This window comes from Physella acuta, unplaced genomic scaffold (assembly GCF_028476545.2).
Source record: "Physella acuta isolate Inbredline_101_S28 unplaced genomic scaffold, ASM2847654v3 ptg000622l, whole genome shotgun sequence".
NCBI classification, from domain to species: Eukaryota; Metazoa; Mollusca; class Gastropoda; family Physidae; genus Physella; species Physella acuta.
Genome location: NW_026732141.1, coordinates 630837 through 919194, shown reverse-complemented (window position 1 = coordinate 919194; position 288358 = coordinate 630837). Strand labels below are relative to the sequence as shown.

General features: G+C 39.5%; 14 protein-coding genes and 2 long non-coding RNA genes across 28 annotated transcripts in view; 7 read left to right on the top strand and 9 right to left on the bottom strand.

Annotated features, from left to right (window-relative positions):
• The first annotated feature begins 29897 nt into the window (after positions 1-29897).
• Positions 29898-33009, top strand: LOC131948077 (G-protein coupled receptor moody). The gene is made up of 4 exons (XM_059309577.1): positions 29898-30242; positions 30960-31163; positions 31391-31551; positions 31662-33009. The coding sequence occupies exons 1-4, from the start codon at positions 30125-30127 to the stop codon at positions 32439-32441; spliced, it is 1263 nt and encodes a 420-aa protein (XP_059165560.1). The 5' UTR covers positions 29898-30124; the 3' UTR covers positions 32442-33009.
• A 6290-nt stretch (positions 33010-39299) lies between these two features.
• On the top strand, positions 39300-50903 carry LOC131948056 (striatin-interacting protein 1 homolog). Of its 2 annotated transcripts, none has more exons than XM_059309529.1 (19): positions 39300-39490; positions 40578-40670; positions 40836-40910; positions 41000-41131; positions 41290-41410; positions 41539-41607; positions 41832-41956; positions 42104-42231; positions 42725-42913; positions 45058-45221; positions 45393-45522; positions 45700-45771; positions 45880-45954; positions 46128-46225; positions 47848-48075; positions 48425-48491; positions 48988-49092; positions 49200-49404; positions 49624-50903. In XM_059309529.1, the coding sequence occupies exons 1-19, from the start codon at positions 39439-39441 to the stop codon at positions 49875-49877; spliced, it is 2382 nt and encodes a 793-aa protein (XP_059165512.1). In that variant the 5' UTR covers positions 39300-39438; the 3' UTR covers positions 49878-50903. The 2 variants fall into 2 exon arrangements, with proteins under 2 accessions (XP_059165512.1, XP_059165511.1); XM_059309528.1 differs by having other exon boundaries at positions 45043-45221.
• Positions 50904-50967: 64 nt separating this feature from the next.
• LOC131948054 (uncharacterized) lies at positions 50968-59467 on the bottom strand. 2 transcript variants are annotated; one of them, XM_059309527.1, is made up of 10 exons: positions 59458-59467; positions 56968-57126; positions 56022-56273; positions 54335-55535; positions 53966-54100; positions 53533-53714; positions 53164-53263; positions 52859-53029; positions 52376-52543; positions 50968-51930 (listed from the first exon to the last, which is right to left on the bottom strand). In XM_059309527.1, the coding sequence occupies exons 2-10, from the start codon at positions 57103-57105 to the stop codon at positions 51068-51070; spliced, it is 3210 nt and encodes a 1069-aa protein (XP_059165510.1). In that variant the 5' UTR covers positions 57106-57126; positions 59458-59467; the 3' UTR covers positions 50968-51067. The 2 variants fall into 2 exon arrangements, with proteins under 2 accessions (XP_059165510.1, XP_059165509.1); XM_059309526.1 differs by lacking the exon at positions 59458-59467 and adding an exon at positions 57219-57502.
• Positions 59468-62768: 3301 nt separating this feature from the next.
• On the bottom strand, positions 62769-75024 carry LOC131948090 (cytochrome P450 2U1-like). 2 transcript variants are annotated; one of them, XM_059309597.1, is made up of 4 exons: positions 74911-75024; positions 72549-72749; positions 66420-66534; positions 62769-65476 (listed from the first exon to the last, which is right to left on the bottom strand). In XM_059309597.1, the coding sequence occupies exons 2-4, from the start codon at positions 72737-72739 to the stop codon at positions 64310-64312; spliced, it is 1473 nt and encodes a 490-aa protein (XP_059165580.1). In that variant the 5' UTR covers positions 72740-72749; positions 74911-75024; the 3' UTR covers positions 62769-64309. The 2 variants fall into 2 exon arrangements, with proteins under 2 accessions (XP_059165580.1, XP_059165581.1); XM_059309598.1 differs by having other exon boundaries at positions 74819-74927.
• Positions 75025-89723: 14699 nt separating this feature from the next.
• On the bottom strand, positions 89724-93349 carry LOC131948033 (uncharacterized). The gene is made up of 3 exons (XR_009387953.1): positions 93193-93349; positions 92426-92514; positions 89724-89821 (listed from the first exon to the last, which is right to left on the bottom strand). It is a non-coding gene; the product is annotated as an uncharacterized LOC131948033 (long non-coding RNA).
• A 4993-nt stretch (positions 93350-98342) lies between these two features.
• LOC131948051 (uncharacterized) lies at positions 98343-116358 on the bottom strand. Of its 4 annotated transcripts, none has more exons than XM_059309519.1 (2): positions 115953-116358; positions 98343-107823 (listed from the first exon to the last, which is right to left on the bottom strand). In XM_059309519.1, the coding sequence occupies exon 2, from the start codon at positions 107747-107749 to the stop codon at positions 99419-99421; it is 8331 nt and encodes a 2776-aa protein (XP_059165502.1). In that variant the 5' UTR covers positions 107750-107823; positions 115953-116358; the 3' UTR covers positions 98343-99418. The 4 variants fall into 4 exon arrangements, with proteins under 4 accessions (XP_059165502.1, XP_059165499.1, XP_059165501.1 ...); XM_059309516.1 differs by lacking the exon at positions 115953-116358 and adding an exon at positions 110872-111023; XM_059309518.1 differs by lacking the exon at positions 115953-116358 and adding an exon at positions 110764-110817.
• A 13056-nt stretch (positions 116359-129414) lies between these two features.
• Positions 129415-132328, top strand: LOC131948032 (uncharacterized). Its single transcript, XR_009387952.1, has 4 exons — positions 129415-129873; positions 130305-130439; positions 130555-130671; positions 131083-132328. It is a non-coding gene; the product is annotated as an uncharacterized LOC131948032 (long non-coding RNA).
• Positions 132329-134855: 2527 nt separating this feature from the next.
• Positions 134856-146952, top strand: LOC131948072 (otolin-1). Of its 4 annotated transcripts, none has more exons than XM_059309563.1 (3): positions 134856-134959; positions 137318-137415; positions 141294-143153. In XM_059309563.1, the coding sequence occupies exon 3, from the start codon at positions 141348-141350 to the stop codon at positions 142212-142214; it is 867 nt and encodes a 288-aa protein (XP_059165546.1). In that variant the 5' UTR covers positions 134856-134959; positions 137318-137415; positions 141294-141347; the 3' UTR covers positions 142215-143153. The 4 variants fall into 4 exon arrangements, 2 of the variants coding, with proteins under 2 accessions (XP_059165546.1, XP_059165547.1); XR_009387963.1 differs by lacking the exon at positions 141294-143153 and adding an exon at positions 144824-146952 and having other exon boundaries at positions 134873-134959; XR_009387962.1 differs by lacking the exon at positions 141294-143153 and adding an exon at positions 144824-146952 and having other exon boundaries at positions 134873-134979.
• A 7002-nt stretch (positions 146953-153954) lies between these two features.
• On the top strand, positions 153955-170087 carry LOC131948071 (proteoglycan 4). Of its 2 annotated transcripts, XM_059309562.1 has the most exons (7): positions 153955-154226; positions 158108-160858; positions 161318-161515; positions 161909-162141; positions 162589-162844; positions 163492-163825; positions 170035-170087. In XM_059309562.1, exons 2-6 carry the CDS (start codon positions 158251-158253, stop codon positions 163752-163754), a joined length of 3558 nt encoding a protein of 1185 aa, XP_059165545.1. In that variant the 5' UTR covers positions 153955-154226; positions 158108-158250; the 3' UTR covers positions 163755-163825; positions 170035-170087. The 2 variants fall into 2 exon arrangements, with proteins under 2 accessions (XP_059165545.1, XP_059165544.1); XM_059309561.1 differs by lacking the exon at positions 153955-154226 and having other exon boundaries at positions 157787-160858.
• On the top strand, positions 170035-174113 carry LOC131948045 (centromere protein P). Its single transcript, XM_059309511.1, has 7 exons — positions 170035-170211; positions 171006-171072; positions 171255-171343; positions 171685-171782; positions 171979-172158; positions 173137-173225; positions 173923-174113. Exons 1-7 carry the CDS (start codon positions 170035-170037, stop codon positions 174111-174113), a joined length of 891 nt encoding a protein of 296 aa, XP_059165494.1.
• Positions 174114-182895: 8782 nt separating this feature from the next.
• LOC131948068 (uncharacterized) lies at positions 182896-238275 on the bottom strand. 3 transcript variants are annotated; one of them, XM_059309555.1, is made up of 5 exons: positions 238170-238275; positions 234579-234944; positions 198883-199077; positions 197632-197766; positions 182896-185257 (listed from the first exon to the last, which is right to left on the bottom strand). In XM_059309555.1, the coding sequence occupies exons 2-5, from the start codon at positions 234832-234834 to the stop codon at positions 185136-185138; spliced, it is 708 nt and encodes a 235-aa protein (XP_059165538.1). In that variant the 5' UTR covers positions 234835-234944; positions 238170-238275; the 3' UTR covers positions 182896-185135. The 3 variants fall into 3 exon arrangements, with proteins under 3 accessions (XP_059165538.1, XP_059165537.1, XP_059165539.1); XM_059309554.1 differs by having other exon boundaries at positions 238152-238261; XM_059309556.1 differs by lacking the exon at positions 238170-238275 and adding an exon at positions 238031-238160.
• Positions 238276-243868: 5593 nt separating this feature from the next.
• On the top strand, positions 243869-249075 carry LOC131948102 (uncharacterized). Its single transcript, XM_059309619.1, has 4 exons — positions 243869-244075; positions 246386-246518; positions 247808-247932; positions 248166-249075. The coding sequence occupies exons 1-4, from the start codon at positions 244021-244023 to the stop codon at positions 248654-248656; spliced, it is 804 nt and encodes a 267-aa protein (XP_059165602.1). The 5' UTR covers positions 243869-244020; the 3' UTR covers positions 248657-249075.
• Positions 249076-252246: 3171 nt separating this feature from the next.
• Positions 252247-256936, bottom strand: LOC131948035 (uncharacterized). Its single transcript, XM_059309503.1, has 4 exons — positions 256889-256936; positions 255205-255387; positions 254200-254411; positions 252247-253134 (listed from the first exon to the last, which is right to left on the bottom strand). Exons 2-4 carry the CDS (start codon positions 255362-255364, stop codon positions 252793-252795), a joined length of 714 nt encoding a protein of 237 aa, XP_059165486.1. The 5' UTR covers positions 255365-255387; positions 256889-256936; the 3' UTR covers positions 252247-252792.
• Positions 256937-263992: 7056 nt separating this feature from the next.
• LOC131948099 (uncharacterized) lies at positions 263993-267566 on the bottom strand. Its single transcript, XM_059309615.1, has 4 exons — positions 267519-267566; positions 266299-266475; positions 265795-266006; positions 263993-264782 (listed from the first exon to the last, which is right to left on the bottom strand). Exons 2-4 carry the CDS (start codon positions 266456-266458, stop codon positions 264441-264443), a joined length of 714 nt encoding a protein of 237 aa, XP_059165598.1. The 5' UTR covers positions 266459-266475; positions 267519-267566; the 3' UTR covers positions 263993-264440.
• Positions 267567-269400: 1834 nt separating this feature from the next.
• Positions 269401-273799, bottom strand: LOC131948098 (cysteine-rich secretory protein LCCL domain-containing 2-like). Its single transcript, XM_059309614.1, has 4 exons — positions 273791-273799; positions 271372-271554; positions 270440-270651; positions 269401-270146 (listed from the first exon to the last, which is right to left on the bottom strand). The coding sequence occupies exons 2-4, from the start codon at positions 271529-271531 to the stop codon at positions 269595-269597; spliced, it is 924 nt and encodes a 307-aa protein (XP_059165597.1). The 5' UTR covers positions 271532-271554; positions 273791-273799; the 3' UTR covers positions 269401-269594.
• A 12174-nt stretch (positions 273800-285973) lies between these two features.
• Positions 285974-288358, bottom strand: part of LOC131948044 (thyrotropin-releasing hormone receptor) — an 11397-nt gene continuing 9012 nt past the window's right edge. Inside the window, exons 5-6 of the mRNA XM_059309510.1 lie at positions 287418-287634; positions 285974-286277 (exon numbers count right to left, since the gene is read on the bottom strand). Coding sequence (XP_059165493.1) covers positions 285974-286277; positions 287418-287634 — 521 coding nt within the window. The remainder of the gene's footprint in view (positions 286278-287417; positions 287635-288358) is intronic.

The following is a 288358-nucleotide window of genomic DNA, read 5'->3' as shown; positions in this document are numbered from 1 at the left end:
TCTGAACCACAACACATTCTTGGGTTACTCTCTTGACAAACAAGACAGTAGAGACCACATTAGACTAAGCCACTGACACACCACACTCATGCAACCATAAACATGGACACACCACATTTAAAAGGCCTCAGACACCACCCAAGCCCCCTCCTGTGTACAAAGAAGTTGTAATAAAGTTTTATTTGAAATTGTCTACGTTTTCTTGTTTTCAATATTTTATCAAGTGTGGGAAAGGTATTTGATAAACATCACATCCGTTAAGGTCAGACTAGTCATACGAAGCCCGTGAGGGGTGGGTAGGGTTGATCTCTTGTAATGCAACCCAAACTACTTTGGTCAAATTGGTTTAGGAGGAAACCAGACAGGTGTGGGTCAGGGTGACCTGTGACGTCAGCACTAGTCTCGGCGTGACAGGTTTTAAAGTATTAGGCATTTTTATCAACAAAAGGGGAGATAACAGATATAAGTGATCGGAGGCGAGTAGTGTTTCCAGATTTCTTCACACCTTAAATGCGGTGGCAAAACAACACCCAAGAAAAACTAGCACAAGAAGTATTGTACAACACACAAGAGAAACTAGAAGATAACTCCTCTTAGACACAAGTGGCCAAACACATCCTGTGAGTTTTAATGGCATCCCCCTCCTCGAATCGACCATACTGTGGTAAACCCTGGCTCACCCGACTTCAACAAGCCAGAGCAGGAAGCTGAGCCTGCTCTTACAGTGGTATTCAGACTGTATTTGTTTTAAAAAGTAAGCTACTCTAAGCCCCGGAACGCGTACTTGCCGGTGTTGTGACCCAAACGATTCCACGCTGATGTAGAATGTGGTGTGTTGGGCCACGCCATCCAGCCAGGGTACGATGTCCGAATACCTCAACCTTACTCGCGGAGTTACAGGCTCGTTGTGACTCGTTAACAGGATGCAAGGGGTCCGGAAAATGTTCGAGAAAATTCTTTAGGTCGTCGTGACGCCTAAACTCATCACGTGAAGTGTGTGGGATGAACAGTGTTTCCGACATTTTTCTCCCGAGGGTACTTGAAACTGGGGTGTGAGGAGGGGGGTGGGGGGGCGAAGACACTAATTAAAGTATATATTATCTCTCCCACTCACCCCGAAAAAAATGCATGAAAGAAACAATAGTGTTGAGAAAAATGGCTGATTGTATTGTATTGTATCTGCGAGGGCTGAGCATTGTGCTGCCCACTAAGTGCCCACAAGTGAGTGGCTGGGCATTGTACTTCTTACACGTATGATGCCTGGGCAGAGTGCTGCTTATACGTCAGGCGGCTGGGCATTGTGCAACCTACACGACACCCACGCTAAGGCATTAACAAGTATCAGGTGTCCATTTGATCTCATGTACGTATAAAACTTCATGCCACAAAATGTGATATTTCCTAACATCACTATGAGAGTCGTCAGTATCTACATACATACTAAGTTATGGCTATGGACCTCCCCCCGCCCCCCCACCCACGTTTATTCGCCCCCCCCCCCCCCCAGCCATTCTGAAACGAAAGAAAAATATCCAAAATATACGTAACAAATAAATAAATAAACCTTAAATAAAAAACCAAATTTGCTAACGATTGTTTGGCATCCTTTATATCCTTTTTAGCATTTTGATTGTTTGGGACCCCTTTGGGACACGTTGTAGCCGAAATACAACATGCGACCACGTGATGGCCCCTATTATCTCAAGCATCTTGGGGCCTCATCAAATCTAAATTCGGTCTTGCTCCAGGGTATTCCATCAATTTTTGTTTTTAAGAAACAACAAAGTAACAATTTCTTTCTTTTTTAACCACTTGTCTACCAAAAAGAAGAAATACAAATTTGGTTTGTTTCGAAAAACTAGTTTGAAGAAAGTGGTTCGTTTTTGGAGAATTCACGAAAGTGGGTTGGGACTTTGTGTATACTAGAAAGTGGTTTAAGGTTGATTAAGGTTGAGGCTTTATAGAAGACGGTTGGGCTTTATAGGACATAGGGTTGGGCTTTATAGAAGACAGTGGGTTGGGCTTTATGGAAGACAGTGGGTTGGGCTTTATAGAAGACAGTGGGTTGGGCTTTATAGAAGACAGTGGGTTGGGCTTTATAGAAGACAGTGGGTTGGGCTTTATAGAAGACAGTGAGTTGGGTTTTAGACAGTGGGTTGGGCTTTATGGAAGACAGTGGTTTGGGTTTTGTTGTATAGAAGACAGTGGGTTGGGTTTTATTGTATAGAAGACAGTGGGTTGGGTTTTATTGTATAGAAGACAGTGTGTGGGGGTTTTATTGTATAGAAGACAGTGGGTTGGGGTTTACAGAAGAAAGTGGGTTTGGGTTTTATTGTATAGAAGACATTGGGTTTGGGTTTTATTGTATAGAAGACAGTGTGTTGGTTTCATTGGGCCCCAGACTACCAGTAGCCAATAAATCGATATTTGTCACAGGGCCTAGTGATCTCCAGAAAGACAAGAGTTTATTACATTATTGCTTTCCGGGGGTCGGGTGTTGAACTGATGGGGGAGGGGCGGCGCGGGTATTACCACAGTTTGGGGGGGGGGGGCGTAGTTATTTGATGTGTGACCCACATCAATGATGTTTCACAAGCCCGCCCCGGTACTTTCCCCAACCACAATGTATCAGTCAGACCGACACCATCCAATAATATCGTGTCACTCAACCTTTTTTAAAGCTGCTAAAAATGAAGGAGTCGCTTGTATACACAAGTCTACAAAGGTTTCCTGACTGCCCTCAAGGTTTTCCTTGGACGGGCTCAGGTTATGTTTTGCAAACGGCGACCCCAGCCGATTGAAACTACCACACGACGTGTCTAGTTGTGATGGTAATAAACCGGGAGTGATCTCCCCTAAACTTTCTCGAATATTCTTATATAACTGGAAATATAGACATGATTTTTAATTACTTAAACTTTTATTAAAAATAGAATAGAATCTCATAGAAAAAAGAATTGCGCACCAAGCGAACGCCAAAACAAAATAGTGCGCAATATTATTAGTACTTTATAAATTTACATGCGTTTTTTGAGAAATCGAAAATAGCGTAAATTAGTACTTCCGGTCAACGGAAATTACTCAAAATTTGATAGAAGGCAGAGAATTAGATCATTTACTTACATGTGAAATTTCATTTATCTATCTGATATAGTACTCAAAGTATAGGCTTTTGAAAAATTCAAAGTATAAAAATTACCACTTCCGGTTATCGGAAATCGCTCAAAAGTTGATCAGGATCTACGATTTTGATAAAATACTATGAAATTTCATCAACCTAGCTGTAACGGTACTCAAGTTATCGTGTTTACACACACAGACAGACACACAGACACGCAGACATACGGACAAGATTGCAAAATTATGTTTTTCCGTATCAGTGAGGTGTAAAACGTCGAGATTTGTAAAAATCTCGATTTTTTTTTTTTGCACGATTACAAGAGTTACTCTATACGAGAAAGTAAAAATGATATAGCTCCAGCACTAACAGGGAAGTAATCACTAGTTATTTTATTGAAGCACATACGATTTGATGTTTTCTGTCCTACTAAAGAACTATTTTATTGTTACCTTAGCTAGAGACTAGTAGCTAGTATTTTGACAGGAAGTCCATTGCAATGTTAAATGGTGTTTTCATTTTTAAAATCAGTGCATTATTTATGCCAACAACAGCTCTTTCACGAGCATAAGAATACGCTCATCCAACATCTTGAATCAGTAAACCCGACACTTCTACAGGGAAACAATATTACAATAGCTTCAACGGTAAATAGAAAAAAAACAGTGGAAAGATATTGGGACATGGGAAGTGGAAAGAAAATAGTAAGTGGGGTAAGGGGGTAGGTGGGGGTGTGGTTTTGTTTGAGGTGGTGGGTGGGGAGAGGCGTGATTCTTAGGGGTAGGGGTGTAAGCAATAAAGGGAATTCATTATTCGTCTGCTCTACATTTGTCTGTCGTCTGGTCCTCTCTTTACATGCAAGTTATTTTAGTTGTCTGGTCACGTGAGCGTGGCGTGTTATTTGCTCCACCGTAAGTCCATTCATTGCTTGAAAGACATCGACCAACGAACTATTTTAGACCGACGAATCAACCAACGAGCTATTTTAGACCGACGAATCAACCATCGAACTATCTTAGTCTGACCATCAACCAACAAACTATTTTAGCCCCAGTCTTGTCAAGGTCAAGTGAGTTCTGGAACTCGAGTGCGCCATGCCACGACCTCCTCTCGTACCCTCAACTATCATTAGTCCAGGGGATAATTTCAGACCCACTGGACACTAGGTCTCAGCCATTTAATGACCGATGGCACTGTGATACACTTTAATGACAGATGGCACTGTGATACACTTTAATGACAGATGGCAATATGTCACACTTTAATGACACGCTTCAAACCTCATTTTATGGCAGCGTGGTTAAAATAAACTAGGGTTTTATTCCATTTTTTAAAAATTTCCACTCACCATACCAAAAGTCTAAAAATAGCTCAAGAACCTTCACTCGTAGTACATTTTCCGAACAACGGAAGTTTTACTCGAACTATAGATACTCACAACCTGAGAAATCGTCAGTCTTCTAACTACCTCTCCAGGCGAACATACTTGGGTAGGTAATTTACCTCAGCGTGAAGAGATCGTGACTGCCAGCAAGTAGATTTGGATCCTAAAGATACAAGTCAAAGAGATTTCGCTGCATTTCAAGGGTGTTAACCCCGACCTAAGTCCCACAAATCATGTTCCGGGGAAATAATCTACTAGATGAGTTACCCCAACCTTTTTACACCTTTCGATGAGCAGTCGTTTAGGTGGTAGATAAATCCGTTTGAAGTGGAGGCTTTTGCTGGTCGTTGATACATCGCGATAGCATCGGTCACGTGACACGGGCTGCCGGCTGGAACATGAAGGCTAGAGTCTCAAGCAATTTATCTTCTGCTTGAGGAGAGTTCTCGCACTTGGTCGTGTAGGCAGGAGAAGTTGTTAAACCGGAAGCGCCACTAACGGTCGTCATGGCAACGTGCTGGGGTTGACGGGATTCTCGCGGCCCGCTCCACCGTGGCTGGGAATTCAGGTAATTTCAGGTAGCTCGAGTTACCTTCCCTTGACTTATGTTCTCTGTCTTTACGGCACAAGGGGGAGCAACTCGGTTAAAACGGGAACATTAGTTGAGTCCCTTGAACTTGGATTTGAACAGGAGGTTTTTTTGTGTGGGAAAAAAATGTTAATCAAAATAATTACCCAACCACCTCCCCTTCTCTTCTTTGAGCCTCGACTTCCCTCACTCAACGTCACCCATTTAGTTTTCGATATTTCACAACAAGGGTTCTCAAAATGTACAAACTGTACCCAGTTTTACCTGACGAACTTGTGACTTTAATGGCAAACAGTGTTTCTTCCAGACTTTTTTCTCCCGGGGGGAGGGGGGGGGGGGGACTTGATATTTTCGAGGGGGGGGGGCGGACTGGTAAAAGTATATGTTTTCTATATAAATTCCATTTCGTTCGGGGGGGGGGGAGGGGGCGGCTCCGCCTGTAGAGATGCCTGGAAGGAACTCTGATGGAAATTGTGACTTTTTCTAACAGTCTCCGCCCACCCCCACCCCCTTCCACCTGACCGATAAAACTATAAACTGTCTTTGTTTGAAAACACAACTAAACATTATAATTTGATACAGAACTTTATTTATTTATTTTGTAAATCCGGTAATAGAATTAATCACCGGATTTACCAAATATGGAAATGGTGGAGGCCCTATGTTCCACAAGGAGAAAACAGAGGACTAAGTCAATAAGTCAAGTGATAAAATTAAAAACACAAAGTCTTAAACAAACTTCTAATATAAAACAAGTAATTAAAAAAAGTCTAGTGACAATTTTAGCGCAATTTCCTTATGTTATCTAAAAATAGCTCTGTCGTAGCGTAAATCAAGAGCAGGGTTAGTAAAACCATTGGTTAGTTATTAAAACGTTTTTTATTAATTTTTTTTTCAGTATTTTACATGTTTTATTTACAATAGAGTAACATGACTAAAAACCATTGCGCGCCTAGCTACCGAACGTGATGTCGCAGCCATTGAACGTGATGGCGCAGCTATTGAACGTGATGACGCGTGTGGTGTGGTTGGAAAAACATGCCTACTAATTCGGTCCAAATTTTAATTAATTCAAAAAAATTTTTGTGACCGAACGAAAGGATATTTTTGAAAACTTTCTTCGGCAATATTGTTCTAAATTATGGCAGGAATCGATTGGTACATGTTTCAATTCGCTAAGTGGTCTGGTTGCCGAGATAGGGGCCAAAAACTGAATTTTTTCGAGGTTTTTTGGCTTTTTCGGGAAATCCATGAAAGAAACCCGGAATTTTTATGGCCTATGTTCATCCTCGTAACTTGCTTAACATAATTGCTTTTGTAACTAGTCATCGATATTGCTTTGTTGAGGAGGAGATACGACTTAAAGCCCGGACACACATTCATACATCCATACATTCATCCATCCATACATTCCCAGAAATGACGAGTTAATAAACGCAATTCTCCAGAATGGAAATTGCGCTAAAAAACAACAAAAAAAAACACACCATCATACATTCACGTAGCTCTACGGTCCAGGGCTAAGGTTAGGGCGTCTTCGCCTGCTTCACCCTTTGTTGCCAAACAGGGTAGTAAAAAATATAAAAAATTCATTTAAACTCCTTTACTGAGTATACGCCATCGAATGTAAGACTGCTACTTGACTTCAGCAACACATTCAACTTTTTTATACATGCATTGTTTGACACTAAAATAAAAACTTTCGGGAAAGTAAAAAAACATCGCAGTCATTTCCAAATTTGGCTGGGGGGGGGGGGGGGGTAATTTGCCAAAGTAATTAACTATGTATGAATGGGGTCACAATAGTTCGTCCCGGGCTCCAGAATTGGGACGCAATAGTTTGCCCCGGGCGCAGGAATGGTCATCAATGCTTCCTCCCCCTTTGCCCGCTGTTGTTTCCTTGTCTGACTTCCAAGTTGCCGTGTTCCACATGTTCCTGGTTCTACCTTTTATTTCATCGTTCCCTTGTAGATATGTTGTTGTATACCACTTTCATTTTCATCCTATGTTGTTCGTATTCATTCTAGTTGTCCTAACCACCACTTTATTATTTTATTTCTGCCACTATTGTAAAGCCTTAGTTTATTTCTTTAAATTCTTGGAAGGATCATATTCCTCACTCATGTTCATCCGATGCCAATCACATTTTTTTCCATTAAAGAAAATTTTATAATGTGAGAAATTGTCGTCAAACTTGCTAAATCACCACGTGACACATCGTCACAAAAGTGACCTCCACCATCTAGAGTATGACGTCACTTATGTATGGTTTAACCCACGACAACATCACGTGATGCAGTGCTCACCACAACACGACCAGCATCCTGCATGTTGTGATATTTTAAGCCGCGGCTTATGACGACACCACACAAGTTAAAACACAAATTGCTTTCAGACACGGAACGAAATGTTTGAATCTCGTCATCGTTCGCGCATGCTACGTCATAGCAGCGTCATTACGCGTGCTGTGGGGCATGTTGGTTGGTGTGAGGGGTCGTCCACACATACTTGGGGATGAGGGGGTGGGATTTGAGTGAAGTTGTGTAATACGGGGAGGGGGCAGGGGGTCTCAAGATAGGAGGTGTAGCAGAAACATCACACTTGCATGTTCAATGAAAACAAAACTCAGTTAAAATGGCGAGACTTTGGTGAGACCTTGTACGATACGAAATAAAATCAGACAGGTTTGTGTATTTAGCGCTGTGTAAATTGTAATTAAAGAAACAAGTCGGCAGTAATTGCACGTGCCGTTAATGAGAGTCCGCGTCTAATTGTGTCTGTCCTGCGTTGCATGCGGGAATGGAAGCAGACGACTGGCAGCAGACGACAGGCAGCAGACGACTGGCAGCAGACGACTGGCAGCAGACGACAGGCAGCAGACGACTGGCAGCAGACGACTGGCAGCAGACGACTGGCAGCAGACGACTGGCAGCAGACGACTGGCAGCAGACGACTGGCAGCAGACGACTGGCAGCAGACGACAGGCAGCAGACGACTGGCAGCAGACGTCTGGCATCAGACGACAGGCAGCAGACGACTGGCAGCAGACGACTGACTCTGATCATCATTCACAACTGTCGCGGCAACAGGATGTTCTGGCCAACCAATGGGAGTGAATCAGCCATCTTTAATGACGTCATGTGTCTTCTTCTCTTGGGAGAAATAACTGTCAGCCGTTTGATTCTTCCCGCCTTTTTATTGTACAATAAACTCCTACATAATTTATATAATCTCTCGAGCACTGATAAGCTTAAGGTGGGATTAAACTTTCCTTCAACATTTTTTCACGTTGAACTTCCTTTTTCTGTTGGAATATGGCTAAACCTTCGATTGTTCTAAACTTTAAATATTTCATTGTCTTCAGAGAAAACTTTTTCCCCAAACATTTTTCTGTATGGCAATGTTTGGGAATTTTTGTCTTGGAACTTTTGTTTTGGAACTTTGGTTCTGGAACTTTGTTGAGGAACTTGGTGTCGAGCTTGAGTCATGACACTGTTATATAACCACGTGAGGAGCTGTGTGTGGGGGTGGGGGCATGCTGGAGAGATCTATCAGCTCACCCCACATGCAGTCAAGGTGGGTGAAAGATTAAAGGCCTATAAAGCATGTTTGGGAATAGGAAGACAGGTTGATAAGGTGGGTGTGGTGTGTGGTGTGGTGGTGTTGTTGATGTGGGGGAAAGTGGGTACATGTTTATGGTGTATGACGTGTTTTATATCACATTTTTACGGCGCTGCGGTGTCTTGAGTTACGTCTTTATGGTGTTAATGTGTTTTATGTTTGTTTATATGGTGTTGAGTCCACCCTGACTTAACCTAAGGAAAGAAAAAAAAACGGCTATCCTTTCATATGTCGAGGTCACCGAAACAGGTGAACTCTACTTCATCTGCCGCATGGAGCGCCAAGTTTGAAAGCGAACCTTAAGACGCATTGCTTAGTACTCTTAGGGAATATACCGACAAGATCTAGAGGGAGATCACCCTAAATGATCTCTTCATTCAGTGCCCTAGTGCGCGCCTTGAATTCTACTCTGAGTGCGTCTATTGTATGTGCGGCAAAATGGAGACATATTGAGGTGTTTTATGTAACATTTTTATGGTGTTGGGGTGTTTTATGTTACATGGAAGACCGTAAATCTCAGAAAAGTAAAAAGACGGACCGCAGCAAATTCTGGCTAAACAAGACCTAACCGCCCACCCTTTCCTGTCTAACTTGCCGTTTCTTGATGTTTTGACTTCATGAATATTTCATACGGATTCTACAAAATGGACGTCTAGGCAGGACCGTAAAAAAATTCCTAGTTTTATTTTATTTATTTTTTTACTGTTTGTTTCGTGTCAGAGCAGAATTGAAGAAAAACATTTTAATCTCTTAACTTATTTTTTCAAGCATAAAAAATTAATTATTGTACATCCGCAGTTCGGTGTTTAAAAAATAAACAAAAATATAAGCTGGCAACTAAATCGCAAGAGTTGTTGTGATGAAACTCAGTTTTTAAACTGGCAAAACTGGACTACAATGCTAACGGAAACATAATACAAGGCTATAGCTTGTGAGATGCTAATGGAGGGGAAGTAACTCTACAGAAAATAGCTGAGAAATACGTCAATAAAACCTGACAGGGGAGGTAAGGCTATCAACGTGGCATTTAGTTAAAAGGGGAAAAAGTACCAAGAATAGAACGATCAATGTGTTGCATAAATACTACATCGGTGCAAAGATTCTGATTAATTTTTCACCGGTCAAGTTGCCTCCCTTGATAATGAACCAACAAGATGGATGGTGAGGGTACGTGTTGGAGGAGTTTAACCCCGTGTTGACTGACAAAATGAATGATTAACTCTCGGAGACCTGCCCGTGGATGAGAAGAAGCTGTCTGTAATTACGTTTCTTCACGGCTAATCTGCATTCGCCGCGTGGCTACCCTACCCCTCCCCCACCCTCCCCCGCCCCCCTGCTGATAGGCTACTGGCCTGAAATAGGCTTTTGTCTGGGATCTTACAAAGCCTCTTTGCTAAAAATAGCTGGTCCAGTTTTTTACAGACCTCTAGAAGTTTCTAGCCGTCTGGTGGGCGCATCTGTAGAGAGAGTTTGGATAAGGGGCTGTCCATAAATGGCTTCACCCTCCTGGGAGAGGTGGACTGGGGAAGTGGGGAGGGGGACGACGACGGACGATGTAATTGTCAAAAATGATAACGGTTGTTTCGCATTTAAACACGATTTATATGTAAATTATAATTCTAACCTTTTCAATATGTGGATCTAATTAATCTCTACACGCTCTGTTTATTTTACCGGAAATATTTTTTTTTTCAAAATAACAGAAATAATATAATCCTATAATAAATTCGTGACGACATTGTGGACGACACCCTATTATAAATCAAACAATAAAATGCCAGTTAAACCTAGATAACTGTTTAAAAACAATAAATAAATAAGCACGTTTATAACAACAAACGTATACGGTCATTTTATTTTTTTAATTTTATTGTGCAATGGAAAGCTTGTTAAAAACATGTATGTACATTTATTAACATTTATTATCTTACCATAACCCTAACCTAAAGAATCTATCGCCTCAGCCTAAAACTAAACCGAGCACCAACCCTAGCCATTAGTTGAAGCCTAACCCGAGCCCTAACTGTATCTTAAGCTATGGCCGGGGGGGGGGGGGGGTAATGTGCTACTGGGCGGGGGGGGGGAAGGGGGTAATTGACAGGGAGTAATTACTCCGGGGGGGGGGGGGTAATTGACGGTGGCGGTAATGCCCTGTTCCCGCACCGAATGTATAACACGCAACACTATTAACACTTAAAATAGAAATGTTTAATTGATTTTCAATCTAATTATGTCAAAGCTAACATCACATTACATTTTCATCAGGTTAACCTACGTTTCAAGTTTGAAAGAAATTGGTTCGGCAGAAGTTGGTGAAATTTCGTTCACAGGTTTTTGCTGGTTTTCAAAAGGAATCAAGTTAAACGAAAGTGTGTAAAAAAGTAAACATGTTATTGACATAGGTAGATGTATCGGAGTTTTAGTGGGAGAGATGCAGAGAACCCTAGACATCACCCCCTCCCCCCGCAATCACCCCCACCCCATCATATCTTCTTTGAACCTGTCACTCATCGTGACATGTGGCAGTGGAATGTCAAGGTCACGATCTGTTGCATTGTTTGAAGTCACATCGAAATACGAGCAGACGACCGTCCGCCTGTCGTTATATTGGACACCGATTTGGTTTTTTATTTGTTTACAGCCCGTGGGCAGCTCGTCTAGAAAACAGCTCGTGACGTCATGGTTTTATTTTTAGCTCTCAAGGCCGATACGTATAATTTACGGCTTGTTTTTTAATGGAAATTTGATTTAAACTCACGCCTAACCCGACTGATGCATGACAAACTGAGGTAGTCACGTGCGAATGCGATAAACTGTAGGGGGGGGGGGGGGGTGCCGGGCCCTACTCCATCACTCGGCTTTTTGATCAGCTAATACGACGCCGACTCCACATAGATGTAAACACAATTGGCCCACCAGCCGTGGACCCAGAAATGATTAACTTGTCCAAATTTGAGGATTCGTCTCTCGCAGTTTCGATGTGATTTATTTATTTTTTCAATCAATCAATGGACGTCTTGGGGCGGTGTTCTGCAACTGCGTGTAGCGGGGGGAAAAGTTCCGGACCCCCACCCCCCCCCCACCCACCCCACCCTCTCCTGTTAGATATTTATATTTGTACATTTAAAAAAAAATTACGTATCAATGCTTGTTTTCAATTTAAGCAATTTACCGACATTGGAAGACCTTCGCTGACCGGTGAAGACCTTCACAGGCAAGCAGAGACCTTAGAAGGTCAGACCTGATGCAGACTACAACGTCGACGACCTTGACCTAATGTCGCTCAACGATTTATCGTCGGATGAAAACGTCGGCTGGTGTTGTCCAGCGTTGGCTGATCGTCTGCCTGCCTTTATCGTCGGATGAAGACGTCGGCTAGTGTTGTCCAGCGTTGGCTGATCGTCTGCCTGCCTTTATCGTCGGATGAAGACGTCGGCTAGTGTTGTCCGGCATTGGCTGATCGTCTGCCTGCCTTTATCGTCGGATGAAGACGTCGGCTAGTGTTGTCCGGCGTTGGCTGATTGTCTGCCTGCCTTTCATAAATCTGTCTCGACCATTATTCAATTTTGTGAGGCTAGTTTGACTAAACTGCTTTTTGTGGACAGGATGGAGGAAGTTAGGTCTAGAGATAGTTTCTAAACACATCCTATGAGAAATAACCACTGTATGGGTTTTTAAATAAATAATATATATATAAATATATATATATATATATATATATATATATATATATATATATATATATATATATATATATATATATATGTGTGTGTATATTTATGTGTGTGTGTGTGTTTGCACGCGTGAGTGTGTGTTAGTGTCTGTGGTTACATTGAATGAAAAGGATGTTGTATGTAAAACCTAAACAATTTTTTTACATTAGCGCCAAGGTCGTTCAGAAATAACCTTGAACGGTTTTTGGATACGGCAATCGAATCTCCATCACCAGACTAACTATTTTTTCCTAACACCCGGGCAGTGGGTCTACCGCGAGATATCGCGAGAGTTTACGAGTCATGTTTTAATTGATGGGGGGGGGGGGGATGTGGAAAGTCCGGGGTGAGGGTGAAAAATTTTGGGGAGGGTGAGAGAGAGTGTATGAGTGTGTTTGTGTGTGTGTGTGTGTGTTTGTGTAGAATCTTATTTTATACCCCATCAGTCCTGTAAAAAAAAACCACTGTAAGCTTTGGCACCGTGACGTCAGCCGACCGGTATAGCCCAATTTTTCCTCCTCCACCGAGTAGATTTAGTGTGAGGAAATGAAAGTAGAGAAAATCCACGGCCGGCAACTCGTGCGGAAGATCGGATCACATGACCCAAACAAAAACAAAGGTGTTACCAGTTCCACCTTTACTTTTTCCTTGGCAAGAAAATTAGCAGCGGGACTATCTGGCAAGGTGTAATTCTCACTTGCTGTCCTAGATTCGTCTCCTGGCCAGTACAACCAACTGATTAAATTAGTCGGACTATTTCTATTTTTCGCAATTTTGTTTTTTAAAAAAATACGTACTTTGAAATAATTTGTAACCAGGCCATTTAAATACGGGCCATGACTAGTACATTTGTTTGTATTTAAAGTTTATCATAAGCTCAGCAGAGGCGTAGCTAGGGGGGGGCGGGGGGGGGCGGCCGCCCCGGGCGCCGACCCTATGGGGGCGCCAAAAGGGGTGGGAAAAAAATTTTTAAAGCTGATTTTATGCTGCAGTTTTGAATTATAAACTGTCTAAGTTAAGAAATGTAATGGCTACACGCCTTTACATACTGATTTAACTGTTTTCTACCTTGCTTTCTTAATGTAAAACATATACTCTTAAGAAACAGTGACCGGCAAAACCGCTTTGAAGCTTTTCCTAGATGGGGGGGGGGGCGCTTTTTCGAGACTTAAAACGGAAGAATTTACACTAGATTGTTGAGTCGATAAACGTTACCACTATTAAAAGAAACCAATTGTATTAAAACGTTTTGTACGATTGTTGAACTGTAAAATACGTTAGTGACTTTTATCAAGATGGTGCAGGGGGGCGCTTTTAGGCTAAATAAAATAGCAAAATTACACAGGATTCTGAGTAAACAACCTTTAGCTCTCAGAAAGAAACGAATTGTACTGTGCATTGTATAATTGTGTAACATTTTTAAAAAAAGTTAGTTACGTTAAAAACCGCTCTACAAACTTTGTCCAAGATGGTTGTGATGAGTGTGTGTGGGGGGCGCTTTTTTCACTAACAAAAATCGCAAGTATTTGTACTGGATTGGTGAGTAGATAACTCTCTTAACACTTAGTAAAGAAACCAAGTGTATTAACGCGTAATGTACAATTTCAATAGCCAGTTTTGTTTAAAAAAAAGACACGACTAGTTCTTTGTCAGATTCTTACGATTCTCTCAACTTCAACGTAGAGAGAAGAGACTTTTGATTGATTGCATTACATCTTACCTGGATCACTGAACTATATTAAAGAGAACTAAATATCACGGATTCTTGAATCCCTAAGCCACTAACCACCACTTTTTTCCATGCTCTTATTTCATTCTCCACTGTCTGTAATCTAGCTCCAAGCCATACAGTAAAAGAGACCACATTTAGTTATAGATCCTGATTGAATTTTTTTAACAATGCATTTGAATTCTACATTTTCTTAGAGTGTTAAAACGCGTTTTATTGCTGCTGATTATAATCAGAACGTCATGGGCTATCATTAAATTAATTGTTACTGCTTCTTCAATCAATACAATTAGTTCTGCATTTGTTGTTGACGTTGTGCGAGCAGTGTTTCTTCCAGACTTTTTTCTCCGGGGGGGGGGGGGGCACTTGAAATTTTCGAGGGGGGGGGGGGGGGGCGGTAGACTTTCTTCGGGGGGGGGGGGGCGGACTCTGTTAAACGTATATATTTTCTATATATAAATAATATAAATTTCATTTTGTTCGAGGCGGGGGGGGGGGGGGGGGGGCGGTAAAAAAATTTCGGGGGGCTTAGCCCCCCCCCCCCCCCCCCCTTCGAAGAGATGCCTGGAAGAAACTCTTTGTGCGAGAAGGCAGGGCAAATCTGCGAAATCCAAGACTACGAGCTGTTAACATCCGTTGGATTCCAGTTTGTTTTCTCTAGCTTGTTTTGTCATACCATCAACCAATCAACGAAATACCCATGTCGTATTCCAATGTGAACAATAAATATTTCTGATAACTTCTTCTTGTATGTCACTTGTGTGTCCTTACTCTAACAAACTTCGAATCCAACTATGTACCATATCACAACAGAGATCGTTCCAAAACTAGAACATAAAAGGCTGGTTAGCTACAAACTACCCTCTAACACAGATCAGGCTTATTTTTTTTTACTGACATTACTAATCTTTCGCAAAAAAAAAAATTAAACGCATCTTAATGGGAATTAAATTGTCGTAAAGTTTTAAGGAATGAAAATCATACAATGTAATTATTAAACCTTGTCCGGACTGTAGCATACACGCTTACACACACGCTTACACACACAAATACACTCTTAACCCACACACAAGCTTATATATAAACACACTATCACACACACATAATTATACACACACACACATGTATATATATATATATATATATATATATATATATATATATATATATATATATATATATATATATATATATATATATAAGCGGGGGGGGGGGGGGGGGGGCGCCAAATTCAAAGTTCGCCCCGGGCGCCGGGAAGGGTCGCTACGCCTCTGAAGCTCAGTTGAAGAAAATGTCGGATTGACTAGGATACAAAAAAGGTTTCAGAACCCAATTTCTCCCCACACACTTTAGGTCTAGTCGAGTGCCTAAAGATGGCCAGGAGCATTAATTATTTACATTTGTTTTCCGACACTTCTCGGAGAAAACTGACACCTGATAAAAGAGATTTTCTTCTATCTCCCCTTAACGTACTCATCATCTTTCATTTATTTTGAACTGTGATTGCCCCACCCCCCACAAAGACATTACTTTCTCCCACCCCTTTCACCCAGCCATTACTTCCCCCCCCCCCCACTCTCACTCAGCTATTACTTTCTCCCCCCCCCCTCACCCAGCCATTACTTTCTCCCCCCCTACCTAGCTATTACTTTCTCCCCCCCCCTCACCCAGCCATTACTCTCTCCCCCCCACTCTCACCCAGCCATTACTTTCTCCCCCCCCCCCCCCACTCTCACCCATCCATTACTTTCTCCCCCCACTCTCACCCATCCATTACTTTCTCCCCCCCCTTCACCCAGCCATTACTTTCTCCCCATCCCCCCCACTCTCACCCATCCATTACTTTCTCCCCCCCCCCCCCCACTCTCACCCATCCATTACTTTCTCCCCCCCCCCCCCCCACTCTCACCCATCCATTACTTTCTCCCCCCCCCCCCCTTCACCCAGCCATTACTCTCCCCCCTCCCTCAGACAGCCATTACTCACCCCCACTCTTACCCAGCCACATCCCTCCCACTCTCACCCAGCCATAGCCCCTTCCCCCCCCCTCCCCTCCTCAGCCGTCACGTCTCTCTCCTCCAAGCCAAAATTAACTTTAAACCTGGTCACTTAACTTTTAAAAACCTGACATAATAGTTGCTTTTAAGATGTTTATTTACAAAACAAACCATTCTCATAAACACACATTTGAATATTGGAAACAAATTATAGTTAAGCTACAAATAGGCGGCTAACCACCCCCATCCCCAATTACAAAAATAATGTTACATAAACGCTGCCCAATCAGGTTTTACCGGAAGTAAATCATCTCTGCCTAGAGGGCGCTCGTGGTCCACCACGCTCAATAACAAAATTTGATCTCAAAATTTGCTCAAAAACTTGTAACATAAGTTACGGTAAGGAATGGAAAAAATAATTATACATCACAACAATTTGTGTTGCTAATTTTAGCGCAACATGACCTAAAAACGAATGCTGCCTGTTTGAAGTTTGAAGCCAAATTGGTTTTTAAGTGGTTCAGGTTTTGGTCTTTTAATGACCCCCACTTCCCTCACACCCTCACCATTTTGTGTGTGGCTATAAATATTGTGTTGTGACGTCACTGAAGCTGGGACACCTGCGGGCCTGCAGGTAATCAGGCGTCATTGACAGGTCGGGACATGGGTCAATGACCCGGAATCATCGTTTACGGGTCGGCTATGTCCTTGATGCACACGGCACCGGCATATGGTGCATCACGTGACAGACATGGCCAGGTAAACTTATGTAGTGAAGTGGGTCATAATACACCACCTACTGCATAGGTCATTTACAATACAGCAGCTTAGGTAATTTACACGACTGTAGCGTACGTCATCTTTTGTCCACGTTCAAAATCCGTGCTTATTTCCCGCAAAAGCTTTTAGAATAAATACAGATTGTAACAATCACAAGACCTGAACACACGCAGACCGTTAAACCAACAGACTTTTAGACCAACAGACAATTAGACCAACAGACATTTAGACCAACAAACATTAAGACCGCCAGCTACCGAGGGGAATTACAAGGTTTGAGGTGCTTCTGTTTATCACAGATTAAGATCTATAATCCGGTTAGAATTTTATTCTGGATTAAACAAATCGATAGAAGTTTCCCTGTAAAAAAAATATCGGCGTTTTAAGCTGGACAACAAACAATAACCAAAAAACTTTGAATTTCTATCTTATAATTTATAATTCATAATTTTCTTTGTTTTACTTGTAAGATAATTTCAAAAGTTCGAGTTATCTCCCTTCCCCACAGCGACTGTACTGGATGAGATCTGTGAAAACGTGACGTCAAGCTGGACAGACCTTTAGAAGACCGGGCAATGCCGGACTGCTGATGTTGGTCTGACATTCGTTGTTTCTCGTTGGACTCAAATTTTGCTGTGCCGCGTCACAATGGCCAGAGACTTGGACTAAACAGCCCCCAGACAAGGCCAGGAAACAAAAGCCCCGATAATATAGGCCAGGATGACAGAGACATTTCGTCTAAATATACCCAATTAAAGGATTTTCAAAGAAAACCAAAACATGGCTTCTAGCAAAAAGGTGATTCGTTACATACATGTACATCATGAGTTTATATGTGTACAAAAATGTGCAGGTGGAGTTTATATGTGTACATAAATGTGCAGCTGTAGCTTATGTAGGCCTACATACATTTGCAGCAGGAGACCACACATGCAGATACGTGTTCAGCTGGAGTTTAGTGTAAAGTGTGAGCTTAATGAATAAAGAGCGCTTGATGTACGATTCAATATTCATTTTGGTAAGACTGTATCAACGTAAACGAATTTATCGGGAGCCATTTTGACGAGAGACCTGTCGTCGGTAGCTTTTTCCGTTGAGTTTAGACGAATTTTTTGCTCGCGCCCATCCATCTTCCCCCCAATCATACCCCCCCCCCCCCCTCCATCACACTGCAACAAAAATGTCAACTAGATGCAACCGTTTTACGCTGGCGCCTCAATTCTTGTTCTAGAAATAAATGAGATTTTGCTCACACACAGAAAGAAAAATATATTTCTAAAAGAAATTTTTAAAATTGGAATAATAAATAACGACAGTAATAGTAATAGCCTAGTAATATGCCTACATGTACCAATATCATCGTGGTCTTGTTTCGCCATAGAAACGCCAACAATCTTTGGCAGGGATTCATTTTTCAAACTTCCCCAAATAATTTTTTTACCTAGTTCCACCAATGTTTTTGCTCATCATATTTCCGACACTTATTTTTCTTACACTTAATCGTGAGTACATTCACCGGGATATGTCACGCGCAGCAGGGGGGCGGGGCATCACAGGTTAAGACCCGCTGATGTCTATCAATGGACTAAGGTTCAAAGAGTGCCGTTTCCATGGTAACCGTAGAGTGGTTCTTTAGTGGTAGTATACCGGGCAGCAGTAGTAAAAAAAGTTATGACCTGCTGACGTGTGAAGCCCGGGGGTGAGACATCAGGGTGGGGCCGGCTGAGACCCTCGCCCCGAGTTCTGGCACGGTGCTTCATCATCTGGTGCCGCATGTTGGTTGTCTCCCTTGTCCTGGTCAATTCATAACTACAACACTCACCCCCGGGGGGGGGGGGGTTGGCGCAAGTGGTGCAGATCTTAACAAAAGTGGTGCAGATTTTAACACAAGTGGTGCTAGTCTCAGCCACATTTTATTTTAAAGCCCTACTTGTGCTAACAAGTGAACTCTACTTCACTTGCCCCATAGACCGTCAGGTTTGAAAGGGAAGCTTTTTTTGTGCTAATTTAAAACCTCAAAACATTTGGTTCACTACTGGAATAGCTTGCGAGAAATTTTTTAGTAATAGCAAACACATGTTGGGATTAGCTGACTCTACACTTACCTGAATGGTTGTGCCTCTACATATATAGGCGTATATATATATATATATATATATATATATATATATATATATATATATATATATATATATATATATATATATATATATTTATATTTATATTTATATTTATATTTATATATATATATATATATATATATATATATATATATATATATATATATATATATATATATATATATATATATATATATATATATATATATATATATAGTTTGAGTTATGGAAGGAGTTTTCAATGAGTTTGTTGCAAAAAGGAAGAAAGTTGTCAGATCTAAACTATGAATAGAAAATAATGACTGTTTTTAAAAGGTCAGCCGCGACTTAATTTATTGTTTTTTCAAATAAAAAAAAAAGATTCCGTCGGATTGGTAACTCGATCGTCCAGCTTCGTGTAAAGTTTCAAAAATCGATAGTTTAAGTTGTTGGCTTAAAGTCACCTGCAACGCTAAGCTAAACTCTTCTGTTTTATCTGGCAACTAGTGATAACAAGGCTGCCAGGAACGGGTCGGATTTTACAGCCAAAACAAGAAAGAATCGATCCTTATTTTTTTTGTAAGGATTTCAATGTAAAGGCCATAAAGGAAAAAAAAAGTTGTTGAGAAAAATGTTGCATTACTTATTCATCCCCTCGAACTAAAAGCTTTCAAATGGATTATGATGAAAGGAGCTTCCGTGTCTGTGAATGGCGCAACGAACATGTATTTTTTTGTTTGGCTTTTTTTAAAGCTTTTTTTTTGTCACATGCAAGTGTAGGCCTATATTTTTTAATTGGATAAATAAACAAGAACAAAATATGCGACACTGTCGTGTGTGTATATCATTTTTTTCCATTGCTTTTTATATCCACCGAATTATTTCAACTCGGATAACCCAAAAAAATAAAGCGCGTAAAAAAGTCGGTCAGGCGAATAGGGCGGATGTCTAGTGCTACTTGCTAATGTTTTTCAAAGATTCACTGAAAATGTGTTGATGAATATTTGCAGCTATTTGCTACACGCATCGGAGCGAAAGTTGATCAGAGATAGTTTAACCTTGTTACAAGCATCGGAGCGAAAGTTGATCAGAGATAGTTTAACCTTGCTGCCATTTCAGTGATTGTAGTTCAAGGTGTGCACGTGCAATGAGTTTGCTCAAGGCCTACTTTATCTAATGGAGTCATTAGGGCGCGAGCAATTAATTGCTTGCAGGTTTAGATTGAGCAGTAACGTGACGAGACACGTGACCAGCGCTTTCAAACACAAACAACAGGAAGGGAGTTAACTCAAAATAGGCGTTACGAAAATACACACTGACATGACACTGACAAATGTGACAGTTTATGTAACATATACATTATAAATAGTCACTATCAAAGTTTACAACACAACCCTCGCACCATGATAGCATCCAACCCACCGCAACCAACCCACCACAACCAACCCACCACAACCAACCCATCACAACCAACCCACCACGACCAACCCACCACAACCAACCCACCACAACCAACCCACCACAACCAACCCATCACAACCAACCCACCACAACCAACCCACCACAACCAACCCACCACAACCAACCCACCACAACCAACCCATCACAACCAACCCATCACAACCAACCCACCACAACCAACCCACCACAACCAACCCACTACAACCAACCCACCACAACCAACCCACCACAACCAACCCACTACAACCAACCCACCACAACCAACCCACCACAACCAACCCACTACAACCAACCCACCACAACCAACCCACCACAACCAACCCACTACAACCAACCCACCACAACCAACCCACCACAACCAACCCATCACGACCAACCCACCACAACCAACCCACCACAACCAACCCACCACAACCAACCCACCACAACCAACCCACCACAACCAACCCACCACAACCAACCCACCACGACCAACCCATCACAACCAACTCATCACGACCAACCCATCACAACCAACCCACCACAACCAACTCATCACATTCGACCAATCACAACCAACCCACCACGACCAACCCACCACAACAAACCCACCACAACCAACCCACCACAACCAACCCACCACAACCAACCCACCACAACCAACCCACCACAACCAACCCACCACAACCAACCCACCACAACCAACCCACCACAACCAACCCACCACAACCAACCCACCACAACCAACCCACCACAACCAACCCACCACAACAAACCCACCACAACCAACCCATCACAACCAACCCACCACAACCAACCCACCACAACCAACCCACCACAACCAACCCACCACAACCAACCCACCACAACCAACCCACCACAACCAACCCACCACAACCAACCCACCACAACCAACCCACCACAACCAACCCACCACAACCAACCCACCACGACCAACCCACCGCAACCAACCCATCACGACCAACCCACCGCAACCAACCCACCACAACCAACCCACCACAACCAACCCATCACGACCAACCCACCACAACCAACCCACCGCAACCAACCCACCACAACCAACCCACCACAACCAACCCACCACAACCAACCCACCGCAACCAACCCATCACGACCAACCCACCACAACCAACCCACCGCAACCAACCCACCACAACCAACCCACCACTACCAACCCACCACAACAAACCCACCACAACCAACCCATCACGACCAACCCACCACAACCAACCCACCACAACCAACCCATCACGACCAACCCACCGCAACCAACCCACCACAACCAACCCACCACAACCAACCCATCACGTCACCAACCCACCGCAACCAATCCACCACAACCAACCCACCACAACCAACCCATCACGACCAACCCACCGCAACCAACCCACCACAACCAACCCACCGCAACCAACCCATCACGTCACTCACCAACAATGGTGCCATTTGCCACTCGACACGTCAGACGTGACTCGTGTGATTTATACCATCACCATCTCTCAGACATGTATAAATTATACCATCTCTAAGACTGCGCCAACTTTCAATAGACAGAGACATTTATTCTAACTGCTACAGTTGCTATGATAACTTTCTTTATATGATAAATTTCTTTATAAACTCCGCCGTGCGTCATCCAACCAATATTTTCAATTGAAATATTCCCCCTCCCCCTAGATTTTCAACACGTGGCCAGTCTTTTAGACATTACTTCCCGTCTTCAGAAGGATTCGAACACAGAGCAGTCCCATAAAGCTCTGACCTTCACCCACCTCAGCCACGGACACGTCAAGAACATGACATCTGTTTGTTTAGTTTTGATAAATTCTCCGATCCTCCAGTTAAAAACTCACTGTTTGCTTACACGAAGACCCAACATACCAAAGCGAGCAAGTTTGCTGGTAAACTCCTATTCTGATTTCCGTGCGTTTTTTTTTTTTCTTCTTTATTAACTTGACAAATCAAAGTGTCGGACTAAAAAAAAAAAAAGAAAAAAAAAAAGATCGATGAGCTAACTCAGAACTGTCCACCATAATGGCGACTTAGCCATCATTTGAAGTTTCCCTTTGGCATGAGGCTGAGGTCAGCGACCTCTCAAGAGCCTGGTGTCACTTGTGGATAATATTTTAATGCAAGACTACTTTAAAGAGAAACAATGAAAATTCGACGGCATTTTAAAATAGACAATTAAAACTAAAAAAAAAAAAATAGAGAAACACAATAAAATTTGGGCGCCATTTTAAAATAGACAATTAAAAAATAAAAATGTTATTTCGTCGTCTGCGTCTCCCGCCCCCTTCCATAAAGTAATGCTTTTGTTATTTTTAGCCCTGACTCCCATCTCCCTCCAACGTTAACACTTTCTCTGGCTCAATATAACATGCAGTGTAAGGAGCCGTATTTATTTATTTATCCAAAGGGCCAAATGTAGCTCTGGGGCCGCAGGCTAGCTTTTAACTTAAAAATGTTTACCGAAAGATTTTATTTCTAGCATCCAATACAAAGTCCATTGTACGATTTTTGGAGGCAAAAATTAGACAATCGTTCAAGCTGAACGGTGATCACAGTGATTAATCCAATCATAATTCGATACTTGAGATCGAATACTATTTAGTGTAAAAAAATATGATGTATCGATACCGTGGAATCGAAAATGAACGTGCTGACGTCATATTTGAGTGACTTCTGGCACGTACTCCGCAAACTTCTCACTTGAACTGGACAGCAAGGGTCACCGCTAGTCTCCTGCTTGTCTTGTAACTATGGTTTCCTTGAGCTCCCCCCCCCCCTCTCCTTTCCTGTCTGGGCTGAGTTTTTCACATTATTCGGGGTAGGGGAGGGGTGGGGGTTACGAGGTAGACAGCCGAATATTTAAAAAACTGACATTGAAATTTTCTCATCACAAAAGATGTAGGCTAATGAGGTTTCACGTATTTTGGCGAACCTGTTTGCGCTGGTCAAGGATAGGTGGAGCCAGGATGGGCATCACGACGGTGTGGCCGTCCATCACGACAGTATGGCCGTCCATCACGACAGTATGGCCGTCCATCACGACAGTATGGCCGTCCATCACGACAGTATGGCCGTCCATCACGACAGTATGGCCGTCCATCACGACAGTATGGCCGTCCATCACGACAGTATGGCCGTCCATCACGACAGTATGGCCGTCCATCACGACAGTATGGCCGTCCATCACGACAGTATGGCCGTCCATCACGACAGTATGGCCGTCCATCACGACAGTATGGCCGTCCATCACGACAGTATGGCCGTCCATCACGACAGTATGGCCGTCCATCACGACAGTATGGCCGTCCATCACGACGGTGTGGTCGTCCATCACGATAGTATGGCCGTCCATCACGACAGTATGGCCGTCCATGACGACAGTATGGCCGTCCATCACGACGATGTGGTCGTCCATCACGATAGTATGGCCGTCCATCACGACGGTGTGGTCGTCCATCACGATAGTATGGCCGTCCATCACGACAGTATGGCCGTCCATCACGACAGTATGGCCGTCCATCACGACAGTATGGCCGTCCATCACGACAGTATGGCCGTCCATCACGACAGTATGACCGTCCATCACGACAGTATGGCCGTCTATCACGACAATATGGTCGTCCATCACGACAGTATGGCCGTCCATGACGACAGTATGGCCGTCCATTAGGACTGTATGGCCGTCCTTCACGACAGTAAGACCGTCCATGACGACAGTAAGACCGTCCATGACGACAGTATGGCCGTCCATCACGACAGTATGGCCGTCCATCAGGACTGTATGGCCGTCCATCACGACAGTAAGACCGTCCATGACGACAGTATGGCCGTCCATGACGACAGTATAGCTGTAGACGAATAATAATCACGAATGGTTGTCTATAAACTAGACTGACAATAAAAATGGATAAAAGCAAAGTCTGGTCGTCCAAAAAGTAGGCTGACAATAATAACAGATGAAAGCAAAGTCTGGCCGTCCATAAAGTAGGCTGACAATAATAACAGATGAAAGCTAAGGATGGAATACTTTAATCCCATCATCAAATAAAAATGTGTCTCTATCACTGTCACAACAGGTCAACACAATAACCTAGATTTATTTGAACCGCTCGCAAAACCTACCCTAACCCCCCCCCCCCCCCCCCGACTACTCTGGAAAATATCAACTTTAATACGACTCATTTTACTGGGCAGGACTGACCTTCACCTCAAGAAATGTGGACTGACTGACATTAATTTTGCTCTACATATTATTTTTATGACTTGTGGAACTTCCATAAACCAAATAAAACTAAATGGAAATGTCGGCGCGACTTCGGATATTTTCCTTTCGGACATGACAGTCATTTAAATGTGCAGGGTGGGTGAGGGAAGGGACGAGCACTGGAGCTCAAATACTCTGGTGATGTGCCCCCCCCCCCCCCCAAACACACACACACAGCAGAAAATTTTAAAATTCTACCTGCACATGAAAAAGTAAATCGAAGCTTCCAGAATTATATTTCTCTAACAGCAGCATCTTCTCTGCCTGGCCTAGAGAACTGTTGTGAAATCAAAGCTGGGATTGTTGCCACATAAACGGGCCGTTGTTGTCTCGTGTTGCTCCAATTATAAAACAAAACAAGGCACGGATCTCATAGATGGGACGCTGATAGCCCACGTTGTATTTTTATCAGCAGGAGATTTTTAAAATCTTTATACCACGTGTGATTTCAATTATAAAAATACAGGTTTATAAAAATATAATACGGGCTTATACTACACTGTTTCCCTAACGCGGACAAGTGTTTTTTTTAGACCAGGAATTTTTTTGTTTTAAAGTATCGTCACAATAAGTTATTACAAAGAGTTCCACGAAAACAAGCCAAAAATGATCAGCATTTCGAGAATGTGTTGACGTTACCATGGATACACGTCTACCGAGTCCTTGACACGCCTTCCGGCGCTAGGATCACAACTTCCGGTAATGTTGAAATAAGAGCATCAGACCTACAGTTCCGGCCCGACATAATCCCGTGCTACGGAAACGATTAGATTGAAACGTGCAGGGCGTCTTGGCAGTGGCGTCACTAGGTTGGGTGTCACCCGGTGCGGCACTTCGTGGTGTCACAACCCCCCCCCCCCAAGAAACAAATTAAATATGTATATACTTATATATATATATATATATATATATATATATATATATATATATATATATATATATATATATATATATATATAAGCCTACATAGGACTATAATTTAAATATATGCATACATGTATGTGTATAAGCTTCAACCACTGCAGACTTAATAGTAACGATGTTTATCTATAGTCTGTTCATAATACATTTGGCCGTAGAAATGTTTTCTCTATAGTTAGCACGTTTACGTCATGGAGTCACCCCAGCCCCTTGTAATAATTGTCCATTTGTACTTAAAATACTATTTTACTTTAATTGATTATAAATGGAACTGGCAAAAAGCATTTTCCGTCTGTACCTCGCTACGCCTCTGCGTCTAGGTGTCCAACACGGTTAAGCTCTGGTTAGATGCCGTCGTTTTAAAACTCCACTTTGGGAATAGGGAAATTATCCGTTCAGCTAACAAATGGCATTGTGGGGCGATGGATTGCCTAGTTATCCAGTACAACGTTGGTGGGGTAACTCCAGTTTCTGGTGCAGTGAGCAGGGTTATGCTGTAGGCTATAACATCCATTTTTAGTCTTCCGATTTGATGGCAGTTACCCTTTTCTATACTGCTCGATAATTGAAGAGATTCGTGTAAAAAGAAATCTTCGACTGGCGAAATGTTTTATTGTGTTGAAAAATAATCGTTTAAAATTAAATTCCTAGGAGACCTGGTTTAGTTAGAGCTGTTGTTCATAGAACATGATGATGAACGAAATTGTTAATTTAAGCTTTTTAAATTCGCTAAACAAAAGCAAATTGCTCTTATATAATTAACGAGAAATAATAGCGATGTTAATAAAAATTTATTAAGGTTATTTTAGAGCGATTTAGACCTTTTTTTTATATTTATATCTAAAGAAATTTTTCATTAGGCTACTTGTTCTTTTTATTGAAAGCCTTTGTACATAGGTCAAAACATCACATTACAGACATTTTACAATGACAATTTTTACTCACTTTAATTAATGCATACGTCACACCCAGCTGGTTAGACGACATTCTACTAGTGTACTAAGTTGGGTTTGAAAAGAAACATTCAACTAGTTTTCATAACACATGTTTTATTTACTACTTTTTCGTATTTAATTGTAAATGTGTAAATTGTAAGTCGATACTTTAAGTCATTATCATCCCTTCAAATTCGTGCCCAAGACATTGTGCAGATGAAGTAGAGTTCATCTATTTCAGTGAGCTCGACATACGAGGGTAGTGGTCAGCACTATGCCCAGCCTATTAGTTTCCTTAACAGGAGTAAAGTGAATCTCCCGAATGAATGTTTGCTTTAACCAAACCTGGACGACCTGATGACTTTGCCAGTCTGTTTACATACAGCGCAAGTAAGATGCGAGAAGCAGTGCCGATATTGTTTACATTAGATAATTCGAGTGCTTATCAGAATGAATCATATATGCCTATCAGCAGCTGATCGCCCAAATGAATATCCCATGCTATTTGAAAGGTATCGCTGCTCTTACTATTCTAAGTAAGTTTCTTGACCAATATTCGGGAATTACTCATCTAGCTTCTCCGGATAGGTCGCACAAAGTCTAAATCATTATAAGTATAAATTATAGTGCGCTGTTTTTTTTCTTTCTGGTGCAATGAGCATCTGTTAATCATGGACAGTTTCTTCCAGGCACCTCTTCATGGACCAATCACTACACTGAGAAAACACTCAGCCGATAACTGTACACCACCCTTCCAACGGCAAGTTGGAGTATGTCTTGTACTATGTCTTTGATAATGCCACAATAATGGAGCAGGGATCTTACTTGTTAGATTACTGGTAGTGAACTAAACAAAAACAACGGAATACAAATATTACGATAGATACATGCTTACACAAACCACATCATCAGATTATTATAATTAGATAAAACAAAACTACATTTTTGCAGGTCTATATCGCACATCGTTATTACCAATGCTCAGACTAATCTCACAGATATTTGTACGTCCAAGTATTGGCGCTTTTTAAAAGCTGATTGACATAGAACTACAAGTTATTTATTGATCTCAAACCTTTACGACAAAATCCAGACCTGAGGTCATTACTACATAACCTAAGACCGTATACTCTTCTATCACAATGTGGTAACAACACAAATACTTTTTAATACTTAATAATTAAATAATACAAATCAATGTTGTAATAAACTACCGTACGTCCAGCCAATGTGTTGGAGGCCAGGTTGTACTTCGCATGATTTATCTTCAAAATCTGACCAACGCCCGACTTGAGAAGCCCTAGTGCTACCTTCGTGTGTTCCATCTAACAAACGTCAACTTCCAAACACGATTAGCAAATCAGGATGTTGACACACAACTGACCGCTTTTTGGTGGAAACTCGTGCTGACGATCAACTCCCGCGCTTATTTACAAGCTGCCCAGAACAGATGAAAACAGTTTACCCGTACGTCTGCTCCTACCTACAGCTGTCACTAGTTGATGACCTGACGACACGCATCACATGTTCAGACCACGACGGCACCTCAAAGAGCGGGTGATTACAATCTAAGTACAGGCATTACTCACGATCCCACGGGGACCGACAGCAAATCTTGTTTACACGGCCATTGCCAAATATAGAATGAACACGAATTGTCCAAGCGACGAACCGCTTAAAGCACGCTAGTGTGGTCAAGGACAATCTGCCTTCAAAGATTATTGTATTTGTACAGAAAAATGTACCAGGTCTATACAAATTCCCCACTAACCATGAATTAGACAACAATTAAGGAACAAGATAAAGCGAGCAACACTTCTCATTCACTTTAATGAACTGACACAACACTACAGGCAGTTATTAACAGACATTTATTTAGCAGCAACAGCCTTTTTGTTGTGTTTTCTAGAAAACTTCAGATTTTTCAAAAACTTGGGATCAACCTGAAACAAACAAAAAAGCAAACACCATTTAACTACTTTAACATTTCAGAAAAAGATAATCTCACATAGTCACACACCACTCCGGCTTCTCTCCCCTGTCAAAACAAATTGCACTGTATTTTTACTGAGCGATCGCCAAGATTCTAAACAATACTCACCCCCTTCATGGAGGGATATCTGTAGGACTTGGGCCTGTGAATGCCATTGCGGTGGTGTTTTTTATCTGCAAACAAATATACAAAGAAACTAGAAGCCCAGCCGGCCACCACAGGAGAAGGGGGCTAAACCAAGAGAACATCTTCCACCTTCCTATCAGTCTCATCAAATCAGTCATATATTTTGACTCTCACTAGGTTCAAGTCAATAAGTGTTTGCATCATGTAGGAAAGGGACAGCATCTCAGTAACCTCACATATACTTTTTTACTTACAGGTAATGGAACAATATATTTTCTTAAAGTTAAAGACAACAATGGACAATAACACACAGAATGACATTTTAATAAATGCGTGGATACGATTATAATAGTATAGAACAGCAGACTATTAAAAAAAAAAAAGATCTTACTCTGGTTGTGATTAGTGTGATTCTTGGACTTTGCCATTGTTACTGCCTGCAAAAAAAGTAGAGAAAAAAAATTGGACTGAGGTGTACAGCGAGGTCGGGGTGGGAGAGACGAGACACAAGCAATGAAGCTAGCCCTAAAGATAAGCTTGTCAGTAAAATCATCCCAGCCCTGCACGGGAGGGAGCACTCAAATAGCTCGAGGGACAGTTTTATTTATACAACCAGGTCAAGACAACCCTTTACACATTAACACGGAGAGCACTGCAGGGTCAAGGTGGTCATTAAAAAATGCCAATGCACTGACCAGCTCATACCTACAGCACCATACGGGTCAAAAGGTCAAAGTGCGCCGATGAAAGCCGCACCCCTCCCCCCAAAGGCGTAGCTGATTAGTGGAAGATTTTTTTTCATAAAAACCATGTACTAAGCGAATAAAAAAAAACTTTATTAAAGATCCCATCAGTCTCATTAAATCAGTCATGAATTATGAGCCCTCATAGAAATCGGGCATAAGGTTAACATCACTTGGGACCGCAGAGACTTATCACAATCAAACATAAAATATATATTAGGTGTGACTTTCATAAATGTTTTAACAAACAGTTCATTTACTAGATTTAATTATAACTAGCGAGGGGTCTCGTACACCGTGAATATGAGAATATGAGCGCAGTAAGTAAAACACGCTGGTGAATGACAGTAGGGTAGGCTGATTGAAGAAAAGGACGGGCCGCCCAACCAACACGCGAGTGGAGCCACCACGGCAGAAGCCACAGCAAGGATTCTCTGCGTGCCCGCTCATTCGTTGACTTAACATGTCTAGCGCTTCCAGCCCGCGATTAATCGTCTACCCAAGATCAAAGTAAATACTTGCTAGACTAAATATTTTCATCAGCACAACTCTGTTGTTAAATAATGGTATGTTCACACAGGAGCTTACAAACACGACTTGTGGTGTAATGTGAAACAGTTCAGTGGACTTGTAAACTAAATGGATACAATGGAGACTAGTACCGACACTTTAGAAGTCTTTGTGCGACCAGGAGAGACGACCGCTATAGTAGCCATTATTACTATGATGGCAGTCATTATTGCATTAGGGAGCGTTGGTGAGTAGAGTTTTCACTTGTTTGATTGGTTATGTCACGGTGGCCACTGTTGCCTTGAGAAGGCGTTAATGTTAACATAGCAGGTAGCATCAGTGCAAGTGATTTCTATATACAGATCCCATCAAATGTCACTCGTGACGTCGTTCAGAGCTTGTTAGCAGATGTTAAGTTTTCTAGCGCTGGCATCTTCATGTAGACACTTAATAGCTGTTATAAAACAAAATGCGCTCAACACACCACGGCTAAAAACTTAGGGCGGCATCACCTCGTCTCATCATCCCAGCTATCTAGTGGGAACAAACAAAGCATTCACCGACACCTCCACATGCAAACGTGCACGTCTCCGGCTATAAATAGCACCATTCACCAGCTTCATTCATGATCAACGATAGGACTTGTTACCTAATTGGATCGTTAGGTTATCTAAACGCCCTGCTACGCTAGATTTAGTGCCGTTAGAATGGCCTCTTACACGGTAATCAAGGGAAACAGTAGCGCGATACCATACACATATCGCACGGCAGTGAGTGAAAAAACTGGTCGGTGGAGTAGAAAAAATAAGCCATCCGTATCGGCTTTCGTTTAATCCAGTAAGACGTGGGGAGAGTGGGGTGGCTGGTAAGGTGAATATAAACAATCAGAATGGGTGGCTAGGTGAATATAAACAATCAGAATCGACCTAATTATAAAGTTAATTAAACACGTATTGTTTTCCAGGCAACATACTGGTGACGTTAGCAGTCATCCAAACCAAGAAACTTCAGACAGTGTCCAATATGTTTGTGGCCAACCTGAGTATCTGTGACCTGATGTTCGTGTCGGTAGTGCTGCCGGTCAACATGTACACATACGTCTTCAACGGCTGGCAGTTCAACATGGACATTTGCAGATTCATTGGATTTCTCGGATACACGCTCACGGGTGAGTGAACATTACTAGAGTCACAGTAGCGACAACACAATCATTGCATGAACTGGACCGGTCAATAGGAAGACTAGGACTGCGGGGTCGGTACAAAATGACCGAGACTCACTAGACAGAGCCATCGTAAAGTGCAATTTCGCCACCCAACTATAAACGGTCACGTTACTTTTAAAGTGAATCAAAGTGCTATGTACCCAGGAAATAATCCAATTGTCTTCCTACAGGTACAACAATTATGACGATAACACTGATCGCATGGAACAGGTACAAGCTGGTAGTGAACGTGAGCCGCTATAAAAAACTATTCAGACCAAGAAATATGGCAATAATGCTGGCGGCAACCTGGATCGTTCCCATTATATTCTTACAGCCTGCTATTTTTGGGGTAAGCTAAAATAAATAAATAAAATCTATCGCAACACAACTAACAATATTAACAACGTGTTTCTGTAGCATAAAGCAGCGATGCTTACATATCAAACTTTTCTCTTGCAGGCCTGGGGTCAATTTGGTTACATCCCTATGCTCTCCAGCTGTAACTTGGGACTCGACAATTCCAGCCAGACCTTCAAAATTTTCCTCCTGATAGTCCGTGCTGCCATCCCGTGTGGCCTCATCATCTACTACTACACGGCTATTTACGTCACAACACGCGCATCCCACCAGCGATTGCGTCATATGGCCTCCACATCCAACACTCTCTTCAGGCACAACAACCACAGACGTGAGATGAGACTAACGAGAATGATGATAGCCATATTTGTGGTGTTTGTGCTGAGTTATTTCCCATGCACCATCTCCAGCGTCATAGACTGGAGTAAAATGTTGAGTAAAACATTTCACATGTTCTGCCAGACCTCTGTGTTTCTGGGCAGCGCCATCAACCCTCTGCTTTACGGTTTTATGAACGACCAGTTCCGGAAAGCCTACTATCAAATACTAACTTGCCGTATGGTTTTCCGGAGAAGTAAAAGAAACAAACTAAATGGACCATTGTCCACTGACCAAGAGAAGACAGAAGTAAAGTGTGCAGCTTTAGCATACCAGGTGCTGGAGGTGGACAAGCTGTGCATGCTGCCAGACAGGAGTGACTCACCAGCCATGCACGGACAGTGGGAAAATAGTGAAGACAATGTTGAGAACTGGCCTGGATCAACTACCACTACCTGTACATCTAACATGTCAACAAAAAGTCTTCAACTGTGCAACGAAAATCAGCTCTATCCTATTGAAAACACAAGCCTCAAGGATGGGGCCCAACAAACTGTTAACTAAATCTATTAATTTATTGTTGATTTGCACACAAGGTAACTGTAATATAATGCTACACCATTGTTGATGTTGAATTTTTTTTAACAATAAAGATTGGCTTAATAATGTGTACATATAAATCTGTGATCCTGAGGCAAATGTTAAATGTTGGCAATACAAAATTCATAAACAAACCCTATAGTTTACATGATAACCCAGACATGTCAAATACAGCATTAAAATTTGTTAATTATTTTTAGTTTAGGCAAAAATTAAATTTTAACCCAAGCTTAGTCTCATTACTGACAACATCCATTTTGTTTTTGTCAGTTTTCGGAGTTTTCCAAATTTTACTAGCAGTAATCACTAACAAAGAAATCTATATGCATCAGAAGTTGTAGCCTAATTGGGGGTTGAATAAAAATGGTCGTTGTAAAATGTCTGTAATGTGATATTTTAACATTATGTAGAAAGGCTTTCAATAAAAAGAACAACAAGAAAAAACAAACAAAAAAAAAGTTGTGTTTGAAGTGTGAAGATAACTATAGGGGTCTATTTGTGAATATACCACTGTATCTTGACAGTATGTGTAAACCATGTCTTTAGTCAAGAGTTTGTGAAGTAAGCCCTTAAACCAGTTGAAATATCACTTTACAATGGATTTGTATGGCTTGCACAAACGTTATGAATTATTGAATATAGAGAAACATGCACAAATGATGAGTTTAGTGTGTAATGCATTAGAACATGGACTCATAACATGTCACCCCTCTTCCTCTATTTATCAAGCAATATGCATTAAGAAACAAGTAAGAAGAACTGTTGGATCAGTTGAACAACCACTGCAACATTGAGTGGCTGCTGATCCATAGCATTAAAACAACTAAATCCAAACAGAATGTCTAATGTTGATACTTATTACCTAAAAGTTGAAATAAAGACTAATGGGAAAGGGTGATGAGGATATATTTTTGCAACAAATTTTAAATAATACCTGAAGTTAAATTCACACAACATGAGTCTAACACAGATTGACAAACTCAGGACTATGTTAAAAATGTCAAACTAATTAAAGCTAGAATGAAAAGACCTTGCAAACCCACTTAACATTTTTAGTATGAACACAATTATTTTGCAACATTTTTTAATCAGGACCAATTTAAAATTAAAATAAATTGACTGCATTTAGATATATTTAAACAAAATTGTAAAATTTATTTGAGATAAGATATATATATGCAGAGGGAAAATAAAGTAAATATAAGCTAGGAATGTAAATGTTAACTTGTAAAGGAAAGGAAGATCCGGAAATATTTAAAATGTTGAAACAATTATGCTTACGTAATTAGTATCCTAGAATTCAGGCACTAATCTGAAAATAAAAGAATAAAGGGTATATTAAATACAAATTAAACAGAAATCAAAACTATGCTAAAAATGCAAAAGCACTTAAAAAAGCAATTTGCACACAAGTCAGCCAAACTACTATACACAAGTTTACAAAATCAATAAAATAACAGATGCTTAATTCCTGCCCTGCAAGGGCAACAACCCAAGAAATTATGAACACAGAAGAGTTACTTCAGACATATCTACCCCTTGAGTTTAAAAGTAGGAAGTCATAGTACCAAAAAAAGGATGAGAAGCATATAAGAGGAAACGTGTAATGCTACTTTGCTAAGAAAAGAATAAATTCTCAAGAAAAATGATATACATTATACACAATAGATATGATTAAAATTAGCAGACCTATAGTTTTATAAATTTAGCCAGCATCTAGGACTAGATCTACATATATAATAGCCTAAATAGTCTTTTTTCTAGTATGTGAACAAACTAATCCAAAATCCATAGTTTACGTCGTATTGTCATCTAATTACTAGATTGAAGTGCACAAAGTGGGATGATTGTATTTTCCTCCATTTCTAACTATTTCAAATTCCAAAAAAGAACAATTTTGATTTTACAAACAGGATACTACTAAAAACAAGCTTATTTTATCATCATGTGTAAGTTAACACTTAAACGAAAAAAGCCCTGCTCTTCTTTTTAAATATGATCGAATTTGATATTTTCACGAATTAAAAAAAAATGAAGCAAGACGGTTTTTTGTAATTCAGAAGAATGATTCCACTATTGGCATGTGATAAAAATTACATTGGATGGCTTGCCAGAGAATAACACGAATTTCCTTGCAAGCAATAAAGTGGGCTACTGAATTATTGCAGACCCTAAATCAGTTTGGACTTAAGATTAAAAATGTGAAGTTAAATGTTAATCTTAAAAAATGGACATTTAACTGATTTGCTTTAGATCATTTTTGTTAACATGGACAAAAAAATTATGTAAATTATGTTCAAGATTGCTTTGTGGCAGCCTTACAATAAATTAAATTCAGGGATGTGACCAGACCAGGAAAAAAAATTAGGAAATTTTTTTCGGATAATAACTCAATATGCTTTATCTACTTTTTATCGCGGTTAAGCAGCTTCATACTGTTACTGTATTAATAAATTGTTTTATGAAGTTAATATTCTAAATACAGAAGTTAATGTTACTCTAAAATAACATTGAAAGTCTTGTCTAATTGCAATTTAATGTTTACCTTATAAACAACTTTTTAAAAATTACAATGTAACAAAAGTAGCTATTAAGTTTTATTTTACCATTAAGCTAATTTAAACTGTAGGCCTACTAATCTGGTGTAGATTCTAGATGTACTCCTGTTTTCAATTTTAAATAGGGGGCCTAATACCCTATATTCATTTAAAGATTGGATTGGTAAAAATATTTGTCTTCAACTGTAAAGACCCTAGATTAAGATTAGTTATAATATGAACGTTTTAGGTTCATGTGATGGAAAAATGAAATGGACCAGGTTAGCTAAGATAAGAAATGGTCTGATGTGTGAACCAAAGTTAATCATTTTGATAGCCAAGACACATCGATATTTATGTTTTTTTTTGGAATAGCTGTAAATTGTTAGGGTCATCCAGGTTTTTTTGACGATATTTACCTCCCCTCTCTCCTACAAAATCCAGACCCCCCCCTATAATGACATCACACCTCAGCCGCCACCCCCCCCCCCTCGAATGGAATTTGAATTTTTTTTTAAACATCGATTTTTTCTAAAATATTGACTGAGGTCGACCAACATAGGGTATCTTATTCAATTTCTATGTTTTACAACAGTTTTCTAAGACTCGCAATAGCGGCTAAAATGCAGTTGTTTCTAACATTATTTTTTTTTAATGCAAAAATATGACGTTACAATATCTTACGAGTGTGACGTTATTTATGGAAGACCCCTTATTAAAAATTTAAAAACAGTCTGTACGTATTTTTTCTTCCACAAACAAGACACGGTCGTAATCACGTTGAGTTTAGTATTTTTTTTATCTGTAGGCCTACGAAGCATACGTATTGCAGGAACAGCTATTTGAAATTGACTGTGACGTCATTCCCCCCCCCCCCCCACAAGCAGTACCGAACACGTACTTGGGGTCAAGGTGAGGTCAAAAGAGCCACCGTTAGTAAGAGGTGGGGCGGGTTAGTCTAGTCCTCATAGTCAATTTTAGCAAGGATTTCCATATTAATTTGAGATTGCGAAATAAAATAGAATCAGAGAGAAACTGTAGATTTAGGCGGGTTAAAATACCGATAGATAAATTAGGCTATATCGATAGCTAGATTACCAAGCTTAAGAGATGTAAGTTTCATTTGAATAACGTATTTTAGATCAGGGGTTCCCAACCTTTTTTTTACTCTAGAGCACATTCTAAAATATCGGTAGGGTGGCGGGCACCACCTATTTTAAATCGACAAACTTCTTCCAGAGGCGTAGCGACCCTCCCCGTCACCCGGGGACAAAACTTTCGATTTGCACCCCCCCCCTCAAATTTTCGATTTGCACCCACACTGGCTTAGTGTTTAGATTAATTTAATTAATCTAAACACTAAGCCAAACTAAGAGGCTAGAGCATAGTTTGGCGCAGGAGAAATTTCTGCTTTGTTACCAATCAATGAGTTAATGGATGTGGAATGTAGATGGATTATATAGTTGACGAGCCAACCCGCGGCGTATCATATGCCGCTATTTAGTTGTTTTATTTGAAACTTTTCTTTTATTCATAATTTGTGAATTTGACGGTACCAATGCTGCCACTGAAAATATTTGCTTTAAAGCTTACAGCTTGGTGTTTTTTATGGTCTCCATTATTATATAGAATTTTATAGATTATATAATACAAACTGATGTATGGCATTTTTAAAGGGCTAGAGTTAGAACCATAGTAATATGCTATTTTGAATTTATCTTAAAAAACAATTAGGCATATTCAAGAAACTAATCAATTTGGCCATAGAAATGCTGGATTCTTTAATTTTTCTGTTCAAACCAGCTGGATGTGATTTCAGCATTAATAAAAGTGACTAGGCCTACACAGGAAATATGAACTGTAGGCCCTAAACCATATTTCATTTGGTGCGATCTTTCAATAATACAGACAGAGCATTTTAAAATTTGAATGGATTGATTTTAGTTGCATGTTAATACGGTTTTCCAGAGGTGAGCAAGAAGCAGCAAATAAAGTATGCTAAAATAAAGTTTAACCCCAATACTAGATGTACAATATTTAGAATGCTTCCATTCTACATGAGAAAATACTTGGGAACGCTCTGGCATAGTCAATGGGTAAAATTTGTATTAAAAAAAAAGGGAAGGCCTAGACTGAGGAGAGAATAGGGTATAGAATTGACAATTAAACATTATTAGCCTAACATGCAAAACTGTGACAACATAGAATCTATAGAGTGAAGTTCCACAGCCGATCACACAGCAGAAAAATCTGATCTCCCGACTTTCATCGGGCGATATTTAGTAACCGTTTTACACAGAAACAAACCAAAAGTACTATATTACTCCTCTGGCATTCTACTCTAATATGTATGAATCATTTTATATTCCTACGCATAGAATTTGAGATATTCATGTTTTAGCGACGTGCTACTTGTGATATTTTTTTCCCTGCGGCCACCTGAACCGGCTAGCGTAACGATTGTATTTTATACGTTTCAATCCAATTTCAATAGAAATAAATTTCACACTTTTTAAATGTGTTGTTGATTGTATTATTAATTAATAGATTGCAAAACCAAATAGGTGCCTAAAAAACATGTTAAATTTTTTAACTACACATTACGGATGACCCAGTGATGACTCAATGGACGCAACTATAATAATCATAACAAAGGGCAGTAACAATCACTTACAAGACGTAACATTTGCTTAGATATGCTTGTATGTAGAGACACAAACTAGATTTAGAAGAAGTAGATGATTGAAATAATATAAAACAGAAAAAATTAGAAATTATATAGATTACAGACTTAGCTTGAAATGATGAGCATCTAGATCTAGGCTAGTCTAGCTCAAGTCGGTTACGCAGCGAGGTGAAACCACCCTAATTGTTACCCAACCTGCGGCCACCCCTATTCACCTCTCAGGTTGCTTTATTAGCCTTATCTATCGTATGTACAGTGTCCGGCACATTTTGTAGAAGCTATTTATAGTTAACCTAGTTATAAAAAACTTTGATTGGTTGGTTTTATTCGTCTTATCTGGGACCTAGTGCTTTTCATAGGGGTAACTATATTCGCCTACGACGTCATACCTCGAGTTTTAAAAACTCGTCTTCTAGAAGGAAAAAACAAAAGAATTTGACCTGGATATATTTAGAAATGGACATGTGTACAGCAGATATCGGTAGTTTCGTATAAAACATCCAAATATCATACAAAGCAATAAACAGGCGATAGCCTCACCAGTATGTTTACCGTGCGTGGAACTTCACTCTATAATTCTATTCATGGGGACCATGCGAGAACACCACATAAACGCACGCTGCTTCTCCCCCTCTTTACCACTCTTCACCCCCACCAGTCAGTCTGGTGAGATGAGGTTCACGTCAAATATTTACAATCTTACAACTGAGTCGAATTGGTTACAGCTATAAATGGGTTATTTTAGTTTTTACGATTTGAAACTAAGGGGAGGTAATAACACATTCTACTTGATCTTTTCATTGTCATCAGTAAATGGTCGTCAATGGCAGCTGCTTTCACAGGGGGAGAGAAAAAGAGGGTGAGGATAATCATAAATCGTCCTTCTCGAGCTACTGATTTTTTTGTTTAAAAGCAAAATATTTCAGTCGCAACATATTGATAATGTTGAATTCACAAATTATGAATTACAGAAAAGTAAAAAACAGAACAACTATATAGTGGCGTATGCTTACGGCGCAAGTTAGTTCGTCAAGAAATAAATAGGAAAAAGGCCTAAGAGAATATATATAGAGAACGAAATTAACGTTCGGAGGTAAGACCATAATATAGTTTAGGAAGAATCATCTATCCATAAACGAAATATTAAAGTAATAAACAAAAAAGGAGCTTGGATTTACATCAAAATTATCATTTATAATTAACAAGCAATTTTAAATAGTAAGATTCAAGTAATTTCAACAGATTTAACTTAAATATGTTTTGTTATGTTTTGATACCTGTAGTGTTAAAAGTAAAAGGAAGTGTAGGATATTTCCGGTGTTGATATAAAAATTTTGGATTTGTTATGTTTGGTCCAGTCCATTTAGCCTAGGCTAGGTTTAGGAAGGCCTAAAAGGAAGCAAAGAAAAGCATTTTTCGAAAAAGAAAATTAAATTAAAAAAAATAATAGCGTACATAAATTCATAATTTGAAATATTCACTAATTAGCATACATAATTTAATTGTTAATGCAATGTTTTATATTTTAAAGTATTGTTTTGTTGCTTCGTCCGGCGACTCTATTTTTTTAGATTTTAATAAGATCTGGTCTAAATTTAGACTAAAAATCTTAAAAATGGAAATACAGTGGAATGATGCCATTGAAGATCATCATCTTTGATTCAGTTCAATTTATTAGGGCCTATAGTGTAATCATACTTTATTTAATCTAATTGCTTATTAAATTCCGGCAGACTGTATGCCGGTTTTTGGAGGAGGATCTGTATTTACAGATACAAGTGCAGATTTAGGTAAGCCTAGTCACTGCCTAGTTCAGTGTCACTGTCAGTCACTGAGTCAGGCTAATCCAACTAATAAATTACTAAAATAAAACTAAAATTAAAAAAAATTAGTCTAGGCTAATTAAATTTTAAATCTGATTTGATTAGAATTTTCTATTTTTCAAGTCTAGTGACTAGTGTTGACTAGATTCTAGAGACCACTAGAAGATTTCGATAGCAATTTAATCAATTTTTACTTTTAGCTTAATCTTTAGAGTAGATTAGTAAAAAATAAGTTTAGTGAGTGAGTGTTATGTATTTTAGTTAGTAGATCTATTCAGTATAGTAGTATTAAGTATAGTCATAATAATAAGTTAAAAAAAAAGTAATATAACAGCAATAAGTTACAAAGAGACTACTTGGAAAAGATTTTTTCCCCCAAGCACTATCTGGCAGGCAAAAGATGCAAAACACAATGACCTAAATACCTTTGCAAAGGGGCTCAAATTAAATACTTTTAATAGCTGTGCCATGTGGTTGAACAGTTGTGCTTTGGGCGGGTCGTCAGGGTTTGAGGGTTTAGTTTAAAAGTAAACAGCGCTCATCTTTAAAAATTTCCCCTGGTTTTGTACTAACCTACCCCAAATAATTCTTGATTAAAACTTCCTGCAATCTCCTAAAATTCTAAAAATACTATCTTACATACTACATACAAGAATATAATTTATATAAATCAATAAGTTGTTGATTCTTAAACAATAATACCTAAAACATGCAAATTATGTGAAAATATCATTAATTACACCTAATTAAAGTGAATTTACATAAAATTTGCTTGGTTCTATCACTAAGATCTAGCTTGGCCGGATAGTTCATCCAATTTTCAATTCATGCTAAACTAAAAAGTAAAGTATTTCTTAGGAAACAAATGTTTCTTTTTGCCTTAGTAAGCACAATTGACTTATTGTTAATTAATCTTATTATCTTGAATCAATTCATATGCTTTATAAAATATGAGCATATTTTATTAATTTATTTCATATTAATTTTGTTAGTTTTTAATGATTTTCAGTTTCTCATTATCTAGTAACAAGCTTTTAAAATTTCTTTCCTTTAGATTTTAATGTCTTTCACCATCCAGTAATGAGTGAGGTAGAAAAGGTCGATTTCAACTATGCAGATGCAGACAAACATGAATTTGAAACAGCAGGTGATTTTTTTTTTCAACATGATATTTAATCAAGTATACATGTTATTTTATTTTTAATAAACACACAGGTATAGATAGTAAAATAGTACATATGATAAATTATAAAGAATAAATCAGTAGGCCTAAATTGAGTATGATCAGCACTAACTGTTATGTTAATTGCAGAGCTGTACAGCTACACTGAAGATTCTGAATTTGCTTCAAACCAAGCCTGCTTCGAGGAGCTAGCCAAAGCTCATGGTAAATCAGTTCATACATTCCTTCAGCTTGTGGCATTCACAGACATAACTGTAAAGCCTAGAAAAATAATTGTTAAATTTGTTTTGAAGGTTTTGAAAAGTGGACGTCTTTGTCCTATGATGATCAGATCAGATTTGTAGTTGGTCTGCAAGATGACCTTGAGGTGACAGAAAGAGACAAACGTGTTAAAGCTATTCAAGGACTGTTGTATCTTGTACAAGGTAGATATGTAGTTTTGTATGTTAGCCAAAAGGTTGGGCAAATTTCTTCTGTCGTATTTAACTATTTGATTTTGAAAAATAAAATAATCAGCAGTTGCCGTTATTGCCAAAGTTAATTTAAGCATTGGAGTTCTGATTTCTGGCAAATTATATTTCAGGAGTTTTTGGTGAATGTAAGTCTCAAAACCACATGTATGATGTAAGCAGACGCTGTGTTTTACTGTATTTGGACCTTGGACTGTACACATCCCTCGTACAGCTGCTAGCCATGGAAGTGGAGTGAGTATTCAATCTCCAACCTCATGTTATAGGCATAAATAGAAAAAAAAACACATTTTTAAATTTGGCTAAAAGTAGTAGAAAGTTTTTTTTAAATTATTAAAAATGTTATTGACTTGTCATGGCAGGAACAGTAACTCAGCCCTTCTAGCTTTGAGAAAACCTGCTGTCTCTATCACAGATAGTCGAGAGTTGAGGTAATCACAAATATTTAGAGTTGTTAAATCAGCTGAAAATAAAATGGCTGATATTTAATTCTGTGTTTTAAACTTCTGTATTAATGAAATCATAAAGTTTGAGTAACCTCACAAATTAGTTATCTACAAGAAGCGGGTACTTACTACATATCTATCTGCAGCTTCATTGCAAAGTTTTGTTTTAAAAACTGACTAGTTGCTGAATACTTTTTGGAATTCCCCAGATTTATTCTTAACATTCTCTACATCATGGTGGAAACTGCTAGAACAGCTGACATTGATAAAGACTTGAATGATCCAGTTTCACAAAAACTAGTCGAGGCTAGAGAAATGTTTAAGGAAGAATTAGGTAAGCTCATCATAGTGTCAGCAGTCCTACATGTCTAGTGTCCCATGTGTGTCTATTGTGCTCTACATTTAGTAGTCATTAGAATTTCTGTCTTACTTTTGTGTTTAATATTTGACTCCATGCTAACTGGTTGTGATTTTTGTTTAGTCCAGCCTGTGTTTGGTGAGGACCCACTCTCTGTGCTGCTGTTCACCATGGTGACCAGGTTCTGTAGTGGCAGTGCCCCACACTACCCCATGAAGAAAGTTTTACTACTGCTTTGGAAAGTTGTTCTGGTAATTTCTTCCCTCATTATAAGTATGTGAAGTAATTTCAAGTAGAAACAAAATCCTTTCAGACCAGAAAATGCATGGTGCAAAATAAAGTGTCATTCTTCTGTTTATCTGATTTATGGTGAATACAGAAACATTGGAATGGTGAGTGCATATCTGCTGACACAAAAGTCATGAGTTCTGGTCTTTGGCTCTATTGACCAACAGGTCTGAAAGGGTGATTTAACTTTACCCACCTGATTTGTATAAGAACTGTGTAGACTAAGGGAAGTTGTATGGATTTAAGGCTTATAAAGAAGACTATATTCTTTTGGGATAGTACTTGTATTCAGTATGCTGAACTTACCATCTCAGTCTATAGTGGGTTTTTTTTTTCAAATATTTTAATTAGGCTTTTAATTTAAACATGAAGCATATAAGTTGATTCAGTATGATTTCTATTGATCTAATGTGATGGTCTTTACTAATGGGTCATGCTCTTGTTCCCACCATTCAGTTAACCCTGGGTGGTCTGCGTGAGCTGGAGAAAAAGAAGAATGAAGTGCGTATAAAACACAACCTTCCCCCACTGAGTGAGGATATGTATACTGTGTGTGAGACCATGAGGCCAGCATCACCCCCTGCGTCAGCTGCTGATCTCATCGAGCACCAGGTTCCCAGGAGGGGTATCAGAGCTGGGAAAAGGGTGAGCTTCAATAAGGGTAGCTCTCTGCAGGTGTTGGCTCCCTGTGGGTCTAGACTGTACAAACATTATGATATACATAGTTGGTCTACAAGCTTGGCTTGTGGTTTATGTTTAGCTTGACTTCACCTGTATAGACACAGAAGTTAGTGCAGCACTTTGTGTTTAGTAGTGCAGCACTTTGTGTTTAGTAGTGCACTTTTGCCATGGTAAAAACCTGCTTTGTAGTGAAGGTAGCTGGTTGTAGGTGTCAAACAAAGGTTGTAGTTTGATAATACTGCAGTCAATTTTTCACTTTTTGTAACTTTGTTTTTAGGGTTTTAGTTGTATATGCAGTTTTTTTTAAAAGAAAAACCTGGCATAGTTCATAGTTAAATTTTTAAAAATGTTTTGCTCTAGTTTTACAGTATTTGTCAACAACTTTGAGATCAAATGAGATATTTTACTGAGCTTTAAGTCACTGGAAGATTTTATGAAGAAAATAGTCTCAAGTTGTAAAGTCTTTTAGCTAACTAAAATCAAGTTTTTGTCAAGATATCATAGGCTATTTGATACTTGGTCTTCATGGGCCAGTGCCTATGGAATAGGTTGTTTTTCCGTGTTCACAGTTTGAATTCCCATTTTTTAAAATGTACTCCTCGAACATCATTTTATTTGTATAAATTAGTGTTTTTTTTAGTAATGTTAATTGTTTCACATCTATTTCAATTTATTTATTTTCTTTTAATATAGTCTTCCTTTTACACCAGAAATTTTGATTCCTTGCTAGTTGATGTTCCTACTCTTGACTTCTAACAATGATTGTTTTTTTTTATTTCATTGAGCCATTTTTTGGTTGTTTTAATCCAACATACCTGGCAGCCATTCCTGGTTTTTATGTCACTGTTGGGAATTTCTTGTCACCATTTTTATGGAATCATCCTGTTATGTGTGTTATCCCCTCTCTTAGTATAATTATCATTTTATCGGTGCTAAAATACTTTCTTTAGTTTTAACTGGAATTTAAATTCTTAAAGTATACATTGTGTTTTTATACCAACCTTCTACTTGATTAAATGACACATTGTGTTTTATGCCAACCTTATGTCCCCTTCTACTTGATTAAATGACACATTGTTATTATGCCAACTTCTAATTAACTAAATGACACATTGTGTTTTATGCCAACCTCTACTTGATTATTTTGTTCCAACCACCAGTCGGCCTCCTGAGTTTTGAATGTTGTATTTCCTTTGATCTCTTTCTATCTTGATCTGTTTGAGTTAAGCCATTTGTTTGGCATGAAGCTAGCATGTTTAATCCTGAATGCTTTTCTTATTGATTTTCTCATTTTAATTTACGCATGTTAAAACATTACATTGTGACTAAAGTTGTCATAATATGGCCAGTTATTACCTCAGGACAATAGTGTAGAGGTCTTTACCTCAAGACAATAGTGTAGAGGTCTTTACCTCAAGACAATAGTGTAGAGGTCTTTACCTCATGATTACAGAGTTCTGAGTGATGAGATTAACACAATGTAATTTTATGGCGTCAACATGTTATCTAGTTGGGGTCATACAGGCAAATGTTCTCTCTCTTCAAATATTTGACATAGAATGCTTGCTTATACTGCTGCATGTAATCTTCCTGTAGACATGAAACGCTTGGGTTCCCCATGTTAATATCCTGTGAACCTTTTTTTTTCTACCTTATTTCATTGTTAGCATACCTCATTGTTGTATTATTTTCTCACCTTTTAATTTTAACTCATATCACACATTTTACCATCACCATTTCTGCATGTTATAATTATAACCCGCTTATAATCCCTAATTTGCAATCATTTAGATAATCAGTTACATTATACATCCATTTATTTTTTCCTGTCATGTGAATAATCTTGTCATTGTAACATTGTTTTCTAATACAGTCTACATATTGTGCCATGCATTGCTTCCATTAGTTGATGCTATCACCAAGTAATATCATTCCATCCATTCATGAGATTAGCATCAATCTGCCTGCATAACAAATGGGCTTCTCTCTCCCCTGTCCCTCTCTCTGTTGCTTGCTTGCGTGGCTTGCTGAACTGGCTGGTTGGTTGGACTCCCTACCCTCTGTTGGTCTGCCGTCTTGCCCACTTATCTCAGAGTTTGGTCAAACAGAGCAGTCTGGACGACTCCTTCGAGGCTGGACTGGCCAGAGACGAGGAGGATGATTTGATGGACGGCCTGAAAACAAACAGCGATGATGACTCGCCTCCGACACCTCCCCGCCCTGCTACGCCCACTATATCACATAGAAGTTTACCCTGGAAACCTAAAGTCAGGTTTGTCTTACATTAACACCACCCTTGATGACAGTAACATAACTATAATCTAACAATTGTAGAAACTATTGTCGACCAGTGCCCAGAATCAATAGTTGACCACAGTTAGCAGGAAAAAATTGTTGTTCATATCTTCAAACTTGACTCATTTCTTCTTGCACTTATTGGCAGATTAAAAGACTTAGAGAACTTTCTAGATCACACCAGGCAAAAGTTTGTAGGCTTTGAAGTTAAAAATGACCACTCCTCACTCGCTGGTCTGCCACACCCCATCCATGAGGGAGTGAAAGTACTGAAGCAGGTAAAGTATTTCCTCACTCTAGGTTGATCTGTAGCAGTAGGTGATTGTCTCGTAGTACACTAGTTGGTTAATAGCACATTTATTGACTATTTATCTAGTGATTAGTCTGAAATATTGACAGTAAGCTGAAAGTATTGACCAGTTCGTTATCTAAATTCATTTTTTGTCAAACTACAGCACTTGTACATCTCACTGTCTGAGGTTCAGATCAAGAGGGAAGAGGAGATAGCAAAGAACCCACTGTCACTGGTAGGTGTACACTTGCACCACTTTTATTGAATTTTTAAATTAATCATGTATTTCATTAGCTGTATGGCAAACCACAATTTTTTACTGCTGGTCTGTATTTTGTTTCAGCCAGAGACAGAGGTGGAGAATACACCAGCTGAGCGCCTCTACCACGCCATGTTGTCTAATCTACCACAGTACATGGTGAGAAAATTTAAGCTACATCCTGTTTAAATGGCCTAAAAAGTTTATTCATGCAAGTTTTGTTCCTTTTTAAATAAATAATAATTTGATTATTTTACATAATGAAAAATAAAATACCAAATAACAAATGTGTTGTCCAAATTTGTCTTCACGATGAAATATTTATTGGCCAGATTGCTCTACTGAAACTGTTGTTGGCTGCTGCACCTACATCCAAGGCAAAGACTGAGTCCATCAATATTTTGTCTGATGTCTTACCTGACGAGATGCCGTAAGTTAAAATACAAATATTTTCTCTGCCTTACCTGTGATTGATATAGGGACTCACAGCACCACAGTTCCATGAAACTCTACTTGCAAGCTACATCTATCATACAAGCATTGATTTCTCTATCCCAGCCGCTGTTGTACAGTCCATGTTACATCCTTTACAAGCATTGATTTCTCTATCCCAGCACCTGTTCTACAGTCCATGTTACATCCTTTACAAGCATTGATTTCTCTATCCCAGCACCTGTTCTACAGCCCATGTTACATCCTTTACAAGCATTGATTTCTCTATCCCAGCATCTGTTCTACAGTCCATGTTACATCCTTTACAAGCATTGATTTCTCTATCCCAGTCCATGTTACATCCTTTACAAGCATTGATTTCTCTATCCCAGCACCTGTTCTACAGTCCATGTTACATCCTTTACAAGCATTGATTTCTCTATCCCAGCCCCTGTTACATCCTTTACAAGCATTGATTTCTCTATCCCAGCACCTGTTCTACAGTCCATGTTACATCCTTTACAAGCATTGATTTCTCTATCCCAGTCCATGTTACATCCTTTACAAGCATTGATTTCTCTATCCCAGCACCTGTTCTACAGTCCATGTTACATCCTTTACAAGCATTGATTTCTCTATCCCAGTCCATGTTACATCCTTTACAAGCATTGATTTCTCTATCCCAGCACCTGTTCTACAGTCCATGTTACATCCTTTACAAGCATTGATTTCTCTATCCCAGCCCCTGTTACATCCTTTACAAGCATTGATTTCTCTATCCCAGCACCACAGTTCTACAGCCCATGTTACATCCTTTACAAGCATTGATTTCTCTATCCCAGCCCCTGTTCTACAGTCCATGTTACATCCTTTACAAGCATTGATTTCTCTATCCCAGCCCATGTTACATCCTTTACAAGCATTGATTTCTCTATCCCAGCCCCTGTTCTACAGTCCATGTTACATCCTTTACAAGCATTGATTTCTCTATTCCAGCCCCTGTTCTACAGTCCATGTTACATCCTTTACAAGCATTGATTTCTCTATCCCAGCACCACAGTTCTACAGCCCATGCTACATCCTTTACAAGCATTGATTTCTCTATTCCCAGCACCACAGTTCTACAGTCCATGTTACATCCTTTACAAGCATTGATTTCTCTCTCCCAGCCCCTGTTCTACAGTCCATGTTACATCCTTTACAAGCATTGATTTCTCTATCCCAGCACCACAGTTCTGCAGTCCATGTTACATCCTTTACAAGCATTGATTTCTCTATCCCAGCCCCTGTTCTACAGTCCATGTTACATTCTTTACAAGCATTGATTTCTCTCTCCCAGCCCCTGTTCTACAGTCCATGTTACATTCTTTACAAGCATTGATTTCTCTCTCCCAGCCCCTGTTCTACAGTCCATGTTACATTCTTTACAAGCATTGATTTCTCTCTCCCAGCCCCTGTTCTACAGTCCATGTTACATTCTTTACAAGCATTGATTTCTCTCTCCCAGCCCCTGTTCTACAGTCCATGTTACATCCTTTACAAGCATTGATTTCTCTATCCCAGCCCCTGTTCTACAGTCCATGTTACATCCTTTACAAGCATTGATTTCTCTATTCCCAGCACCACAGTTCTGCAGTCCATGAAACTTGGAATTGATGTGAACAGACACAAGGAGATCATTGTCAAGGCCATCTCTGGCCTGCTATTGCTCCTCCTCAAGCACCTGAAGCTCAACCACATCTACCAGTTTGAGTTCACTAGCCAGCACCTTGTCTTTGCCAACTGTATTCCTCTAGTGCTCAAGTTCTTCAATCAAGATATTGTAGCTTATGTCAATGCCAAAAATAGGTAGGGCACTCTTCTTTGTATTCTATTCTTGATTTCAATTTTAACTCATAGATTCAGATTGATTACAAGTAGTGCCAGCATTAAAGAAGTTAGAAATGTTTTATTAATTTGCCACAGGACGTTAAAACGATGTGCACAACTTATCATATTTGAACATTTGCCAAAACTAGTTCAGCCCATTAATCACAAACATGTTGTTCACTTGGAAAAATACAGCATTGCTCACCTATCTGTTTTCAACTTATTTGTTTTTATTTAAAACTAATCACAGGACCACTCAGATCTAATTAATTTGCCTCATTAAAATTTGTTTTCTCATTAAATAATTAGCCTGATGTTTTGTCCCCAGTATACCAGCCCTGGATTTCCCAGAAAATGTTTTAGGTGACCAGCCAGAGCTCACAGCAGAAAATATAGTAGGAATATTTTCATGTAGTTGTATAACATTTTCATGTGGTTTAGTTTCTTACTGTGGTTGTAGTTTCTTACTGTGGTTGTATAACATTTTCATGTGGTTTAGTTTCTTACTGTGGTTGTAGTTTCTTACTGTGGTTGTATAACATTTTCATGTGGTTTTGTTTCTTACTGTGGTTGTAGTTTCTTACTGTGGTTGTATAACATTTTCATGTGCTTATGTTTCTTACTGTGGTTGTAGTTTCTTACTGTGGTTGTATAACATTTTCATATGGTTTTGTTTCTTACTGTGGTTGTATAACATTTACATGTGGTTTTGTTTCTTACTGTGGTTGTAGTTTCTTACTGTGGTTGCATAACTTATTCATGTGGTTTGTAGTTTGTCCTATCTTTCTGTTTTTCTGGTAGAATGTCCTAGTATTGTGTCCTGTGTTTTGTGGTAGCATGTCCTAACCTAGTCCTGTAGGACATTTCCCCTAACATAGCTGTGTTCTCCAGGAGAGTGGTGACAGCCAGCCCAACTGTTGGAGAAATATTTTCTCATGTATCAACCTGCTCCGCATCTTGAATAAGTTGACCAAGTGGAAGCACTCACGAACAATGGTCAGACTTTTTTCTCTTCACTTTTTAAAACCTAAAGTAAAAAGAACTTGTTACCCTCTGGGTCAGTCTACACTAGGTGACTAACAAGACATTCTCTTTACCTTCAGATGCTTGTTGTGTTCAAGTCAGCCCCCATTTTGAAACGTGCCCTGAAAGTCCGCCATCCCATGATGCAGCTCTATATTCTTAAATTATTAAAAATGCAGACAAAGTATTTAGGTCGGCAGTGGCGCAAATCTAACATGAAAACTATGTCTGCTATTTATCAAAAAGTTCGGCATCGTCTAGGCGATGATTGGGCTTATGGCAATGGTATGATTTTTTTTTAATTTTACTTGTTAACATTGTAACTTGTATAATCTGACCATTCTGTTAACCCTTTTATCAGTCCATACTATTACAACTTTTAATCAGGCCCTATTAATCTGACCCTACTTTTAATCCAAACCATTCTGTTGATGTTTAAACCAGACCATTAAATTAATCTGACCCTACTTGTAATCCCAACCATTTTGTTGATGTTTGAACCAGATATGGACGCCAGACCTTGGGACTTCCAGGCTGAGGAGTGTGCATTACGAGCTTGTGTTGATAGATTTAACAACCGGCGCTACACCAGCGGGGGGTGCGCGGAGCCAGACTTCAGGCCTGTGGACAACAACATCCTCAGCCTGCTGGGCCAAAATATTGAGCTCAGTCCAGAGTTCAAAGTTCACTACGAGCGCTGGCTCCACATGGAGGTGTACTCCAGACAGATAGACTGGGACCAAGTAATGCTGTCATGAGAGACCTCTTGTAGGATTACATCACCAGCCATCAGGTGGCCGTGTTCACTAGGTTGTACCACAGCACTCTATCAACACTACACATAATAAATGTACTCTAGCCAACTGCAATAATGAAACTTGGTCACTCAGTTTTCTTGTATGATATTGTAATATTTACCTGTGCATTGTCTTTTGTTATGTTCTTTTAACTAAAAAATTGATTTGTATTATTTCATGTTAGTCTGCCTTTGATTTAATAAATTATTTCATGACCAACAGTAAAAATAGCAAACATCAAGTTTTTAATTTTAAACATCCTATACAAAACTGACTTGTGTATATTTTTATTTAATTATTCAATGTTAAACTTTATTTCTTACGCTGTTTGTGATAGGTTGGTCAATGTCACTATTCTTCTCTCTGAATCTCACAGATATTGTCACTTAACTTTAGGGGGAGAGGGAGGGGCGCTCTTCGAATGTTATACATTGGGCAATGTGTGACTGACTAATGAAATGATGCAACTTTTTAATTGTGTGAATAAACCAATTTCAATAACAGCTTGTTATAATTACACCAGCATGAGTAACAATTTCTCCAACAAAACCACAAAATGGATGTAATAGATTGTTCAGCAATGGATCAACTACTAGTCAAAAGAAAAAAAATTTGTACATTGAAATAAACATACCTAGATTCCACTGAAAAATATAAAGCATAAGCTTTCTTTCTATGATACACCCAACTTGCTTAAATATCAAGTTTGAGAGAAAGTGTAAACATAGACTTGTAGTTTTTATAAACAAAATTTTTATTTCAAACCCACCCCCTCGGTTCTGATCTGAGACCAAGTGTTAGTTTGTAATATTTAAAACAATATAACAAAAGATTTACACAGTAAATAATTTTTGTTGCTGTTCATATGGTCTTGTGAAGTGTAATGAGTTCGCTTTACATCTGATTCAAAGTTTTGGGTGACATTTGTTTTTGAATGAGATGTTTGGTCAAGTGACAATAATTTTTTCATGTAACAGATGGCGGGTCATGTGTCAATTATGTAATACATGGTGGGGCAAATATCAATCAGTAACAGACCATTGGTGAAGTGTCAATTATGTAACATTTTAATAAGTTTTCAATAAACATTTATTTATTATATAAATACTAAGTGAAAGCTGAGAACATGTATGTGAATGAATGCTCATGTTTCATGAGTAGAGATAATCTCCTATGGTCCCATACTCTTCTGTCTGCTGTAGATGTGGTTGATTCTCTGTGCTGTTGGACAGACCATAGTTGATTAAACCAACAGGTTGACTGGATGAACTGGCCCCATTAAACAGCTGCCCAGTACTGGACACCGTGGAGTTGACCTGCGACATGTGATAGCCACCCTGGGCACTCTCCACCTGGGGGTACGTGGGGTGTAGATCCTCTACTGGGTATACTTGTTCTACTGGGGCACTTTTTAGATTCAAGTTGCCATGGTAACCAAACATGGCGCTGCCCCCACTACTTAGAATAAGCCCCATCTTGGCAAGAATGTCCACTGTGCTCAACTCTTTTTCATTTTTGCTAGTACTCGCCTGGTTACCCTGCCCTGTATTGGCCACCTCAGGCTGGCCATGACCAACAGAGAAAGTTTCAGGGCTCACATTAGTATCTTTAGAAGACACATCACCTTTTCTTGCCCTCTTGTTATTTTTCACCAGAACAACCTCTATCAGACTCTGTGTCTCAGCATTTCCCTGTTGTGAGCTTTTGTTTTTCTGCCTGCCAGCCCTCTTCACTTCACCAGATGTAGCTTTGGGCTCGCTGTGATGTTTTTTGACGTGTTCCCGTAGTTTGTCTGTACGTGTTGACGTGTAGTGGCACAGAGAACACGTCAAGGGCCGCTCACTGGTGTGTATACGCTCGTGCCGGTTCAGGTGCGACTTCTCAACAAAAGCTTTGCCACAGGTGCTGCACACGTGGGAGCGGATCCCCAGGTGGGAGCGCATGTGGGACTTGAGCTGGGACTGTTTAGGGGTCGAGTACTTGCAGGCAGAGAAATTACAATGGTAAACATCACCTGGAAAAAATGACAATGGTAAACATCACCTGGAAATAAATTTCAATGGTAAACATCACCTGGAAAAAATGACAATGGTAAACATCACCTGGAAATAAATTTCAATGGTAAACATCACCTGGAAAAAATTACAATGGTAAACATCACCTGGAAACAAGACAATGGTAAATATCACCTAGAAAAAATTACAATGGTAAATATCACCTAGAAAAAATTACAATGGTAAACACCTGCAAAAATGACAATTGTAATCATCACCACCTGGAACAAATTGAAGTAGATGTCACCTCAAAAAGTTTTACAACATTCCCCAGTAGGTTTTTTTAACCACACCAACCTTCAAGACTTCAAAAATTATCATATTAAGATAACAGTTCCTCGGGTGCAGAAGCTGAATTTTTTTATTTTAACCTCTAGATTAAAAAAAAAGCTTTCAAAGTAATACCTGTGTGTATTCTTTTATGGGAGCTGAGGTGAGATTGGAATTTGGTTGAGAAGCCACAGAGGTCACACAAATAAGGTCGGAGGTCACTGTGTGTCACCATGTGCTGGTCTAATGTGATTTTAAGAGTGAATGTCCGACTGCATTCTGGACACTGAAACTTTTTGTCAGCTAAAATTGTAAAAAAAAAAATCATGTAAAAACTAGTTAGGATGTAAAACCAAATCAGGAAAAAATATCAGAATAAAAACATTCAATTGTTTCTGCAATACACTTTGAATATGTGTCATGCAAACTAATTTTAAAAAATATTTTAGTGAATTACTTTTAACATGGAGGTTATTTTTCTTTGTTACACAGTTACAAAATTATATCTGATACAAATAGGAGGAAAGAGGATCATTACATAATGTAGTGAAACCATTAATGCCTTAATCAGGTGAATGAATCATTCCTTTATGCATTATAAATCTTGCAACTACCAACCAGAGTGGGTTTTTGAGTGCACATAAAGATTGCTCCTGGATCTAAAAGCTGCCAGACAGATGGAGCAAGCAAATGGACGGTGGTCAGTGTGGACCCTGAGGTGAGAAACCAACTGGGGAAATTTGTCAGTCTTGTAGTCACAGCCATTCTGCCCACAGCTAAATGGTGGTCCTAGCAATTTGATCAAACAGAGATACTTCAGAACAGTGACAAAATAAACAAACCTATAAATTAACAATAATAACACCATTATAATGCATCAGAAAATAAATGAGAAAATTTAAAAAAGTAAATGGTGAGGTTACCTGGAAAATGAACTTGCCGCATGTGGTTTTGGTACTCTTTGTTCCATTGGCACTTAAATGAACACAAGCTGCAAGAGAAGAAACAGTTGCTGCTGTGGGCCTAAAACATGAGGTAAATGATGAGGTGGATTAGACAATGTGCGACTGCTCTTTCATCAACACACATCTAGTACCAAAGTTTCAAATCGACAAATGAGATGAGAGATATTTTTTAAGCAGTAATTAATATTTTGTGAGTATTTCTTTTTTAACCAAATTACATTTAGATTATGGAAATAATTTCAACCTCATTAATTAAGATAGTTTATATCTAGATAATGCAATAAATTTACATCTAGTTTTACATTATAACATATAAGGGTTAATGACCTTCTTAAAGTGAAGTTTGAGCAAGGCATCACTACTGGCTGTGTAATCACAATCAGAACAAGTAAAAGACACTTTTGGATTTCTTTTCTTTCTTTTAGTTGCTTTTCTTGAGGTCTTCTTTCTGTTGCTCATGGTTTTATTTACATCTTTTAATGTTGAAGATTTCTTTGCTCTTGTTTTAACTTTAAAAAAATGTTTTTATTATTTGAACTGCTGAATTTGAAGTCATGCAACAAAATACAAAACATTTTTCTTGAAAGTGTGTCTTACCATAATTAAAATTTATAACAATACAAGATAGTAAAATCAATTTTTTAAAAGCTACTTATATGTAAATGCTTTACAATATTTCTATCAATATTAAATCAATATCTGTTCCTGGGAAAAAAGCAAAGAGAATGAACCCAATTTCCCATCAAATAAAGAGCTGCACCTTTATTTACAATCAGCTCCTCCGTCTTTTCTTGTTCAACTGTTCTCATGTCCTCATCAATGTCAAGGTCATTCTCCTCCTCTATATTCAACACTTCCTGTTTGATGCGAGTCAGAAGATTTTCTGCCTTTAAATCTGTAAAAAACAGAGGCTATAAGTGATAACATTCTCCCTTAAAAGTTGTGGAATTCATCAGGACACCAAGAATATTTTTATAAACTGTCAGTATTAATTTCTTTATTATTAACTGTAATGAAAACTTAATGTCAGAATATCGTTTCCTGAATTGAATACATTTTACAAAATTATTAATGTTAAAGAATGGAATTTTCCACAAAGAATCACACAAAGGTGTATTGGTGTACTCACCTGGAGAATCACACACATGTTCCTCCACATTATTCCCATGCCTCTCTGTGCCCTCACCGTATCCATCAGCAATATTTTCACTTGTTACAGTAGCAGTAGCCTCCCCTAGTTTCTTTCTAAAATTGTCTTTTTTGTTTTCATAAAGTTTAACTGGAGCTTTGTGCTGCTTTACATTTGTGATTTTACCCTGGGTAGACCTTGGTTTATTTGAGTGTGTCAGGATTCTGCATTGGGTGAAATTTGTTTCACTTTTATCAACACATACTTTGGATGAATTTTTGTATGAGGTATTGTCTTCAGTCATTTTTCTTATAAGTGCAAGAGTGGGGGCAGGCGTGGTCACATGACCTACTGTTTGATCTGACAGTGGCTGGATTGTACTGCTCCCAAGACACTGGTCCATTTCCTCAACACATGTTGAGGACATGACTGCTGCTTTACTGCGACCTTCAGTAGCTGCTTCACTGCGACCTTTAGTGGCTGCCTCACTGCGACCTTCAGTAGCTGCCTCACTGTGACCTTTAGTGGCTGAATCACTGTGACCTTCAGTAGGTGAATGACTGTGACCTTCAGTAGGTGAATGACTGTGACCTTCAGTAGCTATGTGGTCAGATGTAGGTTTGACAAAAGTAAAATGAACTGGCTTGAAGGCTTGTGGCTTGCCAGAGCCCAGCACAACACTGCTGCTGACGACACTACTCAGAAGGTAGCTGTACTCATCTCTCAACGCTGAAAACTGCTGCTCATAGGGCCCCAGACCAATGGACGAGGAGTGAAGTGTCTGTAACAGCAGATACAGGGACGATGGGTTGGATGTAAAGAAGTTTTCTGTTTGGCTGATTTCTTCCAGAAAGTCTTTAGCCACGACTGACCAGTTGATGTGTTTCAGCAGCAAGACCAGGTACTGTTGTCTGTCTGACACGTCCTCGGTCAACCAAGATATGATCAGGAAGAGTTTTATTTCAGGGCTTAGTGTGGAGACATGTTCAGACTCCAGAAAGTGATTGATCTGGGCAGGAGTGAGTTCCCGCAGCTCTTGCTTCTGCCCCACCTCCGGCAAGTTGTGCTGTAGGAAGCTGACACAGTGAAGCTGCAGCTCTGACAGTTGGAACTTCTCAGCCAGGCACAAAGTGGAGATGACATTGTCCACATTCACATTTTCTTTCAGCTGCTCCATGCACAATTCTAGCAAGTAAGTTACCTAGTAGACAAGATTTAAAACAAAGGAAAATAAGCAACTATATTTCACCAGCTGGGCTCATTTTAGCTATTCAACAAAATAGTTCTAGCTTTAATACCCTCTACATTCTTTTAAATGGGACGGAGTGGTCTAGCGGTAGAGAGCTGGACTGCTAACCCGTAAGTCTCGAGTTCGAATCCGGGTTCAAGTCAGTAGACCGTCCCTGAGTCCACCCAACTCAAATGGGTACCTAACTCACGTTAGGGAAAGTAAAGGCGGCTGGGCATAGTGCTGACCACACTATCTCTTCATATGCCGAGGTCACAGAAACAAGTGAACTCTACTTCACTTGCCCCATAGACCGTCAGGTTTGAAAGGGAAACTTTACTTTACTTACATTCTTTTAAATACCATTTTCTGCTAATTGATAATGTAATATTACTTAAGTGGTAAAAACTTTAAACAATGAATAATTGGTTGAGTATTTAATAAGCCAAACTTTGTTACTTTGAATGTAGAGGCTAGGAGCAGGAGAGCTGGAATGTCTGTGATCTGTTCAGCCAAGTATCCAGTGTAGAGGAAGTTGATGAACTGTTCAAACACGGCATGCTGGGAAAAGTTGAGACGAATGTGGCCTGAGGTTGGTTGCTGAAGGTGGAGCATTGTTTTCATGGCAGGGCTCCAGATGGCAAACATCAAGCGGTGAATTGTAAAGCAACCGTTGTTCAACTCAAACTTCAAATCACACAATTCTCCATTCTGAAAATACAGTAAATAAAATGTAACCAAGCCATCCTACATTATTTTAAGAGAACATCTGCAATATTTGTTTTATAAAAAACGATTTCACAACATTTAATGATTCAGCTTTTTGAAAGTGTTAAACTTCACTTATTTATGCTACTAAGTTATAAGAAGATGGAAGTAAAATCTCTTAACACTTTCAAAATGTATCACTTCGTTCTTTTCTTTCTATGGGGTTGTGTTAAGATTGTCCTGTATCAAACAATGATACTGGACATGACAAACTAATAGAGTGGGTCACTGCTGCTGGTACAGACTATGATGACAGTGTGTTACAGCGAACATGGTATGAAAATTAAGCAAAGTCCAGAAATGCTTTGTGCACTAGTTGTGGCTGTATAGAAACATATTAAACAAGGCAATGGTTCCCTTAATTTTGTTATTCCATAAATACATTTTTTAAATTTGACTTTGTAAGTAAAGATTCCTCTGCATTTAATTAGACCTAGCGATCCAATGGGCAGATAGAGTTCATATGTTTATTGACCTTGGCATATGAAAAGATAATAAGGTCAGCACTATGCCCAACCACATTTTACTTTCCCTAACATGAGTTAGAAACCCATCAGAGCTGGGTGGACTCAGGAACATTCCACTGGCTTAATTTGAATTTATATAATAGGCCATAAAACTTCAATATCATAGCTACCTCTTGCAACTTTTGAAGTGATTTCATCATGTAAAACAAAGGCTTCATCTGTTTGTCAACTGAGTTTTCCATGGTTACATCTTCAGAAGATTTAGACACCTGAGTAAATGGGTCATCACCTAACACACATCTCTCCATCCTGCAGACCTTCACCTATGACTATTATTAAGAGGATTTTTATCATCATATAATTATAAAGCAGTGTCATGATGGCATGTTTCTTTTATAAGGAATAAAATAACAATAACGACCTTAAGTGAAGACTGACAATTCTTTCTAGTAGGCCTAGTTAATTTTATAATAATTAATTTGATCAGTCGTTTGTTGGCTACAGTCACACCAGGGTGTGACCAAAGGGAGGGGTCATTTTGCCAGGGATTCAAAGGGTCAACTCAAAATATCGTCCAATGTTTATAATTTATTTATACTAACACTAAAAATACAAGAGATAATCAATATTTAAATTAATAATATAAAAGTAAAAAGTTATTGTAGGCCTAAATCATAGCAGAAATCTGTATGCCATGAGTAAGAGTATCAACAATATCAGACTCAGTAACTAGTTAGTTTATTTGTATTATTAGTTTGGATGCTTCTATTCGGACCCGGGTCCCAATAGCCACGGCCGGTATTGTATAGTAATACAATAATTCTTTTAAGATGCAGAATATATATTTTCTGTTGTTGTGATTTTTTTTCTTGTAATTCTAAATCTTCTTTCTTCTTCGTTCTTAATTTTTAGTGTTGGGAGAGATCGAGCCTTATCTGCCAGAGGGTTTGAACTCGAGACTTTTTTCGAATTTATCAACCAAGAGATTTGCCGACTCGACCATGCTTCCATCACAATTAAGGATTAATGCTAATTGATATTGGAGATCTTGCTTTAAACACCTGATATCATTCCTGACAAATGTTATGGCGAGCGGGAGTCGTTAGGTCTATAATATAATATATGGCTTATGGTATGAACTTCTCTAGCCGAGCGAATGTAGAGCGTGTTTTATTTTTTTTCCTTCTGTTAAAAGTAATTTGATTTCATATGCCTATCAGTCCAAATGAAAAAATAAATAATAATCTATATATATAATTCTCTTCATGGAGACCATAGAAAACACCAAGCTGTAAGTACGCCTAGCAGTCCCCTCTCTTCTTCTCTAGGCATATCCCTACCACCCCCACCCCCACATGGTCTGGTAAGGTGTGTTTCATGCTAAATGTTTACAATAGTAGAGCGGGGTTTAGTGACGGCTATTAGGGGCAGATTATTTAGTTTGAAACGATTTTAAACTTAGGGGAGGTAACTAAGAGGAGGCTGCTTTCACTGGGGGGGGGGGGGGGTGTAGGGTAGGGGTTGGGGGAAAAGAGGGTGGGGGGGGGGGATTTATTGTCCTTAACGACCTACTGATAGTGTTTTAAAGCAAATTTGCCCGCAGCTAGTAATGTACAAAAAAGTTACCTCATTGTCAATGTTAAGGCTTCAATAGAAGTAGATCTATTGTGATATAATTGTGTCAAATATTAAAGATAAATGAATAATAAACCTAAATCAATAGCTAAATATATCAATATAGAAAAATCTTGGCTACAAATTGTCTTTAAACGGCAGTGTTTGCGAGCAGGATTTGCTATATAAAAAGCGGCCATCTGAATCTTGCGCTATAAGTTTACCAAAAAAATAAACAAGATGGCTGCTATAGTAAATGAGCATGGTTGCATCGGTTGTAAACATCCCTAGTCTTCATTTATTACTGAAAAGTTTTAATTCAATTGTTTAAAAACAGGTACATAAATGAAACAACAAGGGAACATTTTTGTATTTTTCAAAACATAAATTATGATAAATCCTCCTCAAAATGTGAAATAATTATTAAAATTTAAGGAGTCACCTGTTTTTCACATTACTAGTCGCGGGCGATTTTATGTACCTAATACTAATTAGTAAAAATCAGTAATTAAGCTCCAAATGAATTTATGGTAATCTATCGTTTTGGGTACGCAAAATCGCCCGTGGCTATTAATGTACGAAAACGTTACCTCATTGTCAAGGCTGTAATAGAAGTATATTGTGATATGTTTGTGTCAAATATTATAGATAAATGAATAATAAACCTAAATCAATGGCTAAATATATCAATATAGGCCAGAAATTAACTTTAAACAGCAGTGTCTGCAAGCAAGATTTGCTATATAAACAGCAGCCATTTGTAAAATAGAGTGACTTCCGCCTGAATCTCGCGCTATAAGTCTATAAAAATAATACTAACAAGATGTCTGCTATAGTAAATGAGCATGGTTGCATCTGTTGGAAACATCGCTGGTGTTCATTTATTACTGTTTTAATTCAATTGTTTAAAACCAGGTACATAAATGAAACAAGGAAACATTTTTGTATTTTTCAAAACATAAATCCTCCTCAAAATGTGAAATAATTATTAAAATGTAAGAAGTCACCTGTTTTTCACATTACTAGTCGCGGGCGATTTTACGTACCCAAAACGATAGATTACAGAATTTATTTATCATCAACAAATTAAGTATTTGATAGATTAAAGATTGATCTTTAGTTTTCATTGGTAATGTTTAAGTAGAGAAATAACGAAATTTATAAGTTAATGAGTATCGCTAATATTAGGCCAGGCCTACCTAATAAAGTTAAATAAAGTCAAAAGTGCCCTGCTTTACCCTACTGAGTTTAGTCTACTTTATTAATTTTAAAAAAATATTCTAGAATCTAGACCATTCTTGATCTAGATCTAGATCTAGATCTAAATATCAATAATCGTAATGCTTGGGTTGGTATTATTCAATAAGAATATGACTATTGATTAGTTTAGTTGAGACTCGAACAAATGTAAATTGTAAACAAACAATCTATACCACCGGAAGTAAACTAACACGGGAAACTTAATTCGTTCTTTTAAGTTTTAATATCATATGTAAATGACAACTATTCATATAGGCCTACAAATTTCATAAAAAATGTTTTAATACAAGCTTTTATGTAATAATGCACAAAAAGGAGAAATTAAATGATTTTCTTTGAATATAATAAATAATATTTAAATAACTAAAAATACCCCATCATCCATTTATGACGTCCACAATTTTTTGGGATTTTGGACCCCCCCCCCCCCCCCGTCCACAAATATCCACTTAGTTCCCTTATATAAGTCCATACACGTCCGCAAAAGTCAATTTTTTTTCGAACCCCCCCCCCCCCCCCCGCGTGTGGACGTCTTTAATGGATGACCCCTAATTCACCATTCAATGAACTGGCAGAAAATATTTATTCTATATATCTTAGCATTTTTGTGTCTTGGTGTCACCCCCCTAAATGTCCACACCCCCGCCCCGCCTCGCGACACCTCTGGGTTTCACCCAATCCATTTATGTGGACGTTGTGATTATCTGTTGGCTGTGTGTCCGATGTGATTATCTGTTAGCTGTGTGTCCGATGTGATTATCTGTTAGCTGTGTGTCCGATGTGATTATCTGTTGGCTGTGTGTCCGATGTGATTATCTGTTAGCTGTGTGTCCGATGTGATTATCTGTTGGCTGTGTGTCCGATGTGATTATCTGTTGGCTGTGAGTCCGATGTGATTATCTGTTGGCTGTGTGTCCGATGTGATTATCTGTTAGCTGTGTGTCCGATGTGATTATCTGTTGGCTGTGTGTCCGATGTGATTATCTGTTGGCTGTGTGTCCGATGTGATTATCTGTTGGCTGTGAGTCCGATGTGATTATCTGTTGGCTGTGTGTCCGATGTGATTATCTGTTAGCTGTGTGTCCGATGTGATTATCTGTTGGCTGTGAGTCCGCACGCGATGACCAACTCCAGAGGCGTCACTACTTCGCTGTGACGCGGTGCAGAGTAACACAGGTGTCCATTTACGGTCGCTACCCATCCCTCCCCCCCCCCAACCCCCGTCAGGTGGTGTGACACATCGTGTCGAACATTCTAGTGATTGATACTTCCGAAGAGCCTGGTATGTCGGACTACCAAGTCCCCTACATTATAGCGTGGGGGAGGTGAGGTGCAAGACTGCCGGGAACCAAACGGGGTCTGCTCTCGACCCTAACCAGATATTTTGACTTTAAGCTGCGGCCTTCACGTGGCTTCGGAAGAGTGCCATTAATCGGACCAAGTCCACCCCCCCCTCCCCAGTGGGTGCGGAATGGCTGGTGGTAGCTAACAGCAGCTATAGGCTTTTGTCTGTCCGAATGCCCCCCACGATCAAGACGGTAGGACGACGTCCCGCGTCTGGTGGGTGGGTGGGGGGGGGGGGGGGGAGAAAGGAAAGCTCCGTGAGAACCGACGGAGAAGCGACCGACGTGTAGCGATCAAACCGACACTTGCTACTACCACCACGTGTCGGAGTTTGCTACACTGAGGCCTGCCTGGCTAATGGGAGTCCAACAGTTTGATACCCTGAGGCCTGCCTGGCTAATGGGAGTCCAACAGTTTGCTACACCGAGGTCTGCCTGGCTATTGGGAGTCCAACCGTTTGCTACACCGAGGTCTGCCTGGCTATTGGGAGTCCAACAGTTTGCTACACTGAGGCCTGCCTGGTTATTGGGAGTCCAACAGTTTGCTACACACACACACACACACACACACATATATATATATATATATATATATATATATATATATATATATATATATATATATATATAGAGAGAGAGAGAGAGAGAGAGAGAGAGAGAGAGAGTGATTGATAGCCAGCTCTAATAAACATAGCTTTCTAGATAAAAGTTTGTACTTTAAATAAATTGTCAACTGCCCCCATCCCAACCCCACCCCTCACCGCGTTTACCATCAGTACTATACAATATAAAAAAAATAAGAGATAGAACGTGGCAAATGTGAATGCAGTGTTCCATTTGTCCGCTTGTAGAGGGGAAGGAAACCGGCGTTGTTACTGAAATAGCAATAGCGTTGAAATAACACTTTCTGTTTACATTGCTATTTCAGTCACAACGCCTGCTTCCACCCCTCACTATGAAATAGCAATATGAAAGTAATGTTTCAACGCCAACGGTAGACAAAGGTACAGAATATAGTCCCAGTAGAGACTGCAGTAGGGGATCGCTTCAGTCGTAGCACATCAACCACACCACTGGTGTAGGTCCGCCAGGGGTAACCTGCAATTGTATCCGGGTGGTAGGATGCTGCGTTCTTGAGCGCCGTAAATCTTTTGGGTACAATAGATCTAGCCGTCAATAGGCCTCTGCCCCCCTCCCCCCCCCCAACACCGGTATTCCCTGCCCCCCCTCCCCCCCCCCCCCCAACACCGGTATTCCCCTCACTGGAGCCCTCTGTATGAAGGAGAGATAAATGTTGCTGATTCAGGCTGAGCCGTTTAGATTCACTACTGGTTATATACAATTTAGAAGCGTCAACTTATTTAGGAAAAAACAATAAAGAACAATTCGTTAACAAAATTAAATGAAATTAAACTTTAAAAAACTAACACGGAATGAACTCGGCCATGGTCCCGTCTCTACAATTGTATTTCCACGCAACTAGGGGGAAGGTGTGGGTGGGCGAGACTGATAAATCAGCTTAAATCCCCTTAACTTATTTCTGTCTTAATCTTCTAATCTTCTCTTTCCTTCTATGTCTGGCTATCTTATTTTGAGGATCTGTCCTAAAAATGTAATTGTGAACGAAGATCTAAATCGTGGTTGAGAAATCTAAGCCTACAAATAATTCGCCGAGAGGTATAGCCAAACTATTGATAAAGCTAGCTAGCTTGACGAATTGTGTACACAAAAAGCACAATCCACATTCTGTTTATTTACAATTTTTGTTTATTAGATCTACGAATGGCGCATGGTATGTTACAGCAATCTACAAGACTAGCGAAAAAAAATTATAGGAAAAAGTAGTCCCTTACAAGCAGGGTTTTTTTTTTTTTTTGGAAGCAGGGGTTTCTTTTTTTTGGGGGTGGGTGGGGGGGGGGGGCTGGTGAAACTTCCAGGAGGGGGAGGGATACATTATAAACATAAATTATGAACATTCTTTTTATTTCCTTTCAGGGGGGGGGGCGGTTCACACCCCAGATAGATGCCTAAAAGAAACAGGTTGAAATCGAATAAGGGATAGTTTATGTGTTCGTGTAGCCCACAATAGCCTAGTCTCATTTGTTGCACCTGAAGTCCCACTGTTGAAATATTCTTCATTTCTGTATATTTAAACAGGTAGCATTAGAGAGGAAAAGATGTTTGGAGCTATATGTACACAAAATGTTTACTATAAATAGTATAATGAAATTAACAAAATGACACCATTGTTCAGAGTGTTAAAATGGATAGTGTGTTAGGTTGGTCAGTGTGTTAAACTGGTCAGTGTGTTCGACTGGTCAGTGTGTTTGACTGGTCAGTGTGTTAGACTGGTCAGTGTGTTCGTTTGGTCAGTGCGTTAGACTGGTCAGTGTGTTAGACTGGTCAGTGTGTTAGACTGGTCAGTGTGTTGAAACCCTTAGCATTAAGAGTAGAGGTGGGGGTGGGGGGATCGGGAGTATACTTATATATATTGTTAAAAAATGTCAATGATATTATACTGTTATATAAATATAGAAAGCCGTATCATTGTTATAATATTATTATACATGCAAGCTCTGTATGAACAAATTCAATCTTTTTTTTCTGTCCACAAAACTAACTTGAAACAAAGTTCATGGCATCTGTCCAAAAAACTAACTTGAAACAAAGTTCATGGTATCTTTCCACAAAACTTGAAACAAAGTTCATGGTATCTGTCTAAAAAACTAACTTGAAACAAAGTTTATGGTATCTGTCCACAAAACTTGAAACAAAGTTCATGGTATCTGTCCACAAAACTTGAAACAAAGTTCATGGTTTCTGTCCACAAAACTACTTAAAAAAATTTCACGGTATCTGTCCAGAAAACTTGAAACAAAGTTCATGGTATCTGTCTACAAAACTACTTGAAACAAAGTTCATGGTATCTGTCTAAAAAAACTAACTTGAAACAAAGTTCATGGTATCTGTCCACAAAACTACTTAAAAAAATTCACGGTATCTGTCCACAAAACTTGAAACAAAGTTCATGGTATCTGTCCACAAAACGAACTTGAAACAAAGTTCATAGTATCTGTCCACAAAACGAACTTGAAACAAAGTTCATGGTATCTGTCCACAAAACTTGAAACAAAGTTCATGGTACCTGTCTAAAAAACTAACTTGAAACAAAGTTTATGGTATCTGTCCACAAAACTACTTAAAAAAAAATTCACGGTATCTGTCCACAAAACTTGAAACAAAGTTCATGGTATCTGTCCACAAAACTACTGGAAACAAAGTTCGTGGTAAGGCCTTAATTTTTTCTTCTGTCCACAAAACAAACTTGAAACGGTACAGGGGCGGCGTCGACTGTGAAGTAGTATTTGATAGGCGGAGGGGCAGCCGGGTCGGGAGCCACCACCTTAAACTTCTGGAACAATGAGGCCAGCAGCAGGAACTGGATCATCTTGGTCATTGACTCCCCGATACAGTTGCGGCGGCCGATGCCAAACGGCACCAGCTCTTCTGGATTCTTCAGCTTCCCGCTGCCGTCAATAAATCTCTCGGGCTTAAACTCCATCACGTCGTTCCCCCAAATAGTCTTATCAAAGTGGATCGAATCCAGGTTGGGAATAATAAAACTTCCTTTAGGAATCGTGTAGCCTCGTATCTCAGCGTCTACCGGGTTTGTGTGCGCAAACGAATGCGCAGCAATTGTGGATAATCTAGCTACCTCGTTAATGAAAGCATTAAGATAAACAAGTTTTGTTCTGTCTTGCATAGTTGGATCTCGATCGGTGCCGATTTCTTCTTCTATTTCCTTGTATATTTTTTCTTGTACATCTAGGTGGTTTAACGCGTAGAGATAACACCACAAGATGGAAGTACTCGTGGTGTCAGCTCCACTGAAGAAAAGCTCCAGGACGATTTTAACCAAATTGTCCTCGTCCATTTCTGTCTCCTCGCCGTCCTTCAGCTTCTTGTCTCGCTGGGACAAGTAGGCGGCCACGAAGTTGCTGGACTCGTCGTGGTTGTGTTTGGTGATGAACTCTTTCTTAAAGAATCTCACCAAGTGCCGCATGCTGCTCGCTATCCTCTTGGCCCCAAACAAATCTCCTGGCAATTTTCCGAGGATCGGGAAATAATTAATGAGGCTGTTTGTCGTGAGGTCTTCCACCAAGTCTCGGAACTTCAAGGTCAAGTCTTTGAATGTAGCGTCCTCGTAGTCAAACCTCTCGCCAACGATGAAAGCGCAGATCATGTTCGCCATACTCATGTTGGTGAGTGGTCTCATGTCAGTGGCTTGGCCGTCTAGACGGTTTATGCTGTCGATATAAAACACTACCTCGGACTGGATTTTTTCCGCCAAGACATTTTTCCCCATCCCGAAATCCCGGAGGATGGATAAAGTCACGGATCTTTGTTCCTTCCAGTTCTTGCCGTTGCCAAACGAGATGCCTTTCCCTGGACTGTCGGTGACCTGGTTTTAGAGAAAACTTCATGTATGACAACAGTCAATAAACAGCTGAACATACATTTAGAGAAAACTAATGTATGACAACAGTTAATAAACAGCTGAACACATACTTTTAGAGAAAACTCCACGAATGACAACAGTCAATAAACAGCTGAACACATACTTTTAGAGAAAACTAATTTATGACAATAGTCGATTAATAGCTGAACACATACTTTTAGATAAAACTAATGCATGAGATCATTCAATGAACAGCTGAACTCATACTTTTAGAGAAAACATGTATGACAACAGTCAACAAACAGCTCAACACAGATTTCTATTTGAACTCTTTAACCCGTGCTGCAGTTGATGTATTTTAAGCTACTACACCCAAGAATCCCCCTCCCCTCCTATAATACCAACGGTAACCTGATATTTGCGATGTAGGGTAGAATCTAGATACACATCGATGCTGCGTTTGTTGTCCACCGTGTATATTGCGGGTGAGAGATAAGATCTAGCACTCAAGTTAAGTGACGTCCACACATCACATCACGCAATAACAGCCAATTTTTACCTCCCCTGCCTATTGCCACACGTCATAAAAAGCGAGCCCCCCCCCCCCTCCCCCAAACAAGTTTTAAAATTCACTACCTCCCTCCCGTGAATAACAACTCCTAATTTAGTCAATGTAGTTTAATGAACAATACAGTGAACACTCCGAGTCACCTAATTTTATTTCTACATACGGCATTTAGATTGAGCCCTAAATTTTGTTTCTACATACGGCATTTAGACTGAGCCCTAAATTTTGTTTCTACATACGGCATTTAGATTGAGCCCTAAATTTTGTTTCTACATACGGCATTTAGATTCAGCCCTAAATTATCTGACACGAGAGGTCAGGACCAGGACAGAACTGCTGACTAGACAGTTTGTATCACAAGATAAACAATGACGTCACCAGGTCAAAGTAGAACCAGGGCCTGTCAGAGAACTCGTCTGCTCGCTTCACCAGCACCTCCTTGTTGAGCGGGAACCCATTCAGCACGACAAACAGGGTGCCGCCCATGTGGAGGCTGGGGGAGAAGAAAAGAGTTTTCTAGAACGTCCAACGTAGGGAGGTTTAGTAACATTACATCAAAGGGAATCGAACTGAATATAGTATAATTGTTTTGTTGGCCAGGTGAGGACAGGAGTAATTTATCAGGTCCCTTTTGATTATTATTTGAGGAGACATGTTATATAGGAAAATACCCCTCGCCCAGCCTGGCGGAGGAGACATGCTATATAGTAAAATATGGAGGAGCCGCAGGGGAGAGGAGACATGCTATATAGTAAAATATGGAGGAGCCGCAGGGGAAGAGGCGACATGCTATATAGTAAAATATGGAGGAGCCGCAGGGGGAGACATGCTATATAGTAAAATATGGAGGAGCCGCAGGGGGAGACATGCTATATAGTAAAATATGGAGGAGCCGCAGGGGGAGACATGCTATATAGTAAAATATGGAGGAGCCGCAGGGGGAGACATGCTATATAGTAAAATATGGAGGAGCCGCAGGGGAGAGGAGACATGCTATATAGTAAAATATGGAGGAGCCGCAGGGGGAGACATGCTATATAGTAAAATATGGAGGAGCCGCAGGGGGAGACATGCTATATAGTAAAATATGGAGGAGCCGCAGGGGGAGACATGCTATATAGTAAAATATGGAGGAGCCGCAGGGGAAGAGGCGACATGCTATATAGTAAAATATGGAGGAGCCGCAGGGGGAGACATGCTATATAGTAAAATATGGAGGAGCCGCAGGGGGAGACATGCTATATAGTAAAATATGGAGGAGCCGCAGGGGGAGACATGCTATATAGTAAAATATGGAGGAGCCGCAGGGGGAGACATGCTATATAGTAAAATATGGAGGAGCCGCAGGGGGAGACATGCTATATAGTAAAATATGGAGGAGCCGCAGGGGGAGCCATGCTATATAGTAAAATATGGAGGAGCCGCAGGGGGAGACATGCTATATAGTAAAATATGGAGGAGCCGAGGGGGAGACATGCTATATAGTAAAATATGGAGGAGCCGCAGGGGAGAGGAGACATGCTATATAGTAAAATATGGAGGAGCCGCAGGGGGAGACATGCTATATAGTAAAATATGGAGGAGCCGCAGGGGGAGACATGCTATATAGTAAAATATGGAGGAGCCGCAGGGGAAGAGGCGACATGCTATATAGTAAAATATGGAGGAGCCGCAGGGGGAGACATGCTATATAGTAAAATATGGAGGAGCCGCAGGGGGAGACATGCTATATAGTAAAATATGGAGGAGCCGCAGGGGAAGAGGCGACATGCTATATAGTAAAATATGGAGGAGCCGCAGGGGGAGACATGCTATATAGTAAAATATGGAGGAGCCGCAGGGGGAGACATGCTATATAGTAAAATATGGAGGAGCCGCAGGGGGAGACATGCTATATAGTAAAATATGGAGGAGCCGCAGGGGAGAGGAGACATGCTATATAGTAAAATATGGAGGAGCCGCAGGGGGAGACATGCTATATAGTAAAATATGGAGGAGCCGCAGGGGAAGAGGCGACATGCTATATAGTAAAATATGGAGGAGCCGCAGGGGGAGACATGCTATATAGTAAAATATGGAGGAGCCGCAGGGGGAGACATGCTATATAGTAAAATATGGAGGAGCCGCAGGGGGAGACATGCTATATAGTAAAATATGGAGGAGCCGCAGGGGAGAGGAGACATGCTATATAGTAAAATATGGAGGAGCCGCAGGGGGAGACATGCTATATAGTAAAATATGGAGGAGCCGCAGGGGAAGAGGCGACATGCTATATAGTAAAATATGGAGGAGCCGCAGGGGGAGACATGCTATATAGTAAAATATGGAGGAGCCGCAGGGGAGAGGAGACATGCTATATAGTAAAATATGGAGGAGCCGCAGGGGGAGACATGCTATATAGTAAAATATGGAGGAGCCGCAGGGGGAGACATGCTATATAGTAAAATATGGAGGAGCCGCAGGGGGAGACATGCTATATAGTAAAATATGGAGGAGCCGCAGGGGAGAGGAGACATGCTATATAGTAAAATATGGAGGAGCCGAGGGGGAGACATGCTATATAGTAAAATATGGAGGAGCCGCAGGGGGAGACATGCTATATAGTAAAATATGGAGGAGCCGCAGGGGGAGACATGCTATATAGTAAAATATGGAGGAGCCGCAGGGGGAGACATGCTATATAGTAAAATATGGAGGAGCCGCAGGGGGAGACATGCTATATAGTAAAATATGGAGGAGCCGCAGGGGGAGACATGCTATATAGTAAAATATGGAGGAGCCGCAGGGGGAGACATGCTATATAGTAAAATATGGAGGAGCCGCAGGGGGAGACATGCTATATAGTAAAATATGGAGGAGCCGCAGGGGGAGACATGCTATATAGTAAAATATGGAGGAGCCGCAGGGGGAGACATGCTATATAGTAAAATATGGAGGAGCCGCAGGGGAAGAGGCGACATGCTATATAGTAAAATATGGAGGAGCCGCAGGGGGAGACATGCTATATAGTAAAATATGGAGGAGCCGCAGGGGGAGACATGCTATATAGTAAAATATGGAGGAGCCGCAGGGGAAGAGGCGACATGCTATATAGTAAAATATGGAGGAGCCGCAGGGGGAGACATGCTATATAGTAAAATATGGAGGAGCCGCAGGGGGAGACATGCTATATAGTAAAATATGGAGGAGCCGCAGGGGAAGAGGCGACATGCTATATAGTAAAATATGGAGGAGCCGCAGGGGGAGACATGCTATATAGTAAAATATGGAGGAGCCGCAGGGGGAGACATGCTATATAGTAAAATATGGAGGAGCCGCAGGGGAAGAGGCGACATGCTATATAGTAAAATATGGAGGAGCCGCAGGGGGAGACATGCTATATAGTAAAATATGGAGGAGCCGCAGGGGGAGACATGCTATATAGTAAAATATGGAGGAGCCGCAGGGGGAGACATGCTATATAGTAAAATATGGAGGAGCCGCAGGGGGAGACATGCTATATAGTAAAATATGGAGGAGCCGCAGGGGGAGACATGCTATATAGTAAAATATGGAGGAGCCGCAGGGGGAGACATGCTATATAGTAAAATATGGAGGAGCCGCAGGGGGAGACATGCTATATAGTAAAATATGGAGGAGCCGCAGGGGGAGACATGCTATATAGTAAAATATGGAGGAGCCGCAGGGGGAGACATGCTATATAGTAAAATATGGAGGAGCCGCAGGGGGAGACATGCTATATAGTAAAATATGGAGGAGCCGCAGGGGAAGAGGCGACATGCTATATAGTAAAATATGGAGGAGCCGCAGGGGGAGACATGCTATATAGTAAAATATGGAGGAGCCGCAGGGGGAGACATGCTATATAGTAAAATATGGAGGAGCCGCAGGGGGAGACATGCTATATAGTAAAATATGGAGGAGCCGCAGGGGAAGAGGCGACATGCTATATAGTAAAATATGGAGGAGCCGCAGGGGGAGACATGCTATATAGTAAAATATGGAGGAGCCGCAGGGGGAGACATGCTATATAGTAAAATATGGAGGAGCCGCAGGGGAAGAGGCGACATGCTATATAGTAAAATATGGAGGAGCCGCAGGGGGAGACATGCTATATAGTAAAATATGGAGGAGCCGCAGGGGGAGACATGCTATATAGTAAAATATGGAGGAGCCGCAGGGGAAGAGGCGACATGCTATATAGTAAAATATGGAGGAGCCGCAGGGGGAGACATGCTATATAGTAAAATATGGAGGAGCCGCAGGGGGAGACATGCTATATAGTAAAATATGGAGGAGCCGCAGGGGAAGAGGCGACATGCTATATAGTAAAATATGGAGGAGCCGCAGGGGGAGACATGCTATATAGTAAAATATGGAGGAGCCGCAGGGGGAGACATGCTATATAGTAAAATATGGAGGAGCCGCAGGGGAAGAGGCGACATGCTATATAGTAAAATATGGAGGAGCCGCAGGGGGAGACATGCTATATAGTAAAATATGGAGGAGCCGCAGGGGGAGACATGCTATATAGTAAAATATGGAGGAGCCGCAGGGGGAGACATGCTATATAGTAAAATATGGAGGAGCCGCAGGGGAAGAGGCGACATGCTATATAGTAAAATATGGAGGAGCCGCAGGGGGAGACATGCTATATAGTAAAATATGGAGGAGCCGCAGGGGGAGACATGCTATATAGTAAAATATGGAGGAGCCGCAGGGGGAGACATGCTATATAGTAAAATATGGAGGAGCCGCAGGGGGAGACATGCTATATAGTAAAATATGGAGGAGCCGCAGGGGGAGACATGCTATATAGTAAAATATGGAGGAGCCGCAGGGGGAGAGGAGACATGCTATATAGTAAAATATGGAGGAGCCGCAGGGGAGAGGAGACATGCTATATAGTAAAATATGGAGGAGCCGCAGGGGGAGACATGCTATATAGTAAAATATGGAGGAGCCGCAGGGGGAGACATGCTATATAGTAAAATATGGAGGAGCCGCAGGGGGAGAGGAGACATGCTATATAGTAAAATATGGAGGAGCCGCAGGGGGAGAGGAGACATGCTATATAGTAAAATATGGAGGAGCCGCAGGGGGAGACATGCTATATAGTAAAATATGGAGGAGCCGCAGGGGGAGACATGCTATATAGTAAAATATGGAGGAGCCGCAGGGGGAGACATGCTATATAGTAAAATATGGAGGAGCCGCAGGGGGAGACATGCTATATAGTAAAATATGGAGGAGCCGCAGGGGGAGACATGCTATATAGTAAAATATGGAGGAGCCGCAGGGGAGAGGAGTCTCAGAGGAGACATGCTATATAGTAAAATACTCCTGTTCACCCGGGCCTTCCTGGGACAATGAAATATAGTAAAATGTGTTTATCTTATTTATTTATCTTCTATATTAATATTTTTTAGAAAATTATAAAAATATAAACAAAAATGTATTTAAATATATACATTTTAAAGTGGTAGACAACATGATGGAGCTATACAACCTTAAAGTTAACAGATGGTGAAAAAATGAAAAAACAGCGAAAACGTCGTAATTACAATATAGACTCACCTATGTAAATAAATAAACGTACATATAACTAACAAGCAAGTAATAAAAAAAAACATTCTACTAAACTATATGATGTACAAAGGGTGTAACTAAGACAAAATATTTTCATGTGAATAAAATAAACGTACCTACAAATAATGTATCTAACACCTGTTGTCAGGTGTATCGATCGACTCAACCATGGTCGCAAAGTTAATTATAGATTTAATGAGATAGCTGGCCACTATAGTACAGATGGCGCGCTAATTATAGTGAAACAGCTGATCACAAAGAACAGCTGGCGCGGTTCGCGCGATGTTAATGTTTGCCAGCACATAAAAACCACTAGCGCTGCGCGGTTACGGTCTAGTAATTACAACAAGTATTGATTTTTGGTAACACCTGTCCCTTTGCCCCTACCCCCCCCCCCCAGTTAATGGGTTTGACCACTGCTATAATGGGAACCAAGAACATTGATTCAGTGAATGACTATAAAACCACCATCGATCACAATAGGCTAATCACAACTGGCTAATTGCCTGACAAGATGTTTTGGTAACAGTTGGTGAAACGCCGGGATCTAACTCTAAACATACTTACTGTAAAAAAGCTCCCCTGCCCCTCCCCCTCCACCCGGTGGGGGAGTATTTTACTATATGTCATTGCTCCAGGCTGCGCTTGCTCCCCCAGAAATACTACCCAAATGTGACCTGATATACTACTCACACACACACGCATATATATATATATATATATATATATATATATATATATATATATATATATATATATATATATATATAAAATTTGCTGAATGTTCTACCTCTACCAGAGATACTCGAGCTTAGCCGTGGCCGCCCATAACCTAGCTTAACTTAGAATCTACTAGTGTTGACTGGCTACTGAAAAACCCAGTTATATACATGCTGTGAGGTTAAAGGTTAAACTCACCAGAAAATGTCCCCTAGTTCTTTGTGCCATTTCTTGAACTGCGGCCTCGGGTCAGCCTCAAGGGAAAAGATGTTGCCAACGATGGGTAGGGGGCGGCTAGGGCAGGGTGGTAGGTTCCTGCTCGGACGTCGAAAGAGCCAGAAAATGACCAGTATGACCCCAATGCCAATCAGTAGCGTGGTCAGCTCCATATCCACGGTGCTGTGAACGAAAAAAAAACCTTCTTACAAAAAGTCGCATAAAACCAGCGTTTCTTCCAGGCTTTTTTCTCCGGGGTAGGGGGGGGGGCACTTGATATTTGGGGCGGACACTGGTAAAAGTATATATTTTCGATATAAATGTCCATTTCGTTCGGGGGGGGGGGGGGGGGGGGAAGGTAGACTTTCTTCAGAGGGGCTCCACCCCCTCCACACACCCCCCCCCCCCGAGATATGCCTGGAACAAACACTGTATAAAACTAGCTTACAAAGAAAGGTCTAGGACGCTTCCCCACAGCATTCCTATGATATGAATGCGAACGCACCGTTTAAATAGCTATTTTTAGAGTAGGCAGCAGACGTTAGAATCAATGTATGAGTTACAATGTGTTCACGTGTTAGGGAGACGCCCCACACAGAGGCGATGTGTGTGGTGAGAAGGGGGGTACGGTTTAACTGCTAATAATCATCGAATGAAAAAAATAATTAAATACTTTCTAAAATAAACTTGAAATATTGGCCCATGTCTTTAGGCCTCTTAAAGTCATAGATCACTCAGTTATTGAAACCTCTGCTTTTTAAAAATGTAACTGGTTAACTTGCCTAAGCTGGCCCACCAGTTATGAACAGGGTTACGGCTGCTGCTAAAAATAATTTCAAGATTGATTTGTCATCCCAAAAATGTGTTTCTTTGTGTGTGTGTGTAGGGGGGGGGGGCTTGTGGGCGCGCGCGTGTGTGTATATTATGCGGGTATGTACGCGTGAGTGCGTGCGTGTCAGTATGTGAACGTGCGAGCATGTTTGCACGTGTTTGGGTGACGTATTAAAAAAAATTAATTAAAATTGCGAAGTTTACCAGTATAATCTCAAATCTCACCGGGGAAAATATAAAACCCATATTGCTATTGGTGCGTCGGTTTTATTAGAATATTATTCTCTTGTTGTAATATTTAATTTTAGTCCTTCGCCCTCCCCTGTCCCACTACAAATGTAGCAAAAGAGCCTATTTGAGCACCCACGCCATCATCTATATCTCAGCGCCCCCCCCCCCCCAGTTGAGCCCCTAAGCTCTCATCTATATCTCTATATCTTAGCATTCCCCCCCCCCCCCTCGGGCGTACGGGCTCCATCCAAAACGTTTGCATGTGAAACGGAACAATGCGAGAGATTGTGTAGATATTCCGTGTCACAACAATATATTATTTGTATCCATTCCCATCGCATATCATATTTACATAACCCAGCACCCATCATATACTATGTGTATCACAGCTTCCATACCGAAAACGACACAACAATGGAAAATCATTTTACAAAATATAGCTGGTTACATCTTATATTGGGGCAAAGGAAAACAAGTTATTAAAAAGTCTAGTGACAATTAAAGCGCAATTTCCTTATGTTATCCATTAGCCAGGTCACATGATTTACCCTCCTTTCCTTCGCCTTCCACTGCCTTCTTTGCTATATAGTACTGTAATGCATTATGTATAATGTAATTTTAAATAATGCGGACGTGTAGGGGGTGTTTAGTTGTCGCGCTTTTAAAAAAAAATTTGTGACCGAACGAAAGGATATTTTTGAAAACTTTCTTCGGCAATATTGCTCTAAATTATGGCAGGAATCGATTGGTAAAGACGACTTAAAGCTGCGGACACACATCCATCCATCCATTCATTCATTCATCCATTCCCAGAAATGACGAGTTAATAATCGCAATTCTCCAGAATGGAAATTGCGCTAAAAAAGTTTTGTATAATTAGATTCGAGAAAACAATAGGCCTAGATGTGTCAGTGTCATACGTTATCCCAACACATCCCGTATAGCTAACAAAATGATAAACAAAAGCCTACACCCCTTGTATGTTACATAATATGTACGATATCCTTCAGTCGAACAGAAATGAAAGTATTTGTACAGGAGTTTAATGCTGGTTGTCCAAGCATTGGTCGTATAACTAGTTAGAGCTAGATCTATGTGTGGCTGGCGACCTAACGGTTTGTGCTGACGAAAATAGATTTTAAAATCACAACAATAACATGCTAATACAGAGGGGAGAACGTTATCCTTACCTTCTTACCAAAAAACTACTTCAGGGATGGTGCTGTCCCTATCTTCTTACCAAAAGACAATTCCAACAGAAGGTAAAATATTTAATCTTTACCTTCTCACAGAAATCCCACTTGTGTAAGATTGATTTGCCCACAGTAAAAGTTGCAGGGAATTCTCTGGAACACTGACCTAGAAACAGACGGCAAGCCTGCAGAAGTTTGTTTTGTTTTACACGGCGATTTATGCTAGCTTGCATGGAGGGGTCACAGAGAGTTGGGCGCAAGAGATTCTCAAGTAGCCTGAGAAGGGATCAAGCACTTACTGTATAACATCCATATAGCAAAGTTGATTCACTCCTACCCGCATATATCATTATATAAAAGTGCCTCTGATCATAACGGCTAGGGTTTCTTTCAGAACACTCCGGAAGAGGGGGTGGTAAAAATTCTCTATATAAATTAAATATTTCTTCCATTTTGTTGGTGGGTGGGGGGGGGGGGGGTGGCGGAAAGCTACTTGAAAGAAACACTAACCACGACTCTTAAACTTATTGCATAACAAAAAAAAATTAACGCCAATTTATAATGATTATAATTAGCAACACAAACTAGCGTCTTGATTATATACAACAGCTGAACATTGGCGGAACTACACTGCCACTGTACCCCACAATGCATGGAAGAGAGGAGGGGGGGGGGGAAGGGGGTTGTCTTGCCGGATTCAAGCGTCTAAAATCCGTAGATAAAAATAATTCAAATAGAATAATTTTTAAGAATCGTGACGTACATCTTTGTGTTGATGGTTACGTAAAAGAATGCTTGTAGACAGTCCCAAACAAAGGTTTCCGTTGTCTTTCGAAATTACAGCCTTGTCTGTGGCCTGAGAAGATTGGAGCTCCGTTGTCGTCGAATAGCGGGTCCAAAGTACTTCACACATTGGACATGTTGGGACCCAAAGTACTTTACACATTGGAGAAACTTTAGAGATGTTGGGGCCCAAAGTACTTTACACATTGGACATGTTGGGGCCTAAAGTACTTCACACATTGGAGAAACATTGGAGATGTTGGGGCCCAAAGTACTTTACACATTGGAGAAACATTGGAGATATTGGGGCCCAAAGTACTTTACACATTGGACATGTTGGGGCCTAAAGTACTTCACACATTGGAGAAACATTGGAGATATTGGGGCCCAAAGTACTTTACACATTGGACATGTTGGGGCCTAAAGTACTTCAAACATTGGAGAAACATTGGAGATATTGGGGCCTAAAGTACTTCACACATTGGAGAAACATTGGAGATATTGGGGCCCAAAGTACTTTACACATTGGACATGTTGGGGCCTAAAGTACTTCAAACATTGGAGAAACATTGGAGATATTGGGGCCTAAAGTACTTCACACATTGGAGAAACATTGGAGATATTGGGGCCCAAAGTACTTCACACATTGGAGAAACATTGGAGATATTGGGGCCCAAAGTACTTCACACATTGGAGATATAGGGGCCTAAAGTACTTCACACATTGGAGAAACATTGGAGATATTGGGGCCTAAAGTACTTCACATATTGGACATGTTGGGGCCCAAAGTACTTCACATATTGGACATGTTGGGGCCCAAAGTACTTCACACATTGAAAATATTCTGGCCCAAAGTACTTCACACATTGGAGAAACATTGGAGATGTTGGGGCCCAAAGTACTTCACACATTGGAGAAACATTGGAGATATTGGGGCCCAAAGTACTTCACACATTGGACATGTTGGGGCCTAAAGTACTTCACACATTGGAGAAACATTGGAGATATTGGGGCCCAAAGTACTTCACACATTGGAGAAACATTGGAGATATTGGGGTCCAAAGTACTTCACACATTGGAGAAACATTGGAGATATTGGGGCCCAAAGTACTTCACACATTGGAGAAACATTGGAGATATTGGGGCCCAAAGTACTTCACACATTGGAGAAACATTGGAGATATTGGGGCCCAAAGTACTTCACACATTGGAGATATAGGGGCCTAAAGTACTTCACACATTGGAGAAACATTGGAGATATTGGGGCCCAAAGTACTTCACACATTGGAGAAACATTGGAGATATTGGGGCCCAAAGTACTTCACACATTGGAGATATAGGGGCCTAAAGTACTTCACACATTGGAGAAACATTGGAGATATTGGGGCCTAAAGTACTTCACATATTGGACATGTTGGGGCCCAAAGTACTTCACATATTGGACATGTTGGGGCCCAAAGTACTTCACACATTGGAAATATTCTGGCCCAAAGTACTTCACACATTGGAGAAACATTGGAGATGTTGGGGCCCAAAGTACTTCACACATTGGAGAAACATTGGAGATATTCTGGCCCAAAGTACTTCACACATTGGAGAAACATTGGAGATATTGGGGCCCAAAGTACTTCACACATTGGAGAAACATTGGAGATATTGGGGTCCAAAGTACTTCACACATTGGAGAAACATTGGAGATGTTGGGGCCTAAAGTACTTCACACATTGGAGAAACATTGGAGATGTTGGGGTTGGGGCCCAAAGTACTTCACACATTGGACATGTTGGGGCCTAAAGTACTTCACACATTGGAGAAACATTGGAGATGTTGGGGCCTAAAGTACTTCACACATTGGAGAAACATTGGAGATGTTGGGGTTGGGGCCCAAAGTACTTCACACATTGGACATGTTGGGGCCTAAAGTACTTCACACATTGGAGAAACATTGGAGATGTTGGGGCCCAAAGTACTTCACACATTGGAGAAACATTGGAGATGTTGGGGCCCAAAGTACTTTACACATTGGACATGTTGGGGCCTAAAGTACTTCACACATTGGAGAAACATTGGAGATGTTGGGGCCTAAAGTACTTCACACATTGGAGAAACATTGGAGATGTTGGGGCCCAAAGTACTTCACACATTGGAGAAACATTGGAGATATTGGGGTCCAAAGTACTTCACACATTGGAGAAACATTGGAGATGTTGGGGCCCAAAGTACTTTACACATTGGACATGTTGGGGCCTAAAGTACTTCACACATTGGAGAAACATTGGAGATGTTGGGGCCTAAAGTACTTCACACATTGGAGAAACATTGGAGATGTTGGGGTTGGGGCCCAAAGTACTTCACACATTGGACATGTTGGGGCCTAAAGTACTTCACACATTGGAGAAACATTGGAGATGTTGGGGCCTAAAGTACTTCACACATTGGAGAAACATTGGAGATATTGGGGTCCAAAGTACTTCACACATTGGAGAAACATTGGAGATATTGGGGCCCAAAGTACTTCACACATTGGAGATATAGGGGCCTAAAGTACTTCACACATTGGAGAAACATTGGAGATATTGGGGCCTAAAGTACTTCACATATTGGACATGTTGGGGCCCAAAGTACTTCACATATTGGACATGTTGGGGCCCAAAGTACTTCACACATTGGAAATATTCTGGCCCAAAGTACTTCACACATTGGAGAAACATTGGAGATGTTGGGGCCCAAAGTACTTCACACATTGGAGAAACATTGGAGATATTCTGGCCCAAAGTACTTCACACATTGGAGAAACATTGGAGATATTGGGGCCCAAAGTACTTCACACATTGGAGAAACATTGGAGATATTGGGGTCCAAAGTACTTCACACATTGGAGAAACATTGGAGATGTTGGGGCCTAAAGTACTTCACACATTGGAGAAACATTGGAGATGTTGGGGTTGGGGCCCAAAGTACTTCACACATTGGACATGTTGGGGCCTAAAGTACTTCACACATTGGAGAAACATTGGAGATGTTGGGGCCTAAAGTACTTCACACATTGGAGAAACATTGGAGATGTTGGGGTTGGGGCCCAAAGTACTTCACACATTGGACATGTTGGGGCCTAAAGTACTTCACACATTGGAGAAACATTGGAGATGTTGGGGCCCAAAGTACTTCACACATTGGAGAAACATTGGAGATGTTGGGGCCCAAAGTACTTTACACATTGGACATGTTGGGGCCTAAAGTACTTCACACATTGGAGAAACATTGGAGATGTTGGGGCCTAAAGTACTTCACACATTGGAGAAACATTGGAGATGTTGGGGCCCAAAGTACTTCACACATTGGAGAAACATTGGAGATATTGGGGTCCAAAGTACTTCACACATTGGAGAAACATTGGAGATGTTGGGGCCCAAAGTACTTTACACATTGGACATGTTGGGGCCTAAAGTACTTCACACATTGGAGAAACATTGGAGATGTTGGGGCCTAAAGTACTTCACACATTGGAGAAACATTGGAGATGTTGGGGTTGGGGCCCAAAGTACTTCACACATTGGACATGTTGGGGCCTAAAGTACTTCACACATTGGAGAAACATTGGAGATGTTGGGGCCCAAAGTACTTCACACATTGGACATGTTGGGGCCTAAAGTACTTCACACATTGGAGAAACATTGGAGATGTTGGGGCCCAAAGTACTTCACACATTGGAGAAACATTGGAGATATTGGGGCCCAAAGTACTTTACACATTGGAGATATTGGGGCCTAAAGTACTTCAAACATTGGAGAAACATTGGAGATATTGGGGCCCAAAGTACTTTACACATTGGAGATATTGGGGCCTAAAGTACTTTACACATCGGAGAAACATAAAAAATTTAAATAGTACTACCATATTTTAAAATTAAACAAACTAATTAAAAACAACAAACTGTAACAGACTGAATTATTATGTATAATAACTATATTGTAATTGACATGAAGTTGCGTAAATGTAGAGTACCTGGCCAACGGAAGTAAGCGACTCGTCATGTATTTACTACATGCTTTTTTGTGAAATCGTTCACTGACGTAAGGAGAGAGAAAGTTGTGTATAAAAGGGGGAGCAGCAAGGTGAACGAGTGTGCTTGCCTGTGACTGTGTAGTAGGATGTCACCACGTTACTTTGCTTCTTGATTGTACTATAACAGTTGTTTTCTTCTACTATGGATCATTGTCATTTCATTGTGGATATTGTAAATAGTAAATAAAGTTTTAAGTTGCAAACTACTGTTGTGTTAGTGTATCAAACGAACCCACAACAACAACCTATCATCCTATTAACAATGGATATTACTGTTGTTATACAAACAAATAAAAAAAAAATTAAATATAAGCGAAAAAAAAATCGTTACACTTGTAATGAGGTTTTCAAGCAACTGATGGCGCTTCGCGGAACACCTGCTCCCGCCTCAATATTTTACTATATGTCATTGTCATAGGGCCGCCAACTGGGGCCTGGAGTATTTTGCTATATAACATTGTCACTCTTAACCCTCACCCTCCTCCAAAAATGATACCCAAAGGCAGTGGCGTAGCGACCCTTCCCGGCGCCCGGGGACAAACTTTTCGATTTGTACCCCCCCCCCCTCGAGATTTTGATTGCACCCCCCCCCCCCTCAAACTTTCGATTTGCACCCCCCTCGAGATTTCAATTTGCACCCCCCTCAAACTTTCAATTTATTTTTCCAACCCATTTTGGCGCCCCCTAAGGTCGGCGCCCGGGGACATATGTCCCCCCCCCCTCGCTACGCTACTGCCCAAAGGGGACCTAATATACTACTTAGGATTTTTTAAATGCTATAATTCGCCGGAAACGTCTCGTTACGCTCTACATCGCGTCACACTAACCCTTGTGATTATTCACGGTGTAGATTTGATTTTGTCCCCCGATAATAATGTCCATGAAATGAATTCCCTGCTCCTATGTTATGTTATGACACGCAGCAAGCAACTTGCATGGCGAAAAGCAAACGTTGACAGAGACAGTGTTATTTAGACATAGACGGCGTCATTTAGACATAGACGGCGTCATTTAGACATAGACGGCGTCATTTAGACATAGACGGCGTCATTTAGACATAGACGGCGTCATTTAGACATAGACGTTTTATTCAGCGCGGCCTTAATAAACTTCTGCTACACTTTCACAGCCAAGAAAAACATCGGACACCATGCAGGCATGACACAGGTGGTAAGGGGTTAATTGGGCGTTACGAAACATTCAATTGTTAGGGTTAACTGAACTCTATGCAATAATTAACCCACAAGTTTGGATTAGCTGATCACGATGAAATATGGACAAGTATTCTATTAATACATATCTAAGTGAGTCGACTACAGCGATGGGATGGTCTATTTTTAGCTTACACACGCGCACGCACGCACCCACCGACCCACACCCCCACACCCCCCACACACACACCCACACACGCACACGCACACACACGCACGCCGTACACCCACACACATCCAAACACCCACACACCCACCCACACATACACACCCACACATACACCCACACACACAGTAGGCAAAGATTCATTTAGGCAGGTCCTCACGACAAAAGAACTGGGTGGTGGAACTAATACGGGTTTCAGGGCATATAACACAGGGATTTATACATACACGCAACACAGAAACGCACTTTCTTACTTTTACATTAAATGACAAGTCAGACAATGTGTTTTATAAAGTCTTTTTTATGACTTGTATTTGTTACGGTCCCCATTGTCACGTGGTTAATTGTGTGAATCTTCGTCTGACGCCTGCATGCAGTGCCTCTAATCACCACTGCCTGTCGCAGGCGATAGCCAGATAGCCGTGACGGATGCAGTTTGTTTTTATGTCCGCGCCATCCCCCTACCCCGGGAAGACCAATGTTTAAGGGTACTTAGCGGACGCCATCTGTGGCTAAATAGATGAGGGCGACATGTTGACCCCCCCTTACGACAAACCCATTTAACCCATTGTGTCCTGTATCTAAGCATCGATTTTTGTGGGTGTGTCAGCCGTTAGAACAATGACCAGCGCCAAACCGTCACGTGAGACCGCGGTAATGACGTGGGGCGAGAGTAATTTATTACATCGCACCTGTTGCCACCCTGGCGCCTACAGCGACCACTTTTTAAACGACCCTGCATCGTTTACGGATTGTAGGAAAAAAAAGTCACAGGAAAAAAACACAGGAAAAAAAAACACAGAAAAAAGTCACAGGAAAAAAAGTCACAGGAAAAAAAGTCACAGGAAAAAAAGTCACAGGAAAAAAAGTCACAGGAAAAAAAGTCACAAATATATATTTGAATGATATTTGTTAATACTTTTATGTATTAAATATTTAGAGAGTGCAAATTAACTTAGGATTAATTAAATGTAATGTAATGTGTGTAGGGTGTATACGCATAGGAATTTTTATAATTCATCTAAAAATATATATTATGAAGTATATAGATTGTAATTATTTTAAACTTAAGATTAGTAGCATTTAATAGAATGCTCTAAAGTCCGCGTTTTCACCGTGTTTTTTAAAAATACAAATATTAAATTACCGTGAAATGGTAAGCTCATCTGACTTGCTGCACTCAAATCATGGCAACAATAGTTATATTTAGTTCACCACCTTTACTGCCCACATTTATCAGGCTCATTACATAACTGAGGATCAAAACAGAAAGCCGACAAGGTTCAAAGGCTGTCATTGACGCATAACGTCAACAACACAAAATATGTTCGGACAATGCCTACTGAGGAGAGGCCGACCAGAGAATAGCCTACGGCAAAATTTCTTTTATAATTAACTTTTCTACCGCGTATTTAACTAAATACGTAACAAAGTTGAGATTGTTGTGTTAATTATCTTAGAGTATTTTACTTACAATTGTTATAAATCATAATGCTTTTAACGTTGATAAATAATTTATGCTATCAAAAAATACAACCCACAACAATAAACATACAAAATTTACAATTCTTAACAAATTAATAAAAATATTTCTAAAAAGATTTTTGTGACTTTTTTTCTGTGACTTTATTTCTGTGACTTTTTTTCCGATAAAATTGTTCCACTGTGACTTTTTTTCTGTGACTTTTTTCCTAGCAAAAACTGTGACTTTTTTTCTGTGTTTTTTCCCTGTGACTTTTTTCCGTTTACACGTTTACCCCCCCCCCCCCCCCCCCCCCCCCTCAGTCTGCCTCAACCTGTCTTTGCTTTCACGTGTTAGCAGGGGTGTATAATCCATCACAACTATCGGGACAAGATCTTATGTAAAGCGGTAATTTTTAAAATTATCTTAACGTTTTAAATAATTATCGGTTTGCACATTAAACTATAGGGACTTCTTCCTTAATATAATGTGTTACTAAAACACAAAATTAAGTGTGTTTTTTTTTTCTTAACTTTTCGTGATATTTAAAAAAATTATGAATACTGACAATCACATACGCGAAACTGGCCTACTAGTTTTTATTATACAAAACAATCCTATATTTTAGTCTACCAACTACAAACTTCATTTAAATTATATACAAAGTCTGTCATTGACGCAAAACGTCAGCAATACACAATATGGACAGAGGAGAAGCCGACCAAGGATTGGCAAAAAAATAAAAATAAACGTGCAAAACATGCCTAGAATTCGTTTATAATTAACATTTCTAGAGCGTATTTAATTAAATTCATTACAAAAGTTGTGGTTGCTGTGTAAATTAGGTAACAATAATTGATACTTATTAGTGTTGTAAACCATAATGCTTTTATCGTTATAAAAATGCTAAAAACAACAACAACCCAAATCAATAAACACCCAACATTTTACAATTCTCAACAATTAAAATAAAAATATTAATTAAAAGATTTTTGTTACTTTTTTCGGTGACTTTATTTCTGTGATTTTTTTCCGAATTTTTTTTTTCCTTTGCGACTTTTTTTCCGTGACTTTTTTTTCCGAGCAAAAACTGTAACTTTTTTTCCTGTGACTTTTTTTTTACCGTTCACCCACCGCGCACACAGTATTTCAGCTCTACCGAAGCATATAGAGCCACCCCAAGGACGACAACTGGCGCACCTTGGCTCTTTGTGGGGTCGAACAAAGAGCCAAGGTGCGCCGGTTTACCGTTGTGTCGCTGTTCATTTTTTAACTGCTGTTTTTTGTGTTGAAAATTGGCGAGGTGTGTTTCGGTTCTTCTTTGGTCGTGGTCCTCGTGTTGCAGCAAGGATAGCGAAGGTACAATATGGTTATTGTTGGTGAGGTGTGGGGGATTTTGACGAGATTAAATACTGGGTGTATGTGTTTTTGAAGGGGGGGGGGTGGGCTATCTCTTTACAGTTACTCACAATTAATCGTCGCTCAGGTACTCACGTTTAATTGATCACTATAAAAAATCTCGCATGGATAATGGGAAAACACGATATTAAAATAAGCATTTTTAGTCGGTAACCAGTGGTCGGCGTGGTCGAGTCGGTAAAGCTCATGGTTGCTAAACCGAAAAGTCTCGAGTTCGAACCCTCGGGCAGATGACAGCCACTCTTCTAGGAGTGACAACTCCAAAATTAAAACAACTGCTTGTAGTTTGTTCTTGGTTGGACAAAGGCTATGGAAGCAAATCCAAAATGAAAAGCAGGCTGAAATCGGAGTCAATGCAATGGCGCATAACCAGTTGACACGTGTGTGTCAACTTCAATTGTGTTGAAGGCGTGGTCGAGTCCGCAAAAAGCTCATGGTTGATAAATTCGAGTACAAACCCACTGGAAGATAAATCTCGCTCCCCTTCAACACTAATAATTAAGAACGAAGAAGAAGAAGAAGCCAGTAACCTTACGTTATAGTTTAACGCTTTTAAAAAATTCTTATGCCAACCTACTGTGGCAACTCGGTGTGACCAATTCTAATGACAACCTATGAGACATTTCTTTTGTAGCACCCTGGTGTGACAGCTTATGATGAGTGTGACGACGATATAGATCGTCAAAGACAGTAACCAGCTGTAATTAACCTTAATTAGTGTAGCCTGTCAACCTAGCGTTAATGTAGCGACTATCCTCAACCACTAGCATACATACGACAGCCTTAGTTACCCAAAGGTGAACACAGTGCGCAACCATATCAAAACAGCACATCCATATCTAACCAGCACAACCGCATCCTACACACAATGACCACGGTGAATGAGAATTTTTCCGTTTTCTTTTACCATTCTTTTTTCCCACTCTTCACTTCACGCATAATATTTACATACATCAAATCTTCCATAGGGATCCAGCGCCATTCATGGCCACGCATGCGCATCGACACGTACTGACGTCGACATCCGCGTGACACGGGTTTTCAGTTGTGACCCAGATGTTGACCACCTGCCGAATATCATATCTCCTAAACATTACGCCCTGCCCAACATCACAACAATAAAACATCACCCCCTGCCGAATATCACAACAATGAAACATCTCCCTCTGCCGAATATCACAAAAATAAAACATCAACCTCTGCCGAATATTACAAAAAAGCATCACAAACCACACAAAAATTACACCCTGTCGAACACCACAAAACACCACAACCTGCCGTCATCACAGTGTCCCCACCCGTCCATTGTCTCACCTACAGAACAGTGTCACCAATCGCCGTTTTGCTCACCATTTCACCAATAACAGACTAGTTTTGGTATCTTGGTGACTCGCCAGCCCATGGCGTGCTTGTCGTCAATATTTGGCACCGCAACAGCTGACTTGGGTTTTCGTAACATTCCCCTGAAAAAATTGTAAACACCCCCCCCCCCCATAATTACATATGCCATTAAAATTTTGAGCCATTTTAGTCAGTGATCTAGTTCGCTTTTTAAATAGGTTTCCAATATATTCTACAAAAAAAAATTGAAGACTGAAAATCTTTGGCCTATTTTTTGTTTGATGTCCTTGAAGATCGAGTGGCACTGTGCTAGGGGTAGCTGGGCTCTCGTCTCAAGATGGTCCTACACGAGTGCGCACCACCGTGTTATTTTTCCCCATTGATATATTTGTATATGCTTAACATGGGTTTTAAAAACAAAGGACGTGACTTTAAAAACAGCGTTACATGGGGGCGAAGTTAGTTTGGGATCCAGACATATGAGAGTAAACGAACCGTTTATCGATTCCATGGCTGCCTCTTTCGCGGACACCCTGACTGCCCCTTAACTAAAGGTAGAACCGTAAACCCCATTAGTAACAGACCCTTGACTGAGTTATCCGAAAAGACAGCTGAAATTACTAGATATCTGACCGATAGTGTTGATGTAAAGGTAATAGACATGTGGGAATGCGAGTGGGGTAATCTTAAAAAGACCAACCCGGCTTTTAAAGAATATTTTTAAACAATATAGACAAATCTCAAAAGACACCGACACCATCCTATGGTAAAAAATGGCCCCTAACTGAAAAACAGATTATCGATTCTGTTTTAGACAACTGTTGTTTAGGGATTACAACCACGTCAACCTGCTATTTTGTCATTTATCAAAAATAATTCAAACAGACCACTCGTGCACAATTCAAGAGCGTTGCAAGATATTCTAACCAACAGTTGTGGATTACATGCAGTTTATTTTGTTTTGGAGAAAGCTTGGGGTGGTAGTTTAAACGTTATACTACACCCTTTTCAGCGTAACCGAATCGACAATACATTTTCGATCGTATTATATTACGATTAACACTTCAAATTATTGGAACTAATTACAAACGCTTATTTCCGCGATTTCAAGATGTCTAGTGAGGATTGGCTTCTTGTGGCCCGGGGTAGCAGTAAAGTTACGGAAATACGAACGACGAATCGCAGAGGCTTTAAATTGGCGATCGTCACTCAATTCATGAACAAAAGCAGTTTAAATCTTAGAGATCTTTTGGATGGCACCGATCTTAAATTTCCTGCTAATTCGGGTATTACTATGACTCGAGTATGTTTTGAAAGATTGTTTAGTTTACAGCATGATATTTTAAAAGCCTTTGATGATTTTGAAAAACGTGTAATGCATTAATAAAATTTAAGAAGACTTTTTATGTGATTTCATTTTATATTAGTTTCAGTTGCGTGTGAGTGTCTATGTGTGTGTGTGTGTGTGTGTGAGTGTTGTGTGTGTGTAAGTGTGTTGTGTGTCTATGTGAGCGGGTGAATGGATTATTTTGTATTATTTTATTTGGTGCGAATCTGTGATTGTATGGTCCAATGGGGAGCGGCCACGGGGTCCCCCTTCCGCCCGAAGCGGTCAGTATATAAGCTGACCACTCGGATATTTTCTTTCTTTTTGACCGCTAGAATGTAGGTCAGGTCAGCTTCTGTGGTCGCGCTTCGTGCGTTGGAGTGAGGTTGCTTGGGCAACTTGGCTGTGTGTTTTGTTTGGTGTAAAAAGTTTGTTGTGTTTGGTTCTGTTTTGTTGCACATAGTATTTGTCCTGTTGTGTTGGATATAAATTGTTTTGTCTGTTTTGTGTCAGTAGTTTTTATCTATTCTTTTTTTTTTGTGATTTTTCATTGGTTCCATATTTTTGGTAAATAAATTTTATTAATTTGTTAAAGTTTTTTGCTTTTTTTAATTTAGACTAAGGTTAAGGTATTAACCAGTCTGGGTTTAGCCGGGCTTGCACTGACCGGACGGTAATAGATAAGCCTAAAAGGGTAGATTTTAGGTATCCCCCCCCCCCTAGCAGGGCTTACAAATTGGTAGCGCGAGTGGGACAGTGCTTTAGTCTAGCTAAATTTTTGTTTTTTTTGCTAGGGCTAGGTGTAGCTTAGTTAAATTTTTTGTTTTTGATAGGCCCTTTTTGGAACCATATGTGTTCAGTTTATGTTTAGTGTAGGAATTGTTTGTTGTTCAAACACCCAGTCAGGTTGGCGGAGAGACGTGCCTCGACGAGCCTTCAGTGTGCGTGGCTGGACAAGGCACGGTGTGTGGCACTGGACCTGGCGTGTGATGAAGATGGCGGCCTCGCGTGGTCTAGTGGTCTAGACTGGACAACACACACGGGCGTGGCACGGATCTGGTGTGTACGGCAGACCGGTGAACAACGAACGGCTTATGGCGTCATCTCTTGACCCACAAAGAGGGCTACCTGGACACCGCCCCGCAGGTGTGTCTATACCAAGGCACTATCATGGGGCATGGAACAGACTGAGAGCCAGTGGTGCAAGGTGGTTGCGTCAGCTCTTGACCCACTAAGAGGGCTAACTGGACACCCGCCCCGCAGGTACGTCGAGGCGGACACATGGTCATTGGAGGCGGGCAACAGCACGAGAGCCAGTGGAGCAAGACGGTTGCGTCATATCTGAACCAACTAAGCGGACGTTTTACCGGTGGTCTTACGCTGAGGCCAGAACCAGAACACGGTGTGTTGTGTAGTGGACCCAGGTGGACGGGATGGACCGGCAACGTGTGCCATTAGTAGCGGGCGGGTCTATCCTGAACCTCCCCCCTTGCCCTTCCGGATGAAAGACCAACAGGACTATTAGCGCGGATCAGCCCTCAGTAAAGGGAACACTATCTTGGTGCCTTGAGTTTTTTAGGGAACACAGACGCACGATTAATGTTATTGTAAATTGTTTCTTTTTTTCTTGCATTCAAGCTTATAGGCTTGATGTAAGAGATGGGTGCATGTGTTATTTTAAGATTGTTATATGCATGGTCCAATGGGGAGCGGCCACGGGGTCCCCCTTCCGCCCGAAGCGGTCAGTATATAAACTGACCACTCGGATATTTTCTTTCTTTTTGACCGCTAGAATGTAGGTCAGGTCAGCTTCTGTGGTCGCGCTTCGTGCGTTGGAGTGAGGTTGCTTGGGCAACTTGGCTGGGTGTTTTGTTTGGTGTAAAAAGTTTGTTTTGTTTGGTTTTGTTTGGTTCTGTTTTGTTGCACATAGTATTTGTCCTATTGTGTTGGATATAAATTGTTTTGTCTGTTTTGTGTCAGTAGTTTTTATCTATTCTTTTTTTGTGATTTTTCATTGGTTCCATATTTTTGGTAAATAAATTTTATTAATTTGTTAAAGTTTTTTGCTTTTTTAAAATTTAGACTAAGGTTAAGGTATTAACCAGTCTGGGTTTAGCCGGGCTTGCACTGACCGGACGGTAATAGATAAGCCTAGAAGGGTAGATTTTAGGTATCCCCCCCTAGCAGGGCTTACATCTAAAAAGGTGTAGAATGTCATCACTAGGAAAACTTAAAATTTAATGACTGCAAAATAGTCTCACCTATGTAAATAAATAATCGTGCATGAAACCAACAAGCAAGAATTAAAAATAAAAATAAAAACTTCTAATAAACTATATGTAGCACAAAGGGTGTAAATAAGACAAATTTTTACTACAAATATTGTAACTAACAACTGGTGTAAGACCAGGCATCGTCAGACCTAGCCACTCAACCTTGGTCGCAAAGTTATTTATAGATGTGATGAGATAGCTAGCCACTGGTGTGTAATGAGATAGATGACCACATAATGAACTGATGATGTAATGAGATAAATGGGCACATAATGAACTGATGATGAGATAGCTGGCTAAGTAATTACTTGTCCTCAGCTTCTCAGAACACAAGGGGCGGGGTAACGCGGAGGTATCGAGGTCACTCCTCCTCCACCTCCACCTCTCCCCGATCGATATAATACCCAAATGGGACCTAATATACTACTCCTGCTCCATCTTTTTTCGCTTAGTTTTGAAGCTAGGCAAATAGCGAGTGCGTGGTGCTTTGATGGTGTCAGTGATCGAGTACAGCTCAATGTTTTAAGTGGGAGTCCTAAGGCCTGAGAATGGGGCTTTACGACGGGAATTTTTTGTCTGCAGCCTTAATGGGGACAGCCCTTCTGCTGGGAGCTCTATCGACTGGAACTCTATTGATGACAGCCAGAGTGATGGGTTCTTTTTGCTGATTACGAGTGTTGTTCCATTACAGCTATCGAATATATGAAGGTCAAATATAGGACAGTTCACACTGTTTGGTTAGAAGTGATACATCTAATTTTACGGGTATTATCTTCAGCGGTTAAAGTTTACAAATAAACATTCATTTTTAACACACCCATTAACAATTTTAACAAGTAAAAACTTTGAAAGCCATTGAGGTTTTGCTTTTATTAATGCATGATCTTTGTTAACACAGACCTACATTTACAGGAACCACATTCCGCTGCCACATGTGGCCGTCAACCACCAAACTGAATGGAAATATATCTCGTTGGCTACGTTAATCTAACTGTAGCTTGAGTTAGTAAAGTGGAACAGCCAAAAAAAAAATGCCGAACAAACAACACAAGACCACAAAAGGAGTGATGGAGGGAAGGGCAAAAATAATAAAATGATTTTTTTTTATATTTAAATATTTATATATATATATAAATATATATATATATATGTATATATATATATATATATATATATATATATATATATATATATATATATATATATATATACATATATATATTTATATATATATATAAATATTTAAATATAAAAAAAATCATTTTATTATATATGTATATAAACTTATGTATATAAACTTATTAAACTTTTATATATATATATATATATATATATATATATATATATATATATATATATATATATATATATATATATATATATATATATATATATATATATATATATATATATATATATATATATATATATATATATATATATATATATATATATATATATATATATATATATATATATATATATATATATATATATATATGTATGTATATATAAAAGTTTAATAAGTTTTGCCTAAGGCGCTAACTTGGCGCCGCCACGGCGCACAGAAACATTTGTAATAGCCAACAAAATCGTTCATCGTAAAATACTTCTTACTCGTCATCATTTAGAGAAATGCAACCTGTATTGCGCGTGTTATTTCGTGGAATGTGCTGATTAAAATCTTCTCTTTGTTATCAGTATAATTAAGTTGCAGTTTTAACACTTTATTATCCCCTTGCTCTACGTATGAAACATACATTTATGAATAATCTTATGCGGATTAATATACCGATAGTTTTCTGTTAATTGGCCACAAGTGATGTGTACGTGGCCTGCATGATGCATCGGATGTGTTTTCAAATAAACTACACAGAACTATAGACGGGTAGCTGTTGTAGTCTATGTGGTTGCGTGGCAATTATAGTCTATTGAGCAGCGCAGCAGTATATATATATATATATATATATATATATATATATATATATATATATATATATATATATATATATATATATATATATATATATATATATATATACTAGCATACCCGTCACTGTACATTGGCGAGGGATTAGATATAAGTCATTTGAAATATATTAGGAGTTTCATCAGTGTCTTACCAATCCTATATTTTAGACGTATGACCTTGTTTTCTAAAACTGGGTTATTTAAACGTAAACAATGCCTGCGCGATTTTTCTTGGATCATATTTGTCGGGGCACGGGTTTACATGCACTACCGGCCAGCACACCCCAGGGCGTGGTGTATGAAAGCCTTGAGTGTACGTTAATCACTCTCCGTAATAGTCAGGTGTCAGGGAGCCCAATACCACTCTCCCGGGGCACCAAAGACGCTCCTGATTCGATTTAGTGAACGACTATAGCAATGCATGCCATCTAAAGCCTATCGCACTCTTTAAAACGAACGTAGGCGCCATATAGCTCACAAGAGAGCACGTTTTGTGTTTATGTTTGCGTTTGTGTTGGTTTTTCTTCTGTGTTTGCGTTTGCTTATGTGTTAGCGTATTTGCGTTTGTTTGTTTGCGTTTGCGTTACGTTTGCGTTTATGTTTGGGTATGAGTTTTTGTTTGCTTTTGCGTTAGGGTTTGCGTTTTGTTTGTGTTTGTTTTTGGGTTAGTGTTTTTTTTTTTAATTTGTTTGTGGTTAGGGTGCAAGTCATGGTCGTTTACAGATATATTTTTTTTACAGAGGCCAGTGCAGGACCTGGCCGGGACGGCTAGTAATAAATATTAAACTAATAACAATCCAGAGCTAGTAAAAACATCAAAACCAAGCGAAAGGATGAATCATAGGGGTAAAAAAAAACCTGAGTGAGAGGGAGGGGGTAGGGGGTGATGTGTCAGTCAGTGAATCGTGTCATTACAATGTTTATTTTTGTAGGGGTTGTGGCTGCTGAGTACAATGAAGGCGGGGGGGGGGGGGGGCGTAAAGTAGGCAAAGACCTGTCATGCTGAGTTGTTTTCGGGGTGAATTTGTGTGTTATTGTCTGAGTTACTTTTTTTTAATTTATAAATTGTCTTACGGCGAATACTGTGAAATGTTAAGTGAAAATTGACAAGCCGGCCCAATGATATGAAAAATGGTATTTTGATATGGTAATGGTTTCTCGTGTTTGTTTTATTCTTGTTTTTTATGTATGTTATTAATTTTGAATACATTTCTTTTTATAATTAGTTATTCATTGGTATAACTTATTTTGCTTAGTACAAAAGTATTTAAAAATAGCTATTAAAATGAGCTTTATGGGCACCACTATTAGACAATTTAAAGAGGAGCACTGAGTCGTTGAAGTGTTTTGAAGGTTTGCCTATCTTTCAAAGCTCACAGCGTCTGTTTTTTTTTTCTATGCAACAATATGTGTTACTTACTGTAGAACAACCACTACAGTAGTAGATTTGTTTTTACAAAACCTTTTGTCTATAAAGGTGAAAAAATGGTTCTTTTTGGTTCGGATTTTGGGTCCCACCCCCCTTTTCGCATGCAGGGTCTAGTTCCTCCCCTGGGTCAACTGTTTAAAAAACAAACAAAACCCACCTGGCAGAACACGGCATGGTACCCCTCACAAAAACATTTTGGAGAAACCTCCTGTCCTTTTTCGTAATAGTGGTCATTATAGTAGCAACCTAATGGATTAATAAAGCAAGTATAAAATCGTGTACAATAACCAGCTTTACCCGCATTAAAATAAATTAAAAAAACTGTCTGTTATGCTTTTTACATTTTACTCGTCTGTCAGTTCAAATTTGCGAGCGGGATTTCAACCACTGCTTTAGAACATTTTGTTGGAAGGGATTTTTTTCAATAAAATTAAGCATTGTCTAATTGATGTGTGCCATATGGGCAGTTGACTCTTTTTGGAGTTGCTTCCACAGCCTTTGTCCATCCAAGAAAGAACTACGATGCAGCAGTTGTTTGATTTTGTAGTTTTCTCTCCAAAATGGGTTGCTGTTCCCAGGCATCGAGCCTCATCTATCCGGTTCATCTGTGTACATGCATTTTGTTATCAAATGAACGTGTATTTAGCCCAGGATTCACTGAAAACAAAAATATTTCTTCTAAATGGGGTTGGCCTCGGTTGAGAAATCTGACGGGGCCCCGCCCAAGACTCCCTAGTTTGTCCCTGGTGGGGAATCCCACGGTACTCTAGACTCTCTTATTGGACATGTTGCAATTACCGGTAGGACGTAGACAGGAATATCAGTGCATACAACAGTCTTAGTTAAGGGCTTTTAAAGGTTGTCACATAAGAAAACGTTATCGCTAAAAGAGTTTTAAAACGTAGGTTAACTGTAGTATCTTACCATCTATTTGTTCATGCGGTGGGTTAGTAGTTACGGCTTTAGCAGAACACACCGCCATGATCAGCCACACCACGACTAATGCTTTCATCAGGCTCAAGAATTTCATGATTGAAATTCACTGTTTGGGAATATGGATAATTACATTGCCAGCCTTTTGTGCATACTTTTATATAAGCTCAGATATAGATTGTCGGTGGTGTTCAAAGTGACGGGTGCAGGTAAGTTACATATGTGGCGGAGATGAGTGATGGTGGGAGAGGGGGGGGGGGGGGGCACGGCCTAAGCGGTGGTTGAGCAGGGGAAAATTTACAGAAAAAAAATGTCACGGAAATAAAGTAACAGGTTTTGCTAGGAAAGAGATCACATAAATAAACAGGGAGTGATCTCCCCTAAACTTTCTCCAATCTCTCTCTCTCTCTCTCTCTCTCTCTCTCTCTCTCTCTCTCTCTCTATATATATATATATATATATATATATATATATATATATATATATATATATATATATATATATATAATTCTCTTCTTGGAGACGATAGAAAACACCAAGCTGTAAGCGCGCTCCCTACCACCCCAACCCCTACATAGTCTAGTGAGCTGTGGTTCACGCTAAATGTTTACAATCGTAGAGCCGGGTATAGTGACGGCTATTAGGGGCAGATAATTTAGTTTGAAACGATTTTAAACTTAGGGGATGTAACTAAGAGGAGTTTACTTTCACGGGGGGGGGGGGGGGTGGGTTCGTCCTTAAGGAGCTACTGATAGTGTTTTAAAGCAAATATTTTTAGTGGCAGCGTTGGTACTGTCGAATTCACATATTACTGAAAAGTAGAAAATAAAACAACTAAATAGTGGCGTATGATACGCCGCGGGTCGGCTCGTGTTCTTATATACCACTACGGGGGATGGCAACCCGGGAAATAGACATGATTTTTAATCCATTTTTAGTTACTTTTAAAAATAGAATGGAATCTCGTAGAAAAAATATAATTGCGCACCAAGTGAATGGCAAACAATATGTGTATAATAGTGTGAAATATTATTAGTACTTTATAAATTCATAAGCGTTTATTAGGAAATTGGAAAAAGCGTAAATTACTACTTCCGGTCAACGGAAATTACTCAAAACTCGACAGAAGGCAGACAATTAGATCTTTAACTTGTGTGAAATTTCATTTATTTATCTCAAACAGCACTCAAGTAATAGGATTTTGAAAAACTAAAAGTAGAATAAGTTCCACTTCCGGTTATCGGAAATCACTGAAAAGTTGAAACAGAACTACAAATTTGATATAATACTCATACCTAGTTGTAACGGTACTCAGGTTATCGTGTTCACAGACGCACATACACACACACAGACAAACACACATACACACACACAAACACACACAGACATACGGACAAAATTGCAAAACTATGTTTTTCCTACCCAGGGAGGTGTAAAACGTCGAGATTTGTGAAAATCTAAAAAAAAAAATGTGCACGATTACATTTATACTTTCTCTATACTTCGTATACGAGAAAGTAAAAAAGTCACAAGTGAAAACTTTACAAAATAAACCGGGAGTGATCTCCCCTAATCTTTCTCGAATATTCTTATATAAAACAACAGGGAATGGGAACTAGGGATATAGACATGATTTTTAATCCATTTTAAATACTTAAACTTTTTAAAATAGAATAAAATCTCGTAGAAAAAAGAATTGCACACAAAGTGAACGCCAAATAAAATGTGCATAATAGTGCGCAATATTATTAGTACTTTATAAATTTACATTAGTTTTTTCAGAAATCGGAAATAGCGTAAATTACTACTTCCGGTCAACGGAAATTACACAAAACTCGACAGAAGGCAGACAATTAGATCTTTAACTTGTGTGAAATTTCATTTCAAGTTATAGGCTTTTGAAAAATTCAAAGTAGAAAAAGTATCACTTCCGGTTATCGGAAATCGCTTAAAAGTTAATACGGATCTACGATTTTGATAAAATACTTATATATGAAATTTCATCAACCTAGCTGTAACGGTACTCAAGTTATCGTGTTTACACACAGACAGACATACAGACATACGGACAGAATTGCAAGTCCAGTTTTTACGACTCGATGACGCATAAAACGCCAAAACGTTTATATATTTGTACTTATAATTTTTGCCTGATCAAATTAAGTCCTCTATACTCCGGATGTGATGAAGGACTGAGGAGTAAAACGGTGAAAACTGACAAAATTTCATATTATTTTTGTGCACGATTACAATACTTTCTCTATACTTCGTATATACGAGAAAGTAAAAAAAACACAAATAATTGTGCAAAGACGTGTAGATTTACTTACAGGGAAGGATTTATCTCGAGAGGGGCGCGCGTCTAAAGCTATTAAAGTGGTTATATATATATATATATATATATATATATATATATATATATATATATATATATATATATATATATATATATATAATTGTGTGACCAAGTGGATGTGATGCTGATGGATATTCTTATTGTTTCTCGTTTCCATCATGCCGAAAACGCCAACTGTGACAGACGCGTGACTTTTTTTTTTTGGTAGTCTACGTTCAAGCCCTTCTCGCAGCACCCAAATGTGACAGACGTGTGTAAATACGTGTCGTGTATGTGTTGAGCCGCTAAACTATGGGCACCTCATTTGGCACTGCCGTCCAACGCATATAAAAAGAATCACACTCTGACAAAAAGATCAACCGACCTCCAATGCAACACGCCCACGCACTGTCTCACATCTCATGTTCTACTGACACCGGTCTCTGTCCCACTCACATCTCATGTTCTACTGACACTGGTCTCTGTCCCACTCACATCTCATGTTCTACTGACACAGGTCTCTGTCCCACTCACATCTCATGTTCTACTGACACCGGTCTCTGTACCACTCATATCTCATGTTCTACTGACACAGGTCTCTGTCCCACTCACATCTCATGTTCTACTGACACCGGTCTCTGTCCCACTCACATCTCATGTTCTACTGACACCGGTCTCTGTCCCACTCTCATCTCATGTTCTACTGACACCGGTCTCTGTCCCACTCACATCTCATGTTCTACTGACACCGGTCTCTGTCCCACTCACATCTCATGTTCTACTGACACAGGTCTCTGTCCCACTCACATCTCATGTTCTACTGACACCGGTCTCTGTCCCACTCACATCTCATGTTCTACTGACACTGGTCTCTGTCCCACTCACATCTCATGTTCTACTGACACAGGTCTCTGTCCCACTCACATCTCATGTTCTACTGACACCGGTCTCTGTACCACTCATATCTCATGTTCTACTGACACAGGTCTCTGTCCCACTCACATCTCATGTTCTACTGACACAGGTCTCTGTCCCACTCACATCTCATGTTCTACTGACACCGGTCTCTGTCCCACTCACATCTCATGTTCTACTGACACCGGTCTCTGTCCCACTCATATCTCATGTTCTACTGACACAGGTCTCTGTCCCACTCACATCTCATGTTCTACTGACACCGGTCTCTGTCCCACTCTCATCTCATGTTCTAATGACATCGGTCTCTGTCCCACTCATCTCATGTTCTACTGACACCAGTCTCTGTCCCACTCACATCTCATGTTCTACTGACACCAGTCTCTGTCCCACTCACATCTCATGTTCTACTGACACCGGTCTCTGTCCCACTCACATCTCATGTTCTACTGACACCGGTCTCTGTCCCACTCACATCTCATGTTCTACTGACACCGGTCTCTGTCCCACTCACATCTCATGTTCTACTGACACCGGTCTCTGTCCCACTCTCATCTCATGTTCTACTGACACCGGTCTCTGTCCCACTCACATCTCATGTTCTACTGACACCGGTCTCTGTCCCACTCACATCTCATGTTCTACTGACACAGGTCTCTGTCCCACTCACATCTCATGTTCTACTGACACAGGTCTCTGTCCCACTCACATCTCATGTTCTACTGACACCGGTCTCTGTCCCACTCACATCTCATGTTCTACTGACATCGGTCTCTGTCCCACTCACATCTCATGTTCTACTGACATCGGTCTCTGTCCCACTCACATCTCATGTTCTACTGACACCGGTCTCTGTCCCACTCACATCTCATGTTCTACTGACACCGGTCTCTGTCCCACTCACATCTCATGTTCTACTGACCTGGTCTCTGTCCCACTCACATCTCATGTTCTACTGACACCGGTCTCTGTCCAATCGTTCTCTGCGGCGGGGCGTTCAACGGTGCTCTTCGTGAGCTAGCCCGGTCGCAATCCTCAAATCAAACACCCCTTGGTAGCAGCCTTGGCCACCATAGCCTAGGCCGTGTTGATCTTCTATCCGCACACGTCATCTCAAATCATCCCAACACGATCTCTGCACCTTTCGCTAGCCTTCTGCTTCATGTATCACTTCTTACATACACACCCAGACATTGTGCGTCTCTTTCGTACAAACTTCTGCCACTTCCCCTTTAGTCAAGCTCTATCAAGGTCTAACTATTCTATTTTGGTACCGCCAATTACGTAATGTTTAGTACGAGCCGACCCACAAAGCTACCTAGTTGTTTTATTTTCTGCTTATCAGCAATTCATAATTTGCGAATTCGTCCCCCCCCCCCCCCGAACGAAATAAAAATTATATAGAAAAAATATACTTTTAATTTTTAACCCCCCCCCCCCCCCCCCAGGAGAAAAAAGTCTGGAAGAAACACTGCGTCCATGGCCCCAGTTTACAGACGACAATGAAAAGATCAAGCAGAAATTGTAAAACCCCCTTCGTTTCAAATAGTTTAAATACTAAATTATCTGCCCCTAATAGCCGTCACTAATTCAATCCGGCTCTACCATTGTAAATATTTAGCGTGAACTACAGCTCACCAGACCATGTAGGGGTGGTAGGGAGCGCGCTTACAGCTTGTTTTCTATCGTCTCCAAGAAGATATATTCTCAAAAGAACTTAGAATGAATTTTAAAAAGTAACTGGTTGTATGACATTTAAAATCTTAAATGGAGGTTCAAAAAATGGGGAAACCCCCATGCTACACTGCTGTTTACTTTTGCACATATGAAACTTACAGCCCATTCAGTTTTCCATTTACAGAGTTATGATTGGAAAACAATTTAAATGTATTTTATTTTATTTATTAACCATGAAAGTAGAAAAACAGCGAGGACGAAAAAAAAAATCAAACATTGAATACATAAATAGAAGAATTATTACTTATGTTCGTATCAATTTGAAATATGTACATAAAAAAAAAACAATTGCAATGCAATGAACAAGACACCACTATAAAACAGCAGAGGTTTAGGTGCCTAGGTATGGTGACATTTGTTATTGCTATTTTCATTTATTATAAGATGACATTTCAAAAAGTGAAATTAATAAAACCTTGACAATTGAAGATTGTTACTATTACGATTATCAAACTCACTTCATAGATAAATTTCACACATTTAACAGGCAAAAAATAAAATCTCATGAACAAACAAAAAAAAAACAACAGTTTTTAATGGCCTTGACTATTTGCTGGGAATGCTCAACCAGTTTGGCCAAGTGAGCATGACCCTAGTGCAGGGGTCGGCAACCTTTTGAAGCGGAAGAGCCAAAAGTTACAATTTTCAAAATTTCCCTGATTTTAAAGAGCCACTAACATTTTTTTATTTCAAATATTTTTTTTTTTATTAAGATTATTAGTATTTGTTCAAGGAGCTGGAGAGCCGCATCTTGATATCAAAAGAGCTGCATGCGGCTCGCGAGCCGCAGGTTGCCGACCCTTGCCCTAGTGCTAAAATGATTATTAAGTACATATTTTTTAAGATGATGATAAGTTTCTGATGACTGATAAAAGACTAATGTAATTTCCCAGACATAAATAATCCATACACAAGTTTTATTTAAACAAAGAGATAACCATAACAATAGTTTTGAGGGTTCAAATAAATCATAACATTATCTTTATACTTGTAGTATATGAGGGTTTAAAACAAAGCACACAACTATCTTTATACTTGTAGTTTTACGAGGGTTTAAAGAAACACTATGACTATGATGACCTCATAAGTTTTATGAGGGTATAAACAAAGCCTTTTACCATCATGAAATAACTGAGCTGTAAGATAATATTCCCTAAAATCTAATTAAAAAAAAATTGGTACAACAGTGCAATGTAGCACATTTATTAATTACACATCAAAGTCCCCATGTTAAATATGAATAGAATTAAATACATTTCGTTCTTGATTACAGATGACCACAGATGGATGTGAATTTTTGTTCAGCGTTTTTTCCCCCCCAGTTGACAGGTCACCTTGTAATGGTTTTGTTGGAATGGACTCTTGCAATGGTTTTGTTGGAATGGCCTCTACATGTCTTGTTGTATTGGTGGCACCACTTTCTGTGAAGACCTGAAAGACATTGCGAGTCTGCGGGTCACAAGTGCCTGAGAAAAGGAAATTGTCAGGTGATGAATCTGGTAGGGAGGTATCCGCAGGTTGTTTCCTAAAGACAAAGTCTGGAAGTCCTAGATCATTCTTTAGTGCTGGGGTATCTGCATTTTGTTTCTCAATGACCAGCTCAGGAGGGTCATCAAGGAAATTGTCAGGTGATGAATCTGGTAGGGAGGTATCCGCAGGTTGTTTCTTAAAGACAAAGTCTGGAAGTTCTAGATCATTCTTTGGTACTGGGGTATCTTCATTTTGTTTCTCAATGACCAGCTCAGGGAGGTCATCAAACTGATAATCTATGTGTCCATTGGACAGGAGCTTTTGTTTCTTGCTGGGCAGGGGATCCTCTGAGCACATCTCTCTTTTCTTGCTTGGAGCTTTCTCCTGTGCTACAGTAACTATCTCTTCCTGTGGATCAGGGCAAGCTGGATTACACACTGGAGGGGCTACATACTCTGGTGTATCAGGGCTTTCTGTAAGGAATGAAGGGGCAATGTTATCTTTTGAACATGGGCTCTCTGAATCCCAGAATGAATGGGCAACAGTTTCCTGTGAATCAGGGCTTTCTGTAATTACTGAAGGGGCAATTGTTTCCTGTGAATCAGGGCTTTCTGTATTCATTGAAGAGGCAATGTTATCTTCTGTACTGGAGCTCTCAGAATCCCAGAGTGAAGGTGCAACAGTTTCCAGTGAATTTTCGTCCAATGCTTCAGCTATATCCCCCTGTGCACTTATTTCATTTGTGAGGTCATAGTTGAGCTCAGGATGACATGTGTTCATTAGAGCTGGTGTTGTGTCAGCTGGTCCCAGCTTGCCATGCTGCTCTGATGGAAGGATTTCTGCACTAGCAGCTGGAACACTATCACAATCAGATGCCTGACCTTGCTCAGATGTCTCAGCACTTGGTGGATCATGTCTTGTATCCTCAGGTTGGTCTAGAGCATGAAGCTTGACGCTGCACCTCTTGATGTGGGTGTGAATGTGGGTGGTATACTCGGACAGCTGAGTGTACCCCACCCCACACAACCCACACACTTTCAGGCTACTCTGGGGCACCAACCCAACGCCAAGATTAGAAATCTCAAGACCACCGTTATCTATGGCGATAATTGGCACTGTAAACTGACTGATGTAACTGTTCCAATCATATTTATGGAAATGAATGACATGGGTTCTCAAGTTTTGTAAATTTTTTCTATCACAAAGTTTACACTGGAAATTACTTTTACATTGAATTGTGTGCTCATTAAGCAAATACTTGTAGGGAAACCTGACATGGCAAAAAGAACAGGTATAATTTGTGTCTGCAGTCCAGTTGTGTAGACCTGAAAGATGGTCATAGTATTCTACAGCACTGACAGCCTTCAGACAGACACTACATTTGACAGAGTTCCCCTTGGCTAATGATGAAGATTCTCCTTCCAAATCCTTCTTAACTTGACTGATGGAATTGGTTTTTATTTGTTCAACTGACTTGATTGTATCAAGCTTACCATGTGACAGGTTGTCCCTGAGAGGCTCTGGACCAGGTGCTTGCTTCTGGTCTATGTCTACTGTGTGCAGTTTTAAAGCTGCTGCCCCTTGAGAAGACTGATCACCTTGCTGGCAAGGATGTGGATTGCTTAAATCATGGTCATCACAGTTTTTTGACTCCTTTTTTACAATGCTGGATGCTATACTGTCAACATTAGACCCATTAACCTGATCCATTCCAACAGTAGACCCTCCAGTCTGATCAGAATTTTTTTCATTTTCAGCTATATTCAACTCTTTGTGTACTCTACTGATGTGTCTTCTGAGGGTTCTCTTTGTAGAAAATATTCCATCACAGTAGTTACATGACAACTCAATTAGATGACAAGTTTCCACATGTGCCTTCAGTAGTTCTGAACTTGAAAAGTGCTTTTTACAAATGCGACAAAACACGTTGGCACCTACATTAGCATCTGCAATGTCGTTCATGTCATGTCGCTGAAGATGACGTTTCAAACCTTTAGCGGAGTTAAAGCTATGCTGGCAGATGGGACAGATGACCTCTGAGCTGATGGGGCGGCTCTTCAATTCAGCTAAAACTCTTTTCACATGCATGTTGTAATGAGCCCTTTTCCCTGTGGTAAGGATGGTGATACCACAGAGTGTGCAGGAGAATTTGCTGGGTTGTTTTGCAGCTTTCTTTAACTGAGCTTTCAGACTGCCACTCAACCTGTTGAACACACTTAAAAGCTTGCTGGTGCCTTCATTGTGCTTCTCATACATGTGTGTGATCAGATCATCATATTTACTAGACTCAAACTTGATGTCACAAATATTGCACCAATAAGCACCAGCTTTACAAACCACATTTTGGTACACACTGCGGGATATGGGTTTGGTGCAGTGACCTAGCAGCACATGCTGTTTCACAAAATTCACAGTTTTTAAATATTTCAAGCAGATGTGGCAGTAAAGGTGCTCATCAAAGGCGATGTCGCCTTCAATATCTGTCAACTCATTTTTAAACATCGACATATGTTTCTTTATATGCTGTTTTAAGAAACCTTCCTTCTCGAAACTTCTCTTACACACTATGCAGGGAAACGCAGGCAGAGACCCTGCAGGTTTTGCAACATCAGCACATGTTTCCGCTTTAACTCCTAACTTCTCAAGTTTTCTGTGATCGATCACAGACTGCTCTAATGTTTGAAAACATGTTGAATCCAAGAGGTGTGCAAACATATTTGCAAAGTGTCCGCCACAAAATACACACAACTTAGAATTCTGTCCACTATCTCTGTTAGCATACGTATACAATTTGTTATCAAAGGTGTTCTTCATTTGATCTTTGCAGGCCTTGGACTCGATCATATGCTTCCTCTTCTCTTGGTCAGAGGGAAAATAATGCTGGCAGTATAAACAGCCATATAAGCTACTTGTAAGCTTTAGAGACTTGCCTTGACTGCATCCTGCACCGTCATCCAGATGTTTTCTTTTCTGGGTGGGAGAGAGGGAGGGCTTGGCACAAACAGTGGAGTTCTCAGTGGCACTTGCTGGCATTTCTACAGCACTTTGCTGCTCCACCTCACTAGTGGACTCATCTTCCCCTCTATGTGACTGTTCCACCACACTACCAGACTGTTCCACTACACTACCTGACCGCTTCACCACACTACCAGACCGCTCCACCACATTACCTGATTGCTCCACAGCACTACTTGACTGCTCCACCACATTGGCTGACTGCTCCAGTGCCTTGACTGTGATAGATTTTCTTTTGACTCCAGCTCTTGGCTGCTCATGTTGTTTAACATGGTGGTTAAGAGCATCCTGTGTAGCAAACTTTTTCAGGCAGATGCTACAAGAATAGAAGGAAGTCCTAGAGTGTTTTCTAACATGAACTTTGAACTGATGAAACATGTTGAAGCTCTCCTGGCAAACCAAACAACTGTAGCTGTTCTCAGCAGGCCTAGACAAGTCTCTAGCTGCCCCATCTGGACTGCTCAGGTCCTGCTTGATGATAGCTGGCTTCACATCTGTCAGGGCTGAATCCTTGTGGGTAGCTTCAGCACTCAAGCGAGCTTCTTTGTCCATTCTTCTATGAAATCCATCGTGGGAAACTAGACGATTAAAATGAAAAAAGGTAACAGAACACCGACTACACTGGTATGGCTTTTCTTCAGTATGTTGGTAGCTATGTTCTAACAACTCCTTGTGGTTAGGGAACTCAGCCTTACATAGCAAACATGTGTAGGTATCTGCTACAACAGAAACAGCCTGCAGTTCTGGGAGTGTTGAAGCTACAGTGTTAGAATCACTGCTGGCACTTTTCAATGATCCTTGTGCTGTTGGTTCCAGCTTTGCCTTGCTCAGAGCTTGTCTACAGAATGCAAACTTTGCTAAATGCATGCGCAGGTGGGATTTAAGCTTAAACCCCTGTCCACAGCTGGAGCAGCAGACGTCAAACGGCACACACTTGTGGGTATAGAAATCTTTCAGACTTTTGAACCCTCTTTTGCATTCAAAACAAAATGCTAAATGTTTTGGACATTCTGTTCTGTGTTCATCATAATATTTATAACATGCTCTACTGCTTAACAAATGATACCTAAAGTTTAAAATAAGAAATGATTTTCCACAACTTTTACACACATTCCTATTAGCAGAATTTTCGTTTGCAGGATTTGAAGTACTTGGACTACTTTCTTGTTTCTTGTCAAGCACATTCAAGTCAGAAGAAATGGTGTTATGCTGAATTGCTGGTGGGTCACAGGATACTGTATCAGGCTGGCTAACCCGTGAGTTACTAGATGTGCTACGCTGATCAGCAAGTGGGTTAATAGATGCAGTATGCTCAGTGGCAGGTAGGTCAGAAGATATACTGTCACACTGGACAGCTGGGGGGTCCTTAGAGCTACTGCTTACAGTTGTATCAGGCAGCACTTGTTCAGTGCTTGAAGAAGGGATGGCCGGAGTGCCAGCCTTGGCTTTATATTCTTTCAAAACCAGGTCAACTAGACGTAGGCGACAGGTCATATCTCTAAAACCATGCTTCCTCAAATCTTTGGCTGTTGGGTAAACCTTACCACACATACCACAATTAAAGAAGTCAACGGAATGATTCATGTAAGCCTTGGTAACATTTAGAAAACAAAAGCGCCGCTTGAGAAGGTGGGCTTGCAGAGCTGTATCATCTGTAAACTTGCGGGTACAACATTTGCAGCGCATTTTCTTGGCTTGTTTCTTCTCAGCAATATGCGGATTATGTGTTTTGACATGCTTTTTGAAACTGGACTTGTGAGAGAATAAGTTCTTGCAAATTTTACATTTATACTCCACAGTGCCAGCCTCACTACTGGAGCTGTAGCTGGACACGTCTTCCTCTGAAGAGAACTCCAGATCAGATTCTACCAGTGGTGGAGCTGGGACTGCACCTTGCTCGGCACAAAGTGAACTACTGGACAAGTTAGGAAGACAGTTTTTTGGGGAAGGTGAGACCAACACTTCTGATTCAACACATTCTTTCTGTTTACATGCTTCAGAAATATCCTGGTGTTTAGAAAACTCAAAGCTATCTTTGAAAGTCTTTTTACAAACCTTGCACATGACAGACACATGCTGCAAAACTATCTTTAGGTTTTTCATCTTACAAGGTTCTGCCTGCTGGGTATGAATGGCTTGTTGACTTGTCTGGTTAGAAGTGTGTATGCCCAGGTTTACAGGGGACACACACTTCTTGTCACTGACGAGGCCAGTTGCACTTGTGATTGTGTTTTTAGACTTGTTTGTTTTTTCAACTGGGATTTCAGATCTAGGTTTATGTAATTTAGCAGATCTCCTAAATGCAATTTTTATGGCGGGAGGTTTTTTTTGTGGAGGGTGAGCAGTGAGGCCTGAGCTGACAGGGAGTGTCTGTTGATTGGAAGATCTCTGTTCTGTAGCTGGCTGAGGTTTTTTTTGTGGAGGGTGGGCAGTGGGGCCTGAGCTGACAGGGAGTGTCTGTTGATTGGAAGATCTCTGTTCTGTAGCTGGCTGAGGTTTTTTTTGTGGAGGGTGGGCAGTGGGGCCTGAGCTGACAGGGAGTGTCTGTTGATTGGAAGATCTCTGTTCTGTAGCTGACTGAGGTTTTTCAACTGGTGAATTTTTCTTCAAACTGGGGCTTTCAATTTTTTCATTCATTTTTATCTTAAGTACCAGTTCCTGCACCATGCACTCATCAAAATTCAACAAATGTCTTTCTTTTTCAGCTGCTGAGCTCAAGTGCAGGCTACAACAAGCGCAGAAGGAGCTAAGAACATGTGCACACTTTTTTTCTCGTACTAGATGTTCATTTCTTTCAGCAGTGGTGCCAAAGGGGTAGTGGCAGGATGGGCAGTTGATCTTGATATCCTCTTGTAGAACATCTGGCGGGGTCTTAACACAGCTGTCAGCTTGACCAGTGCCAGGAAGACTTTTCTCTTGTATTGTCTTACTAGTACTAGGGCCCTCTGTTTGACCAGGGTCTGTGAGACTTTTGTAGTGTGTCTTGCTGCCCTCAGTTTGACCAGAGCCAGTAAGACTTTTGTAGTGTGTCTTGCTGCCCTCAGTTTGAACAGAGCCAGTAAGACTTTTGTAGTGTGTCTTGCTGCCCTCAGTTTGAACAGAGCCAGTAAGACTTTTGTAGTGTGTCATGCTGCCCTCAGTTTGAACAGAGCCAGTAAGACTTTTGTAGTGTGTCGTGCTGCCCTCAGTTTGACCAGAGCCAGTAAGACTTTTGTAGTGTGTCTTACTGCCCTCAGTTTGAACAGAGCCAGTAAGACTTTTGTAGTGTGTCTTACTGCCCTCAGTTTGAACAGAGCCAGTAAGACTTTTGTAGTGTGTCGTGCTGCCCTCAGTTTGACCAGAGCCAGTAAGACTTTTGTAGTGTGTCGTGCTGCCCTCAGTTTGACCAGAGCCAGTAAGACTTTTGTAGTGTGTCATGCTGCTACCAGGGCCCTCTATTTGATGAGATGAGTTGTAGCTGTTTTCAGGCTCATTCTCCTTGTGGCATTCAACTGGATGGACATTTGTTTTGGGAAGAGTAGTTGTCAGGTTTTCAGGACGGGAGTGAGCAGTTATCAGATTGTCTCCCACAATGATGGCATGACTTGCATTTTCTACACCACTTGTTGTCATTACAGGAGGCAAAGATGTGTTTTTAAGGCCATTGGAAGTGCTTTTGAAATCATTTGATTTTCTTAATCGAGTCATAAGGATTGGAAATCGACTAAATTTGTGACTACAGACAGTATGCTCCACATGTAATAGCTCAGGCCTAATGACAGCATCTTCTTTAGATTTGCAACTACTGGCAGTAAGCTCAGAAAGTGAGACCTCAGGCTTAATGACAGCATCTTGTTTTGGTTTGTGACATGTGACTGTATGCTCCACAAGTGCTAACCTATTTTCAAACGCCATAGAGCATATTTTACAGGGTAACAATCTGGTTCCTGATTTCTCCATGGCATTTTCCTGGGGTAAATTCGAAAGCTTTTGTCTTATAGCAGCATATGTTTGGCTTGCTGGAAGCTTTAAAGGGTGTTGAGAGTCTGAATATAAAGCATTCATGACAACAGTGTCAGAAAAATGTACAGGTAAACTCTGCAATGACAAAAAGCCTCCAACTGCCACGTCACTCGCTGCGTCTGCCACAGTACTGTTAACATGTAATGCAATTGGGATGACTGGATTGACATTGTCTGCATCATTTACAAGGGTGGTGGATGAGGAGATCACACAGTGTGATGCTTTACCATGGGGAAAAGTTTTCTCTGCCAAAGTGACTGGAGGGATGCTGTTACTCACAAGATTGGTACGATTTTCTGTACTCATACTATCTACAACATTATCTATACATGTATTGTACTTTACTAAATCTTGTTTCAGTGCTTGGGATTTTGATGGCTCAGAAATATTTTCTTTGATCACATCTGTTTCTATTTCAGGTGTTGGCAATTGGGCTGGATAAGTATATGAAATATTTTCATTAATTACGTCTACTTCCATATCAAGTTCTGGTGACCCTGATCTGTCAATGTATATGTCAGTAGATGTAACAACTGGTGCCGTATTGCCACATTTTTCTCTACTGCTTTTAGAAGCATGGCAAGCGCTAGCTTCTGTTTCACCTTCATCGCTGTCCTCAGCGAGGCAGATGACCTCAGTGTTTTGGAACTTTTTGGCAAAAGGAAATTTGCGCTGACTAAGATCAATTTTGACCAGTTTGCAATCATCTAGATCTTCTTCATCAACATCAATAACTTCAGGCACTGAAATTTTGGGCACACTGGAACAAGTTACTGGCACGGCTGTGGAGGCATTTGGGACAGCTGTACTGGTTGTCTGACTGAAAACAGGATCTTCTGCTGCATGAACCTCATATGGATCATCAGAATTTCTTCTCCCAGCCCCCCTGTGCTCAGACTGAAGTGGAACATTTGTTGGTATAAGGTGTGCACTTTTTTCTTTGGTGTTTTTTTGTATCTTGGATACTGGTGGACTTTGAGGATCATCATTGATAGTAATGCTATCGGCAAGACTAAAGACTTTAGTAATTTCTAGCAGAGCATTACTTGATGAGGTAGGATCTTTGCTATTCATCTTCTTAGTAGATCCACAGAATGCATTTGCTTGTTTGTCACTTTCTCAAGGATTTTACTTTAAAATTAGGCAGTCTGTTTTGGAAACAAAGGATAATAACATAAATGTACAGAAAATATTGCACATAACTAAATCTCAAAAATGGCTAAGATTACAAAGTATAGTTTGATAATTCTATGATACTTTTTTTTATAAAACACTAAATAAAATTTTAAAATTTCAAAACTGATTAGCTAAAATTCAGTATTAAGTACTGATTAGACATTTTTCCACAAAGGCCATTTTTGTAAGATTTTATTATGGTCACAATGCCAATTTGTGGATTTGAAGCATTTCCACACATTCCATTATATAAATTTTGACCCACACATGGACTTGTATCAAATTTTCCGTATAAATTGATTTCCATTGACAAAATTTTTTTTTATTATATTTTAATGTAATCAGATACTTTCTTCTTCTTCGTTCTTAATTATTAGTGTTGAAGGGGATCGAGATTTATCTGCCAGTGGGTTTGAACTCGAGACTTTGTTCGAATTTATCAACCATGAGCTTTTTAGCCGACTCGATCACGCCTCCAACACAATTAAGCGTTACGTGTCAATTGGTTATGCGCCATTGAGGCCATTGACTCCGATTTCAGCCTGCTTTTCTTTTTGGATTTGCTTTGTCAAACCAAGAACAAACTACAAGGCAGCAGTTGTTTAATTTTGGAGTTGTCTCTCCTAGAAGAGTGGCTGTCCCCAGCTAACGAGCCTCATCTGCCCGAGGGTTCGAACTCGAGACTTTTCGGTTTAGCAACCATGAGCTTTACCGACTCGACCACGCCGACCCCCTAATCAGATACTATTTGAGACATTAAAAATTAATTAAAAAATAACTATTCAATAATAAGGGAGATAACAGTAGTAATGACTATAATCTTTGTTTATTAGGCCTAATATTACTGGAATGTTTTAAAAAATTGAAAGTTATGAAAGTTTAACTCAGGGTTATAGTTAGGCTCGATGAAAACAAATAGAAATGTAGGTCTACTTAAGATCTTAAATTTAGTCTTAAACTTAAAAATTTCAAGGTCTCTAGATTTGCAACTTTTTAAACGTTGGTTTAACTTGGCTGGTTCTAAAAATATTAAATTTCTGAATTATTTTCAGGCTCAAGTGTTTTTTTTTCTTTTTAAAATGAAGGACTCTTTGATGACTTAATCTAAAAAAGCACGATTTTAATCCAACAATATGATGGAAGGATTCTCGTCAACGTCTTAGTGTCCATTCTTGAGCTGTAATCTAGTTAAGTGTAGATATCTATCTATTCTAGATCTATCTAATCTTATATTAGCTGAGGCCACCGAGAATAAATTTTAATAAGATTAGGCCTTTACAAAATGTAAACTTTAATGACAGAACCAGATCTAGGTAATGCGGTTTAAAACAGCATTGTTATTTTAAAAATTTAGGGCCTATCTGCAAAGTTTTGTAGACAAATAGGCCTAACTTTCAGTATCACTTCTATCACAGAGCTCCTGTATACTGTACAGAGAACGTACAGCCAATAAATGTTTGTTTTACAAAAGTGAAACATTGGATTAACTTAACTTAGGCTTCATGAAAATAATATTATATAGATCTAGATTCTAGTTCAAGGCCTAGATTTAAAATTTTATTCATGACAACAATATGATGATGGGTGGAAGGATTCTCATCAACTTTTGTTAGTCTACAATTTACTAGGCCTATGGCCTATATTATAATTAAGTATAATTTATTGACTTAGATCTACTAGAATCTAGATCTAGATCTACATCTAGATCTAGTACTAATCTATCTATTTTGGCCTAGACATCTAGAATCTACTAAATCTAGTAGATCTACTAGATTGTAACTAGATCTAGATCTAAATCTAGATTCTACTGACTTAGACTAATTTAGAAAGAATCTAGATCTAAGAGAGGCCTATAAATTAAATATCTAGATTTCTAGATCTAGATCTAGTTAGATATCTATATTCTAGATCAAGTAGATCTAGTTTAAAGTTTAAATGGACACCAGCGAGAAAAGTCTCAAAGGTATTTGAGAGGTCCATAAATTAATTTTATAATTTATGAATCTTGCACAGCGTAGATCTAGTTACAATTAATATGGTTATAAAATCCTGCCTGTCTGGTTTTTTTCTGACTTTACTAAAGATTGGATGTATTTGATGTTTTTAATATTTTCGGTAATTTTAAAAAAAAGCAAAAACAATTTGGTTTTCACGTGTAATGGCGACATAAACAATGGCATCCTGCTATTGGATAGGCCGTCATAAATTTTATTGTACACATTGTAAGCTAAAAATAGAAAACTAGGCCATGGGGTTTTAAATTTGCATTGTTATTTAAAAACTTGATCTGCAAAGTTTTGTAAACAAATAGACATCTAGATCTAGTTATCGATCACTAAGTAACTGTACAGCCAATCAATATTTGTCTTACGAAAGTGAAACATCCGGTTATAACTTAGGCTTGATGAAAATAAATAATAAATAGAAATGTAGCCTTAAACTTAAACTCAACAAATTATTTTCAAGTTCTCTGGATTTGCAACTTTTATAGGCCTAGTAAATTTAATTAATTTATAGATCTAGATCTACTCTGATCTATATCTAGCATTTATTCTAAAAATATAAAATTTCTAAATTAATTTTAGGCTTAAGTTTTTTTTTTTTACGGTCTAAATCTAAAAAGCACGTTTTTATTCCATGTCAACAACATTATGGAATAAATATGGAAGGAATCTCGTCAACTCGCTGGTGTCCATTAGATTCTACTGCATGGATTTTCTACACTCAGAATCTAGAAAATCTAGACCTCTCTAGATCTTCTAGATTCTAGATCTAGATTAGACTCTACCCCATACGTACCCAGATCTATTCTAGAATCTAGATCTCTAGAAATAATTTTGAACTAGATCTAGATTCTAGATCTATTTTCTATCTCTCTATTGAAACTCTATTCGACTAGATTTATCCCTTACCGAATTAGCTTTCCAGACCTTGGAATTCTAGAGAGCAATAAAATGATCTATTAGACTAGGCCTGGTCTAAATACCTGCCCGAAAAAAAAAATCAGCCCCGAAGCTTACCGTGAACAATGTTTCCGTTTGTCAAGATCGAGGTTAGGCCTAGTCTGGGGTACTACCTAGTCTGTCCTAGGTCTTAGTCCACTCTTTACGCACGAAGTGGTAGAATGAGCGGTAAAATTCACAATATAGTATAGGCTCGGCCTAGCGTCCTTTTTATTATTCCGGAATTGTACAGCAGTAAAAAATAGTAAACCATGGCGTAGTTGGTCGAGCCGTTCCGGAAACCACCGGAAATAGTGTAAATCAAAAGAAATGGGAGAACAGAAAAAAAGTCAGTGTTTGCTAGGAAAAAAAGACAAAAAAAAGTCACAATGGAAAAATTTTTCGAAAATTTTATTGGAAAAAAAGTCACAGAAATAAAGTCACAGAAAAAAAGTCACAAAAATATTTTTAGAAATATTTTGATTTATCTGTTAAGAATTGTAAAATTTTGTATGTGTATTGTTGTGGGTTGTATTTTTTTTAAATATTTATATACATTAAAAGCATTATGGTTTAAAACAATTGTAAGTAAAAAATACTCTAAGATAATTTACACAACAATCTCAACTTTTGTTACGTATTTAGTTAAATACTAGACTACCCGTTATCTAGTTAGATAACTGTGGGTTTCGGGGGTCATCCATACATGACATCACGTCTGTCACTAATCATCACAAAATAACCAGACCCGAGACCCCCACATTAAAAAAGGCGTCACACATCAGACGTTTTTGTCTTTTAAAAACACTGACTTCGTCTGAGCATGGGGCTGCAACATAATATTTTCATATGCTCAGGTCACAAAAACAGGTCAACTCTACTTCACCTGCCCAGTGTCCTCCCAACTCAGACATGTTTTTGTGTGTGAAAATTTAGATTTTGGCTGAGCGTGGGTCTGACCACACTATCTCTTCATATGCTGTCGTCACAGGTGAACTTTACACCTAACCAACACTTTTTTGTCTCAGACAACGTGTTTTATCTTTAAAAAAAAAAAAAAAAAGATTCCGGCCGAGCATGGTTCTGACCACACTATCCACGTTATATACTGAGGACAAAGAAACAGGTGAACTTCAACTGCCCTGTGTCTCGCTAAGTTCCTATAGGCAAAGGCAACATTATCATTCACAACTAAAATAAAAAAAAAGAATTAAAACAAAAACAATGACATGTCTAGAACCCATGCTTTCGCATGGTAACCTAATGTGCTAACCACTAAGATATTACGTTTCAACACCATTATCAATGTTTTAACACTTCTTTTTATTTTAATATACAATAAATTTCTCTAGATCTACAGATCAGCTATATATATATATATATGTAACTAGGGTAGGCCTAGCTACTAGTTACAAATCTGATAACGAACGATAAGCCGAGACGCAGTATTACAGTCTGATGCAACTGATAGCAGGTGGCTTATTAGATCGGAATGATAACAATCTCAAAGCCAACGCGTGCTATTTTGGGAAACGGTACGAGGGGATTCAGACGGCCTGTCAACTTTGATTGATAGGATGCAGATGTTTATTAAACGGACTGTACGTTAGAACTGCGCAACTAGTAGTCGGAGACATCGAGTACAAGTATCGATTGCCTACGCCACTGTTCTGGAATTAGATGATCATTGAAGCTAAACAAAGATTTATATAAAATAATTAGGGGGTCATCCATAAATGACGTCACACTCGTATGGGGGAGGGGGGTCCGCAATGTTGTGACGATGTGTGATAAGGGGGACGGGGGGGGGGGGGGGTTCATATGTTGCGACGTCACATTTTTGCATTATAAAAAAGCAATGTTCGAAAACGAATTTTAGACGTTATTTCGCGTTTTAGGTAACTGTTTTAATAAATTGTAATATTTTAGACAAGATTTTAGAAAAATATCGATGCTTTAAAAAAATTCAACTGCAATTTTGAGGGGGGGGGGGGGTTGTAGGTTGAGATGTGACGTCATTTTAGGGGGAGGGGTCTGGCTTTTTGTGACGACGTGTGACGGAGGGGAGGGGGATGTAAAATCGTCAAAAATACGTGACGTCATTTAAGGATGACCCCTAAGGCCTGAAATAGATTCTAGATGTAGAATTTACATTAAGTCTAGATCTAGAATTTACGTTAAGTCTAGATGACCTAGATTTAGATCTAAACTTTTTCTTCCTTCGACAGTTGATCGTAGAGAAATGTATTGTATAATAAAATAAAAAGAAGTGTTAAAACATTGATAATAGTGTTGAAACATAATAAAAATAGCAAACGGACGTATTGTTAAAGTTATAGCCAACAGAAAATTAGTTTAAGAACGCGTTAGACATCTAAATCGGCAACTAAATCTTGGTTTGAAGCCGTCATTTATTGCACTAAAAAGTAAACAAATCATGTGACGTCACTATTCCCACAAAGTAAAGTCAATGTTAAAACTTTTAAAATTAATGTGATTAATCTACCTATGAATAAATCAATAAATTAATTAACGTCTTTAAATAAATTTGTGATTAACAGTCTGTCTGAAAAAAAAATTGTTCTCTACCTATATACTATTTTACAGCTCTACACAGTGCAGATTCTCTCCAGTAGCCAATCAGACAAAAAAATAATAATAAATATTCAAACATGTAAACAAACGTGAGTTTTAGTAGTATAGAAACGAGGGAGAAAAATTAATTATAAAAGAAATTTAGGCACATCATTGTGTTTTGCGTATGTTATGCCGTAATCTATTCTCCCAGCCTCTCCTCTGTATGCATTGTCCGAACATATTGTGTGTTGTTCACGTTTTGTGTCAATGACAGCCTTTGAACCTTGTCGGCTTTCTGTTTTGATCCTACGCTTTGTTATGTAATGAGCGTGAAAAATGTTGGCAGTTAAGGTGGTTGAACTAAGCATAACTATTGATGCGATGAGTTGAGGGCAGTAAGTCAGATGTTGGTATTTAAAAAAAACGGTGAAAAACGTGGACTTTGGAGCATTTTATTAAATGCTATTAATATTATGTTTAACATAATTACAATCTACATACTTCATATTAAATATTTTTAGATGAATTATAAAAATTACTATGCGTATACAACCTACACACATTACATTACATTTTAGTTAATTAATCCTTAGTTAATTTGCACTCTCTTAATATTTAATACATAAAAGTATTAACAAATTCCATGCAAATATATATTTGTGACTTTTTTTCCCGCGACTTTTTTTCCTGTGACTTTTTTTCCTGTGACTTTTTTCCTAAATCAAGAAATGACGTCATCGATACTCTAATTCATGTGTCTAATCTTAAAAGTGGTTTGCTTGCAGAGTTTCTTTCATGCAGCTCTTCGGGTAGGGGCGAAGCCCATTTACCCCCCACCCCCGGGTAGAACTTCTAACTCCCCCCCCCCCCCCCCCCAAAAAAAAAAAACGAAATATAATTTATGTAGAAATTATACTTTTACCAGTGTCGGGCTCCCCCGCAACGGATAATTTTATTTGCCCCTGTAAAAATTCAAGTGCCCAACCCCCGAAAAAATATCCGAATGAACACTGTCTGTGCGAGTGAGGTTTATCGGCCAAAAGTAGGAAACGATGTAACGAGTCTAAATTGTAGAAGTAGGCTCTACCTTTAGTCTGTATGATCTACAAATACGACCAGTGTTTCTTTCAAACTTTTTTCCTCTCGGAGGGGGGGGGGGGGGAGTTACTTGAAATTTTTAGGGGTGCGGGTGGACTAAATTTTCTGGCAAGGGGCGGACACTGGTGAAAGTATATTTTCTATATAAATTCTATTTTGTTGAATGGGACGGTAGATGTGCTTTGGGGTGTGTGTGTGTGTGGGGGGGGGGGGGCAAGTAGAGTCGGCTAAAAGAAACTCTAAATGCGACTTTAGTCACGATTGAGATTAGGTGCAAGGGTTAGCGGTAGGGTCTACGACTATAAATAATATCAATTTGCAGTAACAATCTTAAATCCGATTTAAGTACCGATTCTGGTTAAAAATCCGTTTTCAATGTCATTTTTCGTTTCCGGTTAATTTAATTAAGCTGGTGATTTTGGTTTTGGTTTTAGTTTAGAGAAAAGAGATAGCACTATCACTAGCGCCCGTTGTATCCTTCCTCAACGGGCAATTTATCTCGTACATAATGTTTACAAATTTGTATCGATTGATTTTAGTTGCATTTTAAATACTGTTTAGCTATTTATTTTGTATTTCTAATTATTTTAAAAGTATGTGTCAAAATATTGCTGCTACTAAACATTGTTCGGTAATCTATCGTTTTGGGTACGTAAAATCGCCCGCGACTAGTAATGTGAAAAACAGGTGACTCCTTACATTTTAATAATTATTTCACATTTTGAGGAGGATTTGTTTTAAAAATACAAAAATGTTTCCTTGTTTCATTTATGTACCTGTTTTTAAACAATTGAATTAAAACTTTTCAGTAATAAATGAAGACTAGCGATGTTTCCAACAGATGCAACCATGCTCATTTACTATAGCAGCCATCTTTGTAAAAGTTTTATTTTTATAGACTAAAACGCAAGATTCAGGCGGAAGTCACTCTATTTTACAAATGGCTGCTGTTTATATAGCAAATCTTGCTTGCAGACACTGCTGTTTAAAGTTAATTTCTGGCCTATATTGATATATTTAGCCATTGATTTAGGTTTATTATCCATTTATCTATAATATTTGACATAAACATATCACAATATACTTCTATTACAGCCTTGACAATGAGGTAACGTTTTCGTACATTAATAGCCGCGGGCGATTTTACGTACTCAAAACGATAGATTACCCATTGTTCTAGTTCTTACTACTTTTAACAAGTAAATTTAATCGTCTCATTAATTATTTTACTAGATGTAGATCTAGATCTAGTTGTCGGAAATATTCTGCAAGTTTTTTTTTTTTGTTTCTTTAAAAAAAAATAATTATTACACTCGACTTTATTAATAATATTTAAATTTTCTAATTGTTGCTAATTTTCTGTCAATTCAACCTTAAATTAAGTTAAATTATTAATTTAATGCACTTGACTTTATTTTTATTTCAACGGTAAAATAAACGATGGTTTACAGTAACGAATGTTACCGAAACTCAACAAACATTACCCGATAATTTCCGACGCTATATCGTGAGATTACCGAATGCGCAGGACATCAGGCCCAGTATTTAGCCTATGCCGAGTAAATTCTGCTAGAGAGAGTGGTTCACCTAGGTGGTTACGGGTGGTTCGTCAACACACCGGTCTATTTTTAGCTTTTTGGGTCAAGGTTACAGTGGCAAACAAAGCCGAAGAATAAATACTGCAGAGTGGCTTTCATTTTGTTAGGTCTACATACCGAAAGAACTACAATATTGTCATTTAGTAAATCAGATACAGATCTAGATCTAGATTCTGGTGTCAATTGTCACTTAAAACATACTTTAAACTTCTGAATCACAAGTAGTATATTGGCCCACTTTGTGTATCATGGTGGTGGCGGCCTGGGACAAAGACATCTAGTAAAATATTGAGGCGGGAGCAGGCTTCCGCGAAGCGCCATCTGTTGCTAAAAACCTCATAACAAGTCTATCGATTTTTTTTTTCGCTTGTTTTTAATTTTTAAAATTTGTTTCTTGTTTTTAATTATTTTTATTACAAGCTTTTATTTAACTCACTTCCTATGTCTGTCTGTCTGTCTGTCTAGATCGAAACGCCCGTGGGAAATTGCAGGTACTTCTAACTGACAGGTACGGTTCGTAGTTGGTACGTGGGTCAAGACATGAAGACAATGCATCGTGACATTCAATTTGACTTAATTGGTCGCTTATTAAATTTTTATGAATTAATAAAAATTTTGACCGAATAAGTAGGCAGTTCTATTCACACGCGTCATCACGGCCGTGTTGAGCGTGGAGCGAGGGGGGGGGGGGTGCTCTACGTCAAAAGCGCGTCATCACGTTCAATAGGCGCGCGTTGGTTTTTAGTCGGGTCAGCAGTCTAGTTCTTTACCACTAGACTACGCCATTTCATAATACTTTACTGAAACTTTAGCTAAAACTTGACAATGGTTTTTAGGCATGTAACTATTGTAAATAAAACACGTAAAGTACTGAAAAAAAAATTCATTAAAAAAACGTTTTAATAACACGCTTTTATGTAATAATGCACTAAAAAGTTGAAAATAAATTATACACTACTATAAAGAAAAGCGTGGGTCTCTTCTCAAATGTTAGTAAAGGTATCCAATAGGTACTTAAGAGTAGTATATTAGGTCCCTTTTGGGTCGCAGGCGCAGGCGGAGGAGCCGGAGGGACAATGAGATATAGTAAAATACTCGGGATGGGGAGGGACAATGACATATAGTAAAATACTCCAGGAGCAGGCGCCGGCGCAGTCCGGAGGGACAATGACATATAGTAAAATACTCCGGAGGGGGATATGGATGGGGATGGGGAGGTGGCGCAGGGGGATGGGGATGGGGAGTAGGTCAGGTGAGGGAGTGACCTTGTGACGTAATCACCATCGGTGACCTAGTTACGTAATTTGTTTTTAATGCGTTTTAAATGAGTTTTTTAATTTTGTTTTTAGTTGTCGTCACAGAAAACAAAAAGGGAGGCGTCTTAATGTTGTTAACCATTGTCTTCCTAAATTATTTTTTAACTTGTTAAAGAAATTGAATGTTTAGTAAAGCATTCTGACGAGCGTTTTTTTCACAAGGGACGTTACTCGGGGGTGTTAACAAGACTGTGCTAATTTTAGAACAGTTGTCTTTCCTCTCGTTTGTCTATTAGGGAAGATACGTGAGCACGACACGCGACACGTCTTTTTAAATGTAAACAAGCTTGCACGGGGTGCACTTAAAATAAACCCAGCTGCGAAAATGACAACGGAATGGTGACACTTTTTGGAAAACACTCTTTCATGTAAATAAAATAAGGGTCGCTTTTGTTGTCACCATGATAATGTATACCGATGAGTTATCTCCGCCTTTACCGACCTAGTATGAATTTCCACTCCAAATTACCAATCGTTATTTCTTTATGGTTGTGAAAGCAGGTTGTATTACTCTCCTTGTAAACTAATTAATACCCTTTACATGTGCTTACGTTATGGAAAGTAAACTCGGTTGAATAAAAAATGTATTTAAATATATAGAGTTACAGAACCTTAAAGTTAACAGATGATGAAAAAATAATGAAATTAAAATTAACATCCACCTCCTCACTCACCTCACCCAGGTGGTGGAGTATTTTACTATATATCCTCTACTCCTGCTCCCCCTTCACCCACCTTCTCCCCCTTCACCCACTATCCTTTACTCCTGCTTCTGCTCCCCCTTCACCCACCTGCTCCCCCTTCACCCACCTGCTCGCCCACCTCACCCATATTACTATGAGTCGAGTATGTTTTGAACGCTTGTTAAGTTTACAGCATGATATTTAAAAGCCTTTGATGGCTTGGAAAAAAACGTTAATAAATAAATAAAATATCAGAAGACTTTTGTTCTAATTTTAGTGTGTGTGTGTGTGTGTGAATGTGTAAACGTGTATCTCAAAAAGGTGTAGAATGCTAGTACCAGAACACCTAAAAACAAGGTAATGAAAAAAGCCCTAGAGCCTCCGTTAAGTGTGTGCGGTCATAAATCAAACTGAGCTGTCACGGGCGAAACCAGCGAGCGAGTCGAAATTCTTTGATGTGTGGATTGATGTGTACCAGATGTGGTTAATGGTTGTTGGGACCCGACACAAAGAACTTTCTATTTCTGTACACGTAAGCGTTACTCGCTTATTTTAAGCAACAACAAATAAACAAAAAAACAAAAAATCAAATAAACAACAAATAAATAAAAAAAACAGATAAACAAATATAAAATTAATTAAAATTAAAAAATAAAATTTAATTAAAAAATTAAAATTAAAAAATAATAATTAAACTAATTAAAAAATTAAATTTCAAAAATTAAACTAATTAAAAAAAAAATAATAATTAAAATTAAAAACAAAATAAATAAAAAATTCAAACTAATTAAAAATTAAACTAATTAAAATCAAATTAATTAAAATCAAAATAAAAAACTCATTAAAAATAAATTACGTAACTATGTCACCGATGGTGATTACGTCACAAGGTCACCCCCTCACCTGACCTACTGACCTACTCCCCATCCGCCTGCGCCACCTCCCCATCACCATCCCCACCCCCCCTCCGGAGTATTTTACTGTATGTCGATCTCCCTCTGGTCTGCGCCTGGAGTATTTTACTATATGTCATTGTCTCTCCCCATCCCGAGTATTTTACTATATCTCATTGTCCCTCCGGCTCCTCCGCCTGCACCTGCGACCCAAAAGGGACCTAATATACTACTCGTAAGTGACCCACGATTTTCTTTATAGTTATTTAAATAATAGTGCATAATTTATTTTCTACTTTTTAGTGCATTATTACATAAAAGCTTGTTATTAAAACGTTTTTTAAAATGAATTTTTGTTTGTTGTTTTTAATTAGTGTGTTTAATTTTAAAATATGGTAGTACTATTTAATTTTGTATAACAAAACCTTAACTACAGCATTTTCGATTATATATAAGCATTATTACTTTCAAGATGCCCCTACAATATATAAAATGAAGATGGGCATACTTTCTGTATGGATGCCTTTACAATACTTTATAAAAGTGAAGTGGGCATATTACTAGATGCTTTAAAATATATTATAATGAATATACGAATAATTACTTTAAAGATTACTTGGCCTCAGCTTCGCGGAACACAAGGGACGGGGATATTCTATCCCGTCCTGTTAAATACATGTATTGATTTTAGCAACAGATGGCGCTTGGCCCCCACCCCCAGTTAATTGGTACTGGTTAAGTTAGTTGACATTCAAAAATAATTCAAACAGACCACTCGTTTACAATTAGAGAGCGTTGCAAGATATTCTAACCAACAGTTTTGGCCTTTTGCAGTTTATTTTGTTTTGGAGAAAGCTTGGGGTGGTAGTTTAAACGTTATACTACGCCCCTTTTCAGCGTCACCAAAACAATAATACATTAACGATCGTATTATATCACGATTAACACTTCAAATTATTGCAACTAATTATAAACGCTTATTTCCCCGATTTCAAGATGGCTAGTGAGTATTGGCTTCTTATGGCCAGGGGTAGCAAAATAGTTACGGAAATACGAACGACGAATCGCAGCGACTTTAAATTGGCGATCTTCAGTCAATTCATGAACAAAAACTCTTTAAATCTTAGAGATCTTTTAGATGGCGCAGATCTTAAATTTCCTACTAATTCTCGTATTACTATGACTCGAGTATGTTTTGAAAGATTGTTAAGTTTACAAAATGATATTTTAAAAGCCTTTGATGATTTGGAAAAACGTTAAATAAATTAATACAATTTAAGAAGACTTGTTATGATTTCATTTTATATTAGTTTCAATTGTGTGTGAGTGTGTATATGTGAGTGTGTATATGTGAGTGTGTGTGTGTGTCTCAAAAAGGTGTAGAATGTCAGACCCTAGGAAAACTTAAAACTTAGTGATTACAAAATAGTCTCACCTATGTAAATAAATAAACTCATGAAACCGAAAAGCAAGTACTAAAAAAAAAAAAAAAAAAAAAAAAAAAAAAAAAAAACTTCTACTAAACTATATGTAGTACAAAGGGTGTAAATAAGACAAATTTTAATGCAAATATTGTAACTAACAACTGGCGTAAGACCAGGCATCACGCTCCTATTAGTTGAGGAAATTGGTAACATAATGAACTGATAATAAGATAGCTGACTAATTACTTGTCCTCCCGGAACACAAGGGGCGGTGCAGAAACACGAGACGTCCGTATCGCGGAGGTCACTAGGTCACGACCTCATCCTCCTGCTCCAAGTAATACTCAAATATGACCTAATACACTACTACTGAGTTATTTAAATGTAAACAATGCCTGCGCTCGGATCATAAATGTCGGGACACGGGTTTACCTATAATACCGCATGAAAACCTTGAGCGAACGTTAATCACACTTCGGTGACTACCCACGTGTCATGGACGTAGTGTACGGCCCATGGCTCATTAAAACTAATATAGGCGCCATAAGAGTAGTATATTAGGTCACTTTTGGGTATCATTTTTGGCGCAGGTGGGGATGGTGAGGAGCAATGACATATAGCAAAATACTCGGGAGCAGGATGTGGGGAGGGCGCAAAGAGATATAGTAAAATACTCCCAGCCTGGCGCATCGGGATGGTGAGGGTGGGTGAGCAGGATGCGCAGAGGGCGCAAAGACATATAGTAAAATACTACGCCAACTGGCGTTGGCGGAGGTGGTGGGGAAGTAGGTCACCTTTTGGTGACCTTGTGACGTAATCAATGACCTTGTGATGTAATTAATGACCTTGTGACGTAATCAGTGACCTAGTTACGTAATTTTAATGCGTTTTTTAAATTAGTTTTAATGAATTTTTAAAATTTTAATTACTTTGTTTATATTGTGTAATTTTTATTGAACTAGTTACGTAATTTTAGTGAGTTTTTTAATGAGTTTGAATTTAATTTTGTAATTTTAATTAATTTTTTATTAACGAGTTACGTAATTTGATTATTTGTTTGATTTTAAATTGTTTACTTTGTTTGTTTACTTGTTGTTTATTTTTATTGAGTAGTTACGTAATTGGATTTTAATTTTTTTAAATTTTTAAATTTTATTTTTTTAATTTTAATTTTTTTAAATTTGTTTATTTGTTTACTTGTTATTTATTTGTTTGAAATTCATTTTAATTAATTTGATTTTAATTACTTTGTTGTATGGTGTTTAAAATAAAAGACTAACACTAGCCGTGTACTAGTCTTTGTATAACATCCATTTAACCAACCGGGCAACATGTGTTACTTATCGATCCGCCCGTGAACCTCCCCGCCCGGAGATTTATGGGTTTTATATTGATCGCAGCCGCTGGGCCATCACACCTAATTAAATCTTGTTATGCTTCACCGAGTTTCCCCCGCTCGGTTGACAGGTTATGGTAATTAACGACGTACATTAAGTGCCTCTCCGTGAAGTACGTAGGTCATTATGCAACAGCTGTTGTGCGACAGCTGGTGGTGTAATTAGGTTGAGCAACCGGACATTACCTTGTTGGTTTTCTAGTACGCGTATGCTACACGTATATATACACACACACACACACACACACACACGATTATTTGTTTACTTTTTTAATTGTTTAATTTGTTTGTTTACTTGTTGTTTAATTTAATTACTTTGTTTGTATTTTTATTTTGTTTATTTTTAATTTTATTTTATTTTATAATTAGTTTGAATTTAATTACTTTGTTTATTTTGTGTAATTTTTATTCAAGAGTTACGTAAATGGATTATTTTGTTTATTTTAAATTTTATTTTATAATTAGTTTAATTATTTTAAGTAGATTATTAGTTTGAAATTCATTTTATTTCTTTGATTTTAATTACTTTTGTTTAATTTAATTACTTTGATATATTTCTTTTCTTTGTTGTTTAATTTGTTGGTTTGTTTATTTGTTTGTATGTATGTTTTAAATAAAAGACTAACACTATCATGTACTAGAACAGTCTTTGTATACCAGCCTTTAACCAGCCGTCCTACAGCTGTTACTTATCGATCCGCCCGTGAACCTCCCCGCCCGGAGATTTATGGGTTTTATATTGATCGCAGCTACAGGCCCATCACACCTAATTAAAGTTGGTCATGCATCAGCGATTTATGCCGGGTTCGCTGGCAACAGCTGGTGCTGTAATTAGGCTGAACAAACGGGCTTTTTTACTACCTTGTTGTAACTATTCGCTTATAGCGAGGGTCAGCAAAAACAAAATATATTTAAGGGTTGGAATTTTCTTTCAACCACCGTTAAGTCAGGTTTGAGACGAAACGAAGTCTCGGTAGGTTCGTGTTTTTTAATGGGCGACAGGGCGACTTGGTGCGTTGGTACGTAGGTATGCGGGGTTAAGGTTCTATAACTCTATATATTTAAATACATTTTTTTTTTATTCAAACGAGTTTACTCCACCTAACGTAACCACATGTAAAGATGGATTTCCTATAGATCTGTAATGAATTAGGCCTTTTTGATTATGATTTGTTGCCCAGGTGTTGACATGATACGTTTTTTCCTGTGACTTTTTTTCTGTGTTTTTTTTTCCTGTGTTTTTTTTCCTGTGATTTTTTTTCCTACAATCACGTCAACAACACAAAATATGTTCGGACAATGCCTACTGAGGAGAGGCCGACCAGAGAATAGCCTACGGCAAAATGTGCCTAAATTTCTTTTATAATTAACTTTTCTACCGCGTATTTAACTAAATACGTAACAAATGTTGAGATTGGTGTGTTAATTATCTTAGAGTATTTTTAATTACAATTGTTATAAATCATAATGCTTTTAACGTCTATAAATAATTTATGCTATCAAAAAATACAACCCACAATAACAAACATACAAAATTTTACAATTCTTAACAAATTATTAAAAATATTTCTAAAAAGATTTTTGTGACTTTTTTCTGTGATTAATTTCTGTGACTTTTTTTCCGATAAAATTTTTCCACTGTGACTTTTTTCTGTGACTTTTTTTCCTAGCAAAAACTGTGACTTTTTTCAGTGTTTTTTTTTCCTGTGACTTTTTTTCCGTTCACCGATGCCGCACGGGTGACACCCGACCTTGCGACGCCACTGCCTCAACATACAACGCACGCATCACAAAGACAAACACATCAGACACTTAATTCACAAACATAAACCCGATTTCCTTCTACTAACATAAGACAAATTTCAAAGCACATACACAGCAGACAATTTCACACACAGCTTAGGCCTAACACAAGCACACCGTAGCTACAGTTAACGCTCCATTGGTAGTGGAGCGTCGATTCTCAACACACCTTACAGGTACAACATAGCAGACACTCATTCTGACCCGGACGGCGGACATGTAAAAAAAAAGTAGTTTAAACGTACACAGACAAAACGACAGAAGTTTCTACAATAAACTTAAAAAAAAAATAACTTTATGAAGCAAGGACAGTAGCCGTTTACAGACAAACCATTTGGATAAGTAAAAACCGATCTAAAAACGACAATTCACAGTTTATGGGACAGATTTTAGATTTAATTTTTTAGCAGACGACTGGACAAATACAGCACACCAACACACGCACTATAAATAGTAACACCTCAGCAGTTAATTCACACACATCGCAGCCTGTTACGCCTGGCTCGCCTTAAACTCAAACATCAATTCTCCCCATGTCCCGTCAACCATCGCGACCCGATTGTAGAAAAAAAAAGTCACAGGAAAAAAAAAACACAGGAAAAAAAAACACAGAAAAAAGTCACAGGAAAAAAAGTCACAAATATATATTTGAATGGAATTTGTTAATACTTTTATGAATGTTATATTCAGAGAGTGCAAATCAACTTAGGATTAATTTTAAATGTAATGTAATATGTGTAGGTTTTAAACGCATAGTAATTTTTATAATTCGTCTAAAAATATTTCGTATGAATTATGTATATTGTAATTATGTTAAACCTAATATTAATAGCATTTAATAGAATGTTACAACGTCCTCGGTTTTCATCGTTTTTTTTAATACTAACACTAAATTACCGTGAAATGGTAAGTTCATCTAACTTGCTGCCCTCAACTTATCGCAACAATAGGTCAACCACCTTTACTGCCCACAATGATCACGCTCATTACATAACAACCCAGCTAACACAGTATGTAATACCAGGGTCGGCCCAAGCTTGGCCCAATGTTGTAATCATGGCCAAACATTGGACAAGCTTACGCCAGGGTACAGCCAAGATTTGTACACGCTTGCATCCCTTGATACCTTAATATTTAACCGTTTTTACCTTGGCTGCCAAGATTACACTGATTTATGTATTAACTGCAGAAATTTTAGTTAAATATGCTTGTTAAACTTAATATATGTTAACTAAAATTAAGTTATCTTTTAATATCATGCTCTAATGTAAACATAGCATCAATAACAGACTACGTTGCATGTGTTAAACATTTTGTTAAACTTTTTAAAATTGTGTGCGCTACTGCCGATGGCCCCTCTCGCCCATTGTTCCTTTGTTCACATTCCTTCCTATTGTTCGCAAGCCAGCATCCCGGTCCTTCGCCATTTTTCTTAACAAAAGACTTTGTATCCAGTCACAGTAAAACAGGTAGGCCCACTGTAGCCATTTTAGTTCAACAGTGAGAAGTAGTATAACTGTATTTATGCAGAATCTGGAAAACTCGTATTTTTTTGTTGGAAACTTTAACTTTATGGGCCTAAGTCATCAAATAAAAGTTATAAAAGGTAGTTTATTTGAGGTAATAAAAATTAAAATGAGCCTAGATCTAGATCTAGTCTAGATCTATATTAGATCTATATATTATTAATGATACTAGATTCTATATTCTGTTTATTTTGGCATTAGGCTATAATTACATTTTACAATAATCTCCTTTATGATAGATCTAGATAGATAGATCTAGATCTAGATTCTAATAATACTAAATAACTAAAAATCGTAATCGGTGGCCGGAAAGAACCGCAACGGAAAAAAGCGCAACGGAAAAAAGCGCAAATCAAAAAGCGCAACGGAAATAAGCGCATACGGAAAAAAGCGCAAAGAGAAAAAAGCGCACACAGAAAAAAGCGCAAAGAGAAAAAAGCGCAAACGGAAAAAAGCGCAAAGAGAAAAAAGCGCACACGGAAAAAAGCGCAAACAGAAAAAAGCGCAAACGGAAAAAAGCGCAAAGAGAAAAAAGTGCAAACGGAAAAAAGCGCAAAGAGAAAAAAGCGCACACAGAAAAAAGCTCAAACAGAAAAAAGCGCAAACGGAAAAAAGCGCAAAGAGAAAAAAGCGCACACAGAAAAAAGCGCAAACAGAAAAAAGCGCAAACGGAAAAAAGCGCAAAGAGAAAAAAGCGCAAACGGAAAAAAGCGCAAACAGAAAAAAGCGCACACGGAAAAAAGCGCAAATGGAAAAAAGCGCAAACGGAAAAAAGCGCAAACAGAAAAAAGCGCAAACGGAAAAAAGCGCAAACAGAAAAAAGCGCACACAGAAAAAAGCGCAAACGGAAAAAAGCGCAAACAGAAACAGAAAAATGCGCAACCAGAAAAAACACAACGAAAAATGTGCAAAAGAGAAATTTAGCACAAAGACCATATGGACTAGATGACACATTTATACATGACTGTTAGGGCTGCTGTGAAAGTGTCGTGTTTGATCACGTGATCTACTACCATTTAAAGCGTACCACTACCATCTGCATTCCCATCACCACGATACAGGCGATAATCACTTTACACAATGCCTATTATTTTCTTGGTCAATAATTATTCAACTACTATTCTCGTATAAACATAAAACTATCGACATTACACGAAGTATCTTTCACATTCTCCCTAGTCCGAACTACCTAGCTTGCATACTATAACAACCCGTTCCTATGGCAAATCTTCACTCTCTTTCATCCGCATCATCAAACATGCATTCGTCATATCTCTCGTAACAACATTCATTCGCACCAAAATAACAATTTTGTATTTAATATTTTTTCACATCATGACTTACCTACCTACCTACCTACTACCCACCTACCCACCTTCCTACCTACCTACCTTACTACCCACTTACCCACTTACCCACCTACCCACCTACCCGCCTACATACTTACCAAACTACCCACCAAAAAAGTATCGGCGAAGTTCGTAAGTTTCGTAAACTGTACTAGACATCATTTTTTAATGAAATTTCATTGACATCATTGACATATGTTACATATATGTTACATTTTGCGACAACCTTAATTAGTGCGTTGGGCTTGTATGAAAACTCACTTCGAACTAACTCAATTACATGCTATTTATTTTAACATTACACGGTAAGCGTCACCCAACTGTTGTGATGTGAGGTGAGGACAGGTTCGACAATAAACCAACACGAAAGTACGAAAGAGACTTAGATTGCCTATTAGATAATGGACCCCTTAACTTTCCTAACCCCACCATTTATTATACCCTACCTAACCTCTAAATTTACTGCGCTAAATGTCACTTCCCTCCAATCGTTCCTATTCTACAGAATTGTGTATACTATTTAATTACATTCTTTAATCTCAATATAACTAAAATAGACTTTTGTTTGAAGGGTAATGAAAACATGTAAACAAAAGGGACGCTACTCTAAATCTATGCGAATACTTATATGCAGTGGCGTAGGCAGGGGGGGGGTTTATGGGGGGTCATAACCCCCCCCATAGACCCCTCGGTATATATATATATATATATATATATATATATATATATATATATATATATATATATATATATATATATATATATAAAGTATGAGGGGGGTGGATATCAAAGTTTAAGGGGAGGGGGGGGGGTACAATCGAAAGTTTGAGGGGGGGGGGGGGGAAGTCTGGAAGAAACACTGCATGTAGCCTGATGTTATTATAAAACTTCATCTCTCTTTGTTTCTTTATAAAAAGGTTACGGAAGGTTTTTAAGGTATTTTACTGAAATGTTTACCGGACGAATGCAAAATGATATAAACAACCATTGCTCTTCTGTTATATAGGCTACATGCAGTTTTTCTTCCAGACTTCCCCCCCCCCCCTCAAACTGTCGATTGTACCCCCCCCCCCTCAAAGTTTCGATTTGCATATATATATATATATATATATATATATATATATATATATATATATATATATATATATATATACCGAGGGGTCTATGGGGGGGTGATGACCCCCCATAAACCCCACCCCTGCCTACGCCACTGCATATAAGTATTCGCATAGATTTAGAGTAGCGTCCCTTTTGTTTACATGTTTTCATTACCCTTCAAACAAAAGTCTATTTTAGTTATATTGAGATTAAATAATGTAAATTAATAGTATACACAATTCTGTAGAATAGGAACGATTGGGAGGGAAGTGACATTTAGCGCAGTAAATTTAGAGGTTAGGTAGGGTATAATAAATGGTGGGGTTAGGAAAGTTAAGGGGTCCATTCTCTAATAGGCAATCTATGTCTCTTTCGTACTTTCGTGTTGGTTTATTGTCGAACCTGTCCTCACCTCACATCACAACAGTTGGGTGACGCTTACCGTGTAATGTTAAAATAAATAGCATGTAATTGAGTTAGTTCGAAGTGAGTTTTCATGCAAGCCCAACGCACTAATTAAGGTTGTCGCAAAATGTAACATATATGTAACATATGTCAATGATGTCAATGAATTTTCATTAAAAAAATGATGTCTAGTACAGTTTACGAAACTTACGAACTTCGCCGATACTTTTTTGGTGGGTAGTTTGGTAAGTATGTAGGCGGGTAGGTGGGTAGGTGGGTAAGTGGGTAAGTGGGTAGTTAGGTAGGTAGGTAGGTAGGTGGGTAGGTGGGTAGTAGGTAGGTAGGTAGGTGCGTCATGATGTGAACAAAATATTAAATACATAATTGTTATTGTGGTGCGAATGAATGTTGTTACGAGAGATATGACGAATGCATGTTTGATGATGCGGATGAAAGAGAGTGAAGCTTTGCCATAGGAACGGGTTGTTATAGTATGCAAGCTAGGTAGTTCGGACTAGGGAGAATGTGAAAGATACTTCGTGTAATGTCGATAGTTTTATGTTTATACGAGAATAGTAGTTGAATAATTATTGACCAAGAAAATAATAGGCATTGTGTAAAGTGATTATCGCCTGTATCGTGGTGATGGGAATGCAGATGGTAGTGGTACGCTTTAAATGGTAGTAGATCACGTGATCAAACACGACACTCTCACAGCAGCCCTAACAATCATGTATAAATGTGTCATCTAGTCCATATGGTCTTTGTGCTAAATTTCTCTTTTGCACATTTTTCGTTGTGTTTTTTCTGGTTGCGCATTTTTCTGTTTCTGTTTGCACTTTTTTCCGTTTGCGCTTTTTTCTGTGTGCGCTTTTTTCTGTTTGCGCTTTTTTCCGTTTGCGCTTTTTTCTGTTTGCGCTTTTTTCCGTTTGCGCTTTTTTCTGTTTGCGCTTTTTTCCGTTTGCGCTTTTTTCTGTTTGCGCTTTTTTCCGTTTGCGCTTTTTTCCGTTTGCGCTTTTTTCCGTGTGCGCTTTTTTCTGTTTGCGCTTTTTTCCGTTTGCGCTTTTTTCTCTTTGCGCTTTTTTCCGTTTGCGCTTTTTTCTGTTTGCGCTTTTTTCCGTTTGCGCTTTTTTCTGTTTGCGCTTTTTTCTGTGTGCGCTTTTTTCTCTTTGCGCTTTTTTCTGTGTGCGCTTTTTTCTCTTTGCGCTTTTTTCCGTGTGCGCTTATTTCCGTTGCGCTTTTTGATTTGCGCTTTTTTCCGTTGCGCTTTTTTCCGTTGCGTTTCTTTCTGGGAACCATCGTAATCACAGAGGGCGGTTAATTTTGACAGCACTTTTTTTTTGTATTGAAAAGTATGCAAGTACGTTTGGGGTTATATTGATTATTGATAGATCTATGTATTTATTGGTTTTCAACTTTAGGTATAATTATCACGCACAGGGGAAGGGGGGGGGGGGCTTAAATGTTAATAAATTAATAAATAATCATTCACTTTAACTTTTAAAAAAAACTTAATTTTATTGTTCTAGGCCTATTTGTGTAAGGATTTGAAACTGTCTTTAATATTAATTCAGAGATAGAGAGAGAGAGAGGAACAGTAGACACAATTATAGAACACATTTCTACATGTTAAACAAACAGTCACAGTGTATTTTGATAGGTATTAATTTTGAAAAAAATTAGTCAACTAGAATTCTAAATTGATTCAAGATTGTCATTCAAATTTCTATTACTGTTACAGCTCCCTATGGGAGAATAAGATGTCATCATCATCACTCCTTTGTGGCCCCTGGGGAGCAAAGGGCTGCAACCACACATCTCCAGCGGACTCGGTTTTGGGCTGCTCTCCTTGGCCGGCCCACCCTCCTTTTTCCCTGGGAATTCCAGTCTAATGCATGTTTTGATGAATAAGATGTAAGTTGTGTAAATAGTAGTGTGGAGACCTCAGAGCAACACTTAATTTCATGACCAACAGCGATAAGATGGTACTATTAGTAAGCCATACTTAATGATCAACACTACTCATATTATCATATAGATGACAGAGTAGGCAAATGGTTGAGGACACTATTGCTAAACATAAAGCCAAGTTAGTAGTACATTCATCAGTTCACCTAAGTCTGATATATACCCAATTTAAGACTATGAAATAAAAAAGGTGGCTAGATATAGATCTAGTGTTGACTACACAAATCCTTTATATACAGAGATCAAATAAACAGAGATACTTAAAAATTAGTATCTAATCTGGCTATCACTCACTCATTTTATTATTATATTATATAATAATTATATAATATCTTATATTATTATATTTAATAACTAAGAATGCCATTTATTTTCAGGTCTCCAGGTGTTGTGTGTATCAATCAGCCCACTGTATCAATCTTTTAATAAATTATAAGGTCCCCACTGCTTGATACTTCACCAAATACTGGCTACACCAGAAGATGACTAAATGTTCTTAACACTTAACAACTGTAAGTTTACATTGTTTCAAAGTGAATAATAATTTTCATTTAGTAATTTTTGCTTGCATGTAATGATCAGCATGTGTAGTTAATGCCTTTACTGATATTAGTAAAAAAATTTCAGACCACAAGCATTACTTCTGGGTCACTCTGAAGGGTCTAATCGTTCAATTACTGAATTGATAAAGTTGATGAAATTGCTCAAAAGTTGTCTGGCACCTTCTTAACTCGGAGACATAGGGTAAGGGGTTTATAATATTTATATACATACTATTATTTTTTTTATTACCAGGTCTTTTTTTTCACTTTTGTTTATAAAAATATACATATATAACACAATATAACACAGGTAACTATATATATATATATATATATATATATATATATATATATATATATATATATATATATATATATATATATATATATGCAGTGTAAGTGTTACCTGGGTAGCATGAACACCCCAGACCACCAGTCTTTATACCTATATAATATATCGTTACAAGGTAGCAAACATGATGTTAGGGGCTTCTTGTTGTATGTTCAGTGCAGTGCAAAATAAAATAAACATAATAAATTTAGTGCAAAATGAGCAGTGTATGGTTGTAATTATTTCATAAATAACTTTTAGTGTGTAACTTTTCTTTTTTAGAATGTGGATGGATTATGACATACCTTGCACAAATCAACAACCAGGCTTTTATTGGATTTGAATCCCAAAGGAAAGAGAAATTTTGTTATCCAAAACAAACATGGAAAATATCAGAAACCAACAAAACACAAGCAGGCAGAGTGTTATGGACCCAACTTTGGGGAATCTCCTAAAACCAAGTATAAAAATAGAGAGGTGTGGTTGTGTCTCTCAGCTCCACAAGGGTCCACAAAAATGAGGACAACAGTGATTTTCGTAATAATTTTAGATCAGATTTAAAAAAAAAATTTGATCAGTTGAATCAGGTTAACAGTTTAATACATATTGCATTTAAGTGCTTAACGAAAAGAAAAGATGCTCTTACCAAAATAGTCTAAGAACAATGCTGATTTTAAATTAATAAATTGTTTCCTTTTGTAATAATATAATAATTTAACTTAAGTTGGCATTGTATGTATGTTTAGTGTAGATTTAATGCCCTAAATGAAATATACAATTGACATTTTTTTCTTTAAAGAATTAGTTGCAAATTTCTTTCATTATTTAGTTTCACTGTACAATCTGAAAAAAGCTTGCAACATTTGTATTGACAATACTTCTGCTGGTGATATTTATTTCTAATTAATGAAGTAAATTAATATATATTCAGTTTACTATAATTAAATACCTCATACTCGAGACAAAAAAAAAACATTTATTGAATATCGCAGTGATATTCCTGTTCTACACAATGCGTATAAACCCTCGAACCATCTGTCTTTTGAAAGATTGTACATTTTGTATACACAATGGCATTCATTTCAACACTATTTAACCACAATTATAATCTAGAGATCCTGAACATATTTTCGTTCTGTTATTTATGGACAAGGCAGACTGGTCCAGCATTAAAATGTAATATACCTTAATTAGAATACTTAAACGAGCTATGCAATTAAATGTTGTTAGACAAATATTTTATACTTTTTATTTTTAATGTTATGTTTACGTATCATAGTACAAGACAGCTTCTGTATTCTTGTACAGTAAATTAAGTTTTTACATTAGTTTAATTTAAACTGTAGGCCTGCTTAACATCTGTTACATTATATGAAAATGTTTTGTATATTTGTTTTAATTTGTTTGTATAAAAGTCAAAATGAAAGTTACTACACTATTATTTACATATTCGTTTTCAATCAATACTTTATAGTATAGTTATAATTTTCTTACAATTGAATGGATGGTATAATACAGATTTTAATAGATGAGCAGTTATTGTGTATGTATTGCTGCTTTACTACATTTTGATTAAAATTTCTTTCACATTTTGAAATTAACTTTGTAAATATTATGACTGATATGAGAATGGATCTTTTTGTATGCTAAAAATAAAAATTTGAGCCAAGATGTAGCCAGGATATAATACAGGATGAGCCAAGGTATAGCCAATATTGGGCCAAGATATAGCCATTATTGAGCCAAGATGTAGCCAATATTGGGCCAAGATGTAACCATGATATAGACAATATTGGGCCAAGATATAGCCAATATTGAGCCAAGATGAAGCCAATATTGGGCCAATATGTAGCCGGGATATAGCCAATATTTGGCCAAGATCTAGCCAATATTGGGCCAATATGTAGCCGGGATATAGCCAATATTGTGCCAACATTGCGCCAACATCATGCCGAGTTTCACTACCAATGTTTGGCCAAGGTTAAGCCAATGTTGCACCAAGATGTAGCCAATATTGGGCCAATATATGTGTGCTGACTGGGAAAGGAAAGGATCAAAGCAGAAACCCGACACGGTACAAAGGCTGTCATTGACACAAAACGTCAACAACACACGATATGTTCGGACAAGGCCGAATGAGGAGAGGCCGGCCAGAGAATAGCTTACGGCAAAACATATGCAAAACACAATGATCATGTCTAAATTTCTATTATAATTAACTTTTCTACCGCGTATTTAACTAAATACGTAACACAAGTTGAGATTGTAAATTATCTTAGAGTATTTTTTACTTAAAGTTGTTATCATAAACGATAATGCTTTTAACGGCTATAAATAATATATGGTCAAATAATACAACCCATAACAATAATTTTACAATTTTCAAAAACAAATCAAAATGTTTCTGACAAAGATTTTTGTGACTTTTTTCTGTGACTTTATTTCTGTGACTTTTTTTTCGATAAAATTTTTCCATTGTGACTTTTTTCTGTGACTTTTTTTTCCGGGGGGGGGGGGGGGGCACTTGAAATTTTCAGGGGGGACGGGGACGGACGACGACACCCCCAAAGAGATGCCTGGAAGAAACTCTGCCACCCACCCCGCCCCATACTCACAGCAGGCCGGTCACGCAACACCGATCTTGCTGCCTGGCCCGCCTTACTCAACCAACCCCCACCCCTCCCACCCCTCCCGACCAGCACCGCCATGACCCCATGAATGTGTAACATTCTGGCAACATTTGGTAGATTGTATAATTAGTTTACTTGAAAGCAGTAGCGTAGCGAGGGGGGGGGGGGCGGGGGGACGACGACATATGTCACCGGGCGCCAAAAGGGGTTGGAAAAATAAATTGAAATGTTGAGGGGAGTGCAAATCGAAAGTTTGAGGGGGGGGGGTGCAAATCTAAATCTCGAGCGGGGTGGGGGGTGCAAATCGAAAGTTTGGGGGGGGGGGTGCAAATCGAAATCTTGAGGGGGGGGGGGATGCAAATCGAAAAGTTTGTCCCCGGGCGCCGGGAAGGGTCGCCACGCCTCTGTTTGTGATTACATTTATTTATTGATGATACTTTGGCAGAACATTACTTTTTTCTGCAACAGCATTTTTATATTGATGCTGCCAGTAATGACAATCCTATTTATTGTACACATCATTTGTTTATATACACATCACCCTTCCCTCGATGCATCTAAGATGTAAATTACTAAGCCTGGTGCTCCTAATATTTTATTATGTGAGACTGGAAGAGTCATCTCCCCTTTTAGGTAACCCAAAAGTAAAACTGCAACCCGGTATTTTTTTTTTTTTTTTTTTTTGTGTAACATGGAATATTTTCAAACTTTAATATTACAGATAGAAGGAATTGGACATCTTTATTATTATTTTCAGCGCTATTAAAGCCACACGACCTTTAATTTAAGTTTAATTTGATATCATTAGGATACTACTGAACGTTTATGTATATTATTTTTTTTTTTTTATACATATTTTTATTAATTTATAGTTTGCTATTGCTGAATGATAATCATAAACGGAGTTCATCTAACCTCAGATACTTTGTAATCTGTACTATCTGTTGTACTTAACCCCTATAATTATTCCCCTTTGGGTCTATATTTGTTAATTTTTTTCTTTCTGTATATATCAATCATCACATACTATCATACTAGACACGATGTAAATTATTATTAATTTATCTCTTGTTACTGTTAAACATGTTGTAACTTGTTTTGTTGCAAATAAAATTATTCAAGAAAATAAAAATGAACTTTATATATTAGATAATATCTAATACATAAAGTTCATTATTATATAATCTAAATCTATATATTGAGAACCACTGGTATAAAAATGATTGGTCATAAAAAGTAGGATCTATAAAGAATTGTAACTGATTTAACTACACGTTATTCTAACCTGAAAAAAAACGCTTAAAAATTTATAATATATCTTCTTGTTCTGGTTAGAATAATATTAACTTTATTTAAGGCACGTATTCAAATTTTGAAATTTTAAACTATTGAATTGTCCTGGTACCGTTATGCACTGTTTCAGATTTTTAAACAGAGCATTACTATGGCCACAGTAAACGTAATGGCGGACGATAGAAATTTAAAGTACATCAGAGATTAGAGCCTACACTGTTTTGTTTTTTATAAAGGTGAAAATGAATGGAAAACTGTAAGGCTTGAATTAGGGGAATCACACGATATAGCGTCGGATATTATCCTAAAACGTCTGTTGAGTTTTGTAAACATTCGTTACCGTAAACTGCCGTCATGCCGTCACGGCGTCATAAATTAAATTTTTTATTAAATCATATTGTAAACTGTAAATTGCTTATAAAATTACTGTAAACAATAGTAACATAGTATTAGACCGTTGTAGTTTTATCTAATTTAATTTAAGCTGAAGGCCTAGTAACTTAATAAGTTGAAATATAAAGTTAAGTTAACTAAACTAAACTCTACATAGGCCGTTCGGTCCAACGCTTCCGGGTTTGACATTTTCGAGGCATCTCACGGCTCATGCGCTTACTAAAAATGGCGACCAGTTTCGCTTTCACTAAACGGTAGAGGGATAAAACTAATAATTATGAGACCATCGTTAATTTTAGACATCGGAACTATCCGTTTCTATTTCAGTCTGATATTTAAGAATTTCCAGATGTACTTTTGACCTAATTTCTTTGTTTGTCTTGCAAGTGACGCGTAAGTGAGAATAGCTCTATAAATTCTTATCTTTTATATCAAATAACTCTTACATATCGCTTCACAGCGCAAACCAGCTTATGTCAGATGTAAACTCTAAAGTATTAATTGTACACACATTACAATTAACTGGTAATAATTTATTGTGTTAATGAGATATGTGCGTGGGTAAACGATCACCCCCAATAATGCCATTTTATTATAATCTTGGTTAGTGAAAACGAGGCGCGGGAAAATGTGTGCTGCACAAGAATCCAAGTATTTTGCTAGATTTATGACTGTTTTTTTTATGTCACACCTAAAAATAGAATGTTTACGCTTTCTTCATTGATGATCGTTTTTATTATTTTTTAAACTGAAAGTAGATTGCAGGCTTTGTAACTTGGTATACTTACCATTTATCAATTTTAAAAGCATAGCATCCTGATTGTGTACAAATATACTAATATAGTCATAAAACACAGAAACATTAAGTTATAATTACAATGTGCCACACCCGGGCCACACCCCCTCAAGAAAACACGTGTTTATTAAGCTGTTTATCTCACTTTACAACAGTAATTAAGATTAATTTTCAAATTTTTATCACTTATTGGGTAAGATTAAGCACATGTTTACTAAAAATAAAAAAAAAGACAAAAGCAAATTCTGTTTTAATGAGGGTCACGGGTCAAGTTTTTTTTCCTTCTGTCAAGTTCAGTGGAGGGTGCCACAGGCTGACCTGACTTTGGAATTTTTTTCAGAAATAATGACTTTACACAGAAAGTTAAAATATTATATGCCAAATTAGCTTAGTTTACTAATGTTCTAGCTATTATTGATACATTTTTAATAAAAAAAATCATTCTGTAATTCTCATCAAAAAGCCTACTCTACGTCTAACTAAACTAACTAGTAACTAGATGCAGTTACAAGGCCTAATTACTAATTAAATTATAAGAAGATTTTCTAAATACTTAGATCTAGTTAAATCTAGTATTCTAGTATTACTAATCTAAACTTATACTAATTGTACTAACTAATTAATAACGTTTTATTAAAATTTAATTGTCATAACTGACAGAAAACAAAAACAACATAAGGGAAATTAGTAACAATTACTGCCAGTTAATACTGTTACTAGATCTAGAGCTACTTACATAATTGCGAATGTACATAGCAGTAAATCTTTTGTCTATTTTATGGCTCATGGAAAATTCATTTGCATCAAGTATGCAAAACCATGGTGGGAGCGCAGAAACTGTTCATTTATGAACACTTCTGTGTCAAGTAGGCCTTCTTTAATTTTCTGTTTCTGGAAATTTTTTTAGAATTTTTAATATGTTGCATAGTACACAAATTTCTATTTTTTCACCACCCCGGATAAAGTGCCTATGGTTGGACTTAGCGATAAAGCTTGAACTAATCAATGCTTAGCTAAAAGTTTAGACTCAAACTAGTTTATATATATCCATGGAACATTGTAAATATCAAAGTTAAAGGGGTTTTTTGTCCTCTGAAATAATAAAACAGGGTGTTCGCAGAAATATTAGGATTTTTTTGGGCTCTCACATTGCTGCAAATGGCAAGATAAAAATTTTTACTAAATAAGAGTTTAGAGTTTAGACGTAAATTAGATCTAGAATCTATCTAAAATTCTCTTAACATATTGCGACAGATCTAGAATCTATCTAAAATCCTCTTAAAATATTGTGACAGCCTGCCGCAATGCATAGGATAGGTACACTAGTTTTTATATATAAATATAAATCGTTCACAATCTTTTTGGTAACAATTGTATTTAGTTGATGATTATTTTATATTTTCAGGGAAATCATCAAACAATTATATATCAAATAGCTCACACAGAGCAGTGTCAGTATGGTACATTCCAGATCTATAAAGCTGCCTAAACACACACAAAATGGTATGTTCTGTATTTTTAATAAAATAAAGTTCTTTGGCTCGTATTTTGAGTTTGTGAACTTACTGTGACGGTGTACTAATTGTATAAATATTTGCTCGACTAACTTGAATAGGCATACAAATAGCATGTAAAGAAGTAGCCTTGTGTATTTACCATGGAGAAAGAAAACTTAATAATGTATTGGCTATAAAATTCCTCTTTACATTCTGGTTGCAGAAAACATGTTACTAGATAAGCTGTCATGGCATCATTTGTTAGCCAACAAGTGCAAGTTATATAAACCAGACACAGTAAAGTAGTTCTGTACTGTGTTGATTTATGTATGTACTAGCCGTCCCGGCCAGGCCCTGCTCTGGCTTCTGTGAAAAACCTTTCTGTTAAAGACCATTACCTGTGTGTTTAGTAATCATCATAAACCCGGCATTGCTCACCCAAACCACGACCAACCAAAACCAAAACAACAAAACGCAAACATAACGCTAACACAATTACAAATACAAACGAAAACAAAAACCTAGCAACAAACCCAACCACAACCACAAACACCAATACAAACACAAAGAAAAAACAAACAAAAAAGCAAACGAAAACAAAAACCTAACAACAAACCCAACCACAAACACCAATACCAACAAAAAAAAAAAAAAAAAAACGAAAAAGCAAACGAAAACAAACCAAATCCAAACGCAAAACCAACCAAAAACACAAATACAAACCCAAACAAAAAAACACAAACAAAAACGAAAAAAGAAAGAACGAAAACAAACCAAATCAAAACGCAACCACTAACGCAAACCCACCTAAACACAAAGAAAACACTAACGCGAACATAAACGCCCGGGGCAGAATCGCCTGTTTTAGCTTAATAAACGACTATAGTACCCCAACTTATTCATAGTTTTTGCACTCACTTAAACGAACGCGCCTGTTTCAATTTAATGAACAATTATAATACTCCAAGCTTATCCGTAAAATACCTACAACATTTGCACTTGATCAATCCCCGCTAATTATGTAATTATTTTTTTCCCAACACCAAAACAAAGTAATTAAAAAGTAAATGCTTTTCAACTAATGCAATGGTTTTATAAAGGGAAGTAATTGTGTTTGCCTAATTTATCAAAGGGAAGTAAGCGCTATAGGACTATAGAAAGACATAATTAGAATTTTTGTAAAAGATGATATTTTTTTTAAAACTTGTGTTTAATGAACATGCCGACAATTATTACTATAATTTGAAAAATGAAAATGATTTCCCAACACTTTTAATAGTAATTTTTTAACTCATAAATTTAGACAAATGCGCACGATAATTGATCTAACACTTAACCCTTTATTTACGGAATTAGGTTCCGAATAATATTTTTTCTTAAACAATGTGTTATCATATTGCTTTTGGCACATTTAAAGCATATGTCGGCGGAAATTTTGTTTCATAAATTTTTAAGGGCCCAAACATGTATTGGTACTTATAAGTACCGTCAGGAATGTAGGACATTTTTTCCAAAAATTAAAAAATTTACAAAACAGGAAAAAACGATACAACTTATTTAATAATAACATGGCAATCATTATAACAATCATTTTTTGTAATTTTCACACATAAACCCAGCACAAAAGTATATTTTGAGTACGATTTTTACTGGATTTTCTATCGGAACACATCTTAGACCTGAAACACAGCAAAAGGTGCCGACATGTCATGCTCCATCATTCCTCATTCCTTAGAATTCTTGTCTGTCGTCTTTCTGGTGTGGTAGCAGTTGCCGGACTGAACCTGCTTTTGCTAGAGGCTTCTAATAGCCATTACAATGAGCCGCATAAACACATATTTTGAAAACGAAAGCCTATTCATTCAGTACACTACTACTAGTAATACTAGTATAATTGTAGCCTACTGGAATGTTATGGACAAGTATACACTACAGTGTAAAGTTCATAAATAGAAGTGAGTTCAATGTGTATGGAAGAGCCGTAGTGGCCTACTGTTTTGTGTTTACTGATTCAAAATTACAAAACGATCTATACTACATGCAGATGTATGGACTATTACTAGTCTACATGTGTACATTATGTACACGCTAGCTATTGTATGCAAGACAGTTTTTGCATCAAATATAACTTACAAATCTTACTTCTAGAACTAGATTTTGGTATACAAATAACGTATACTAAACCTAGTAAACGAGCCTGCAACTGCCATCTCTATTCTTGTTATTCTTTTACTACTAGAAATCTGCAATTAATTACAATATTTCTGCGGAAAACCCTATGCTAACCTTCTTATAAATGCATAAATATATGTTTTTAAGTACATTTCGATAATTAATTATCAAAATAATATTTATGTCACTGCACATCGAAAATCAGCAATTTCCAAGAAATCCTAAAAAAATGTCCGTGTGCCCTGACGGTACTTATAAGTCCACTTGTAAACATCGATCTATTACAAAGACAATTTGATAAAAATTGTATAACTAGAAGTTAAATGCATTTGCCTGCCTATTGAAGATGCCAATAAAAAATATTCGGTGTTGAAAATGTGAAGAATAAGGTTAAACAAAAGGAAATCAGGAACACATGTGAGATATGTACAGAACAATTGTGAACTACCGATACAGGTAGAGATTGAAAATGGCGCCACACCATAAATTTTCAAAAAAAATCGTTCCCTCCACCTACCTGTGACTCAAGGGAGATCATACTATCAATTACATCAATAATTTTTGAAATTCGTCTTAAATTAAAAATAATACAGGCGCTTAATTAAAGTGGTACTTAAAAGTACCGTCAGTAGATAAAGGGTTAAATCCGTAGAAATGCCAACGACAAACATATGCGTTACAGAATTGAGCTTTATATATTAGATTAAATAATGCATTCTTCTAGCTAGCAAGAGGGGGTTTAGTATCTGTATGCTGTTCAGTTTTTTCTCCAGTACTATCAACCTAATAAATGTCTTTTCCATATTTTCCACTCAGTGGAGATCTAATTGCTCCTCGATCTTAAGGCAGCATCCAAACCTAGAAATCTAATAGCTATGACGCTGATCATTTTTTTCTCTTGAAAGCAAACTTAACTCCCCCTGCACATCTTTTTGCAGAACATTCGCCACTTTTTAAAAAACTTTGCCTTCAACTAGTGTTTGGTTATATTAAACATATTTCCTAATGTTGATCCATATGTGGTTTGAGCTAAGGAAGATGTAATCATCATTTAGCCAGCACTTCCTGTAGACTTCTCCTGACTTCAAAAACACATTTATTGCAAATGTCCTCTTTAGCATGCAGTTATGTTATGAGTAGGGTCAACCATTACACATTTGAAGATAAACCTCTTCTCCCACCCTGTATACTTTGGATACATTGGACAAACATGTCCTCTCCCATAAATTTGTATGTTAAAAAAGTTTTATTAGTTTTTAATTCTGATATACTGATGTAATGCGTATGGTTATTTGCTATGCTAATAATTTATTGATTAATTTATTTTATTAGGAGAGGTCTGTTAATGTTGTTACATATTAAAGGTAGAATCTAGATATGATTTTGCTTTTTTAACCAAATTTAAAAATAATTTCCAAACAAAAAATTCTGGTTATTTTAATGTCTGGACATTCACATTGACTCAGTTCCATTTGGTTTTGGTGCACACCAGTTGACCCTTGTTAGACCCCTCCCCCCCCCACCTTTCTTCCCCCAGCTGTGTAGATTTTCCTTCTTTACGTACTTTGTTTTTGTCAAGTTTTTTGGTCCCAGTTTCCTGCTCTCCCAGCATGAATAGTTCCCATAAGGACATGCTATTTAAATGATATTTTAAACAATGTGCTACATAAAGTTACAAATAAATATTTTCTGATGGTTCTTTATTTAACAAAGACTACGACAGCACACTGAAATAGAAGACCATCTGAAGCCCATTAAGCCCATTGAATGGAGTCCAGCAGTGAAAAAAAATCTAGTAGCGCTTTGCAAGAAGTCACTGAGGAGTCAATCCCAGATGAGACTGCTGAGGGCACATCCATTACAAGTAGCTCTTTCACTGATGCCGGGGGAGCCTGGAGGAAAAACTGGCAGGGAGGAAAGATCAAAATTAAGAAACCTGGCAAGGCAAAGAAGTCTGGAGAAGGGAAAAAAGGCGGAAAAGGAAAAAAAGGTGGAAAAGGAAAAAAAGGAGGAAAAGGGAAAAAAGGCGGAAAAGGAAAAAAAGGTGGAAAAGGAAAAAAGGGCAAAGGAAAAAAAGGTGGAAAAGGAAAAAAAGGCAAAGGGAAAAAAGGTGGAAAAGGAAAAAAAGGCAAAGGCAAAAAGGGCAAAGGAAAGAAAGGCAAAAAGGGAAAAAAAGGAAAGAAAGGCAAAAAAGGCAAAAAAGGAAAGAAAGGCAAAAAAGGAAAGAAAGGCAAAAAAGGAAAGAAAGGCAAAAAGGGCAAAAAAGGAAAGAAAGGCAAAAAAGGAAAGAAAGGAAAGAAAGGTAAAAAAGGAAAGAAAGGCAAAAAAGGAAAGAAAGACAAAAAACACAAAGCGGGAGCGGATGGAGCACCCATGCCATCTCTTTCTGAAATAATGTTTAGTGATGCTGCGTTCTTTAACCTTCAGTACATTGCTCATGATGTCATTGATGCCCTCAGATTTAGAGGCTTTGAATGGCCACAGGGGACAAAAAAAAAGAAGAAGAAAGGAAAGGGCGGCGGAAAAGGGGGAGGAAAGGGAGGTAAAGGAAAGAAGGGAGGTAAAGGAAAGAAGGGAGGTAAAGGAAAGAAGGGAGGTAAAGGAAAGAAGGGAGGTAAAAAGAAAAAAAAGTAATTTAATGAGTAAGGTGGATGGGTCTGTTTGGGACTTGAGTGCCTTGTTTCATTCCGTACTCTGGCTTTTGTTCTCATATAAACATCGTACAGATGAAGGTTGATGTCCGACTGAAGATAGTGTAGTTCTGCCAGGGCTAAAGACATAAAGACAGACGGAAAATTGATCATTGCCAGTCATTGCTGGATAGTGGTGGGACATTGGAACAGGCAAGCTTGTCATTGGGAGGCCAGTAGTCAGTGATAACATCATGATGTCAGTGTAAAGTCAGTGATAACATCATGATGTCAGTGTAAAGTCAGTGATAACATCATGATGTCAGTGTAAAGTCAGTGATAACATCATGATGTCTGTGTAAAGTCAGTGATAACATCATCATGTCAGTGTAAAGTCAGTGATAACATCATCATGTCTGTGTGAAGTCAGTGATAACATCATTTTGCCAGCTAGTCAAGGATAACATGCTGTCAGCTAGTAAATGGGATGTCCATCATAACATCATGATGTGAGCTGGTCTGTGGCATGTCTGTGATATCATCATGATGTCTGTGTGAAGACAGGGAAAACATCATGATGTCAGCCAGTCAGTGGTGATAAGATCATGATGTGAGCTTGTCAGTGTGATTTCACTGATAACATCATGATGTCTGTGTCAAGTCAGTGATAACATCATGATGTAAAATATTCAGTGTGATGTCAGTGATAACATCAAAGTATACGCTGCTCATCATCAAATGAATTATGGACTAAACATACATTGGACATTGTGAGTAAGAAACACATTACTTCCTTACACAAAAGGAATTACATCCTTACATTAAAAAAAATGAAATATTGGTAATTTTTACAATCATATATTTGATATTTTTATCCATCCAAAATACATTTATTTTACATGCATTGAGTTGTGTGACTTGGGTTTATAGATGTTTTGTTCAGTAACAAACAGTGTCCACAGTTGAACATTTTTGCAGTTTTGTTTCAGTTATAATTGATAAACTTTTGGTGAGTTATACAACACAATTGTCTGAATGTTTAATAAATTTTGTTGTTGTTGACCTTCACTTTGTTGATATTTCAACTGTTCAATTCCCTGTTGTGTTTGTTGATAAACACATTACCCATGTTTTTTTACCTTCACTTTGTTGAGATTCAACTCTTCAATTCCCTGTTGTGTTTATTGATAAGCACATTACCCCCCATGTAGCTGACTTGCTTACAATAGCCTGTAGCCACCTGGCCAATAACTAGCACAGAGTGAAGCATCAGAACACAGATAAGATGGACCTGCCTTAGGGATTGAGTCTTGAGTTCAACTCTAATCTAAGCAGTGTACTGGCTTGGTATCAAAGTTGTTTAAATATTTTTTAGTATTGGTTCATTGTTTTTCTCTGTTCTTTTTTTATTTGAATTGTTATCCAGTCTTTGAAAAAAAATGTTTATTTCACAATTCATCAGAATGAAGCAGTTTTTCTGTGCAGGGTTTCTTTCAGGCTTCTTTTTCTGTTATGTCATGAGTGGGGGGGGGGTAATATAGTCCTACTAGAAAGGGTGTGGTGGGGGGAGGGTGGCAGAGATATGCCTGAAAGAAACTGATTGATGCTTTGATTAAAACCCCCCTTCACCTGACCCGCTTAGCATGCTCGTACCCCGATTATCAAATTGTTATTCAATTGTCTATTGTCTGCCTGCCAGCCATTTTTTTCTAACCTAGTGTGGCAGGAACATTCTGGCCGTATTAGTTTGATTATTGTTGAAGCAATGTGTAACATTGTTGAAGCAATGCGTAACATTGTTTAAACAATATTAAACATTGTTGAAACAATATGTAACATTGTTGAAATAATATTTAACATTGTTGAAGCAATGTGTAACATTGTTTAAACAGTATCAAACATTGTTGAAACAATATGTAACATTGTTGAAATAATATTAAACATTGTTGAAGCAATGTGTAACATTGTTTAAACAGTATCAAACATTGTTGAAACAATATGTAACATTGTTGAAACAATATTTAACATTGTTGATGCAATGTGTAACATTGTTGAAATAATATTTAACATTGTTGAAGTAATGTGTAACATTGTTAAAACAATATTTAACATTGTTTCAACAATATCTACCATTGTTGAAACAATATCTAACATTGAAGTAATGTGACAATACAGTTTCACCACTTCAACTAAAGCTAAAAGATCAGATAAATGGTTCACTAATTGACTGGAATTACTTCACTTAATCCTCTTTACCCCTTGTGGAGCATAGGGCCTCAACTATAACCTCCCATTTTGTCCAGTCCCCAGCTGTTGATTTTACAGCTTCCCAAAACATTCCTGCTTTCTTCAGTTCATCAAGAAGACTCTGCTTCCAGGTCTGTCAAGCGCTCTCCTGTCATTTCTCTCTCTTTCACTTTCCCGTTGCACTCCAACACCAGGCATATCACATTAGAGCGAGTCTTTATGTGTGTCCCACCTAGCGCCACTTCCTCCTTAATTGCACTGTCATTGGCTCCTGCCCTGTTCTTCTCTCTAGGTCTATATTCCTCACGTTGCCCTACCAATATCAGATTCTGTTCCCTAATTGTTTACCTTTAATTTCTACCACAGGGAGGTAAAAAAAAATCCAGTAAAAAATCCAGCAAAAAGTCCAGTAAGAAGGCAGGTAAAAAGTCAGGTAAGAAATCTGGAGGCTCACGCAAGTCCAAGTCAGCAAAAAGTTCCCTTGGGTCAGCTAAGGCCAAGGCAGCGCCGGTGGACATGATGAGTCCAGCTGCCATGGAAAACTTGTATTTCATAGCTCATAATGCACCAGACGCACTGGAGAAGTGGGGCTTTAGCGCGGAGTCAGGTGGGACAAAGAAAAAGAAAAAAGGAAGAAAAGGAAAGAAGAAAAAGAAATAATTTTAATTGTCAGATAGTTTTCTAGGTTTGTTAGTTTTTTTGTAAGTTTGTTACGATTACATTTTGTTCACTTAAAAGCAGCTGATAAGCACACCAATAAAGTTCCCCATCTCCCCTAAATTCTAAAAATATCTGTGCCTTTATAGAAGAAGTTTTTTTTTCTTGCCTCAATTTTCAATTATTAAAAAACATAATAATAAAGAATTTCATAAATGTGTATTGATCCACATAGTATTTTGTTCAACAGAAAGCTCATGCACTAAAGTAATAAATAAGTAACATTACAAAAGTACATTGTCATACTACAGGAAATTTATCAGATCTGCTGTCTTGTTCAATAATTTTAACGTTAGATCATTACCTCAAACTGCTGGTCATATGACATAATATCCTCTAGTTTTTTCAGTCTTTTGATTTTCATTGAAATCTTCCAATTTTATTAGTCCTCTTTTTATTAAAAGAAAAGATTTTCAAACTTACTGACTCATAAAATATTTAATTGTTTGTAAATATATTAAATAGTTTATAGAATATATATCTATATTTTATGTTTACATTTTCATTAGCTCAAATATATAATAATTAGGCCTATAAAACATGTGCCACATTTAACTTATATACTTTCCATTACCTTTTTTACACAAGGGAGAGTAGAATGCCAGGTTGGTCAAATATAAAATAATTGTCTTCTCGTGCCAATTTTTATAAGTTGGGGTTAAATGTTAATTATAAAAAAATGTTTTTGTCCAATGTGTTAAAAAACTATTTCCTGCTGAATTGTGATAATGTAAAAATATTTGCTTGGTTTAGACAAAATGTATCATCTCTTATCTTCATAACAAAAATCTGATTGTTAGGATGTTTAGATTTTAAGCAATTTAAATTAGAAATTTTATTTTAAAATCTGTATGAGATGTGTCCAAATCGAAAAAGAACAATGTTTTTCAATTTATAAAGTACTTTGCAAAAATTAATAATTGCATACATTATTTTAATTCAAGGTTTAAATCTTAAATCTGACAGACGGCTTTTACTGTGATATTTGTTAATCTGCCTGTAACGAAAATGAATGATGTCAGGAGATTCTTGTGATATATTGCTATATTTTATTATCAACTCAATAACTAAACTCTCATTTCTTACAAATATATCAAGTTCTTGTAGTGCAAGGTATTCTAAGGATTGTCCATAAATAACATCATCCCCCCCTCCCACACCCCCCTCACCCCACCTCTGCCCATAAGGTCTGACCTCATGCTATGTAGGTGTGGTACATGTATGTGTGGTGTGGGGTAGTGGCCAGATCTCATCAATTTCCTGAACCTTTGTCCACTAAGGACATGAGAATCAAGTTTTAAATTCTATGTTGTTGTTTAAGTTGACAAACCATTGAGTCTCTGAAGATGTTAAGTCTAGCAGCATTACAATGTGTGTTCTAGCTGTGTATTGTTTAAGTAATAGCATTGAGTGCATTAGTCGCCTTCACTGTACAGTGTTTTATATAGGACGTTAAATTTTGAACCTTTTCCATCAGGCTAAAACTGTTCAATTGTTTATGTTGTACAACCAGAGTGTTGATTACCCTGCTTGTTTTGCTCCACCAGTTGTGCCAATGTGTAAACCAATGTTTGAAGACACATACAGAAATCTTGTCCCATGTTGTGACCATTGTGAAAAATGTACACCAAGCTCCCTCAGTTAAACGTGATAGCACAAAGATATCCCATGTTTTTAATTGGTATATGTGACGCCGTCCAACTTTCCAAATGCCAAAACATTTTTTTTATAACCTGTGTATTTTATTTATACAATACAACATAGTTGATGTCAATTTCTACTTGTGTTTTTGCTTATTAGAATCTGTTTTATCTTGTAGTTTTAGTTGTGTATATTGTGTATGTTTTGTTTGCGCTAGACTGCTAACCCAATAGTCTCAAGTTCGAATCCGGTTCCAAGTCATGTTCCAAGTTCCATGTTTTGTATTGTATGTTTTGTCTTGTTTTTATAATTGCTTTTAATGTTTTCAGTATTTCATGGGTAGCCACAGATCTCCTGAGTAGCGTTGATATTATTTTTAAGAACGAGGATGGTGCTAATAAGTATTAAACGTGTCAATAATTAGATGGCGATGTTTAAAACTAAGGGCGATAACCAAGTTTTAAAAATATATTCAACTTTATTTTAAAGAGTTACTTCCCTTATATAAATACCCAAATTAAAAGTGCTGAATGCCGACTGGCCAGTGACGCTAGATCACTTAGCCTCTACTTTTCAGATATACTTTTTACAAGCCAAGAGAATATTGTTTAAATTTTTTTGTCCAAGTTTGTCATGTACAAAACTCAAAAAATGTGGTGGGCAGACTGATGAATTGAAAGATGAGCCATGATGGAGGTTGTTACCTCAAACTGGTCAAGTTGTCAGTAATAAACTTAATTGTGTAAACATCATGTGTAAAGACGCAAGGTAGAGGTTTTTGGTTTTTAGGATCCACTTCGGTGGGAAGGGTTGTCGCAGTGTACCCCACCCCCTCGGAGAATTCTACAGCATACCCGAACCATCAGAGAAATATGGACTTAAATAGATCGTATTTAACTTTAATCCACCCCCCCCCCTCCGCAGTAAAATATCGAAATGAAACTGGAAATGTGTGAGGATGTGATGTGTTAGGTAGTGAGGACGTGAAATGTGAGGTAGTGAGGACGTGAAATGTGAGGTAGTTAGGACGTGAAATGTGAGGTAGTGAGGTTGTGATGTGTGAGGTAGTGAGGACGTGAAATGTGAGGTAGTGAGAACGTGAAATGTGAGGTAGAGAGGACGTTTTGTGTGAGGTAGTGAGGACGTTTTGTGTGAGGTAGTGAGGACGTTTTGTGTGAGGTAGTGAGGACGTTTTGTGTGAGGTAGTGAGGACGTTTTGTGAGAGGTAGTAATGACGTGAAATGTGAGGTAGTGAGGACGTTTTGTGTGAGGTAGTGAGGACGTGAAATGTGAGGTAGTGAGGACGTTTTGTGAGAGGTAGTAATGACGTGAAATGTGAGGTAGTGAGGACGTTTTGTGAGAGGTAGTGAGGACGTTTTGTGTGAGGTAGTGAGGACGTGAAATGTGAGGTAGTGAGGATGTGAAATGTGAGGTAGTGAGGACGTGCAATGTGAGGAAGTGAGGACGTGAAATGTAAGGTAGTGAGGACGAGAAATGTGAGGTAGTGATGACGTTTTGTGTGAGGTAGTGAGGACGTTTTGTGAGAGGTAGTAATGACGTGAAATGTGAGGTAGTGAGGACGTTTTGTGTGAGGTAGTGAGGACGTGAAATGTGAGGTAGTGAGGACGTTTTGTGAGAGGTAGTAATGACGTGAAATGTGAGGTAGTGAGGACGTTTTGTGAGAGGTAGTAATGACGTGAAATGTGAGGTAGTGAGGACGTTTTGTGAGAGGTAGTAATGACGTGAAATGTGAGGTAGTGAGGACGTTTTGTGTGAGGAAGTGAGGACGTTTTGTGAGAGGTAGTAATGACGTGAAATGTGAGGTAGTGAGGACGTTTTGTGTGAGGTAGTGAGGACGTTTTGTGAGAGGTAGTAAGGACGTGAAATGTGAGGTAGTGAGGACGTGAAATGTGAGGTAGTGAGGACGTGAAGTGTGAGGTAGTGAGAACGTGAAATGTGAGGTAGTGAGGACGTGAAATGTGAGGTAGTGAGGACGTTTTGTGTGAGGTAGTGAGGACGTGAAGTGTGAGGTAGTGAGGACGAGAAATGTGAGGTAGTGAGGACGTGAAATGTGAGGTAGTGAGGACGTTTTGTGTGAGGTAGTGAGGACGTTTTGTGTTTCGTAGAGAGGACGTGATGTGTGAAGTAATGATGACGTATTGTGTGAAGTAATGAGGACGTTTTGTGTGAAGTAATGATGACGTATTGTGTGAAGTAATGAGGACGTTTTGAGTGAAGTAATGATGACGTGATGTTTGAAGTAATGAGGACGTGGTGTGTGAAGTAATGAGGACGTTTTGTGTGAAGTAATGATGACGTATTGTGTGAAGTAATGAGGACGTTTTGTGTGAAGTAATGATGACGTATTGTGTGAAGTAATGAGGACGTTTTGTGTGAAGTAATGATGACGTATTGTCTGAAGTAATGAGGACGTATTGAGTGAAGTAATGATGACGTGATGTTTGAAGTAATGAGGACGTGATGTGTGTGTGTGAAGTAATGATGGCGTGATGTGTGAAGTAATGAGGACGTGATGTGTGAAGTAATGAGGATGTGTTGTGTGAAGTAATGAGGACGTATTGAAGTAATGAGGACGTGATGTGTGAAGTAATGAGGACGTGATATGTGAAGTAATGAGGATGTGTTGTGTGAAGTAATGAGGACGTATTGAAGTAATGAGGACGTGATGTGTGAAGTAATGAGGACGTATTGTGTGAAGTAGTGAGGATGTGATGTGTGAAGTAATGATGACGTATTGTGTGAAGTAATGAGGACGTGATGTGTGTGTGTGAAGTAATGAGGACGTATTGTGTGAAGTAATGAGGATGTGTTGTGTGAAGTAATGAGGACGTGAGTGAAGTAATGAGGACGTGATGTGTGAAGTAATGAGGACGTATTGAGTGAAGTAATGATGACGTGATGTTTGAAGTAATGAGGACGTGGTGTGTGAAGTAATGAGGACGTTTTGCGTGAAGTAATGATGACGTATTGTGTGAAGTAATGAGGACGTTTTGTGTGAAGTAATGATGACGTATTGTGTGAAGTAATGAGGACGTTTTGTGTGAAGTAATGATGACGTATTGTCTGAAGTAATGAGGACGTATTGAGTGAAGTAATGATGACGTGATGTTTGAAGTAATGAGGACGTGATGTGTGTGTGTGAAGTAATGATGACGTGATGTGTGAAGTAATGAGGACGTGATGTGTGAAGTAATGAGGATGTGTTGTGTGAAGTAATGAGGACGTATTGAAGTAATGAGGACGTGATGTGTGAAGTAATGAGGATGTGTTGTGTGAAGTAATGAGGACGTATTGAAGTAATGAGGACGTGATGTGTGAAGTAATGAGGACGTATTGTGTGAAGTAGTGAGGATGTGATGTGTGAAGTAATGATGACGTATTGTGTGAAGTAATGAGGACGTGATGTGTGTGTGTGAAGTAATGAGGACGTATTGTGTGAAGTAATGAGGATGTGTTGTGTGAAGTAATGAGGACGTGAGTGAAGTAATGAGGACGTGATGTGTGTGTGTGAAGTAATGAGGACGTATTGTGTGAAGTAATGAGGATGTATTGTGTGAAGTAATGAGGACGTGATGTGTGTGTGTGAAGTAATGAGGACGTATTGTGTGAAGTAATGAGGATGTATTGTGTGAAGTAATGAGGACGTGATGTTTGAAGTAATGAGGACGTATTGTGTGAAGTAATGCGGACGTGTTGTGTGAAGTAATGAGGACGTGTTTTGTGAAGAAATGAAAACGTATTGAAGTATTGAAGAAATGAGGACGTATTGTGTGAAGTAATGAGGACGTGATGTGTGAAGTAATGAGGACGTTTTGTGTGAAGTAATGAGGACGTGATGTTTGAAGTAATGAGGACGTGATGTTTGAAGTAATGAGGACGTGATGTTTGAAGTAATGATGACGTGATGTTTGATGACTCTGCCAATGACATCCAGCACAAGCTTAAACTAGACCCAAACTCTCGCAGCAGACTCCCGGTTCTTGGGAGAAAAAAGATTTCCCATAATCCCCGGTTAATATCCGCGACCAGTCGTCTGCCCACGTTTAGGCGCCAGAGTTGATTCCTGTCGCCAAGGTAAGGCCGTGAAAAAACAAAATGGCCTACGTTTTTAAATAAAGAATTTTTAGGTTACTCTGAAACAAATTAAACACATATTATAATGACACTTAAACAACTAGATCTATTTGATTAGGATAGGAAAACATACATTCAAATGTCGCATCAAATTAAATTAAACTGATACAAAAGTACATGAGAGAGAAATGAGTTCTATTGTGCAGACGTTTTATGGTGCAGAGATTTTATGGTGCGGACGACTAATCTAGGTCGACAAGTGACGCAACTGAAATCAACAAACAGATCCGAGTTCAATCAAACGGCTCGCGTCTGCTACAAACACGTGGTATTTAGCGGGACTGCTCGACCGGCGGTGACCGCTGGTCTGTGCCACATTCTCGTCTGCTCGCTGGCCAACCTCGCGTCCAGCTGTCAAGTTTGGACTGGGCAGACGTGCGTCAGCTGGCCAATAAGTTCAAGGTCGATGACGTTTGTTTTCTCTAATTGCCTGACCTGCGGTGGTCAAGTGAAATTCTCATTAAAATACCAATCATAAGACTTAATTATAACGAGCTGACCCGCGACGTAACATACGCCATCTAGTTGTTTTATTTGTGAATTCTACACTACCCCGCCCAGTGAAAGCAGCCGTTTACAGACTACAATGAAAAGATCAAGCAGAAATTGTTACCCCCCCCCCCCCTTCGTTTCAAATCGTTTAATACTAAATTATCTGCCCCTAGTAGCCGTCACTAATTCAACCCGGCTCTTCGATTGTAAACATTCGTCGTGAACCAAAGTTCACCTGAATGGTAAGGGTGAGGGTGGTAGCAATATGTCTGGAGAGCGGGGGAGGAACCAGTGTTTCTTCTAGACTTTTTTCTCCGGGGGGGGGGGGGGGGCGGTCAACATTTTTCGGGGGGGGGGGGGGATGGACACTAGTAAAAGTATATGTTTACTATATAAAATCCATCTCGTTCGGGGGGCGGTAGACTTTCTTCGGGGGGGGGGGGGGGGGAGAGGTCTGACCCCCCCCCCCCCCCCCCCCCCAAAGAGATGTCTGGAAGAAACTCTGGGAGGAACGGCTTGCGTCTACGTCTTGTCCCGCATGGTCTCCATGAAGAGATTTATATATACGAGCTGACCCGCCGCTATTTAGTTGTTTTATTTTCTACCTTTCAGTACTTTATAGTTAGTGAATTCGAAGCTACCCTCCCTTCCATTCCACCCTCCCTCCCCGCCTACGTGAAACCAGCCGTCTGTGACGCCAGTTTACGGGGTGAACGAAAAAAAAAGTCACAGGAAAAAAAAACACAGAAAAAAGTCACAGAAGAAAAGGCACAATGGAAAAATTTTATCGGAAAAAAAGTCACAAAAAACTTTTCAGAAATATTTTGATTTATTTGTTGCAAATTGAATTTTTTTTTATTGTTGTGGGTTATATTTATTGCTAGCATATATTATTTACAGACGTTAAAAGCATTAGGTCTATAACAATTGTAAGTAAAATACTGTAACTCTAAGATAATTTACACAATCTCAACTTTTGTTGCGTATTTAGTTAAATACGCGGCAGAAAAGCTAATTATATAAGAAATGTAGGCACATCATTGTGTATTGCATATGTTTTGCGGTAGGCTGTTCTCCGGTCGGCCTCTCCTCAGTCGGCCTTGTCCGAACATATTGTGTGTTGTGGACGTTTTGTGTCAATGACAGCCTTTGAACCTTGTCGGCTTTCTGTTTTGATCCTAAGTTTTGTTATGTAATGAGCGTGATAAATGTGGGCAGTAAAGGTGGTTGAACTAAGCATAACTGTTGTTGCCATGAGTTGAGGGCAACAAGTCAGATGAATTTACCATTTCACGGTAATTTAATGTTAGTATTTAAATAAAACACGATGAAAACCGAGGACGTTGGAACATTCTATTAAATGCTATTAATATTATGCAGGGGCGTAGCGAGGGGGGGTGCGTGGGGTGCGGACCGCACCGGGTGACACCATTTAGGGGGGTGACACCAAGGCAAAAAATAGCAAAATATATAGAGAAAAATGATAATTCCACTCAATAGAGTGTTAATTTTTTAAAATTAATTAGAGTGTTAAATAGCCTTTTAAGAGGTGTGAGTGCAAATCGAAGGTTTGAGGGGGGGGGGGGGTGCAAATCGAAAGTTTGAGGGGGTGTAAATCGAAAATTGAAAGTTTGACCCCGGGAAGGGTCGTTGTGCCTCTGGGGGGTGACACCATTAAGTGCCGCACCGGGTGACACCCGACCTCGCTACGCCACTGATATTATGTTTTACATAATTACAATCTACATACTTAAAACTAAATATTTTTAGATGAATTATAAACATTACCATGCGTATACAACCTACACACATAACATTACATTTAATTAATCCTAAGTTAATTTTGCATTCTCTGAATATATAATTGAGTACTGTTTTCAGATAGATTGACGAGATTTTCCAAAGATCTAATTCTCTGCCTTCTGTCAAATTTTGAGTAATTTCCGTTTACCGGAAGTAGTACTTTACGCTATTTCCGATTTCTCAAAAAAAAAACCGCATATTAATTAAAAAGTACTAATGTTCCGCACTATTATGCATACATTGTTTGCTGTTCACTTGCGCAATTCTTTTTTCTAGGGGATTTTATTCTATTTTAAAAAGTCTAAGTAATTAAAATGGATTAAAAATAATGTCTTTCATGTAATGTCTATACCCCAAGTTGCCATTCCACGTAGTGTAATATAAGAATATTCCAGAAAGTTTAGGGGAGATCACTCCCGCTTTATTTTTTCCAAAAAACGAACTGCGAATCTTGATCGTTAAAAAGGTTGAATCATTAATCCTTAGACAAGCGGACTCGGCAGAATTCGTAACATTTCAGTCCAGCGTTTTACGACATTGAAGCCATTTTTTGTTGGCCGTGATTCGACGAAGAATGCCGTAAGCCTGCGGCATCCGGCAGGTGAGTCCTGCCCGGCACGTCAAGGATGCAGCTCATTATGGACCTTGAGTCGCAGGGGGGTGAGACGACCGGTTATGTAGCCTTGACATTGGCAGCTTGGATGCATCAAATGGTCCTCTCGCCAAAAAGAAATGTAAAAATGCCAAAGATTGGTCGGGGAGTATTTAAGCCGAAGCTGAGAGTGTTGGTTGTAGCTAGACTCAGTTTTCAGACTGCTGTTCGTAGACTGAGCTTGGCTCCGAGTGTAGTTCTGCTCCAGATTTTTGGAGAAGTGAACACACCAAAGTTCAGGTGAAAAGATTGGTTCTCCTAGCTTTTCAACTGTTCACATCTACATCTGCTGATAACTCTGTCGGAAAGGTAGGTCTCCAGATTTTGTGATTTATTTATCTATGATTTCCATTCGAATGCAGAACCTAGTCAGTGTAGTTTAGGGGTGTAGGGACATTTGCTAAGGTGTAATGTGCAGGTGCTCAACATTTCAGAAGGCATTGGTCATAACATTACAGGGTAGTTGCTCATCAACCGTTTACACGGTGTATCGGCTTGTGGTGACCAGCTTTTGATGAAAGTATTTAGTTACAAGAGGGGGTAAGAGAATGAACTGTTTAACAAGACATTCACTGCCCTAACAAAAATATCAACATCGCTCGCTTGAATCACTGCAATTTTCTAGAGCAGAATCTCACTCAGTTTTTGGTAAAGGAAGCTCATTCTTTTTCCACGCTTACGAAAATATTGAGGGCTGTTCTAGCGTTGTACACCAATCTGATAGGTTAAAAGGGGACACCTTCCAAAACAATTAAGTCTAACTTGTCACCTTGTTATGAGTTATAAATGGATGTCGACCCCGACTAGAGGTGGATTATCTTTCTAGATTCGCTTCTTGTTTACATAGGAAAAGTTGAAACTCAGCAGATGCTTTCTTCTCCAAGACGGGTTGCTGTCCTCAGCTATTGACTATGATCTGCCTGGGACTCGAACTCGTGACTTTTCGAGTTTAGAGGTCAGGAGCTCTAACGCCTGGCCAGTCTGTTCCTCTGTCTGTTATTGTTTAAAGAGTACATACTCCATTATTTTAGCTGCAGTAAACAAAGATGTATTTTATCGTACATTTTGCTTTTAATCGGTTGAGATTAAAAAAAAAGCAAGAAAGTAGGTAGGACTTAATGCTCAGACGGCATAGTTCTCGATTGATCATGCCAAAGTCTAAATACATCGTTCACTCCATTATTCTAGCCAAAACTTTGTTGTCTAGGCTGTCTATACTTGGGATTATGAGGCGAAGACTGTTTATCTTCAACTCATCCGTCCCAATATATCTAAACTTGTGGACAGACTTTAAAGCCGACCTTTGTCGCGGCCCTTGTTCGCATGTTCTTACGTCGACTGAATTAAAGTGTCAAGAGTTACTTAACGCAATACCTTGATCTGATCTAGGTGTCTGACGCTGGTCAGTGTTACTTAACGCAATACCTGGCCGTCTTGATCTGATCTAGGTGTCTGACGCTGGTGTCCCCTGATGGCCCAGGTGGTTAAATGTGTAGGTAAACACAGACTTAAGCCAGAAACACGAGCCCAGCTCGCGATCTCATCTGTACAAACACGCGGCTCGGTTGGCGGCGTCTCGAACAACAGTAGATGTGGGAACCTCAGCAGTTCGCTTACCTCACCAGTAGATGCGAGAACACCTCACCAGTAAATGTGGGAACCTCATCAGTTTACTTACCTCAGCAGTAGATGTGGGAACCTCAGCAGTAGATGTGGGAACCTCATTAGTTTGGTTACCTCACCAGTAGATGTGGGAACCTCACTAGTTTGGTTATCTCACCAGTAGATGTGGGAACCTCACTAGTTTGGTTATCTCACCAGTAGATGTGGAAACCTCACTAGTTTGGTTACCTCACCAGTAGATGTGGAAACCTCACTAGTTTGGTTACCTCAGCAGTAGATGTGGGAACCCCTCACTAGTTTACTTACCTCAGTTGAAAACGTGGAACGACCGAAAATCTCACCAGAAAAAAAAGCTCGGGAAATCATGAATTTGAACTTGTCCGTTATGAATTTCTCAAGCCTAATACGCCTATACTGAACTTGTCTAATCTACTTTGGTAGAAAATGAATTTTCCAAATTTAAACTTGTCACATCTGAACTTCGATCTAAGAAGCCGAGGAACAATTTAGTTGTAAATCTGAAACATGAATTAACAAATTTTTTTTCCCACGCTTATTGTCTGCTTGATAACAAGAGAAGGTTCCAGTTGTTGTGGTACTGTTTGATGCACCCTCAAGGGCATCAGAAGACTTCAGTTCGTGTGGTACCGTTGACGCCCTCTACCCCAATCCCCTCACAATGGAAGGGGTGACGACATGTCTGAAAACAAATTTCCGAGTTTTTATTTGAATTAACTCAACTGTATTTAAACACTTTGGCGTGATTAGCGAACAGTTAATGGAAATACCTGTTATCGAGGGATTAGGTGTACATACTCATCACGACAAAGAAGAACATGCCGGTATATCATAATTAAATATGATCATCACACAGTTACGAAATGAATAAACTTCTAACTACCGTCAGGATTTTGTCAATCAACATTCCACTGAGCGGTGACATTCATTAGACCCTCATATGTCAATATAGTGCTCTATTGTTTGACTAGATCTAAGGTAACGTGTACATATTACATACATGACCGACTCCCTTCACGTCTATAGACATTACACTTTATATTACGTAACATTTCTAGGCCGATACTCCTCCCACACTCACGAACAAATCAGTTTGATTTTTTACTGTAAGGATTTTAAAATAGATTTAGTTCATTAGTAGATTTTCATTAGCTTTAAATAAGGACCTTGTAAGCTTATTGTTTCACTTAATTCATTAAACAATTGTAAAAACACAACTGCAGTAAGACAAGCAACAGCAAAGTTGTTCACCATTGGTCTACACCCTTTCAATCTCACTTAACACAATATACGTGTAACAGAATGATGAGCCACCTCATCTATTTTGTCTTATACAATCTATACACGATCCTTTGTAGTTTGACAAGCAGAACATCTGGTCAGTCGCTTGACTGGTCAGTCGCTTGACTCGATTTGTCTAAAGTCTTTGCTGGTCAGATCAAAAATATCAAAGTCTGACTAATGAAAGCTACCTACCAAAGTCTGACTAATGAAGTCTACCTACCAAAGTCTGACTAATGAAATCTACATATCAAAGTCTGACTAATGAAGTCTACCTACCAAAGTCTGACTAATGAAATCTACATATCAAAGTCTGACTAATGAAGTCTACCTATCAAAGTCTGACTAATGAAGTCAACCTATCAAAGTCTGACTAATGAAGTCAACCTATCAAAGTCTGACTAATGAAGTCTGTCTATCAAAGTCTGACTAATGAAGTCTACCTATCAAAGTCTGACTTATGAAGTCAACCTATCAAAGTCTGACTAATGAAGTCTACCTATCAAAGTCTGACTTATGAAGTCAACCTATCAAAGTCTGACTAATGAAGTCTGTCTATGGAAGCCCTGACCAACGCCACCTGCCCAGTGTGAACTCACCTGGTACAGCCACACAACAGGTAGACCAGCGTTTAACGCAGGTCGCTCTCGTTAACCCTTTCTCTTCAAACATCACAACCTGCGTGACGTCAGTCCCACAGATTAAGTCCTCCCCCCCCCCCAACCATTCCACCATACTTGGTCTTTTTTTTTTGTTGGTAAACAATCGCGGGTTAAAGTAATTGTTTACCTGTTGTCTCCCTGTTGACACGAGTGCTGAAGCCAGCCAACCTTGCAGCATTCGGCAGGTTTGTACAGGACCAACAGCCAGCCAAACACAGGTCCCGCAGTGACGTGGGGCCGGTCTCGTCATTGGTCGACAGCTGGGTCTCATCAACTGCCCACTGTGTGCCCTGGTTGTTGAGGTTCCACATCGTCAAATTTGGAGTAGACCTCCGAGGACCTCGAGTTGGTGCAGTTCTTGTTGTCTTGGCCCGTGGCCATAGTCTGATTGTGTGGTCGGTGTAGCAATTAAAAAGTGGAGTACATTTTGTTTGAGCAGGCCGCAGGTTGTTGGTCATCGACTGAGTGGACATTAGATCGGGGCTGGTCTCTTATAAATTCGATGCCGGGCCTTACCTGTCATTCAGTTGGAAAACTTCAGGCCAAGCCACACGGCTTTTGAGTGTCTTTAATGATGCAATTTTCTTTTCTTGTTCATTTTTTCAGAAGTGGATTTGGATTACAAGCCTTTGGATGTTCTTTTACATTTACGACATTGTGATCATCTGGCAAGGAAGTTTTCAATTGTAAATTTAAAAAAAAAATTAACAACGAAACAATAGATAGAATTTGTTGTAAGAACTAACAAGATGACTGTCGTATCAAGTCGGTCAAGCAGAGTTTGCGCTGGGGTGTCAAGATGGCAAGAGTTGTCTTTCTACCTAGTTGTTCTAGCTCAGGTCTTGTCTATAGTTAACGGGTCATCTCCCCTCCCCTGCGGTGGGGTCAAAGGCCGATACATCTGTGATGACGAAGACCCGCAAGTGTTTCATATTTGTATGGGCAATAATAAATACACGCACAGATGCCCTGGGGATCTACACTACAACGTGAGGACCCAGAACTGCGACTGGCCTAAGGCGGTCAACTGTGTGGAGGAAGCTCGCCAGCGCGCGCTGCAGAAACGTCTGGACGTGGAGCCAGACGCTCCGTCAAAGTTCCACGACACGGCCAAGAAACCACAGGCCAAGACTCAAGACAGTCCCGTGCCAGACAAGCAGGCGGTCCCCCGCAGCACGAGCAGACCTCAAGACAAATCTCCGCTACCCACTCAGGTCAACCAGGCCGTAAGGCACAAGGATTCAAACGAATATTCTGGAAAGTTTGACAAGAAGGGTGAGCAGTTATCCGATGCAAGCCTTGAAGTCACGCGCAAACCTGAAGTGAGTACTCGATCCTTTACTTATCAGGTGGAAAGTGAGTCTGGTAGTATCGATTACACAGATGAACCCGATTTTTCAGAAGAGAATCGAATCCAGCGTATCCGGTTTTCTGACCGCATTGTTCAACCCTATAAAGCAACCGCTGCGCCAAAAACATCAACGACTACCAGAAAAACGACACCAACCAGCACAACCACAAAACCGACAACCACCCGCCCGTTAAACCGCTCCCCAACCACGGTCTCACGGAGTCCGTTTAAAAAACCCACTGTTGCCTACCACCCCGTCCAGAACACCCGCAGCAGAACAGAACAGCGTGAGTTCGCCCCACAGAACCCAGTGGAGAGCATCAAACCCAAGACCACGAGAAAACCCAAGAACGACGACCGCTGGGATCCGTTAATCGAATCTGCCCCGTACAAGTCTGCCACAAACTTCGATGACGACATCACGTCTGTCCCAAAATGGTACGAGACAACAGCAGACGACTCAGCCAACAGACTGGATGATGGCAAGATGTCCACCAGGGCCTACTCCAAGCCACGCCAGGAGGCCTACAGAGAGAGGCCTGCCAAGAAGACTGAGGACAGTGCCGAGAAAGAATTCGTGCCGTCCTGGGTAAAGTCCAACCAAGTCAAGTCGCAAGTAGCCAAGTCTATCCCAATATCTGTGGCACACTCGCACAATGTAGTGCAGCAAAAAGTGCAGACAACCAAAGAAACACCAACACCAACACCAACAACGGCCGCAACATTCCAAAGAGCAAGAACAACACTGAAGAAATTTAAGCCGAGACCCACGGAAATTGAAGACGTCGCCAGGACCTTCACTACCGTGAAAACTGCACTCAAGGAAAAGTTTTCGCAGAAAAAAGAAGGGAAACTTTGGTACGAGGAGGAGACCGCAAAAGTTGAATCAACATCTAAACCGGAGGTAAAAGAACAGAAGGACGAGACGGTACAAAACATCGTCTTCTCTAGAAGACCAGTAACAAACTCCAGATTTTCTAGAAAAACAGAACCTGCCGTGACGTCATCGCGTCCAGACGTTAAAGAAACAACCAAGGACGCAGTGATAGTAACCAAGGAAAAGATAACTCAACGCCCCAGCTACAGCGCCGCTGCCTCGACGGTCTCTAAGTCGCCATTCGCTCCCTTTAACAGGCAAGTTGTAGGCAGGACTAGCCAAAAGCCATCAGATGAAACGTTTAGCCAAAAATCAACACGGGCCATGTCAAGCCAAAGGCCAAGCGATGATAAGCCTAACCAAAAATCAAATGATGAGAAATCCAAACCAAGACTAAACGAAGAAAACCCAAAGCAAAAATCAAAAGACGAAAGTTCTCCCCAAAGACAAAATGACGAGAAATCTTATCTGATATCAGCCGAAGACAAGTCCAGTCCAACGTCGCGTGAGGTGGACTCTGAAAAACCTGGGAAAAGTTTACCCTGGTGGTCAAAGGACCAGTTGAGAACAAGTTCACATTCCGGCCACGCTGACCAGCCAAAGAGCTCCAGACGGGCGTACATCCCCGCCCACCACAACACACAGAAACCCAACTACCACACTCGAACCCCCAAGTTCGACATTGAACTTGTCCCGTCCAATCAAGGCGGAGCAGAAGACGAGACGTCTGCACGTCGCTTCACCCCCAGGCACAAGGTCCAAGACACCAGTAAAGAGGTGGACAGAAGCTTCTCCCTACACCAGGTCAACGAGGCGGCGTCTGCTGATCGTCGGTTCGCCCTCCACAAGGCATACAACCCACCCAACCAAGCCGCCGCGGCAGAAGATCGAAAGTTCGCGCTCCACAAAGCTCAGAACAGCGCCACCAACCCCTACAGCGCCGCGGCCGCTGTTGATAAAAGGCCAGAAACTCAGCAACAACAGGCTAGTCCCAGCCGAGTGAATGCCCCTGCAGCTTTGGATAAGTTCTCTGTTGGTCTGATCAAGGAAGATCCCAAGCACGTGAACAGGGAGGTGAAAGAACAAAGTCAATACAAGTCGCCGATAGAGAAATACGACTACAAGAAAGGTGAGCCCACACAGAATAACATACATATTAACATAAGGCATCGTCAAAACAAATAAATTCAAATTATGTTTTAGTTAAGGCAAAAACAATAAGAAATCGCACGTATAAATACAATTTCTGTACCAAATCTTTCTTAGCTGACATGCATCTTGTTATCCAGTTAAATACATTTTTTGGCATGAAATTCAGTTTGTGGTCATTGTTGTCTGAGTAGAACTACGGGGTGTCTAGCTTATAGCTACATCTCCACCCCACCCCACCTTACCACCACACCCCACCTTACCACCACACCCCACCTTACCACCACACCCCACCTTACCACCACACCCCACCTTACCACCCCACCTTACACCCCACCCCACCCCACCTTACCACCACACCCCACCTTACCACCACACCCCACCTTACCACCCCACCCTACCACCCCACCTCACTACCTGACCTTCTCGTGTATTACAGGTAAATGCAGCAGCACCTGGTGCAAGCTGCCCGACTGCAGGTGCATCGGCTCGGACGTGCCAGGCGACCTTGACCCTAAGGACATCCCCCAGCTGGTCATGCTGACCTTTGACGACAGCATCAACGGCCAGAACATGGGCTACTACAAGACCATCTTCAACGGCACACTCAAGAACCCCAACGGCTGCCCCATCAAATGTAAGTAGGCTCCTACGTCCCATCTGTTTTTCTTTGGAACTTGCTAGAACTTCGTCAAGAAGTGTAAGGGACTAGCGTTTGCTAGAATCACAACCCTAATCCAACCCTAATCCTAGCCCAAACCATAGCTTTAACCTTAATTTTAATCCTAAACTTTATTCTAAGACCTTACCTCTAACCCTAGCTCATATCCGCTGACGAAGACTTACTGTAAGACCTATCATAACTCATGCAATAAGCCAGTAGTTAAAACTAGTACGACGTTTGTATGAAGATATACTGTAAGATTTCTAATGTTCTTCTTACTTACTGTAAGACTTTTAATGTTCTTCTTACTTACTGTAAGACTTCTAATGTTCTTCTTACTTACTGTAAGACTTCTGATGTTCACAGCGACCTTCTTCGTGTCTGGAGACAACAGTGACTACGAGATGGTCCGCAAGATCCACAAGGGGGGTCACGAGATCGCCTCCCACACCCTCAGCCACCGCAGCCCCACCACCTGGTGGGCGGACGCCGGGTTCGAGAACTGGGAGCAGGAGGTGGTCGGCATGAAGAAGCGGCTGCACGAGAAGTCTGGCATCCCGCTGGACGGTATCGTCGGCATGAGGGCGCCCTTTCTACAGGTAACTGCTCACCTAGGCTCGGACAGTCAGATGCACTCACACATCGTGGTTGTAGATCTGTGGGTCTAGACGTACCTTCTTTCGTGTTGACAACATTATCAATATATATATATATATATATATATATATATATATATATATATATATATATATATATATATATATATATATATATATATATATATATATATATATATATATATATATATATATATGACAGAATCCTCTTTCTTAAAACTCAGACGATACTACTCAATTATCGATACAAACAAAATATCGATACCACCCGAAACATCATACTAAATATAATAATATGAAGAAATATTCGTAACTTGAAAGATTACGCTTCTGATTAAAGAAGACTTCTATAATAATCATATTTAACAAAATGCTAATTTGTTAATAATTTTGAGTTTTCTGAAATTAAATTAAACTTTTAATGAACAGGTTGGTGGTGACGCACAGTACGCCATGTTGAAAGAAAACAGGTTCCGGTACGATACCTCCATGGTAACGGGGAATCTCTACGTCAACAACGAGGCCCCAACATGGCCGTTCACCCTGGACACGCCCCCTGACAGCAAAACATGCAGCCTGACCCCCTGCCCCACCCGATCCTATCCCGGCCTGTGGGAGGTGCCGCTCATCCGATGGTACGGCAATAACAGAATCGCCTGCGCCATGCCCGATGCTTGCACGATTGGTGAGTAGTTTTGTTTGGTGAAATGAACACATCTTTTTTGATATCACTTGTTTAAAGACGTCTAACTACAAGGGTAGACAACTATTTTATTCGTCTCATTTGAAAGTAGCCTCGAGTCTAATCAACATGTCCTGTGTATTCCCCGCTTGACTTTTCCCCAATTCCACATAATTGAGCTATTTTATTGGTATCTTAATTGCCCCCAACACTTGCTTTAGTTAGACGTACAATTTATGTATACTGTGTATTCATGACCTATAGCCAATATTGCGGTGCTATCTTCAAACTGAATCCCAAATATTCTACACCCTCTTCAATCAAACTTCATAATTCTATCCCAAAATAATCTACTTTACTCTTTGGTGTTGTCTATGCTGTTATCCCAAATATTTTACCCCTGCGGTGTAATCTGTAACTGTATCCTAGATATATTACCCCAACAGTGTTGTCTACAAAAGGGCTGGTAAGTAGGTCACCAACCAGTTCTATTGCTCATGCAGGTTTTATTAAGCCGTAGAACTAGTTGGTGACCTACTTACAATCCCTATTGTGTACAAACGACCGTTGCGGTGTTAGCTATAACTGTATCCTAGATATTTTACCCCACCAGTTTTACCTATAATTGAATCCTACATGATCTTCCCTAGGCGCCGGAACAAAAGGCAGTAGAAAGTTCATAGAGGACAACTTCATGAGGCACTACACCACCAACAGAGCGCCTTTCGGCATCTTCATCCACGCCTCGTGGTTCGCCAGGAAAGACGGGAACCTGGAGGGTCTGGTCGAGTTCCTGGGGTCACTGGCCGACAAGGACGACGTGTGGGTGGTCACCGTCAACCAGGCCCTGGACTGGATCCAGCGCCCCGTGCGGCTCTCCGCCATCAGTGCCATGGATTCCTGGATGTGCTGACCCGTGCAGTGACCCCCATGACCCGTGCAGTGACCCCCATGACCCGTGCAGTGACCCCCATGACCCGAAAAGTGACCCACATTTATTCATTCTGTTGAACTAAATATTACACCTTAAAAAGTTTTTAGGTTTTAATGATTAACATTGTTGAATTTTATAAAAGTGTTAAGTAACAATGAAGAAAGTTGTTAGTATTTATCATGATAAACAACAAATATGATTAGTTGAAAATAGAAATATTGCTTAATATTTAATTTCTAATAATTATGATTAATATTGATAAATAGCACAATGATTAGTTGTAATGGAAGTTATGATAAGCGGTTGGTGTCGATTATAATTAGCGGTTTATGGCACATGATTGATGGATGCGAATAGCATGTATGATTATTGGTTAAATAATGACATGTAGGATTTATAGCATACACCATCAACGGTTCAATAAATGTATGAATCGTGGCTGATAGCATTATATTGGCAACTTATGCAACAGTTATTTAACGAATTATTGTTTATGCAATGATAACCTAATCAACTAATCATTAATTAATATCCAATCAACATTAGCTAAACGTTAGAGTACAACCCCTGTGGCTATCACAAAATATGTAGGCCCCCTACGGGCATCACGTTATTTTCTACAAATGTTAAACAACATTGGCCTAAAGGTAACAACTAATTCATTGGAACGGTCTATTTAGAATAGTTTAATTAATAAGAGATTTGTGTATGCGAAATTCCCCTCCCCTCCTCGCCTCACACCAAAGTATGCATATAATTACGTTCAGTCCCTTACCTCACCACCCACACAGTAGGTAGACTATATTTACCTCCACCCACACCTCCCCACCCACACAGAAGGTAGACTATATTTACCTCCAACCACACCTCCCCACCCACACCTCCCCACCCACACAGAAGGTAGACTATATTTACCTCCACCCACACCTCCCCACCCACACAGAAGGTAGACTATATTTACCTCCAACCACACCTCCCCACCCACACCTCCACACCCACACAGAAGGTAGACTATATTTACCTCCACCCACACCTCCCCCACCCACACAGAAGGTAGACTATATTTACCTCCACCCCCCCCCCCCCACCAACACAGAAGGTAGACTATATTTACCTAGTCCAACACCTCCCCACCCACACAGAAGGTAGACTATATTTACCTCCACACCCCCCCCCCCCCCCCACCAACACAGAAGGTAGACTATATCTACTTGGTCCCCCAACTCCACACAGAAGGTAGACTATATTTACCGCCACCCACCCCCCCCCCCCACCCTGTATCTACTTGTAGTCCCACATATCTCCCCTCAAATACCTACTCAATATCCAAATTCACAAATAATTGCAAACACACGTGTTAAAATTGTGCTGTGATCGTGTAGAATTGTATCTAAATTGTGTTTTTAAATTCAATAGTATCTGATGCCTATTTTATTAGTATCTGATGCCTATTTTAAGGCAAAATGTAAATAAACCTGTGCACAATCTCACTTTCATTGTTATATATCTTTCACCATATTTAATTATATTGTTATATAGCTTCCGCCATCTTTAAATATATTGTTATATATATACATATATCTTGAATGTATCATCACCTTATTTTATGTTTGTAAATACTGAAAATAAAAATTTGTTCCATTTTTTTTTGTCTCGGAGATATTGTATTTTAACCGGACTCTAGGTTGTACTAAACTCCAAACTTAACCCTAACAGTTACACCAAACCTATTTCCGATGCAAGCTCCAACATTCAGGATTGGGTATCGCTGTTTCCGACAGCCGCCTGAAACTTCCGGGTTAGCGGTTGTGCTCTCTACCTCTCGAACACACGAAATGCGAACACTCGAATCAAAATCAAGTTTTTTATTTCTGTTTCCTTGATCTCCTGTATTGAGACATTGTGCCGTGACATTGTGCTGTCCAGACCTGTAACATTGTACTGTCCAGACCTGTAACATTGTACTGTCCAGACCTTAGACCTGTAACATTGTACTGTCCAGACCTGTAACATTGTACTGTCCAGACCTGTAACATTGTACTGTCCAGACCTTAGACCTGTAACATTGTACTGTCCAGACCTGTAACATTGTACTGTCTAGACCTTAGACCTGTAACATTGTACTGTCCAGACCTGTAACATTCTACTGTCCAGACCTGTAACATTGTGCTGTCCAGACTTTGAACATTGTACTGTCCAGACCTCAGACCTGTAACATTGTACTGCCCAGACCTGTAATATTGTACTGTCCAGACCTGTAACATTATACTGCCCAGGCGCGAAGATTTAAACATTACATTAGGTTTTATAAACAGGGAAAATAAATTTATATTCAGCTCTGATACATTTAAAATTTCATCCACCTAACCGAAGTGGCACTCAAATTATCGGTATTTTAGGAACCAGAAATAGAATAAAGGGTCCCTTCTGAAATCGGAAATCACCGAAAAATTAAAAGAAAACTAAGTATACGGATATTTAAACATTACATTTCATCTACGTAACTGAATTAATACTCAAATTATAGCGTTCACGTGGGATTTGAGAAAAGTATCACTTCTGGTTACCGGAAATTGTTAAAAATTTGAAAGATACTTGCGAGTTGGATTTTATAATTACATGTTAAATTTTGTTCACCTAACTAAAACGACACTTAAGTTTTCAGTTTTTTAGAAACTAGAGTTATATTAAGTAATAATTCCGGTTACCGGAAATCGCTTGAAAGTTGACATAATCCTATATATAACATGCACCAACCAACTCGATCTAATACGGCACTCAAATTATCATGTTCACACACAAACATTGGCTACAAACAAGATAGCAAAATAGGTAAATAAAAAACGTCTCGCCATGTAAAAATCTAAATATGTACTGTTTTTGTCATTTGTGTTTACATTTTCTGTGATTAAATGTAAATAATAAAATTTAAAAATTGTGTTTATTTATCGAAAATATTAAAACATAAAATACATCAAATCTTAAATATAGTCCAACAAAAAATCAAACAGCATGGTGGTTTTTATTACCATATTTATTTTAATAACATCACTCCGGATTTAAAAATAAATATAAATTATAGGCCTAGGCCTACACCATTTCGAGACTAATCACGGCTGCGTAGGTCTACATCTTTTAAAACTTTGTTTTATAAAAATAGAATCGATTAGAAAATTAATTGCGCACCTAATGACAATTTATGTCATAGTGTGTTGTCATCGAGTGACAATGTTGAAACAAAGTGATCCTTAGTTTTTTGCTACTAATTTATAAGTAAGACTAGGTTTTTCTCCACTTTGCACAGACTCAACAAGAAAGAAGAAAACGTTGGAATTTAATTTTTTTTTAAATATAGAAATAAAAGGTTTGATAAACATTTGCTAGATAAGCACTAATAACCTTTTTACCAATTTAAAAAAAAAAAAGTCTTTTTTCACTTCAAAATAAGTATTTATAAAATTTCAAAACAGATGAGGCTATTATTAATATATTTGATCTGGCATATTTTGGATCAACACAAATTCAGAATCATACGAAACGAACCTTAAATAATAAATAAAATATCGCTATGTTTTTATGTTTATTTAAATTTGATTCTAGACCTAGCTAGATCTGGAGGAGAATCTAGAGAATCTAGTTCTAGATCTAAATTCTAGATCTAGATTCTAATTCTATTAAATTTCACAACACGCCAGGCCTAGAATTTATATCAATTTAAGTGCAGTACCAAGAGACACAATACTTGGTAATACTAATTAATTACTAATTACTAATGATACTAATACTAATCTTAATCTAGAATCTAGTATTTACTAGAGATCTAGTAATTTGATAGTAATTTGAGTAATGGAGGCGAGCGAGTTGACGAGATTCCTTCCATAATGTTGTTGTCATGGAATAAAAACGTGTTTTTTTTAGATTTAGACCGTAAAAAAAAATAAAAAATAAAAACTTAAGCCTAAAATTAATTTAGAAATTTTATATTCTTAGAATAAATGCTATAAAAGTTGCAAATCCAGAGAACTTGAAAATAATTTGTTGAGTTTAAGGCTACATTTCTATTTATTTTCATCAAGCCTAAGTTATAACCGGATGTTTCACTTTCGTAAGACAAATATTGATTGGCTGTACAGTAACTTAGTGATCGATAACTATTTGTTTACAAAACTTTGCAGATCAAGTTTTTAAATAACAATGCAAATTTTCTATTTTTAGCTTACAATGTGTGCAATAAAATCTATGGCAGCCTATCCAATAGCAGGATGCCATGTTTATGTCGCCATTACACGTGAAAACCAAATTGTTTTTGCTTTTTTTAAAATTTTTATTTAGTTACCGAAAATATTATAAACATCAAATACATCCAATCTTTAGTAAAGTCCGAAAAAAACCAGACAGGCAGGATTTTATAACCATATTAATTGTAAATACGCTGTGCATGATTTTTTAATGAATTTATACACCTCTCAAATACCTTTGAGACTTTTCTCGCTGGTGTCCATTGACCAATTGTTGGTAATCTATCGTTTTGGGTACGTAAAATCACCCGCGGCTATCAATGTACGAAAACGTTACCTCATTGTCAATGCTTTAATAGAAGTATATTGTGATATGTTTGTGTCAAATATTATAGATAAATGAATAATGAACCTAAATCAATGGCTAAATAATAAATTATTAAATATATCAATATAGGCCAGAAATTAACTTTAAACAGCAGTGTCTGCAAGCAAGATTTGCTATATAAAAAATAAACAGCAGCCATTTGTAAAATAGAGTGACTTCCGCCTGAATCTCGCGCTATAAGTCTATAAAAATAAAACTTTAACAAGATGGCTGCTATAGTAAATGAGCATGGTTGCATCTGTTGGAAACATCGCTGGTGTTCATTTATTACTGAAAAGTTTTAATTCAATTGTTTAAAAACAGGTACATAAATGAAACTAGGAAACATTTTTGTATTTTTCAAAACATAAATCCTCCTCAAAATGTGAAATAATTATTACAATTTAAGGAGTCACCTGTTTTTCACATTACAAGTCGCGGGCGATTTTACGTACCCAAAACGATAGATTACCCAATACTTATATATATAATATATTATTAATTAAATTATTAATATAGATCTAGTAGTAGAGTATTACAGTGTATAGTATGTGTGTCTTGGTAAAACAGTAATGCAAAATTTTAAGGAGCGAAAATGGCCTGTCACATTCACAACATGATGACATTTTTTAGATTTTTGTCTCGCATTTTATTCCCAATAATATGTCAGCATTATGTGGGTAAACTGTGCTGTTATCTGCAATATTTTATTGCATCCGAATTCCAATGGGCTGATAATTTATATAAACAAACTTACACTTTGGTGCAGACTTAAATTTTTGAACACTGTATTTAAGTTGGTATTGTTATAATGCAGCGCTCAATGCAAACATATTTCAAGCCCAATGAATCAGATGTTCCAATTTGTACTACACCTGAAATTTATGGATGATTGAACAACTTCTTTCTATTGTTATGACTTTGAATACCACATAGATCTAGTTCAAAACAACAAGAAATAGGACCTACAGTATTTTACATTTAAATGTGTTATTTTATGCCTGTGTGAAATGTACCTTTTTTCTCTCATCCTTCTACTGCTCAGTTAATTCAGTAAGGTTTACATCAGTCCAAAATATTCCGTGGATATATTTCAGCTAGGGCTCCATCCGTGGATATATTTCAGCTAGGCCTCCATCCGTGGATATATTTCAGCTAGGCCTCTATATGATTTAGCTACAAAAAAGTGTAAGCCTCCTGTTAAAAGTTGCCATTCTAATACAAAAAAAATGTAAGATACACCTCTCAAGCTTTAACAAAAAGTGGCTGGTGATCTTCAGCTGTTTTATAAGACATAAGGTATAGGAACAAAAGAAAAATCTCATTTTGAGCTTAGTTACTAAATTCTTTATAATATATTGGACTTTAAAGTGAAAATTTTTACACACATAGATCTACGTGGCTTTACAAGTGTATTTACAACTTTCCTCATTCGAGTTTAGGGATAGGCCTGCTTGGCCTAGATAAAAACTAGTGTAAAATTCCAGATTTATTTTTATACCAGTAATGGGGTCTGAGAACAGAATTGAAGTTTACACTTTTTTCCTCCAGAAATTTAGCCCCACCTAATAATAAATTATAGCAAATATGCTACAATTTTTAAATTTTATGATTTGTTTGTCAGACATTGTTGCTTACACTGACCATTTTTCAGATGGACTTAGCTGACTTTGAAGAATACCCTGATATTAGCGCTCTGAGTAAAGAAGAGTTGGATGAATTCCAAAAGAAAAATGCAGAGACCATAGCAGAGCTTGAAAAGGATATTAAACTACTGAAAAGGAAATTTAAACAGTTTGGTCCTGGGGCATTGCCTTCTCCAGAGTTGAGGGTAATAAACAGGTGTGGATTATTATTATTGATTGTAATGTAGAGTATGATATTGTTTGATATAATAAATGGAATAAATTTTGTACTTAAGTTTTCTAAATAACCCAAGGTCATTGTTATTAGAATTTCGAAAATACTAAGAACGTATTTCTAGATTATTCATAGTAATAGAATTCATAAAAATTAAATTGTATGGTACACTAATAATGTGTTCAGAATTTTTATATAGGCCCTAATGAATCCTTTCAATTTTAATTTAGTGATAAAAATACAAAAAAAACATTATCAGAAAACAATAGTACAATATTTTTAACTTACTAATTTAGACTTATTAAAAAAAAAATACAAGAAAAGTAAAAGCAAGCAATAATCCTAATGACTTTTTTCTTTTTACAGACCAGATGGAAGTAGCAATTTTGAACAAGTTCTGCAAGAATTAGAGAAACAATTTTATGACCATCAACTTCGGGTATTTTTTTCCTTATAACAGAGCTAACTCTTTGTACCTCACTTTTTTGTTTGAATGTAATATAACATTTACATTTGATAAAAAACAATTGTATTAGCTTATTTTTATATTCTAGTATTTCTAGCAAAAAGTAGTTTTATAAGTTATTTAGGACCTATTATTTAATTTCATTTGTTAAACAAAATGAAAACAAAACAAATTATTTTATTTTCATTGACTCAAATAAGATACAAACTAGCAGGATTTGAATCTGTCACTTACAAAGTAAATCCTCATTAGCTAAACTAAACATTGTGAGTTGATAATTAAAATCTTTTTTCCCACAGCTTCATGAAACAATGAAACTGACTGGTGTTACAATTGAGAACATTAGGAGGGAGGTTCTTGAACTGGGTAATTCCTTTCTTGATGACAACCACTGCACTAAAAATGTCTACTTTATTTATTCTAGATGACAACCACTGCACTAAAAATGTCTATTTGTTCTAGACGACAACCACTGCACTAAAAATGTCTACTTTATTTGTTCTAGATGACAACCACTGCACTAAAAATGTCTACTTTATTTGTTCTAGACGACAACCACTGCACTAAAGAGTTCTATTTGGACCTGCAGGTGTTGGATAGGAAGGTGATCCTGATCTACAAACTGTTAGAAATATTTGTGAGTAGAAATTATTTTCTTTATCATCATAATTCTAATAATTCATATAAATTTCATCATATTGAAGTAAAGGATTTATTTCAATTCAAAAAGTTTGTTTAGCTTTTACCTTATAAAAGTAAAACATTTATTTTAATTCCACAAGTTGCTGCTAGTTTCATCTTATAGATTAGAAGTTATAAATCTATTTTAATTCTAAAAGTTTGTATATAGAAAATCTCATTGAAGTAATACATTTTATTTAATTGTAAAAATTGGTGCAAATATCACCTTATAAAAGTAAAATATCTATTTTAATTCTAAAAGTGTAGAAATGTTATTAAAGAAAACATTTATTTTAGAATCCTGTGGAAGGTCACTCAGAAGGGAGCAAACTCCTGTGGTTTGAAATCAAATTTGGAGAAAACATAAATGGTGCCATTGGCGGGGAAATTGTCAAGTGAGTCCAACCTGGAGTTTTAACAAGGCCACCCTGTAATAAGTCACTATTACGACTTAACATGGCCAACCTTTAATAAGTCACTATTACCTTGTTTGTTTTGAAATGCCCTAATGGATGTATTTTAAATTGTGTATCAGATTGACAGGTACTTTGTCTATTAACTTAACAATTTAGTTTTAAAATTTTATTTCAGAGCTGCAGATAACTTAGCTATTCACTCGACAATATCTTTGCTGAAGACCTACCTGCAGTGGCAGAAAACCCAGGACCATGCCATCGAGAAATTCACCAAGAGCTACCCCAATAATGTTTCTGTCATTGTCAATGAGAGGGGGAACAGGTGCCTAGAGATAAAGAATCCAAAACCATTTCGGCAAGTCTATAATCTATTCAATAGCTAAAGCTTAGTGTATGTTGGGTCCAGCATTTGAGCTAGAACTCGGCTAGTCTGTTATTTCCTTGTACTACAGCTATCATAGTGCTGATAGAGAATAGTTTAAAATTACAGTACCTTCACTATTACATTTTGGAAACAAACAGCAATATTAATATTGTGTCCAATATAAATATTTGGGCACGTAAGATTTGTTTCCTTAATTCCAATGTTTAAATTTCCTGTGGTTGTGTTTCCATTAGTCCTGTGTTTATGTGGTTGTGTTTCCATTAGTCCTGTGTTTATGTGGTTATGTTTCCATAAGTCCTGTGTTTATGTGGTTATGTTTCCATCAGTCCTGTGTTTGTGTGGTTGTGTTTCCATTAGTCCTGTGTTTATGTGGTTGTGTTTCCATCAGTCCTGTGTTTATGTGGTTGTGTTTCCATTAGTCCTCTGTTTATGTGGTTGTGTTTCCATTAGTCCTGTGTTTATGTGGTTGTGTTTCCATCAGTCCTGTGTTTATGTGGTTGTGTTTCCATCAGTCCTGTGTTTATGTGGTTGTGTTTCCATTAGTCCTGTGTTTATGTGGTTGTGTTTCCATTAGTCCTGTGTTTATGTGGTTGTGTTTCCATTAGTTCTGTGTTTATGTGGTTGTGTTTCCATTAGTCCTGTGTTTATGTGGTTGTGTTTTCATTAGTCCTGTGTTTATGTGGTTGTGTTTTCATTAGTCCTGTGTTTATGTGGTTGTGTTTTCATTAGTCCTGTGTTTATGTGGTTGTGTTTTCATTAGTCCTGTGTTTATGTGGTTGTGTTTCCATTAGTCCTGTGTTTATGTGGTTGTGTTTCCATTAGTTCTGTGTTTATGTGGTTGTGTTTCCATTAGTCCTGTGTTTATGTGGTTGTGTTTCCATTAGTCCTGTGTTTATGTGGTTGTGTTTTAATTAGTCCTATGTGACTTGACTTTGCTATCTCAATCAGGCCTGTATTCACCCTGGAGTGGGGAAGAAAGTTTGTCAATGACCGAGTGGTTCCAGACTTTCACTTGACTGTTCAAGCACATGAAAAACGTGAGTCAGCGCTAGGTTTTTTTGTTATTTCTTTCTGTCACTTAAGTTTCTGTTCAGAGACCCCCTACATGGGTCCCAGGTCCCCTTTCCCTACATGGGTCCCAGGTCCCCCTTTCCCTACATGGGTTCCAGGTCCCCTTTCCCTACATGGGTTCCAGGTCCCCTTTCCCTTCATGGGTTCCAGGTCCCCTTTCCCTACATGGGTTCCAAGTCCCCTCCTCTTACATGGGTTCTTAAGACCCCTGCCTAATAACCTAATTTAAACAGACCAAGTATGTTAGCTTGCAATGTTTTTTATACTTCATCAAAAAAGAAACATTACATTGGTGCATCGAATATTACAAATGTTGTTTTCTGTGGAATAATTTCTCTTGTATTTTTTATCTGATTGAAATGGTCTGATACAGTCCTTTGGTTAACTGCAAAAATTAATGTAGAAAAATACATTGTGTATCTCTTTATATCTGTTACTTCCCTTGTTGGCTAACTAGTATATCAGTTTGGTACATTTAAAAATTAACTCTGTAGATGTAGCTTGTACTGTTTGAAGCTCTACATTAAACAAGCTTAGACTGATACAGTTTTACATGTAATTAAACTCAGAGGGTTTAAAGAAAATGAAAGTCTACATGTAATTAAACTCCGGCAGAAATGTTCTTCATAAAAAAAAATTTAAATTTAAAAATTTGTTTTCCAGTCGTAGCTGCAGACACAAAAAATATTTTAGCCTCGTCACCCGAAGTCTTCCAGACAATGTTGGGTTCCCTGGGAGCTGACCAGGCCATTGAGACCCTGATCAAGGTAGTGGCTACTGATGGCGTGGATGTACAGGGCAGCCAGGAGGTCAAGGACAACTCACCTCCTTTAGCCAGTAGTTCACAGCAGTAGCAAATCTCATACACTACAACACATACAGTAGTTCACAGCAGTAGCAAATCTCATACACTACAACACATACAGTAGTTCACAGCAGTAGCAAATCTCATACACTACAACACATACAGTAGTTCACAGCAGTAGCAAATCTCATACACTACAACACATACAGTAGTTCACAGCAGTAGCAAATCTCATACACCCACACATACAGTAGTTCACAGCAGTAGCAAATCTCATACACTACAACACATACAGTAGTTCACAGCAGTAGCAAATCTCATACACCCACACATACAGTAGTTCACAGCAGTAGCAAATCTCATACACTACAACACATACAGTAGTTCACAGCAGTAGCAAATCTCATACACTACAACACATACAGTAGTTCACAGCAGTAGCAAATCTCATACACTACAACACATACAGCAGTAGCAAATCTCATACACTACAACACATACAGTAGTTCACAGCAGTAGCAAATCTCATACACTACAACACATACAGCAGTAGTAAATCTCATACACACCCACACATACAGCAGTAGCAAATCTCATACACCAACACATACAGTACATACACACCCAACACATACAGCAGTAGCAAATCTCATACACTACAACACATACAGTACATACACACCCACACATACAGCAGTAGCAAATCTCATACACTACAACACATACAGTACATACACACCCACACATACAGCAGTAGCAAATCTCATACACTACAACACATACAGTACATACACACCCACACATACAGCAGTAGCAAATCTCATACACCAACACATACAGTACATACACACCCAACACATACAGCAGTAGCAAATCTCATACACCAACACATACAGTACATACACACCCAACACATACAGCAGTAGCAAATCTCATACACCAACACATACAGCAGTAGCTAATCTCATACACCACCACATACAGCAGTAGCAAATCTCATACACACCATTACAGTAGTTCACAGCAGTAGCAAATCTCATACACACCCACACATACAGCAGTAGCAAACCTCATACACACCCACACATACAGCAGTAGCAAACCTCATACACACCCACACATACAGCAGTAGTAAATCTCATACACCAACACATACAGCAGTAGCAAATCTCATACACCAACACATACAGCAGTAGCAAATCTCATACACCAACACATACAGCAGTAGCAAACTTCATACAACAACACATACAGCAGTAGCAAACTTCATACACCAACACATACAGCAGTAGCAAATCTCATACACCAACACATGTAGCAGTAGCAAATCTCTTACACACCCACACATACAGCAGTAGTAAATCTCATACACCAACACATGTAGCAGTAGCAAATCTCATACACCAACACATACAGCAGTAGCAAATCTCATACACCAACACATACAGCAGTAGCAAATCTCATACACACCATTACAGTAGTTCACAGCAGTAGCAAATCTCATACACCAACACATACAGCAGTAGCAAATCTCATACACACCATTACAGTAGTTCACAGCAGTAGCAAATCTCATACACCAACACATACAGCAGTAGCAAATCTCATACACCAACACATACAGCAGTAGCAAATCTCATACACCAACACATACAGCAGTAGCAAATCTCATACACCAACACATACAGCAGTAGCAAATCTCATACACCAACACATGTAGCAGTAGCAAATCTCATACACACCCACACATACAGCAGTAGTAAATCTCATACACCAACACATACAGCAGTAGCAAATCTCATACACCAACACATGTAGCAGTAGCAAATCTCATACACACCCACACATACAGCAGTAGCAAATCTCATACACCAACACATACAGCAGTAGCAAATCTCATACACCAACACATACAGCAGTAGCAAATCTCATACACCAACACATACAGCAGTAGTAAATCTCATACACCAACACATACAGCAGTAGCAAATCTCATACACCAACACATACAGCAGTAGCAAATCTCATACACCAACACATACAGAAGTAGCAAATCTCATACACCAACACATACAGCAGTAGCAAATCTCATACACCAACACATACAGCAGTAGCAAATCTCATACACCAACACATACAGCAGTAGCAAATCTCATACACCAACACATACAGCAGTAGCAAATCTCATACACCAACACATACAGAAGTAGCAAACTTCATACACCATCACTCTTGAGTTACCCACTACTGTTGTAACTTTCGCACACACAAAAATAATAGAAAAAAGTTGAATTTGAAAAAAAAAAGTTCATTGAAAAGCGCAGCTGCTTTTTTATTTCACAAATACCCTGGTAAAGTTACCATCATTAAATTGTAGGATGACCAGGGTATATCAAATCTCAGGCCCCTATTACCCCAACAGTTTTATATTTGTAAATTTGCTTGTACATAATGTCTCTGAATGTTGTTCACTCAATGATTAACTATTGTATTTGTGTTGCCAGCTAATGGTTGGACATAGAAAATAATGTACTTTTTGTATGTTGTACACTTTGTTCTGAATGATTACATTACTAAATCAAAGAAAATTTTTTTGTGCTGTTTCTTGTTTATGTTATTGATACAATTGCTGTGGTCCAACAGCTGATCTCATAATGGATGATCATGGGTGGCCTTCACAGCGTTGGTTTACCTGGTACTGGTGGCTCACTCTGTACATGGCACACTGTCACTCTGTACACGGCTCACTGTCACTCTGTACAACTGTCACTCTGTACACAGCTCACTGTCACTCTGTACACGGCTCACTGTCACTCTGTACATGGCTCACTGTCACTCTGTACATGGCTCACTGTCACTCTGTACATGGCTCACTGTCACTCTGTACGTGGCTCACTGTCACTCTGTACACGGCACACTGTCACTCTGTACATGGCTCACTGTCACTCTGTACATGGCTCACTGTCACTCTGTACATGGCTCACTGTCATTCTGTACATGGCACACTGTCACTCTGTACATGGCACACTGTCACTCTGTACACGGCTCACTGTCACTCTGTATGTGGCTCACTGGCACTCTGTACATGGCTCACTGTCACTCTGTACATGGCTCACTGTCACTCTGTACACGGCTCACTGTCACTCTGTATGTGGCTCACTGTCACTCTGTACATGGCTCACTGTCACTCTGTACATGGCTTACTGTCACTCTGTACACGGCTCACTGTCACTCTGTACATGGCTCACTGTCACTCTGTACATGGCTCACTGTCATTCTGTACATGGCACACTGTCACTCTGTACATGGCACACTGTCACTCTGTACACGGCTCACTGTCACTCTGTACAACTGTCACTCTGTACACAGCTCACTGTCACTCTGTACACGGCTCACTGTCACTCTATACATGGCTCACTGTCACTCTGTACATGGCACACTGTCACTCTGTACATGGCTCACTGTCACTCTGTACAACTGTCACTCTGTACATGGCACACTGTCACTCTGTACATGGCACACTGTCACTCTGTACAACTGTCGATCTGTACATGGCACACTGTCACTCTGTACATGGCACACTGTCACTCTGTACATGGCACACTGTCACTCTGTACATGGCTCACTGTCACTCTGTACATGGCTCACTGTCACTCTGTACAACTGTGACTCTGTACATGGCTCACTGTCACTTTGTACATGGCTCACTGTCACTCTGTACATGGCTCACTGTCACTCTGTACATGGCTCACTGTCACTCTGTACAACTGTCACTCTGTACATGGCTCACTGTCACTTTGTACATGGCTCACTGTCACTCTGTACATGGCTCACTGTCACTCTGTACAACTGTCACTCTGTACAACTGTCACTCTGTACACGGCTCACTGTCACTCTGTACACGGCTCACTGTCACTCTGTACAACTGTCACTCTGTACAACTGTCACTCAGTACACGGCTCACTGTCACTCTGTACATGGCTCACTGTCACTCTGTACACGGCTCACTGTCACTCTGTACATGGCTCACTGTCACTCTGTACACGGCTCACTGTCACTCTGTACACGGCTCACTGTCACTCTGTACACGGCTCACTGTCACTCTGTACATGGCTCACTGTCACTCTGTACATGGCTCACTGTCACTCTGTACAACTGTCACTCTGTACATGGCTCACTGTCACTCTGTACATGGCTCACTGTCACTCTGTACACGGCTCACTGTCACTCTGTACATGGCTCACTGTCACTCTGTACACGGCTCACTGTCACTCTGTACAACTGTCACTCTGTACATGGCTCACTGTCACTCTGTACATGGCTCACTGTCACTCTGTACATGGCGCACTGTCACTCTGTACATGGCGCACTGTCACTCTGTACATGGCACACTGTCACTCTGTACATGGCTCACTGTCACTCTGTACATGGCTCACTGTCACTCTGTACAACTGTCACTCTGTACATGGCTCACTGTCACTTTGTACATGGCTCACTGTCACTCTGTACATGGCTCACTGTCACTCTGTACATGGCTCACTGTCACTCTGTACAACTGTCACTCTGTACATGGCTCACTGTCACTTTGTACATGGCTCACTGTCACTCTGTACATGGCTCACTGTCACTCTGTACAACTGTCACTCTGTACAACTGTCACTCTGTACACGGCTCACTGTCATTCTGTACACGGCTCACTGTCACTCTGTACAACTGTCACTCTGTACAACTGTCACTCAGTACACGGCTCACTGTCACTCTGTACACGGCTCACTGTCACTCTGTACACGGCTCACTGTCACTCTGTACAACTGTCACTCTGTACATGGCTCACTGTCACTCTGTACATGGCTCACTGTCACTCTGTACATGGCGCACTGTCACTCTGTACATGGCGCACTGTCACTCTGTACATGGCACACTGTCACTCTGTACATGGCTCACTGTCACTCTGTACATGGCTCACTGTCACTCTGTACAACTGTCACTCTGTACATGGCTCACTGTCACTTTGTACATGGCTCACTGTCACTCTGTACATGGCTCACTGTCACTCTGTACATGGCTCACTGTCACTCTGTACAACTGTCACTCTGTACATGGCTCACTGTCACTTTGTACATGGCTCACTGTCACTCTGTACATGGCTCACTGTCACTCTGTACAACTGTCACTCTGTACAACTGTCACTCTGTACACGGCTCACTGTCACTCTGTACACGGCTCACTGTCACTCTGTACAACTGTCACTCTGTACAACTGTCACTCAGTACACGGCTCACTGTCACTCTGTACACGGCTCACTGTCACTCTGTACACGGCTCACTGTCACTCTGTACAACTGTCACTCTGTACATGGCACACTGTCACTCTGTACATGGCACACTGTCACTCTGTACAACTGTCACTCTGTACATGGCACACTGTCACTCTGTACATGGCACACTGTCACTCTGTACATGGCTCACTGTCACTCTGTACATGGCGCACTGTCACTCGGTACATGGCGCACTGTCACTCTGTACATGGCACACTGTCACTCTGTACATGGCTCACTGTCACTCTGTACATGGCTCACTGTCACTCTGTACAACTGTCACTCTGTACATGGCTCACTGTCACTTTGTACATGGCTCACTGTCACTCTGTACATGGCTCACTGTCACTCTGTACATGGCTCACTGTCACTCTGTACAACTGTCACTCTGTACATGGCTCACTGTCACTTTGTACATGGCTCACTGTCACTCTGTACATGGCTCACTGTCACTCTGTACATGGCTCACTGTCACTCTGTACAACTGTCACTCTGTACATGGCTCACTGTCACTTTGTACATGGCTCACTGTCACTCTGTACATGGCTCACTGTCACTCTGTACAACTGTCACTCTGTACATGGCTCACTGTCACTTTGTACATGGCTCACTGTCACTCTGTACATGGCTCACTGTCACTCTGTACAACTGTCACTCTGTACAACTGTCACTCTGTACACGGCTCACTGTCACTCTGTACACGGCTCACTGTCACTCTGTACAACTGTCACTCTGTACAACTGTCACTCAGTACACGGCTCACTGTCACTCTGTACATGGCTCACTGTCACTCTGTACACGGCTCACTGTCACTCTGTACATGGCTCACTGTCACTCTGTACACGGCTCACTGTCACTCTGTACACGGCTCACTGTCACTCTGTAAACGGCTCACTATCACTCTGTACATGGCTCACTGTCACTCTGTACATGGCTCACTGTCACTCTGTACAACTGTCACTCTGTACATGGCTCACTGTCACTCTGTACATGGCTCACTGTCACTCTGTACACGGCTCACTGTCACTCTGTACATGGCTCACTGTCACTCTGTACACGGCTCACTGTCACTCTGTACAACTGTCACTCTGTACATGGCTCACTGTCACTCTGTACATGGCTCACTGTCACTCTGTACATGGCGCACTGTCACTCTGTACATGGCGCACTGTCACTCTGTACATGGCACACTGTCACTCTGTACATGGCTCACTGTCACTCTGTACATGGCTCACTGTCACTCTGTACAACTGTCACTCTGTACATGGCTCACTGTCACTTTGTACATGGCTCACTGTCACTCTGTACATGGCTCACTGTCACTCTGTACATGGCTCACTGTCACTCTGTACAACTGTCACTCTGTACATGGCTCACTGTCACTTTGTACATGGCTCACTGTCACTCTGTACATGGCTCACTGTCACTCTGTACAACTGTCACTCTGTACAACTGTCACTCTGTACACGGCTCACTGTCACTCTGTACACGGCTCACTGTCACTCTGTACAACTGTCACTCTGTACAACTGTCACTCAGTACACGGCTCACTGTCACTCTGTACACGGCTCACTGTCACTCTGTACACGGCTCACTGTCACTCTGTACAACTGTCACTCTGTACATGGCACACTTTAACTCTGTACATGGCACACTGTCACTCTGTACAACTGTCACTCTGTACATGGCACACTGTCACTCTGTACATGGCACACTGTCACTCTGTACATGGCTCACTGTCACTCTGTACATGGCGCACTGTCACTCGGTACATGGCGCACTGTCACTCTGTACATGGCACACTGTCACTCTGTACATGGCTCACTGTCACTCTGTACATGGCTCACTGTCACTCTGTACAACTGTCACTCTGTACATGGCTCACTGTCACTTTGTACATGGCTCACTGTCACTCTGTACATGGCTCACTGTCACTCTGTACATGGCTCACTGTCACTCTGTACAACTGTCACTCTGTACATGGCTCACTGTCACTTTGTACATGGCTCACTGTCACTCTGTACATGGCTCACTGTCACTCTGTACATGGCTCACTGTCACTCTGTACAACTGTCACTCTGTACATGGCTCACTGTCACTTTGTACATGGCTCACTGTCACTCTGTACATGGCTCACTGTCACTCTGTACAACTGTCACTCTGTACATGGCTCACTGTCACTTTGTACATGGCTCACTGTCACTCTGTACATGGCTCACTGTCACTCTGTACAACTGTCACTCTGTACAACTGTCACTCTGTACACGGCTCACTGTCACTCTGTACACGGCTCACTGTCACTCTGTACAACTGTCACTCTGTACAACTGTCACTCAGTACACGGCTCACTGTCACTCTGTACATGGCTCACTGTCACTCTGTACACGGCTCACTGTCACTCTGTACATGGCTCACTGTCACTCTGTACACGGCTCACTGTCACTCTGTACACGGCTCACTGTCACTCTGTACACGGCTCACTGTCACTCTGTACATGGCTCACTGTCACTCTGTACATGGCTCACTGTCACTCTGTACAACTGTCACTCTGTACATGGCTCACTGTCACTCTGTACATGGCTCACTGTCACTCTGTACACGGCTCACTGTCACTCTGTACATGGCTCACTGTCACTCTGTACACGGCTCACTGTCACTCTGTACAACTGTCACTCTGTACATGGCTCACTGTCACTCTGTACATGGCTCACTGTCACTCTGTACATGGCGCACTGTCACTCTGTACATGGCGCACTGTCACTCTGTACATGGCACACTGTCACTCTGTACATGGCTCACTGTCACTCTGTACATGGCTCACTGTCACTCTGTACAACTGTCACTCTGTACATGGCTCACTGTCACTTTGTACATGGCTCACTGTCACTCTGTACATGGCTCACTGTCACTCTGTACATGGCTCACTGTCACTCTGTACAACTGTCACTCTGTACATGGCTCACTGTCACTTTGTACATGGCTCACTGTCACTCTGTACATGGCTCACTGTCACTCTGTACAACTGTCACTCTGTACAACTGTCACTCTGTACACGGCTCACTGTCACTCTGTACACGGCTCACTGTCACTCTGTACAACTGTCACTCTGTACAACTGACACTCAGTACACGGCTCACTGTCACTCTGTACACGGCTCACTGTCACTCTGTACACGGCTCACTGTCACTCCATATTTCAGTACATGTTTCTAAGTTGGGTCCTACTCTGTGAATATTTCAGTACAGGTTTCCTTAAGTTGGGTCCTACCCTGTGAATATTTCAGCATGGGTTTCCATTAGTTGGGTCCTACCCTGTGAATACCTTGGGTCCTACCCTGTGAATACTTTAAGTTGGGTCCTACCCTGTGAATACCTTAAGTTGGGTCCTACCCTGTGAATATTTCAGCATGGGTTTCCTTAAGTTGGGTCCTACCCTGTCTTGTGATGTCTGCTACAAGTGCTCACAGTTGAAGGTCAATGAATAACTTGTGAGTTACAAAAAAAGAAGTCAACTAAAGTTTTTAAAAAAAAGTTTATTTTTATTTTGTCAAACCAGCATCTCACCACAATTTTCAACACCAAAAAAAATTTGAGTGTTCACATTATTTTATAAATTGCCAAAAATTTACACCAGAAATCTTGTTTGGAGTTAAGTTTTCCCCCATCTTCAATGTGTGAGAATAAAAGTAAACAACTACCCATTAGCTTTCAGTTGGCAAATAGAGCGTTTAACATGGCTCAGTCTGCTCATAAATTAGATAACATTTTTGCTGATGGATTCAGTGTGTGAATACTAAGGCAAGAAACTACCGGAACAAAACCACACAGTATACCAAACTCCCAACACAAACTATTTCTTTTAAAAATATAGCATAAAAAAATTAATTAGACATTTATGTTGTATATTAAACTATTGCTTGCAATAAAGGGATTCTTTTTTTAAAAAAATAATAAAGGCAGTTAAAAAGCATTAAAATTTTTTTTTTACATGGATTAAATTATATAAGAATTAACGAACCATATATTACTTAGCAATTTATACAATTGCAGACTCATCCGTAAGGCCAAATTACTATACCAAAGGAATGCATACAAAAATGAATCATTAGTGAAACAGGTCTTCACTAAGTCATGCCAAAAGAAGTATTCCTTTAAAGAACCTTAACCTTTGGGTTAAAACACTTAAACCATTGTTAGTTCATTCAAACATCTGGTAGTTTTCAAGTAAATCTTAACTAGATCATTCTAATATCTGGTAGCTTTTAGTCACTAAAAATCTAAATACCATTAAAAGCAATACAAATTAAAAAAACCACAACAAAAGATGAGTCCAGACATCACTTGAACTCTCAATAAAAAAAAACAGCACATAATGTGACAAAAAAGCCTACAACATTTACAAGTTTAAAAAGCTCTCTCGAGAAAATGACTTTCTCTCTGAATTTAAGTGTAAAGGTTTCAATGTCTCACAGAAAAAGCTGAAGGTACACAAACTACATTGTGGCTGGGGCGCTTTTATAAATTTAGAATTGTAGCAAAGTCGCAGTCGATGAAGTTTTTTTAACTTTGGTTAAAAAACTGGCATTTTTGAAAAACAACAAGGTTTGATATTAATTTCTCCAGTTTTGGCTTCTTTTTTGTCTATACACTCAAATACTTGTATTTTTTAACCATTAGTAAAGCTAATATTTAACAAACATTTAAAAAAGACATAAGCAATAATAGACATCTAAATATATTAAATAGCTATTTAGAAATATTTGTAATAGTTTATAAAGGCTAGGAGATTTGAAACAATTATTGAAATTTTTTTTAACAAAATGACTTCAGTTTTTTAAATTAAAGTATAATTTTTGAAGGACAATCCTGCATGATTATTTCTCTGGTTAAATTATATAGGGATTATAGTCATCCAGTTCAATAAGACAGAAATTAGTCAGACAATATACCAACAGGGACATACTGAAGGCATTCTCTAGATGGCACTTTACTTCACTTCCTGATACTGTAATACACGCACACAGGAATGATTCACTTTTCTGACAGGCTTGCCAAAAAGGTTCACTTGTGTTGGGTTCACTTTTCTGACAGGCTTGCCAAAAAGGTTCACTAGTGTTTGGTTCACTTTTCTGACAGGCTAGCCAAAAAGGTTCACTAGTGTTTGGTTCACTTTTCTGACAGGCTTGCCAAAAAGGTTCACTAGTGTTGGATTAACTTTTCTGACAGGCTTGCCAAAAAGGTTCACTAGTGTTGAAAGTCCAAGAAAAATGTCGAACCAGCATTGGCGCTAACCATCTTTGGGTACAACTAATTCATTGTTCATCTGGTTGCACCAATTTCTAGCAATTAACGATGTGATATCTTCAACTCTTGATGAAGTGAATGGTTAGTTAGTGCCAACTCAATCTCCAAGACTACTCTCCAGGAATGATACTGATCAATTCAATAAATAACAATAATTTACTAATTAAACAATTTCAGTTTAGAAAAAAAACTAATCTAAATGATACATTTAACAATTTAAAGTCTAGAAACAATACTAATCAATTACCAGTAAGACCTAGTTATTTTATGAAATAAAAAAAAAATCATAAGAAAAAAAGATGATTTTGGTGGAATAGAGAGATCTAGCATTTTAGAAAAGTTACAAAAAGAATTTTTGTTTTGTTTTTGGAAAAAGGAGTTGAAAGATGTGGACAGGAGAAATAAATAGAATTTATAAATAATTCATCCCAGATCCAGTAACAGAAACATATTACAAGACAACAAGCAGAAAGACAACACCCAACACCATCTGCACGCCAAGGACTGTCAACTGGTTCCCATGGTTTTTGTCCCCCTGGTCCATAGAGGCGACTGGTTCAATTTTTTCACCTTCTGTAATACAAAGTAAAATTATTTTTTAGTGAAACTTCACCAAACTGACGTCAGCAGATATTTGACACGATTTGGCTAAAGGGAGCTTATCACTTTGATAAGGGGTTCTCAATCTGTTTTGCCTCTTGAAGGCTTACAACAGATTAACAGAACTTTAGTGTTGTCTGTTTTTGTTTGTCTCATGAAGGTTTAGAGTTATCAAAACATACCAGTTTCCTCTAGACCTAGTGTTGTCTGTTGCATCTTGTTAAAGTTATCAGAACATACCAGTTTCCTCTAGACCTAGTGTTGTCTGTTGCATCTTGTTAAAGTTATCAGAACATACCAGTTTCCTCTAGACCTAGTGTTGTCTGTTGCATCTTGTTAAAGTTATCAGAACATACCAGTTTCCTCTAGACCTAGTGTTGTCTGTTGCATCTTGTTAAAGTTATCAGAACATACCAGTTTCCTCTAGACCTAGTGTTGTCTGTTGCATCTTGTTAAAGTTAGCCAAACTTACCAGTTTCCTCTAGACCTAGTGTTGTCTGTTGCATCTTGTTAAAGTTAGCCAAACTTACCAGTTTCCTCTAGACCTAGTGTTGTCTGTTGCATCTTGTTAAAGTTAGCCAAACTTACCAGTTTCCTCTAGACCTAGTGTTGTCTGTTGCATCTTGTTAAAGTTAGCCAAACTTACCAGTTTCCTCTAGACCTAGTGTTGTCTGTTGCATCTTGTTAAAGTTATCAAAACATACCAGTTTCCTCTAGACCTAGTGTTGTCTGTTGCATCTTGTTAAAGTTATCAAAACATACCAGTTTCCTCTAGACCTAGTGTTGTCTGTTGCATCTTGTTAAAGTTAGCCAAACTTACCAGTTTCCTCTAGACCTAGTGTTGTCTGTTGCATCTTGTTAAAGTTATCAAAACTTACCAGTTTCCTCTAGGCCTAGTGTTGTCTGTTGCATCTTGTTAAAGTTATCAAAACTTACCAGTTTCCTCTAGACCTAGTGTTGTCTGTTGCATCTTGTTAAAGTTATCAAAACATACCAGTTTCCTCTAGGCCTAGTGTTGTCTGTTGCATCTTGTTAAAGTTATCAAAACATACCAGTTTCCTCTAGACCTAGTGTTGTCTGTTGCATCTTGTTAAAGTTATCAAAACTTACCAGTTTCCTCTAGGCCTAGTGTTGTCTGTTGCATCTTGTTAAAGTTATCAAAACATACCAGTTTCCTCTAGATCTAGTGTTGTCTGTTGCATCTTGTTAAAGTTATCAAAACTTACCAGTTTCCTCTAGACCTAGTGTTGTTTGTTGCATCTTGTTAAAGTTATCAAAACTTACCAGTTTCCTCTAGACCTAGTGTTGTCTGTTGCATCTTGTTAAAGTTATCAAAACATACCAGTTTCCTCTAGATCTAGTGTTGTCTGTTGCATCTTGTTAAAGTTAGCCAAACTTACCAGTTTCCTCTAGATCTAGTGTTGTCTGTTGCATCTTGTTAAAGTTATCAAAACTTACCAGTTTCCTCTAGACCTAGTGTTGTCTGTTGCATCTTGTTAAAGTTATCAGAATATACCAGTTTCCTCTAGACCTAGTGTTGTCTGTTGCATCTTGTTAAAGTTATCAAAACTTACCAGTTTCCTCTAGACCTAGTGTTGTCTGTTGCATCTTGTTAAAGTTATCAAAACTTACCAGTTTCCTCTAGACCTAGTGTTGTCTGTTGCATCTTGTTAAAGTTATCAAAACTTACCAGTTTCCTCTAGACCTAGTGTTGTCTGTTGCATCTTGTTAAAGTTATCAGAATATACCAGTTTCCTCTAGACCTAGTGTTGTCTGTTGCATCTTGTTAAAGTTATCAAAACTTACCAGTTTCCTCTAGACCTAGTGTTGTTTGTTGCATCTTGTTAAAGTTATCAAAACTTACCAGTTTCCTCTAGACCTAGTGTTGTCTGTTGCATCTTGTTAAAGTTATCAAAACATACCAGTTTCCTCTAGATCTAGTGTTGTCTGTTGCATCTTGTTAAAGTTAGCCAAACTTACCAGTTTCCTCTAGATCTAGTGTTGTCTGTTGCATCTTGTTAAAGTTATCAAAACTTACCAGTTTCCTCTAGACCTAGTGTTGTCTGTTGCATCTTGTTAAAGTTATCAGAATATACCAGTTTCCTCTAGACCTAGTGTTGTCTGTTGCATCTTGTTAAAGTTATCAAAACTTACCAGTTTCCTCTAGACCTAGTGTTGTCTGTTGCATCTTGTTAAAGTTATCAAAACTTACCAGTTTCCTCTAGACCTAGTGTTGTCTGTTGCATCTTGTTAAAGTTATCAAAACTTACCAGTTTCCTCTAGACCTAGTGTTGTCTGTTGCATCTTGTTAAAGTTATCAGAATATACCAGTTTCCTCTAGACCTAGTGTTGTCTGTTGCATCTTGTTAAAGTTATCAAAACTTACCAGTTTCCTCTAGACCTAGTGTTGTCTGTTGCATCTTGTTAAAGTTATCAAAACTTACCAGTTTCCTCTAGACCTAGTGTTGTCTGTTGCATCTTGTTAAAGTTATCAAAACATACCAGTTTCCTCTAGACCTAGTGTTGTCTGTTGCATCTTGTTAAAGTTATCAAAACTTACCAGTTTCCTCTAGACCTAGTGTTGTCTGTTGCATCTTGTTAAAGTTATCAAAACTTACCAGTTTCCTCTAGACCTAGTGTTGTCTGTTGCATCTTGTTAAAGTTATCAAAACTTACCAGTTTCCTCTAGACCTAGTGTTGTCTGTTGCATCTTGTTAAAGTTATCAAAACATACCAGTTTCCTCTAGACCTAGTGTTGTCTGTTGCATCTTGTTAAAGTTATCAGAACTTACCAGTTTCCTCTAGACCTAGTGTTGTCTGTTGCATCTTGTTAAAGTTATCAAAACTTACCAGTTTCCTCTAGACCTAGTGTTGTCTGTTGCATCTTGTTAAAGTTACCAGAACTTACCAGTTTCCTATAGACCTAGTGTTGTCTGTTGCATCTTGTTAAAGTTATCAGAACATACCAGTTTCCTCTAGACCTAGTGTTGTCTGTTGCATCTTGTTAAAGTTATCAAAACATACCAGTTTCCTCTAGACCTAGTGTTGTCTGTTGCATCTTGTTAAAGTTATCAAAACTTACCAGTTTCCTCTAGACCTAGTGTTGTCTGTTGCATCTTGTTAAAGTTATCAAAACTTACCAGTTTCCTCTAGACCTAGTGTTGTCTGTTGCATCTTGTTAAAGTTATCAAAACTTACCAGTTTCCTCTAGACCTAGTGTTGTCTGTTGCATCTTGTTAAAGTTATCAAAACTTACCAGTTTCCTCTAGACCTAGTGTTGTCTGTTGCATCTTGTTAAAGTTATCAAAACTTACCAGTTTCCTCTAGACCTAGTGTTGTCTGTTGCATCTTGTTAAAGTTATCAAAACTTACCAGTTTCCTCTAGACCTAGTGTTGTCTGTTGCATCTTGTTAAAGTTATCAAAACATACCAGTTTCCTCTAGACCTAGTGTTGTCTGTTGCATCTTGTTAAAGTTATCAGAACATACCAGTTTCCTCTAGACCTAGTGTTGTCTGTTGCATCTTGTTAAAGTTATCAAAACTTACCAGTTTCCTCTAGACCTAGTGTTGTCTGTTGCATCTTGTTAAAGTTACCAGAACTTACCAGTTTCCTATAGACCTAGTGTTGTCTGTTGCATCTTGTTAAAGTTATCAGAACATACCAGTTTCCTCTAGACCTAGTGTTGTCTGTTGCATCTTGTTAAAGTTATCAAAACTTACCAGTTTCCTCTAGACCTAGTGTTGTCTGTTGCATCTTGTTAAAGTTATCAAAACTTACCAGTTTCCTCTAGACCTAGTGTTGTCTGTTGCATCTTGTTAAAGTTATCAAAACATACCAGTTTCCTCTAGATCTTGTGTTGTCTGTTGCATCTTGTTAAAGTTATCAAAACTTACCAGTTTCCTCTAGGCCTAGTGTTGTCTGTTGCATCTTGTTAAAGTTATCAAAACATACCAGTTTCCTCTAGATCTAGTGTTGTCTGTTGCATCTTGTTAAAGTTATCAAAACTTACCAGTTTCCTCTAGACCTAGTGTTGTCTGTTGCATCTTGTTAAAGTTATCAAAACTTACCAGTTTCCTCTAGACCTAGTGTTGTCTGTTGCATCTTGTTAAAGTTATCAAAACATACCAGTTTCCTCTAGATCTAGTGTTGTCTGTTGCATCTTGTTAAAGTTAGCCAAACTTACCAGTTTCCTCTAGATCTAGTGTTGTCTGTTGCATCTTGTTAAAGTTATCAAAACTTACCAGTTTCCTCTAGACCTAGTGTTGTCTGTTGCATCTTGTTAAAGTTATCAGAATATACCAGTTTCCTCTAGACCTAGTGTTGTCTGTTGCATCTTGTTAAAGTTATCAAAACTTACCAGTTTCCTCTAGACCTAGTGTTGTCTGTTGCATCTTGTTAAAGTTATCAAAACTTACCAGTTTCCCCTAGACCTAGTGTTGTCTGTTGCATCTTGTTAAAGTTATCAAAACTTACCAGTTTCCTCTAGACCTAGTGTTGTCTGTTGCATCTTGTTAAAGTTATCAGAATATACCAGTTTCCTCTAGACCTAGTGTTGTCTGTTGCATCTTGTTAAAGTTATCAAAACTTACCAGTTTCCTCTAGACCTAGTGTTGTCTGTTGCATCTTGTTAAAGTTATCAAAACATACCAGTTTCCTCTAGACCTAGTGTTGTCTGTTGCATCTTGTTAAAGTTATTAGAACATACCAGTTTCCTCTAGACCTAGTGTTGTCTGTTGCATCTTGTTAAAGTTATCAAAACTTACCAGTTTCCTCTAGACCTAGTGTTGTCTGTTGCATCTTGTTAAAGTTACCAGAACTTACCAGTTTCCTATAGACCTAGTGTTGTCTGTTGCATCTTGTTAAAGTTATCAGAACATACCAGTTTCCTCTAGACCTAGTGTTGTCTGTTGCATCTTGTTAAAGTTATCAAAACATACCAGTTTCCTCTAGACCTAGTGTTGTCTGTTGCATCTTGTTAAAGTTATCAAAACTTACCAGTTTCCTCTAGACCTAGTGTTGTCTGTTGCATCTTGTTAAAGTTATCAAAACTTACCAGTTTCCTCTAGACCTAGTGTTGTCTGTTGCATCTTGTTAAAGTTATCAAAACTTACCAGTTTCCTCTAGACCTAGTGTTGTCTGTTGCATCTTGTTAAAGTTATCAAAACATACCAGTTTCCTCTAGACCTAGTGTTGTCTGTTGCATCTTGTTAAAGTTATCAGAACATACCAGTTTCCTCTAGACCTAGTGTTGTCTGTTGCATCTTGTTAAAGTTATCAAAACTTACCAGTTTCCTCTAGACCTAGTGTTGTCTGTTGCATCTTGTTAAAGTTACCAGAACTTACCAGTTTCCTATAGACCTAGTGTTGTCTGTTGCATCTTGTTAAAGTTATCAGAACATACCAGTTTCCTCTAGACCTAGTGTTGTCTGTTGCATCTTGTTAAAGTTATCAAAACTTACCAGTTTCCTCTAGACCTAGTGTTGTCTGTTGCATCTTGTTAAAGTTATCAAAACTTACCAGTTTCCTCTAGACCTAGTGTTGTCTGTTGCATCTTGTTAAAGTTATCAAAACATACCAGTTTCCTCTAGATCTTGTGTTGTCTGTTGCATCTTGTTAAAGTTATCAGAACTTACCAGTTTCCTCTAGACCTAGTGTTGTCTGTTGCATCTTGTTAAAGTTATCAGAACTTACCAGTTTCCTCTAGACCTAGTATAATAGATTGACGACAGAAGCCTGTGGTTGTATATAACACATTTAATGGGTCTAACTACCTCGATCGTAACACACAGAGAGGACGGAAGGAAGTACCCAAGGGACATCACTCAAGATAACAATATTATAAATATAACTAATACAGAAGAGTGAGTTCCCTTGACCTCACAATTATTTCAATCTATTACATCCCTTTACCCTTAGAACACAATAACACATCTCTCAATAGAACAATTGATAGTATCCTAAAATCACCAATTATATTGTAACATGAACACTATGGTAGATTACATCCTTACAAACAATGCACAATATGCCACAACATAATCAAAATACAAAACAATAATGTCAAAGTCCTTTTGACCTTTAGAATCATAGGTCTAACTTATTTGGGACTTTGATTGTCCTGCTTGACCTTCTCAGTGGCTTCTGATTTGGTGACTCAAGATTCTGACCATCTGGATTCTCTATCTCAGGAGGTCTAGGATTTAAATCATTAACTCCAGAATTTACATTTTCTGACTCTAGACAACTTGATTCACTCATATCAACAGAACTTGGTTGTGGAACAAACTGAGTTGGTGTGAACTGATCAGACTTGGTGGGATTGACAGATTCACCCTTATTATCTGCACAAGTTATTTTTAACTGGTCTGCATGTCTACGGACAATAAGTCCATCATTTGTTTTTACTTTATAAGACACAGGTCCTGTACATTGAACAATTTGACCTGGAATCCATTTTTCCTTTCTCCCATAATTTCTTAGATACACATTATCATTAACTGCAAATTCTCTTTCAATGGATGATTTGTCATGATTTACTTTTTGTGTATGTTGATGTTGGGAAACAGACCTTTGAACAGTTGGATGTAGTAGGTCAAGATGAGTTTTAATTTTCCTACCACATAGCAATTCACATGGTGCAACACCTGTTGTTATATGAGGAGTTGTGCGGTATTTGGTTAAGAACCTGTTTACTCTTTCTCTAAGAGAAAACTTGTTACCGGTATTCATTTTTACCATAGCGGTTTTGAATATGCCTACCGCTCTTTCAGCCAAACCATTCCCAGCAGGATGATAGGGGGATGTGGTTATATGCTCAATACCATTTGCCACACAAAACAGTTTAAACTCATGAGCTGTGAAACTAGGCCCATTATCTGAAACAATTTGATCTGGTAATCCATGAGTTGAAAATATTTCCTTAAGTTCTATAATGGTATCATTTGCAGTGATTGTGTTCATGATTTTAACTTCTAACCATTTAGAATGTGAATCAATAACAATTAAGAACATTTTGTTCATGAAAGGTCCTGCGAAATCTATATGTATACGTTTCCATGGTTCAATTGGCCAGTCCCAGTTTTGCAAAGGTGCTGTAGCTGGTTGATTTGAATGTTGTGCACAGCTTGAACAAAGTTTTACATATTTTTCAATATCAGCATCCATATGTGGCCACCAGAACCATGATCTTGCTAGACTCTTCATTTTGGAAGAACCAAGATGAGTATCATGTAAAGTTCTTAAAACTTCTTTTTGTAACATTTTGGGGATAATTACTCTTGACCCCCATAGTATACATCCATCTTCTAGACTTAACTCTGTTTTTCTTATTTTATATGGCTTTAAGTCATCATTCACAGACTCTTCAGGCCAACCATTCTTACAGTACTCATATACTTTTATTAAGCACTCATCTTTTTGTGTTTCTCTTTTAATATCATTCACATTTATGTTGGAGTTATCCATGATAGTGAAGAGAACAAATACATCTTCTGGTACATAGCTCAGGCTTTGGTTTTTTAAAGGTAATCTACTAAGACTATCTGCACTATTCTCAGATCCAGGTTTGTATTTCAATTCATAATTGTATGCAGTTAGTGTGATAGCCCATCTTTGAATCCTTGGTGAGGCATGCTCAGGTAGGGTTTTGTTTTCTCCAAATAAACCTAGCAATGGTTTATGATCTGTAAAGATGGTGAACTTCCTACCAAACAGAAACTTATGAAATTTCTTAACACCAAAAATGATGCCTAAGCCTTCCCTATCTAACTGAGAATAATTTTTCTCAGCCTGATTCAAAGATCTACTGGCAAAAGCAATGGGTCTGTCACCCTTCTCATCCATATGGGACAAGACTGCTCCTACACCATCTGGTGAAGCATCACATGTTAATATAAGTCTTTTCCCTGGGTCATAGTGAGTTAGTAAGGTGTCAGCAGACAAAGCCTCTTTTGCTGTATTAAAAGCAGTATCTTGTTGTTTACCCCAGTGCCAAGTTGCATTTTTCTGTAGCAGCTTGTACAGTGGTGATAGTTTACCAGACAGATTTCCTATGAACTTTGCATAGTAATTTATCAAGCCCAAAAAAGCTCTTAGTTGTTGGGTATTTTCAGGTTTTGGTGCTTCTTTAATGGCTTTTGTTTTCTCAGGTTGAGGTCTGATGCCTTGCTTGCTTAATATATAACCAAGAAAACTAATTTCTGTCAGCATGAATTGACATTTATCTTTGTTTATCTTTAAACCTTTTTCACCAACAATTTTCAATACTTTATCAAGTGTTTTAAGATGTTCAGTGTCATTCTTACCAGTTATGTACACATTGTCAAAGTAAACACAAACATTTGGAATATCCTTAAAAATACTGTCCATGACCGCTTGGAAAATTCCAGGGCTAGATGATATGCCAAAACATAGTCTTTCATATTGGTAGAGTCCTTTATGTGTGTTTATTGTCGTATAGACTTTTGAATCTGGATGCAGTTCTAGTTGAGTGTAAGCATGACTAAAGTCTAATTCAGTGAATTTGTCTCCTCCTGCCAAATTCAAAGAAATTTCCTCAATGTTAGGTATAGGGTACCTATTTAGCTCTATTTGCTTATTCAGTGTAGTTTTATAATCTCCACAAATTCTTATAGAACCATCCTTCTTTAACACTGGCACAATGGGCGTTGCCCAATCGGAATAGTCTACCTTCTTTATAATGCCATTAGATTCCAATCTACTTAGCTCATTTTCAATTTTATTCCTCATTGCATAAGGTGGAACTCTAGCTTTGCAGTATCTTGGATTTGTATCTTTAATGCTTAACTTCACTGTTCTATCATTTAGTAATCCAGAGTTACCAAAAACACATTTATTTTCAGATATTACTTTATCTAGTGAAGTAAGACTAGATTCTTTTACATTCTTCAATGAACAAATACTCTCCCAATTTAACTTAAGATCACTTAACCAGTTCCTACCTAGTAATGGCGGTCCATTTCCTTCAACCACAAGAAGAGGAAGTTTAACACTTTGACCATTATAACTCACATGAACCATACACTCTCCTATTACCGGAACATTGTCACCAGTGTATGTTGTTAGGCACTTGTGACATGGCTGTAGAGGCACTGATCCTCCAGTGACAGCGTCAAAATCTTTCTTTGTTATGACTGTTAGAGATGCTCCAGTGTCAAGTTGGAAGCTGATGCTCTTACCGTTGATATTAACTTGTACATTGATGGGAGCATGACTTATTGATTTAACAGAGAACAGGTTGAAATCCGGCTGCAAATCAATTTGAGCATTTTCACAGGTAGAGTGGTTCATTGGTTGGGTTAGGTAGTCTTGGTGAGAGTTAACATAGTGCTGCTTTTGGTTGCGGTACTGTCTTGACTGGCTAGATTTAGCAACAGACGAAGACTTTGCAAAGCAGGCCTTGGCAATGTGACCTTGCTTACCGCACTTATAACAAGTTGCTAACTTGAACTTGCACCGATGAGATGCATGGGGACCTTTGCATCGATGACATTTTTGATAATTATTACTAGATTTAGATCTAGGATTTGAACGAGCAGGGTGTTTAGCATAAGTTGGAATGCTCTGATGGGGTGGATGTTTATTGATTAACCTGCTGTTTACTGCATGGATCTCTGAAGGTGCTAAAGATCTCACCGCATCTGATGACTGCTGGATTGAAGTTGCGAGTTGTATTGCTTTTTCTAATTTTAGATCTGACTCGAGCAGCAACCTTCTTTGAATATCAGGGCTGTTTACACCTGTCACAAACTTTTCACATAGTCTGTCAGACAGCGTATCGCCGAATTCACAAAATTCACTTAAATGACGTAAAGCAGCAACATATTCTGTTATTGACTCGTTTGGTTGACGAGTCCTACTGTCAAATCTAGCTCTACATAAAAACTTTGATGGGGTAGGCGCATGGTGGTCTGTTAGCAATTTGCTCAGCTCGTTAAAGCTCTTGGTAGTTAGACTGGCTGGTGCGCATAAGTCTTTTAGTAGCCTAAATTGTTGAGGCCCTATGACTGTTAACAAAACAGCTCTCTTTTTGGCTTCTATCGTCACGTCGTTAGCTTCTAGGTAAAAGCTTAACCTCTCTAGGTAATCTTGAATGATTTCATCATTCGCATCAAATTCTTTTATTTGGCCATACAGCGCCATAATTCTAGAAATAATTAGCTAATAAGCTCTAGCAAACCTCTTTTTTTCGTAAGTAGGTGCTCTTTCTAGTAGATGTTTATCCTTCGTCGCCAGTTATAATAGATTGACGACAGAAGCCTGTGGTTGTATATAACACATTTAATGGGTCTAACTACCTCGATCGTAACACACAGAGAGGACGGAAGGAAGTACCCAAGGGACATCACTCAAGATAACAATATTATAAATATAACTAATACAGAAGAGTGAGTTCCCTTGACCTCACAATTATTTCAATCTATTACACCTAGTGTTGTCTGTTGCATCTTGTTAAAGTTATCAGAACATACCAGTTTCCTCTAGACCTAGTGTTGTTTGTTGCATCTTGTTAAAGTTATCAAAACTTACCAGTTTCCTCTAGACCTAGTGTTGTCTGTTGCATCTTGTTAAAGTTATCAAAACTTACCAGTTTCCTCTAGACCTAGTGTTGTCTGTTGCATCTTGTTAAAGTTAGCCAAACTTACCAGTTTCCTCTAGACCTAGTGATGTCTGTTGCATCTTGTTAAAGTTACCAGAACATACCAGTTTCCTCTAGACCTAGTGTTGTCTGTTGCATCTTGTTAAAGTTATCAGAACATACCAATTTCCTCTAGACCTAGTGTTGTTTGTTGCATCTTGTTAAAGTTATCAAAACTTACCAGTTTCCTCTAGACCTAGTGTTGTCTGTGGCATCTTGTTAAAGTTACCAGAACTTACCAGTTTCCTCTAGACCTAGTGTTGTCTGTTGCATCTTGTTAAAGTTATCAAAACTTACCAGTTTCCTCTAGACCTAGTGATGTCTGTTGCATCTTGTTAAAGTTAGCCAAACTTACCAGTTTCCTCTAGACCTAGTGATGTCTGTTGCATCTTGTTAAAGTTATCAGAATATACCAGTTTCCTCTAGATCTAGTGTTGTCTGTTGCATCTTGTTAAAGTTATCAGAACATACCAGTTTCCTCTAGATCTAGTGTTGTCTGTTGCATCTTGTTAAAGTTAGCCAAACTTACCAGTTTCCTCTAGACCTAGTGATGTCTGTTGCATCTTGTTAAAGTTATCAAAACTTACCAGTTTCCTCTAGACCTAGTGTTGTCTGTTGCATCTTGTTAAAGTTATCAGAACATACCAGTTTCCTCTAAACCTAGTGTTGTCTGTTGCATCTTGTTAAAGTTATCAAATTTTACCAGTTTCCTCTAGACCTAGTGTTGTCTGTTGCATCTTGTTAAAGTTAGCCAAACTTACCAGTTTCCTCTAGACCTAGTGTTGTCTGTTGCATCTTGTTAAAGTTATCAGAACTTACCAGTTTCCTCTAGACCTAGTGTTGTCTGTTGCATCTTGTTAAAGTTATCAGAACATACCAGTTTCCTCTAGACCTAGTGTTGTCTGTTGCATCTTGTTAAAGTTATCAGAACATACCAGTTTCCTCTAGACCTAGTGTTGTCTGTTGCATCTTGTTAAAGTTATCAAAACTTACCAGTTTCCTCTAGACCTAGTGTTGTCTGTTGCATCTTGTTAAAGTTATCAAAACTTACCAGTTTCCTCTAGACCTAGTGTTGTCTGTTGCATCTTGTTAAAGTTATCAAAACTTACCAGTGTCTTCTAGACCTAGTGATGTCTGTTGCATCTTGTTAAAGTTATCAAAACTTACCAGTTTCATCTAGACCTAGTGATGTCTGTTGCATCTTGTTAAAGTTATCAAAACTTACCAGTTTCCTCTAGACCTAGTGATGTCTGTTGCATCTTGTTAAAGTTATCAAAACTTACCAGTTTCCTCTAAACCTAGTGTTGTCTGTTGCATCTTGTTAAAGTTATCAGAACATACCAGTTTCATCTAGACCTAGTGATGTCTGTTGCATCTTGTTAAAGTTACCAAAACTTACCAGTTTCCTCTAGACCTAGTGTTGTCTGTTGCATCTTGTTAAAGTTACCAAAACTTACCAGTTTCCTCTAGACCTAGTGTTGTCTGTTGCATCTTGTTAAAGTTATCAAAACTTACCAGTTTCCTCTAGACTTAGTGTTGTCTGTTGCATCTTGTTAAAGTTAGCCAAACTTACCAGTTTCCTCTAGACCTAGTGTTGTCTGTTGCATCTTGTTAAAGTTACCAAAACTTACCAGTTTCCTCTAGACCTAGTGATGTCTGTTGCATCTTGTTAAAGTTACCAAAACTTACCAGTTTCCTCTAGACCTAGTGTTGTCGACTCTGTGGTGGATGTTGCCGTGCTGGGTAGGGACGTGCTGGGGCTGGGCTGAGTGAGGCAAGTGTCAACGGTGGGTAGCGCTAGGCACTCATATGTGCTGGTGCGATCTGCAAGACAAATGTTTCGAGTAAACTCCGGAAGTGGAGAGGAGAGAGACACTAGGTCAGGTGTCACTAGGTCAGGTGTCACTAGGTCAGGTGTCACTAGGTCAGGTGTCACTAGGTCAGGTGTCACTCGGTCAGGTGCCAGTAGGTCAGATGTCACTAGGTCAGGTGTCACTAGGTCAGGTGTCACTAGGTCAGGTGTCACTCGGTCAGGTGAAACTAGGTCATGTCACTAGATCAGGTGTCACTAGGTCAGGTGTCACTAGGTCAGGTGTCACTAGGTCAGGTGTCACTAGGTCAGGTGTCACTAGGTCAGGTGTCACTAGGTCAGGTGAAACTAGGTCAGGTGTCACTAGATCAGGTGTCAAAAGGTCAGGTGTCACTAGATCAGGTGTCAAAAGGTCAGGTGTCACTAGGCAGGGGCGTAGCGAGGGGGGGGGGGCGGGGGGTGCGGATCGCACCGGGTGACACCATTTAGGGGGGTGACACCAAGAGAAAAAAAAGCAAAATATATAGAGAAAAACTTGAGGGGGGGGGGTTCCAAATCGAAAGTTTGAGGGGGGGGGTGCAAATCGAAAACTTGAAAGTGTGTCCCCGGGAAGGGTCGCTACGCCTCTGGGGGATGACTACATTAAGTGCCGCACCGGGTGACACCCGACTTCGCTACGCCACTGTCACTAGGCCTGGTGTCAGTAGGTCAGGTGTCACTAGGCCAGGTAACTTTGTATTTTTAATTATGTGTGACATCACTCCCCTATTATTTTCTAATTTTTGACGGAATAAAACATTGTTTCGACAGTAAATAAATATCATTTTTTTTCTGGTGTCACCCCCCCCCCTCCTAAACAGTGTTAGTGACTGTACCCCCGCCCTCGCCAATGTGAAAGTTTGGATAAAGCATGAACTGGGACATTATTCTTTAACAAAACATTAAAATGTTGATATAATATTGTTTTATATACCGCCATAGTCGGCATTTTACTCTTTGACATACAGTTGTTTTTTTTATATATGAAGGACAAGAGAAACAGTCGACAAAATGTTTTTTTTTTCCTTATACGGTCAGAGAAAAATGCAAGTTTTTGTAGAATTTCTGCAAATTGAATCAAACAAAATTACCTTTAGGCAATCTAAGCTTTAAACTGCATTCAGTGAGTTCATCAATAAAGATTTGGAGTGTATTCTCGGGGTCAGTGTCAGTGTCAGTTCCAAAGGTCATCTGGTACCTTCCAGTGGTGTTAGACTTACTCAAGTAAGCCAAGTATTTCCAAGACTGTTTAGCGTTGCGTATACTGCAGGTTCCGACATTTGTTGCTGAAGATAAAAATTGTAGCGTTAAAACAGCACTGCCAGGATATAAAGAATTTGAGAAAAAAAAATCCCTAATGTTACTAGCCATTTTATCCACAGTCTTCACTGGGCAGCATACACAAGGTGTGGCTAGCTGGAGTTTACCAATTAGATTTACTAATTAGATTTACTAATTAGATTACTAATGCTAATGAAGGAGAATATTTTGCGATTATGTGTTAAAATAATATTTCCGATGCAATTAAACAAAATCCACTGAACATAAAAATCTGCATTCAAATGTTTTTCTAGTGGGTTCTATAAGCTAAAGGATTAATAATAAATGTTTGTAATTATAATGAGGTAAAGTAACGAAGACATATCCCATTTCCAATCTCTAAATAATCTGAAGAAAAATATCCACCGTCATGTTTTTCCTCGTAGAAATAACAAATAAACTAGACAGTCTAGATATGTAGTCGGTGTAAGCAGGTAGAAGTTTGTATACATAGCCTATATATATATATATATATATATATATATATATATATATATATATATATATATATATATATATATATATATATATATATATATTTATATATATATATATATATATATATATATATATATATATATATATAGGCTATATTTAATGCAACTTATATATATATATATATATATATATATATATATATATATATATATATATATATATATATATATATATATATATATATATATATATATAGGCTATATTTAATGCGACTTAGAGATCCAATATGGTCCCATTTGGTCTCAGGAGGATACACTCTCCCAGTGGATACACTCTCCCAGTGGATACACTCTCCCAGTGGATACACTCTCCCAGTGGATACACTCTCCCAGTGGATACACTCTCCAAATGGATACACTCTCCCAGTGGATACACTCTCCCAGTGGATACACTCTCCAAATGGATACACTCTCCCAGTGGATACACTCTCCCAGTGGATACACTCTCCCAGTGGATACACTCTCCCAGTGGATACACTCTCCCAGTGGATACACTCTCCCAGTGGATACACTCTCCCAGTGGATACACTCTCCCAGTGGATACACTCTCCCAGTGGATACACTCTCCCAGTGGATACACTCTCCCAGGGGATACACACTAATCCCAGATTAGGAGATTATGGATTGCCCTCTCGACCCTTGACGGTATAGTCTAAATGAAACGCCGCCACAAGGAGTAGGTTATCCCATCAAGGAGTAGGTTATCCCATCAAGGAGTAGGTGATCCCATCAAGGAGTAGGTTATCCCATCAAGGAGTAGGTTATCCCATCAAGGAGTAAGTTATCCCATCAAGGAGTAGGTTATCCCATCAAGGAGTAAGTTATCCCATCTCCCAAAATGCCGCCACAAGGAGTAGGTTATCACATCAAGGAGTAGGTTATCCCATCAAGGAGTAGGTTATCCCATCAAGGAGTAGGTGATACCCATCGCCCAAGATGTTTCCACTCAAAAGTTGCCTCACCTGCAATGGGGTTTGAACTCTGGATTTCGGATTAGCTACTATGAGCTTCACACACCCGGCCTAAATTTTATTTAGGTTCTAAAACAATGCTGTTTATTTAAACTGATTCGCAGCTTTTACTTTTATATAAAAAAGTTAACGAAAAAGAAATGCTAACATTCAAATTGAAAGAATTTTCTTTCTGTAAACAAACAAAATTGATACCATTTTGCGGGAGCTTGATGTTTTTTTTGTGTGTGTGGCAAAACGGCCAATTTACCCTTACACTTGTGTAGGGGGTGGGGGGGGGGGGGGCGGGGGAGGGGGGGAGGGAGGGAGGGGTAGACAAATCTATGCGCGAGATCTCTGTGTTCTGGAAAATTCTTCTATGCCTGCTGATTAGAAAATCGCTTGATTGACCTTCAGTAACGCCACGAGCATCGCATTAGGGTGAGTAATAACTTCAGTTCTGTGAGTGCTTCCGGCACGGTGACCTTTACTAGACCAGCCTCGTGCTGTGGGGGTCAATTAAAAAGCAATTGTCTCTAGTTTTGATTGGTGTCTCTTTTAAAATGTCTGGCGGATTTCTAGAATAATCTTTTTATAGCAGAGCTTTTAGCTCCAGTCTAGACTAAAACTTTGAATGTATGCCTTACTCAATAAATATTTAAAACGTAATTCCTTGTTTTAATTGCTCAAAAAAAAAGTAGGGTAGAAATATGACGTCAGTCAGATGATCTATTTTTAGAGTCCATCCGAAAATCCGAAACAAAAAAACTGATTTTTTTTTCAAACCAAGGAAGACGTGTGGGGAGCGGGGGGGGGGGGGGGGGGGGCGACTTTCCTTTGTTTAAAGTTTGAACTATTTTGGGCTATCTTTGTTGTTTATCTTACTTCCCTTTTTGTTTTTGTTTCAAATGGTCTGTAATAAATATTGAGGAGACAAAATGAGATGTCATGTCGAAGTAGTTGTTGACACCGTATTGTTGTATGTAGTAGTCTATCAACAATGTACTTCACTCATTGCTCGCTAAACCATAAACCCAAAAGTCTCGAATTCGGACACTGGGCAAGGGTCTGTGCAATGTCCGTGAGCCGACCCAGCTCTGGTGGGTACCCGGCTGACGTTAGAGAAAGCAAAGGTGGCTTGGCACAATGCTGACAACACTATGCTTGTTATGCTGAAGTTAAAGAAACAGGTGAACTCTACTTCATCTGCTCCATGGTCAGCGAGGTTCGAAACGGTTACTTAAACGGTTCTCGCTAGACATACCACAACGCCTAACACTAACATGTTCTAAAGCATTGATAGCCAAACCACACCACCAAGACCGAAGGCCAGACGCCATATTTGTACCTGTCGCAATGTTTGAGCTAAGCCCAGCTTCTTAATCCTTTCTGTTTTTCCCGGCCCAGACCCCCCCCCTCAAAAAAAAAAAACCAACCCTGGTTGCCATGACGACAAGGCAAACAATTTGCCGTGGAAACGGCAAATTACCTTTAGGCTGGTAATGTCAATGGCCATCACGTGACTGACCGGAAGTAGCTATTTTTAAAGCTCCAAATGTAAACAGAATCTCATCGGATTTATTTGGATCAGCCGAGCACGGTAACAATGTCTGTCAGGTGTGTTGGTTGGGGGGGGGGGGGGGTTAGTTTGTGGAGGGGTCAGGGTCAGTTAGTTTTTTTCGAGGGGTCGGGGGTTAGTTTTTTCGAGGGTCGGGGGTTAGTTTTTTCGAGGGGTCGGGGGTTAGTTTTTTCGAGGGTCGGGGGTTAGTTTGTGGAGAGGTGAGAGTGTCTGTGTTTAAATGATTCGCTAGCCTTTTTTTTTATATAAATAAAAAGAATTACTGTCCCCATACATTTTCAGTTTTGTCGTCCTGGTAACATCAACCCTATGTTGGCCAATATATCAGTAGTCACATCAAGCCTATGTTGGCCAATATATCAGAATGGCCTTAGACTGTCCATATGGCCATCAGATGAAGCAGATATTTGTTTTATTCATTAAAAACTTGCAGATGGGAGCGATAGAGGAATGAATCATCATCAAGTTGGAGCTGGGCCCAGTGCCAAACAGATGAAGTTCTTTTAATACAAGCACTTAATTAATTTTAATCTGTGGCAACAAGTTTAGTTCAAAGATTCAAATGTGTTAAGTTTATTTCCAAGATCCAATTTAGATAATTTTATTTCAAAGATCCAATTTAGACAAATTATTTTGAAGGTCCAATTTAGTTTCATTTATTTCAAAGATCCAGTTTAGAAAAAAAATATTTCCATGATCCAATTTAGATACATTTATTTTAAAGGTCCAATTTAGAGACATTTATTTTAGAGGTCCAATTTAGATACATTTATTTTAAAGGTCCGATTTAGATACATTTATTTGAAAGTTCCAATGTCGACATGTTTATGACTATTTGTAAGGAGCGAGTTCGGCGAGAAGATGAGACTAAGGCCAGTAATAAGCTTAAGCCAGCTAAAGACCAAATCAGTCTTCATTGACCAGATCATTAAGTCAAGCCGAGGATCGATAAATCAAGTGTGTCTCACCGGTAGTTCATTAAGGTGGCCGTGTGGTCGAGTGATGGAATGCTGACACTAAATACAAACAGCTTCCTGTCATAGATTCCCAGACTCATAAATTGTGTGGGGTGGGGGAGGTCGATGTAAGGGTAGGGGAGGTCGATGTAAGGGTAGGGGATGTTTGGGTGCCTGATGGCAGGGTCCAGACGGTAGATGGAATTGGCGGCAAGCACGAATGTAATCAGAAGTTGGATGATTGGATCGTGTCCGGTGCATCATACACGCCATCTGTGTCTACACCAGTAGAACATGCGCAGACGGACATGCGCAGCAGAACATGCGCAAGGGAAGAAGCAAACATAAAAGCAATCACATTAGGAAAATAACAATATCAGACGTAGATCTATAGACTGCATGTATGACTCACGGATTCGGAAAAAATATAAATGTTTTTTTTTGTGGTCAAGATTAATGGAAAATTATCTCTCTCTCTCTATATATATATATCTATATATATAATTCTCTTCTGGGAGACGTTAGAAAACAAGCTGCAAGCGCGCCTTGCAGTCCCCTCTTTTCCTCTCTATCGCTACCACCCCCCACCCTCACCCCCCCCCCCCCACATGGTCTGGTGAGCTGTGTTCACGCTAAATGTTTACATTTTACAATCGTAGAGCCGGGTTTAGTGACGGCTATTAGGGGCAGATAATTTAGTTTGAAACGATTTTAAACTTAGAGGAGGTAACTAAGAGGAGGCTGCTTTCACGGGGGGGGGGGGGGGTTAGTGTTTTAAAGCAAATATTTTCAGTGGCAGCATTGGTACTGTCGAATTCACAAATTATGAATTACTGAAAAGTAGAAAAAACAACAACTAAATAGCGGCGTATGATACGCCGCGGGTCGGCTCGTATCAATTATTAAATGTTTTTTAACGCAGCCGCAAATGCCCACTCCCTCCCTGGTAATATTTCTGTTATGTTAGTCGACATTCTTTGATAAGAAATTCGGTCAACAACAATACATTTGTTTGAGTTTACAAGATATAATAAGGTTAATAAGTTGACATTTAAATAAAATACTTAAAAAAAACTTTTTTAAAAACCACGTTTTTCTTGTGGACTAAAAAGTAGAAAATAAATTTTTCTTTTGTGCTTCCTCGAGCTGTGCAGGTTCTTGTGATGACTGACAAAAAACGTGGGTACGTTCACCATCAAATTTCCCGACCCATCTGCCCGACCCACGTTTTTTGTCAGTCATCACAAGAACCTGCACAGCTCGAGGAAGCACAAAAGTAAATTTTTTTCTACTTTTTAGTCCACAAGAAAAACGTGGTTTTTAAAAAAGTTTTTTTTAAGTATTTTATTTTCTCCTTTTTAGTCCGTTGCTACACATGAAAAACGTGGTTTTTAAAAAGTTTTTTATATAGTTTATTTTCTACTTTATCTTATGACTTGATTAAGTATGACTTGACTAAGTGTTTATAAATACACGGACTAAAAATCTTGAGCGACCGATACGCTTTAAACAGAGAAAGGGCGTAATTTAAATAATCCTACATGCCGTGACCAGGATTCGAACCTGGGTTGTCGCGGCCACAACGCGAAGTACTAACCATACGATCACAGCCAGCGCGCTCACATCGATTGGGGCCGAAGTAACTGTGTCAATAGGCCTCCAGTCTTGTCGGTATGTTTAGAAATCATGTCCTCGATTTTATGGTCCTTGGGGCGTAATTTAATTAAGCTAATTTAGGTCTCTAATTGCTAGTTTTTATGATTGCATCTGAAATGGTTAGGCGAAAATAGCCTGCATTCCAAATTTCAGATCTCTAGAGCAATCAGAAGTGGGCTAATTTTCGATGTCAATTTTAACAACAAACATCCAAACAACCAAACAAACAAACAAATAAACGCGAAGCTGTAAAGAAAAACGTGTTAAAATAGATAACATTGGCGTAGAAAGTGACAGCCGTTTGCCTGTGTCGGCCTCTTCTACGTGTCGTCATTTCGTTTGCCCCATTCATGTTATTTTTGTGTTAAAAAGTGCATGGTGCCTAAAAGTTGCACATAAGTGCGTTGGTGGAGGGTATAGCTGTGGACGTGAGACGGTAGCCATGTTTCTAACCATCGCCTGAAGCTTTAGTAGCCAAGCTTAAATTAATTATTCATTAACCTCGGTGAATGACCTCTGTGTCCCACTTCAATAGAGCCGCTAGCCGAAAAGCCAATAAACGTTATCGATGTGACTGTAGGTAAAATATTTGTATAGGTATTTAAGGAACACCCCTCCCCCCACTATCCAAGTACGTTTTACTACTGAAAATTGAGTGAATAAAGGAAGGAGAAACATTGAAAATAAAATTATAAATGTTTTTTCATTAGCTGTTGTTCCAGTTCTAGTCACATGGCCAGTTGTGAGCTTTTCATTTTTAATCCGCACTCCCCCCCCCCCCACCTCACTCAATTTATCCGCCGCTGTCTGTGTGAACCAGTGGGTCCTCTCTATGACTAGAATGTAGATCACCATCATGTCACCACATGATCACGACTACTGTATCGTCACCATATCACCACTACTAGATCACCACCATATCAACACAACTAGAACACCACTGTACCACCACTACTGTATCACCCACTACTAGATCACCACCACTAGATCACCACTACCGTATCACCACGAGGTCACTCAAACATGCCTGAATGATGCACCCACTGACCAAGAGATTGTTTACTGTACAGTCACCAGACCAGGCTTAAATCAATACAACTTCAACAGCCTTGACCCCATTCAACAAACCAGAGCATTATCCGACCGTTTCCCTACACAGACAGTCACAAGCAAAAAGATTTTTTAACCAACGGTCAGTTACTGCTTGCGGTTTTAGCTCTTGGTTTATTCCTGCTTGTGATTTTAGCATAATTATTTATACAGGAAAACTTATATTCGAACACATGGTCCTTTTGTGGGCACTTAAAAACAGAAGCACTCTATTGCATCTGCATTGTTGACATCAAGGGACCAATACAGCAATATGCACTCTAAAGTGGTGCCGCTTATACATAATATTTTGTGTATTCGTGCAACGTTGATTGAAAGCGCTATAGAGAAAAATCAATTTTACATTTCGCCGTAAACAAACTATAGGAAATTGATTTTTTTAAAAACAGTAGTGGTCTCCCTTGAAATAGTACTCGATTTAAAACGCTGGGTTTATTGAGTCGAGTGCCGTCCCTTGACGAAAGAGCTTCCAGTCGCGTCGCCATGGAGATCGGATACAACAGCGAGGCACGGATACTGACAGATGTTAGCAAGTGGCAGTTAAAAAAACTGGGTCAGTCTGAGGTGACGTCATGGAAATATTGGGAGGAGATTGAATTAGGTGTAGGGATGAGGGTGAATGAGGGGGTGGTGTAAAAGTAGATATAGAGGATGAACTGTGGCTTTGTTTACTGTGGTGGGGGGATGATGTATAGGAGGCTGATTTATAGTATCGATTGTATTGAACACACAGCATCTCTGTAAAGCTGTAGGCAAGGTTTAAGGCAGGAAGAGATGAATGGTTGGGCACAGTCATATATCAGAATTACTGAATACATCAAGTCAACTGCGGCATCAACTCAACGCGTACAGCGATATCAATAGCGAAGTCAACAGCTGAGGTCCCAGTCAAGCTAAGCCAACAGACTAATACCACTCTCATCACACAAAGTCCCGCAACACACCTATCTGACAAATATACTCAACACAAAGCCGCACCACACAAGGTTACACCAAACATTCATCTAACAAATACACTCAACACACACACACGTTCCCACCACACACAACATCTCACAAGGTTACACCAAACATTCATCTAACAAATACACTCAACACACACACACGTTCCCACCACACACAACATCTCACAAGGTTACACCAAACATTCATCTAACAAATACACTCAACACACACACACGTTCCCACCACACACAACATCACACAAGGTTACACCAAACATTCATCTAACAAATACACTCAACACACACACGTTCCCACCACACACAACATCACACAAGGTTACACCAAACATTCATCTAACAAATACACTCAACACACACGTTCCCACCACACACTCATCACACAAGGTTACACCAAACATTCATCTAACAAATACACTCAACACACACACACGTTCCCACCACACACAACATCACACAAGGTTACACCAAACATTCATCTAACAAATACACTCAACACACACACGTTCCCACCACACACAACATCACACAAGGTTACACCAAACATTCATCTAACAAATACACTCAACACACACACGTTCCCACCACACACAACATCACACAAGGTCGCACCAAACATTCATCTAACAAATACACTCAACACACACGTTCCCACCACACACACAACATCACACAAGGTTACACCACACATTCATCTAACAAATACACTCAACACACACACGTTCCCACCACACACACAACATCACACAAGGTTACACCAAACATTCATCTAACAAATACACTCAACACACACACGTTCCCACCACACACACAACATCACACAAGGTTACACCACACATTCATCTAACAAATACACTCAACACACACACGTTCCCACCACACACACATCACACAAGGTTACACCACACATTCATCTAACAAATACACTCAACACACACACGTTCCCACCACACACACAACATCACACAAGGTTACACCACACATTCATCTAACAAATACACTCAACACACACACGTTCCCACCACACACACAACAACACACAAGGTTACACCACACATTCATCTAACAAATACACTCAACACACACACGTTCCCACCACACACACAACATCACACAAGGTTACACCACACATTCATCTAACAAATACACTCAACACACACACGTTCCCACCACACACACAACATCACACAAGGTTACACCACACATTCATCTAACAAATACACTTGGAAAAGATGGAGTAGACGCCCCCTGGAGGCGGCATTAAAACGAAGATGCGATCAATATCAGCGGTCTACTGGAGATGGGGCATTCAAAAATCGAAGTCGATGGCGCCTCACAAGGGTTTGTGGTGTATGGGGGCGGGGTGGGCAGGGTCAGTACAGCGGTGGGTACAGCAATACATCTCTGGGGGTAAGGGAGGGGGGGTGGACGAAGTTACAGTACACCTTTAAAGTACAACGTGATTTGTCTAAACTTTAACAGACTTTTGATACCCGGTAACTTAATATTCGGTTAGTCAAGTCACAGTTAGGGGTCGGCGTGGTCGAGTCGGTAAAGCTCATGGTTGCTAAACCGAAAAGCCTCGAGTTTGAACCCTCGGGCAGATGAGGCTCGTTAGCTGGGGACAGCCACTCTTTTAGGAGAGACAACTCCAAAATCAAACAACTGCTGCCTTGTAGTTTGTTCTTGATTGGACAAAGGCTATGGAAGCAATCCAAAAAGAAAAGCAGGCTGAAATCAGAGTCAATGGCCTCAATGGCGCATAACCAGTTGACACGTAATCCTTAATTGTGATGGAAGCATGGTCGAGTAGGCAAAGCTCATGGTTGATAAATTCGAAAAAGTCTTGAGTTCAAACCCTCTGGCAGATAAGGCTCGATCCCTCCCAACACTAAAAATTAAGAACGAAGAACTCACATTTAGTCAACTCAGTCAACCTAATTTTTACACATCACCGAGTCAGTTAACACACAATTAGATGATATCGAGTCAAAATAGCTAAATGCCACGTGAAACACACTAAAACTACTGCCAACTTTAGAGAAATATTAGCGGCTTTAATTAAAACAGAACTTTTACATACTATTTGAGTACAACACCGAAAATTTCTGTATTTTTGTATTGTTGAGTTGTTGAGACGTAGGTTTGAGTGTTTTATTCTTACAGAGCGTTTTTTTTCCTGGGCTGTAATGCCCAAAGAAATCTAACTAGACCAAACATCGAAAGTGTCTAACATCATCAGAAGTGTATCAACCTAACCTGTTAAACTACATCCTCTAGTCCTACCAAGTCTCACACAATGTCCTTACAGTCCTAAACTTTCACATGTCCTAAACTTAACCCTCAGAATGTAAACTAGAAAAACGCATGTAGCTCTCTGTATTTCGCTACAGAATTCCTGACATACTCTCAACTTTCATGTAAAAACATCAAAAAAAAAAAAGACCGAACATTCAGAAAAAAAAAAAAAGAAACACTCACTTTGAGAAAAATCTCCCCTCCCCCCTCCCCACACAACATTCATTCACCGTATTCTTTTCACAACCGCACCTCTCAACACAACTTTAGTAGCGCGGTTAGTGAGCACTGACTCGGTGACCTTGACCTCTTGGAACTGGCTAGGGTACTAAATCACTCATCTGTGAAAGAATGCAAAACACAACACACAAAAACCATCAAGTTCTGCATACTCCCCCCCCCCCCCATTCCCCTGTCGTTAAAACACAAAGTCTAAAACCAAACGAGGCCCAGACTAGTGCCAGAATACCTGGATGCTGGTTCTACAACAGGGGAAGGTCACTCGACAAAACGATACCAAAGGTTAAAGCATCCTCCCCCATCCAACAATAAGGGGCGAGCACTGGTACTTTTAACACTTGATAGTTCCCTCCCCTTGATTGCCCCAGATTAGAGTTGTCCCGCCTTAGGCGCGCCAAATTTGTGCCGCGTTTTTTTTTCTCTGCTCGTGTTTTAGGTTCCACGTGATAGGGGGAAAACGTGAGCTCGGCTGTTTGCATAGATGGGTGGGGCCGGGAGGGTGTGGTAACCCACAAATAGGTTAACAGCGTTAAAAAATGCTGATGTAGTAACCGTGTTAACTCGCACCTCACATGACGAGGGTTGGTCGAGAGCTGGACGAGAACAAGTTCTAGAACTGAGAACACCACTCGACATACACATTTTTTAGGCAAAGAGAAAAAAAAACACGATTTTTTAACGACATGCGTGTTTATCATACAAGTCGTTATGAAATTTTCCACAAGTTTGAATGTTGAAATTCTGAATGTTTACCTCCATTCCCCCCCCCCCCCCCCCCACATTTGACTGAAGGTCACGCGCGAAGCGGCATCTGGTTGTGTTAATCTAAATTATCGCGGGAAAATATTCGCATGTAAACATAAACATGCGCACAAAAAGATTTACAAAAATAGAAATAAAATGCATCGTATTGTGTTTCTTATACACAACCCTCACAATCTCCTCCCCACATACACACATACCGAATTACTCCAGCGCCCCCCCCCCCCCCCCCCACACACATCCTCTCTAGAAAGTATTCCTTTCAAGCTAATCGACAGAAGAATCTTTCGTCAGATCACGTGATTAGGTACAAACAAAAGTAAAGCAGAAAAACCTGACCAATCAGCTTGCCGTGACTCCAGCAGACGTGAACAGACCACATTGGCGCCATTTGATGGAGCTCAGCGGCGGCTCCAAGATTTTGGACAAACTACCCCGGTGGTACAAACTTACAAGAGGGGGGGGGGGTAATACATTCTTACAGTATTTAAGAATACACTGTAATGTAAAGGCAATTATTTTAAGGCATGGAATAGTTTAATTAAAACATGGTTAAAACAGATAATATTAACAATAACGTTGCGTCATTAGTTACCACATTTATTCTACCTGTATGTTACATAGATCTGTCAGTACAACAGGGGCATATCGCACGTGCTAGCAGATAAGCCACGCCCCATCCAACGTTTAAAACAGACCAGTGCAGGGTACAACAAAAACAGATTAGTGCAGGGTACAACAAAAACAGATTAGTGCAGGGTACAACAAAAACAGATTAGTGCAGGGTACAACAAAAACAGATTAGTGCAGGGTACAACAAAAACAGATTAGTGCAGGGTACAACAAAAACAGATTAGTGCAGGGTACAACAAAAACAGACCAGTGCAGGGTACAACAAAAACAGACAAGTGCAGGGTACAACAAAAACAGACAAGTGCAGGGTACAACAAAAACAGACAAGTGCAGGGTACAACAAAAACAGACAAGTGCAGGGTACACCAACAATTGTGTGGAGTTATCGCCAGATTGGTTTTCTTTGTAAAAGTCAGATGGAAATAATTTTCGTCCAAATATCCAGAATATACCAATGACACCCAGAATATGCCATATGACACATCACACACAGAATATGCCACATGATAAATCAGACCCAGAACATGTCATATGACATCAGCGTATGCCACATGACACTCAGAATATGCCACATGATACCTGGTATAAGCTAAATGACATCCAAAATATGCCACATGACACCCAGGAATGCCATATGCCACCCATGTCAGACGAATCACGAGAACCGCCGACAAAATGGCATAAAGGCAGGGCTAATTACACATGACGTCACAGTAGAATACAAATTGCATTAATTATGTCAGCTCTAATTCTCGTTTTCTGAGCCCGCGACCAAGTCAAAAATGCTGACTCAGCCAAACTCACCTTGTGAAATGTCGTACACAAACAATGTCAGTAAACAAATTTTTTGCTCGTGCTAGCAACAGGTGCAAACTGTAGCAAACAACAATTTTAATTAATTTTTTTTTACTTGAATAACTTAGTGAATGAGTGATTAGCGTGTGGCTAGTTTGTATAAGGTGGTTTATTGGATTAGGGTTAGAGAGATTAGTGGAAGTAAGGCGCATTAACGTCAAACCACAGTATCAACTTCAAGATGTAACTTGATTAACCACAGTATCAACTTGAAGATGTAACTTGATAAACCACAGTATCAACTTGAAGATGTAACTTTATAAATCACAGTATCAACTTCAAGATGTTACTTGATATCACCTTAAAGGAACTTAAGTATTGTAGTATTGTTTCGTTTATTGAGGACAGACATTTGTCTGTTTGAGAAGACTTTAAACCAGACTCTACATCAACAACACCAGAGTTCATCTCATGTTCGTAGCAAAACCTCATTACTTTAATGACTAGATAAATCTCTTGAAGAGAAATAGTTCTAATATAGTGGACCCCCCCCCCCCTCCCCATAATTGGTCCCTGCTACTCCCCCCCCCCCAACCCCGAGCAGTGGTTCATTTGTTCACTACCCCCCCCCCCGCCCAGTTGTTCCCTGCCCCCCCCCCCCCCCCCCCACCCCCCTGAAAGACATGGTTCCATGTTCAACACAATCATCTCTACGGATTTGTCTAGGACCACAGGTCTGGCAGCTAGATGGAAATACGTCATATCTATTCATAAGGGGATACTGGGTCCACTCTACGGCCAGAATCATATGTTACGTCATATCTATTCATAAGGGGATACTGGGTCCACTCTACGGTCAGAATCAGCGTCTAGATTACATCAGAACAAGATCACAGACCGGTGGAATCAGCGTGGAGATTACATGCAAATGTAGTGCAGAGAAGTCGAGAGAATCATAGAATAATGTCAATCTTGTAACTTATTCAAAAGGTGGGCAACAGGTATATGTATAGTTGTACTCTCCAGTGATGGTATAGGTTCAGATTTAACGCCTCTTCCCTCACCCTCCCCTCCCTTATTTACACCCCCGGGGGAGAGAGATGTAAGCCCACCTAGACAATACTGCAGGGGGGCTGTGGAGGAAGAAGCAAGGGCTGCTGGGCTGACGTGGGCTTGACTAAAGAGGGCTGCCCAAAACTGAGTACGGTGGAGAGGCGAGGCTTCTCGGGTAAGTAGGTCAACAATGTGCTATCGTCTGCCCGAATGTTGACGTCACCACATCTGATGACAACATAAAAACTCAAGCTAGCACAAAAGTTGATGACGTCACAGAACTTGATTACATTACAAATGTTAATGTCGCCACAAAATTTGATTCCCTTACAAAAGATGATGTCGTCACAAAAGTCACCGACATCACCGAGCCCTACAAACTAGGGCGAAGTGGCGGTGTTCCCCCCCCCCACCCCCACCCCACTTTTTAAAAGGTAATAAGACAGCAGGCTACAGTTTAGCGAGCAGCCTGCTGTAGGTAGCTAGAGTGGCCTGTCGTGTGTGGGCCACATGTTACAATTTTAGAACGGAATTAATTACACACACACACACACATACACACACAAACTAATCATCTTTTGATCTACGCACTCTACCACCCAGCGTCAGACTCTGTTGATCACCATAACAACCTAAAGTATCACCGTCTTATCAATACATCTACCACCGTACACCTCACCTAATGTATCACCTGTACATCTACCACCGTACACCTCACCTAATGTATCACCTGTACATCTACTACAGTACACCTCACCTAATGTATCACCTGTACATCTACCACCGTACACCTTACCTAATGTATCACCGTCTTATCAATACATCTACCACCGTACACCTCACCTAATGTATCACCTGTACATCTACCACCGTACACCTCACCTAATGTATCACCTGTACATCTACCACCGTACACCTTACCTAATGTATCACCTGTACATCTACCACCGTACACCTTACCTAATGTATCACCGTCTTATCAATACATCTACCACCGTACACCTCACCTAATGTATCATCTGCACATCTACTACAGTACACCTCACCTAATGTATCACCTGTACATCTACCACCGTACACCTTACCTAATGTATCACCGTCTTATCAATACATCTACCACCGTACACCTCACCTAATGTATCACCTGTACATCTACCACCGTACACCTCACCTAATGTATCATCTGTACATCTACTACAGTACACCTCACCTAATGTATCACCTGTACATCTACCACCGTACACCTTACCTAATGTATCACCGTCTTATCAATACATCTACCACAGTACACCTCATCTAATGTATCACCTGTACATCTACCACCGTACACCTTACCTAATGTATCACCGTCTTATCAATACATCTACCACAGTACACCTCATCTAATGTATCACCTGTACATCTACCACCGTACACCTTACCTAATGTATCACCGTCTTATCAATACATCTACCACAGTACACCTCATCTAATGTATCACCTGTATGTTCAAGGTTGTATCACAATACTCTCACCAAATATACCATCTATACTTAATTTATCACACCCGTGATCATATATATATATATAACCCACTTCCCAAAACATAAATATATCCCACCTCAAAGCGGTACAACCTCCCCCACTGAGGTGTTAAACTGATGATAGGTGTACCTAAGACCACCCCCACCCCAACTATGTGGGTGGGAGATCACGTGGCTCTAACGATGGTGTAAGTCTACCTGTGACCACGTGACTAACGATGATGGTAAGTCTACCTATGACCACGTGACTCTAATGATGGCGGTAAGTCTACCTGTGACCACGTGACCCCCCTAGGATCTCTCACCGCCGTCAATGACACGCCCCTGATAAAGCCGACTGGAGCCAGGCTAGCTCTGGAACCAGGTGAGAGAATACCTGCAGCTTTGAGGTCCCAGGTCCCAAAACAAACCCAGCGATAACACATCGCCCAGCACAAGATATCCCCTCCTATAAATAGCATGTTTAGACGACATCAGCAGGATATGACGTCAATAGACAAAGATTAAAATAGCTCGGGATTACCCGAAGAAGTTTTCCGCGCGCAGTTTGGAAACTCCCCCCCACCCTACTTTTTGACAGCTGGTTGGTGACATTTTGAGCATACCCACCCCACCCCACCCCGCGTGGATTACTCACCTACAGAATGGGGTGTATTAATACTCAAACAGAGCTGACATGTATTCGAACCGGTGCCAGCGAGCTGTTATCTCTGGCGCTCTGCCAGCCGGATATCGACTTGTCAACAGAGTTCTAAATTTAAACCAGTGGCGCGCGTCTTAGAGTGAGTACATGATAGTGCATGCGTGTAGGTAAGGGCGTGTGTCAATGTTGATATTTTAAAAAAATACTTTCATCTAGTGTGTACCTGTGTGTACCTGTGTGTAATGCGTGTACAATTGTGTACCAGTGTGTACCAGTGTGTACATGTGTGTACAATTGTGTACCTGCGTGCACTTGTGTGTACATGTGTGTACCAGTGTGTACCTGTGTATACCTGTATGTAGCTGCGTGTACACGTGTGTACATGTGTGTACCTGTGTGTATCTGTGTGTATCTGTGTGTACATGTGTGTACCAGTGTGTACCAGTATGTACATGTGTGTACCAGTGTGTACCTGCGTGTACCAGTGTGTACCAGTATGTACATGTGTGTACCAGTGTGTACCTGTGTGTACCTGCGTGTACCAGTGTGTACCAGCGTGTACCTGTGTGTACCTGTGTGTGCAGGTTGAGTGAATGGAGACATACGACACTACCACAACCTAACATTGACCACACCTTATAGTTGGACATCTAGATCAGGTGGGTGTTGGTACCTGGCTCTTTCCTGATTAGGGGTGGGGGTGGTGGTATACTTCAAGTCATTGAACTCACTTGGAATGTTATCGATATAAAATTGGATCTTGGAATAAACATGTTTTTATTCGTTGAATACAGGAGAGCGATATTGTTGGGAGTGTTGGTAGAAGAGTGGAGTTGAGAGAGGACGGGTGGGAATTGTAGGTGGGGTGGGGGGCTACATGAGGTGAGAAATAGAGAGGTTACAGATAAAGAGGTAGAGAGTAAAATGAGGCGAGAGATAGGAGGATGGCGAAGAGAGAGGGTAGGAGATAATGAGGGTCAGATGTGTAGAGAGGTAAGATAGGAGGAAGTTGGGGGGGGGGGGGGGGTGCAAAATACTTGTGAGGATGATCGTAGAAGTGAGAGAAAAATACGCAGAATATAGAGATACATTGAATGAGACTACAAGAGGTAGAGAGCGAGAGATAAACATACCTCACCAGTAGCCAATCATTTCCACAACCTTAACAGTCAACTAAATGTAGAGTCGTGGGGAGGGGTAGCCCGGGGGTAGGTGAAATGTGTGAGATAAGTGAGATAGTTTAGTGAGATAGCTTTATGAATTAACAAGACCAAAATATTAGAGGTTGGTCCCCAGCCTCCAGGACTAAGAGAGAAGCTTTTGTTTGGGGTCGGACACAGCGATTTCACAGGGGGTAAAATGCGAGCTAGTGAGCATACAGATAAGCCAGGAAATCCCAAATTTGCCAGCCCCGATACGGCAGCCGGCGTGAGTGAATCCGACAGCATTCATCAGAAGGGTGAGTAGAACAATCAACTCGCTGTTGATTCAAACACTGTCGCGTTATGTTCCCCCTCCCCCCCACAAACTTGATGGTGAGACGAACTCGACATTCCTGACCGGTAGGGGCACACCATCTACTGCGGAGTCGTGGGCACATTTTTTTTTGTCTTGTGGATAATATGTACCGGGGGTGGGGGGAAGGGGGTGGAGGGGGATGATCCGACCGAGTCAGGTTTTTTTTTATCACTGTGGTGCGAGCAACACTTTAGAGACCAGGTACACTCGCGCGAGGAACCGGAGCCTTGTAATGCCGGTAATAAGGTCAAGGTGAGCCCCATTTACACCCGCACACGCAACGCTGGGTGGGGTGGTGGGGGTGTGAGCGCCCGTGTGAGCGAAGTTAACAGCACCGATGCCGCAGGAAGGTGAGTAGGTAATTTGTAGAAAAGGCCCCCGACATAGATTCGGGTATGGGTCAGCTCTCCAATGTTAACTAGAGCAATAAATCACGCTGGGGGAGAGAGCTAGGGGTGAGGGGGGTGTCGGGATTTTTACGGGCAGGGGGGTGGGGGATGTTGCCCCGCGGTACACGATGTGAAGTACCCCAGTTGGGTAATTAGATTCAAGTTTTGGCTTGATTAATGTCACTTGACGACCTCATCTCTTGAACACGGCAGGGAACATGACAGGGAACATGGCAGGGAACATAGCAGGGAACATGGCAGGGAACATACAGGGAACATGGCAGGGAACATGACAGGGAACATGGCAGGGAACATAGCAGGGAACATGACAGGGAACATGGCAGGGAACATGGCAGGGAACATGACAGGGAACATGGCAGGGAACATAGCAGGGAACATGGCAGGGAACATAGCAGGGAACATGACAGGGAACATGACAGGGAACATAGCAGGGAACATGGCAGGGAACATGGCAGGGAACATGGCAGGGAACATAGCAGGAAACATGACAGGGAACATGGCAGGGAACATAGCAGGGAACATGACAGGGAACATGGCAGGGAACATAGCAGGGAACATGACAGGGAACATGGCAGGGAACATAGCAGGGAACATGGCAGGGAACATGGCAGGGAACATGGCAGGGAACATGACAGGGAACATGACATGGAACATGGCAGGGAACATGGCAGGGAACATGGCAGGGAACATGACAGGGAACTTGGCGAAAGACATGGCGCGGGTTTCTTTCTTTATTTTCTACTGAATGTGTGTGATGTCGTGATACAATCTAGATATGTCATGTCGTTTGTAGATGTCAGATAAAGAACGTGGCATGTCATGTGTAGATGTCAGGTAAATGCTGCACACAATTAAAAGTTAAATGAATAAAAAAATTTAAAACATTACACGTTGGAACATGGAAAACTGAAAACATTCAGGAACATAAGGCGCCATACAGATACATGGAAAATATGAAAACACAAAGGAACATGAAACATACGACAACATACAGGAACATGGAACATATGACAACATACAGGAACATGGAACATACGACAACATAAAGGAACATGGAACATACAACATATAGGAACATGGAACATAGGACAACATACAGGAACATGGAACATACGACAACGTAAAGGAACATGGAACATACGACAACATACAGGAACATGGAACATACGACAACATACAGGAACATGGAACATACGACAACATACAGGAACAAGGAACATACGACAACATTCAAGTTTAGATCTTCACGTCTCCCCCCCCCCCCCCCCCCCGAGTTCTAGCCCCCACCCCCACCCCTACAGCCACCCCCGAGCAGAAATACAAATTAACGTCTGCTTTTGTTGTTACAAAGATCATAATTAAATCATCTCCCGAGTTGAGGTAAAACAATATCGCGTATCAATTAGCCACAATAACATCAGTTTCCTGTTACGTGCTTACAAATGATCAGGGTAGACAAAGAACTCCTGGCCGACGATGGCCTCGACCTTCCTGTTGACCTCTGAACTGGTACAGCAGTAACAAAAGTGTCAGTTAGAGGGGTTAGGGTGTAGATTAGGTTTGACAAGATGGATCCCACTTAACTCTGAGCTTAACCCTACGGTTGGGCAAGCCACAACTACGTCTGAACTAAAACGGTGAAATGACTCCAGGATTGGCAGTAGTAATGACTCCAAGTTAAGGAGTCAAACTGACGCCATTTCGAGCTGACTCCGTGTGTAAGAGTCGAGCTAACTCTACAGAAATGACGCAAGTGACATTTAAAAAATAAACTGTATGTCATTTGGTATTCGTTGACTTGTTATTTAATTAACAATCAGTGATCACACATTTGGTCCTGCTGACTTCTAATTTACTTCTCGGCGTTGGATTCGAATGTCTAGAAGAGACAGCCTATTTTTAGCGTTCACCCTAGAATAGCTGACACACTTCTACCTAAAAAACGTGCATGTATGAGTTGCAGCGGGGTTGCGATAAACATCCCCACCCCAGGGTAAAGGTAAACCTCGCCCCACCCCTCAATTTAATTCCCGTGAGTTTCCCCCGCTCATCTAAGCTCATCTAAGCTCACGATGACGGAGCTAACCTGGAACAAAGCTCGCATTTATAAACAATCAACTCCGGCTGCAGACGATCAACTATACCAGCAGACGATACGGAATGGAAGCAGAAGTAGAGCAGGCGCCTGTTTATTCCAGAACCCAAGGTGCACCTGTGTGTTGAATTAAGCCCGACCTATCTGTATCTTCACGTTCAGATAGAGGGCGTTCATCAGACCCTCAATGGAAAAACTTCTGGGAGAAGCCAATCGTTTGGACGGAAGTAACCCCGCGCTTCTTCGCGCCTTTTAACCCCAGTGTAAAAGCATAAACCGCGAGAATTAATTAACTGCAAACCGGAAGTTGTAAACACGTAACCATGGCAACTGCCAGCGTGTGATTTCTGCGGGAGTTTCCTTTTCCAACCTGCGTCACGTTAGAGGATTAAAGCTGTGGGTTGGTGTTGTATGACGTGGGTTGGTGTTGTATGACGTGGGTGGATGTTGTATGACGTAGTGTTGTATGACATGGGTTGGTGTTGTATGACGTGGGTTGGTGTTGTATGACGTGGGTTGGTGTTGTATGACATGGGTTGGTGTTGTATGACGTGGGTTGGTGTTGTATGACGTGGGTTGGTGTTGTATGACGTGGGTTGGTGTTGTATGACGTGGGTTGGTGTTGTATGACGTGGGTTGGTGTTGTATGACGTAGTGTTGTATGACGTAGGTTGGTGTTGTATGACGTGGGTTGGTGTTGTATGACGTGGGTTGGTGTTGTATAACGTAGTGTTGTATGACGTGGGTTGGTGTTGTATGACGTGGGTTGGTGTTGTATGACGTGGGTTGGTGTTGTATGACGTGGGTTGGTGTTGTATGACGTGGGTTGGTGTTGTATGACGTGGGTTGGTGTTGTATGACGTGGGTTGGTGTTGTATGACGTGGGTTGGTGTTGTATGACGTGGGTTGGTGTTGTATGACGTGGGTTGGTGTTGTATGACGTGGGTTGGTGTTGTATGACGTGGGTTGGTGTTGTATGACGTGGGTTGGTGTTGTATGACGTGGGTGTGTCTGGTTAGGGGGAAGTATGAGAAAGTATGAGAAAGTGTGAGAAAGTATGAGAAAAGGTTTTAGCTGCTTTCACTCTTAGTTATCAAGCTTACACGTTTCAAAAATATAAGAGCTAAAGTCTTATCCTGCTATACAGTCAAGGAAGTAAAGTCTTGCTATACAGTTAGAGACTTCGCGCCTCTGGTGAATGAAAGATATAGGTGTTGAATACAATATGAAAACCTGGCAAATAAAGAAGTAAAGTTACCGTTTGAAACCTGGCGGTATTTGGGGTAACACATACGGGAGACACAGACACAGAAATGTACACACACACAGACACAGACACACATAAGGGCGACTCACACACCCCCACATATAGTACTACATCTCCACAAAAGCTCATCTTCGTGTGATCTTTTTTATCGAATAAATAAAACCTTCCTAAACATGTTTTTCTCAAGTTTCTTTTCCAATCTAATTTACACCACGTGATTGCCACTTCCTGATGTTTCACCTAATGAGCAATTAATCGCCAGGAAAAGATAATCCTAACAGCACCTGACGTCTGCGGGTAGTCCAGAGGATAGAGTACTCAGCTTTTCATCTGTATTGATTGTTCGCTCTAGCTAGCTGGCACCCAGGTCAAGGTCACCGGAAGTTGGAAAAACACGGTTCAAGGCCGAGTTGCCTACTCTATAGAAAGTAAATACACAATTCTTGTTTTGGATCTAACGATTGGTATGGCAGATAGAGTAGAGACAAACACCGATACAGCTCTAGGAGCTGTAGTCAAACCAGAGGCGTAGCGACCCCTCACGGCGCCCGGGGACAAACTATCGATTTGGCGCCCCCCCCCCCCCCCCATATATTTATAATTCAAAACTGCAGCTAAACTGAGCTTCTAATTTTTTTCCAAGCCATTTTGGCGCTCCTAGGGTCGGAGCCCGGGGACATATGTAAACCCCCCCCCTCCCCGTCGCTACGCCTCTGAGCCAAACTATCACTTATTACTGTTTTAGGAGCTGTAGATGCTAGAGAATAATTGGTCACAGCTCCAGCAGCTGTAGGTGTCTTGCTACTGTTATTTATTGTTGGATGTACTTTATTATAACGGGGCTAGACCACAGCTTGAAGATAATTTAGTCAAGGTTTTTACCTATTCTATACGTCAACAACGTATGTAGATTAAATACATCACCCCCCCCCCCCCCATCCCACATCGTTATATTTTATTAAATGGACGATCTTTGGGCGCTTCAACTGATGGCATTAAAGGTAATCCTGACATTTCACGTTAGTTAATTACACGCGAAAAGAAAGGTATTTTAACGTAACACGTGAACAGAAAGGTATTTTAACGTAATACATGAACAGAAAGGTATTTTAACGTAAAGTTCCAGAACAAAAGATGCACACCTGTTCCGTCTATGACCTTTGACACGGATGTCGCAGTGTTTTAGCGCGGTGATGGAGTATGATGGGGAATGATGGGGTATGATGGGGAATGATGGAGTATGATGGAGTATGATGGGGTATGATGGGGTATGATGGGGTATGATGGGGAATGATGGAGTATGATGGAGTATGATGGGGTATGATGGGGTATGATGGAGTATGATGGGGTATGATGGGGTATGATGGGGTATGATGGGGTATGATGGAGTATGATGGGGTATGATGGGGTATGATGGAGTATGATGGAGTATGATGGGGTATGATGGGGTATGATGGAGTATGATGGAGTATGATGGGGTATGATGGGGTATGATGGAGTATGATGGGGTATGATGGGGTATGATGGGGTATGATGGGGTATGATGGGGTATGATGGGGTATGATAGATGATTGTGCTAATTGATATCTCTTGCATGCGTTATGTGCATTTGAACTGCGACAGATGGTTTATTATGAAAGCAGCAAGGAATATCGGTTTAGGAACGGTATTAGGTTTCCACATACAGACATACGTACAGTGTAGTCATTTCCCCACATATAGTCAGGTCACATACAGTTTCCCCCATATAAAGACATGGGTACATACATTTTGTTAATTTCCCCACATATAGTCATGGTCACATACAGTTTCCCCCATATAAAGACATGGGTACATACATTTTGTTAATTTCCCCACATATAGTCATGGTCACATACAGTTTCCCCACATATAGTCATGGGTACATACAGTTTCCCCCATATAAAGACATGGGCACATACATTTTGTTAATTTACCTACATATAGACATGATGTCAGGGACTATCCGGGTTTGTATTGTAAAATTGTGACAATTCACGGTGTGACAAATGACAAGAGCATAACTACTACCAACTACAGGCTAAGAATGACACTGAAATAACATCGAAGTAGAAAATATGTTTTGCTCGATTAAGTTAGGACAGTATTGACAAGGTCCTTTTGTCGGAGGCCCTATTGACAGCATATTTGTTATTTTGTCGAAGCTCCGTTGAAACTGTTTTGTTGTCACTCGCGTCTTGTCGGGGCTGAACAAAGATTCTCCACCAACCAAACTTGTGTGTGATGTTATAGGGTTACAAGCGGGAGGGGAGATCGGAACATCCAGGCAAAACTCGGAGCATCTACTGAATAACAGAAACCTTATCGCAAAACAGGTAGTTAGACGTCATATGGTGAGGTTAACAGGTAGGTAGACGTCATATAGTGAGGTAAACGGTAGTTAGATCATATGGTGAGGTAAACAGCGAACAAAACTCTTAAAAACCCAGTACTGAGAAAGAGTTAAAAAAAAAAAAACCCTGTGTTGACGTATGTAGCCGATGTGATACAGCGACCCAGCTGGTAATTATGCTAATGACGCTGACTCACGCTCCAACTTATGCAGATATAAACTCAGGCCGGTCTCATTGAATTTCTGACTATCAAACTTGCATGCTTACCATCCCGTTCTTAACAACAGCTGCATAGAAAGTTCTAGAACTACGACACAGGATAACCAGTTATAGTCAATTGCACAAGTTATAGTCCCTGACACAGACCCATATGATTTATTGTAAACACTAACCCTCCCCTTTATTAGAGTAAAGTACACCAGTGGCAGTCCTCTTTAGGCCTAAACTAATAGATCTATGTGTGAGCGACATTTTGTAGGACTCAGTAACTTCAGCTACCTAGCTCCGATATACGTCGGAATTATCCACTAATTCGTTTAGACAACTGCCGATGTATAACGAATCGAAATGTGTTTGTTTGCTAGATGCTTGTTTGTGTTTAATGGACTTTAAAACACACGAACCATGCTAGGGTTTTCAAGTTTATATACACCGCAGTTTTAAAAAGACCGAATTACTTCATCGAGACTTGAGTCGGATTTGTAAACCAAAATGTCTGTAAAATTTATAAATAAGTTACTGAACAACTAACGCCCACATTTATAAATGCGGAAGAATTTACAATGGTCAACAAGTAAATCGATATTTTTGTGAGTATTTCTGTGACCTTTTTCCAACAAGTTTTTTCGTTGTGACATTTTTCCTGTGATTTTTTTCTTCTCATTCAATCAATTCAATCTAGAACATCCATCACGTGACTCCAAGTACGTGTCGCCTGTTGACTACACATCTAACGCCAACTGTATGTTGACCTATATGTGCACACGTCGGATGAGCGGTACCAAGTGTATGTGACATAAATAAATGGCAAAACGTGCTCACCTACAGCGTGGGCAGGTGGTCAGGACAAGGACAATTCGTCATGCGGCCGTTGTAGGACAACAAACAGCAAACACAAAAACACACAGACCACAATTCGTCATGCGACATTTGGAGAACAACAAACAAACACAAAAACACACAGACCACAATTCGTCATGCGACAGTTATGGGAAAACAAACAAACAAATAAACAAACACAAAAACGCATCGTGTGGAATACACAGCGACCAGTCACGTGGTACATAGTCACATACAACACCAGAAACATGTTTGCCGCACAAAGATAACCTTTAAAACTATTCTATATATTTAAGCCAATTAATATTTAATTCGTTTTATCATCTGACGCCATTTTCATATGTCAGTCAGATGAAAACAGATTTGTTTGGGGAAGGGGGTGGGAAAGGACCGTAATGTTCAGTTTCTTTCAGGCATCTCATCGGGGGTGGGGGGGGGGCTACGAAGAACGTCTACCACCCCCACCCCTTCAATAGAAATATAATTTATATAGAAATTATATACTTTTATCAGTGTACGCCCCCCTCCCCAGGGAAAGTTTAATCCACCCCCCCCCGCCCCCGGAGCAAAAAGACTGAAAGAAACACTGGTAGAGTTGGTAGGGGAGGTCCCTCTCAAGATATTGGCTGTGTTTCTTGTTAGCAAACGCCTCTAGCAACATATTCCTCGTCATGATTTCAGGATTGGGATGGGAGGGGGAGGGGCGAACTACAGACTTCTTGTTAACCGTCTAACTAGCGACCAGACCAGAGAACCGAACCCCACCCCACCCAGCCTGACCGGCCTGCCGATCAGAAGTACTCATATTTACCAAACGTACACACAACTGATAAACTTGTAAACACGCATAGAAATGTCCAGACAAAAAGATGAAAAAAGATTACGTAATTAGGTAATTATGGAACCATGACATCACCCTACAGCATCCATTTCCAACCCACCCCACGGAATAAAACGGAATCCCCCGAAATGTGTGTACGTAATTGATTGTGCGATAAACGATCTCTGGGTTCTAGAAGCAGACGTCATGCATACGTGACACGGCGGCCATGTTGCTTCACCCCCCCCCCCCCCCCCATTTCTTTGTTGGTCGCAGGGGGAATGTTGTGTTGTTTATTGTCCAAGAGGCTGGCATGAATGTAGCATCGGTTGCCATGGGCGACCAAGTATCACGAGTAAACAAACACGCCTGCTCGTTCGATGAAAATATATATGTGAGTCTTGCGAGAGGGAGGGGAAGGTGGGTGGGATGGGGGGGTGGGGGGAAGGAGATCGATCAGAGGTAATTGGCAGCGTTAGGCCATGAAATTGGCAAGTCTAGTTGTAGGGTTTCTGGGCTTAAATAGCACGCTAAAGCGGTTAGAATTAGCGTTGTTTAATTGTTAGAATTAGCGTTGTTTAATTGTTAGAATTAGCGTTGTTTGATGGTTAGAATTAGCGTTGTTTAATTGTTAGAATTAGCGTTGTTTAATGGTTAGAATTAGCGTTGTTTAATGGTTAGAATTAGCGTTGTTTAATTGTTAGAATTAGCGTTGTTTAATTGTTAGAATTAGCGTTGTTTAATGGTTAGAATTAGCGTTGTTTAATTGTTAGAATTAGCGTTGTTTAATGGTTAGAATTAGCGTTGTTTAATGGTTAGAATTACCATCGTTAAACTATTAGAATTAGCCTGCTTAAACTGTTATAATTAGCCTTGTTTAATTGTTAGAATTAGCATGGTTACAATTAGAATTAGCAAGGCCTTACTATTAGAATTACCAAAGTTTAACTGGTAGATTTACTGTTAGAATGAACGAACTTTAACTGTTAGAATTACTGTTAGAATTACCAAAGTTTAACTGTTAGAATTACCAAAGTTTAACTGTTAGAGTTAACCCTAGTATTGACATGAATCAACAACTAGAATCCTATCCCTCCACCTGCTAGAGTTAACCCGGCCCAACATTGTTAAACCGGTCCAACATTGTTAAACCGTGTTTAAAATAAATTATAAGACCACGTGTCACCGTGTAGCAGGTAGCCTGAGCGACTCGGGCCACTCGGCTACCATTAGCCCTGTAGCCTTATATGGGCACTTGCCGTTACCATGCTTCAATTATAATATTATAATATTCAGTTTTCCCATTATACCTTACGTGGTGGTATTTGCATGTCAATAGAACATCTGCACATGACGCGGTGCACTAGTCAGATAAGGTGTAGATGTTATGGAACGATTTGGGGGGGGGGGGGGGGTTACATACGGTAGTTGGGGTAATACGGGTAGGTGGTATAACATGGGGTAGGTGGGGTAACATAGGGTAGGTGGGGTAACATGGGGTAGGTGGGGTAATGTGGTGTAACATGGGGTAGGTGGGGTAAGGTGGGGTAACATGGGATACCATGGGGTAGGTGGTGTAACATAGGGTAGGTCGGGTAAGTTATATGGTAACATGGGGTAAATGTGTTATGTGAAGTAACATATGATACCTCGCTACACAAACCTACACACGCCGCACACCTACATTTAGACGGGACTCACCTACCACAAAGACCCAATGAATGCCCGTGTCGTCCCCCCCCCCCCCCAGGCGCGGTGTTTACCCGAGTCCCAAATTTCCCGTCCAATAGGACCAATTGCTCTTTTAAAAAGAAACGAAATATCTGCGGCGTGCCATATCTGTGGTCTCCGATGGTCTCTCTCAAGTGGTGTAGGCTCTGGTCTGACATTCACAATCATCTGGTGTGGGCCATCTGTGATTGTTGGTACCTAAGTGGTCTATTGTTGTATCTGAGGTCTATTGTCTGATGTCTGTTGTGTATGTGTGGTCTGTGGTCTTATATTCTATGGGTTATATGTTCGATGGTATATGTGGTCTGTCACCTTATATTCTCTAGGTTATATGTGGTCTTTTAACTTATATTCTCTTAGTGAGCTATGGAGTTGCCTTATATCCTCCAAGTGTTTTGTTTGTTCTTTGGTGTGTGGTCTGTCGTCTCCTACTCTCTAAGCTATAATTATGTTATTGTTGTCTCGTATTGTACGCTCTACAAGCTAGACTATCTATTGTTGTCTCATCTTGTTAAAAAGAGCCGATTTGTCAACACGAGTACTTTTATGTCTACTACTTTAAAACCTATTTACTCACACACAAAGACAGTGGCGTAGCTAGGGTCTGTGTGGTCTGATTTTAAAACTTCGTTTTGTGACTCATTTTGAAGGTTTAGTTGATACAGGGGGGAGGGTGTGTTTACTCCCCCCCCCCTGCACCTCTTTGTCCCACCAAATATTAGACCAGCACCTACACTGACTGCAGGTGCACCCAGCCGGCACGTGGATGAGTGAATTAATGACAGCCCCTCAAACACGACCTGGTTCTACATTTACATTCTCGTGTGAGGAAACTTTGAACATCGATTTCATAGAGTAAAAAAATGGCGTCAGTACGCGGTACTTGATGTTGTCGCCGTGTCACCGGGTGTGGTGGTGGTGTGGGGTGGGGATTGGGGTGGGGGAAGATCAAATATTTCAATACCCGCCTGGTCGCCTGGCACGCGATCAATACCCCGACACGCTCGACTGACGCTAGAGGCGACAACAGCTTTATCTTTACCCGTGACGTCATAGACGCTACGGCTAAATTTAGTAACGTAGTCTTTTGACTCCTCCCCTTTGAAAAACCAGTCGTGCGTGTTTGCGTAAGGCTGTTCTTTTCGCACAGAAGGATTGGGCCGTCCACAATAAGGGATCATGGCCGTCCAGATCAGGGGATAATGGCCGTCCATACAACGGGATAATGGCCGTCCATACAACGGGATAATGGCCGTCCATACAACGGGATAATGGCCGTCCATACAAGGGCCAATGGGTACAGCTCGTGAACATGGGGACCTGGGGCACGCGACGAATATTTTCTTTGTCCCCTGCCCCAAAACTGGTATTGTCATTGCCAGCCCCCCTCCCCATCACCCCACCACACCATTCATCCCTACCGGTAGCGTTTGAGTTGCCGCCCCTGGGCGTCTTTGTCTACCGTTCAATTAAACTGAGATACGAGGGCCATTACATCAAAACGTCAAGCGATAAAAATTGATTTTTCAGTACCCAAAACAGACTTTTTAAGGGCTACGAAGTCAAAATACAACATTAAAGCGCAGAAATTAAATAAATTTTTAATATGGTTGCTTTAGTGCAATATTATACAACAATCTGGTAGCTTTATTGCATTATTATACGATAATCTGGTAGCTTTAATGCATTATTATACGATAATCTGGTAGCTTTATTGCATTATTATAGGATAATCTGGCTGCTTTGATATTGTGTAATAAAAGCTTTAAAGCACTGTGACACAATCAACGACCTTCGGATAACTGAAATTATGACATTGTATAATAAACCCACCAACCTTGATAAAATTTGGCCGTAACTATAACAGAACGCATTAACTTGTTATTGACAATATCACGTCAGTGATGTATAACCAAACCTCGACCCCATGTCTTTTGTCAGTAAAAGAACATTAAAAAAATGAAACAATAATTATTGAGTGCACTGTCGTACAATATAATGCAGATTCTTGTTGATTGGGTTGGGGGGGGGGGGGGGCAGTTATGGTCGTACATACACGCCGAGTAAGCCCTGAGTCAACCCAGCTGTTACGAGTACCTGACTTAGATTGGGGAAAGTAAAGTCGGATGGGCATATTTCTAACCAGTGACCATAATTTCCCCTCTATATGCATAGGTAACGAAAACAGGTGAACTCTACTTCATCTGCCACAAGGACCGCTAGGGTACCATTACTCCCGCGTACGGTTCTGATCACGTGTTCACGCTCCACTTCTCAAGTCTGCACGTGTCAGATGCCATCTACCCCCCCCCCCCCCCAAACCCACGAGGTCACGTGACGAGTGCCAGAAAACAAGACACGTAATTCCCGACAACTTATATCAGCGAACTCGTGGAATCTCAGACTTTTTTCGCAGTGGAAATTCTACGGGAATTCTATGATGACGTAATGCTGCTATTTTTAGCTTTGACTCGGCAAACACTAATTTTAACTAGTTTAACTTTAGTACTGTGTAGTGGCTGATGTTGCTGTATGTGTGATGTGTATTATGTACGAGGTGTATTGTGTATGAGGTGTATTATGTATGAGGTGTATTATGTAGGAACGGGTTCAGTATTTTTAAGCCTGAAATGTGTAGGTCTGTATATCAGAAATGACACAGTCAATTATGGAAAGGTGAAAGGTCGCGAGAAACCTTTTATATAAGGGGTGTGTGTGGGGGGGGGGGAATGCCGAGGGGTGGGGTGACATTTGTATATCTGCGAGGGGGAGAGGGTGACATTTGTAAATCTGATGTTGTATCACAAGACGGAGTTTATTCTTGGACATCTGAAGTAGCCGCTCACGTGCATGGCATGCTGTCTGCCTACAATACATGTGTCTATACTGCCGAGGGTGTATGATACAAGCAGCTTTAAGTGCCGCTATTGTGATACACACTCTACCCGTCATTATCGTGGCCGGCCGCTATTTACGGGAAAACGTTCCAATTGTTTTAGGCTAGAGAAGTAGGGGAAATAAGTAGTGCCATGTGAATAATACGGTTACCTCCCTTATTTATCTACAGTCACTTAGATGACTGTTTGCCTAGCGTAACAATAATGAAGCAGTTCATCTTGCAGAGCGTGCAACCATGCCTAGAGGCAGTGTATTAATATACATGTATGTGCGACTTTGCCGTGGGAAAATGTTTCATAACATCAGTAACACAACAGCCATTTTTCCGTGCGTAATTCCCTGCCTAGCGACACAACAGCTACTTAGCAGTGCGTAGGTCCCTGCCTAGCCATTTTGCCGTGCGTAGGTCCCTGCCTAGCCATTTGCCGTGCATACCTTCCTGCCTAGCGTCAGTGTAACAATACATTCAACTGGCGGCACCACGAGCGACTGATAACGTCATTGTCTCCTGCAAGCTTGCCGAGCTCTGGCCGAGTCCAAGAATGTGCCAAGACGTTCCTGTGTCGTGAACCACCCGTCCCTCCCCACCGCCTCATTACCCGAGACTTAATTAGCAGGCAAACCTGCAGACAATTAACTCGTGAGAACTCCAGACTCACTCTCTTGTACTGTTAGAGGACATGTAACCATGGCAACTTGTCTACAAGACTGTAACCATGACAACTCCTCTAAAAGACTGGTACCACGCCACCCCCTAAATGACTGTAACCATGACAACGCAAACATTTCACGCCAGTAAACCCGCCTGCAACATCACCAACACTAAAAACTCACCCGAACTCACCTGACCACCACCTAACATCCCCACCCTGGCCGCCAGACCCAGGATGTCCAGCTACTGACCCTCCACCTAACATCCCCACCCTGGTCGCCACACCCAGGATGTCCAACTACTGACCCTCCACCGTCTAGCAGCGACTCATCTCGCCAGCCCGTACAGTTAACTACCGCTAGCCTTAACACACACGGGACGGCGTGGTCGAATTGTAGAGCGTTTGGATGCTGGCCTAAAATTCTCGGGTTCGAGACCTCGGTTCGGTCTTGTGACTGTAGAATGTCCCTGAGCCCACCCAGCCCTGATAAGTACCCAACTTGTGTTGGGGAAAGTAAAGACGATCGACCATAGTGCTGACCACATTATATCTTTATAAGCCAATGTCAAGAAACATATGAACTCTACTTCCTCTGCCCAATGGATCTCTAGGTTTATAAGGAACATTACTATCCCTGATAGTATTTTAGATGATTAATTAAATTTTCTAAAGGAAATTCCTGAATTCTAGACGCGAGAAAACCTTTACAGTACATGTTTGTAATAACTGTCCAACAACGTTAGGAGGTGAGCATTTACGTATGAAGGTGCACCTCACGATGTTGCACATGCATGCAGATTCATGTTTCACATCGCGAGCGGAAAAATCCTGGAAACATCCAGACTTGCCACTATGCCAGAACAAACTTCGGACACGTTGCCAAATATTTAAAAATTGCCAACATGATTCACGTTCCTTGTTTATTAATACTTTAATCATCGGAAGCGAATGTGTTAAGTGGCTTCAGCTATCTGCTTTGAAATAATTGTAAAGGTTTCAATCTATCGTCAATAAAAAATAGTTTAACCCAACAGGATGTAGGGCGTTTTGACACTAAACAAATGAATGCTGTTGATTAAAAGATATGAGTCATATCACAAACCGAAAATAAACAAATATTTTGAGAAGAGAAAAGTAGATGAGTGTTTAAGTGGGCCTTTATGACACACACGTGGGGCTCAGTGTGTGTGTGTGGGAGGGGGGGGGGGTAGGGGGGTCTGAGGACAAATAAAACAATGGCCAGTCATTAATGAGAGTTGATTTAATTTACCGTTGCTGTTTCTTTGAATCCCCAGCTATAGCTAAATTATGGGATCACATAGTTGGGAAAAAAAAGTCGCGGATATATTTTGAAGACCTAATAGGCAAAAGTTCGATATCAAGGGTCTTCATACGCTTTCATTAGCCTTAATGCCTGACTCTTTCATTAGCCCAACTGTCTGACTCTTTCATTAGCCCAATGTCTGACTCTTTCATTAGCCCAATGTCTGACTCTTTCATTAGCCCAATGCCTGAATCTTTCATTAGCCCTCATAGTTATAACTTTTTACATTTTTTCTTAGCTCCAAATGGCCGATGTGGGTACAGGCCTACAAAGACTGACGTTTTATCACACAGGCCAGCATAGGCCGATTTTGGGTGTCAATGAGCAGTCTAGCAATGTGGATGTGGATGTCAACCTACACGCCTACAAAGGCCGATGTTGGTGTCAGTGCACCACATGTCAACAAAGGCCGATGTTGGTGTCAGTGCACCACATGTCAACAAAGGCCGATGTTGGTGTCAGTGCACCACATGTCACCAAAGGCCGATGTTAGTGTCAGTGCACCACATGTCACCAAAGGCCGATGTTGGTGTCAGTGCACCACATGTCAACAAAGGCCGATGTTGGTGTCAGTGCACCACATGTCAACAAAGGCCGATGTTGGTGTCAGTGCACCACATGTCAACAAAGGCCGATGTTGGTGTCAGTGCACCACATGTCAACAAAGGCCGATGTTGGTGTCAGTGCACCACGTGTCAACAAAGGCCGATGTTGGTGTCAGTGCACCACGTGTCACCAAAGGCCGATGTTGGTGTCAGTGCACCAAGTGTCACCAAAGGCCGATGTTGGTGTCAGTGCACCACATGTCAACAAAGGCCAATGTTGGTGTCAGTGCACCACATGTCACCAAAGGCCGATGTAACGGTCACCATGGTCCAACCTCAGAGCTGGCCATGTCCAGCATATTTACACACCCAGGTCCACCCCTGTCAACACGGGCCAACAACCGACAGGTGATAATGAAGCAGATCTCCAGATACTTGACCTAATTAATCTTAAGATTCCCCATCTGTTACCTGAGTGCTCTAATGAACATCGCCAAACCCCGTATCACCTGTTGGTCTTACTTGGCAACTTGACAAGACGGGCCACGATACAAGCTGGCCAACTTAGACCCTACATGGCCCGTATAGAACCAAAATGGCCAACTTAGACCCAACATGGCCAACATAGACCCAAAATGGCCAACACCCAACATGGCCAACATAGACCAAACATGGCCAACATAGACTCAACATGGCCAACATAGACCCTACATGGCCAACATAGACCCAACATGGCCAACATAGACCCAACATGGCCAACACCAAACATGGCCAACATAGACCCAACATGGCCAACTTAGACCCGACATGGCCAACATAGACCCAACATGGCCAACATAGACCCGACATGGCCAACATAGACTCAACATGGCCAACATAGACCCAACATGGCCAACATAGACCAAACATGGCCAACATAGACCCAACATGGCCAACTTAGACCCAACATGGCCAACTTAGACCCAACATGGCCAACTTAGACCCAACATAGACCCAACATGGCCAACTTAGACCCAACATAGACCCAACATGGCCAACATAGACTCAACATGGCCAACATAGACCAAACATGGCCAACATAGACCAAACATGGCCAACATAGACCCAACATGGCCAACATAGACCAAACATGGCCAACATAGACCCAACATGGCCAACATAGACCCAACATGGCCAACATAGACCCAACATGGCCAACATAGACCCAATATGGCCAACATAGACCCTACATGGCCAACATAGACCCAATATGGCCAACATAGACCCAACATGGCCAACATAGACCCAACTTGGCCAACATAGACCCAGAAGGAAAGCTCCAGTCCCGATATGCACGTGTAATTTGTGTTTGTGTGACTGACAAAGTACCACGTGTAAATTGTGACTGACCAACTACCACGTGTAAACAGCCACCTACGCCTACTGACTCACGTGACATTTCAGACAGAACCAGCCCAGTGACACGACGGAGCTGACAGTAGTCAGTTCTGGTTCCCCCCTCCCCCACATGGTGCCCCGCTAAGATCACGTGATGTGTGCAGAGTGAGTGATGCAATCACTCAGGTATTTTCTGACACCCCCCCCGCCCCCCAAGTTTTGGGAGTGGCCGATACAGAGGGAAAAGATGATGTTGATAGACCTACATACATTCGAATATATATAATTATAATGTATATATATTTACATGTGTGTGTACACCCGCATAAACATATATGTATGCTACATGTAAACATGACCAAAGACCTTACACACCGGCATATAATTACATGAAGTGGTACATTCCTCTAAAGGTGTGCTGCTAAGCCCCAGGCGCGTCTTCAAGATTTAATATCAGATTCTTTCTTTCTTTTTCCTCCTTCAGCATACCTTGTTAGCCCCCTCCCCTCCTATACCTTCCTCCACTGCTTAAGGCAAATATCGTATTATCTGCCCCTGTTTAACACAAATAACTTATTATCTCCCCCTCTGCACGTGAAATCGTGAGCAAGATGGCGGCGCACATCACGGGGCTAAGGTAAAAGATCAAAGACGAGTGCCCTCTTAAGTTTTTTTTGTGCTGGATGAGTAGGGGGGGGGGGGCGTCATTCATTTATCTACACCTACACAGTTATTTCATGGGAGGGGGGGGGGAAGCAAACAGACCACGCCCGTTAGGTTATAAAACATATTTACTGCAGAGATTAAGAGATATATTTAAAATGATTTGCAATTTTTTTTGTGATTGCCTTAGGGACATACGAGATAAAATTCTCCTTTGGGGATCGTCTATAAATGATGTAAAAAATGTAGTGGGAGGAAAGATGAAGGCTGGTATACCTACCCATATATAACACGTTAATTTTTTTCTTCATGTGGTGTTTATGTTAAATTTTGTGTTCTTTGAGTAGGGGCGGGATTTTGTTTTTTTACAACAATGAGGCGAGGGAGACCGTTATGGTTTATGGGATGTGGTTGCTCTCCTAACCATGGGAAGTGGTGCCCCCATTTTCAGCTTGGTGTTGCTCATGCTATGCTACAACAACTTCGTCAGCATTAACTGTACGGGAGCTCTAGTGGTAAGTTTTACAGCGAACGTCTCAAGGATGATGTGGCTGGATAAATGAAAGCTGACTACAACGGCGTCGGACCTATGGCCATCAAAACAGTCGGATAGACGGCCATCAAAACAGTGGGATAGACGGCCATCACAAGTGGGATAGACGGCCATCAAAACAGTGGGATAGACGGCCATCAAAACAGTGGGATAGACGGCCATCAAAACAGTGGGATAGACGGCCATCAAAACAGTGGGATATACGGCCATCACAACAGTGGGATAGACGGCCATCAAAACAGTGGGATAGACGGCCATCAAAACAGTGGGATAGACGGCCATCAAAACAGTGGGATAGACGGCCATCACAAGTGGGATAGACGGCCATCAAAACAGTGGGATAGACGGCCATCAAAACAGTGGGATAGACGGCCATCAAAACAGTGGGATAGACGGCCATCACAACAGTGTAACCGACAAAAGACAATGACATGGACAACAAACAAACACACTGCCCATGAAACCAACCAAAAACACACTGACACATAAACCTAAGAACACACAAAAGACGGTGAAAGAACTGACCTGTGTCGTAGATCAGGATGTTTTCAGGGAGGTCATCACCTTTGTAGATACACAAGACCTTGGCCTTTCTGGAGAGGTCAGCCTGGATCTCCCCTTCTACCTCCATGACAATGACGTACTGACTGTCCTGAAGTTTGTCGGGGACCACCGTCTCGTCCGTCCCCTTACATTTGATCTCCTCAGCCACCACCACACACGCCATCACCAACACGACAGCCAGCAGCAACCACCGACCACATCCAAGTTTCACAGCCATTGTTTAATTAATCCAATCAGTTAATTTTAACCGGAAGTTAATGAAACCAGCTGGACCGCGGTACAGACTAAACAGTGAGTCGACGCAGCTATTTATAGCCTAGGATAGACCTGTGGCATTGGATGAATAGAGGCGGGTTAGGGCTGAGCGTGTACCTGCAGGATACCTGCACAACATGAGACCACTTTTAGGTAGACAACAACAGCATCAAGAGACCAGAATTTCAGACCATTGCTGGATTTAGAGACCACAAAATGAGACCATAAATAACATGATTAAGTGACCACAAATCAGACCACTACAGCATTAAGAGACCACACATTCAGACTACGACAGCATCAAGATACCACAAATGCTGACCACGACAGCATTAAGACCACTGCAGTATCTCCAGACCAAAACTTTAGACCACACAAGGATCAAGAGACCAAAACTTTAGACCACACAAGGATCAAGAGACCAAAACTTTAGACCACACAAGGATCAAGAGACCAAAACTTTAGACCACACAAGGATCAAGAGACCAAAACTTTAGACCACACAAGGATCAAGAGACCAAAACTTTAGACCACACAAGGATCAAGAGACCAAAACTTTAGACCACACAAGGATCAAGAGACCAAAACTTTAGACCACACAAGGATCAAGAGACCAAAACTTTAGACCACACAAGGATCAAGAGACCAAAACTTTAGACCACACAAGGATCAAGAGACCAAAACTTTAGACCACTAAAGGATCAAGAGACCAAAACTTGAGACCACTAAAGGATCAAGAGACCAAAACTTGAGACCACTAAAGGATCAAGAGACCAAAACTTGAGACCACTAAAGGATCAAGAGACCAAAACTTGAGACCACTAAAGGATCAAGAGACCAAAACTTGAGACCACTAAAGGATCAAGAGACCAAAACTTGAGACCACTAAAGGATCAAGAGACCAAAACTTGAGACCACTAAAGGATCAAGAGACCAAAACTTGAGACCACTAAAGGATCAAGAGACCACATTCTGACAACTACAGCAGCACTAGAGCATCTTTAAGAAACAAATGCGACACGACGGTAGTCACACATCAAAGTAGAAGTCTGGTCGGGGGGGGGGGGGGGACTGTCACCATACTGACATGACATACATTATGTCTGTCACCAGACTGACATGACATACATTATGTCTGTCATCAAAACAGACATGACATTCGGCATATCTGTCAGCATCTGACATGACATACATTATGTCTGTCAACAAACTGACATGACATACATTATGTCTGTCAACAAACTGACATGACATACATTATGTCTGTCACCAGACTGACATGACATATATGTCTGTCAACAAACTGACATGACATACAGGATGTCTGTCAACAAACTGCCACCACGTATGTTCTAACCCTGATAGGAAGATAACTCGTGTAGCCCATCAATCGCTGAGGGGGGGGGGTGCACTCAGATAATGTTTAACGGGGCAGGACACATAGATCTACATCTAGGACAAACATGGCCATGTTTGTGATTGGCGAGAGATACATTTATCTCTGTAGACGAAACACAGGACAAGAAATAGCTACATTGATAGGCCAAATCTCAATGTATGACAGGAGGGGGGGGGGCATAGCTACCATTGTCAACCAGCAGCTACACACATAATCAGACCCACAGCTACCATAATCACACACGAGTCACATATAGCTACCCCCAGTCCCACAAAAGTCACACATAGCTCACCCTGTCCCACAGGAGTCACACATAAATACCCCCACAGGAGTCACACAGGAGTCACATATAGCTACCCCTTTACCACAGGAGTCACACAGGAGTCACATATAGCTACCCCTTTACCACAGGAGTCACACATAGCTACCCCTTTACCACAGGAGTCACACAGGAGTCACATATAGCTACCCCTTTACCACAGGAGTCACACATAGCTACCCCTTTACCACAGGAGTCACACAGGAGTCACATATAGCTACCCCTTTACCACAGGAGTCACACAGGAGTCACATATAGCTACCCCTTTACCACAGGAGTCACACAGGAGTCACATATAGCTACCCCTTTACCACAGGAGTCACACACGAGTCACACAGGAGTCACACAGGAGTCACACATAGCTCACCCTGTCCCACAGGAGTCACACACGAGTCACACACGAGTCACACAGGAGTCAACAGGAGTCACACATAACTACCCCTGTCACAGGAGTCACACACGAGTCACACAGGAGTCAACAGGAGTCACACAGGAGTCACACAGGAGTCACACAGGAGTCACACATAGCTCACCCTGTCCCACACGAATCACATATAGTTCACCCTGTCCCACAGGAGTCACACACGAGTCACACAGGAGTCACACAGGCTGCCCTTGACAATCCCATCTGGCGAGTTCACATCTATTTAAATAATTTAATTATTTCAATGGCCTACGCCGTGTCAGTGATCTTTAAACTTTGAATGAGTGTAGATCTAGATCTAGATGTAGTATAGCGCTGTAGTTTCCTGGTGTACCAGACACAGTAGATGCATGTGGTATACGACATCACACAATAGAACATCATCTAAAGACCTCGATATATGGTACACATCACACTATAGAACATCACCAAAAGACCTCGATATATGGTACACATCACACAATAGAACATCATCCAAAGACCTCGATATATGGTACACATCACACTATAGAACATCACCAAAAGACCTCGATATATGGTACACATCACACTATAGAACATCACCAAAAGACCTCGATATATGGAACACATCACACTATAGAACATCACCAAAAGACCTCGATATATGGAACACATCACACTATAGAACATCACCAAAAGACCTCGATATATGGTACACATCACACTATAGAACATCACCAAAAGACCTTGATATATGGTACACATTACACTATAGAACATCAACAACAGACCTCGATATATGGTACACATCACACTATAGAACATCACCAAAAGACCTCGATATATTTGAAATATGACATCACTATAGAACATAATCATAAGACCTCGATATATGGTATAACTATATGACATCACCCGTCATCACTAAGAAACATCACCAAAACCAAATTTCAACATAGCTGGGTAGGATGAATGAACGCATAACTTAATCGATGCTCTCCCTTTTTCAAAAACAACAATAGGCATAGGAAACTAAAACAAATAAGCCTTTACACCTTATGATAACAATAAAAACGATTTCGTATAATCCAAGTGTAGCTCAAAGTAAAACTACAGCAACATAGAATATTTCCAGAACAACACACGAGCGGTAATTAGATTAATTAGTTCACCCACTGTTTTAAATTAACATACAGAAATATCCGAGTGAGTCGAAAAACAGCACCGTCAAGGGGGAGAAACTAGCAGACGAGAGCGCTGAAAGCCAGCGGACCGCGGGACAATAGCCTGTCGATGGTTGGTTACCCCGCTCGCCGGGTCACGCGCATGCGCGGAGGATGAAGGAAATAACCCGAAGTGCGCCTTCAAACATCAATAGAGATGCAGCACTTTTATTCTCACTCTATCGTCGGGTGTGTAGGGGACGCGGGCAGGGGAGGGCGGGCGCTAGGGTGAGTTTGCGGGGTGGGTTGGGGGAGGGGGGGGGGGGTGAGTCTGGGAGAGCAGGCGTTGGAGAGGGGATCAGAGGAACTTTGAAAGGAAATGTTAAAATGATAAAACTAACGATTCTGGATTAGGTTGATGGTTTGTGGGTCAAAACTATTTTTTTTAATGCTCGCATCTCTAGCATGGCGGTGGCGAGTATGGGGTTAATATCGGCAATATTAGAAGTTAGGGGTTCATATCTGCAGTATTTGAAGGCAGGGGGGTTAATATTTGCAATATTTGAAGGCAGGGGGTTAATATCTGCAACATTAGAATGTAGGGTGGGGGGGGGGGGTTATATGTAAAAGGCGCAGGATTTTTTAATTATAGAACTCTTGGTGTGGTTTGGAACCTAGTTGTAAGCCTTCACCGCTCGTGATATGGGGAAGGGGATGGCGTGCTACACCATTTTACCACACCCCAATCCCTTTCGACATAATTAGTCAGATTACATAAAAACATTCAACTCCCCGCCTATAAATATAAGCATGAACCTTTTTTCTATTATATCTGTTTTATTTATTTATAAAAACAACACCGTCTAATTGAAAAGTCTCATTTAGTTATCTCCCCTTGGCATACGTCCTCCCTAGTCCAATCATTGTTAAAGGGAGGTTAGAACCCCAAATTGAAATCACTGAGTTGTGACAGTTTCAAGTTAAAGTTGTAAATAACATAAACAATTAAGCAAAACCACAAAAATCTCTAAAAATTCATGATTAGATCTATATCTAAAATAAATTGTACGATAAAATTTCATTTTTTTGGGTAAAAAATACCAACTCAAAAGCATTCAGTAAGGAACACAGAAAATAAGGTGTATTAGACAGAACAGCATAGAAAGTAATAAAAGTTGGATTTTTTCGACTAATTTTTTTAAAACGTGACTTAACATCTGGCTTATTTATTTTGTAAAATAAATTTTTTAATATATAGTCTATCTTTTAAAGCAAAGTCACCTCTTCGAGTCAGGAGTCATATCTTCGAGTCAGGAGTCATATCTTCAATTTAGGAGTCATATCTTTGAGTCTGGAGCCATATCTTCATGTTAGGAGTCGTATCTTCGAGTTAGGAGCCATATCTACGAGTCATGAGCCATATCTACGAGTCTGAAGTTACCGAGTCAGAGTCACGATGGCCACACAAAGATGTTTGGGCATTAACCCCTTTCTGGAAGATCCCCCCCCCCACCCCAGGGGCCCAATTTATTTTTAAACACTGACGCAAGCAAGCAATGCACGTTCTATGAAAGGAATTCTGGGTCAAAAATCTCATGAATATCCGGCATACCACGTCTGTCATGTTTGTCTGTAGGAAGTGACGTCATCAAATTTCTTCTTTTGTTGACATGAGATAGCAACGTCCGGCAGATCATGGCGGAGGGCCAATCGGTCTGGCTAGGATTGTAGCACATCTTTATCAACCCTAACACATGATTGTAGCACATCTTTATCAACCCTATCACAAGATTTTAGCACATCTTTATCAACCCTAACACAAGATTTTAGCACAACTTTATCAACCCTCTCACAAGATTGTAGCACATCTTTATCAACCCTAACACAAGATTTTAGCACATCTTTATCAACCCTATCACAAGATTTTAGCACATCTTTATCAACCCTAACACAAGATTTTAGCACAACTTTATCAACCCTCTCACAAGATTGTAGCACATCTTTATCAACCCTAACACAAGATTTTAGCACATCTTTATCAACCCTAACACAAGATTTTAGCACATCTTTATCAACCCTAACACAAGATTTTAGCACATCTTTATCAACCTTAACACAAGATTTTAGCACATCTTTATCAACCCTAACACAAGATTTTAGCACATCTTTAGTAACCCTAACACAAGATTTTAGCACATCTTTAGCAACCCAAACACAAGATTTTAGCACATCTTTATCAACCCTAACACAAGATTTTAGCACATCTTTAGTAACCCTAACACAAGATTTTAGCACATCTTTAGCAACCCAAACACAAGATTTTAGCACATCTTTATCAACCCTAACACAAGATTTTAGCACATCTTTAGTAACCCTAACACAAGATTTTAGCACATCTTTATCAACCCAAACACAAGATTTTAGCACATCTTTAGTAACCCTAACACAAGATTTTAGCACATCTTTATCAACCCTAACACAAGATTTTAGCACATCTTTATCAACCCTAACACAAGATTTTAGTCTGACGTGAAATACGATCCTGCAGCTTGAGACCCTAATTGGTTAATTGGACTTCACGTTTGATTTCAGTAATTTTCGGGAAAATTTGTTAATTAACAAAATTGTGTTATAGAAAAACTATTTTAATGAGAGGGTTAAAACTAATTAAATAAAACATTCATTAAAAATATTCTTTAACAAAAAATATTATAAACGATTTTTATAATATATAACTTTTAGAGCATAAAATAATATTTCACCCAATATCAGTTCTTTCCCTTTCATTCATTGTTCGCCAGCGGGTAATAATTTATCGCTCATGGACAAGAAAGATAACTCGGGAAATATTGTTTAGTTAAAATGTCAAGGTTCATTCCCTTTAACGCGCGGTTGAAAAGTGAATACGTATATTACCAGATGTTGACATTGATGAAAGCTAATAATAAAACGAATGTGAGTAATGCTCAGAGTTTCTTTAGGCATCTCTTCGGCCCTGAACCCACCCCCCACCCCCCGAAGAAAGTCTACCGCCCCCCCCCTCCCCCGAAGGAAATGGAATTTATATAGAAAACATACTTTTAACAGTGTCCGCCCCCCCCTGCCGGAAAATGTTGTCCGCTCCCCCCTCCCCGAAAATATCAGGTCCCCCCCCCCCCTGGAGAGGAAAGTCTATCGCCCCCCCCCCCCCCGAACGAAATGAAAATTATATAGAAAATATATACTTTTAACAGTGCCCCCCCCCCCCCCACCAAAAATTTCAAGTGTACCCCACCCCCACCCCCCACGGAGAAAAAGTCTGGAAGAAACAATGGTCATCCTCCACGTCACGACTTTATTGGTCGATATTTAGCTCTTCCCCCTAACCCAATGTCACACACTGTTACAAAAAAGCTGGACTAACCCCCACCCCCTTTAAATTAGCATTACACATGAGCTTAAAATCTACTAAAATTGCTATTTTAGTTTTTTTCAATGGATATTTTTTTCAAAAATATTGACTAAGCTCGGTCAACATTGAGTATATCAAACATTTCTGTTACAATTTACATAACAGATTATTAAAAAAAACGCGAGATAACAGCTAAAAGTTCAGTTTCTTACTTTCTAAAACTGAAAACTATGTCGCACTACTTACTGAGACCTGCCTTTGGTTACACATCGTTACAAAATTTTGACCCCCCCTCCCAGGAAGTGTGACGTCATTTATGGACGACCCCTCACATGTGATAACCTGCGACTTAATTGTTGTCTAGGAGACGTGTAAACAAATACCCAAGTTCATATACAACAACAGGAAACAAATGTTTTCTATCAGACAACAAAAAATTTATATGTGCCGTTTATTGTATGGGTGCTGTGCTATAAATAGCAAGTCACGTGACCTAAGCGTCGTTATTAAAAAAAAACTGTGTTACCCTGATCTGTTTTCGTAAACCGTTTCCTGTCGGCGCAGAAGGTAAACAATACGACCACGTGACCAGATGTAGATGGACGTCAACACTACCCGGGCTGGTAGGTGGGTAGCATGAGGTAGGTTAGAGAGGTGGGGTGTGGGGGTGGGGTGTGGGTTGGGGGGGGGGTCACAAGAGGTAGGTCAGACAGTTAGGTGGGGATGGGGTGTGTGGGGGGGGGTGATGTGTGGGTTGGGGGGGGGTCATAAGAGGTAGGTCAGACAGTTAGGTGGGGGGAGGGGGTGGGGGGGGGTGAGGTGTGGGTTGTGGGGGTTCATAAAAGGTAGGTCAGAGAGTGAGGTGGGGGGGGGAGGGGGTGTGGGGGTGAGGTGTGGGTTGTGGGGGTTCATAAGAGGTAGGTCAGAGCGTGAGGTGGGGATGGGGAGGGGTTACATCTAATCAGGGTGTGTAGTTTAACCGGGGGCCTAACCTGATCACCAAGACGGGATTCGTTAGGATAAAATTAAAACTAAAACACCCTCTCTTTACAGATGAAGCAGAGCCTATGTAATTCCATGCGAATTTAAACACCAGTATATACCCTAATTTACAATCCGGCCATAATTCACCACATACATTCAGATTCAGCGTGTAAGCCGGTCTAAATCAGTTTACACCAGATTATATATCAACTCCACGGGACTAAAACTGATGACGTATGTTGCATAACTTAACCACCCCCCCCCCTTCCCTCTTCTTCCTTCTCGAGCGTGAAGGTCATGTAATTAGATTAATCTCTAGCTAATTACATGTGCAAATTTAGCGTGGCGACAGTTTTATCGCAAGTCCTGGGTAAACATTTGAAAGTGGATTAAAACGGAGTCATTCATTCACTGAGGTCAATGTCAATGTTACTTTTAACCGTAAATAAATCTGGTGTTTAGAATGCTCCTTTTAATACTATTCGGTTAAACATAAATAAATAACAAATATTTCTAACCAGTATGTCCAGATTTACTGGTTGCCCGCGTTACGGGAGTCACGTGTCTCTCCCCAGATACCAACCAGATGTTGTGTCAACCTAGCGTAGCTAAGTGACCAGTGTCCGGTCTCCGACCAAAGAGCTGGAGGGCTTGTGTGTTGTGTAATGTTGACGGCTTGCGTCGAGTTATCGGACTTTCCCGATTGTATTGTTGTCCCACTTAGTAGGCAGGTCATATTTAAAGTCGTATCTCTTTTATTCTTGAACATTCTAGTCACATCTGATCATAGAAATTAGATGATCACTAAAGTATAATGCTACTATTAATAAAATACCGGTTTTTGTAGGACAGAATATTAGAAATGATGTGTAGGTTACAAATTTTGGGAAGGGGGGGGGTGGTATAACAGTAAGCCGATAAAAAAAGTAAACGATGACTCTACAGAGTTTCTTCCAGGCATCTCTTTGGGGGGGGGGGGGGGGGGGGGGGCAGAGTCCTCCCAAAGAAAGTCTACCGCCCCCCCCCCCTGAACAAAATGGAATTTATTTAGAAAATATATACTTTTAACAGTTTCCGGTGCTTGCCCCCCCCCCCCCCCCACAGAAAATTTCAAGAGCCCCCCCCCCCTCCGGAGAAAAAAGGCTGCAAGAAACACCATGCTTGCTGGTGTGTCTGTTTGTTTGTGTGCGTGTAAAGTTTATAATTAGGTTCTATGTAAAGTTTATATGTTACAGTTTGTAGTTTCCAAAAAGTTATTGAGGCTATTTTAAAACTGCGCGAGTTCTGCTGCCCACTGAAGCGTGACGAATGGAGGACGCCATATTAGTAGGCCACGGTTAGCGAGACGCCGTGACGTTTTGACAAGATAAACAAGAGGGGAGGGGAGATCAGTCACGGTCCCGTGTCATGTGACCCGCTGGAGTGTGTGGTCAGTAGAGACACTGGCGCCCGAGAAGAACGCAGCAATGTTAGGCGGGGTGGACTCAAGGGGAGAGAACTTGGACTAATGGACAAAACGTTTCTGTTTGTCTGCTCTTGGATATTGCACTGTGGATATGGAGGTAGGCAGGTGGTGTCCTGGTTGTGTTGTGAGTTCATTGTGACGTCGGTGAGAGAGTTCATTGTGTTGTGTGTGGGTTGTGTTGTGTTGTGTGTGTGTTGCTTGTGTTGTGTGTGAGTTGATTGTGTGGTGGGTGAATAATGTGGTGGTCTGTTGTTGTTGTCAAAAAGTGATGTTGGAGTATCTGGTGATTGTTGGTGTCGTAGTCATCGGTTGTTGGATAATGTCACTTTGATATTTGTTGGATAATGTCACTTTGATATTTTGTGTTGTTGGATAATGTCACTTTGATATTTTATGTTGTTGGATAATGTCACTTTGATATTTTATGTTGTTGGATAATGTCACTTTGATATTTTATGTTGTTGGATAATGTCACTTTGATATTTGTTGGGTAATGTCACTTTTATATTCGTTGGATAATGTCACTTTGATATTTGTTGGGTAATGTCACTTTTATATTCGTTGGATAATGTCACTTTGATATTTTGTGTTGTTGGATAATGTCACTTTGATATTTTGTGTTGTTGGATAATGTCACTTTGATATTTGTTGGATAATGTCACTTTGATATTTTATGTTGTTGGATAATGTCACTTTGATATTTTATGTTGTTGGATAATGTCACTTTGATATTTTGTGTTGTTGGATAATGTCACTTTTTAATTTGTTGGATAATGTCACTTTGATATTTTATATTTGTTGGATAATGGCACTTTGATATTTTGTGTTATTGAATAATGTCACATATTAAAATATTTTATTTGATGTCATCTTTTGTTGGATTATGTCACCTAGAAGACAGAAAGGATAGTGTTGTGTTTAAACAAGAATATCCATAACACCAATATCACCAATATTGCAGTTGTTTTAGTACTATGACGTTGAGGTCTTTTGTCGTCATCACGATCTTGTCTTCATTGTGTCATTGTGATAACAATTTTAGATTATTCATATATCATGTTGTGTTCTTATGTTATGCTCATATGTCATGTTGTGTTCATATGTCATATTAGTTATTTAAAAACGTATATGTGTGCTCGTAGATTAGTGATTGTCATTCATTTAGTCATCAGTACGCTGGAAATGGCAGCAAGTTATTAATTAACCATAATACAATACTAATTATATTAATTGTACAGTTCAAAGGTCAGGCATAATTAGCCAAGCATTACGAAACTAGATGTGGAAAGGGGACTTGGATTATTTCCTTGTTCGAACAGTTGGAATTTGTGATAAAATTTCTGGCTTTTGTTTAACTGAACAGGCTTGCTTTCGGGTTAGGTTTAGGACTAGGTTTAATGTGAGGGTAGGTTTAGGATTAGGTTTAATGGGAGGTTAGGTTTAGGATTAGGTTTAATGGGAGGTTAGGTTTAGGATTAGGTTTAATGGGAGGTTAGGTTTAGGATTAGGTTTAATGGGAGGTTAGGTTTAGGATTAGGTTTAATGGGAGGTTAGGTTTAGGATTAGGTTTAATGGGAGGTTAGGTTTAGGACTAGGTTTAATGTGAGGTTAGGTTTAGGACTAGGTTTAATGTGATGTTAGGTTTAGGACTAGGTTTAATGTGAGGTTCGGTTTAGGACTAGGTTTAATGTGAGGTTAGGTTTAGGACTAGGTTTAATGTGAGGTTAGGTTTAGGACTAGGTTTAATGTGAGGTTAGGTTTAGGACTAGGTTTAATGTGAGGTTAGGTTTAGGACTAGGTTTAATGTGAGGTTAGGTTTAGGATTAGGTTTAATGTGAGGTTAGGTTTAGGACTAGGTTTAATGTGAGGTTAGGTTTAGGACTAGGATTAATGTGTGGTTAGGTTTAGGACTAGGTTTAATGTGAGGTTAGGTTTAGGACTAGGTTTAATGTGAGGTTAGGTTTAGGACTAGGTTTAATGTGAGGTTAGGTTTAGGACTAGGTTTAAAGTGAGGGTAGGTTTAGAGCTAGGTTTAAAGTGAGAGTAGGTTTAGAACTAGGTTTAATGCGAGGGTAGGTTTAGGGCTAGGTTTAAGTTGAGAGTAGGTTTAGAACTAGGTTTAATGCGAGGGTAGGTTTAGGGCTAGGTTTAAAGTGAGAGTAGGTTTAGAACTAGGTTTAATGCGAGGGTAGGTTTAGGGCTAGGTTTAATGTGAGGTTAGGTTTAGGGCTAGGTTTAAAGTGTGAGTAGGTTTAGAACTAGGTTTAATGCGAGGGTAGGTTTAGGGCTAGGTTTAATGTGAGGGTAGGTTTAGAACTAGGTTTAATGTGAGGGTAGGTTTAGGGCTAGGTTTAATGTGAGGGTAGGTTTAGGGCTAGGTTTAATTCACACGCTCCTGTGTTGACAGCATCACCCAGCATCTGCCCGGCCCCAGCATCAAACAGAACGTCCAGCACTGGTCATCTGTCACCCGTCGTCCTGGTCTCGTGCAGCAGAGGATGTTGCACGGACTCAACGGACGGATGCTGCTACAGGACTACGTAAGTCGGTCATGCACATTTGTTGGTCATACACATTTTGTTGGTCATACACATTTTTGGTCATACACATTTTGTTAGTCATACACGGTTTGTTGGTCATACACGGTTTGTTGGTAATACAAAATTTGTTGGTCATATACATTTTGTTGGTCATACACATTTTGTTGGTCATACACATTTTATTGGTCATACACATTTTGTTGGTCATGCACTTTTTGTTGGTCATACACATTATGTTGGTCATACACATTTTGTTGGTCATACACATTATGTTGGTCATACACATTATGTTGGTCATACACATTTTGTTGGTCATACACATTTTGTTGGTCATACACATTTTTGGTCATACACATTTTGTTAGTCATACACGGTTTGTTGGTCATACACGGTTTGTTGGTAATACAAAATTTGTTGGTCATATACATTTTGTTGGTCATACACATTTTGTTGGTCATACACATTTTCTTGGTCATACACATTTAGTTGGTCATACACATTTAGTTGGTCATACACATTTTGTTGGTCATACACATTTTGTTGGTCATACACATTTTGTTGGTCATACACATTTTGTCGGTCATACACATTTAGTCGGTCATACACATTTTGTCGGTCATACACATTTTGTTGGTCATACACGGTTTGTTGGTCATACACATTTTGTCGGTCATACACAATTTGTTGGTCATACACGGTTTGTTGGCTACATACATATTTTATTGGTCATACACATTTTGTTGGTCATACATATTTTGTTGGTCATACATATTTTGTTAGTCATACACGGTTTGTTGGTCATACACAATTTGTTGGTCATACACGGTTTGTTGGTTACATACATATTTTGTTGGTCATACACATTTTGTTGGTCATACACATTTTGTTGATCATACACATTTTGTTGGTCATACAAATTTTCTTGGTCATATACATTTTGTTGGTCATACAAATTTCTTTGGTCATACACGGTTTGTTGGTTACAAACAGATTTTGTGGTGGTCTAATGTAACTTTTTTGTTGGTTGTAAACCACTTTTCTTTGGGCGTACATCTTTTGTTGGTCGCATAATCCATTTAGTTAAATAAACAATCTTGAACGTGAAAACATTCGTACAAAACTAAACCTACAATGTAGAAACAAACGCACTTTGTCAGGTAGAATTTGTGTGGTGGCTGTACTGTGTGCTATCATGTTGTTGTTGCTGTGTTACAGTGATGATGTTGTGGTGTATGCGGCACCAATATGTGTGGTGGCTGTGCTATCATGTTGTTGTTGCTGTGTTACAGTGATGATGTTGTGGTGTATGCGGCACCAATATGTGTGGTGGCTGTGCTATGTGCTGTCGTCTTGTTCCTGCTCTGGCTCCGGAGGAAACGTACGCAGGAGAGACTACTGGCAGAGAGTAAACCAGGTGAGTCCAACCGGAAGTTGTAAACAGGTTGGTCTAACCGGAAGTTGTAAACAGGTTGGTCTAACCGGAAGTTATTAATATTACCGGATTGTCAGTCTTGTTTTCATGGTTTGCGATGATGACATTTTTTTGCTGACTTTATGACATTTGTGTTGTTGACAATCTGACATCTGGACAACCCACCAGCAACCCCAACCACCTATGACAACCCACCTATTGTTTTTATCCCCCAGCAACCCCCACCACCTATGACAACCCTCCATCCTACTCCTCCTGCGTCATCCCTGTAACGAGCACTGCGGACCTGACGTCATTTGACGTCAACACCGAGGTTCAAGTTGACGTCCACCGCCACGAAAAAGAGGAAGACCCGCCCCTCCCCCCTCCCCCCATCTATGACGACATATTCCGTAACGGCGAGGACCAGATAGCCGTCATCAGCCCCACGGGTCGCGTCAGCTTTGTCGACCTGTGCGTCCTCTCGTCCACCGCCTGTTGCCATGCCAACAAAGACGCCGGAGGTACTTCCGCATGTGAAGAAGGCTGCGTCAACTACAGGGATGACGTCACACAAACGACGGAAGTGGACGAGTCAGATATCCCACAATGCACTGGTTACACTAGTACGGAAACGTCGGGTATACCCTCCTACGACGACTGTACCAGTACGGAGAAGCCGGCGGCCGCCAAAGCCACTTTCTACCTGCACAGCGAACACACCTGACCAGATTCACGGAACCAGATAGTTATTTCAGACTGTAGAAACGTTAACCCCCCCCCCCCCCTCATCCTCCACTCCACAAACACAAAAAGGAAAGATTTGATGCGATCCCACCCTTGACAGTAGCCGATACTATAGACACTTCATATCTAGTCGGGAACATGGATCGTCGTTGTATCATAAAAAGTTATCATACCTCGATATGAAGCTACACCGCTGTTTCGCTGATGACGTCATACCATATAGGATAAAATTCCCGTGTTCAATAATTTTTGTGGTACGCTTGTTTTTCAAATAGTGATATATTTTTTCACAATGCTATCTGTAAATTATTTCTGGAAGTTTAAAAGGCATAAATACTTGTTTATCACGTACTGTTACTGTTTTTGACTTACTTCAATAAATTCCTTATTGTTTAACGACTGCCTAGTTGTTTTTAAAATGCCAAGTGTTTTTACAACCCTATGCAAAAGGACCATGATAATTTGGTTTAAAATAAGCCTCTTGGTAGTGTGTCAGTCAGTCAGCCGTCTCTGTGTGTGTGCGCGCGTTTGTGTGTGTTAACATGATAGAAAATTACCGGTTCGATTATGTGGACGAAATTTTATTCACAAGTAGCAGATCCATATAGATCTCTTTCAATGTTCTGAGCAAATTCTGGTAACCGGAAGTAGTACAATTATTTAACGTTTATCAAATACCGAATATTTGAGCTCAGTTTTAGTTAGGTAGACTTCATAATACGTAGAAGTATTAGATCGCAGTTTTTTTTTTAAATTTTTGATTATTTCCCACAACCGGAAGTGGTACTTTGCTATATTTCCGAGTGCCTTTTCAGTTGCGTAGACGAAATTTCATGTACAATTTTAATATCTTGTGCGTAAGTTTATAACAACTTTTGACAGTTTTTAAATTACCGGAAGTGGTACTTAAATTTCCGATTTCTGTAAAACATTGATAATTCGTATATAATATTCTCACACTTATTCTGCTCTCTGTGTAGTAAAAAAAATAGTTTGTTGGTCATACACATTTTGTTGGTCATACACATTGGAAATGAATGTAAAGTTAAGCAACGAATTATCTCCCATTTGAAAATCCAAATTACAAAATTTTATTCAAGGGAAATAACTTTCACAAGAATTGCTAAATTAACCAAGTGAAACTAAGATATGTTTAAAAAACACAATAAAACGCTATAAATTTCATTTCGTAATAATTACAACATATTATTTATGTAACATTGTGTTAACAATATATTTTACCTATTGAGTACTTAACAGCAGGTTTTGTTTTAAAGTATTATAACATACTTCTATTCAATTATGATGACATATATTTCATTGTCATTTTTGAAGGACCTATTGTAATAAAATTTTGGATCCCTTAAATAAAGGGATGTCTTTCAAATAATCAAACAGGGTGACTGTATTAGATATTGCTAGAATTATTGATTACATTAAAAAAACATTAATTTGGAAACAAAGTTTACGGTTAGTTATAAATTCCTTCCTATTAATATATACTAATACTTTAAGAGTGGTAATATAGTAAACTGAAAAACTAAAGATTTTTCAACTAGAGAACGATTACCTTTTTTTTTTGTAGTGTGTTCCGTACTGAATTGAAATCATCTAACTTACGATAAACTCGACTACTCTATATACTCTACTACATTCGCAACACATATCAAACTTCTATACCTAAACATAACTAGACTCAATGCTCCAGAAATACGACACCAACTCGTTTAACTTCACCAAGCTCTACAAACGGTACTCCCAGTCAACAACGATTTCACTGGACCTACTACTACACTTTAACAGTCAATATAATTCGATACCTTAATACCACAAGAATCAATACTCCCGAACTCCAGAACTACGATACTTCATCACCTGCATTCTCATTTCTCTACTACCAATCAGATTCCGCCAGACATTCAACTACACAACAGCTAAATAAAAAATACGACGCTTTAACACTTACATACTTTACGAATCCTATCAGCAGCAGCCTTCCGCCGTTACTCCCAAATCTAAACGTGTCATCAAAACTTGCCAAACAAGTAGGCTACAATACTTTGAACACCCCGTCATTACAAAACTCTATATACCAGGACATATTTCTAATTCAAAGTCAGAGAAAACGAGACTTACAGGCCTTATTAAAATGTTCGAAATTTAAATTACGAACTTATTTAATCGTTTTCTACATCAATTATGTGACACCTAATTAAAAAGGCAAACTGGTAAAAAGCGCCCCGATCTTTCTAAATTAGGGAGGTGGGGTTGCATTTTCACCATCGCGGATAAAAAAGGCCTATATAGACCTAATTTTGGGGTGGGGTTGCAAAATTGATAGTTCGTCCTGGGTGCCGAAATAGATTGCTACTCCTTTATAAAAGCTATGAATTATTAGGTACCTTTTGATAATAGAGATTAAACCTTTTGCACCCCCTAGGAATGGCGCCCTAGGCGATCGCCTATTTCGCCTAATAGGCAGCGCAGGCCCTGCATGTGGTGTTTTTTTTAAAAAAATAATAAAAAAACGTTCTAATAACAAGCTATTATGTACTAATGCACTAAATAGGAGAAAATAAATGATAGACTACTATTTAAATAACTATAAAGAAAAGCGTGGGTCTCTTCCTAAATATTAGTAACGGTATCCAATAGATACTAAAGTGACCTATGCTTTTCTTTATAGTTATTTAAATAGTAGTCTATCATTTATTTTCTCCTTTTTTGCACTATTACATAAAAGCTTGTTATTAAAACGTTTTTTATGAATTTTTTTAACAAGCTTTTGTTTAACTCACTTCCTCTGTCTGTCTCTCTAGATCAAAACGGCGCAGCGACATTTTGGGCACTTCTAACCAATAGATTCGGTTCAAAATTGGCACGTGGGTTAAGACATGAAGACAATGCAACATGACATTAAATTTGACTTAATTGGTTGCTGATTAATTTTTTTAATGAATTAATTAAAATTTTGTCCAAATTAGTAGACTGTCTCATCAAACTATTCCGCACTATTACACACGCGTCATCACATTCATAAGGTGCGCAGTGGCTTTTAGTCATGCAACTAATTTTAAATTAAAAAAAAATTAAAGCTCTGAAAAAAATTCATAAAAAACGTTTTAATAACAAACTTTTATGTAATAATACACTACAAAGTAAAAATTAAATGAGTTTCTATAGTAATACACTACTATTTAAATAACTTTTAAATAACTTTTTACTTTTACTTTGATATTTTTTTAATATACGCACACCCTCGATTTATTACCACATTACCTACCTCGGTCAGCGGAAACATTTTTAACTTGAACCGATCGACTCACGAAGTGTCGAGGCTAGGTTAGGTATCTCCCCCTACCGTAAATTAAAAAAAAAAGCATTTTCTTTCCAGACGACACTCATGCCATACGTCATGGACAACACATTAACCTAGATACTAGAACAACATGTGCTGTTAAACTGCTAGCTACTGCTCACATTTGCTTACACACTGTCCACAGGTTAGATAAATATAGCAACACAAACACCAACAATTGTTGTGGACAAAAACAAGAATCAAGCAATGAGTGAGTCATTTCACAATGTTTTTATTCTCAGAGAAGCTCTTGAAAAAATAGTGCACATCTCTAATGTTATACAATCAAATTGACAAATATTTTCCTGCTGTTCTGTTGTTACATGTTGCAATTAATTATATATATATATATATATATATATATATATATATATATATATATATATATATATATATATATATATATATACGTTTTCATAAATTTATGTTAATTTCCTTAATTAACAGAGCAAAACATGTTTTTAGAAGATTCAGGTACAAACCACGAAAGTCAAATGCTTATGGGCACAAAGGCGACTCTGTGAATCTTTAGATACAATATAAGCTAATTTGATTGACAAACCCGTGAAAAAATATAAATATGTACAATTCTGTTTTAATTTAAAATATAGAATCTTTATCATTCTCTGGTAGTTTTACGAAAATAAAATGTGTAGTTTGAGCATGCGTCGTGTGTCGTGTTTCGTTCGGACTGATTGGTGTGCCATAAGTAGTCGTACGCCTAATTTAGGCTGGGGGATTGATAAAAATCTGGCAGGTTACGGTTTGCAAACCTTACAGGCAAGACGGCAACGTTCCTTCATGTAGGCAGGGTTGGAGACACACTGGTTCCTGTTGGCCCACTCCTGACATCTTGGGTTCTCGTCCTTGCACTCTCTCTCCTCGCTCTCGTCGGGCATGTCACCCAGACAGAGACCGTTCTCTTCGGTCTGACCTTTCCTGCAGGGAGACTTGCAGGACTTCTGGTAAGGTCTTTGCCTGTTCCAGTTGCCCATGGGGGTGTAGAAGCAGACCAACCACCAGGCGTTTTGGTAGGCGTTTCTCAGGTTGGGACATCTGGTTGACCAGCAGCCGACCTTCTGGGTCTTGTCCCACACCAGCTGAAAATGTCAAGTGGCATTTGTTATGTTAGGATGTCATTTTCCTTTAAGGGATTCGAGTCTTATGTTACCTAATTGTGTTATTTATGTAAAAAACTTTCAATTAAAAGACAATATTTATCAAGGCAAAAAGCATAAAACAACATAGGGATCTTATAAAACTGTGTTGCTTTTCAGTTTGCACATTTGGAAAATCATATTTAAATTATACCCTAAAATAAATTTTCTAAAAATTTCGAACCTTGGTACTCAATTTATTAGCAAATCTGGATAGTATTCAGGTGTTCAAAACCTACTTACACCTATATACAGCTACACTATTCGACAGAAAAATACAAAATTACAAATAAATAATCTACACTGAAGAATCTAACTAATCTATCAACGTTTTAGACCGACCAATCTGCAAATCCCATTAATCCTACTGCCCGAACTTAAAGACGCCTTCATCAACTCTAAACAGTATTGACTAAACATACAGACCACCCCCATCTACACATTGACCAACCATACAGACCACCCCCATCTACACCTTGACCAACCATACAGACCACCCCGATCTACACCTTGACCAACTATACAGACCACCCCCATCTACACCTTGACCAACCATACAGACCACCCCCATCTACACCTTGACCAACCATACAGACCACCCCCATCTACACCTTGACCAACCATACAGACCACCCCCATCTACACCTTGACCAACCATACAGACCACCCCGACCTACACCTTGACCAACTATAGACGTACATTGAACCAGCACAGCAACACATTGAGCAACACCTAGAATAAGTTGGTCAACCCAGCAGCCTTATCCAGCCATTGAGCAGTCCACATTGACCTGCCCCACCTTGACCTGCCCGTCCCCACCTTGACCAACTATAGACGTACATTGAACCAGCACAGCAATACATTGAGCAACACCTAGAATAAGTTGGTCAACCCAGCAGCCTTGTCCAACCTTAACTTGAGCAGTCCACTTTGACCTGCCCCCACCTTGACCTGCCCGTCCCCACCTTGACCAACCCCAACCTTGCCCCCCCCCCCTCCCTCCCTACCTGTGTGTAGTGACAGGACATAGAACACGAGTCCTGGCCGTAACTGTACAAATTCTTCTCATCAAACCAGGCAGTGAACCCGCCCAGGATCAATTCCTTCTCAGGCTGCTCCATAGAGTTCCAGGCCAAGTTCTCTCCCCTCCCAGGCAGAGACTCGTGCTTGTAGACGCAGCCCTCGGCCCATCGTCTCGCCTGATTTTCTAGGTCCATGTCTGAAAAAAAACGGGTCATTACATTTAAATATGCAGTACAAGAATTTTACTGGAGCTCTGTCAAAGGATTTTTGGAGTCTTTCAATTTTTACAAGTTTTTATTTAACTTCCTTTATCTGTTTGTCTGTTTGGCGTCACAGATTAAGACTACCGAGCGAAATTTCAAGCACTTCTGACTGATTCGTTACTAACTTGGCATGTGGGTCATGACCCAATGATAATGCAATCTGGCAAAAAATTTGACATAATTGGATGCCAAATTAATTTAGTATGAATTAATTAAAATTTACTAAATAAAGTAGGGGGGGGGGAGGGGCTACTATTTACGCACTATTATACGAGCATTTTAATGTTCATTTGGTGCGCAACAATTTTAGGCATGGGTCTCTATTGTATTAAAAATTCTAAAGTACTGAAAAAAAAGCTTAAAAACGTTTTAGTTACACGTTTTAAGATAATAATGCACTAAAAGGAGAAAATAAAAACAATTTTCTTAAAATATAATAATACACTACTATTTGAATAACTGATTTAATTTTTTAATGCATTTTTTCCATATCTTTTCCTGAGGATCTCTCAGATAGCTTGGAATGCACATTTTATCGGAGAATTTAATTTATTATTTTATTGCAATATAAGCGACTAATTATATTGTTCGTCAATAATTCAATTTTTTTAAAATATATAGAATCGCGATATAACCTATTCTAAAAAACAACAAGTACTGAATCCATTAATGTAGCAAAAAATCCACCCAGCTTAGAGTAGTCTCCCTTTGTCGTGTATGACGTACCGTAGATGAGCTTGTTGATCTGGCAACCTCCCTCCTTCCTCCTCTTGTCGTTGTGAAGTTCAAGGACGTAGTCACGCATCTCTTGGTTCCAGTTGGAGACCAGCGCCAGAGAGGCGACAAAAATGGCGGAAAAACACGTCACAAGCAGAAGACAATTCATGGTTATGGTTTGGTTGAAGTTCCCTGTAAATTGTTTATATAATAATATATCAATGTTTTTTTACGTAAATAAATAACTGTAAAACATAGAACTTAATTACTTTAGCTGGGCGTAATATTAAAGAGCTGACGATTTGAGTATGGAGACTTACAATAATAGTTGTATAAGTTGCCAATCTATTGAACATTGTATTACAGTTGTTGCTTTAATACTTGACACTTTCTATATCATTAAGTAAGACTTTTCAAAGCCGAATAGGGTTGAAAACAAATACATATTTTAAATTACTAAAACTCTCATAATTATTCATTACACTAATTGCATCAGTGAAACATTACACCCTGTAGTTCTTACACTAGGGGTGTAGCTGAATTACTGTTTAAAAAGACAGATTGGTGTTGTACAGCACAGCGGCGTAGCCAGGATCGTCTCAAGGCGGGGGGAGGGGGGGGGGGGTCCAATTTTTACCCGGGGACAAACTTTCGATTTGCACCCCCCCCCCCCCTCAAACTTTCGATTTACACCCTCCTCAAACTTTTGATTTGCACCCCCTCCCCTCAAACTTTCGATTTGCACCCCCCTCATACTTATTATATATATACAAAAGGGGTCTATGGGGGGCGGGGTTATGACCCCCCCCCTAACCCCCCCCCTGCCTACGCCACTGATACAGCAATATATTACTTGAAGAGAATGAAAACCAGTTCTCGCCTCGAGCCTCTGTTCAGTGATCTAACTGAATCCACAAGGTAACAAATAAATAAATAATGTATGTGTTATATAAGCTTCTATAAGCGAATAGATAATAATGTACACGGATTTAATTATTGCTAAAACATATATAACATAGTTTATCACAACAATGTTTTAAATGCACTGAAACGTTAAGAACATTTTTAATACGATATTGAAAAGGGTTGGTCTAAAATTTCAGAATTCAATAAAAAATATAGCTTTTGGTCGACCAATACTCTAAACAAATTGTGTCTATTACTCGATGATATTTGATTAACATATGTTTACATATTTCAATAACAGCATATGAATTTATATTATGTACTCAATTAACCTCCCTAACCGTAACAAGCTGTAGCATAACAACAGAGAATTACCCATGGTTTCATCCAACACTCCATGCTAGATATTCGTATGAAAACAAATTATTTTTTTTCTATATAAGCAACCTTAGTTGTCGATTTACGTAAACTTCAATAGTCGAGATACTAAACTAAATAAAAACCACTCGAATATGTATAGTGGTATAACTAGATATACATTATACAGATCTATATAGTGAAAAAGCTAGACCTACATTACACTAATCTATACAGTGATATAGCTAGACCTACATTACACTGATCTTTACAGTGATATAGCTAGACCTACATTACACTGATCTATACAGTGATATAGCTAGAGTTACATTACACTGATATATACAGTGATACAGCTAGACATACATTACACTGATCTATGTAGTTGTACAGCATGACATACACCACACTAATATCAAGAGAAACTCACCTAGAATTTGACGGTACCAGATCAAAGTCTACTGGAGCTACGATTCTCTGATCAGAACCCACTGGCTTATATAATCCCGCAGGCCTACAGCAATTATGGAAATAGAAAATTGACCGAAATGTCAGTAGATGAAAGCTTTAATTATATATTCAAATGAAATTGCCTGCCATTATATAATATCTATAAATTAGCAATTTCCCACCCCCACCGTTTTATTTTATCCTCCACCCCACGACAGGAAATCCCTACTTTGTATGAGAACCCAACATATTTTTTATCCACCCAATAAACCCGAGCCTTTCAGGTTAACCCACTGATCGCTTATATTACAGTAGAACCCATGTAAAGGGCAGTAGAGTACCTTGTTTTCAATTTTTAGAAGCCGTACGGTTTGAAACTTGTTTTGTAAAAGAGGAATTCGTAAATTGCCCTTCATTGAAAGTCTTGTAAAGTGAATAAATTAGTATAAAAATTGTCCATGTAATTAATTAATTTTTTTTAAAATTAATTAATCTCTATTTTTTTTAATGTCATGCTTAATTGTACTAAGAAGCACTTCCCTTTCGATGCACGATAATTGTTGTAAAATGTAATATTGTAAAATGCTTTGAATATATTTAGGACAAGCCTCTCTCCTCTCTCTCTCTCACTCTCTGTTGCTCTCTCTCTCTTTCTCTCTCTCAAAAAACGCATAATGCAGCTTTCTTTGGAAAGCTTTTACTACATTTCGAAATGTCTCCAGTACAGCCACTTTAGTTCAGGTATCTATGGGTAGCTCTCTGTGCTGATCTTCTCATACAGCCGAGCCCATTAGACTTCCTAGATATATATATATATATATATATATATATATATATATATATTGTACAGAATGACCTTTGAAATACTTGGTACTTGTATATTAAGTGATGGGCTTCTGCTTGATGCTATCTTTTCTGACCTCTGTTTTTTTACTGTTCTTTTTTTAACATGTCTTAAGCGTTTCATCAGAGAGTTTTCCTAGTATCGAGTTGTTTCCAGTGGCGTAGCTAGGGGAGGGCGGGTGGGGCGGCCGCCCCGGGCGCCGATCCTAAGAGGGCGCGAAAATGGGTGGGAAAGAGTTTAAAAGGTTATTTAAGCTAGGATATTGAATTATACACAATCAAAGTTAAGAAAGTAAACTGCTACATGGCTTTACACACTAACTTAACTGATTCGAAATCACATGTATGGCTCCAAAATAAAAACCTTTACGGGACTGTTAAAAGTGCCACTAGCCTTTCCAAATGAGGGGGGGGGGGGGGCATTTTTAAAACCAGCTTGAATAACTATGTAGCCTAATATAGGGAGGGAAGGGGGGGGGATGTGATAGTTCGTCCCAGGCTCCTGAATGTATTGCCATAACGATGTATGTTTGTTTGGTTGCTTACTTCAAGTTCTCTATGCAGAAATGTTTCTTCCAGTTCACTAAATGGTTTTGTGATATCTTCTTTTTCTTCGTATATATATATATATATATATATATATATATATATATATATATATATATATATATATATATATATATATATATATATATATATATATATATATATATATATATATATATATATATACGGTTTCACATATTTAGACAGCATTGTTAATTATGTCAATTACTGACAATAAAACACGCATAACTAATGCCAAGCAAGATTTTTTGCCAAAAAAAAATGGGCTATCGTAGAACGAGACCGAATGCAGATCTTTTTTTCCAAAATAATGTCCTAATTGTTCTTTTGTATATCAATTAATGCAGGAAAGCAACCATCTCTTCCATCTACATATTGTATGCTTTGTATAGTAAGTAGGCCTACCCGGCCGTCTACCAATGCATGATAAATGGCAACCACTGGCCCTATACTATCTTTAATAATAGGTTTCTAGGAACTAGGAGACTTAGAAATTGAATCTTTCTGAATGAACTGAAGAAAGATGGCGCTGGATGTGCCATGTATTAAGGATGAGACCTGACAAAGTTACAGCAATGGCGCTCGATTGTCCACATCAAAGAGGACTATGAAGCTTGAGCAGAAACATCTGACAGGAGCAGAGAAAGTTGCAAAAGACTGGCTTTCTCTGGCGGCCCCATTTACCCTGGGCATCGACGGTAAAAGACGATGATGATGAATTTAGACAAGTTACTATACTTTTACCATTCTGATAAAAATCATGCAAAAATATATTTAAAAACATTTTTTCGGTACACCAAAAACCCAAGTTGGCCGTATTTGAAATAATATATCGATTCCTCATGTGTTGCATTTCGATGTTTTAATTGCAAAAAAAAAAAAAAATCAAACTTTTAAAAGTCTGACTACCATTGGAAACTTCTGGAATTCATCTCCTAAATTTTATTTCTGTCTCAGTTTAGCACAAAGTACGAACAATAACATTTTTTTGTTTTATTATTTGTATATTTTTACAAGCTATTATTGAACTTGCTTACCCTGTCTGTCTGTATGGGTGGAAACGGGAAAGCGTCTGGAGACGGTTGCTCGCTAAGTCACCCACTTACTTAACATTTGGATCCGCCTATGTATGTCAAGCCTACATAAAAAGATATTAATGGTAGTACGACACGTACCATGTATCGACCGGCTAGACCTTTGTAATACTTGCTCAAATTCGAAATGTTCTAGCTGTGGAATTTTAATTAACTACTCAGTAGTTTAATTAAATGTGTGGAATGTAGAATGCTCTATTCAATGTTATATCCTATATTACTTGTTACACAGAAGATTTATTAACTGTCATTTGCAAATGACGAAGTGGGCGGCCGTTTTAGGTAGGTTATAATGTGACGTAGTGAACGGCCATTATGCCAGGTTCACTAGTGACGTAGTAGATGACCGTCATTGTTAGTTTCAACAGTGACGTAGTAGATGGCCGATATTTCTAGTTTAAAAAGTGCCAAAATGGACGGTCTTCACAACTAGGTTCACTGTGTAGGATTAGTGGACGGCTATTACAGCTATTCTATCACGTGACCAAGTGGACGGCCGTTATAGCTATTTTAACAAGTGCCGTAATATATGACTGCTATACCTAGGTTATTAAGTAAATAAAGTCCAAACTATCCAAGAATTTAGAGAAGTATTAAACAAGTGATTTTGAGTTTTGTAATAATTAGTGTTGCTTGTAAATCATTCAAAAAAGAATTTGTTTTGACAGATGCGCAATAACAGTAAAACGTCCATTGTCCTAATAAATCATTATTTAATAAATTCCAGTGCAGTATTTTATCACATTTCAATATTTTTGTGCATTATCTCTGGTTGGCTTATAGCTACATTGCTAATGAGCAAGTGAGCATTAAATATAAACCAGTTTATTGTTAGAAAGAATGTTATGTTAAGGTGTTCCCTTTGAATCCAGTTTGTGATACTATGAAAAAACCTGTATTCCTGTGTAATTAAAGCAATAGGATTTATAGTCCTATATAGATTGAGCTTTACTTACAACAAAATGAGTTTCCTGTCTAAACCCTGTTTGATTAAACTACAGACGCAAATATTTTCCGGGGGAATAAAATATTCATACCTGATTCAACTGATTCACGAGCAAATACAAATACACACACACACACACACACACACTGCAATCACGCACCTACGCACTCAGACAGACTTCCAATCAAACAAAAGTACAAACGACCCCATTCCCCCTTGAGCTTTGCTAAGTTGTAGATCGATGCCAATGGATAAAAAAAAAAACGGTGCGCTATTTGGGAAAACCTCTAAAAGTCGTTTAAAACGAGAGACCAGCTTTTACTATATTTTCTTTGTATTTATATGAACAAGTGAGCGAAAATTTAAAAAAAAAGATTTTAGGGTAGTTACCCACATCAAGCTAATATGTTGCATGCTTCTCGAAAAATGTCTGCCCCGATGCCTTATTTTCTTATACAAACATAACGATTGTTTGTGAAAAAAGTAAACAGTCGAAGTCATTTGGTCTATGTAGAAGGGAGGTAACTTTCTAAAGTAATAATTTCACGATCAATTTTATACTATTTTAAAAAAACAAAAAAACAACAACACATTTGGCATTTGTTTGAGTAACAATTTCACAATACATTGAAGTATGTATCCAAACAAAATTGTTGAACTCAACTTAAAATATTAATGTAATATAATTTTATAGTCTCTGTAGTTCTAATTATATTGCGAGTAATACGTTTGGGAATATTTTACCATTATATTTTAGAAAATGGAATTACTATTCAAACTTAAGCACTCCACAGACTTAAGCTAATCACAAATTAATTAATCAGCCAAATTCTGATACGTTTTTTGAAAACAGAGTTTCAATGGATGCGGCATCATACACTAGGATGACGATTAAAATTTTAAACTTCATTACTGTTCAAGATGACTTAAAAAATTAAAAACTACATTTATTTACCTTTAATTTGATACCAATTTTTTTGTTGATGTTTTTAAATGGCTACGAACATATGACTGATTTTCAGTGATACGGTGAGTTAGTTTTTTAAGGAGTGTTGTTGTGACGCGATTGACAGTTCACTGCCCTTCAGCAGAAATGTGTCGTCTGCTAGATTTCTCACCATTCAAATAGGCCTACACGGCGTGCAAAATGGGCGGCCTTCTTAGTTAGCTGTTGTCTCGATCAAGTAATTACTTTCTCGTATATACGAAGTATACAAAAAGTAATGTAATTGTGCAAAAAATAAATAAATCGAGATTTTTGCAACATTACAACTTTTACAGCTTCCTGAGTCGGAAAAAAAGTTTTGCAATCTTGTCCGAATGTCTGTGTGTGTATCTGTGTGTGTCTGTGTTTGTGTAAACACGATAATTTGACTACCATTACAGCTATGTTGCTGAAATTTTATATATAAGTATTATATCAAAATCCTAGATACGTATCAACTTTTGAGCGATTTCCAATATCCAGAAATGGAACTTTTTCTACTTTGAATTTTTCAAAAGCCTATAACTTGAGTACTATTTCAAATAGATAAATAAAAGTTCACATGTAAGTAAAAGATCTAATTCTCTGCCTTCTGTCAAATTTTGAGTAATTTCCGTTTACCGCTATTTCCGATTTCTCAAAAAACGCATGAGAATTTATAAAGTACTAATAATATTCCGCTGTATAATGCACATTTTATTTGGCGTTCACTTGGTGTGCAATTCTTTTTTCAACGCGATTCTATTCTATTTTAAAAATTTAAAGTATTTAAAATGGATTAAAAATCACATAAATATCCCGAACTGCCATCCCCTGTTGTTTCATATAAGAATATTTCAGAAAATTTAGGTGAATTGTTAAAATTAGATCGATATAGTTGAATAATACGCAAAAATACGATTATTAGTAGGCCTATATTTTTCTGAAATGACCATCAAACATTGTTAAAAAAAACAGAACCAGGATATCGTTTTCGGCAGCCATCATTACCATGACGATGGTTAAAAAAAAAGTAGGTCAAGCGACAACCTATCTTAAAGATGTGTGTGTGTGTGTGTGTGTGTGTGTGTGTGTGTAATGAGTTGAAATGAATAAATTTCGTAGCCTGGGTTGACAGTATTAATTTAGGTTATAGTTTTAAAATGTTCCATGAACTTGCATCTTGCCTGGAATTTTACATCTTGATTGATATTCCAATTATACCCATTACATGATTAATTAAGTCGTAATGAGTAACATATATTTCCTTTTTAGAAATACAAGAAGACCCTTTGCGAAAAGTAAAGGCTGACTGCACCAATTCAAGGCTGATGTACTATATTTCTCGATCTAAGTGCGAACTGGTTTTTGTTTTAAAACAGATAAAACAAAAAACTTCAAGGATAGAGTTCTGTAAACAAAGTTTATTCTTCTGGCCGGGCAGTACTGGACCTCTAACATGCAAGTCCAGAGATCGGCTCTCTGACGTAAGCCATTAATTCCACCCAGCTCCGAAGGGTACTCAGAATTTAGGTAAAGTAAAATGATCTCGGCATAATACAGGCCTACCATTCCTTGAAAAACAATGGGCACAGATACAGATACTATACACCCGCTTCCCCGTTGACTGTCGTGTCAGAAATGGACGTATGAAGGATTTTTAATTTCATTGAATTTGCATTTTTTTTTCAGTTTTAAATAAAATCTGCAAGTGCCAAAAACACAGCTAGTCCAATACCAACATTGTTTAGGGTTGAAAAAAAAAACTTAATATCAACGACATTTTGTTTTGCTTCGGGTAAGTTTAACCATATTACCTAACCATCGTCTTGAAAAAAAATGGTTAAATGGACCTGATCAACGCAATAAGAGGATCGTAAATTCGTTTTTTTTTCTTTATTTAACAAAATAAAACATTGCTTTCCTTTCTTTCCACAAACATGCACTGCACAATGAGTGACATGGTCAACCAAGTACAGGTATCTAGCTAATGTTGTAAACTACAGTTGAAGCCGCTTGGTAGTGTGTCAGTCAGCCATCAGTACAGACATTTAAACTTCATCAGCATTATGCAATTAGGAACAGCGTTTTGCAATGCTTGTTTCTTTGTCTCCTTTTTGTTTAATTAATAAAATTACGCCGTGATTATACCGAGAAATTAAATACCGTTTCTTCTACAAACAGATGACTATTTTTCTCAGGTCTCATTTAAGTATTTTACGACTCCTAAAAGTTATTTGTGGTGTTGTTTGTGCCTAAAAAGATTATAGTTATAAAAAATGTGGTTATTGTATTCAATGTATCAACTGCATTAAAATGTTAATGCAAACATGTTTTGCAAAATTACCGAAATTGTCATTGAAAAATAAAGCCACGTCATTATTGGGTTACTAAGTTTATATCTAAATTGTTGAATGTTGAGCAAATTTCAATCTATGCCATTTGTTTTCTATTTCTATTAAAAATTGTTACTTTGGCCCGATCATCTCGAAAAACTGTCGTGGCTAGGTTGTTTTTGTATTTCTAAAAATTTCTTCAAAGTTTACACATTGTTTTCGTTGACTTACTCACTACTGCTCACATTTGCCTACACAAGGTCCACTCGTTAGTTAAATATAGCAACCACACCAAAAATGTTTGTAGACAAAACAGATTCAAGCAAACAGTGAGTCATTTCACAATGTTTTTATTCTAAGAGAACCTTTTGAAAAAATATTGCACATCTCTCATGTTATACAATCAAATCGACAAATATTTTCCTGCTGTTCTGTTGTTACAAGTTGCATCTGTTTAAAAAATATATACACGTTCTCGCAAATACATGTACACGATGTTTAGAGTTAGATTGCCTTCATGCGTACATTTTCACTTCTGTAAAACTTTTCTTTAGATAAAATATAAGTCAATTTGATTGACAAAACTCGTGAAAAAATATAAGTATGTACACTTCTCTTTTTAATTTAAAATATAGAATTTTTATCATTATCTGGTTGTTGTACGAAAATAAAATTTGTAGTTTGAGCATGCGTCGTGTGTCGTGTTTCGTTCGGACTGATTGGTTTGTAATAAGTTGTTCTAAGCCTAATTTAGGCTGTTAGGGTTGTACAAATCTGGCAGGTTACGGCTTGCAAACCTTGCAGGCAAGACGACATTTTTCTTTCATGTAGGCAGGGTTGGAGACACACTGGTTCCTGTTGGCCCACTCCTGGCATCTTGGGTTCTCGTCCTTGCACTCTCTCTCCTCGCTCTCGTCGGGCATGTCACCCAGACAGAGACCGTTCTCTTCGGTCTGACCTTTCCTGCAGGGAGACTTGCAGGACTTCTGGTAAGGTCTTTGCCTGTTCCAGTTGCCCATGGGGGTGTAGAAGCAAACCAACCACCAGGCGTTTTGGTAGGCGTTTCTCAGGTTGGGACATCTGGTTGACCAGCAGCCGACCTTCTGGGTCTTGTCCCACACCAGCTGAAAATGTCAAGTGGCATTTTTTCAGTCACGATACCAATTATTAATCAATATGTTTTTGTTTTAATTAAAAGATAACTAGCTTTAAAAGCATAGAGAAATTTAGCAATACAGAGATCTAAAAAATATTGCCTTACATTCTAAAAGTCACTCGAAGCCAGAAAATTAAAAACCAATACTTAGCCGCCAAGGAAATAATTCGGGTAATTATTTAGAAAATCCCTAGCCCCATGTTGACAACGCCCTGTCTTAGCCCCATGTTGACAACGCCCTGTCTTAACCCCATGTTGACAACGCCCTGTCTTAACCCCATGTTGACAAAGCCCTGTCTTAGCCCCATGTTGACAACGTCCTGTCTGAGCCCCATGTTGACAACGCCCTGTCTTAACCCCATGTTGACAACGCCCTGTTTTAACCCCATGTTGACAAAGCCCTGTCTTAGCCCCATGTTGACAACGTCCTGTCTGAGCCCCATGTTGACAACGCCCTGTCTTAGCCCCATGCTGACAACGCCCTGTCTTAGCCCCATGTTGACAACGCCCTGTCTTAGCCCCATGTTGACAACGCCCTGTCTTAGCCCCATGCTGACAACGCCCTGTCTTAGCCCCATGCTGACAACGCCCTGTCTTAACCCCATGTTGACAACGCCCTGTCTTAGCCCCATGTTGACAACGCCCTGTCTTAACCCCATGTTGACAACGCCCTGTCTTAACCCCATGTTGACAACGCCCTGTCTTAACCCCATGTTGACAAAGCCCTGTCTTAGCCCCATGTTGAAAACGCCCTGTCTTAGCCCCATGTTGACAACGCCCTGTCTTAGACCCATGCTGACAACGCCCTGTCTTAACCCCATGTTGACAACGCCCTGTCTTAGATCCACCTTGACCAGCCCTACTTAGACCAGAACCTCCCTACCTTGACAGCCCCCTCCCCACTTTGACCCCCACTACCTACATTAACCAATCCCTCCCCACTTTGACCCCACCTTCCCACCTTGCCCCCCCCTTCCTACCTGTGTGTAATGACAGGACATAGAACACGAGTCCTGGCCGTAACTGTACAAATTCTTCTCGTCAAACCAGGCAGTGAACCCGCCCAGGATCAATTCCTTCTCAGGCTGCTCCATTGAGTTCCAGGCCAAGTTCTCTCCCCTCCCAGGCAGAGACTCGTGCTTGTAGACGCAGCCCTCGGCCCATCGTCTCGCCTGATTTTCCAGGTCCATGTCTGAAAAAAACGGGTCATTACATTTAAATATGCAGCACAAGAATTTTACTGGAGCTCTCTCAGTAACTTTTTGGACTAATTTTTTCAGATCTTTAACTGGTAATCTCCCAGAAAGTTTGGTATCATTTTTTTTTGTCAGAGGAGACGCTAATTATATTTTTCGTCAATAATCCATTTTTTTTTAAATAGAGAGATTCGGATTATTAACTGTTCTAAAACAACAAGTGCTGAATCCATTAATGTAGCTTAATCTCCCCTTATTTGTAGCCTCCCTTTGTTGTTTATGACGTACCGTAGATGAGCTTGTTGATCTGGCAACCTCCCTCCTTCCTCCTCTTGTCGTTGTGAAGTTCAAGGACGTAGTCACGCATCTCTTGGTTCCAGTTGGAGACCAGCGCCAGAGAGGCGACAAAAATGGCGGAAAAACACGTCACAAGCAGAAGACAATTCATGGTTATGGTTTAGTTCCCTGAAAATCGTTAAAAAAAAACTGAAATTAAATGTTTTCTTTGTAAATAATTTTAATGGCTGAAATCATGACATTTTCGATTTTAGTGCTAAAATTATAATGTCGATTCTGAGGTGTCAGGAAAATATTTGCAGGAGTTTTCAATTAAATCAGTTTATATATTTTTATCACAAGTATTGCTCTTTTTTTAAAAAAAAACAAGTCTAACGCTTCAATACTATTACGGTTGGCCTAGAAAACACTTCCTAATTGCTAACTAATTATGCAGATTGCAGTACTACGCCATTTGTTTCACTTGACTATTTCTATAAATAAATCTCGCCGAAAAACAAATTACGTGCTGACAGTGGCGTAGCGAGGTCGGGTGTCACCCGGTGCGGCACTTAATGGTGTCACCCCCCAGAGGCATAGAGACCCTTCCCAGGGACAAACTTTCAAATTTTCGATTTGCACCCCCCCCCCTCAAACTTTCGATTTGCACCCCCCCCCTCAAGTTTTCGATTTGCACCCCCCCCCTCAAACTTTCGATTTGCACCCCCCCTCGAGTTTTTCTCTATATATTTTGCTATTTTTTGCCTTGGTGTCACCCCCCTAAATGGTGTCACCCGGTGCGGTCCGCACCCCCCGCCCCCCCCTCGCTACGCCCCTGCGTGCTGAAAATGGTTTTGTGAAGCCTCGAATCTTGTGAATGGTTTCAGCTAATGAAATCTACCTCTCTGATTAAACTATATGAAAAGTAAACATACTTGGAATAATTTGTTGTCTATTTTGATGGTTGAGTATTAGCAAGAAAGGGTTTATGGACTGTAATGTCCACGAAATAGCAACATAATTTTTGCCTAAAGAGAGTTTAAAAATGAGCAGAACATCGTCCAGCCATGCAAGACTTTTTAAACGGAACTAAACACATCTTTTTAAAACATTGTCTATAGAGGCTGGTCATGATGTTAACCTTTCGACACAATGACAGCTCAGCATTAAAAACTCGGGTCTGTGCAGTTCTAAGGTAGACATACACGAGACTGATATACATAATGACTTACCTGGGAGTTGAAGGTACCAGATCAAAGTCTACTGGAGCTACGATTTCCTGATCAGAACCCACTGGCTTATATAATCCCGCAGATCTACGGCAATTATGGAGTTAGAAAACTTACCGAAATGTCAGTCGATAAAAGCTTCAATTATATATTCAAATGAAGTTGCGTGAAATTATGTACCATCTGGAAATTAGGGTGTATTCTAATTTATGTTGGAAGCTGGGGTGGTGAGAAAATTACTGAGGGGGAGGGGTGGGTGGGGAGGACGGAGCTGAAACTGTTGGCTGAAGATCAAGGGTCGCCCACTTCCACAGTCAACATAATGTTACGTCAGAGCATGCCATGTGATTTCAATCTTTGTGGGTTGAGTTCAGAGGAAAACTTTCAATATGTCTGCCCTAGAACTTCTTCAGTGGTTCGTCAGAATGCAATGTAGAAAACATGATTTAAATAATAATCATACATGATAATTATTATTATATACATATTGTTTATTTTTTACAATTATTTTGGTTCAGTAAGACAAAGTGCCTTTGCAGACTTGGCTGCCCATAAAGCAGATAAAGTAGAGTTCTACCTTTATTTATGTCGTTATATTTTGGGGATGTGTGATCAGCCAATTCGTTGATTATTTACGGACTTTAGCCAGGTACTCATTCGAGCTGGGTGAACTCAGTGATCGTGTTAAGCTCCAATACACAATTCAGTACAGCACCTTTTCAAAACTAAGAAGACACAGTAACAGATCATAGTGACATATGGTAGGTTTGTGACTTACGGTAGGTTTATGACTTAAATTTATAGGGTATTTGTGACTTTAATTTACTGTACGTTTGTGACTTACGGTAGGTTTATGACTTAATGTAGGTTTCTGACTGACTGTAGGTTTGTGACTTAAGTTTACAGTGTTTGTGACTTATGTTTACTACTAGTCCACTGTCAACATACAGAGTATATTTTAAAAATTATGTTTGTGCTTTTGATATTTTCCAATAATTGAAAGCCTCCTCTTCCAACCCACCCCAGTCTACATGTCTGACAGCTTAAGAAAAATATAAATCTGGAGTCATGACTAGCCCCCAACCCATTTCCCTCGAGCTTCACGGAGATTTTTCAGTCAACTTAAGGACAACTAAGTCATGTTTTTTCTATACAATAAATGACGAAAAGTTCTACGTATGAGGCGGTTGCTGGGTACAATTTGCATCCCATTGCAGGAAATTACCGAATTGCGCAGAAATGGCAAAACCACTGCCCTTTGATCCCGCTTGTTTATTAGCATGACCTTCATTTCATGGTCTTGAAAATTAGACTTTGAGATTAGCTCAGTGATTATGACATGAATTAATAACAGGCGGTAATTGGATTAGTAATTTACAGTCTATGAAGGTCAATGTCAAAACCATACTTGATTATGTATGGATGTAGGGTGGGGGTGTCGGAACGGGGTTAATTTGTGGTGAGGGAAAAATGGGAAATGATGTGGGGGATGGGTGTAGTGGATGGAAGATGGGGAGATCTGGGATGTGTGGGAGATGTAGGGAATACTGTGGGATATTAAAAGGGATTCATCTTCACAAATACAACATTTTTGCTCTTACACGTTGACTCTAACTGGTCTATACAAATTTGACCATCGTATGTCCATACAGATTTGTCCACAACATTTCTATACACACTTGGCCACAACATTCTATACACATTTGGCGACAACATTTTATACACATTTGGCCAACAAATTTCTATACTCATTTGGCCACCACATTTCTATACACATTTGGCCACCCCATGTCTATACACATTTGATCAACAAAGCATTGAACCAATACAAATGTTTATTCATAATCTCAATGTTTTATTTTCTCGAAATTTTTAAAAGTTTAAGATCTATGACGAAATGTTGCCACCGGACTCTAACAAGTTTTAAAATAGTAACATCTATTACATCAAATAGACAAAACAGCCTATTTGTTTATTGTTGATCTTGTTTTGTTTTTTTAAATACTAATTTTACATAATTTTTCTTTAAGAAAAAAAAACAACCTTTAGATTTAAAAGAGTTTTTTTTTTAAATGTAGGCTACTTCTGACAGTAGTTACAAGTTTTAGGACAATATTCGCCCATGATGTCTTTACGCGACTCACATTTGTCTTTAAATTTCTCGCAACCGTACAGGTCAACGCATGGCTCCCCCACCTCGCACAGTTCGCATGTTTTTTTACAATTACTTTTCACGTTGACGTCTGTGCCACAACGACCGGATTTTTGATACATCAAACAAATATTGTCAACGCATCCAGGATGCTCGCCCTTGTCTTGTTTGTTGTCGCCCTTGTCGTGTTGGTTGTCGCCCTTGTCTTGTTGGTTGTCGCCCTTGTCTAGCAGGTTGTTGTCCCTGTTCCCTTTGCCCTGTTTACTCTCAGCAGTGATGCCATCGAGGCAGAGACCGTTCTCTTCTGTCTGACCTTCTCTGCAGGGAGACGTACAGGACTTCTGGTAAGGCTGTACCCCGATCATGTTGCCCATGGGGGTGTAGAAGCAGACCAACCACCAGGCGTTTTCGTAGGCGTTTCTCAGGTTGAGACATCTGGTTGACCAGCAGCCGACCTTCTGGGTCTCGTCCCACACCAGCTGAAAATGTCAAGTCTCGTTGGTTCACGGTAGTGTTAGGTCGGCTTAGTCGCACTTACAAAGTTTTATATAATGATATCCTTCTAAATAATTACAAACATCTACTCACAAACGTTAAGATCGGCCAACACTAAAGACAATCCCCTACCATAACTTGACCCATTCCTTGCCAGACTTAAGTCACGCTATCACCAAACCTTGACTCACCTTACATACCGACCCAACTTTGACAACCCACCTTGACCAACCCCACCCTTACCAGCGCCTCCCCACCTTGACCCTCCTCTCCCTACCTGTGTGTAGTGACAGGACATAGAACACGAGTCCTGGCCGTAACTGTACAAATTCTTCTCGTCAAACCAGGCAGTGAACCCGCCCAGGATCAATTCCTTCTCAGGCTGCTCCATAGAGTTCCAGGCCAAGTTCTCTCCCCTCCCAGGCAGAGACTCGTGCTTGTAGACGCAGCCCTCGGCCCACCGTCTCGTCTGGTTCTCCAGGTCCATGTCTAGAGAGGTAGTGACCGGGTATCAGGGGGACTTAACACGCAGTTTACAAGATAGATGGTGACGAATTTATAATAGTAAAAACTATAGTATATTTAATGGTAATCATAAATAGTTGTTGTACTATTAATATGATGAGAAAAGAAATGTTGCCCTCGCGTTACATGGCACCATTTTGTTCGCTTTACATGGCACCATTTTGTTTGCTTTACTTGGCAATATTTTGTTCGCTTTACTTGGCAATATTTTGTTCACCATATATGACACCATGAAAGTTTAAATATTGACAGAGCATTTGAAGTGGATAATAATTGAGTTGCAAGATTTGCAACACACCTACAGATGAACAAACAAACATACATACATTGTTAAATTAATAAAAAATTAAAAGATATAAACGCGTCACTCTCCCGAATATAGTTCTAGGGGGAGCTACTCCTACCCACCCATCGTTTCAATACAAATGACCCAAATGTAAATAAACGTAATTTTCATCCATACATAACATCTGTAAGTAAGCCACTTCACACACAGGTTCCTTGATTGTCACAGCAGTGACCCCCCTCCCCCTCCCCCTAGTCTTGTGTTGTCACCACCTGTTGTTGCCCCAGCAACATGTACACTAGTCGTAAGAAGATGACACCTTAGTCGCTGATGTAACCAAACAGTGTAGCTGAGCTTTTCGACACCAGAGTAGCCTCCCTTTGTTGTGTATGACGTACCGTAGATGAGCTTGTTGATCTGGCAACCTCCCTCCTTCCTCCTCTTGTCGTTGTGAAGTTCAAGGACGTAGTCACGCATCTCTTGGTTCCAGTTGGAGACCAGCGCCAGAGAGGCGACACAAATGGCGAAAAAACACGTCACAAGCAGAAGACAATTCATGGTTCTGGTTTGGTTAAAACAGTCTGGAGATTTACAAATTGGTTTTTTTAAGAATTTAACGTTGTTTTGGGCCGAATATATTTGATTTTTCGACTAAATATTTAACACATGTGCGGACATTAATTTTCAAACCGTCACTGTAGATAAAAAAAACGCGGGAGTGATCTCCCCTAAACTTTCTTGAATATTCGTATGTAACACATTAACTTGAGTACCGATACAGCTAGGTAGATAAAATTTCATATACACGAATTATATCAAATTTGTAGTTCTGTATGACGTCATTGATACTAGAGTAAACATTGAATTAAAAAGCCAATGCCGAAAAAAATACACAATAATGACGTCATAGATAATTGATAATTAAAACACTGGTAATAACGCCTAATTCATTTATTCAATCTTAAAAGAGGAGTGCGTGCAGAGTTTCTTTCAGGCATCTCTAATGGTAGGGGCAAAGGCCCCCCTCCCTCGGTAGAAAGTCTAAGCCCCCCCCCCCCCCCCAAAAGCGGCCAAATGTAGAAAACTGGTCTAGATTATAGAAGTAGGGTCTACTTTTAGTCTATATGATCTAAAAATGCGACGAAGTGTTTCTTTCAGACTTTTTTCATCCCGTAAGGGGGGTTGGGAAGATGGACTGAATTTTCCGGGTAAGGGGGCGTACACACACTGGTAAAAATATATTTTCTATATACATTATATGTCCTTATAGGGGGTGGCAGACTTTCTTAGATTTTTTCTTAGGGGGGCTCTGCCCCCCCCCCCACCCCCGCTCTCCCAAAGAGCTGCCTAAAAAAAACTCTAAATGGGGACTACTCAAGCTTGAGATTAGGTTCAAGGTTTAGGGGTTAGGGTTAGGTTCAAGGTTTAGGGGTATGACTATGACTATATTTAGTATGAATGTGCAATAACTAAGTGCCGATTCTGGATAAAATAATATTTTTCGTTTCCAGTTAAATTTGAAGTTGAGGTGATGATTTTTGTTTTGGTGTAGAGAAAAACAACAACACCATCAACCAAGCGCCCGTTGCATTTCTCCCACAACGGGCCATTTATCTCGTATAAGAATATTCGACAAAGTTCAGGGGAGATCACTCCCGTTTTTCTTTTTTTATTATAATGAATTTGAATTCGCTATTGGTTTTCTATAAAGCATTCTACCGTTGCTGATATATATCCCAACATCTTGGTCGGTACCATTATCATAAGATAATTCATTTATGCAAAAACTAATAATTTTTTGGAAGGTGCGCTTTTTTTATTTATACGACAATAAAAGATAAAAGTCGGATACGGTTTGAAACCATTCATCGGAATACTCTCAAGAAGGGAGGGTGCGACTTTTGTCAATACACGGCTATCTTAGACCTTGTTATCAGTAATAGTATTACTATATTCAGCAGTAAAACTGCAACAGGCGCAGCCGCCAGCGCAGGAGATTTAGTGACTTAACGAGCCTCGGGCTCCACAGTGAGCATTATGGCAACTAAGTTAGTTTTAAAATAAGGCTATACACCAAAGACACGATGGACAACAATAATCGTTAACTATATCGAATCAGGCGCGTCTTCGGGCGCTCCGGCAGGGAGGCGAATAGCGCTCCGGGCTCACCAGTGAGCTCAATAGCGCCTATGTTTGTTTTAAAGAGTGCGATAGGCTATGGGTACAGTCAGTGCTTTCTTTTATTAAAAAATGTGTCTTTACTCGGAGATAGATTGCCCAGCTTTTAACTACCATTTCGCACCTCGATGCAATCATACTGCGCGAAATTTTTAAAAAATCAATTTTAGCAAATTAATTATATAATAAATTATTATTAATAATAATAATAATAATAATAATAATAATAATAATAATAATAATAATAATAATAGTAATAATAATAATAATCATAATAATAATAATAATAATAATAATAATAATAATAATCATAATAATAATAATAATAATAATCATAATAATAATAATAATAATAATAAACGTTAAAATACAAGTATAACTTACAAATGTCCTTAATGTAACATAAAACTTACAAATGCGCTACATGAAACATATAACTTACAAATGTCCTTAATGTAACATAAAACAAATGTCCGTAAGGAATAGATAAAACCTACAGCTTCAGTATGCCAATAATACCACATATAGACCATACAGTTTTAGAAAAATACAATAGTCTGCCTACCATACATAAAATATTCACCTGAGAAATGCCCTATGATACGACACACGAGACGAACCATTAAGCTACCAACTCACCAGTCAACAATGTAGCTACAATCTGAGCCAGCTGAAAAGTGCCGTAACATCACGACAACCGTGGTTATCTCCCTCCCACATGACAGATGTCTAACCAGGCGGAACGGCTAGATTGGGCGACTGACAACTGAGCGAATATTTGTTGCGCCGGGGATGGGCGATTATACATTAGGAAACTAAAGTTGTTTTCTTAGATTCGGTAATGTGATCGGTGCTTTCGTTATCAGTCACCAAAACACTAAAGCAGCAGGGTACAGAGGCTGAAGCAAAAAAATAATAAATAAACAACCAATCACCTGTAACTATAAAACACTTGCCAACCGGGTCTCAAAGACAGACAGAAATAAATAACTAAAATTAATTAAATTATTATAAATTAATAAATTATCAAACAAATAAGAAAGGAACATATAAATAAATTAATTATTCAATAAAATAAAAAAAATAAATGAAATAAATAAAATAAATAAAATAAATAAAAAAAATAAAATCAATAAAATAAATAAATAAAATAAAATAAATAAAGTAAATAAAATAAATAAAATAAATAGAATAAATAGAATAAATAGAATAAATAGAATAAATAGAATAAATAGAATAAAAAGAATAAAAAGAATAAATAGAATAAATAGAATAAATAGAATAAATAGAATAAATAGAATAAATAGAATAAATAGAATAAATAGAATAAATAGAATAAATAGAATAAAATAAAATAAAATAAAATAAAATAAAATAAAATAAAATAAAATAAAATAAAATAAAATAAAATAAAATAAAATAAAATAAAATAAATTAAATAAATTAAATAAATAAAATTAAATAAATAAAATTAAATAAATAAAATTAAATAAATAAAATTAAATTAATTTAATTAATTAAATAAATAATATAAATTAAATAAATTAAATAAATTAAATAAATTAAATAAATTAAATAAATTAAATAAATGAATATTTGAAAAATGAATTTAAAAACATGAATGAATAAACGAAAAAATGAATAAACGAATTAATGAGTAAATGAATAAACAAATCAATAAACCAATAAAAGAGCAAATAAATAAATCAGTAAATAGGTAAATAACTATATAAATAAATACATATATAAAGGAAATAAAAAAGACTAGTATATATATATATATATATATATATATATATATATATATATATATATATATATATATATATATATATATATATATATATATATATGTTTATAATATGTTGATAACCATAAATAAATACGTATAAAAGCGTTTAATTTATTTTCCATCTGCCTACCATCATACAGATTGTGTATGACATATAAAATATTTATTGAATAGGCACATCACAGAATTATACAATAAAAATAAAGATCCTTTGAATGTTCTATGGATAAAATAATCCCGAAGCATCAAACGACAGAGATGAAATGATTGATATTTTGTCTGATTGGCACACAACAAAACTCTACAACTAATTGTGTACTTGTGATGTTCCGTTCTACATCAAACATTATTTACTTCATGCATTAATTAAACGACTGAGTCAGAACATCCACGGTGTGTGATGTATTGATCCACAAATTATCTGTTGGGAACATCCACATTGTGTGTTGTAATGATCCACCAATGGACGTTAGGGAACATCCACATTGTGTTGTGTAATGATCCACCAATGGACGTTAGGGAACATCCACATTGTGTGGTGTAATGATCCACCAATGGACGTTAGGGAACATCCACATTGTGCGGTGTAATGATTGACCAATGGACGTTAGGGAACATCCACATTGTGTCGTGTAATGATTGACCAATGGACGTTAGGGAACACCCACATAGTAGGTAGATATATCACTTGTGCCCAAAATGATTCGAGCATCAACATCACTGTGTTCCAGGAACAACACTATTAAAATGTGGTTTTCACACAAACAGAAGAATAAAACAAGGTAATTAAAAAGTCTAGTGACAATTTTAGCGCAATTTCCTTACGTTATCTAAAAATAGCGGTAGAATTTCTTCTGGAGAGGGGGGGGGGCAGAGCCTGGATGCCTGGAAGAGACTCTGCTCTAGTTAACAACCCACGCTAGTTCTACCACTAGTTAGTTAACAACCCACGCTAGTTCTACCACTAGTTAGTTAACAACCCACGCTAGTTCTACCACTAGTTAGTTAACAACCCCTTTACAACATTTGTAAGAAATAACAAGAACGATCTGCCAGTTTCAATTGCAGTTTTTTAAAATTTATTTGTATTATTCATACAATTAATAACTGGTATTTATGTTTAATCTCAGATGAATTAATCTGAAGCATCAACATCAAACACGGCGAGCACCTGGATTTAACACACAAAGCAGGCACCTCGGCAGACTTTAGAGAGCTCGTCAAATGACTCCCCAGTACAATGTCCCTCTCTTGCCCGCTCCTCGCAAAATCCTTTGTCGTCCTTGCATGTGTCGTGAGCTTTGCCAATGGGCCAGTAGTAGCAGACCAACAACTATCGGCTGTATTGGCCGTTTTTAAGTTTGTTACATCTGGTTGACCAGCATCCCATCTGTCGCGTTACGTCCCATATACGCTAAAATAAAGGACCAATTATATCTTTAATAATCCGTGTATTGAGTACTGCATATATTGATCTATGCATGGATTGATTACTGTATGTATTGAACTCTACATGTATTGATCACTACATGTATTGATCACTGCATGTATTGATTTATGCATATATTGATCTATGCATGTATTAATATATGCATGTATATATAAATGCATTTATTGATCTATACATGTATTGATATATGTATGTATTGATATATGCACAGAAACACGACAACCCTACAGGTTGTACAACCCTACAAAAAGACAAACATAGAAACAGACAAACCTACATACAGACAACCCTAGACAGTACAACCCTAGAAACATCACAGCCCTTCACAGAAAACCCTAGAGACACCCCAAGCCCACATACAGCCGTGTATCGACAGTAATTCAAACAGTTGACCCCGTGTTGTGTAGAGCCACTGAACCAAGCACTGACGATGTTCTGTAGCCAGCTATGGCCGGGGTTCTCTGAGCTTGTTCTAGCCAAGTTGATGCCTCTCTTGGGTGCATAGTTATAGTAGTACTCGCAGCCCTCGGCCCATTTCTTCGCTTAAGTCTCGAGATTTGTGTCTAAAACAAGAAGGGTGGGGAGGTGGGGAGGTGGGGAGGTGAGAATGAATCATAAAGATTGGATGTGTTAGTAGACGGTTACAAAACAACCATCAGTTACCATGACAACGAGCCCTACCGTAAGTGAGGTTTATGAAACGGGAACCTGCGACTTCCTTTAGCTTGTTATTGTGAAGTTCAAGGACGTAGTCGCGCGCCTCTTGGTTCCAGCTCCACGCATGCGCCAGGGAAGCGAGAAAAACGGCGGGAAAACACGTCACAAGCAGTAGACAATGCATTTTTTAGAGGAAATTCACTGAAATTGTTTATTAGATAAAACGTGTTAACTTTAAAGATGTGATATTTTGGAAATGGTTTTGTATACTTGAGAATGTGACTTATGCTTCGTTGATATGAGATTGATTCGAGATTTGTTTCAATATTTGTCTCTTTCAGCAAATTTAGGCTACTCAGACAAACAAGATTCAGGCAAGTGTCTTTGGTTCGGCCCCCAGCTCCAATACAATAATGTTGCCTTATTATGGTCTACTAGCCGTCCCGGCCAGGCCCTGCACTGGCCTCTGTGAAAAACCTATCTGTAAAGGACCATGCCTTAAGTGTTTATTTAGCACCATATACCAGCATTGTCCGGGTTTATGAAATATACTACTTTTCCAATTAAATATCTATATGCAAACATGGATATCTGACGCACATGTTGTTAACCCGTAGATTAGAAAACCAGAGTAATAAAATGTTTTGACTAGAACTAACAAAATAAAACAGATATCACAGTAGGCAAATTATTTAAGAGAGACTAGATGGACTATTGTAGTTATACTGAGTGGATACAATGTAGTAAACTGTACGATAAACATGTAGCTTACACGTGTTTCAGTGGGCGAATTGTGTAAGCAGATGTATTGTAATGGGGGATAATGTACATATATGTAAGGTAATAGGGGATGTAAGTAGATTAATGTAATGGGGGATAATGTAAGTATATGTAAGGTAATGGGGATGTAAGTAGATGTAAGGTAATGGGGGGGATGTAAGCATATGTAAGGTAATGGGGGGTGTAAGTATACGTAAGGTAATGGGGAATAATGTAAATAGATGTATGGTAATGGAGGGATAATGTAAGTAAATGTAAGGTAAAGGGGTAATTATGTAGATATATGTAAGATAATGGAGGATAACGTAAGTAGATTTAAGGTAAAGGAAAATTATTTAAGTAGATGTAAGGTAAGCATATGTAAGGTAATACGACGTGGATCTTAGTTTACTCACGTGTAGTTCTCCAACAAGCAGTTCTGCATTGCCACGTTCCCAGATGTCAGATCACGTGAGATCCTGTTATAGAACATCTATCGCGACAGATGCGTGTCTAGCGGGATGGGCGTCTACCGGGCGATGACCAACTGAGCGACGGCTAGATGGGCGATGATCAACTGGGCGACACAACTAAATTTGTTTCATTAAACTGATTAATTTTCGTAGGGTAACTAGTCTACGTATTTAATTATAATTTCAGAAAGTTGATAGCTTTTTTTCGGTACAATAAATGGTCCATACGTAGTGATATTATTTTAATGGAGTCCCCCCCCCCCCCCCCCCAAGAAAGTCTACCCCCCCCCCCGCAACGAAATGGAATTCATATTGAAAATATTTACTTTTACCAGTGTCTGCCCCCCCCCCCCCCCAACAGGAAAATGTAGCCCCCCCCCCCCCCCCCCCACCACCCCGAAAATATCAAGTTCCTTCCAGATGAAAAAGTCTGGATAACACACTTCCCGACAGAAAGTATATTGCAAGGATTAGTTGCAATCAGTGCTGACAAAAATGGCGAAACCTTTCGAACAAAAGAAACGGTACGTCAGTTTTTGTATTTTCTCGCTGTTGTTGTGCCTAAACTGTCGTAGTAGCTGTGTCGTGCAGCAGGTGTTACGTGTAATTAATTTATTTTTTCTAGGGTGCCGACTTACACATTCTGTTCATTATTAAACACATTTTGTTTTGATTGTATTAAAACACGTAAGCAACATAATAATATGTGTAGTTCATTCGGGTAAATTCTAGCCTGACACAATATGCCACATTGTAACAACGATGGTTTACCATTCAAGCTAGATGGGACCTTTACCTGTGAGAATGCTCAAAGAACTTGATAGTTTCACAACTTCTTTACTGTGCATTGTTCAATAAAATATTTCTTTCAATATTTCATCAATCAGCCATCCAATAAACTCCAATCTACTGCTACATGATTTCTTTACACACATTTTTGTATACGGTGCGTCATAAACGAACAGTATCGATAATAGGGGATTTTACGTTAGCTGTGTTAAAATTTATTTTATACGTATTATCAGTGGTGTATGCAGGTTTAGGGGGAGGGAGCGGCGATTTGATATATATATATATATATATATATATATATATATATATATATATATATATATATGTATATATATATAAATTCATTCAAAAAAAGTAGAGTTCACGTGATTGTTGACCTCAGCATATGTAGGGATAGTGTGCTCAGCACTATGTCAGCCGCCTTTACATAAGATTAACCCATTGCACTTCCGCCCCCCCCCCCCCCCCGGACGATATAGAAATGTATTTAATTGTATCTTTCTTATAATAAGCTGTATCTATCCTCCATCCCACGTCGGTAGTTTCACATCCCACTCCCCTGAACTGTGTGAAACAAACCCAGGTCAACCCTTTCCAAACATGATGGTTATTGATTGTTTTTTACTGTATTGGTTTTATGTACAGCCACAGACAGCTTCAAAGAACATTTTAAAGCTTTTTAAAAAATTATGCTTTTGTTCCTGTGTAACTAATTAATTGCGCTATGGATCGACCGCCTATGCGACAAATGCCCGAATGGACAATTGCCTGAATGCGACAAATGCCCGAATGGATGGATGGATGGATGGATGGATGGATGGATGGATGGATGGATGGATGGATGGATGGATGGATGGATGGATGGATGGATGGATGGATGGATGGATGGATGGATGGATGGATGGATGGATGGATGGATGGATGGATGGATGGATGGATGGATGGATGGATGGATGGATGGATGGATGGATGGATGGATGGATGGATGGATGGATGGATGGATGGATGGATGGATGGATGGATGGATGGATGGATGGATGGATGGATGGATGGATGGATGGATGGATGGATGGATGGATGGATGGATGGATGGATGGATGGATGGATGGATGGATGGATGGATGGATGGATGGATGGATGGATGGATGGATGGATGGATGGATGGATGGATGGATGGATGGATGGATGGATGGATGGATGGATGGATGGATGGATGGATGGATGGATGGATGGATGGATGGATGGATGGATGGATGGATGGATGGATGGATGGATGGATGGATGGATGGATGGATGGATGGATGGATGGATGGATGGATGGATGGATGGATGGATGGATGGATGGATGGATGGATGGATGGATGGATGGATGGATGGATGGATGGATGGATGGATGGATGGATGGATGGATGGATGGATGGATGGATGGATGGATGGATGGATGGATGGATGGATGGATGGATGGATGGATGGATGGATGGATGGATGGATGGATGGATGGATGGATGGATGGATGGATGGATGGATGGATGGATGGATGGATGGATGGATGGATGGATGGATGGATGGATGGATGGATGGATGGATGGATGGATGGATGGATGGATGGATGGATGGATGGATGGATGGATGGATGGATGGATGGATGGATGGATGGATGGATGGATGGATGGATGGATGGACGGATGGATGGACCGATGGATGGACGGATGGATGGATGGATGGATGGATGGATGGATGGATGGATGGATGGATGGATGGATGGATGGATGGATGGATGGATGGATGGATGGATGGATGGATGGATGGATGGATGGATGGATGGATGGATGGATGGATGGATGGATGGATGGATGGATGGATGGATGGATGGATGGATGGATGGATGGATGTGTGTCCGCAGCTTTAAGTCGTCTTTAAGTCGTATCTCCTCCTCAACGAAGCAATATCGAGGACTAGTTCCAAAAGCAAATATGTTAAGCAAGTTCCGAGGATGAACATAGGCCAAAAATTCCCGGAATTCCTTCCTGGATTTCCCGGAAAAGTCAAAAATCCTCGAAAAAATGCAGTTTTTGACCCATATCTCGGCAACCAGACCACATGTACCAATCGATTCCTGCCATAATTTAGAACAATATTGCCGAAGAAAGTTTTCAAAAATATCCTTTTGTTTGGCCACAAAAAAATAATTAAGAATTTTTAAACTGAGCAGCGTGTAGGCAGGGGTCGGCAATCTTTTGAGACAAAAGAGCCAAAACTTACAATTTACAACATTACCGGTTTTTAAAGAGCCACTAACTTTTTTATGTCAATAGTATATTTGTTTAGTATATATCCTAAACAAATATCATACTATATATATATATATATATATATATATATATATATATATATATATATATATATATATATATATATATATATATATATATATAGCTATGAATATATGACATACTCTCATTTGAATTTATGTTGAGAGGATCTACTTTGAACGTCCGAGTACTTGCATTTGTTTTGAATAGCTCAAATCTCTCAGTGAAAACACCCTTCAGTTTGTTTATATTAATGCTTAAGTGATTGAATGGAAGCATTGGTTTCAAACCGATATTTTTTTAGTAATTTACCGCTCATCATGTATTCAACATTTTTTTCGAAACAAACCACCTTGTCAAGCAGGACATAGGCTAGATTTTCCTTTCAGTTTTGCACTTAGCTGGTTTAGTTTCTTTGTGAAGTTGAATATTTCAATTTGGAATGGACAATGTAATAGGAAGTACATTGAGATAGGGAGTAACTAAATATTCTAATATAATAGTGAATGTTTATTGTTTATTACAATTGTTATGTCGTTTTTACAGAGTGCTGCATGCTAATATTTTTATGAGTTTTGGAAATAAAATAAAATAAGTATTAATATGTGTGCATGGAGCTGAAGAGCCGCAACTTGACATCAAAAGAGCCGCATGCGGCTCGCGAGCCGCAGGTTGCCGACCCCTGGCCTAGGATGATTTAGCGCAAAGCGCTGAGGTTCGAAAGGATTTTTTCTATTTTGTTTTGAATTATTGAAACTACTTGTGTTGCATTATTTATTTGCTGAATATATGATTTATCTCGATTTAAAATTGTTATGGATAACATAAGGAAATTGCGCTTAAATTGTCTCTAGACTTTTTATTAAATTGTTTCTATATATGTCAATTGCAATACACTTGCTGACTACCGTTCAGTAGTTGATAGGTATTGTTCATTGAGGTGTATCGGTTTTTGTTTGATCTCAATATCATATTAGTTATCAAAAAACACTTGACGTTTGATAAAGAGAATTGATATAGCTGCGTGCTCGGGATGAGGTGGAGGAAAGATCTAAACATATTTTCTTAATGTGGTTTGGGGTCCGCCATATTAACATTTGTCCCCCTTGTGACGGGCTTGCTGAACTTTGACGTAATGTGCGGTCAGGGTATACTTGGCAAATTTGATAAAAATTATAAAAAAGTTGATAAAAATTATAAAAAAGTTGATAAAAATTATAAAAAAGTTGATAAAAATTATAAAAAAGTTGATAAAAATTATAAAAAAGTTGATAAAAATTATCTGAACATTTTGGGCCCTGGAATGCTGCTCTGTCAACCTCTTCCTTTGTGCAGCTGGTGGCTACAGAGGGCGCTCTGAGACGCCACTGACCCCTGGGCAGTCGCCTGGGGTTGTTCTAATTCATTTTTACGTGGATGATTAACGTACGCTTATGATTTCATAAAGCACGCCCTGGGGCGTCTGGGCGGTAGTGTGGACAAACCCGCGCCCCAACAACACTAATCCGAGACGTTGTATACATTTAAATAACTCTATTTTAGAGAATAAGGTCACACGTCAAAAAATCAACGATTAATAGCGTGTTTATGAAATCTTCATAAAACTTTAGCGTCACTTGGCTCTGTACTGATAGATCGCAGCAACACGGGACGGGTACGCTAGTATTATAGTATATCTAATTTTGCTTTTTACAGCCCACAAACATTTTTGTAATTTTTTTCTAAACACACGCGAACATCTGCAGCGGAAATGGAAAAAAAAAACATCCGGATAATTTCGGATGATTTATTCTGAAATATTCATCTTGACAACACAATTTACAAAACTTGACATGGAACGATCATTGTTTAAAGCCGCATAAAGTGTACACGTTCAAACAACTTAAAATTGCTTCATTAGAAAATTTGTTTTCTACATGGTCCATTCGGTGATGTGGAGTCGGAGCTTGAGAAAAACACGTCAGCTTACAAGTTCAAGAATGAAAGCATCAAGACAAGCTGTGGGACACGTCAACTTTTGTCTAACTTACTTTTAGCTGCACCTGAACCAGGAGCCTAGAGCCCGGGGTCAGGTATCTGGTCAGTGGACCCACCCTGACATTCGTTTCACCTGTACGACATGTCAGGCTTGTGGGAGTACATTGATTGGATGTGACGTTTTGAGCTTGAGGGCTTAGTGTCAACCATGTTTATATAGGAGCTGAAAGCTTTCATTTGATTGGCTAGAATTAGGGTCGAGGGTCAAACGAAGCTGCCACGTGACCAGTATGAAAGTGGCCAATGATAAATTTCTGATCCCACGTGTGTGTTGTGTGGTGGGATTTGACGTACAAATATTCACATTATAGAACAATATTGTTATTATCATAATAATACTTTGGTGATATATAATGATGATGACAAGAATAGTATTTTCGAAATATAATAACTTTTAACATAACGATGATGATAATATTTACATTGGAGTACGATGATGAATTTAAACATAACGATGTTGATAATATTTACATTGGAATACGACGATGAATTTAAATATAACGACGATGATAATGTTTACATTAATTATGATGATAATAATACATTACATAAAATTGAAATGAACTGATGTTTACATTTAAAACAGTTGTGTTATACTTTAATTATGTACCTCACCTAATGTAAAAGGTTATCCGCCTCTATTGTCGAACATTTATGTTTTAACCAATAGGTCTCTGATGTATATGAGTCTCTGGTGAAATATTGGTTTCTGGTGAAGTATGTGTTTCTGGTGAAATATGGGTTTCTGGTGAAATATGGGTTTCTGGTGAAATATGGGTCTCTGGTGAAATATGTGTTTCTGGTGAAATATGAGTCTCTTGTGAAATATGGGTTTCTGGTGAAATATGGGTTTCTGGTGAAATATGGGTTTCTGGTGAAATATGGGTTTCTGGTGAAATATGTGTTTCTGGTGAAATATGGGTCTCTGGTGAAATATGGGTTTCTGGTGAAATATGGGTTTCTGGTGAATGTTTGGGGGTGGGGAAAGAAGGGATGAGGGGGAAATTTACAATAATATCTCGCTCAACTATTGTTGGCGATGTCATATTTATTAGCTGGCCATGTAACGTCTGTTAATTGGCCATGTAACGTCTATTAGTTGGCCATGTAACGTCTATTAGTTGGCCATGTAACGTTTATTAGTTGGCCATGTAACGTCTATTAGTTGGCCATGTAACGTCTATTAGTTGGCCATGTAACGTTTATTAGTTGGCCATGTAACGTCTGTTAATTGGCCATGTAACGTCTATTAGTTGGCCATGTAACGTCTATTAGTTGGCCATGTAACGTCTATTAGTTGGCCATGTAACGTTTATTAGTTGGCCATGTAACGTCTGTTAATTGGCCATGTAACGTCTATTAGTTGGCCATGTAACGTCTATTAGTTGGCCATGTAACGTCTTTTAGTTGGCCATGTAACGTCTATTAGCTGGCCATGTAACGTCTATTAGTTGGCTATATCAATTTTAATCACTGACCATATCACAACTGAAAAAAAGTCCCTCAAAAATTAAGTGAGCGAATTTCACAGTTTAACAAACAACAATGTAAAAAACATCCGAAGCGTTTTTGTTTGTCAGAAATTCCATCTCAGTAATAACCCGCCTCTGTAAATGAGGTAATCACATTGGTCCTCACACACATCTATTGGAACACGAAGACCAAAGTTGTATGTCCTACGGTTAAAGTTGTATGTCCTACGGTTAAAGTTGTATGTCCTACGGTTAAAGTTGTATGTCCTACGGTTAAAGTTGTATGTCCTACGGTTAAAGTTGTATGTCCTACGGTTAAAGTTGTATGTCCTACGGTTAAAGTTGTATGTCCTACGGTTAAAGTTGTATGTCCTACGGTTAAAGTTGTATGTCCTATGGCAGAGAACTCTCGTTGTATGTCATGTAGTTGAAGACCTAAGTTGTATGTCTTATGTTTGAAGACCGAAGGTGTATGTCCTATAATTTAATACCAAGGTTGTGTGTCTTATGGTTGAAAACCGAAGCTGTATGTCCACTGTATAGTTGAGAACTAGTACAATGAAGCTGTTTTATGTTTCTGTATGTCCTAGTTCAGTTTTGTTGATAACTTGACATACATGATACACACTTTTATGTACATACGATTGGTTTACGTTGTCAAAGGTCAAGGTCAGGCGCCGACCTTGTGTAAACTTAAGGTTAGTTTATTGGACTGGATCAAAACCAATGCATGTCTTGAATAATTCCAAAAAAAAACAACCTATCAATTAGCGACATAATTCCGAGAACGTAAAGACAGTGTGGGCATGAGGCATTAAATGGAATCCTTTACTTGATTTTACATAGCCAAATCAACGGTGTAATTTTCCGTGTGGTGCTTAGCTGCGTCAACATTATTATTTCAAACAAAATGCTTCAGCTTATTTCATTCTAGTATTTAGTGTCTTGTTCATTCTCACGATTGGCAGTGTAAGCTGGTAGAGGTGTCTTGGTGTCGTGGTGTCTTGGTGTCTCGGTGGGTTAGCGGTTCCCCAACTTCCGCAGTTTCCAGACGACTTGCCGGGTCAAGGTCGCGGCTCTAGCATGTGGTCTCCTTGCTGACGTAGAACGATGACCGGTAGGGGTGGGTGTGGCTGTAGCAGCGCCCGTGGTGGCCGTTGTTGTTGGAGCGGTGGTGCCAGAAGTTGGAGTGCTCCGTCCGGCAGCGGGAGCGGCACCAGTTCCGCTTGAAGGTGACCCAGAACTTGTCGGAGAACCAGCAGTAGAGCACGAAGTTGCAGGTGGACTTGAGTGCCAGCAGAGAGTGGCAGGCGTGCTTGATGTACGTCCACTCGTCGTAACTGGTGAACTCGGAGTCGAACTCGGTCACTGCAGTCACGGCGCTAGGGAGACACGAGAGGCTTTGGTTAGGGAGAGACGAGACACTTTGGTTAGGGAGAGACGAGACACTTTGGTTAGGGAGACATGAGACACTATGGTTAGGGAGAGACGAGACACTTTGGTTAGGGAGAGACGAGACACGCTTTGGTTAGGGAGAGACGAGACACTTTGGTTAGGGAGACATGAGACACTTTGGTTAGGGAGAGACGAGACACGCTTTGGTTAGGGAGAGACGAGACACTTTGGTTAAGGAGAGACGAGACACTTTGGTTAGGGAGAGACGAGACACTTTGGTTAGGGAGAGACGAGACACTTTGGTTAGGGAGAGACGAGACACTTTGGTTAGGGAGAGACGAGACACTTTGGTTAGGGAGAGACGAGAGGCTTTGGTTAGGGAGAGACGAGACACTTTGGTTAGGGAGAGACGAGACACTTTGGTTAGGGAGAGACGAGACACGCTTTGGTTAGGGAGAGACGAGACACTTTGGTTAGGGAGAGACGAGACACTTTGGTTAGGGAGAGACGAGACACTTTGGTTAGGGAGAGACGAGACACTTTGGTTAGGGAGAGACGAGACAAGTTTTATTGAAGGAAATATGAGACATATTTTATTTTCCAAGTTTATCAACAGTTGAAGTAATACTAACAAATTATAAACTATTATAAAAAAAATTCATTTTCAAGATAAATTATTTTTTAAAGAGAAATAACTCAATTAATATTTCAGTAAGCCTGTTTAAGCTAGGTTATATCCCCTTACATAAAGCAAACCTGTTTGGTTTATTTATTTTTCACAAACAGGAAAATCAAATTTCTATTTAGATGTGGTAGCCAAGTCATATTGAAAGGTAGCTAAATTAAGCTAAACAATGCATGAAAATATTGTGCCAAATGTTATGGCAGTAAATTATACGCGACCTCTGGTGTTTAATCAAAGACTTCCAGTTTTCTACAAAATCTATGCCGGCCCATTTTTTTTCTAAATCCCTTATCAATACTTAAATAACTCACTCTCTCTTGATCCCCTACAGAAACCACGTAAGTGTCCCAATGAATCATAACGAACTTTTCAAGTTCAGGTAAGTATTTAGTGCTAAGAACCCGATGTCAAAACAAATAAAATAAAAAGTTGTGTCACTCACTTGTAGAGCATCTGAGGCACGTGACAGACGAAGAAGGCAACGACCACACTAATTAGCATCATCGTTATCTTAAGCTCCTCATTAGAGACGACAGATCGCACCTGGCAGTCCACGCCCAGGTAGTTCTGTAGGTAGCGAGACGAGCGACGGATCTCGTAGATGATGCGGCCGTTAAGGATGAGCAGGGTAAGGAGGGGCAGCACCGTGAGGAGGCTCACTGTGGAGGGGAGGGGTGGTGTTAGTATAGGTGGGGGTAGAGGGGAGGTGTTAGTACAGGTGGGGGTGGGGGTAGAGGGGAGGTGGTAGTACTGGTGGGTGGGGGTAGAGGGGAGGTGTTAGTACTGGTGGGGGTGGGGGTAGAGGGGAGGTGGTAGTACTGTTGGGTGGGGGTAGAGGGGAGGTGGTAGTACTGGTGGGGGTGGGGGTAGAGGGGAGGTGGTAGTACTGGTGGGGGTGGGGGTAGAGGGGAGGTGGTAGTACTGTTGGGTGGGGGTAGAGGGGAGGTGTTAGTACTGGTGGGGGTGGGGGTAGAGGGGAGGTGGTAGTACTGTTGGGTGGGGGTAGAGGGGAGGTGGTAGTACTGGTAGAGGGGAGGTGGTAGTACTGGTGGGTGGGGGTAGAGGGGAGGTGGTAGTACTGGTGGGGGTGGGGGTAGAGGGGAGGTGGTAGTACTGGTAGAGGGAAGGTGGTAGTACTGGTGGGGGTGGAGGTAGAGGGGAGGTGGTAGTACTGGTGGGGGTAGAGGGGAGGTGGTAGTACTGGTAGAGGGGAGGTGGTAGTACTGGTGGGGGTGGGGGTAGAGGGGAGGTGTTAGTACTGTTGGGTGGGGGTAGAGGGGAGGTGGTAGTACTGGTGGGGGTGGGGGTAGAGGGGAGGTGGTAGTACTGGTAGAGGGGAGGTGGTAGTACTGGTGGGGGTGGGGGTAGAGGGGAGGTGTTAGT

What these genes read in the sequence shown, in the direction of transcription:
- LOC131948054 (XM_059309527.1), bottom strand. Translation starts at nt 57,105, where the DNA reads ATGGAGAGATGTGTGTTAGGTGATGACCCATTTACTCAGGTGTCTAAA. An exon ending in GCGGCAAGTTCATTTTCCAG is followed by an intron (nt 53,030 to 53,163) that starts GTAACCTCACCA and finishes TCAAATTGCTAG; the next exon opens with GACCACCATTTAGCTGTGGG. An exon ending in CCATAAAAGAATACACACAG is followed by an intron (nt 51,931 to 52,375) that starts GTATTACTTTGA and finishes CATTTTTTCCAG; the next exon opens with GTGATGTTTACCATTGTAAT.
- LOC131948035 (XM_059309503.1), bottom strand. Translation starts at nt 255,364, where the DNA reads ATGAATTGTCTTCTGCTTGTGACGTGTTTTTCCGCCATTTTTGTCGCC. An exon ending in GATCAACAAGCTCATCTACG is followed by an intron (nt 254,412 to 255,204) that starts GTACGTCATACA and finishes GTTTTTTTTCAG; the next exon opens with ACATGGACCTAGAAAATCAG. An exon ending in TGTCCTGTCACTACACACAG is followed by an intron (nt 253,135 to 254,199) that starts GTAGGGAGGGAG and finishes TGACATTTTCAG; the next exon opens with CTGGTGTGGGACAAGACCCA.
- LOC131948090 (XM_059309597.1), bottom strand. Translation starts at nt 72,739, where the DNA reads ATGGAGCTGACCACGCTACTGATTGGCATTGGGGTCATACTGGTCATT. An exon ending in GAACTAGGGGACATTTTCTG is followed by an intron (nt 66,535 to 72,548) that starts GTGAGTTTAACC and finishes CTTCTCCCCCAG; the next exon opens with CCTCCACATGGGCGGCACCC. An exon ending in CCTGGTTCTACTTTGACCTG is followed by an intron (nt 65,477 to 66,419) that starts GTGACGTCATTG and finishes CTCTAAAACCAG; the next exon opens with GTCACCGACAGTCCAGGGAA.
- LOC131948098 (XM_059309614.1), bottom strand. Translation starts at nt 271,531, where the DNA reads ATGAATTGTCTTCTGCTTGTGACGTGTTTTTTCGCCATTTGTGTCGCC. An exon ending in GATCAACAAGCTCATCTACG is followed by an intron (nt 270,652 to 271,371) that starts GTACGTCATACA and finishes CTACCTCTCTAG; the next exon opens with ACATGGACCTGGAGAACCAG. An exon ending in TGTCCTGTCACTACACACAG is followed by an intron (nt 270,147 to 270,439) that starts GTAGGGAGAGGA and finishes TGACATTTTCAG; the next exon opens with CTGGTGTGGGACGAGACCCA.
- LOC131948056 (XM_059309528.1), top strand. Translation starts at nt 39,439, where the DNA reads ATGCCGGTTTTTGGAGGAGGATCTGTATTTACAGATACAAGTGCAGAT. An exon ending in ACAGATAGTCGAGAGTTGAG is followed by an intron (nt 41,608 to 41,831) that starts GTAATCACAAAT and finishes GGAATTCCCCAG; the next exon opens with ATTTATTCTTAACATTCTCT. An exon ending in GAGTGAAAGTACTGAAGCAG is followed by an intron (nt 45,523 to 45,699) that starts GTAAAGTATTTC and finishes GTCAAACTACAG; the next exon opens with CACTTGTACATCTCACTGTC.
- LOC131948071 (XM_059309562.1), top strand. Translation starts at nt 158,251, where the DNA reads ATGACTGTCGTATCAAGTCGGTCAAGCAGAGTTTGCGCTGGGGTGTCA. An exon ending in GAAATACGACTACAAGAAAG is followed by an intron (nt 160,859 to 161,317) that starts GTGAGCCCACAC and finishes CGTGTATTACAG; the next exon opens with GTAAATGCAGCAGCACCTGG. An exon ending in GCCCGATGCTTGCACGATTG is followed by an intron (nt 162,845 to 163,491) that starts GTGAGTAGTTTT and finishes GATCTTCCCTAG; the next exon opens with GCGCCGGAACAAAAGGCAGT.
- LOC131948099 (XM_059309615.1), bottom strand. Translation starts at nt 266,458, where the DNA reads ATGAATTGTCTTCTGCTTGTGACGTGTTTTTCCGCCATTTTTGTCGCC. An exon ending in GATCAACAAGCTCATCTACG is followed by an intron (nt 266,007 to 266,298) that starts GTACGTCATAAA and finishes CGTTTTTTTCAG; the next exon opens with ACATGGACCTGGAAAATCAG. An exon ending in TGTCCTGTCATTACACACAG is followed by an intron (nt 264,783 to 265,794) that starts GTAGGAAGGGGG and finishes TGACATTTTCAG; the next exon opens with CTGGTGTGGGACAAGACCCA.
- LOC131948102 (XM_059309619.1), top strand. Translation starts at nt 244,021, where the DNA reads ATGGACAAAACGTTTCTGTTTGTCTGCTCTTGGATATTGCACTGTGGA. An exon ending in ATTGCACTGTGGATATGGAG is followed by an intron (nt 244,076 to 246,385) that starts GTAGGCAGGTGG and finishes CTGTGTTGACAG; the next exon opens with CATCACCCAGCATCTGCCCG. An exon ending in GGATGCTGCTACAGGACTAC is followed by an intron (nt 246,519 to 247,807) that starts GTAAGTCGGTCA and finishes GCTGTGTTACAG; the next exon opens with TGATGATGTTGTGGTGTATG.
- LOC131948051 (XM_059309519.1), bottom strand. Translation starts at nt 107,749, where the DNA reads ATGAATAGCAAAGATCCTACCTCATCAAGTAATGCTCTGCTAGAAATT.
- LOC131948077 (XM_059309577.1), top strand. Translation starts at nt 30,125, where the DNA reads ATGGATACAATGGAGACTAGTACCGACACTTTAGAAGTCTTTGTGCGA. An exon ending in TCTCGGATACACGCTCACGG is followed by an intron (nt 31,164 to 31,390) that starts GTGAGTGAACAT and finishes GTCTTCCTACAG; the next exon opens with GTACAACAATTATGACGATA. An exon ending in TACAGCCTGCTATTTTTGGG is followed by an intron (nt 31,552 to 31,661) that starts GTAAGCTAAAAT and finishes TTTCTCTTGCAG; the next exon opens with GCCTGGGGTCAATTTGGTTA.
- LOC131948068 (XM_059309555.1), bottom strand. Translation starts at nt 234,834, where the DNA reads ATGGCTGTGAAACTTGGATGTGGTCGGTGGTTGCTGCTGGCTGTCGTG. An exon ending in AAAGCTTAGATTGCCTAAAG is followed by an intron (nt 197,767 to 198,882) that starts GTAATTTTGTTT and finishes TTTGTCTTGCAG; the next exon opens with ATCGCACCAGCACATATGAG. An exon ending in ACTAGGTCTAGAGGAAACTG is followed by an intron (nt 185,258 to 197,631) that starts GTAAGTTTTGGT and finishes TTTGTATTACAG; the next exon opens with AAGGTGAAAAAATTGAACCA.
- LOC131948072 (XM_059309563.1), top strand. Translation starts at nt 141,348, where the DNA reads ATGGAGTCCAGCAGTGAAAAAAAATCTAGTAGCGCTTTGCAAGAAGTC.
- LOC131948045 (XM_059309511.1), top strand. Translation starts at nt 170,035, where the DNA reads ATGGACTTAGCTGACTTTGAAGAATACCCTGATATTAGCGCTCTGAGT. An exon ending in AAGAATCCAAAACCATTTCG is followed by an intron (nt 172,159 to 173,136) that starts GCAAGTCTATAA and finishes TATCTCAATCAG; the next exon opens with GCCTGTATTCACCCTGGAGT. An exon ending in TGTTCAAGCACATGAAAAAC is followed by an intron (nt 173,226 to 173,922) that starts GTGAGTCAGCGC and finishes TTTGTTTTCCAG; the next exon opens with TCGTAGCTGCAGACACAAAA.